Below are 288,358 nucleotides of genomic sequence, written 5' to 3'. Positions count from 1 at the left end.
CTGTGTCATTAATCCAAACTTCATAGTAAGTTAAGTAGAAATCTTCCCACAAATTCAAAGGTAAACCACTTTCCTATCTCCCTTCATCTGTTTAAATTGTGATGACTGCCATAGAAAGCATACCCTTTAAAAATAACAGATGATCAAACAGCCTACCTCACCTGTAAATAAGCATGGAATTTGGTGTGTTAGACATGTTATTTGCTTTGCACCTACTAGTCAAGCTCAAGTCCTGTGACTATTTATCTACCAGAGAGCCTCCAGGTTTTTTTCATTTGAAATAAATGCCAAATGACAAATTGCTTTTGCCTCCAGAGATTTGGAAACCGAGCTGCTGCCACACTTGTAAGCTTTTAGCTGGGGAGCCATCTGCAAGGAAAACACAAAACTCTAACATTATTATTATTCCAACCCAATGTGAAATACTGCAAAATACAAACTCAGCCTGCAGTTTCACTCCTACTAATATGTACACAACATAAGATTCAAACAATGTTCAGCTGTGAATATTTATGTCTTATTCCTAGCTCCGTTGTGTTTAGAGGCTTAGTACACCTTTTGGTTGCTTCTCATCCTCCAAACAGACAACACAGGAAGACTTTTTTTTGTGCCAATCACATACCAACATCTGCAGGACAGAAAGAACATGGCAAAGGTATAAAAAAAGTAGGAAGAGGTTTGCTGGTGCTTGCTGCATTTCAAACGGATGTTTAAAAAACACGAGAAGTTTTACTGATTGCAGGACATACTTTCAAGAACCATCAGATTTCTTATGTGTCGTAGTCTAACTTGCACTGTCATGTCTCCAGCCAAAATTGCAGCAAGCTGCCAGTGGGCTCCAGAAATCTCTGATGTTTCAGTTGTGTTTCTCCACCTAGGGCCATTGGGTAAATCATGCAATTCTGTCACACAGTTTTCTCTGAAGACATAGGAAAAATCTTTCTGATCCTCCTCATTAGAAAAAAAGCACTACCAGGAAAATCCAACATGCCTATGTTATTAATGGAAATTAATGAGAAACCATGCCTCTCACTTGCCTTTCAGACACTGAAATAAACATTCATTATTGTATCTCTGAGCATAACTAGGCAAATTGCATAAGCCCTGCTGGAAAAGGTGAATAGTAATGAAATAAACTAGTGCAAATGTGATCTGAGCAGTTAAAATTCATTATAAAGACAAAACATGATTGCCTTTACTAAACAATTACAGTACTGACAAAAATAATGGTGGCAACAGCTCTGCAGTCACTGACAACTATTTCTTAAGGCACCACCATAAAATACTATGCATTAAAGATGTTGCAAAACAACAACTTTTGAAAAACTGAATGTACGCTACAATACAGAATCTGAATACAGAGATGAATCAAGAGAGGAAAATCTGTGTTTTAGCAGCTGTGTTATTTCCCTTTGATTTGGATTTAAATACTGTTCTGGAGGACACAAGTGTTGAGACACTGCCAGAAACCTGTATCTGATACAATTAAAGGAAGAAGTAGTGACATACACAATTTCTCCCATGTGTCTGACCATGAATCTTGTTCACAGTGACTCAGGTACACTAATTATGATTTTAGGCAGGAGACACCGGGACTACCCATGCCCTCCACGAGAAGTTTTACATCTAAGTTTTATCACTCGCAAGCACTTCTACAAACATTTGCAATTCTACTGGATTAAGGGAATCTTTTAGAAGATTTTCCAAAGAGAAATGCAAAACTGTTAGTGTGATCCTAGGATTTTTTCCACTGCCACTTGGTTGATCTCTCCAAACTGGCTCACAGCTGAAGGCACCACGCAAATCTGAGGATTTGTTTGTCCAAGGCACTGGCAAGGTCTTCATCACTAAATGGGATTATCCAAATGGCTCAGGAATTAACATTTTTTAACAATTTGAGCCTATTTAACCTGATATTACCCCCACTGTTTCACAGAGTATTATACATATGAGGAATTGCAGCACAAAGAGGCTAATGCTCAGATGCTGGAAAAAGGACACTGACAATACAGTAATTTCACTATTATAAGCCGCACCATTTTGACTAAAATTTTGGTCCGAACCCAAAGTGCGGCTTATAATCAGGTGCGGCTTATATATGGACAAAGAAGGAAAAGTTGCTGTTTTAGTTTGGAGGACAGGTGTCTGCTGAGAAAGGCAGGAACTTCTCCTTGAAATGGAGAATGTAAACCCCTCCCTCCAAATTATTATAATTTTGAAATCAAGGGGCTTTCAGGCAAAAATATGGAAAATAGGAATAACAGTTCTTTTCTAGGGAAATTAAAATAGAAATACAGTACTACAAAGAAACAAACTCCAAACCCTGACAAAGTCAGAGTACAACCTGACACCCCGTCAGGCAGGGTGTTGGTAGCAGTCCCATTAAATGGTGGCTGCATCCTCCTGCAGTGACAGATGTGATTCAGTTGGAGCAGTGCTCCTGTAGAAGGTGCAGTTTCCCTCTAAAGGTCCAGTAGTGATGTGGAGAAATCCAGTTTTCCTCTGTAGTCCAGTGGAGAAAGGGGCTCCCTTAAGTGTCCCAAAACCTCTGTTTTTATCTTGGTAAGAAATGTTGGGCTCTTCCCCCTGGCTGGAGCAACTTCCAATGGGATGCAGTAATTTTATCAGTTCCACAGTGGGACTCAATGGGCCATTAGCAGAAAATGACTCACTGGAGGAAGGATGGGTTGTGAAAAGATAAAGAACAATGCCCCACCTGGTTTCAATGGATGGCCCATTAGCAGATTATCTGCCATTGAGATAAGGATCACTGTCCCCACCCTCAACAGATGGTGATAGAACAGATACCTTTTATCACACTCTGTATTGTAACGTGCGGCTTATAATCAGTGCGGCTTATAATCGTGAAATTACTGTAATTTACCATTATGTGCTATTGCAATGCCCAGGTTTCAGCATCCTTGAAATGGATGGAATGGATGGAATATGGCCCTCTGACAGTCTAATCACTTGGATACCTCATGCTGTGGGTCATCCAAGGCAGCAGGGAACTGCACAGGGCAAGGAATAGCAACCTAGTCCAAATCCTGCCCTCCTTCTGCGGCAGCAGAGGCACCCCCAAGATTCCCTGAAGGTGATGATGGATTCACACTTAAGAGATATAGCAAGAGATCTCCATAACAGCTGGATAGATGAGCAGCAGCCTTTCAGGGATCTGTAGAGAGCAGTGTTTTGCCAGATCCAACCTGGTTACAAAGCAAGAGCGGTGTAGGCGTGTTATCTTGTATGCCATTTGAAGGGGATATTGTCATATTTTAGGAGGAGAAGAGATCTTTAAGGAGTTAAAGTAAGCTGTCCCTTGACCATGCTGCTAGACTCACACCTTTAAACATGAACTTGGTATTGTCCTTAAAGATTTCCCTCAAGACTTTAGCATTGCAAATGGGAATACATTTTAGAACAAAAGGAACTGTTAGATGCTCAGCTGTGCATTACCTTGTTCATCACAAGTTCTGGATTTTTTTTTCCCTAATTACTTCTGTAATCAGCCCAAAGTTTAATTTTGCTTTAAGGAAATATTAGAACCTGGACAAATTGTCAGGGACATTAGAACAGCCATGCATGGCAGAGCAATGGTCCATCCAGTCCTGTGTTGTGTCCCCACTCTCTGTCTGGCCCAAACACATGTGCCCAGGTCAGTGCATGACAGCAGGGCAAGCACCCATCAGCACCTGCCCTGGTTATGCTCCTGGTCCCCTTCAGGTTGTGGTTCTGGGACCTCCTGGACCAGGCAAAGCATAAAAAATCAAAGTGATAAGGATCAATATCAAGTGAGCACCCACTGCTAAAAATGTCCTTTATATTACTTATTGTAAAACATTATCTTCAGAAAAAGTATGAGATCTTTTTGCATCTTCTGCAAGTTTTTATCATTCTTTTTTTGAATGTATAAAATGGGTGCAGCCTTTGAGTACCAAACCTATCAATGCTAAGTACAGAGTTTAGCTCCCTTTTGACTCAGCAGTCTTTTAGCTACATATCTTATGAGTATTTTTTGCTGTAGCACCAAACTAGAATTTAATATTCAAGTTCATGCTCACTGGAATTCTTAAGCTTTTAGCAGTATCACTCTTTTCCTATAAAAAGCATCTGTTTGATTACACTTAAATACAACTTCCTGTAACAAGGCAAACTTATCCAGCACTCCTGACTTCTCTGTAGATCTGCCCCCTATCTCTACAGGACTTTCTACAGTCTTTGTGTGAGTTGCAAGTTTTCTTCTGGCTTTGAGTTCAGTACCAAAAATATTGAGTATTGCTGGTATTTGTATGGAGCCTTGGAGACTCTCCTGAGACAACTTTAATCTGGCAATAATTTCCTATGACAAGCTTCTAGACTTATGCAAATTCAAGACAATTTAAGGTGCTTTTAGGAATATAGCTCCAAAAATAGATATTTTATGCTACTCATGTCTTGCTTTCTATGAGTAATCCAGAGATGTGTGCTGGAGAGTTTGGCTTTAAGTATGGCCATCACAAAACAAAAATGGACCTGGGTTTGATATGTATCAAAATTAAGTGAGCAGAAGTGTGAACAGGGTGGGAGTGAGAGCTTTTGCACATGCGTTTGCACACACAGTGCCAATTACAGACATCAGAAGTTCGTGCCAGTGTGAGGGAAGCACTCCCAGCCTCCCCACCCACCACAGGCTCTGCTCTGCAGGGACTCATGATAAATGTGAGCCAGAAGCAATCAGGGCTGTGGAGACAGGGGAGTGCCAACGTGAGGCTATCAGGAATAGAAAAAGAGGGCAATGAGGATGGTGGGATTGATTTGGGGTTCTGGGCTGAGGACATGGGATGAGAGAAGAGGATGGAGTCTCATATCCAAGCGTTTAAAGGACGGGTGATGTGGGAAGCACTGCTGTGAGGATGTGGCACAGCAGGGATGGGATCTCCTAGTATTCAAAGCCAAAAGCTTTTTCTCATAAATAATTACAAGTCTTTCTCCCTTCCTTTTTTAAATTTTTTTTTAATAAATATGATTCTTTTTACCTTCCACCAATTAGTTGGATGCTAATCTATTAAATGTCTACATTCTTGATAATGTAGGGGTACCTTTGCAATCCAAATGTCAAGAGGCAGATACAAATGCCTCTCAAAATTTAAAGAAAATGCATGTGCTCTGTTCCTTTCATGTGCAACATTTATTATCTCAGCAAAAATGAAAGCAGATTTGCTTGATGAGATGTAGCATGAAACATTGAAATCCCCCTTTGCTGTGGCTTGCCAGCCAAATAAATCACAGGCTACTTCACTGAGACCCTGTCTGAATACATAAACATGACAGGACAGCTTTGGGAACATCTAGTAAATCTCATTAAACACTTTCACTGATAGCATAATAACATGCTAAGCATATTCTAGCTGCCACACTGCACTGAGAATCAGAGTGCCTCTATCCTGCTTTTTATAGTGCTGAGCCTTGCTTCCATAAAAAGAAAGATACTATCATAGTTTTGTTTTAAAATACTGGCTCACCCTGCAGGTTGTATATTTTCAAAACTCAGCTTTTCTCACTCTCGTTTTTGGGACACATCATTTGTTAACCTTGGACTGCTCTCCTGACAAGGTGAAAACTCATTAACCACCTCTGTATAATTTAAACACACAGCTTTGTTACTATGCTGGCACCAGCCCCCAGGGACGGCTGGGTTCCTGTAGCAATAGCTTGTTCTCATGGCAGGTATGTCCTCAATAGCTTTCTCTGGGACAGGAGATAATTACCTGCCCAGTAAAAGAATCACAGTACCAGAAAATGCACAAAAATTCTGCATGAACTTGTATAAGGCGAGATCACCTCACCCAGGACTGTCATAGAGCAGAAAAAAATAATGCTGCTCTTGAGTTTCCCTTTTCATGTTATCTGAACAGTCCCCATGGGAACGATTCCTCTCCCTGTCTCTCCCAGTACCTGACAGTACGAGAGAGAGAGGCACACACAAAAACTTTCAGCTCTCACGTCAAACACTTTTCTTCCTTCAGCAGCCATTTCAGTGGTAGACAGCTTTCCAAAAGTGATTGTTCTTAATAATAGCCCAGAAGAACAATTTTGATGCTGGGCATCTCTAATACTTTATATCACTGTCCCCTGTAACAGGCAAAGAATCACTAACATTGCTGCAGGACTTCAGGGAAGTGGCAGATGGATCCAAGTGGCAGGGGAATGGCCCCACCAGTTTGGAGTCACCTTCCTCAGCACCATGGCTACATCCAGCTGATTCCTAGCCACATCTGCTTAATGCAGGCTCCTTGTGGTTACCTTTCACCCCTCTGCCAACCCCCCAAGTGTTGTTCAAAGCCTCGTGGCACCAGGGGTAAAGGCTCCTTCAGTGAGGATCACTGATTTACATTCACTTTACAGAACAGGCTTTTACGCCTGCTCATTGCTCCAGGGACTGGGTACATCCAGCGCCAGCGAACTTCCAAAGTCCCCATAGACCCACCAGGCTTCAGAAGTTTTTGGTAGCAATATCTGACAGCAAAATCAGGACTGCGTCATTTAACTTACAATAGTGTGGGAGATGGAGGGGAAGCAGCTTAGCATGGTAGCACTGGGTGAAGGCATTAGCAAATGAAGCCACTGGAACCCATACATCAGATTTCCCCACATGCATTTATTTCTAGGCTGAATGCTAAGCAGGATCTGTCTACTTTCCAGTTTCAGTTTGAATGATGCCAAAATCTTTTGAGCACGACCCAAGGAAGTCAAAGTGGCAGATACTCATTTCACTAAAGAAAAAAGTCTAGGAAGCTCTCTAGAGTGCAATAAAGACCCACACACAGAGAACCCTGAGGTGTGGTTTAGCATTCACATTGCAGGGGGTTGCTGGCATTTGGCAAGTCCCCCACACTGCCACTTCCCATGTCTCAGGTGCCGCCTAGAGCTGCTTGCTGTCTACTCTGATGAAGATACAGTGACAGTCCAGGGACAGCAGCAAGAAAGCAAGAAGAGGAAAGAATACTGAGTCTAGCATTCAAAGAGGCAAATTAACCAATTTTTTCTCAACATAATTAAAATGGCATGAGACAATTTTGAAAGGATCAAACTGACTTTTTCATATGGTTCACCTTATCCCCATATCCTCCTTTATCCCATCCCCATCATTTTCTACCACAGAACAACTGAAACCTTACAAGTCCTTGCCATTGCTCCAGAACCCTTCCTTATTTTTCTTTCCTGATCCTTCAGATCAGGACTGACCAATTACTTAAGTGCTGTCTAGGCAAGGTTTGCAGCACCTAGAAACCTCATTTCTCATCACGTTTGCCTGTAAGGTTCTGGGTGGGAATAAATCCACGGTTCTGGCCCACATCTGGAGCACTGCACCAGCTCCAAGGGCAGCACAGCAGCCAGCCTGTGGTCCATGCTGACAGGGAGATACCTGGGCCTGACTCAAACCTCCACTAGTTAGTGGCAACACTCCCATTGACTCGGATGGAGTCTGGATCAGCACTATTGTGGGACAGTTGTGGAGGTAATCTAAGCGAAAGACTCCAAGTAAATTATTGCCAGTGAATGAAGAGCTGATGAGCAGAAGGGAAAGACTGGCAGAAAGGAAAAATTTTAGCAGGAGTAACCAGTCAACAGTGGTAAGTAGAATAAACAAAATTCCTACAGGATGATATTTAGATAACTTCTCATTATTTCCTCTCTGCAACACCCTCCTTGCAAATCTCTTTTGTTCACACATAGTTTACATTATCATATATTTTACCTCCAAATTTGGACTAACACAGTTGAGATCCTTGCAGCAAGCACATTTCCTAGCATAAACAATAGAAAGAAAAGTCTCTTTTTCAGTTCCCTCCCAGTTCACATTAGTATGGATCCTTCTCCCTCTTTGGGATAACAAAAGCTGTCTCTTTTAGCCACGGCAGCAACTTTAACCATGAAAACGGATTGTTAAGGAAGTATTTAATGCTGTTTCTTTGGCATTAATTTAGAAACTGCCCTTTTTTAAGAAGATGACCAAATCTCTGGGCAGAAAATGCCAGTGAGGCCTTTTACAGCAAATCAGTGCTGGTAGAACTACATGGAGACTAATGCTGAAGATGTATTCAGCAGATCCAGCTGCTGGCACTTAGAGAAGGCTGGAAACCTACAGTCCAAGGTAAAGGAAATAGAATTCCAAAGGCATCCTAGACTGAGTTGAGCCCTCTCACAAGGTACCTGCCTCCTTCTCTCACTGTGGAAGCCAAATTTTGCTTAATACGGACCTGTGTCTAGAGAAGACCTGGAAATGGATCTTGTGAAATGGACTGGCTGCTCAGGTAACACGAGACTGAGCAGATGAAACCACTGGGATCATTTTTCCTTTTAATCATCTAGTTCTGTGCCGTTGGAAATAGTTGATGTGGGCACTTGCTCATGCAGACAGACGAGGACATTTGGAGGGCGGCAGGGTCAACCAAGCACCCAGGTTATCAGAAGGGTTTGTCATGATGGGGCAGGTCAAGACCATACTCCACAGAGGCACCCAGGGTCAAAAGTGCCCTGGGATGGCCAGGGCTGTGGAGAGCTGGAGACCTGCACTGCTGCTGCATGGCCAGGGCAGGGGCAGGATGGGGCCCTGGCCCATGAGCAGGATGTGGGAAGGTCCTGGAGGAGGTCAAGCAAGGGCAAGAGAGTCTGTTAGTGCCCTAAGGACCCTGGAAGTAGCTTGGCTGTAAAGGTTCAAGGACTCCAGCTTTATCAGATTTCATTAAAACTAATGGGATGAAATTATATCTATTCATAATGTGTCTTGCCCTCCTTTTCTAAAAATTTAAAAGTCTCTCACTGTAAGCAGAGATTTGAGAACAGCTGCAAGAATGGTTTGTTATGAAGAACCTAACCTGCAGTGCTGTAGGCTACTGCAATTACCTAATCTTTACCACTGTTACAAATTACTCTCGTTTGTCAATGTCCCCATCCTGTCCAACCCATGATATGTTATCATTGCCTTTGGATTTGAATATTCCACAATGCTGCATTTGTTGCAGAAGGAATCTATTAGAAAGCAGCATGAAATTTAGAGAAGACTTTTGATTACAGATAGCCTCTGTAATACTACATTAACACTCATCAGTCTTCTCTAATTTATTCTTGCTCCCTTGTAATATGAGTGCAGAAACTGTGTAAACAGGAGCTCTATCAGAAAGAATGATGCAGTTTCATTCCTCAAGCACAGTAGACAGATTCTCACTCCATAAGCTGTTCCATTTGTAAATTATCCTACAGGTTAATAGATTTTAGAGCCTGAAGGGACTTCTGGCATCATCTAGCCTACTCTTGTGTAATCACTCTATGTGTTAGGTGTACAATTTTATCAAGTGACTCCTAGCAAAGAAGAAATTATTCTCCCAAACTTACTGCAGTTGGGGATCTTTTAGGGGAAAACTATGAATAAGATAAATAACCTTTTGCCCTTAAAAATTACTTTTAAAAGGGTATTTCCTTGGTATATAAATCACCAGTAGTTAAAGGTAGATTATATTTATAATAAATGATAGATGTTAGATGTTATCAAAGTGATTTCAGGCTTCACTCCACAAAGGTACTTAAGAGTGAATAGCTTTAAACTCGTGAATTGTCTGGTAGGTTTCTGTGGGATCACTCCCAGGCTTCCAACAGACCCTGCATGTAAGAGCTTGCTAGAATAACTCCTGCAAAAGCTGACTACATCTATAAAACAGCACTGGATGAGCTTCAGTGTGAACTAAAACTCCAGACTCTAATAGCTGCACTGCGGCAAAATGCCTTCAAGGCAGGTCTGGAAACATTTATGGTTTCTATATATCACACCCAGCTGATTTCAACTTGTCTGTGAGCATGGTGATATCCCATTTTAAAAAATCAACCCTATTACATGACACTCAGGCTTGAAAATATTGGATTCTGCTATCAGTAATGACAAAACAATGCTCAATTCTGCAGCATATGACAAGAAATAGTTGGTGTCTGTGGTACATATTGAGCAAAGACTGATTTTTAGATGGTGACTGCAGCAGCTGTGGATGTTTGTTTAGCTGAAGCCACCTTCATTCACTTGCCCTTTGAGAAGACAGCATTGTCACAACAGCTGTGTCATGTCATAAACTCAACTTCCAAACAATAATAATTGGATTCCATGGGTAGCACCTGATACTTTCAGGAAAATACAAAATTGTGTCAAAGCACATCAAAGAAAAGTAAGTTGCACAACAAGAAAGATATCAAAGTAATATCAATATAGGCAAATAAGAAGCTGAAAGATGAAATGTAACAAACATTACTGCCGAGTTTTGGAAATAATTGCAGAATATCCAGGTGACTGGAAATAATTAATTGGGACACTGAAAAAAGAAAAAATTAGCTCACTACCAAGTTAGGCATGAGCTAGGAACCTAACTAAAACTAACAAGACTGAATAATATGGCTTCGAGGTGAAACTGTGAACTTCATAGAATCCATACAACAGTGAGTTGATTTCAGGATATCTTCAGGTAGACCATTATCTGGTCTATATCTTAAAGAATATCCTTTATTTCCTTGATTTGTTCCACAGGTTTGTCCCACTCTGATGCTGAAGATTCTGTTATCATGAGGCCTGAATCAATTAATTAAGCCTATGAAGAGCACCAATAAGAATCTGATTAGTCTTCCCCTCAGAGCAGAGCCTGAAAAAAACTTCAGTACCCTAGCAGTACTAATAACAATGCTCCTCCAAAAACAGTAGAGCTATTTCACTTTCCTCCTCTCCTCAGGCAGCAGTGAATGGGATACTTGCACTACAAATTATTAAACAGACTTCTTAATTAAGACTTTGTCACTTAAGGTACTTCCCTAAACTTTTGGTTTTACAGTTGTAACTTGAAAAGAAATTATGTTCCAGAAGTTTGTTAGTGGCTATGATGGCAATGAAGTGATACCTGCATGAGGCATACTGAGGAGCAAAAGCAGTGCCTTCACTGAGTCAAACAGCCCCACACAACCTGCACAAGCCACCTACACCCCCAAGCAGCAGCAGTGCACAGCGTGCTCCTGAAGGGCATCTTTGGTTTAGTTATGTTTGAAGGGAATTCAACCCGTGTGCTCCAAGACCAATTTTTGATGTGAACTAAAGCATGCTGAGGGGGCTGCTAATGCAGACTCTTACTTTGCACTAAAATACCCCAGGCACATTGCCTGCAGGCACCAGCCTGCTCTGCTGGGTTCAGAAGATGAGCAGCAAGTTAATGCTTCTGGCAGGACTTGAAAACAGGTTTACTAAGGCTCTTTGGGATTTCTAATGTAAGTTCAATACTCAGAGGGAAGGATCAGGCCTTCAGGTGCTGCACTGTAGTGAGCTGCTGTTGAGTTCTGAGGGCCAAGGTAGTCACAGAAGACTTCAGCAATATCTTTGAAACTAGAAAAATAAATCAATCCCCTTCAAGTTTTGTACAGACACTGACAGTCTGATTAATAATCTGAGGTGGAAAAATTAAAAAAATTAGGATGGAGAAAAGAGTTTGAGATTGATGGACATGGGCACACAAAAAAACTAGGAAAACTGAGGAAACCACTGCAAGGGCTTACTTTCTCACTATAAAATTCAGCAGAACTTGGAGGACTGAAATCTTTGGCTGAAGGACAGAAACACCGTGAGGACGGGAGGTGCGAAAAGCCATGAGTGACCTGCTTGGAACTTTGAATCCCAAAAAGGAAATCAGCAATACAGAACAGAAACTTCCCTAGAAACTGTAGGTCCAACAATCTTCCTGGCCCACATCTGTTTCCTGCTGTAAGTTTCTATCTTGGCACTGAAGCATGGAACTGCCCAAACCATTGTTTTGTGCAGGTACAATCTAGACACAAATGGGATTATAAACATTGTGGTGTCTTGTCATTTGGTTGCTCCTTAGAATGATTTTCCTGGCTTTGCAAAAACTAGTCCATGTCCAAACAGGTGGCACATAAGAGTAAAAAAGAGCAAGTTACACACAAAGCAGTATCACATCTGTCCTTCTTGTCTGCCTTGTCCTGTACAGTTTCCTGTAGCAGGACTGACACCCCACATGCTCCTCATGCAGCAGGATCAGACCAGAACATTCATGCAGCGGGTTTCTAGCTGCAGTTCTCTGAGATACTGTGTTTTCAGGGCATGTTTTCAGTTACAAACATGACTCTCCCACCACAGCTAGCTTGAGTGTACCTTAGCAACGTGGCCAAAAATGAGAAGCCTCAGGCATGCAGACAATTACAAGGCAGTGACGAGTCGCTGTGTGTCAGCCACCTTGCAGTGGCTATCTGCACTGATGCTGTTAAATGACTGCAAGAAGGACTTGTGCCTCTGATTTGCTTCTGCCACAGACTGTGTGCATAGTTGCAGCACATCAGCTGATAGGAGGTCATTTCTTTCCCACTTTCATCCTGCCTGTGCTGCCTGTAGAATTTTGCTGGCTGATTTGACAGGCCCTGTGCAGACACAGGCTGTTGATGGCTGGAAGCTTGTTTCTATAATTTCCCACTTCGTTCCTGTTTGAAGGACAGCCTGGCAGTGTGTATACACAGACGTGGGTCTGGCAGGCACTGGCTGGCAGAGGGCCCAGGGAAGCACCCATGGAGTGGGAAGAAAACATTGGCTATGATTTAGTGGTTGGGCAGGGAAGAAGAGGGCATAGAGAGAAAAAATATGCAGATGCTTCTCAGTGGAGTGAGGACAACGAGGATTCATAGAGGCTGGAAGATAACAGCAGATAGTGTGATTGTGGTTCTGAGGGCATTGACTCAAAACAAAGGAAAAAGCTGTCATGTCAAGCAGGACCCTTGGCCCACTCCCTATAAAAACATAAAGGTAATGGGAAGACAGAGGGAAACAAAACCTGCTTGCTGTCTTTGTTTTCTTCTTTTTCTCTGAAGGCTGGTACAGTACAACAGGAATTTTAGAAGCACAGTGAAAAGAAATGTCAGTGAAGTACCTTCTCTGAGAACAACCTGTGAATTAACTTCAAGACCAAAGTTCAAAAATATTTTACTGCTATGCCTCTTTTTATCCCAAAGGCTTCCTACAACTACTCAGCATTTCCAATCAGCTTATTTCAAAGTTTACAATATTACCCTGTTACAGTTCCCATTTGAGCCTAGTTAATGTTTGCAATAATAAGAAAATAAATTGTTTCAGCAAAAATAGCTACTGCAGATACTTGCTTGCATTGTAAAAATGATTGGGTCAAAGAACATCTTTCCCAGAGGAAAAAAATAAAGAGATCCAAATAAAACCAGGGACATACACAGAAACATGCATTACATCTTTCTCCTGGCAACCAGCATGAGGGTTCAACAAATCTGCTCCAGATGACATCTAGCCCAAGGTCCAGCATTTTGCCTTTTATTATTTAGCTTTTTTGATTAAAGCTTTGGAGTTTTTTCACTGTCATGTTTTGAGTGATTGGGACATGCCTTTCACATATTAAAATGCCCTTTTTTCTTTAAAATGCTGGATTTTGAAGCCTGGCAGGTCGCTGTATTTAAACAGAAAAACTGGCACTCTCTTCTTACTCAAGTCGACTACATAAAACAGCATAGATCAAACCAAAGTCCCATGGGAACAATAGACAAGGAAACATACACACTCCAGAATTCGCTGGATTATTTATAAAATATGATGACTTTAAATAGGTGGTTTCTGTAGAAGCTAATGGATCCTCTGTATACTTGAGATTCATGTTGTTTCTTTTTTTTTTTTTTTCCATTTTATCTCCTGGGTTTATTAAAATATATGTCGGATATCTCTGCTTGTTTGCCTTCTCTCCCCAAACACCAACAAAATTTCTGGAGCTGGCACTAGCACTCTGGATGCATAAAGAAGCAACTTTTCAAATTAAGCCATGCACAATTTCATCACAAATTAATTTCTCTTGGGGTCTTCATAACCACAGTATCTTTCAAACATAAGGTACAAAGCTCCATTTAAGAAAAAAAAAAGGCTTAAATTTATGACGTGACTGCCTTTTTTCTCTACTAAAGACAAGGTCTCAAATTCTCAAAGCAACAAAGGTAGAGGCTGCTACTTAGTTATCTGAATTTGTTTATCATCATTGTTTACTATTTATATCCCAGTGGCATTATATTATACACAGTGCAATATAGATGAAGACAGTCCTCTGCATCACACAGCTTACAGAGATAACTGTAGCTAATAAGAAAAAGGAAGAGCAGGATGGTCTCGATCCCTCTGCCTCAGTTCATCATCTTTAAAAGAATTTGTGCTCAGAAATCTCACCTTTTTCTTTTACTTTTAGAGAATGGCTAAGCAAACTACAAGTGTAATCTAAAAAACCAGACAATATACACTCAATTGAACTAGCCAGTTTTTGGTTTACAGGCTCTTACATTCTGCTCCCACCAGCAGGAGGGTCAGATATGGTATAGTTTAAAAACGTATTTGCAAAAATAATTCACAGTTCATTTATGGTGGGAATAATTTGTTTCTTACCCCCCAGGAAGTTTCACTTGGTTGCTTAAACTAAAGAGAAATCTTCTGGATATAGGAAAAGGATCTCATATTTTTTCATAAACCCCTTTTCTCATCATTTTTTCCCTTTTTACCTTTGCTATTTACCACTCTGTCTTGTGGGCTGCTATTTAGTTAAGAGAAGCTAGATGTACTTTGCTCTAGAACACATCACTGTGAGGAAAAGCCACATAAACACTAACTGTGCGGAAGAGAGAATTGAAAAAGAAGCAACTCAGAGTCAAGCTGTGTAATGAATCTCCATAGGAAACATATATGTAATTAATTAAACATTAAAAGAGAAGACTAAAAGCTGCCAGCTGGGTCACCAAGTAACAATAAAAAAACAATAAAACAATAAAAAAATCCAAGAGGCCAACTCACCAACTCAATGAGTGAGGGCAGCGTCTCTGACCAGAGATTGCTTTCACTGCTACCCTAATACATCTCAAGAATTTGCAGGATAAAATCTGTCTAAAAGCCTAATTCTCCCTCCTGTCAGAACTTTGTCAGTTTCTGCCTTTCATATATGAACTGGGTCCTCCCTCATCCAGCCACTGTGGCCTCAAATGCCTCCAGACTGAGCTCTATTATGTATTCTAGCTGAGCATACCTAGTAAACAGATACATGAGCCAAACTAATGATCAGTTTATAAAAACCTGCTGCACTGTCATCTCCTCCCTTCTCATACACACCACCTGCTCTCCAGCTCATCTGGTTTGGGGTGTTTTTTCCCCATCCATCTGTTACACCTTCCACTGTCTTCACTGGCAAGTCTGTGCTGCATCATTGTATAGTAAGAAGCACAAAATTATACCTGCCAGCACTGATCCATTAATTAAGTTAGCAATAGTGGCATAATAACAGGACCCTGGCTCAGTACAGTTTTCACCTGAACCAGTTGAACACATTTACCTAAAGGAAACAAAGGCCGCTATTCCAGCATTTTACATATTCACGATTTTTATTCATGGCACAATTAACCATTTCTACCATTACAAACAGTGCTGGACAGTTTTATTTGAACAGCAGTCTGTCTTTCCTGCGCTGAGCAGTAAAGCACTGACCTCTTGGGAGGGAACAGCAGACAGGTTTGCTTTTTCTCTGTAGTGGCAACAGCCCCCTGCAATGCTGTAATAAGCATGCTGTGACAACCAGTAATGACACCAGCCAGAAGACATCTGAAAAACACTGCAGTAATGTTGAAGTGAACAAAATATTTAACTCTGCAATTTCTTTACAGAGAACCTGGCATTGAATCTAGGCTGGCTGCTTGCTGAAAGCAGGACCCTGTGCAGCTGCACAGGGCTGGGCTAGGACAGTGACCACTTCGGTGTGCAAAGAATTGTGTGTAAAGACTGGAGGTTTTGGTTCCTTCTCTAGAAAGCAGAAGACTGTCCCTTGCATGCCACACATGATGTGTGTTTGCACAGATACGTATTAAAATATGTCTGCATAAAGCAACCTGCCTTTCTCCATCTCTCCCAATCAAGAGATGGTGAATGTGTGTTCATCACACAGCCAGGGTGCCAAGTAAGCAAGAGAAGTACTTGTAACCCTCCCATTTTACTTAAAAGAGCTTGAACTATGAATATTTTCTTTCTTTTATACTTCCATGCTACATTTCAGGGAGGAATTTCTCCTTCCCTGTGTCTGGACATCTTTGATTCAGAGAGGAACTAACCATTCCTCTTAACTTTGACCTAAATTCAAAAGCAATCTCACTGTTTGAACAGGGCTTGAAAAAGGCTAACGAAGAAACCACAGGAGCTTTCTAGAACCTGTGTCCATCCAAGCATTTCTCTCAGCATTGGCTGTTGTCACAGCCAAGTACAGTAATTTCACGATTACAAGCCGCACGGAGTATAAGCCGCATTTCCGGTGTGTCAGCAACGTTGATGCCTTTGTCAATAAAAAAGCCGCACCCGATTATTAGCCGCACTTTTGTTCGTGGCAAATTTTCACAAAGTCGTCATTTAGTAACAGAATCACGAGATCGCTGGGGCTTACTGTCAGGTGCTGACCTTGAAAACATTATTTCCAAGTGAAAAAAGACACAGACCATAGCTGCGGCAGCATACCCTGCAAGTTTTATTTACAAGCCGAAAAAGACACTAACAATAGTGTGGTCATTTTGCGAGCATTCCCAACAGATCCGCGTTGCCTTTAAACAGCCGCTCAGCCGCGCGAGCACAGCCCAGCCCAGCCCGGCCTCTCCCCTGATCCACGTGAGCACAGCCAGCCGCGCAGCCGCACAAGACTGAAAACACGTTAAAAAGTACAAAGCAATATCACACAGTTTTATCGAACTGCTGAGGTAACTCACCCCAATAACAACCCCCGCCCCTCAGTAACGCCGTCATCCACAGGCAGGCAATAAGCTGTTCTCTGATTGGTTCATCATCGGAACAACGGGAAACCATGGATTTCAAACCAGTTTTGCTCGGGACAGGACTGGCATGGTACCACAGATATCACATTTTTGTTAATATATTAGCCGCCCCGGAGTACTAGCTGCACTTCCGGGTTTCTACCAAAACTTTGGTCAAAATGGTGCGGCTTGTATTCGTGAAATTACTGTAAATCCCAGTTACGTACTCCCTTACCAGATCAGGAATGTATTTTACAAAAGATGCATAATGAGGAAAATAACAAACTGCTACATTTAATCCTCCCGTTCACCCACTCTGTGCATACCCATACAAGGCACTGAATCCCAACAACCTTAAAGTTAAAAAATAATTACTGATTTCTGGGTTTGATGTCTAAGGCAGCATTTCATCAGGGACCTGCTCAAAATTATATAAACAGAGGGAATAGTCAAAGGGCCTCCAGACTCGAAGGACTGGCTGAGTTCTCCCTTACAGCAATTTTGTGATCCATATTTACATTTTTCATACAGAGCTACCGGCACTTTTTGAAGTTCAGTTTACATCTTGACAGCTCCAGCTGTCAGGTCAGTGCTGCAGACCAAGAGAAGCTAGGAGGGTCAGCGCCTTCTCTCATAAAGTCCTGGTTGTTTCAAAAAGTCTATAGCCAGTTATACAGAAATGGAATACTCTCTTCATGAAATACTGCAGTACATTCCATTTCCTCTTTTAGTGAAGAAATAAAGCCTTTTGATACTTTCTTTCTCATGTACTCCATCCCCTTTGTATCAGAGATTTCCACTACTTTTCACAAGGCTCTGACTTAAGATTTTGCACTTCTTTCATTCTCATCATAAAGACAGAAGAGCAGATTACTCTGCAGGAAAATGCACATGAAACAAAATGTGCTTTCCCTGAAGCACACAGCTTGCTCCATGGAGAAAGCAGCTAAATGCCTCTGCATTGCCAATAGGTGCCTAATACAAAAGAGAGCAGGGAAAAGAGAAGTAACCTGCTCTACAAACTACTGGCACAGATGCAAGTATTACCCTGTGCAGGTATCCAAAATGCAACACTAGAGTCAGATACGTATCTGCCTGCAGCTTTGCCAGAGTTACAACACCAATGCTTTTGTCTCCTCTGCTTTCTTTAATTAGTGTCACATCCATTACTGAGCTGCAGCAAAACTGACATTTCAGGAAACAATGTCTGGCTCTTGCTAATCAGAAAGAGAGCTGTAAATCTTTCAAGGAGAGTGGTTTTAATTTGTGCCTATGGGATTCTGATATTGAAATACTGGCCTTAAATATCTGCTCCACAGGGAGTTACTGCTGCACATTAATTCTGAACTTACCAGTTGTTGAGCTGCAATAAGAGGAAAAAAGGAGCGATGAGTGACATAACACTAAGTGACATAGCACCAGAAGTGCTGTAGCAAATGCAGCAGCACACTCACCCGTGAAGCACACCACACCAATATTCACCCTCTAACACGACCTGTACTATCCACTTGGAGGTGGAACCAGCTTCAGACAGCCCAGCTTTGCCAGAGATCCATGTGTACATACACACACACAGAGAAAATTACATGAAACACAGCACATTAGAGAGACTTGGGAGGTCACCATCCAATTTGCCACTTCATGCCTTATTTTCTTTCTTTGGCTGTAATTATTCATACTGGGACATTTCATTGCGTCCTCTTCCATGCACAGTTTTTGATTTTGCAGTGTCCAATCTTTTTTGTGAGGCGACATGAGATCATCATGATTCATTCAAGCTGTCCATGTTTCACTGTATTCACTGCTGGAAATGGCACTCCAGAATGCAGACGGCCTTCAAATTCCACAGTCAATGGAAAAACTTCCATACCACATTTAGAAAGTCTCAAATCCCTCTTTGCTGTGGTTCTTCATAGAGGAACTTTCCCCAGGGATGGCTGTAAGATGGATTGCTGCTTATTTTTTAAGGTTTAAGGGTATGGCCCTTTTAAGATTTAAGGGTCTGTCCTCAATATGACAGTTCAAGGGTCTGTTCCTTCTTTAGAAGTCTTGGTAATATACATATCATTACATTTTTGCTTCTAAATAAGCCTGTAAAAACATGTAAAAATTCAGATTTCCCACATTTTATATGCAAAATCTCTCTAATACCAAATGGTAGCAAAAGTATATTTGATAAATGCAAAATTACAAGGAAGTCTCAATTGGAGACAGAGGTCTCCTTTTTGCATGAGATAAATATTTATATTCATAAAAGCCTCTATTATGATTCATAAATATCTCAGAATTATTAGCATCCTTGTGGCTGCTTCCTGAGCCATGGCAATGCTGCCATGTCTGCTTCAGAGAGGAGGAGCTGAAACACTGAAAAACTGAAGTTCACTTCATAGAACTTTTAGTTTCTTAATCTGAATTATTAACCTGTGTTACTCTCATCACAAAGCGAAAGAGAAGCAATTGCTTTCAGAGTGACTGGTCCCTCCTAAACTAAGCTGGCTGAAATTACACTCAGACATTACCTAACCCTAAACTAGATACACAGAGAAACTGGAGGGCTAGAGGACATAAGACACTAATTTTGTTCTTGTGCATAGGGACTTAGTTAACAAAGAAAGTATGCAGCAAAACATGATTTTGACCTCATACTTCTCAAAAGTCAGGTCCACATCTTAATTATGGAATAACACAACTAAAATAAGCATTTGCTAAAACTCTGATGGATTTGACGCAATAAGGAAATTACAAGATTAGTTTAATCTATCAATAACTCAGCTATTACAGATGCAGACCAAGGTAGCTTGTTTGAAAATGCTTGATAGGTACAATGATGTATGAAAAAATTATTACCTATGAGAATGGTGAATCTAGTGACAAGGTCAAATACTACAAACAACTCAAAATTGCATGTGGCGAGTCATCAAACACACAGCTGGATCATGCAGTTGTTTTTCTTTTGAATCCACTAGAACAGAAAATTAAGCAGTAAGGTCAAAAAACAGCCTGGATTTCTGGACTAAAATGTACCAACTAATCAACTAATAAAGCAGATTTAAGGAACCATCTTATTCATTTGTCAAACATAATTTTATTTGTTTTCCTTTACTTTGTGTTTCTTGAAATATTCCCATCACAAATCTTTCCTGAAGCTTCAGCATTAATTATGTCAGCTCTCAAGTAACACAAGGGTAGAAGAAATGAGATAGCATCCAAAGAGAAAGGAGAGAATGAAGTCACAAGAGCACAGTTGAGTTTTAAGCATGTTACAGTCATCTTATAAAATCCCCGTTAGTTTGGCTAGTTACACTGCAGTTTTTCCCCAAGATTTCTTTTCCAGAAGAAATGAAGTGTGATACTGTGGGTTGTGTTCAAAGTCAACTGCTATCGCTGATTTCAGTAGAGCTGTTTGGAGTGTAAAGCTAAGTGCAGAACTGTGGTTCATCTTGTTCAGCTAAATGAAAACAGGTGTTTAGAACAGACAGGAAAAGGGTAGCCAAACCATAGGTCTATTCAAACTAGTATTAAATGTATTCCATATTTTGGAAGCTGAGACACAGCCAAAGCGTTTTGGGTTTTACATAGTGAGTGATTTTATTTATTTCACTTTTACAGTGATTTGACAATAACTAAGGTAATCGATTATGAATTTCAGGCAAAGTTCTGGTTTCTGTTGGACTTGTTTTTGTATGCTGTGGTACAGCTGAGAAATGCATGAGGAATATTCCTTCTTTTTCTTTACCAAACCTGGTTGGTTCTCAAGATTTGTATTTACAGTAATTTCACGACCATAAGGTGCACCGGACTATAAGGCGCACTTTTTTTTTGCAGCAAGGATCCGTGCTGCGCGCAACAAAGTAACAAAGTAGTAACACCTCTCTGTGACTGCTGCTCCTGGTGCCTGGGGCCGCCCGCGGCCATCCCCTGCATCGCTACTCAGCGCTCCCGCGGCGCCGCCCCCCCTCGTGGCTCTCACTTTTGGGTTGGCAAATTTCTGAACTTTGTACATTATATTAGGCACACCAGACTATAAGGCACACTTTCGGCTTTGGGCCAAAATTTTAGTCAAAAGGGTGCGCCTTATAGTTGTGAAATTACTGTATTCTGAAATCAATTCAGATTGACTCACTTCCAATGAGCCCACTCCTACATCTCCAATTTTAAAGAGGAACCAAAATGCTTTAAAGTAAATGTACTCCAAACCTTGCTTACTCTGGTAACCAGCGTTTACATAGTGCCCAGGCAAGGAAATGTCAAAGCACTGAAATAAAAGGCCAAAGAAGTCAGTCTGTAGAACTGATACACAACTATGCCACAGCAGCTACAGAAAAAAAAAAAAAAATTAAAAAAAAGGCATAGCAGAGTGTTCCTATGGTTTAGACGAGTGGTTCCAGGCAACTTGTCAATACACTGGCTGTACAAGCTCTTGCTCTTTTTTCCGAAGGAAAGGAATATTTAGGTCAAATAAATAATACATATCTCATAAATAGTACAAACCAGTGGGTGTGTCCTTGGAGGTTTCACTTTAGTAGACAACATTTGTGTCTTGAAAAAGGATGCAAGTGCTTCAACCATTTGTATCAAGATGTGCTGGTTTGGGCTGTAATAGAGGTAATTTTCTTCACAGTAGTTGGTGCAGGGAGGTGTTTTGGATTTGTGATGGAAACAGTAATAACATGGGGCTGTTTTGGTTACTGCTGAGCAGGGCTTACACAGGGTCAAGGCTTTTTCTGCCTCTCATCGACCCCACCAGGGAGAGGGCTGTGGGTGCAGACGGAGTTGGGAGGGGACACAGCGGGAACAGCTGATCCCAGCTGACCAAAGGGAGATCCCACACCGTGTGGTGCCATGCTCAGCATACAACCTAGGGGCAAATTTGGCTGGAGGCTGCTGTTCAGACACTGGCTGGGCACTGGTCATTGTTTTTTATCTGCATCACTTGTCTTTCTAGGGTTTTATTAATCTCTCTTTTTTTAACCTTCTTTTTCATTACAAGTTATCAATATTAATATTATTTTATTTCAATTATTAAACCATTCTTATCTCAGTCCACAAATTTTCTCACTTTTACCCTTCCAGTTCTCTTTCCCACCATCCTTCTGGCAAGGGTGGGGAGTGAGGGACCAGCTGTGCAGTGATTAGTTGCCAGCTGGGGTTAAAGAAAAACACAAGAGCACTGGTGATTTAGTGATTTATATATTGTTCCTATTTTTTTTTTTTAATTTTTAATATCCATATCCAGAATGATGTACTTAGCAAAACAAACAAAACCAAACCAAAAAACCAAACCAAACCAAATAAAACAAAACAACAACAAAACAAAAAACCCACAATCAACAACAAAACAAAACTAAGAAGAAAAAAAAAGAAAGAAAAACATAAACTGGAAAATAAAAACCAAGGAAACACATACCCGGCATAAATGAAAATATACTGGGTCAGTTACTGTTGCTAGATCATTTTCTCTCCTAAATAGGTCTGTTACCTACTCTTGTCCAGCTACTAAGAGTAGTCCAGAATTTTCTTCTTTGGCTTGCCACAGATCTGATTTCTGGAATAAAGACTAAAATTAAGACTATAAGATTAATCACTTATAAAAGAGTACACAAAAGCATGAAAAATTAGGAATCAAAATGCAGACAGAGAGATGAAACTCTACAGCAGTCTGAGATCAACAACTCAACTGTATTCCAGCTCCTATTGTAATAGGCATTTATTTTTTCTTTACACCATACCATACATTTTCCTGTTCATTATCAGCCAGCTAATATCAGGGATGACCATGTGCTCTCTAACTCACTGCTTTGCTTAATAATGCACTTGCTATATCTTCTTGTCTCACTTACTACACTTGTCACATTTCCAAGCACCTATTTCAAGCAGCTAATTACAGTCATAATTGGGGCACTTTCAGACCAGCATACATGCCTCATGTTTGCCAGATGGTGGATCCAGATCTCCCTGTCTTGTGTGTACTCAGCAAACAGATAAAACCACAGCCCAACATTTTGGAAACCTGTTTTAGATCAATGTTGAATCAGTATGACACTGAGAACTGACTTGGCCTACATCAATAGAAGCTAGTTCTGCTTAATGTATTTTGTACTGAATTTCCCCGAGAGCTGCTCTGATACTAAAAGACTTTAGACAAAATATTACAAAGATTCTAACCCCCAAAAGATGTAATCTTCTGCAACTTGCCTATCTGAATTTTGAGAGTGCTATGACAATTAAGGGCAATAACAACTCCAAGGTCCTGTCACTGGATTCTCCACTCAGGATCTAACATGTCTGCACCTCAGAGTTTCACAGTTTTTGTACTCACACCTTGTCCTGCTCAGCACACAAGGTAATAACGATAGGCAAATCTCAAGTTGACAACAAATAGCCATAGACTTAATCAAAAACATCTAAGAAGAATAATAAATGTTTAAGCTTACAGTTTATGACTTGGAGCATTTTTGCCACAGAACTTTATAGTTGCAAGGATGTAAGCACAGGTGTATTTACTTTTTCCATACAATAGTCACCACACAGGAATTCAGAAACTTCTCATGTTATAGCTGGTTAGCATTGTACTCCTTCATCTGACCACTTAGATACCTTCTGTCCTGCTCCATGCACTCTAAACCATCCCTGCACAACAGAGCTTTAGGAAGAAAGATGGAAAGAAGAAATATAGCTGTCTCTGCATCCATAAATGACGACAGAGTATTGTTATAGCTTCTGGTCAGGCCATTTCTGCAGTGGTTATTGGCACATATAGCAGATCTCCTGGAAAGAGCTGAAACTTTAAGGATTACAGCAGCCTTTGTGGCAAGACTGTTAAAAACAGAGCTAAACAAAGTGATAAAGATACAAAAAGCAAGGTTAGATTCTTCAGTGCTGGGAATGAGTTTGCTACAGTGCTAAGCTATGAGTATGGACTAATTTTACACAAAGGCACTGGAACAGCAGTACTTTAGATTCAGAAGTGGTGCTTTCCCCCGGGAAGGCTCCCAGGAGAACCACTTCCAATGGTTTTTGTCCCACCCCCCTTTCCTCTCAACCCTGTGAAGAAGTGCTGTATTTCCACCCCTGTCAGAAAGAGAAAAATCATTCTACCAGGCTTGAAATCCCCAAATGCTTTTAGTGGTTGTAATTTCCCCAGTGAGCAATTTTTAGCAGAATGAGCAGATAAAATTACACTGCAAAGCATCAGAGTGAAGGATAGAATCTTCATCATAATCAAGCATCATTCTTGCAACGTTTCATCTCAGGAATTCCTTGCATATTCATCCCTCTTAAAGGCAAGCGGACAGAGGTCTCTGAATGGATGCTGCATTCAGGAATTCCTCCTCCATTTTACTGCAGCAGAAGCAGTGGCTGTATTTACTGCTGCTCCACCAGGATAAGCCAAGGCAGCCCAGTGTTCCCAGAGTACAGCAACTGTACATTGCACCAGCCCCGGGTTCCCTACCAGGACTGTGGGATCATTAAATACCAATCAGGCACCGAACCCAAATATGTACAGGTGACATCGAGCAGTTGCAGATTTACAATCATGTAAATGAAATCATGATAAACCACCAGCTCTGCTCATCACACTATTGCTCCTGGTCCTCAATCTGTCTTTCAAGTACCATTTTTTATTTCATATGACTGCTGTGAAAAATGATGACTCTTATAAATCTTCACAGGTTCAGATACTTAATCACACACCTCCTGCACCTATGACCAGGGTAGCAGCCCTATAGACCTGGATTTATAAGGCTACATTTCAATTATCAGTTCTATGGTCACATATTTTACCATTCCTCTTTACTTCACAGTTTCTAAATGTCAGATGTATAAAGTATTTGACATTTAGGGAAATATCAGCATTATAGCAAATACGACAATACACTAATTTTCAGAAGTACATGCTAGTAAGCATGTAATTTTCAAGACTTAACTTCAACGCTAGTATACATAGTTTAAAGTCATAAATTTTAAAATTTAAAAGAGAACAATCACCAGTATAAAAAATTTAATTATAAGCATGATCACTGAACCAAAAATAGGAATGACTTATAATTACCATGCCAGCATATAAATGCCATAGTAAGAACTGATACTGGTTACAAATAATTGATTTGTGAATAGCTAAGTTCTCTGTAAACTTCAGAAATCTGTAACTCAAAATCATTCTCATTACAGCAAGTGGTAATCTTAGCTGAAAATACTTCTATGGATGAATGAGCCAAGAAAATCAATCACTTTTATGGCCACAGAAAGAGGTTGTTTTGGGTCACTGTCCAGATAGTAAAATATTAGAAGCCTGTGATCTAGTTTATAATTCATGATAGCTATAGTTAGCCCTACAGATATTAAAAAACCCTTTCTTCTTCTGAAACAGAAATTGCTCTAGAGACCTCTGCAGCATTCAGAGTTTAAACACCAAGTCCAATGATTTTGTCAATACGTGTCTGTAAATTACACATTTTTTGAAGAATTTTTTTATTAGTATTTGAGATGGGCATCCCAAAAGAAAACAAACCTAGCTCTTAAAATTTCATTATTGCTGTATTGTCCAAAAAGCATGGTAGTAACTTTATTCTATCAGTATTTGTTTAACAGAAGAGTGGGAGTGAATGTAAGATGAGTCAATAGGAAACACAGGTTCTAAATTTTACACCTTTGCCTTCAAAAGGGAATTCTGAAAGCAATCTAAAAGAAGTCCATGTGTTGATAATTTCATTATTTGTCACTGGGATCATGGTCTGCTGTCTAATGTTCAGCATCACCAATAATAGTAATAATATTTTTTTTTCTGTGCATTAATTTGGTCTCTATTGGCCAAATGGGAAGATGCTTCCTAGACAGTTCAGTAGCAAAAGCAATCAGAGGAGCAGGAGGATCCTGAACAGGCTATCTTTAGACACCACATAAATTAATAGAAAAATACAGAAAAGGCTCATTAAATACCTCTGTTTTTTACAAAAGAAGAACACTTTATAAACATGATACATGGAAGTAAAATGTTACAAGCATACTCAGCTATCTACATGGCACAGAGCATGCACAGCACAAAGACCAAATAAGATCCAGAAAGCAATGAGATTCCTAACATTTAGGACCAAAGTGTATCTTTGAATCAACAAGTCTGACCTCTGTAAGACCTCATCCAATAATTCTTACATTCGAATTAATCAGTCAACAGCTTAAACACTCATTTGAAAGGGGATAATGAGGTGGTGACAAAGATGTTTTACAGGACACACATGCCAAGTGTCAAGGATCGACAGGTAGCAGAGGATGGCTCCAGAAGCTCACTGCAAGTGGTGAACACATCTCAATACTAAATTTAACATTTCCCAAAGGGTACTGGAAGAGAAAATTAGCTTCTCATATTTGAAGTTTGAGGCCACAGTCAATGGAAAGTTGTTAAGAAGAGAATTAAATTGTTAGAAGCACTGCTCTTGGTAAGTGACCCCTGCAAGCAGCATTTTGGATAGATTTCAGCTGGAGAAGGCTCCATTTGTTGAGCTTGGATAGAATTGTGCTTCAGTGATGAGGGACTGGGCAAGACTAATCACCATGCAGGGGGTTGAAAAAAGGCAGTATCAAAATCTAAAGGACATAGCTTGAGTCTGAGTGCGTAGAGACTGGGATGAGTTGGAGAATAACCTATCAAAAATAAGTAGGGTGGTGACCACTGACCAAGGCAGGAAATAACTGGGAAAGTCAGGTAAAGAGGTGAGACTAGCCATGCCACTCTAGAGAAGTTTCATAACATGTGTTAACACATGTTATGAAATGTTACCACATTTCATAAAATGTGTTCCCTTTTAATAAAATGGGGTGAATAGCCTCTGCTCCTGTCCGGAATGTTTTCTTCCATGCATTCATTCCCTAAGGAATACACATGCATACACAAACTCAAACCCTTTTTCCAAAGATGACAGGATGAAAAAAAGCAATTTTTAACTTGTCTTTGTTGTGATGTCTTGATAGGAAACTTAAAAGCAGTTCTGCTAGCACTGCTCTATAGATATGGTCATATGTGGTACCCATTGTTAATATTTAAGATTTGAGAGGTCTGGCTAAGAAGTTTATAGTAACTAAAAGAATATTCCTTTCAAGTTAAAACTAACAGTGATGATTTCCAGCTCCCCACTTTTCCACATCAATACTATGATCACAGATAATTAAGTTTCTGTCTGACCTGACTTAAATTGCACTTGTGTTATTACACACTCCAATTCCCCAGATCTCTGACACTGGTATTTACAAATAAGCAATTCAGAAAGGTGCTGTCATTCAGTAGAACTGTGAGCTTTTTCTTTCAGTGGACTTTTCCCAGGAAAAAAACAAAAATCTAAGTTTCAATTGATTACATGGATTGGAATGAAGCATCACTTCTATAGAGGTGATAATTCTGTGAAAGACATGTTAGATCCACAAAGAATTTCTGACATTTTCTGCTTTGACACAGAAGAGGAAGTCAAACCCTTCCATTCAGTGGATTTTGCCACCAACCAAGCTCACAGCTAAATCCCCTCACTGAACATCCTATGTTATACAAAGCAATAATCAGACAATAAAGCTAATGTTTCTGCAGGAGGAGTGCATGTTGCTGGACAACCCCTCCATCCAACCTCCTCACACAGGTAACATTTCCCATGTCATGCACTGTAACACATCTGACTTCAATAATTTTTAATGACATTTGTGAGCTTGATAACGTATCTTTAAGAATTATTACCACTATTTCCACTAAGGTGCAACCGTGAACATTTAAACCATCATTTATATGTCTCAATAGTATGGTCACTTACCCTTCAGATAACTGTCTATTGTAACTGGACTTGCTTTTCAGAATATTCCCAGAAATATTCTCCATGCTTTTAAGAGCCTTGATGCCCATTATCTTCTTATAAAATATGAAGAATAATCAACAATTTTCCATTTTGAGATACTACTTTGCTGGCCAACAAAGCAACCAAATATAGCTGTAAGCCAGCTCTTCTACCTAAGCACGGTCAACATAGGGGTTTGTAGCACTGACTCTTCCCAGGACAACATACACCTTTTAATATCTTTAATATGTTTGCCTTGTTTTCTCTTCCCTGATGTCCTCTGTGGTCTTTTGAAGAAATCCAAGTGCTTTGTGGGGTTCTAAAGAAGCTCAGTGCTTCTCACTCATTCATCTCATGCTTTGTGCCCAATTGGTAAATGAACGCTGTAAAAAAACAATTTTTGTTCATATAATAAAAAAACTAGCAAAAAGCTGCTTATAAGTCAAAGCAAAGTGCACTTTCTTCAGCTTCGGAATAATATACCCATGATAAATCACCACCCACGCCCCCCAAAAAAAAGTTATTTAAAGTACCTATGAGAAGTAAAAGAAAAACAGTCGGTTGTGTTAAAGGAAGCAGGAAAGAGACACTAGCTACCAAGAAAAACACGAGATATTTGCAGGGAAACATGCCCCAAGACAGACAATTTTGAAGCCCATGAATATTCAGCAATTTATCAGACAAAAAGGTGTCAAGAGGAAATGGAACCATTACTTGCTCTGGATGTGTTGATCCAGAGCATAATCATCTTGATATCAAAATTTTGAACTTAATTTTGAATTTGAACTTCTCTAACTTCAGCTTCTGGATATTACACCCTTTTCGATAGATTCAAGAGCCATATAAAATCATGGTGAAAGTATGCTGTAATCCCTGCATTTCTTGATCTTCTCTTAGACTAACTGAACAGAGTAATTTCCATAAATCTTTCACTAGAAGAAATTTCCTTACTTCTTCAGAATGCTTTTTGTTACTCTTTCCTGCATTCACTCTCATTTCTCAATACTTTTTAAAACACACTGGCCTGGACTGTATAAAGCTTTCGAATACTGATCTCATCAGTTCCCTGTCCAGAAGTAATATTTCCCTGCTTCTGTTAATGATTCTCCTTTATCACAGCAGCCCTCTGTCACAGTTCTCCATAGGGAGCTCACATACAACCACCTATTTCCCATGCACAGTCAATGCTGTCCCATACTTGGTACCCTATAACATAGGAACGACTAAAACATTTTTTGTTAGACATACAGTTATGTTTATAGCTGTATATATTAAAAAATAAATTGTCTGAACATGCTGTGTGAAAAAATGCCCCCCCCTTCCCCTGAAGGGGGACATCTTTGTTTACCATGATGTCCATCTGTCTATAACAAGTCCATTCTTTGCCTGTTCTATGGGTTATGGAATAACTGGAAGTCTGGCACAGGCTCTGTTGGAAACTAGTGTTTTAAGAGGTTGTAAGAAAACAGGTATTAATCCCCCTCAAAAGAATTTTAATGAAAATTAGCACTTCTGTTACAGCAGCATATGATAAGACAAGTGCCTTTCAAAAATCTGTTGCATCTGTGGAGGAATAAAATATGTCCTCCCATTGTAATAATATCTGTGTGACAAGACTTATTTTCTATTAAATCAATATAAATTGGCAAGTATTGCTCAATTCTCTTTCTTTCCTTTGGAAATGGACAAAGACTGATTTAGAATGAACTCAAATATTCTTTATATAATAACCTCTACTTTTGTTATGCTCCTAATTGTTTCCAGCTTGCCTAGCAATTCAGAAAAAATAAGTGAAGACTTCAACACCTGATTCACCAATGGGAGGGAAAAAACCAGAACGTTAAAATAAAAAACAAAGGTTAAATGGGCTATACAGTGCCCAGGGTAGGCTGGTTCAAAGATTCTGAAAGATCAGTAATAACTGCACAGAACTGTGCATGGTAAGAATTTGTTTCATTACATGGTCTGAGTGTCTAAATGACATTCATGTAACACTGAAGATTAAATCAATGCGAAGATTAAATCTCCTGAATGGAAATTCTAACAAAAGCCATTTCTACACACAGGCTGCTGTCATATATTTAGGGTTTTCGCATTTCTTTTGTAAAGCAAACTACCACTATCTGCAAGAGTTGTTACCAGAATATGAACTATCTTTTCTTAATTTTATTTAAATTACTATATGACTACACATGAGGAAAAATAAAATCCAAAGGAAAAATAATTCCAGGTAACTAGGACTCACACTTGATTAGGTGCTCCTTCAGAGTAGTTTTGATTATATGGATGAAAGACTAGGAGTCAAAACACAGAGATTAAGAATAGAGGGTGCTTAGGAAGGAATAAGAGAGGCATGGGATCCTGTTGGATTTCCTGAAGGGAGCCTTGCTAGATGGTAGGGACCCAGATGAAAAATATGTCAATGTGTTATTTCAGGATAATGTTTCTACCTGAGTGGATAGCTTTATAATTTACTGGCTGGTAATTCAGGATGCATCCCAAAGCCTGATGCTCCTACTCTTCAGACCAGGAAGGCAATGGAGCAGATGACCTTTTTCATCCCTCAACTGTATGAAGAGACTCCCCATCCATGGCACATGGAGTCTTGAAAGCAGACTTGCCCCTCAGGACATGGCTGGGGCATTACCCTGGAGAGGAGATTGCCAGTCACAGATACCTGAAGGAAAGAAGGGCATGTCCCTGAATTCACCCAAACCTCCTGGACACAGCAAGTCACAGACTGCCTGAAGAATGAGAAACTAGACTCCGCAGGTCTATTATTCCCCACAGGCACATATATTCCTCAGGATATGCCATTATTGTGCAAAGTCATGTTGTGTTACCTGAGCTGGGCCAGAGTATCTTTGTACGTCACCATGGCAGTCACAGCGTCAGACAGAGATCCTAAGATCCCAGGTCCAAAGCCAGCACAGCCCGACCTCTGCTTCCTGTTCTAGCACTAGGCTGTTCTGTGCTAGCTTGAGGGTCAGCAAACATCTCTATCAGCAGGTTTATGAGAGAAATAAATAGCAAGGTAGTGGTACAAAAGCTCTTTAGCTATGACCTGTCACTAATTTTTGCATCTGGTAATCTTCATAGTGCCAGAGATTTTAATAAACAGAGATTTTCCTCTAAATGATAAGTGTTCTGTTTCACTGGGTGAAATCCATGCCAATGCCATTTGCCCTAATGACGACAGTCCACCATCTCAGGAAAAAGTGACAAAGTGGCAGTGCAGGATACAAACATTAGCTTGTTTATAATGTGTTATAATTGGAATGGAAATCATTTACAAATTAAATAAGTGAACAAACACAGCTCTCCAAAGTCCTAAATTAAAATATTCAATTGAAATGCTTGTCTTTGCCATTTGTGAAACAAATGTTAAAACATTTGAAGAAAAGCTTTTGCATTTTTATTGCAACTGTTCTAAATCGAAGAGTGGTAGATGATGAAACACACCAAACATATTCAGTCCAGATCACAGGGAAGTATTTGTCACACTGTCACATAAGAAATCACTGGATAAAACTGGAATACAATGATCAGCAGCAAGGTGATATCCATTTTTAATTCTTGTTAAAAAGCATGAGGGGCACCAGAAATATGAATGAATCATCTTGAGTCATCTGGTAAAGTTTCACAAGGCTTAGTACAGCGACTGAGGTTGATCTGAATGAAGGATGGCACCACACAGACTTGCTGAGTCCATAACTCAACAAGGGAGAAGGAAACCTTCCCTCCAGATTCCAATCATTCCCCAGGGCCTGATTTTCCAGAGGATTTTAGGTGTATAGTGGTGTAAATGAGGACAAAGTATGTTTTCCTAAAATTTCCCAGGCTCCTCTGTAGGCCAGCTCTTCCCACTGTTTCGACATGCCCTGGAGAACACACTTCTCTCCACTGACTGTACAGAGGACCTTGGGAGACTATTTTCTGTGCAAAATCCATCTGTATCTGCTGTTTAAAGCTGTTGGTGTGGCTCCTCTGACCCAGTGGCCTACATCCGAGTTTGGTTCCAACTCAGTCCAAGCCCCACCAGCCACCCTGCACTACTCAATATCTAACACCTTTTAAAATATGCCCATATGTCCCTAATTGTCATCATTGGCAGGCATCCCCATGTCCCTGCTACCCCAGTAGGTTCTCTGCACAGGCAGAAGCTACCTGCTCTAGACCTGACATTGGGCATCACTCTTGTAAATTTTTTATACCACATTTTCATATGGTTATAAACCACAGAATCACAGAAAGGTTGAGGCTCCAGGGTGCCTCTGGGTGTGGTCTGGCCCAGCCCCTCTTCTCGAAGTAGGGTCAGCTACAAGAGGTCATTCTGGACCTATTGGAAAGGAGGTGGTAGCCAGGTGGGGATCAGCCTCTTCTCCTTGGTGACGAGTGACAGGATGAGAGGGCACAGCCTTAAGCTGTGCCAGGAGAGGCTTAGGTTGGACATGAGGAGGAATTTCTTCAGAGAAAGGTGATTTAACATTGGGATGGGCTGCCCAGGGAGGTGGTGGAGTCACCATCCCTGGAGATGTATAAGGAAAGACTGGATGTGGCACTCAGTGCCATGGTCTGGTTGACATAGTGGCTTTTGGTCGTGGGTTGAACTCAAAGGTCTCAGAGGTTTTTTCCAAACGAATTGATTCTAGCATTCTATGATTCATCTTCATATGGCTGTAGACCACAGGATCACAGAAAGGTTAGGCTCCAGGGTGCCTCTGGTGATGGTCTGGTCCAGCCCCTCTTCTCAAAGCACTGCCAATTAGAACAGTTCATTGAGGACCACGGGATCACAGAACTGTAGAATGGTTTGGGTTGGAAGCAACTTGACAGACCATCCAGTTACAAACGCCACCCAGTACATCAGGTCACTGGGGAGCCCAGGCAGCCTGGCCTCGAACACTACGAGGCACGGCGATGCCATCACCCTTGGAGCTACCTCCAGCGGCAGAGACACCACAGAGAGCCCGTGCCGCCAGCACTTGACCATCCCCACAGCACGAGGGTGATTTCCATTCAAATAATTTCCGGAGGCTCCTGCTACACGGGAAAAGCCGGCTGGCCCCTGTGGAGCGGCGGGTGGCGCGGCGGCACCTCGGGGGCGGAGGAGCGGAGCGGAGCGGAGCGGGGCGGGGGAGGCCGCCCCTTTCTCCCCTCACCGCCTCCCACGCGCGCACCTGCGCAGGCGCGCGGGCACGAGGCGCGCCCCCGCCCCTCGCTCCCTCGCTCGCGCCCAGGCGCACACGCACACGCCCTGCGCGCGCGCGCGCGGGGGGCGCGCACCTGCGCTGCGCCCTCGGCCGCCCCCCCCCGCCCCCCCGCCCCGCGCGCGCGGCGCCGGCCCCGCTGGCGCCTGGAAGGGACCGCGGCGACCCCTCCGTGCCTCCTCCTCCTCCTTCCTCCGTCCATCCTTCCTTGCTCCGAGCCGCCGGGGGACAGCCCAGGTGATCCGCCGCTGGGGGTGCGTGGGGATGCGTGTGTGTGTGTCCGTGTGTGTGGTGTCCGCGTCGAGTTTGTAAGTTCTCCGAGGACATCGCCCCGCTCTCCCCACAGCCCGGGCGGGGTTTCCTCACTGGGGGTCGGTGAAGGATATTCCGCCTCCCCTCGTCCTGCCCAGCCCGTCCTCTCCCTCCGTGCCCGATGCAAGCCCGTGCTGGCCGCAGGATAGCGGGGTTCACGCCGCCCCCACCCCAAATTGCGGCGCTTATGCTTGGGCTGCTTTAAGGGGCTGCCTCCCGTGCCCTGTGCAGGTTATCCTAAGGATCGCTCAGCCTCCGTGCATCGGGCCCTTGGAGGATAATCTCGGGCAGTTTTAAATACCCTCCCCCCGCCCCCGTTTTTGTTTTTATTTTCTATTGTCCCATTTATGTAACAAGTGCCCGCCCGCACATCAGGCTGGTGTTGCTGTCTAGGGCGTTGCATGCTGCGGGGGGGGGTGATGTATCCGGTGCTGTGGCTGAACATTAAAAATGCTGTCTTTCTGTTGGAGAAGACAGGGGTTAAAATGAATGAAGATCTGAAGGTTAATTTGAGCTGGCTGCCTCAGGATCATGTAGAAGCCAGCTCTACAGAGAATGCCTCAGCTGCAGGCTCCTCCCTGGTTCCTGCCGTAGACCCTGAGCCAGAGCTTTTGGTAAACCCCTGGGACATTGTCTTGTGTACTTCAGGGACCCTTATCTCCTGCGAAAATGCCATTGTGGTTCTGATCATTTTCCATAACCCCAGTCTTCGCGCCCCCATGTTCCTACTGATAGGCAGCCTGGCCCTGGCAGATCTCTTAGCAGGCATTGGATTGATCATCAATTTTGTTTTTGCCTACCTTCTGCAGTCAGAAGCTACGAAACTGGTTACGATTGGACTGATTGTTGCCTCTTTCTCAGCATCTGTTGGCAGCTTGCTGGCTATCACTGTTGATCGTTACCTCTCCCTGTATTATGCTCTGACTTACAATTCAGAGAGGACTGTCACTTTTACCTATGTCATGCTTATATTGCTCTGGGGAGCATCTATCTGTATTGGACTGCTGCCTGTAATGGGCTGGAACTGCCTCAGAGATGAATCCACCTGCAGTGTTATCAGACCACTCACTAAAAATAATGCAGCTGTCCTTTCGGTCTCTTTCTTGCTTATGTTTGCCCTCATGCTGCAGCTCTACATCCAGATCTGTAAAATCGTGATGCGCCATGCCCATCAGATTGCCTTGCAACACCATTTCCTGGCCACTTCCCACTATGTGACCACCCGAAAAGGAGTGTCTACTTTGGCCATTATTTTGGGGACTTTTGCTGCTTGCTGGATGCCTTTTACGCTCTATTCTTTAATAGCAGATTACACCTATCCTTCTATATACACCTATGCCACCCTCCTGCCAGCTACCTACAATTCCATCATCAACCCTGTAATATATGCTTTTAGAAACCAGGAGATACAGAAAGCACTTTGGCTCGTCTGTTGTGGCTGTATTCCTTCTAACCTGTCTCAGAGGGCAAGATCACCCAGTGATGTCTGATTGGCAGCCACGAGGACGCTCCTTAACATGTTACTTTCCAGACATCTTGTCTTTGGTTTAGATGCATTCTTTAAATGGTGTGTGATGGGTTCACATAAAAACCGCAGGATGGACTGACCTTTTTGTAAAGAGAAAACCCCAGCGACCGAAATCAATCGGGTGGTTTAAGGAAGATTTCCAAAATCAAAATAATCAGTGTTCTTAAGAGATATGTAATGTTGCTCAGGGTCTTTTTGTCATATTACCCAGACTTTACCATGTTTGCCATGATTTTACATTAAGTTTTCTAATTAAAATTAGATTGAAACAGCATACTTCTTTAAAATTGTTTCTGTGATTGAGTTTAATCGTACTGCATGTTACAATCTGTTGTGAGGCTATTTTTTTCCTCTTTAAATTTTTTTTAAACCGAAAAAAACCCCAAACCAAGCCCTGTTACCCCATCTGTATATCATCAGAATACTCTTCAAAATAATGGCCAATTGTATTGATTTATATGGGATTTATTGTAATAATCTCAGTGCAAGAAATTTGCTCTAAGTGAGAAAGTCCTTGTGCAGCTTTTTATTTTACATCTCAGCATTAGTTAGGTTGACAGTTGTTTTCAAGAGTTACCTGTTCTCTCATGTTTTCTGGCTGGATGTTAAAGCAAGAGATATGTGTTGCTTTTCTTTTCAAAAGACAGACATATGTTTTCACTTGCATGTGGGACATTGGAGCTATGATGTTGATTTTAAAACTGACGAGGGTGTCTTTGAAATTGATGAAACAATATGGCCTCTTTCGGCTATGCATTTGTAATAGATTGAAAACTAGCTTTCTCAGACAAGTTTATCTTTGCAGAAGAGTATAAGAAATGTTTCATAAAACAACCCACTGATTGCTTGCAGCACATATTTAGCACTACATGAAGTGGTTCCCTTACGTTTGTTATCAATACTATTGCCATTTGTTTTCACTGTTCTCCTATGAAATTTTAAATACCGACATTTATAAATTCTCAAAGCGTATCTGGTTCATAATTATATGCAACCAGAACTACATTTCAGCTTTTCTGGTCGTTTCATTCTTTGCGCTGTACACATGTCAGTTCACTTCATTATAGGACTACATTATAGTTCTGGTCTAGAAAGCAGAGGTTCCTCTCATGAATGGTTAAATTTCAAACTGCTTCTAACCTTCCACTGAAGCCACATTAAAATGCACTAGAAATAAAGCATTGTTTTCTGATTTGAAGACTGCTTGACTGTCAGAGACAAAATCTTCCTGGCACTTGTCTTCATGAAACTTACGGTGTACTTCATGTTATGCATGGGAGTTTAGAGTACTGCTTCCATTAGTGCTGATGGGAGCTCAATGTGTTCATGCCTTGGCATCAGCAGGAGGTTATACTCCCTTGAATGTCAAACTCAGCATATTGTATTGTTGCTTCAGTACCTTCCATTAAAAAAAAAAATCTAAAACTCAAGTGTAAAAATAGCAATATTTACAGTTCATTGAAAAAATATACCTGTGTAGTAGAGATAGTAGAGACAACTGCTGCTGGTCTGGATTTTTCCAAATGGAATCTGTCCTTTTCACGTGGACGTTTGGATGACTGTAGCTTTTTGTGGCAAAGTTTCTGTGATGTTAAGAATCATATGCTATACACAAAGCTGAATCTCAAATGTGAGTTGTCTGTAAACAAGGCTCTGTAGAGATTTTTATGAGCAATAATTAATTTTAGTTGCAATGCTGGGTTTAAATTCCATTATTTATTTGGTTCAACCTTCATGATACTTGGTTCTTGCTTTGTAATCTGATTAGTTTAATAATAATTGCATGGCATGACCCAGTAGAGCTGTGCATTTGAAGCTCCCCTGGCTTCCCTGTGATTTACAGATGCTCAGTAAGTTAGGCTATGACCTCTGCTCAGTGTAGGGTATTGGTGTTCTTTATCTACTTATGAACGGTACTGAAACTCTAGTAATTGAATTTTCTTACAAGTTTTTGTATAAGAAATACTCACTTCATAAATTTCCATGCTACATATGTGTGCAGTTCTTCAAGTATACAAACTATTGGGAAATAATGGCAGTAAAAGTCATAAGATGAATAATGTAGGATGGCACTTTTAAAAGAAAAAACAAGTTCAAGTCATGCAAACTTTGCTCCCCCTACTTTTTCCCTTATTTGTTCTTCTGTATCAAATTGCTAAAAGTATGATGAAGATGAGCAGCTAGAAGTGTGACCAAAATTCAGTCCTGAGGGCAAATGTTGTTTTCTTTATGCAGACTTGTTCTCATCCTCTTGGATCACCTCACAGGCATTAGTGTTTTTCTCTAGGCAACACCTGTGTGGCAGGGAAGCCAGAGAAAAAGAGCACAGAGGGAGATAATGTCATCCCCTCTTCTCATGCTGTTTGACCTCGTGTCCTTGTCCTCTTCCTCACTTCACAGGCTGCTCAATTCCGCAGAGGCTCTCCAGTGTGCCGGGGGAGCCGACCTCTTCCTTGTGCCAGAGCAGAGAGATTTGTAATTGGAAGCTTCTCTCCTGAGGAGCAGTGCAAGTCAAACGGAGGAAAGAAGGATTAATTATAGCAATCCCACAAAGCTGGCTCATAGGGATGTGATTTGCCCTTGTTTGAGGAGTTGTGCATGGTTACCTTCCACCACAAACAGATGAGAAACATGATTCTGCCTCCAAAGATACTGCTGTGACCTCCAGTGAGGATTTTGCCTCTTCCAGAAATATGTTCCAAAATTGAGGCTGTGCAGCATAGGCCAGAATATCCTGCTGAAAGGCAGTGACATAGGTTTGCCTGCAGCTGTCAGGGCAAACTTTACCATAGTCTGCAGCACTGGGATGGGTGCTACATAACACACCTCTGAATGAGCTCCGGGAAACAGGGGCAGAGCTGTGCGTGCAAAACTCCCTATGTCACTCACACAGAAGAATTGCTTGACAGCCAGCCACCTTTCAGGCCTTGCAGAGTTACTCAAGTCTCTGCTGTCCCCTCAGGGTGACACTGGAGGCCCCTGTTCTGTATGGTGAGGTGCCACTATCCATCCAAGGTCCTCCTGAAACTGGCAGAAATCCATCAATTTGCAGTTTCTGATATTTTGTTGTCCCATCAAACACCAACAGTGCAAATAGACCAGGGGAGTTAGATTCTGTGTACAGTGAAGCAGCTTTTGTATCTCCATTGTAATGATAAAAGGGTTGGTTTTTTTCTTAATATGCAATTTAGTTTAAAGAATGGAAGTTCATGGGGTTTTTTTAACACACTTGACCCAAAGTTAGTAACAGTTGTATCCTGATGGGAAAAAATTATTGTGGTCAGTTTTTTTTTCATGTGTTCATCCTCAGAGCTTAGGAGAAGATATTTTTAATTGTCTTCTTTTTTTTATTTTTTTTTAATCATTTCCCCCAAGAGTAGTATTTCAGCAATAAGGAGAAATATGTTGTTAGCACAAGAGCAATAAAATCCTCCATGATGTGGATACTATAAACTGCTGAGTAAACTCAGAGCAATAGAGAGGAAGCAATATATACTTTAGACAAAAAGAAAGTAACTTGCATAAGGACTTTCAGTAAATGTAAGTCTTCCTTTTTTTAAGCAGATCCTATCAGACCAATGTAAGACATTATTTCTGGTTGATTTGTTTTATAATCATTGAATTCCTGAATAGAATTACACAGCAATAACATTTTACCTTAATTCTTGAATCCTGAATTTGTGCTATTTGCTGAAAGAATTATGTACTGCATTGGGGAGTTTTATTCTTTTCATTGTTTGGCATTTAGTTGTACAGCATTCTGTGGATGAATTAATAATGTTCAGGATTTCCAGTTATGACTTAATCCCAAGAAAACCCTAATTTGTCGTGCTCATCAGGGTGACTATGATAAATGGTGCTAGCCTGTTCTGAAGACAGCTTGATTATGATACCAGTGAAGAAAACCCCTACCATTACCCAGGCTCTTTGGAAGCAAGCTCTCTATCTTCCTGCCATGGGCACTCTAACATAAGCAGTTGCATCCATCCTTTAGTGTTCAGGGACCAGCCTTGAGGCATCTTGGAGTCTCTAGAAGTCCTCCATGGACAGCAGTGAACTTTGGCATAGACCAGCGCTCATGCTGTCCCCAAAGAGCTATTTTTCTCTTGCCTCAATTTCTTGGGGGTTTTCTAGCTTTTAAAAATAAACTACTTGTGACTTCATTTCTCCAAGGTGATAAACAACCTGCTGTGTGATTGGAAGTTGGGAAAAAATAGCATTGCTAAAAGTTAAGCCCCTGAAGCATAACTACATACTCATTGCTTAAAAAAAAAAAAGTGATTCTGTAATATTCAGAACAATGCTTTCAGAATGTTTGCCCTGACTTTTATGAAGAGAAAGAGAGAAAGTATATAGGGTCTGGTTTTTCTATTCACAATAAATAAGTAAAAATAAGAATTGGACACAGTGGTTGCTATTTAAAAGCCCACCAGCTATCCTGTCACTTTATCTGAGATACTGAATGGTTCTAGATTGGCTTAGTGGTAGTCCAGAGATGTTCCATGGAGGAAAAATAAGATCTCTCAATCTCTGCTTATAGAGAACTAAAAGGAAGGAACTATAAGGGAGTGGTATAATTTATATCTCATGAATAAGCAATAGGTCAGGAAAGATAAATTAGGCATGCATATCTCCCTCATCTGTCAGTAAAAACAATGGTGGTACTCCCAATAAACTTGAAAGGGCTCCTGTCTGGAAATACTTTTTTGGTACAAGAGGAAATTGCCCCTTAAAACTGGGTGCTGCTGTCTTATTCAGATCAAGAATATGCAGTTCCTTTTAATGGATCAGAAGTCTAAATGAACTGCATGGATATCTACTTTCATATTAAGTGGATGATGAAAGATGAGAGATGGAAGTCTTTATAGCTTGAAGAATCAGCCAGGTTCAATCACTTGGGGCTTGAGCTTGGGCAGAAGGATGCTTGAATAAATGCACCCCCTGTAAGAAGGGTGTTTTGAACTGTCCATGTGGAGCCTTACCCGAGGTACACAGAGCCCCATTTGGGCCTCTGGGGCTGCGTCTGTTCTGGGGTGTGGTGCAGCAGTCCCTGTCCTTGGGGCTGCCCCTTGGGTTGGTGTTCAGAGAGCAGACAGGAGGAGATATGGTCAGAAGTGAGGTCCACCTTCCTTAAAAAGGTTGCCCTATGTTTTATTCAGCTTATTACTTGTCTTGTTAGCACAGTCTTGTGTGGCCCCACTTGGAATCAGAAGAGGGGTTTTGTGGAAAAATACTGAAAATTCAAAGTAGGACCACCAGAAGATTATTTTACAGTAAGTCATTACGTATTTCTGTTTCTTTTGGGGAGCAGCTAAGCCTGTAACTTTGTAGTAAGTGTTTCTTTGAAAACAGTATGCCTTTGCACTAAAAAAGTTCATGCTGAGGTTTATTCACAAAATTGTTGTTATCTTGTAAGCCCCACAAGAAGAAAGAGTTGCACATTTCACTGTTATACAAACTTCTTATAGAAGAGAAGGGAAAAATCCGAACATGAATGTAGGTTAGATGAAACCATATTGCAGTTAATTAGTGTGTCACTGCTGTGATGCAGACTAATTCAGTGCCCCATGGAAAGAATAGGGGAAGATTTTTCCAGTGGAGATCCTTTGCAAATAATTGAGAGAATAAAACTAATTTTAGAACAATAGTCAGTTACAGTTGCTGTCACAAACTCCTTCAATTTGCTTTCAAGAAAATTGTTCTCATCTCCCCAAACCTTTGTTTTGCACTTTACATATGCCAACGCAATTTTTACATACTTGCTGACATGCCAGATATTTAACTGGAAAAGATAGTACTATGTGTCTCCCCCTCCCAGGTAGGGGGAAGTGTGTTATGTCCCAGAACTAATGAACTGATTTAGTTATCTGATGTCTCTAAGTAGCACAGAACTTTGTGAAAAGCATAGAGTTCTTCTGGCCATTCGTTGCACATTTAGGGGCTTCCCTGAATTACAAGTGTAGAGCATTAGTATTTTAACTGATGGTTTACAGGTTGGGCTATTTTTCTTTTTCTCCTTCACCTCCCCATCACCCCAACCCTCAGCAGTAAGTTGTCTAGCACAGTCCTTTTTGTTTCAAGGTGAACATTGGTTTGCAGTTGGACTCAGTGATCCTAAAGTTTTTTTTCCAACCTAAAGGATTCTATGATTCTAAGTACCTGCCTCTCATAAATACAGTGGTGCATTCCTAGGTAAAATATCATTTATAAAGTTTTTAATAGTTTGTTATAACCCTTTCAAACATATCAGCAGCCTTTTCTCATTGAAAACTTTAGTGAGCATTTCCCTTACACAGGAAATGTCTGATTTGCCTGTGGGAAGGGAAAACAAATGTACTGCTACTGTTTTCTTTACACTGGTAGTATTTTTCCTCTAACCACTTGCTTCCAACCCTATGATGTACCATGATGCCTGAGCACCGGCCTAGTCCTGGTTTCTCAAGGAAAAAGCAAGCCAATACCAACTGCACATGCTGAAGACTGCATCCTGCAATGATTTACCTTAGAAAATGAAGGTGAAAATTTCACTTTTAAAAAATAGATGCCAACAAAATAGATTCTTTTTATTTTTAAATATAAACTCATTCTTAAAAGGAAATACCTATGTCCAGGTTTAACATACTAGTTATATTATATGCTGCATAGAGAAACAGTTTCTTGGAGTATTTTAGTATGCCATTAACTTGATTAAGTATGATGAGCTATCACTTTTAAATAGCATAATTACATACTTAAATATATATATACATTCGTAATTATTGCGATTATATAATTCAGGTTTTATGTGTATGACATGCAATATATTGTGTTCTGTACCCTCATTGTGGATGTGTTTAAAATGTAACTTCTTTGCTGAGCAGTTTCTTATGATCAAAGAAAAATATTGCCCAACTTGTTGAGTCTTGCAAACGCTGAAAGATTCAGCAGTAATTGATATTTCAACAAACAAAGACAGGCATGAGGTTTCAGAAGGGAGTCAAATCCTCATGTCTTTAATTTGGACAAATCCCACTGCCAGCTTTGAGATTACAGGAATGTTTCCCATGACCACAGATGGTACAGAATGCAGGAAGGATACTTGTCACAAGCATGGGCCTATAAAGCAGTTACAACTTTCTCCACACACTGTTCCCTTTTCTCTCTTGCTCTTTTTCTTTCATAGGTGCTTTGGTAACAGGACTGCACAGATCATGATTCCACACAGCCATGGACACAGGTGGATATTTTGCACTGGCTGATTCCAACCTGGGGAATGTTAAAGTACCTAAAAAAATTTATGCATTCATTTTTAAAGGGCACACAGAATGCATATATGCTTCAGGGGTTTTCTGGGAAAAAGGCCTAGAACCTCTAAGATTTAGGGCTGAGTTATAGAGCTCTAATGAACTGGTTACTTATGGTCACCATAGAATTTTCCTCTTACTTCAGTGTTCACTAAGATTAAACCCATCAAAATAATGAGGAATTTGGCTTCCCCTGCTTTCAGGGGAGAGATATTTTATAGTATGCAAATAAAAGCAGCATGATCTGGCCCTTTGAAAATTGAAATACCCACATCCAGAAAAGGACAAAAGGATTGTGTCCTCATGGAGTGTGGGAAGTTGTGCTCCATCCATGGGTTTTTGTGTTGCCACTGTTTGGTTGCCCTCTGACAGTGCAGTCCCTCAATATATGATGAACACTCATCAGTCCACCTTGTGGTGCCTCTGTCCCAGAGGGCTCAGGAGAAAAGAGCACAGAGGTGAGGTTTTCTGCTGTGTTGGTGGCAGGTCACAGCACGATGGGTTTGGAAGGGAGCTCTGCTCTCAGCACAGAGCTTTCTGAAGACAAGATAGAAAATAGGGAGCCTTCTTCAATCACATTCCAGCCACATCTTTTCTTTTGTATCACCCTGTCAGTGGAAGCAGAGACTCTCCTTAGTCCTGGAGGAGGAGGGTAAGTGGTTGCTGGGAGTTAGCACGCTCCAGCACACAGCTTTTTACAGGGCAGCTATCCCAGAGCTGAGCAGCTGAAGGTACAGTAATCTGCTGTTGAACTCAGGCTGGTCCCTCTAGGAAGAAAACGCACTTTTCCAGAATGCAGGAACAGTGTGTGCGATTTGTGCCAAAAGTGGAATGAGTATTGCAGCTGAAGAGGCAGGTAAATTGCCTGGATTACACATACAGCAAAATAGGCAGTCTCTAGAGTTACTTGCATGTGCTCAAATACAGTTTTTGTTAGCAGTCCCACATACCTATATGGAGAAGGAGAAGAATATGAGTTTTCCTGTTGGGTCTCAGCCAGAGCCAACCAAAGGAAATGGGCATTCTTGGTTTTGTCATTGTTTCTGGAGAGAGACACATTACACCTCTGTCCATTTTGATATCTATAGCTTTTTACTCTTTGGGACTAAAGACCTCCTTTGTTTGGTCTGAGCTTTACTGTCACAGCCAAAATCTACAAAAGTTGATTGTAAATGTGTTTACAAGTGGAATTTCATAGAATGAGTGCTATAAGTGTGCCTCTGAAATAAAGCTGTAAATTCTGTCTTTAACTTCAGACCATGATATTTGGAATACCTGGGCTAGTTGAACCAATTGTAATTTTCTAGGCTTACTAACTAAACCTCCACGTTTTTTGTTGCCAAATGCAATTAAAAATAACCTCTAGTTTACCATGTTCATGGCTTCAGATCCTCAGAGAGAACTTTTCCTAGGAAACATTGTACATTTCAGGTAGCACCTGATACTACTGACTGCAGTGTAGTTCCATGCTGAGTTCTAAAAGCTTCAGCAAAAGCATCTGCATGGAAGATAATTCTCATGCTGTACATCTCACTAGGAGCCAGGTGGATTGAAATCCTGCATGTTCTGCTTTTCATATGAGAACCATACATAAAGGTCTGTGGTTATTTCTTATACTAATTAAGGTTTTTGATCTGGTTTGGTTTTGGTTTTGTTTTTTTTTAAATTTAACTGTGGTTGAAGTTTGAACCATAGCTTGCCAGTGTATGAAGTGATTTTAAAAGGAAGTGAAACATCTTTGCCTCAGTTTCCCTTAAGCTTAAAGCTTTGAATTGCAACTACAGAGCTTCTTGTTGTATACAAGATAGTAATTTAATGCACTTTATTTAAAAAAGGCACAAATTATTTTCTTTATAAAATGTTACAATTGCACTATGCTGTAAGAATTGGTTACTAAATATAAACTGTACAGTTTTGTAGTCAACATTGTGTTTAGTCATAAATGATTGAAACAATTACATATTTCAGTTAAATGTTAATTTTATATGTGGTGTATGTAGCCATAAATAAATTTTTCTTTTTAAAAAAAAGAATGGTTGGTTGTTTCATTTCATTGAATTCCCCATTCTATTTCAAATAACAAAAATTACATCCTTTCTACAGATATAAGATTTAAGTGTGTTCCAGTGCAAAGAGATGACAGATGACACTGACTAAACTTGGGGGATGAAATTCAGATGTGCAAACTTAAGTTGAACTTCTGTAGATTTCCTGCATCTACTAGCACTGCAGAAGGAAACACCAGGCACTACAGACAAAAACACTGAAAGAAGAGCTTACAGGAGCTCTTGAACATAGAGTTGCAAGTGAAAGCCAAAGTAACCTTCCATGTCTACCTTTCTTATTCAAGTTAATTTATCTACACTGCACTCTCTTCTGACACACTGCCTTTTATTATCATTGTATACACTCAGTTTTGGGGAACAAAATTCAATAGGGGTTATAAGAGGTTCTGCATTTGGTCATAGTAAATGAATCTAAATACTTAATATTTGTGTTAGCAGTCATTAACTGGGAGAGGTAAAAGTTACTGTGGAAGTAAGGAACTGTGTTAACCTAGATTTTTTTTACAAGTGTGGTCCTAGTCCTTGAATTAAGTAAATGAAAAATTGGATGCATGATCACAGTTCTGTATTTCCAATTTGACTGTTTCAGATAGGCTAAAAGAAAACAGTGGACCGTCTAATTTTCCAAATTAAATTTTTCTTATAAAATGTATATCTTAATTCCTCTGAATGGTTTTCTTGCACACCCATCTTATTTTCCAGGCATATAAATTGATGGAATGATTTACATCTCTAAGACTGACTGTTGTGCACCACAACCATTGAAATGTGGCCTCTGAAAGAAATGGGGCAGTGACTGACAGATATCCAGGTAAATGATCAACAATGAGGCTGCTTCCTTTATGCTATGCAGGCCTACAGTCCTGCATGTCAGATGGATCCTGGAGATCTTTGGGATGTTTACTTCTGCCAGATACAGCTGTCCTCTCCACCTCTCACACCAGCATTAGGACCACCTGTTTTATCTAGAGACGAAGAAAATGGTATCATGGTGCAGGAGTAGAGATCCAGTTTGTTTCTCTGAGGCTGAACTATAGCCAAAAGCACTGAAGCACGGTGGTGACCAGGATGTATTTGATAAAGGTAAGAGAATTATGAATAATGGATATGCAACAGAACACTAAATGGCCACTGTACTTACAAGGATAAAACAGTTGAAAGCTGTCAAGACATGAAATTTCCATGTTAGAGTAAACAAAAGAAAGTTTAGTTGTATGAGGCCCACAAGTGGAAATTAAAAAGTGGAATTTCAGTGTTCTTTAGTTCAAGGATGCTTGAGTGCATTGTTCCAGGTGTGCATGCCTGTTCCAAGGTTCATTTAAGTGTCAGTAAGGCACATCAGAGATGAGCTGCTGAGATGGACGGACTTTTGGACACAGTGCAGCATGTCTTATCTTCTTACTAAGTTCTTACGAATTGTCTTAGTTATAGCAGTATGTCAGAGCATGGCTGCTACCTCACCACTGTCCTACACCATGAATTACTGATGTCCATGCAAAGTGTGAGGCCTGTGCAGTTAATGAAGATTTTACATTCATTGCTGAAAATGTTTAGGAGAAATCATCAATCTGGCATGTAGGACAAAGACAACTCCATTTGCAGATATTTTAAAAATCCTCAATTTTAAAGTTATTTTGGAATGATCTATATTCATATATGTCCAAGCTTTTTTTTTTTCTCTACAATTGCTTTTAAAATTAGCAGCTCAAATCTAATTTATCTTTTTAGTTTTTTTTCTTTTTAATTGAAATGTCATTCTCATAACGAAAATGCTCCATGGGGTTGATACTACTTTGCATTCCTCTAATGTGGATGTGAGCTTAGCAACCCCACTGCTGTACAGCGTATTACAACCAGCACTTGGTTACTACATGCAGATCAGCTCTTACCTGAGCATATTCTGCTTGTGAATTTTATTGGGATTTTCTCTCATATCTGCAAAAGCCTTTCACCGCCATATTTTGCACAAATTGTAAAGCTGGTGGCTTTTCAATGCAGGCTTTATCTGACAACAAAAGATATTTTGTGTAACCAGGACACTGCCTTCCCACCAGTGGCCTAGCAGAATTGCTTTCACCTTCATTTTTATCATGATGTATGGCATTTAAATGGTGCTTGACAGAAAGCCTATATAAACACATTTTCTAAGATACATTGAGTTTGTCATCATCATCATTTTTGAGCTGTCAAGCTCAAAAGCACACAATTTCCAGAGCAAGGATCAACAGATTCCAAATCATTCAGCTTACAAGGGGAATACAGAGGATATGGCAAACTAAAGTGGGAGAGAGCCCTCACAACTCCAGTTTCAGGCATTAGACAGGTCTAAATGGGGGCAGAAGATTCCAAAATCTCAAACGAACCTCAGGATTTCCTTCACTCCCCTGGCTATTCTTACTCTTTCACCTTTGGGTGAGGGCTGACAAAGAAGGGGGCTGGTTCTCACATGGCATCAGCTGTTGCAGCCTCCAGCTCCACTTTTGTTTTTTCTAAGAGCTGGAATTGTCAGTGGTGCCACTAGTGATGCAGTGCAAGGATGTACATGGGAATTACTGTTAATGTGGCAAGCCATGAATCAGCAATGGCATCAGGCTGGAAAAGAAAGCATTTGCTATTTGCCAGTTTAGCCCAACAAAAAACCATTCCCTGACGTCCAAGCAGGTCAGAGAGCCCCACTGCTTTCAGAGGGAAGCAAGGGCAGGGTCCCAGTCCACTGGCCCTGGCCTAGAGACAGGGACTGTTGGAGTGGAGGGTCCAGTCCCTGCCCAGCCTCAGACACTCCCTTGGCTCTATTATTCTGCAGATACGGTTGAGTTCCCTGCCTGGCAAGGTAGCACGTATTACACTGAGCCAGGGCCACACGGCAGCAGCTCATCTCTCCCTTGATGCTTTGGATCCTTCTGCAGCCTTGTTTCTTGCTCAGATGGGCTCCAGGATGCTGGATTCCGTATCCCTCCACAGCTTTTTGTGGGACCTAATAAAACAAATCTGTTTTTTGTTTTTTAATTAACTGGCCTGTATTAGTGTCCCTGGAGCTCTCTGCACTGAGGTTGGTTTTGGTTTGGATTTTTACCCTCTCCTAGGAAGATGCCACAGAAAAGTGGTGTGGTTTCTTAATGTTCGGTCCATTTCATTCATCACGCTTTTTCTGGAAAGTGTTTGTTTGCCTTCCATCTAGCCACAGCTTGTGCACAGCCTTTAGAAAAACACGGTCAGCCTTGCCAAGAGATGTGTCTGGTGTTAGATCTGCAAACCCCTGTCTGCCATCACAGGGTCGTTCAGGCTGGCTCCCGTTCAGCAGCTGTGTGTCAGCTGTGGGATCGCGTTCGGAAGCCGCCCCCTTCCCCGGGAGCAGCAGTGACCTGCCTTTGCTAAAACTGGGTGTTCCTGCTGGCAGAAGAGACAGACAAGTGTTCCTTGGTGTGCTGTTTGCTCCTGCTGTGGTCACCACATCCCTGGAGCCTGGGGAGAGTGCGTGTGAGGGACAGACAGCAGCAGGCAGTGTTGAGCGAGGCTGACTTCCTTCCCTTGGGATGCCAGGTGTAGGAACAGACATTTACCTGTCCAGGGTATGTTTGCTGCTCAGCCGTGATCTATGGTGCATCGTCCCTGTAAGACTCACAGGCTGGCTGGGTGCTGCCGGACACCAGCCCTGTCCTGTGGACATGCAGTGAGGCTGTGCTCTGGGAGTGTGCACACTGCAGACCCACAGCAGCTTGTTGGCTTCCAGCTCCTATCAATTCAGTCTCTTTCCTTGCCTTTCCAAGGAATGCTGTACTCTTCTTCAGAGATGAGATAAAGCACTCCTCAGAGCTCAGTGGTTTCCCTTACTCTCTTCAGTGTTTTCCTGCTTCTCCTTGATTCTATTAGAGGCTGTTTTAGTGAGAAGTCGTTGATCACATGTTGATCTGTCTCCAGAGATCTAAACAGCAGAATCTCCATAATTTCTGCTGCTTCACTAAATGATACAGTGTTTCATTAAAGACAAGTTAAAAACAGAACAAAATGCTGCTCTATGTCCCTTTCAATCACCTCACCTTCAGAGTCATTTGCAAAAAGACTTTTCATTTTTCCTCTGCTTAGAAGTTATTTTCTACACCATTTAAATGACAGCTTAATCATATGATAAAAGGACTTCCCCGAGCACAGGGTCCCCTTGTGTCAAAATATCAGTGGATTCCATATTTAACATCAGATGCAGGTGCCGTAGGTGAAGTTTCCCCTGTGAATAGCTTGCATGATATTATATCGCTGTGGAGAGAGCTTCCTGTTGGAAAGCTGTTCAGAGACAAAAGTCAGCAGGGCTCCAGCCCCCACAGTGGAAATCAGCAGTAAAAATCCTGAGTAGCAGCTAAGTACCTGTAAACATGTCAGTGGTCATGGAAAGGTGGAGCCTAGTATAGAATAATTCAGATCTTTTATGATAAAGCAGCAATATTGTTTTGAAAGATACAGAAGGCCTGACAAACACCCGTAAAGTGCTTCACAACAGATGGCAATTTGAGCACAAAGAGGTCACATCAAGCATGCGGCAAACACAATATCTACTGCTCTTCCTTCTTGCTTCCCTAAGTGTTTGCTGTGAGAATGGCAGATAAGACTAGTGCTCTCTGTCACTGTGCATTTGTGGGATTAACGTCTGAAAGAAATTATTACAGTGAATTTAACATTTACATAAAAAGTTCTGAATAATTTCCACTCCTGAACTAGACTCCATCACATTACATCACCTGTATGTCTCCCTCTCAGTAGCTTTTATCATCTGGAACAGTGCACCACCACATAGCAGTAGTAAAGCTTAACATAATATTGCCTTGTTTCAGGCTTAGAGTGTAAAACAGGCTGGCATCAGCCTTCTGCTGATGCAGAAGCAAATAGCAGTGTAAAAAAAGAGATGGCAATTTGAAAAGCTTCCCGTATTGGGGTAGGGGAGAGGCAGGGATTCTGTAGAGCTTTGAGCACTGCACCTCCCCTTGCATGCTGCAGACACGTCTCCAGTATGAGCCAGGGAACACCCAAGGGGAGAGACAGCAACTGAGAGTTTCTGGGCAGTGCATCAGGTTAAAACCTATGAGGCCTAAGGTTTATTTGACCCATCAAAAGCTACTAAAAGCCTCGCTTCCAAGAGGGTTTTACCAGATGCTTTTCTTTCCTGGTGAAGCTGGAGCCCAAGAGCATTTTGCAACCAGCATCCATTGGTTCAACTGCAGCAGAGGAACAATTTCCTGCAGAAAGGTCACAGGCCATTTGCAGCTTTCCGAGTCAAAAGCAATCCTTAAAACTCTCATCTAAAAACCACCTGGAAGCAGTTGTCAAGCAGTGTAATTGCCCCAGTGTTGTAGCAGCTGACTGTGTGAACCAGAACTCGAAACAAAATCCTGCCCAGGAGAGATTACGGGTTTGTTACTGATGGTAAAAGCAGAGCAAATGTGTAAGTGGAAGAGCAGGATGTTGCTTTTGAGTGCACAGTATCATGGCTGGGATACGGTATTCCAGAAATAAGGAGGGTAATGAGCTGGTTCCTGTGTTACATGAGAGCTCATCTTATCTACAGTGAGCTTTGTAAAAGAATTCAGGAAGCAATGTGGAAACTTTTTGATAGCTCTGCTTTCTCCCTATGTCAGCATCAGGAGAAAGAGAGGTCTGGGTAACTGGTGAGGTATAGAGATAGTATTTCAGATCACTGAGAGACAAAAAAAGCTTGGAAGCCAGCAGGGCAGCTGAGAGGGACTCAGCTTAGACCAGCTTGGAAGAAAGGATTTTTATTTGGGGGCTTGAGTTTTGATATAAAATCAAATTTAGCAGATGAAATTACTAGAGAGGAACTGATGGGAAACTCTGACATTTATCTAAAACATACAGACATCTGTCCTTTAACCAACAAAGGCTGTATAATATCTAAACTGTCATCAAGATAACAAAGGTCAGACTGCTGAACAAATTGACATCTTGTGCTGCATTTGGGTGTTCAGAGGTTTGTTTTATAAACACACACCCCTGCAGGTAGTACAAGTCAGAGGTTGCCCAACAGCCTGTGAGGAGATGCTGGGGGAGCTTGGCTCATTCAGCCTGGAGATCTGGCTTCACACGGACCCAGCAAAGCTTGTGCAGGTGTTACCAAGAAACAGATCCAGGATCTTCACATGAGGCATGCTGAGAGCCTACAGGCCCCAGTGAAACAGTCAGGAGGAGACTGGTTATAAGGAGAAGCTATTTCCCCATAAGGACAGCCAGGCAGTGGCACAGGTTGGCCAGAGAGGTTGTGTAATCTCTCTTGGGAAGTTTTTAAGACTCTGCTGGATAAAACCTTGAGCAACCTGGGCTGACCCTGCTTTGAGACAGAGGTTGGACCAGATACATCCTGAGGTTCCTGCCAGCCTGAACTCTCCTGTGGTTCTCATGGGCAGTGAGACACACCTGTGGGTGTCCATACCATGATCTGGAAGGCTTAGACCTTGACAGAGCATTATCACAGAATCATAGAATGTTAAGGGTTGGAATGGACCTAAAGATGATCCAGTCCCAATGCCCCTCACACCTCCCACTCAGCCTGGCTGCTCAAGGCCTTATTCAGCCTTGCCTTGAGCACCGCCAGGGTTGGGGCGTTCACAGCTTCTCTGGGCAACCTCTTCCAGTGTCTCACCACCCTGACAGTGAAAAATTTCTCCCTAATATCTAACCTAAATTTCTCATATTTCAATTTGTACCTATTAATCCTTGTCTTATTTTTAGTTTGTAACAAGGAGGTAGAAAGAGATCAAGCCTTGGAAGATACTCTCTAGGAAACGGGGGATCCCCATCTCCTGACTCGTAGATCAGCTGCTGGAATGGTTTGAGCCAAGCACAAACTACTGAATTTAGTAGAAGAATAAATGACTGACAAATTAAAAGAGCCTATAAAATACTGGTGGTATGGCTCAAAGATCTAGTGGACATTTCTGGTGTTAAACAATAGGAATCAATGACTGTGGTCACAGCAGAGGCATTGACAAAGCCTCCACAAGTTGCATATTGGATTTTCCTCCTATACCTCTTGATATCTGCTGCCTTGAACAGTAACAAACAACTTTCATGCCTACCAAAGGGGAAGAGAAAGAATGGGCCCCCAGCCATTTTTTTTCACTTTTTACATTATGCCCTTCATGATTTTAAGGATTTCCCCTACTATTCATAACACTGAATGCTCCTAGAAGGTAACACATTTTAAAATTTCAGACCTTACAAGAACATCGGCCTTGGGGCATGAGCACTGGAAATAAAATTAATCATAATTATATCAGGATCTTCATTGGCCCACAGTGGGTTTGTGTCATAACAGAGGCAGTATTTAAAAGTTAATATTCATGTGTCAGTCTAATCAATAGATAAGTCAGAACAGCAGAAAGATCAGAGTTACAGCACAAGGCAGCATTAGAATTTGGATTCTGAGTTTTTCCTAATACCATTCAAAGCATGTTCTTTGTCAAACTGAAGAGCTCACAGTCACTCAACTCCAGCCCAGGTTGTAGGCAGATTTCAAGTCTGCAGGGTACCTTGTACCTTAGTCCTCACCTTCGAATCATAGATAATGTGTGTTTAATACAAATTTTAAAATAAGACTATCAATCACAATTATGAGTTCACCGTGAATTATTTATCTACTTTAAACAATTTGAGAGTATCAGTGGTATTTGACTCTTATTCACAGACTGGAAAAGAACCAAGAGCACAGAAGTAATTTCACGATTATAAGCCGCACTTCCGGGTTTCGGCAACTTTTCGTTCTTTGTCCATACATAAGCCGCACCTGGTTATAAACCGCACATTACAGAGAGTGATAAAAGGTATCTATTCTATCACCATCAGTTGAGGGTGGGGGCAGTGATCCTTATCTCCGTGGGAGATACTCTACTAATGGGCCATCCATTGAAACCAGGTTGGGCGTTATTCTTTATCTTTTCACAACTCATCCTTCCTCCAGTAAGTCATTTTCTGCTAATGGCCCATTGAGTCCTACTGTGGGACTGATAAAATCACTGCATCCCATTGGAAGTTGCTCCAGCCAGGGAGAAGAGCCCAACATTTCTTACCAAGATAAAAACAGAGGTTTTGGGACACCAAGGGAGCCCCTTTCTCCACTGGACTCCAGAGGAAAACCGGATTTCTCCACATCACCACTGGACCTCTGGAGGGAAACTGCACCTTCTACAGGAGCACTGCTCCAACTGAATCACATCTGTCATTGCAGGAGGATGCAGCCACCATTTAATGGGACTGCTACCAACACCTTGCCTGACGGGGTGTCCGGTTGTACTCTGACTTTGTCAGGGTTTGGAGTTTGTTTCTTTGTAGTACTGTATTTCTATTTTAATTTCCCTAGAAAATAACTGTTATTCCTAATTCCCATATTTTTGCCTGAAAGCCCTTTGATTTCAAAATTATGATAATTTGGAGGGAGGGGGTTTACATTCTCCATTTCAAAGAGAAGCTCCTGCCTTTCTCAGCAGACGCCTGTCCTCCAAACTAAAACAGCAACTTTTTGTTCTTTGTCCATATATAAGCCGCACCTGATTATAAGCCGCACTTTGGGTTCGGACCAAAATTTTAGTCAAAATGGTGCGGCTTATAATGCTGAAATTACTGTAACTTAAAGACGTCCTGCCCTTGGTAGCACTGAGGTACAAGGAAAAGCTTGCAAAATTTCTGGATGGAGTGAGCCTTCCAGTCATCAGGACTACCAATGCTGAAGTCACAGGGGGGAAAAAGGGGAGGAAAAAACATCCTGCCTCTGCCAGCATTACTAATAAAGTACTAATGATTATGACATGAACATTTTCTATGGCAGCTGATGCATTGCTAAACTAATATATATTCCTTAATATTATTTTCCATATGATTATGTCTGGCATTATCTCTCTAGATACAATACAGTTTTGCTGATACAACAAAATAAAATGCTACACATCCACAGTTTATAGAAATTCCTGTTCCCTGCTCTGTCTTCACAATGGACCAAACCACCTGAGTAAGTGAAGTAACAGCTCGTTTGTCAGTGTCCCAGCCACTTGTAGAAACCCCTTGCTAGGAATCCTGGTCAAACTGCTTTTGGGCTATTTTCCTGTTGGAAAGATTGAAAGTCTTGAATCTGCAACAGGAACTTATTCCTTATATTGCATGTACATTTAAGAAACATTCACACTCAAAAATATGTGATGGAAGTCTCCATATGGACCAATTACAATGGGCCTGCCACCATCCTGCCCAGCCAAAACCTGAAACAGAGCAGAAGGTGCCCTACAAATCCTCAGCAACTCAGCCTTGGAGGGTGTGAGGCTGCCAGGGAGAGTCATCACTTAGCCTGGAGATAAGGAGGAGGGGGGAAAGCTTGTTTTAGGAGAATGTGGGTTATAAACTGTGCCAGGTTTCACCTTAAAAGAAAAACATTATTTCCTACTTTTCATGTAAGGAGGAAAAAAGCATACCCGTACAGAACAGGGTAAAAAGAAATGTCCCTCCTTGCCATTGAAACCTTGTCTCCCTGACCCGAGTTACTCTACTGACCACCAAAGGCCACCAAATCTCTGCTTTGGGTAGGAGGGAAGTTCTCAGGGAGGTGTACAAAGTGGGGGCTGGGGAACACATGCTCACATCATTCCCTGAATACCCGTGGAAATGAGGATGTGTGGAGAATCCCTTCCACATGGAGTGCATCCCACAATGGAGACTAACAACAGAGAAATCATGAAGCTCCAGATGTACCAAAGATAATAGTATCACACATACATATACATCCATCCATGAGGTAAAGCCTGTCCATTACCACTCTGCTCCCTGATGGAAGAAGGAGCAGCTGAGGAGAGTGCCTGGGAAAACCTGCTTGGTTGGCATTGGTGTTTTCCCAAGTGGGATCTGAGCAACAAAATGCAGCAGAGCTTACACAGCCCAGCAGAGCTGCACACCAGCTGGGCAGGGTATGCCACTTACCTCTGCTACAGCACAAGATCACGCGTGAGCTTTGCCTATCAGCTTTTCTGAGGTGCACCAGAGCACATTCTCACTTGAAAGACAAAGGAACTGAAATAAACCAAGAAAGAAATTTTGTCTTTATGAGTACAACTCCCAGAACAGCAGGGCTTTCCCTCGGCTCTACATAACCAATAAAAAGGAATTACAGAAACCACATTACTAAAATTATCTTGGGCCCGTGCATATTCCTGCAAGCATTAGGAACAGATTAAAACCAGAGCAGCTAGTAACAGTGCTATCTCATGCAAAAGATTTGCCTACCAATGAGAGACTGCTTGTGTAACGCTCTCCCTAGGAGAAGCCAAGCACCAGGAGCTGAAGGATCCCAAAGCTGCTGCAAGGCAGCCCTGGTGTGAGCAGGAGGGCAGAGGTTCCCTGACTGAATCCCAGGGCATCATGCAGGACAAGCTGCAGTGCCCCCTCCTTTTTTTGTCCTGGTTTGGTTTTGGAGTTTTTCTGTTGGTTTTTTTGTTTTTTTTTTTTTTTTTTCCTGCCCCATTCTAGCAGGTATTCTCTTCTCCCTTTCCATTTCCTCTCTGCCTCCTGCCAAAGTAGTTCAGGAATTAGCAGGGGATACTCTTTGGCCTCCTTGTAATTACATTTAATTAGAAGACACCCTCATTTGCTTTGCTTTTGCTCTCCTACCTGGCAGAGTAATTTGCATTTCACAGGCCATTCCTGAGTCTTGTTCTTCCTGTGCCTGAAGTGAGCAGCACAGAGGGTCACAGTGAGTGGCTTAGCAGCAGCAGCTGTGTTGACAGCTGAAAGAACACCTGGAAAGTCTACAGGACTGGTTAAAAATTAATGAAAAGGGGAAAATGCTGAACATGCAGCACGCCTGGGCTGTCTAAGGTCAGTGCAGACACAGAGAGCATCACAACTAGCTGGCACACAGAGAACAAATCAAGCCCTAAGCACCTCTCCAACACAGAGTGGTAAGAAATTCATAGCATTTGTATGATCTACCCTCTTTGTGTGTGTGCCTGGAATATATTGACAGCAAATATAGTTCTGGAATGCCCATCTTCTCTTCAAATGGCACTGCAGTGAGGCAGCAGTTCATTCTCCAGGACCCTTTGTTGTCAAGCTGTGCCAGTGTTGCTACCAAGAGCAGTAAATCCTACCAGATCCAGTGCTGAGTCACTTTTTTGGCTTCATTGCATAATTTGCATCAGCAGTATCATAACAAACCGTCTGCTTTCAGAGACCAGACATCTTTGCAACACCATGCCCTATACCATAAATTAGTAATACAGCAACTGTCACGGGTGCCCAGATGAAGATAATCCCAAACACTTCCATAATGTATGAAATAAATCCAATCTTTCAGGAACAGCCACCTTCCCAGTGGATGCTGTGTACTAAGAGCTTTTCAGATCTCTAATGTAATAGTATAGATTACATAATGTAATAGTATAGATTACATTGAACCATTTCAGATTGCTCTTGACTTTGCTGTTGTCCATGCCTATCCTTAAGCTGTACTTCCATGGCTGAAACTTCCAGCCTTCAATACTTACAAGTGAAATTTGAAACTTTTGATGTGCATAAGCTTTTTCTTTACACTCTTAAACTTACCTGGAATTATTAAAAACACCAGTGGGCCAGGAAAAATATGTATGTTGCTACATCAAATCCTAAAAGAGATTCATTGCTGAGGAGGCAATCTAGGAACAGAACAATGAAAAGAATCCTGTCTGCTCTATTTCTTGCCACCTGTTCACATGAGGCTTTTTTAGTCTGGTTCACTTAAAGAAACAGCAGTCACCTGGCAGAGCTGAATGCAAACACAAATCAAAATGCCAGCTGTGGAATTTTGGCTAGAGATGTAAAGACATAGGAAAATGTGATAATGTGATAATTGTACAATTCACAAACTCTATGCATTCCAACAGAATTATCTATAAGCCAAGTTAATTACCTTGAAAGAAATAATTCAGAATCTGCTCTCTTTCCTAGAAAACATCATTATGTTTAATAAAACTTACAGTATCTAAAGTTTTCTTCCATTTTTTTTTTTTTGCCTAGATAGAGCACAACCAAAGAAATCACATTAATTCCTTATGACAGCATGAGAAATAAGGAATGCATAGTAGATATATGCTTTAAATGCTGCAGTAGAGATGCAGTTTTACAGGAAAAAAAAAAAGTCTGCCTGTACACGGTTTTGCTGTATACGCAAAAGCAGCTACATTACAGAGGATTATTAATCAAATAGGCTCAGCGCTTTAATTTCTAACCCCCAAGAAATTCTGAGAAAACCTTAGTCTAAAGAAGTCACAGTTTTGAGTAAATTACTTGGAAATCATTATGTGTCATTTTTCTGTGAAAAAGGTAATTTTTCAAGCTATTAAAACAGCCCATCTGAAAAGCTACCTATTTTCCTCCCACTTCCACAATTTTGTCCTCCTCCTCCCCCTACTTCAGTCCTCTTGCACCTGCTGGTTCTGCTTGCACCTTTGTAAGCACAGAAAATTTATGACAGACCTAACTTGGTTGTGCAAAACTGATTAAAACCAGAGGAGAAGAGGTGATGTAAAGAACTTGAATAAAGTTAATCCTGGATTAATGGCTGTGTTCATCATACAGAAGGAGAGCATTCACCGGGGGGGAAAGGGGGTGAAAGAAAAATAGCACAACTTGGAGAAGGTACAGAGAAACAGCCAGGGAGTGCCAATACTTCAGCACATCATGTTCACTGTGCTTTGCTACTGTGAATCACTGCACAAGGTTTTATGCACCCACCATGGGCATTCAGTCAGTTTTAATTGCATTTCCTGTTGTGACATGCCTTTGGAAAGAGACATGGCTCTGACTGAAATGTTTTCTTTTACTCTCACTTTTCCCATCTATTCACAGTCAAAGCAAATTATAGAAAAACAAAGCCTTCAGAATGGCTGAAGCAGTTTGGTTTATGGCTCCAGTTAGCTCAAAAGAAAGAACAAAAATGTATCAAGTGGCAGCAATGCCTTTCCAAGACACAGCAGAGGTGGATGCTGGACTGGGAATCACTGCATTGCTGCTTGTAGGAATGCACTGGCAATGGGTTCTTTGCAGAGAAGGCTGGGTTTAATCTGAATCCACTCCCTGCTTGGTATCAGTAGAGAGTTAAATTGTGTACAGTTTGGTCCATAGCAAATCTCTCTGCTCATGGGTGGGCTCTGAATCAGGAAAAAGTCAAGGTTCCTGTTCAGATAATGTGGCTGCCCAACTACCCCTCAAATTCAGATCAGACTACAGAAACCACCTTTTCTTTCTTTCTTTCTGTTCATACACCACCTGCATTGCAAGCTTCTGCCCATAACCTCCAACAGTAATAAAATGACGAAGCCTGCAACACATTTCTCATTCTGAAAGAACAAAAACCCCATCTGGAAACTGCAGATATATCAAATTTATGAAGAGAGGATAAAATGATCCTTTTTATGCTATTTGTACTATTGACTTGTAATCTCTTGATGCAGTTTAGATATTATGGAATTTCAGACTTAATATTCTACCCAGAGGATGATATAAAAGCTATTATTGATTTTCACTCCCTATAAGCAGACTTCATTTCTATGTAAATTAATGATTGTATAATATATTCCACAATATAGATTAGTTGTCATTCAAGAGTTGATCTAGTCTCATGCCAGCAGGCAAGTTCCAGGCAATAATACACCCAGTAAAATCTGGTTAGGCCTTTGCCCTTTAACACTCACATCTACAGACACATCATCAAACACTATAAGGAAAATTTGGGCTGTATTTCTTGTGAGAGAGGTGGTATACACAGCAGGTCTGCAAAAAGCATCGCTCACCATCCTTGTCCTAGGGGAATAATTATCCCCTTTCTATTCATCTGAGGAGGACGGGGGAAGACAGCAATGTCTTCCACCTACCAACTTGTGAAATCCTTCAAATATCTGGAGAACTTCCAGAAGAGGGAAAGTAAAGCAGCAGCATCAACATGGTAAGGTCTCCCACACAGCACCCCAGCCAGCTTCTCCCCTAACACACACATGGGGAGCAGGGAACGTGGGCACTGCCAACAGCTCTCCTCACACTGCAGTGAGGTGTTCCCATGTGCTCTTCCCATAGTGACCATGAAGGATTTGTTTTCTCCTCCTCAGAGCCATGAAGAATGGTCTCAATCATTTAGCAGTGGAAAGTTTAACCCTGCCATGAATGTCCTTTTCACATACTGAGGGGGAAAAAACAAACATTACTGTAGATGTCAGGGGCCACATCAAGCCTGGAACAGGTTGATCCTGCTGTGAGCAGAATGCTGGACAAGAGAACTCCTGAGGCATCCTCCTGCCTGAACTATCCTGTGATCCTATGAAAGAGCAGTGGAAAGGCTTTCTACTAAGACAGGCCCTCCACCACACAAAGGAGCAGCACTGGAGTCTAAGGAAACAGCATTAGCTCTTGTTGCTGAGCATAATTCCTGACTAGGAAATGAGTTTCAAATCAGCTCCCCATCCCCTTGCACGCAACAGAATGTGGGAAAACTTAAGTCTACCAAAACCCCATTCTGACCCTCCAGTTCGTTTCTAAAAGGCAACCGCAAAACTCTCACCTCCTTGAAAAACAGCCTTACCAAAACCAACAGGCCCTTAGATTATTTCTCATTAGGCTGCTGATAGGCTTTAGAAAACCTCACTGAGTGGTGAAATTCAAAGCACGTCACCCAAGCAAGGTTAGAGAAGAACAATCAAGGTTTTGTAGTTTCATATTAGGCTCAGCTCCAGCCATTGGAAGTCTGATGATGAAACTTGCTGTGCATCTTTAGTGATTTTTATTATTGCATCACTCAGAAGCTGAACAGCATATCCACTTCCAGTTATACATCATCTTACCTGTAAAAAGAGAGACTCGAAATTTTTAACTCAAGCATTACATTTACAGCAACACAGTTATTATGCATTGATGGGCAGCATCTGTAGAGCTCAAGCACAAAACTGAAAGCAATGGACACAAAATGGCACACAAGAGGTTCCCTCCGAACATCAGGAAATGCTCTTTCACCATGACCCTGACTGGGCACTGGCACAGGTTACCCAGAGATGCTGTGGAGTCTCACTCCTCTGAGACAATCAAAAACCATCTGGACATGGCTCTGGGCAAACAGCTCTAGGTTATCCTGCTTGAGCAGGGGACTGGAACACATGACCTCCAGAGATTCCTTCTCACCTCAAGCCCCCTGTGATTTTGGGAAAGAAAAGTATGAAACATTCAGCTTTAAGCTGCTGCAATTCACATCCCTCTCCCAACTTCCTTGGAGGCCTCCTCTTCATTTGTGCAAAGTCACATCACCTCACAACCAGAGCAGGCTCAGGGGACTTGTAAGGACATTTACAGGTGGCAGCTCAGCCAAGGTGCAGCGAGTTCCTCAGCTGCCAGACCTTGTTATTCCAGTGCTTTTAGCTTCATGGCAGTTTTACATTTCAGAGCACTTTGTTCCAAGTTTGTCAAGGACCGAGACTCTGAGCCTGCGGCAGTCAGCAGAGTTGCACATGCATAGGGATTTTTCTTTACATCCACTTTTACCACATTACACTCAATAACTGAGAGAGGAACGTCTCTCTCTAACTCGAATTTTTTCATCTCTTCTCTGTCCTCATACAGGGAAATTTAAATTAGAACAAGCTCTTATGGTTGCCCCGTTTGTCCACTGGAGGTCAGTCTCTTGCTACAGAAAGACTGTCCCTCTCACCCGGTGGGTCAGCAGAGGACAGAAATCTTACAGCAGCACCTCATTTTCCCGTCACAGGATTTTAAGGCTTTGGGTACCAGACGAAGACAGAAGCCTAGTGCACTCCATAATGGAAGGTTGCTCCTGGCATGCCCTTTCCCAGTCAAAGTGAAACAAAGAATTGTAGGAAGCTCAAACGTCGTGTTTGCCTAGCTATTGAGTAGGTTCGATCCAAAAGCTGCCACTGCCTTCCTGCAGCTCTCCTGCCACCACTGCAGCATTGCAGGAGCCAAGTGCCTCTGCTGGGTAACAAAGCATCTCGCTGGGCAGGGAATTCGTAACTGAAGAATGAGCATTTTGAAACATTTTCACGCTTTCTGCATTATCTGGCTTTGTATGTAAATCAAATGCTACAGTGTAATTACCAGCCAATAGGTTTTTACCGTGCAGTTCATCCTACTTGGCTCGTGAGCCAGGATGAGCTCCGGAGAAGGCGGCTGTTTCGGCTGCTGCTCAGGCTGCGTAGGAGAGGTGCTGCACCACGCTGCTTTCAGCAACACCCGCTCATTAGCGAGGCTTCCTCAGCTACTGCCAACACTTCGCCAGACACTCAGCGCAAAGATGCGGGCGCTCGCCTCTCCCAGGCTGAGCGACAGATGATGCTGAAGGATGGCAACAGCAGCGACCAAGAGCCAGGCAGTGTGGCAAGGAAGGGCGAACAGCCACGAGAACGGGGCTGTTTGGCAGTCACACACTGAGCACAGGCTCTGGAGTCCACAGCAGTACTTTAGTCTGGATCAGAAGCACTTGGGAAGCGAATCTGCTCACTCCCCATCTCTCCATGCTGTAACTCCCATCACGGAGCAGCACATGAATTCAATTCCTGCCAGATGCAGGCAGGCACCGCTCTCACGACAGCTCCAGGCATTTGGTTTGCGTGAAGCAGAACTGCGTGAAGCCCAGCACCCGCCGTGCCCTGCTCTACAGGCTGGCTCCTTTGAGCGCCACTTCTGAGTCACCTGGACGTGATCTCACTGCCAGCTGACATCACATCAGGGCTCTCTAGGCTGCAGTTTCAGGCATTAAGACTGATGAAATGAGACAGTCCCCGTGCCGTGGATCTCAAGACCTGGAACTTTCAAGTTCTACTTTATTTTCTTTAACTGCTGTGCTAAGAAACTAATGGTGCTTCCTGTATCTTCAATTCTATCCTGTCAAGATCACTGATGTTCTCAGAGGAAAATTTTGTTCTTTTCATGCCACTACCTCTCCATTTCATTCCATATATGCTTCCTGAGGCGACAAATTTTTCTGCATCTTTTCTACAGCACTGATACCCCTGTTAGCATTCAAGCCGTTGGGTGAGAATAAATAGTTGCAGCCCAAACCCAGAGAAGCAATACCTGCAGCAGGCTGGTAATTGCGGCAATTGTGCAAAGCTCACATCTGGAAGCCTTAAAACAGAGCAGCCCTTTAGAGGTGTGCTTTATCCACATATTCTTTTTATATATCCTACCATCCTGAATATAGTATGTTTTGCTTTCTGAGCAGCACACAGTACCAGTTCCCTAGACTCCTTTAGCAATTTCTGTATTCATGAATTTTAAAAGAGACCTATTTACTATTTAAAATGTCAGCTTAAGTCTATTTATCCTAATCAGGTATCGAGGCCAGCAGCGCTGCCAGTGCCATTTGTACCCTCGTGTCTCATCTGATCAGTGAAGGAAATAAAAGCTGAAGCAGGCAGATGGCTGAATCGAATAGAAAGGTCATTGCATACTGCAGCTGATAAGGTGAAGAGAATAAAATAAGGAAGGTGATCTTCAGGGAAAAGGTTAAAATGTAGCATCACCATTTGGAGGCTTCTATATGGAGATAAAACAAATACAAAGAGAAGTATCATCAATTTTACTGAAGCACTTTCTCCTATTGTTTAGGAAAAAAAATCCGGATCTTTCTTTTCTCCCCATCTCTGTTGTAAAAATCTTTATTTTCTACCTCCCATTTAAGAGACAGAATAATGCCACAGATCTGTACTGTTATCTCCCCACGTAAGTAAGGCATTCATGCTTAAATGCTTTTACTTGGCTAAAACAGTAAATAAGCAGCAATGTTATAGAGAACTCCAACATCTCCTCTCAAATAATTCTAGCTACTGGAAGCTGCCTCACCGTTTGGTGTATTTTAACTGGGTTTGAAAATCCCTAAAGCAAGGATTTATTATCTCTTCCAGCTAAGTACGAAGTAAATCTATCAGGCCATATAAATTATTCACATAAATTCTAGAAACATAGCAAATAAGGTAAGATAGGAGGCGCACCATAGGAGAGGGATGGAGCATCCCTTACTTAAAAGCCTGTGGTAGACCTAAATTCAGTTTTCTAAGCAGACCATGTCAACTTACAGACTAGAATAAAGGTGGCTCTTAAAAAATTTTAAAAGTATGGGTTGTCATGATAGTCAGTGAGAGTTTTGAAGATACTCCAGGGAACGATAAAAAATGGGATACTCTTTCAGGTAAGCACTTGGCTGAAGCAGTCGGTTGGGTACAAGGCAGCAATCATGCTTATCTTTCTTAAAGCATTTGTGAAATGTCACAGTGGTGCTTTGCATCACTTAAGGCAAATCAGTGACTGGTACTGGGAGAAGCAGCCAGCCAGCAGGTATTTAAGGTAAACCCCAAATGCCCCAAGGAACTGCAGGCATTTTTAACTAATGAAGATCACATCCAGCACAGCATTGCACACATTATACATCTTAACAGTCTTGACACAGTCAGATGAAATATTCTGATCAACCCACATGAAAGTTCTTCACAGCAATACAAAAACTTTACCATCTGCTGTAAGCAAAACTTCTAAATCTTTGTTACAGCAAAATGTGCCATAAATACAAATTATGCAGGAATTAATTTATGGGGAAACTTTCAGCCATCCTTGAAAGCATTACTTTGTCATTCTGAGCACATGAAGCAAACAAAAATCCTTCTTCCTCAAAGACAGAAATAATGATTACAATATAATGGCAACCATAAACAGTGCACCCAGCTGTGTGAGGGCAACCTAAGAGGAGTTTTAGGAAGCATACTAAATTTGGAAGGAAACACAAACAGAACAGAAAAACAAACCACTGCAGATATAGCTGGAAACACCCCAGAAACAGACCAGAGAAAATGAACAAACATGAAAGAGTGTCTTGAGGCTAAGGTGAAGCCTCACATGGCTGGGGTAAGCAGCAACTTGAGAAAGGCTAAGCTTAGTGATGAAGTGTGACTCTATGATAAACAATCCTACTACCATCATCCTCCTCTGTGGAGAGGAAATGCCCTGTGCCCTGAAGTAGTGCCCCTTTTAACACCCACTGGTACCAGCACACTCTCACAGATCTACCCAAGGTAAAGACACCAAACCAACCAAACCATAGGTCCTGCTGAAGCAGGGAAGGGGAATTTCCTTGGCTGGTAATGTGCAAAGCATCTACTGAAAACCAGGAGGACGAGACTCAGGAGAGGAGGAGGCAGAGGGAGAGGCTGCAGGTGACAGTCCATGCTGGGCTGTGGAGTCCAGGAGAGCAAGTGACAGCATGTCTGGTGATAGCATCCAGTTTGTGAAGGGTGACAGGCAGTGGGCATGGGCCATTCAGAAATTGAGAAGGTGACTGGTAAGGCACTAGAAAGTTAAACTCACTAGTGAAATCAAACATTAACAGCAGGATGACTCAGGAAAACTTGACTGAAAAATGCATAGCACTGGCAGATACCAAGAGAGCATCTGATTTCCAGGAACAGAGGAACTGGCATTAGGGTAACTCAGGCAGATTCCCAGACCTCTCTTCCCTCCTCTGCCCTACACTAGACTGGCAATGAGTGACTGCTGAACAGAGCAGTTTTCATGTGGTGCCACAGCACAGAGTGATTTAAATTGCCAAGGGACTCAGAAAGGCAGCACACTTAAGACAAGCTGCTGAGAAGTCTCAGAACAGTTGCCTTCAGCTCTAATCCCTAAATCACTCTGCACATAACCCCCTAACAAGAGAAAAGCACAGAACTCCACCCTGCTCTGGCTAATCAGATAAGAAGTTCTCTATTTATCCGCAGCAGTAAGAATAATCTCTGAGAGACTACTATATTTAGCTAAGAATCTTAGAGGAACTTGCCATTCCCTCGAAAAGCCCAGCCCAGAACAAACCTGAGAGTGCTTTCCATCTATGGCACCCACAGATGAGAACACGTTTCTCCAGAGAAACCTACAGAGACTTGACAGCACAAGAACAAAGATTCTTTGCTTGTTAAGTAGAGAAAGCTAGATATGAAACTGCTGCTCCCTGATTTGTACCAAAAGAATTTCTCTTTCCTCAGTGTTTTTGTTCTTTCTCTTCTTCTTTTTAATGAAAGATGATCAGCTGGGAAGCCACAGTCCTTCTGAAGTAGCCACAGTTTGGTTTTCCAGAAGGAAAAAGGTGTAATACCACCTTAAAGAACATTCACTCTAAAAAATGATCTCTGGATAAGCTGTTCTAGTATTTATTTCTTGGCTAGGAACTAATATCTCAGCTCAAAATTTAATTTGTTCAGCTTCAGCTTCCAGCCATAGGATTCTAATGAAGTCTTCATTATTATCAGGTTTACACTCAGTTCAGTTTACAGTGAGATTTTAAACATTTTTAGAAACTACATCTTTGCTGTACCCTTAGGTATGTTGTTTCAAGGGGAAAAGAACACCTCTTCATTATTAAAGCAGTGCCCAGCACAGGAGAGAGAACACAGCTGAAAAATACATCAAGAACCAATTTCCCAAGGAGACATTTCCCTTCCTCCCAACTCCATCTGCATACTGCCAATGAGCTCAATTTGGAGCTTTTTCTCAACACCATGCATCCCTTCTTACAATAAAGGTGTTTTTCTTCTCCATTCATCTGGGTAAAGAGAAATCTCAAATACCCAAAAATCTAGTTCAGTTTATTTCCATGAAAATTCTTTAAAATTCAAAAGACAACCACAAAAGCTATAGAAACAGCAATGCTGTGTGACCATCAGTTCTAACTCCAATCAAGCTACAACAAGCAGTTATAAATGCTTTACTAAGAGAACTTTTGAACCAAAAAATTTCAAGGTTGTATATTCAGTTTCTATGTAAAATTGGTGTCTAAGAATTGCGCTCTAAATTACTTGAATTAAGTTCAAATCTAGAAGTGGGAAATTTGAGAAAAGTAAGAACGGAGCACCAGAGGGACTGGGATTTTCAGCTGAATAGAGCAAAGATTAATTTATTTTCCCAAGAAACAACTGAGTCTAAGATGCATAAAAAATCTGCTCAATCTGTTTAATTTACAATTGAGCTACTATATTACACAATTGGTTCTTCCCAGTCAGATGAAAAGCCTCTCCCATCTCTAATCTGATTACAATTAAAAGATTAAATTTAAAGTATTTTTCTAGCAGGCCTACACAGGTTTGTATTTCACAGTTTTGTGCTGGGTGTCACTAACCTATGAAGACGACTTCTTATTAAAAAAGTGGGAAAGAAGACTTGCTGATGTAACTTGTATTTTCTGCCTTGTTCTTTCTGGAAGCAAAGCTGGCCTCTAATGCATTTCACTGGGAAAAGAAATCCCTAAAGCTACCTGTAGGGAAATTCATACCTGCTTAAAACAGCCAGGAACTTTGAGCTTGAATCAAGGCTGCAAAAGACTCAAGTATGGATATTAGCAGGAGCAGCAGCACCTCAAGGGAATCTGGTTTTGCAGACTCCATCCTTCACACCTCAGGAACATCATGCCTTGGGAGCAGAGATAGCATTTGGAAGCCTTATATTTTTACTTCTGTTATTGATAAGTCAAAATAAAGATTAACAGCAAAATCTTACTAATCTAAGGAAAGAAACACAGGCTCAAAAGTGAGATTTTATTCATATTTGTTACTTATGCACAACCCGAAGTATGATAAAACTGATAAAAACAGCCTAGAATAGTGTTTACATCACTAAATTCAATTCACATTTCATCCATAAAATACCAAAAGGAAAATTACAACATTGCAGGTTCAGAAAAACAGGTTGGCTACTATGACTGAAAAATCTACACTATCTTCACTGGTCACAGCTGATTGCTTTGTTTAATGCTTATTATTTAAAATAAGCACAAATTACAAAATTTCAGACACACCCAACTTCTGTGCTCGTAAAATACATCTTCTGCCATATCAAATTTCAGTAGATTGGAAAGAATTTTCTGCTGAGACATTTCATTTCAGCATGTATCAAAAGAACATGGAGAATGCTCTCACCACCTGTGCAGTAACACTGAGGTCCCAGTTGCACCTTCAGCTGCCTGAAGAGAGTAATTTTTCAGGCCACTGTGCAAGCACACCATGATGGTAAGGACAAGCCATCTCCTACATGGTGGAGATGTAGCCACCATCAGGCTACAGCCTAAATTCTGTCCTCCCTGGTGGACACACAGACCTCAGACTCCAGGACACAAAATAAAGCACGCTTCAGCTCTGCATTTTAAGGCAAAGACTAAGCCAGCTCCAGCTGGGACGGAGATCAGTGAGCACCTTCAGCTGCCCCTGGTTACCAAGAGCTGTGTTGCTCAACACTATGCAGAGATTGGTCATACTTTGTGTGATGAATTTTAACACCAGCCTTGAGGCAGCATGTTATCCCTCTACCATAAAGGCAGCCACCACAGATTGAAAAATCATATGCAGATTAAACAGCAACGCAGTAGCCAACAGTTTGCATGCAAACATTGTGTTAGACTGTTACATTCTCAGGACTAAAACTGTTAATGGTGTAAACACAGGTTAGATTATCACCTTCCATTTCTCTTTTTATTTTACATACTTCTTTTAAGAACAGGTGGGGGGTCTCACAGAACAAAGAAGGTTTACCAAATGTTAGACCTGGAATTACACTGACTTCTGTTACAAATATTATAACTGTAATCTGGTAAGGAAAGAAATCTTTCCCTGCTATGAATAAAATTTAAAAGCCTCATTAGGCAAAGCAGCAGCCTGAACTCTTGGTCCAGAAAAGAAAAACAAAACAAACCATTTTAATACTGTACTGCTGGTTTAAAAAAAAAGGAAAACAAGGAAAACAGAGACAGTCAAAACAGACTTCATGGCAGCAACTATGCCTAGGAAAGGACTGAGAAAGTGAGTGTATAGATATATCTGGCATAGTACTTCAACAGCCATCAAAACTGCTTTAACTGCCTATGTTTTATCCAGGGGATGTACTGGGAAAGAAATACATTCAAAGTAAGAATTCTGAGTCAATGTGCTACATGACTACACATGTATAAATCAGGAACAACTGAACTTATTTACACACATTTATACCTACAGGCAAAAAGACCAAGTTTAATACTTGTGAAATGTATCTGATTGCTAGATCCAGACTGTTCCAATCTTTCATAATAGCAGCAGCAGCACTGCATCAGCCACAGAGTTTCCATCAGGTCTATCCTGCATTCAGCTGATCTTATCATAAGACTGAAAAGCTCTACAGGTATTTTCATTTTAATTTGTAACACAGACATGCATCTTACACCCAGTAGAGACCCCCTAATGCTCTTCCCAACAAGTAGCCAACAACTTAGAGCGGGTACTGTTACAGACATATCCTGTCTGCTCACCAAATGTTCTTTTTGGATCATGTGGATTCATTCTTCAAAGTATACATTTCATCATCTGCTACATTTTTAAGATAAAAAGGAAGATAGTATAAAATCAGTTCTGTAAGCATAAAAACTTAAGCCCAGAAGTGGTTAAAAATAGACTAAGGTGGGCATAATTAGTACCTAATAAAAAAGTTAGAAGTCACATTTATGAAACTCAACACTTCACTCAGCCATACAGTTAGCTGCCCTCAAAGACTAACAACCAGACCAATTCACAAGTATCTAAGTTGTTTACATAATTAAAAGAATAAGATGTAAAGTCAAAAAAATATATTTTATCCCTTCAAGAACAGGAAAGTAAAATAAAATGCTGGTTCTGTAACAGTGCAACAACTGCAGCATATTTTGCACGCAGCACAAGTTGCTACATTTAGTGGCACTTAAGTATTATGCAGTAAATACTGAAAGTAAGACAAGTTTCTGATCTGCATAAGCATAATCACATCATTATTACCAGAGTTGCTAAGCTACTGCATTCTGAATAATACCAATTCAATTTTAGCACTTCCCTTACTAGCCTTAATACATGTCAATGTCCTGCTTTACATCTTGCTAACGAAGCAATCACTGAAGCCAAGTATTTAATGTAGTTGCCAGTAGGCTTGGACCACGTTCAATCTGACCAGTCGTTCTCATCAAACTCGGAGTCGTCGTCGGAATCGCTGTACTCCACAGCAATGCGCCTCGACAGGATGGTGGCCACGTCATTGCCAACGGGCTCGCGCTTTGCCTCCTGCTCACGCTGCTCCTGCACCTTCTTCAGCTGAATTCCTGCAGAGACAATTACTCTCAGACAAAGCTTTCCAGGCAAGAGATTTCATATTTGACACTGTTATTGGTGAGTCTGTTGTATTCCCACAAAATACTTAGGAGGAGGGAAAAAACATGAGCATTGAGATAAGAGAGCCTCCTTGAGCAAGGAAGAGGCAAAGACAAAACAGGCAGATGGGAAATAATTCTCAGAGATTGAATACTTCTGGACTTCTAAAACTGTCAACAATATTTTGAAGCTAAATATTCAAGACTGTATAGGTCATTTTGATGCAAAATGAAAGTTTTCAAAACTATATTTAGAAACAATATTAGACCTACAGCTCCATATTGTAAGTGAGGTCAGGAAGAGCTGTGAGTCACTGGTTAAAAAAAATCAGTGGGCTGAAGCCTGGTATTGGGTAATTCAGTTCTTCTGAACAGAAGCAAAAAAATCCATGTACATCTACTGGCACTTTACATAATGAACACGAGTGCTGGATTCATTAGATTAGGTCCACACAAACACTAAAACACGCTTAACAAAGCTGTGCATCTTTAGCTGTTAGATAATGATCCAACCTGATGGCTGATAAATGTCAGAACAGGTGTGTGATACTTGTGGTTAATGAAATCTGCCCAGCTGGGAAAAGAAGCTATAAACTCATTTCAGTGGAAAACACTGTGCTCTCACTGGAAAACAAGGAATACCTAAATCTCAGTGTGCACTTACCCATCCTGATGGCAGCCAGAAGATCACTCCGTGCATCACTCATCGGTGCCTGCTTTGCCTCTGACACTGCAGGAGCATGCATGGGGGAGGAAGAGAGGGATGCACCTGCAGCAGGAGGGCCTGGAGGGGGAGGAGGTGGGCCGGGAGGAGGAGGAGCAGTGACAACAAGCCCACCAGAAGGAGGAGGATGAGTAGCTGCATATGTAGAGCCAGTCACCAGTCCGGAATGGGAAGGTGGCACAGGAAGCTGAAGGGGACTAACAAATGCAGTTTGTGCTGAAGGAATCATAGGGGGAGGAGGAGGAGGGGGAGGACCTGTAGGATTGTAATAATCCACCATCTGAGCTGGGAGCATCCTATATAAAACAGAACAAAAACATATAATGCATTCAAAGTTAGAACTTAACAAAATTATTGCCCCTTAAACTACACTTCTCCAACCTCAGGTAAAACAAAAATTAAAAGCAATTTAAACTGGTGATTTAAATATGAAAGTGCTTATACATGTAAGAATTGTGAAAGATTGCTGATATATTGAGATTTAAGACAAATATTAAAGTTAAAAGCAATGTCCTTTCAGCACTCTACAAAGTGAGCTTTATATCTTAATTCTCCTGCCCAGTTAAGTATAAAGCTGCATTTTTTATTAAACATCTACTCTGCGGGAATGTTAAGTGCAAAGTCTTTGATGAAAAAGGGACTAAGGAAACTGCAGACTATACCCTTCAATTCCATAGAAGGTCAAGAGGTAATAGAGGACACAGACATATAGAACAATAAAAAGTATGAAAGAAAAGATTCATTTAAAGGTAAATGTATCTCATGTGCTTCTTTGGTAAAATTTATCAGTTTAAATACCACTTAATTAAGTTGATTGATTCTTTAAATAGGAGGCATAGGGAAGAGCTAATTTCTTTGTTAAAATGTCATTGAAAGAAATCTTAATCAGAAAAAAAAAGAGAATTTATAAGAGTTATGAAGTAGGTAAAGAACTAGATACAGGAGATAGGAGTTGAAGCCAAGTGGGTGGTGGCATTGAGTGACACCAGTGTATGACAACTGTGACACCCTAACAACGGTCATGGACCTGAGGACTAAGCACAGTAATGCCTTACACGCTGGAAACACAGAAAGGGCAGGCTGGAGCAGTCACTCCTAACTGGGTCATCTGCAGCACGATAGCCATGAATCAGGCAAATGCTATCCCAGGATGCCTCAAGCAAGGATGACAAACCTTGGCTTGCATAGTAGAAAACACAACACAGACAAGAATGACTACAACTTTCCTGGCATTACAACTTGAAAGTTTAAGCTATTTACACAAAAGAACAGACAGACTCATTAGAAAACAGATGTTTTCTTGCTACAGAAAACCAGAACTCTGGAGCAAGCCTTCCTTCAGAATTCATTCAGGCAAAAAATCTACACAGGTGTTTGATAAATCTGTGCCTTGAATTAAAAAGTGGCATTCCTCCTGTGGTAGTATGGAATTTGTGTCTGAGGAGACCTCTTCCAATTCTGTCATAAGCTTCTCTTAAAAAGGCATTTCAGGGATGCAACAAAGACTGCCAGATTAATCACAATCAAAAATAATCTTTCTGCACATTTCCTGAAATTTAAAATATTATCCAAATTATCCTTTCCACTTTAAAGGAAAATTATCCCTTCTTCAATATTGTATTAGCACCCTTAATATTTTACAGTCATACTGACTTCACCAATACACACTTTATTCAATACAAACTTCATCATTTCTGCTTTCATTATTTCTTCACTTAAGTGTAGTTCATACAAATTTTCTTCTGTCCTCCCCAAGGAGGTAACTAATGTATTTGGGGTCTTTTTCTTTGATGCATTACACATTACATGGTCATGATAAAACATGCATTCCTCTGGTTTTGCCAAGAATCCACTAGAATGAATCAGATTTACCCATATTCTGCTGGTACCACAGGTACTGAGCTGTGCTGGCCATCTGAAGGCTGGGGTGGAGGTGGAGGCGGTTGCTGAGGTCTGTTTAAAGTGGCGTGCCGTACAGTGGTGGAGGGTGGTCTGTATTCATGCTCATGGCTTTGGGATGCTGCCATGTACTGTGGACCATCTCCTGCTCCATAGGAAGGCATTGCTATCTGCTGATGGAGGGAATGATTCGGAGTAGCAGGATAAGAATAATCTGTAACGTCAGATGCATGGGACCTAAAATTAAAGTAAATTGATGCAGAAGAACAGATTATGTGAGTGTAACAGGGCATTATCTATATAACTAACAAAACAAGCTAAAAAGAATACAATCAGCATTATTTTTCTTGCAAGAGGATTCCCCGATTTATTAAGCACCACTCCCTTTTAAGTCCACAGAAAGCACAAGAATTTTAGTAGCCATAAGGAAGCTTATGGTTTTTTGACCATGATTTTGACATCCATTGTTTGAAATGATAATACTTACCAGCTTGCCTCAAGTTAACAAGCAGAAAAAGAAAAGCAATACTGCAAGCACTTGCAATTATGCAGAAGAATGTATTTTACCAACGCAGAGAAAACCAATTTCAAAAGTTAGAAAATGCTTTTTATTTGTTTGCACAATTATTTTTGTTGGAAAGGCTTAAAAACTGGGAAATGTAAGTATTAGTTGAGCAGAGAGTTCATAAAGATACAAAGTCTAGGATGCTCTGTCAAATAAGCCCAAGAGAGGGAGCAAAAGGATCTTTTCATCCCATTACTGTGAAGACTTGTTTTAGTAATGAACAATGGTGCAGCCTGGCTTTTAGTGAACACAGTGAACTGATGCACTTATCTGTGAGACTGGAAGCAAGGTAAGCAACAAAAAGCCAGGGCTTTGAGCAAAACAAAATAACAAACCCTTTGGGCATTTTGTCTTCTTTCATGCTTCCTGCCTGTTCCATTTTCTTTGCGTCACTCATGAACTCAATGCCCATTTTCCTTCTCTCCCACTCTTCTTTTCTTGTTCTTACTTTTCTCACATTAATTTGCTGGTTTCTGTTTGGATTCAGCTTGTGTTTCTCTCTCTAAAGTACAATAAGTATAACAAATACATTGTAAATTGCCAGAGACCAAACACTTGGATGTCAACATTTAATGCTTAGGACTTAAAATTAGAAAACGAGAAGAAATATGACCATTTTTTCTTTTACTTTAGCAGTAGAAGAAAAACCACAGTATAACCACATACACTTCTTTGGGACCTGACTTACAAAATACTGCTCATGCAGTAGCTGGCAGCATGAAAATGTCTCTCAAACCAGTACATATTTCTATATGTATGGGTTTTTTACAGCTTAGGACTACTCCAAGGTGAAAAAATAAAGCCGTCTTTCCACCTCACTAGCATTCTCAGAATTACCCCTTCAGAGATGTAAAACAGATTTCAGGACTCAACCTCAAGTATTTGATTCACTGAAATGTAAAATACTCCATAATTTACAAAATATAGAAGGCTTATGTAAGTACACGTTATCTGTCACACAAACAACATCAAAAATCCAACACAGATAGGCGTCCTACAATTTCTGCTTAAAAAAAATCCCACAGGTTGCAAATACCACAGATATCTGCAAGCAGCCAAAGACATGTTGACATTGCTGGGAGATAAAAACAAATCATGTCATTATGATACTTTAAACTCAGGAATCCTGGAAGCAAGTTGTTAAATCTGAAAAAAAAAAAGACTCAGAAAGTGTGAAACAGAACTCTTGATTAAAAACTCCATACCTTTTGCTAGATTGACCTATGTAAAACTTTGTCAGTCTGCAGTGTTTCACTAAGACTAACAGGAGACAAAGTTTTGCATTAGAAACTGTGAAATAAAACCAACCAAACAACAGGTTTTTGACAGGGAGGGAGTATAAATACATTACTGAAAGACCATCAGCAATATCAAATAGTATGTTTCAACTACAAGTTCATTACTTTTCACAAAGACCACGTTACAAAGTTCTGAGCAGATTTTTTTCTTTTAAATTAATCTCCACTGGACAGCGGACTACATGTATCAGTCCACACTCCTGCAGTGGTAGCTGTCTCCTCAACCTAGCCATTCAACAATTTAACTTTTTTTCCAGTGGATTCTATTTATTTCTATGTTTATTGCTAGCACATAATCACAACAGATATTGGAAATAAAGTAAGTGGGAAAATCATCTGGTGAGATCAGCTTAGTGTAAAAACTAAGACTTCAATGCACATCAGGTAACTCCCACTGAGCTCAAAGGAATCTCAGTCAGTGAAGATGAATTCTGCTACGTATCACTTAGCAGAGATTTTTGTTATTTCAAGCAATAACATCTCATCTGGTTTTGTAGCTTGCTTTTCAGACTACTCTAACATCAAAAAGCTGAACTCTTCTCCCACTGAAGCATTCTTTACAGGCAAAAGTATTCTTGACTGAGTAGATCACAGAAAAATATTTATTAAGCTACCAGCAGAGCACCAAACAACAAACTAGACACTAAGGAAGAGCTACTGACATTATCTAGTAGAGGCTTAAATGCTTTGTAACTACAGCTACTGAAGGTCAAATATAAAGCATACAGCAAACATTTCTTTCTCTGCAATACATAACTTTATGTTGACACAATGCTCATGTGAAGCTGAGGAAGAAAAAAACCATTACAGAACATGTTATGTCATTTATGCTTTAGAATAAATTTGAAAAGAATGTTTTAAACTGTATGTTTTGTCTAACTATTCCCATCCTGTAAAAACACCTAATTCTACTCAGTATTGCTGAACATACAACTATGGTATAACAAACAGCTTTGCTGTGAACAGACCTAGTATCTGGGGACAGTGATCCCTCGGAAGATGCTCCATGGTACACACTTTGAGACAACCTGTTGTCAGGTCTAAGCTCTTTGTCATATGCCATCATATTCCACTCCTGGCGTCTGTTCCTGGCTTTTCTAACCTTTTTCACCTCACGGGTGGTGCCATCTATACGCTTTTGCTCCTAATGTCCAAACAAAAGAAATAAAGCATGCAAAGAGAGAGAAAAAAAGGAAAGGAAAAAAAGCTGGTTAAAATGCAGTTAGAGTGCATGAAAATAAGACCAGATTTACAGATGAAGCCAAGTCTTCATAAAATTTCTCTGCACTGAAATAAGAATATCTTCTTATGCTAGGAACCTCATTAGTAGCAGGACTCTTGATTTGCCTTTGTTCTGTAAGGATGCGTGAGCTACTTTGTTCTGTAAGGATGCATGTGATGCCAACCTCCTGGTTTTCCTAATAGAGAACATCTGACCAATTTTGAAAGCCAGAAAGTTGAACTTCTTCTGACATCATGTCTTTTATTTAGACCACCCTGAAGCACTTGAAATTTTCATCTCCTGAATATCAGACTTCTGAGAATGTTAAATAAGCTCAGGGCTATTCTGGTTATTCATTATGGTCACTATCAACAGGGCCTGGAGAAGTATGAAGAAACTGGACAGTCATTCCTATTCCATAGTCTATGTGAAATTATTTCTGTTTGTTTTACCTTTCTCTCCCTTCTTAGATCTAATTAACTACCAAAAATCCTCCTAGTTTCTCCTCCTTGTCGTTTTCCATTCTGATATAAAAACGAATTGCACTAATTCTCTATGCAGTGAGTCAGTAATACTCAGGCCAGTAGAATATTACAGCTTGATAGGTTCATGACAAACTTGGCTGCTCATATCTTTCAACATAACATCAGTATCTCCTAATATTGGGACACAATGCTTTCATACCTTGGAAATGTACTCACCTACTTCTGACTACTCAGTATGAATATAAAAATCATTCTGGTGCTTCATCACAAAAAATTGAACAAGATTGCTCATTTCAGACTGAGAAGGGTTTGCTACTCCTTTTCTCAATATTCATGAGAGCATAGGGGGTTTTTTTCAGTCAGCTCTAGATCCCACACCTTAGAATACATGTTTTATCTATTAGTTGGTTGGCATTAGGCTTTTGGCTGCTAGAAAAATAGTTTCTCAGGAAAGAATTATATTGCTATTCTGAGAATGCAGTTAATGAATTGTATTGGGAGAAGAGCTTGGTCAAATTCAGGTAGGAAAGGCTTTTAACTGGGGACTCTAGACCCACAAAATAAGGGATATTAGTCAGAAAGCCATCTCAACAAAAAGTTCATCACAGATGAACACAAGTTTTTTACTCCAACTGTCAAACAGCACTGAGGAAATAATTCTAAAATAATGTGTTAGCATTACATAACTAACAAAAAACTATCAAATTGCTTACTTGCCCTTGTTTTGGATCTCTTGCTTGCTCATGTATGTTTGCATGAGAGACCTGCCAACCCTGCTAACACTGAGAATGACAGAAAAGACTACTTGAAGTTCAACACACAAATGTTTTGACAACTCTTGCTCATTTCTACAGTAAACAGATTTTTGGTCTGATTTATGTTAAATAACAATGATCATCTCAGCCCTTAATCAGTTCTTCCAAAATATGTTTCCTCCACAAACCTTTCAGAGTTACACCAATTTTATGACTGATAACCACTTTTTCACATCAGATTCTGCCAATACAGGATTTGAAGCAGAAAGGACATACTTTATTTTAAATATATAAAGTTTTACTAATTATCATGGTTGAATATATGCTTATTAAAAGCTTTTCATCTTTTTCAATTACTTGCTGCAAATGTTTCGGATTTTTTTAATTTTTGACTTTCATCCCAAATCATTTATTAAGATTTTATTACCTGAATCATGTTATATTTCAGAAGAAAGTCCAAGTACACCTTTTCACTGAAAACACTTAGTTTTGTCTTCTTTCAGAACAATAATTTTCTCATGTGGAGGTCACAACTACATATTTCTTGCAAGATTCTAAATAAAATAAATATCCACCTTTTGACCAATATATGATACTACTGAGAAGAAAATCATTTTGATACAATTCCTATACAACAAGTGCTTATATGACTGCTTACAGTTACTGCTTACTATTTAGAAGTTTAGTTTTAAAGAGATGCCTTTTTTGGAATGGAAAGGTAAATATATCTGAATGTATAAACAACAAACACAAAGCTTCAGCTGGTTTTAATTGGATCAGATTTCAACCGCACAGGTTGTTCCACACCAGCATCTGTAAGCATGCTAATAAATAAATACACTTGAATCCTTTTTACTCAAGCAGTACTAAACCCTACTGGTAGTAATATTTTGATTAAATATTATATCAATACATCTCTAAAACATTAAATTGTCTTCCAAAACAGTGGGACAGCCCTATTCCTAGCAGCTGACAAAGTTACATATACCTCTAAAAATAGTTTTAAGTTGTTCCTGTAGCAGTTTCATTCCCTTGACAATGGGTGACAGCTCTAGCTTTACTACCCACGGCAAAGATGACAGAGCTGAAGGGGAGCTGAAGCCTTTCTAGATAATTAGAGCAGGAAATATTTCTCAGAAAATTAAAGTAATATTAAGAGGAGTTACTTTTTTTTTAACTAACTGTAATAGAAGCTGTGGCAGACAAGTTGGGGCTGTAGATTAAGACAGGAAACAGGTACATCATTCATGTTGGCAGGAAATTATTTCAGCAAACACAAACCATTAGAGCCTTAAAACAGGGCTGAGTTAATAGTAAGTTTGATATTTGCATCAAGAATTAGCAAAGCATATTTCAAGCATCTTAATAAAGAATTAAGGGCTAGTAATAAAAAGTACTTGCAATACTTTCAAAAAAACTGGAAGCACAAGCCTAGAGTATTTTCCTGACCACAAATTTATTAAATCCTATCAAAACAAAAGTCATCAAGAATCATTTCTGAAATATAACCTTCCAATTTTAAAATTTTACTTGTTTAAATAGCTAATTATTTTCAGATAAAAGGCTGAACAATAAAGAGCAAATTAGAACCTTACGTTGTTTAATCACAACTGCCTCCTCTACAGTAACTCAATTTAGAATACTACCAATACATACCAAGTCAAAACTACACTGAACTCTCAGACACTGATCTACAGAAAGTAAAAAAAATAAACTACACAGACTTTAAACTTAGATAATTAAAATTACAGTTTTCTTCAGAAAAAAGTTCCCTTGGAAGAGCCAAATCAGAGGTAGCCTGTTAGATATTTTAAATTAAATTGTATACAGAAACAAAAAGCATGGTATCTGAGGCATGAAAATTAAACTCCTCAGAAACCTCCTGCTGTAACAGCTCAAGCACTTCAGGCAAATTACCAAAATAATACTGAAAACTGATTCTCTGGTGCAGGGACTACTCTTTAACATCACCAAGCACCTGAAAAATTGAGGCTAAAAACTAGCTGTGTTTGGTCAGCTGAGTAGATGGCATTTGGATGTCTGGCTTGTGCTTTGCTAAACAATACATGTTTATTTCACCTGAGCAGTTTCTCAACCACTATCAAGTTTTGTGCTTCTGTAGAGTATAAATTGACTAAAGAATTCTCATTTAATAGATTGAAAATTTAAATTCAGCTATCAAACTGTTAATAAATGCTCTGGATTCATTCCTGGTTACTGCTACCACAAGGACAAGAATAAAAGAAAACATTTAGTTCAGCAACCTGTGGAACAAAGTGTGCCTGGGAGACATCTCACCCAAACCATTCTACTCTCTTAAAGGACCCAGCCACGAAATGCTTGAAAAGCATCTTCTGGAAAGCTAAACCTGAGATTTTGCCCCATCACAAAGTGAACTTTATCCATGCTACCTCAAGTCTATGTTGCTCTCTTCTTAGTTAGACTTGGCATATATTTAATCAAATCAAATAGCACTGCAGCTAGAATTTGTCAAGGAGTATTTCTGTGAGGTATGGCTATAATTTTACATGATTGGAATTGAGCATATTTACATTTGTAGACTGTTAAAAGACAATTAAAATCTTCAAAAAATATACCATGGATGGAAATAAGCAGGATGTGCTGCCTGAGTTAAAGTCTAAAAGTAACTTATATATATAAGTAGTTTTGTGAAAGTCGTTCTAAAGGAATAAAGAAATGTTCAAGTGATTTTATAAATTCTTATAAAAGCATCTGTATTTTTTCCTTTAAAATCAGAATGGAAAAAAAGGGAAATTGGAAAGGAAAAAACTCTAATTATAATTCCTTTCCTCTCCCACTACAATGTTTTTTTCTGGAGCTCAACAGGGACATTTTTCTGGGTACCAATAAGCAGATACTGGCAAAGGATTCAAGAAAGCATCTTGGAAAATAACCACAGCACTCTTAAAATTCAATTTGCTGCCTTCTTAAAATAGACAGGATAAGCTATAAAAATGGAATGTACTGAATCTACAGCCACACAAAGAGGAACAATCTTTCCACGCACACAAACTACGTATGATGTGGCTGCTTTTATGCGCTATTATGACTTCTCCTTTTACCTTTTGTCTCCTCTTTTCTTTTCGCTTATCTTCAGTATCTTGTAACATTTTTTCTTTCCAAAGATCAAAAAAATAGGAAGGATCAGTATAAAACTTCAATCCATCCTTCTTGTCATCCCTGGAAAAACAGCAGAAAAAAAGCTAAAAATACATGAATTAGTATGCTTTAAATCCAGAAAACTTACCTTTGATGATCATCCAAGCCTCAAGCATATCAATAACAAACCTACCTAACTGGATGTCGACAAATACCACCACTGTCTGCAGCAGCAGCAAAACCACATCTTTTGGTCATAAATCCTACACATTTACCTTCCAATTAAACATTCTTAAAAATTAAATACACTGCAAATGCTTTGCTATACCATTCTTTAAAAATAAATCAATTATTTATTGCAGATTGAGTTTTATCAGTCTTGAAAAATCAAATCTCAATATAGCTTTTCCCTTCTGCTATAATTACTCTCTGCATACAACCAGGAAATAAAGGGCAAAGTACAAGACGGTAAACAATCAGTATTTCCTTACCTATAAGGTGAAAGAATATTCAGAGGTGGTGGTTTGTCACTTTGGTTATAAATATCAGCCACCGGGTTTGGAATGCTGTTCTTTGAAACTACTTGCTGGTCTTGAACTGTTGAGCTCTTGAATGCTTTTTTCATGTTGATATCCTGTAAGGATACTGTAAGAAACAGAAGTACATTTACCACAGGTCTGAAACAAATGAAAGTGGATACACAACATCCATTTTTCACTAATTATTTGAACTCTTTTCAGCAAGTTAACAGAAAGACAAGTTTTTACTTAGTGGATAATCCAGATATTTAAGCACAAAGGCATAACATGGTAAGCATTACCATATTAACACTGATTTAAGTCTCACCTGGTCCAGAACCTCACTTAAAATAATGGGACTATGGAATGTATCTTGGAATTTGATCCAAGAATGCTGTCACGTGCAGTTGTCCAACTATTTCCCCTTTTTATAAGGCTTGTCCTGGAGTTCTAACAGCAGAAAGACTGGCTTCAAGACTGAAACACAAGGTCTGCTATTCCTCTGACATGGTGTGTTTTATAATTGCACAGGGTATCAATACACATTCTAGCCCATTCTAAGCATAATTAAATTACAGTTGCAACAACCTCCTGTGAGAGGCAGAGTTCCACTTATTTTTCTCTCTTGCAACTCCCATGCCTTCCCATATAACTAAACACTCCTTGCTCTTAAGTTTTGATCACGTCTCTACAGAGAAAAACACTTGCACTCTCATACTTTACTTTCATCTTTTCACATACACAGCTCTGGGGAAAACACCACCAGGCTTTTCATTCTTTCTTTTCAAAGGAAAGACTGATGCCGGTTTTAATTCTTCCTGCCACTTTAATAAAGACTTTCTTTTAATACAAGTTTTCATGAGATGCAGCAATCACCATTAAAGAAGATCCACTTAAAGGCTAATCGCAATTTAAAAGTGGCAGTAAGCTCTTGATATCATCTTCTACCCCAAAGCACCTTGAAATACAGGTTTTAGACTGCAGTTGAAGAGAATGTTGAAGTCTTCACTGGGTTGTCTACAATGACACTGCATAATTTTTGAAAGAACTTTCTATTCAAACCTTCCTGTAAGCATAAGGTATTTCAGGCAGATTTAGATGTATATATCTGAATTGTTTCATTCTTGTTTGATGGAAGAGATTCAAAGGAATAAAAATATATTCTTCTGGAGATATTTAGAATAAGTTATTTATATAGTTTTGAAAACTAAACCTCAATTTTTAGAAAATGTTTTTCCAACTGCAGTTTTTTATATATAAAATATATTTTTTATACACTGTATTAATTATAGCTACGAATATAAGAAATCACTGATGCAATCAAATCTGAGGGAATTTTAAAACAACCTTGCAACTGACATTTTGCCTAAATGCCAAAGCTATTCAGAAACATACTATTTCTGACAGCACAATTAATTATTATGAAGACTTCAACTTCTACAGGGAAAGAGCTAATAAAACTTACTACTGACACTAAGGTGACAGCAGTTTGTATATACAGCTTATTAATATGAAGCATGATTAGCAATGCAAGAGTAACAACTGCTGCCAGTTTAAAATAAACACTGATTAAATTCTCAGTCCATACACTAGTTTCCCCTTTCAAAAGATTGCATTTAATTATTCTCCAAACTCTGAAAACTAGCTGGGTGGTACTACATAACACTGATGAGACATTAATGAGGCATTTTAAAAAAGAAAAAATGGGGGAGAACAGTAGCAAAACCAAGATCAGAAATGCATTTCCAAAAGTACAGGATATTAATATCACCTAGTTTGCTCATAGTACCAAAACAATATGCCTCAAAAACTAAGCTAAATAGTAAGCCCAAAGGAGCTTAGTTTATGTTCCCATATAGCTCTTGACTCCTAAAGACAGTAAAATGCAGGTGTTTGTACCAAAAAAAAAATCAGAGTGGTTTGGTTTGGAGGAGACCTTAAAGATTATCTCATTCCAATCCTCCTACCATAGACAAGGTCACCTTTCACTTAACCAGGTTTCTCTGGAGATAGGGCATCTACAGCTTCTTCAAGCAACTATGATAGTCTAACAGTTAATACATTCCAAAACCATAAAAGAATGACACATAATAATTGCCAGACAGTAACCAGCTAAAAAAGGAAGGCTAAATATTACACTATTACACTATTCAATATCAACAGTAAAATTTAATATTGGCACTAATAATTTATATAAACTACAAAAATCTGAACGGCAAGTAAAATACACACACCATATAAATAGCACTATTAAATATATCACAAGTAGCATTAACTGAGTCAGTATTACAGTATTGTACTGATGTAAAAAACTTTTACATTTCAGTAAATGTCAGGAATCATCTAAACAGAAAGTACAGGCATTGGCTGGCTCAGACACGTAGCATGGAGGCCAAGACACACGTTACCAGCTTTTAAAGCTAGATTAAGAAATACTTTATCTACCCAAATAAGTGCTTTCAAACAATATAATGATGTTACTTAAATTTTTTTTTAAACTGTGTATCTATGAAGTGAATGACCAAGCTTATAAGCAATAAATATTCTTAAAGGAAATATACTAGTGAATAGAAGCCCCTAAAGAATTTCACCTTGTTGATCCAAACACAGTACCTTGTTTTGATACAGACTATTATAAAATCTTTGACCACAGAACAGACTAATGTACTAATGTAGTTTGAGACTACCCTACCCTGAAATTAATAGGGACACTCAGTGTGTCAAACCTTTTCCAATATTCTGACTTACTTCCACTAAGATCTATATTTATTCATTTATGATTTACTACATTCACAAACTCAAAGTTTTCCTCGTGAAAAAGGCAGCTTAATAACTCCATTGCTACAGGGGCTTCTTGATTCAAGAATACTTTTACTTGCTCTGCTAAAGTGATTATTCCCAGCTTGCCTTACTGAGACAACAAGATGAAATATCAGCACAGTATTACTTTGAAAAGACAGAGGTTATTGTGCAATTAAATACTGCGGTCTTGTCAACATCACTTCTGGCTCAGTGCTTTCATGCAATTACCTACCCTCTTCCACCGTTGAATCCAGCTGGGTGACTTTGACAGCAAGGCGATCAATTCTGTCTTGGAGGGAATTTGCTCTGATGTAGAAGCTGTTGGCCTCATTAAACAATTCACCAAATATGTCTTCAGCATGCTTGCCTGTGTAAGAAAATAGACAAAGAAATCCCTTTGCTGGTGGCTTACAAAACACAAGACAACTAGTTTCAATATCATGAAGTATAATAAAACACAGTAGCTCTAGGATTACAACAGTGCAGTTTGTCATTCAGCAAAATTTGGGTCAACAAATTTGTACAAAAAAGCCAAAATATACCATAAATTCTGCCTGAAGTCTATTCTTCTGGACATCCTGGTTAGCAGTCTTCTTAAAAACACAGAGAGACTTACAAATTCTAATCCTCATGTAGCTGAACTAGTGCCAACTGACAGACAAACGAGCATTAAAACCTGCCTCTGTGATGAAAAGGCCTAAAGTCACTGCAGTCCATAAAAGCTTCTGAAGTACCTTTTGAAATTAAAATCTTACAATCTATAGTAGGTAAGATTTAATTTTAAGCACAAGCACAGGTCAACATCAAAATTAAAGCAGCGTGAAATAGATAATTCTCCTGCAAGGCAGCCCACTTACCTCTACAAACAGCGACTGCATACACTGCTGTCCCTGAAGCCATTTGAGAGTCAGAGGCCACTGGCCACATTTACCCACGGCCATTTGGACTTGGTACACAACCTTTCCAGCCTCCCTTTCACCTGCTGTATGTTCTCAATCACTGTCAGAGTGGACAGCGCAGTCCATATCACCAAATCACTGAATCAATTAGATTGGAAAAGACCTCTGACATCACTGAGTCCAACCTATGTTCAAACCCTATCACATCAACTAGACCATGATACCAAGTACAACATCCAGTCTTTCTTTAAACATCTCCAATGGATGGTGACTCCACAATCTCCTGGGCAGCCCATTCCAATGTCTAATTGCACTTGCTGTGAATAAATTCCTCCTCATCTCCAACCTAAACTACTTCTGAAGCAGCTTAAGACTTTGTCTTCTCATCTTGTCACTGGTTGCTGCGGAGAAGAGGCTGACCACACCTGGCTACCCCCTCCTTTCAGGCAGTTGTAGAATGATGAGGTGCCCCCAAGCCTCTCCTTCTCCAGGCTAAACACACCCAGCTCCATCAGCTGTTCCTCAGACTTGTGCTCCAGACCCTTAACCAGCTTTGTTGCCCTTCTCTGAATCCACTCCAGCACCTCAATGTCTTTCCTGAACTGAGGAGCCCAGTACTGGACACAGTACTCAAAGTGTGGCCTCACCACTGCCTAGTATAGATTTGTAGCCTCAGGCCCTTCCCTGAAAGGGCTACAGTGGACAGAAGGTGCCACGCGATAAACCAAATCCCTGCTTGCTGCACGGATCATTGTGCACTGTTCTCCCAGAGTTCTCCCAGAGAACTAGGTATATTCATCCACAGTTTGACTGTCTTCATACCCAGTCCACAACTCTCACCTGCTCCAGATCAGTGGTTCTGGATCCCCAGTTTAATAGTTCACCTGCCCCATAACTTCCCCTACAAATTTCAGATTCCACCCAAACTCATTGCTCCCGCTCACTGAACTGATGACCCCTCCTACCCAGATACTATTCCATTTAAGATGTCTCCCTCTGCAATTTCTGCAGCCAAATCTCCTCAAGAAATCCTTGTAAAAATTCCTGCCTTCTCCATTTATCCATGTTTTTTAAACAACAGCAAGCTTTCAAATCTTACTTCTGAATTAAACTCATCTTGTTTTGACCTGTATTCTGAAGAGCAGAAATGGAAGAGAAGAAGTAAAATTATCTAATAGTTGGAGGAATATGGAATATGCATTAACCACCTAAATGACAGGGACTTTGAAAAGAACAGCCCCTACTGATATTTTAAGTTGGGTCCAATAACCAACCTTAACCCTTTGCAAAGAAAAGTAAAAATACAGTGAAAATTTCAGTGTAGATCTCATCCTATGAACATCTGGAGATAATAATTCCATGTAAAAAAATGGCCACAATTAGGAAGCCAACAGGACAATCTGCTTCTCTCTTGGATCACTTACGTGAAGGAAACAACATCTAGACTAATCCATTGTTGGAAAACACTGTTTGTGAATCACAAGAAAAAAAAGTGATTGCCGCTGAATGGAGGACTTTACCAGTAACAGTTTTCAATACCACATGTAAGATCAGCCAATAACTAACACAAAATGTCAAGGTATGTCAGTGTATGCAAGCTCATATATATGTGCTTCATATGTATACGGAAGGTGGATAAGAAAGGTATGCTATATACCTGCTCCTAATCTTCCCCTCCCAAACAAAAGCCACACACAACCACAGAAAAGTTGAAGTTCAAAATCATCTGGTCCAATTCCCGGCTCAAAGCACAATGAGACAGGACTCTGACCAACTGGGTTTTAAATACTTCCAAGGATGGAGGCACCACAACTCCTCTGGGCTACCCATCCCAGTGTTCAACCACCTTCACACTAAAAGTGTTCTCTAAGTGTTCCCAGCAGTTAGCTGAAATTCATTTACAATCCCCACTTGATTTAGTTGCTCCAGATGAAGATGTTATTCCAAGCAATGGAAAAAAATAAGCTTTTCAACTCTTCAGCTAAATAAAGCAGTTATTACATTCTTCAGCCACCAGTATTCAGAGCTCAATCAATTTTAATAGATGTTAGTTTATGTTAATATATTGAAATCAGCCTGCTGAGAGGACTGCCACATCCTATGATTAAACACATCACCCCTAGAAAAGTCAAGGAGATGGATGTTTGTCAGTTATCTTTTAGAAGACAAAGCAGGAGAATATTTCTTTTAATATTTGATTTTTTTTCAACACTTGCTAGCCCAGAACATGTGAAAGACACAATGTCAATCTCCTATCTGTGAAAACAGTGACATAGTAAAGCAGGATTGGAAATGCTGTTGCAATTAACATGATGCAGTAAGTTTTAGGAAAAAAAATAATAGTTCAAGTGTTTTCTATGTTGCCATTGTTTAAATTAGATCTTTAACAAAACAGAAACAAGCAGGAAAAAAGTATGCATCTTTCAATTTAAGAGCTCACTTTGGTACTGTAAGACAGTAATTAAAAAACAATAGGTATTGCCATCTCATTTCCCACAGTACCTCTAGCATGATACTTAATGACAAAAAAGCAAACTTTCCAATCCAGCCTGATTCAGCAGTACTAGAGAAGAGAGTGACACAGATGGATGCAATGTGCTCAGGCCTGCTTGAAAACTAGTGAAACTGAGCTAATGGCCAATCTACCCAAGAAAATACTAAGAGCCAAGCTGGTGGATGTTCTCTGCGTGAAAGTCTTCCAAGTCTCCACAGACTACACTTCCTCCACGCTACTTACAGGTACAGGCTGCAATGCTTCCGTGTCGTTCCCTTCTGATAGATTCTCTCCTCCCCAGTGGAGGTGAATCCCCTAGACAAGATTCTGCCTTACATAACAGTGCACAGTTACATACACAATGCTGCTCACTCTGCCTGTGCTTTAAGTCAGCTGGCCGGAAACAAAATCAAATCTGAAAACATAATACAGAGAAAGCTCTCCTGAGAGCACATTCCCTTTGGATAGGAACTTGTTCATGTCTTATGAAAAGAGCAGAGGCAGAAGCAAGCCAAGTTTGTATGCAACAGTACAGACCTGTCAGTTTTTAAAATCCACACTGAACTCACAGTGCAACACTAAAAAACCAGTGTGACTGCAAGATAGACCTGAACTTGTTCACTCTACACCTCAAGCTGCGGGAACACCAACCAGCTCTGATGCTGTCAGCAGGAGGTACTACTTCAGCTCCAGCACAGCTTTTTTCTGTGATAATTTCCTTTTTCCCAGTTGGCTCAAAAGACAGGCAAAGCAAATGCTGTCTGCAGGAAAAAAAACTCTCTGCAAACATGACATATTTTGGACTGTGGATGAGAATTGGTGGCACATTTCACTTGTTAAATACCGTGTATCCATCTGTTAAGACTAAGGACACATCATTTATTTGCACAGATCTTTAACTTGACACTAACAGAACTCCAGGGGCTGCCTACAAAGACTTCAGATGACCCTAGAAATCCACTAAGGGAAAATTGCAGGATATGAATATAAGTAGTCAGTTCCTCAGCAACAATCATAAGAGGATCTACATACACAGTCTGAAGATTAGCCCCAAGACCAAATCTGGATAAATGAAAGCTGCACACATTCCTAGCAAGTCAGACAAGTAAAAAGAAGTGTATTATCCACACTTGGACAATCATTGCGCAATACCAAAATGAGGTCTTACCACATCTTCAGTATAATTAGAACATTAGCCATTTTTCTCATTTTTCCGAAACTCACGGATGTCACTACTAAGCAAATGTCTGAGAAAACAGTAAATGAAACTCAATGACAATGCAAACAAAAATTAACTCTAAATAACAGACAAAATTGTCAGTTGCTGTTCAAGAAAGGTCAGAAGATCACTTGCAAGCTTATCTGAAAATACAAACTCAATGCTTAGCAACAATCAAATTCTACAAATTCTTAGGGCAATAATGATAAAAAAGAAGCTGTTTTGAATATTTGGAGTTCTCAACATCCACCTTAAAAAACCCACAACACACCCTAACTTACATATCCAAAGTAGAAATAACAGTGATCAGAAATACAAAACGGTTTCTATTCATGAAGATCAATTACAGATCAGGAAGCTTTAACCTGGCAAAGAAATCACCAGGAGAAAGGGATAAAGATTTTAAAAAATCACAAATTATTATGGAAATGCACAAGATGAAAGCATCTTTCATTATTTTTTCATCACACTAGAATGAGAAGGCATCAAAAGGAAGAAACAGGTCAACTTCCATTGTGGAACATTCTGCCACAGGGTCATGGGTCAAGAAAAAGGTGCAATCCCTATTTCAAAAGATCTAAGCAATACCACAGATGATAGTTTTACAAATGCTCATTACATAGGATGATTCAGATAGACCTCCAGCTCAGAAAAATCCCTAAATCACTAACTACTGCAAAGAGGAAATGCTGTGTTTCTTGTTCTTTTTACGTAAGCAAAGGTTTTTTCCTATCATCATGAACTGAACACCAGTGGGCCCCATAGTCTGAGCTCCATACAGACTCTCAGTTTTAAAACCATGTCCATTTACAAAGCAAAGCAACTGATGAAGCAGTAATTTCTTTTCTAGGACGAGCGCTATCAGCACAAACAACAGCTGCTGATTGTTCAAGACTGTCTGAAAAACATCTCTTATCCTTTTCATCAAAAATATTGTTCATCTTGTAAACACTCCAGTCATGCTTCTAGAACTGCTAGTGGTGGTGTCACCTGACAGGTGTGGTGTGTAGGCTACACTGTACAGAGCTGATGCTAGCCTACCTCAACAGCAGCCTGCAGGTTTGTTCAGCAAATGGTATCCTTTCAATGTGCCTAATTTCATTCATATGAATTGAGCACAAATATATATAAAAGAGAAGGCTTAAGGAATAGTAGCACACTATGAAAAACTAAAATTTCAGTCAAATGTGTCATTTGATGCCGAGAGGCAGAAGAGTTTGCTGGCTCAATCCTACAGAACTGAAAGGCAAGAACTCAAGTGTTGGTCTTGTTTCTTGCACTAATTGCTCTCACCTTAGAAAATTTCAGGTTTTCTAAGCTCCAGTTTTTTGGTTGGGGCTTTTCTTGGTGGTGTTTGTTTCCCCTGCTTGTTTGTTTTTCTGTCAATTTGTTTTTTGAGTGGGGGGAGGTCTGGGTTGGGCTTTTAATAAACTTCAAAATATAGAAGAGCATAAAGGCAATTAAATAGAATATTATTACAATACATAAGTGGCAATGTCCCATACCATACTTTTGCTATTTAAAATAATCCATGTCAAAGCTTTTCATCTCTTCAGTTTTTCATGATGAATCAAATACTTGCAGGAAGTTACAGATACTTACTTAAGCTGCTTAGCTGGCGTATGATAGCAGCAAGAGTGCTATTCGTTACACATTCCAGTTCACTTGTAATTCCCTCTGGCAGAGCTCCTCGGCAGAGATGCCGTGGTTCAATGTTCCTTTTCACCAAAGGCATGGCTCACAATCTGGAATTTACAAACAAATACGCATGACATTTACAAAAATGAAATTAAGAGCTCTGAATGAGTGTAGCACACATTCTTCTTTTCTCCAAAAAATACCTCACCTTTCTTCTTTTAAAGCCTTGCTTCAGCCTTCCCTCCAATTCTGTACAATTCCTACTGGGGTACTGGAGTTGTGCACTCATGCCAGAGTATGACAGGAACACAGCAGAGCAGCAGAAAATTCAGGCAATACAGGAAATTTAGGCTTTTTGCCTTAGATTTGATGTAAGATTTACTGTATGCACAGACTTGTGCTGCAGTTCCAGAATCACTGGACTTCAGTGCACAGTTGCATTTATAAAAAACTGGCAGTCCCCACAGCAGTGGCAGGAAAGGTCGCTGTCTGGAGCAGGTTGGCATCCTGCCTTGGCAAGCTAGCCACCACCAGATCGACCAAACACTACAGCCCCCAATTATGGCAGACACCGACCTACCCCAGCTCTGACAGTTTTCAGTAAAAAAGATAAATCCATCTGATACGTAAGGGCAAGTGCCTCTCAGAATCAGGCTGTGTGAAGATTGGTTTTCCACAGGTGGTGCTGCACGGCATTCTCCATGGGGTAAGGGAAAGCACTTGAACAGTTTTTGGGAACATACTAGACAGATGCAGGAAGACATTTATCTGAGAAAACTACGATTGTCAGAACTGGTTTTCTTGGCAAAATGAAATAAATGAGGATATCTTGGTTCCAGACCAGGCTAATGGGAGGGGCCAAGACACTGTTATTTGATACCATCTCACATCACTGCCAGGGGCAGGGAAAAGGGATTCCTCTTTCATTTCCATAAAACAGTGCATTCCTCTACTGACACAACAACCTGGCTTTGGTCAAGTCAGGCTCTGCAATGAGCATTTTTGCACGTGAATCACTCTCTCTTTTTACATACTTTCTAATTAAAATTGTTGCTGCTAGTGTTTGTTTACTTATCTCATTGCTGTTTCCAGTAAATTATTCTATCTTAAGCTGTGATCTTTGTCATTTGTGCATCCAGTTCTCCTCTCTGGCCACCCGTGGGCTAGGGGGCAGAGGAGGGGGAGAAGGGGAGAGAGCAAGGGATAGTGTGGTTTGGAAAGTCTCAGAGGGGAGAACTAAACTGTGGAGTACCATTCCTAAACCACGACAGATGGGGTAAACAAATACAAAAAGAGATCTCAAAGCACCACAAAAGGGCACAATGGCATAGAAAACCCTGTCCTGCAGAGAGCAGCTTTGAGAGCAAAGGAAGCCCAAGTGAGACAGAATTCTCCCAAAAGGCAAACAATATAAAACAAAAACATCTAAAGCAGTTTTCTTCAAAACTACATTAACACAACAGTCAACTTGATTACATTTTTAACAACAATTCAATGTCCATGTACTACTAATGAATAACATTCTGTTTAAAACCATGTGGCATGGAAATGTTGTGGAACAAGAAGTCATTATTACCAAGGACATAGTTCATTTGGGAAAGACTTAGCTGAAAATTTATTTTTTACTATACTAAAGTAATTAAAGTAGCCTTTCAATTTCTCTAATTAAAATCACATCAGTAAATTTAAAAATCCTTTTGCCTTTCAAATGTTGCACAGTAATTTTTGTAATGACTTCTGCCTGAAGATTTAAAATATTTTATTCTCAAGAACATTTCTAAAAGCTTAACAACTTTAATGAACAAAAAGCAAACTATTTAACTCTAAGACTATTTCATAACAGGTCAGGAAGGAAAAGGCTCATTACTTCTAAGCAGTAATCTTGAATTATATTGCACGTGTTTCAATTTTAGTATGCCAGAATTTAAGGTTAGCTGAGTTTGCTAAATTTTATGCAACACATCAGAGGGAACAGAGTAACAGTTTCTGTACTTGATTAAAAAACCTTCCTGTTTCTGTTCTACGTTTTTGTATTCCTCTACAAACATACATATTTCAAAATACTGCTTCAAATCCATTGCAGACACTCTTCTGCACCTGATCAAAAATAAGTCAAATCTGGAAATTCACTATTACTGAAGGGCAACATCTAGCACCAATGCTCTGCAAACAGGCTAGTGCATTGGAGCTACGAAATAGAAATCATTATGAGGAATTCTTTCACTATAATGTGAATGAAAAACAGTGAAAACACATTTCATATAAACATAATTTATAGGAAATAAATTAAAAGGAGCACAAATTAGAGTTAAATTTAGTTTCAGTATGACAAGGGCCACCAGAAACAAGCCTGTTTTTCCCATGGCTTTCTGTCTAGCAGTTTCAGAGCTGCTCCTGCCCTCACCTTCTGAAGTACACCCAACTCCCTCACTAGCCCACACAACACACTGGACTCAGTCAGAATCTGGCTGCACACTGACCAGCTAATTGTCTGCTACGTCTTGAAACACCTACCACACTGAGTACAACCAGAATGCCTTCCACCAGGAGCTCTTATTTAAGTCCCTTTTCCACATAATGTTCTTTCTTGCTTGTAAAAGCTAATTTGAGGAAAACATACAACTGCGGTTTGAGCTTTTCATTTTCTTGTCACTTCTTGATGAAATTGCTCCGGTGTGTTGAAGAGCTACCAGGAGAGCGACAGACCAACACAAGAAATCCCATTTCTCTAAAGAGCAGGTTAAAGCACACAACAGGGCTGAGGGGTAGGGGAAAATAAACAACTTTCATATTTGAATGCATGATTTAAATTATTATGTAGCAACCTCATTTCAGTAACAACCTCAGTTTGAAGTTTAATTCCAAAAGGTAAACTGAACACTGATAAGTAAATATATGTAACAAATTAAGCAATCCACTACGGTTCCTGATCAGAGGAAAAGTAAAAAAGAACTTTGCAACTGCAATAAGCTCCTTCTAATTGAAAACCTTTACCTAACTGAATTAAATAATTTAAGACCTTTTCAGATATTAACCCATTACTAAGTAAAAAGCTTGTGTCCTTATTACTAAAGCACAACCACCTTTTTCTTCACCACACGCAATTCAGATTAACTTAATCCTTTCTAAAGAAAATGCATGAGAAGTGAAGCTAAATTAATTTCAAAATCTGTGTAGCAAGAAGTTAGATCAAATGTTAATCAAGACAAAACAGGCCTCTGAATTACAGGGTCTTCATGAGACACAACAGACTAAACAGAGTGTGTTACCAGGAGCAGAAAACAGAAATTTGCAATGGCAATTCCACTTCCTTCCACATTCATCTTCCATCTTTTTTGAGTCACACTCAGTCCCAGTTTCTTCCTAAACAAGATAGTCACTGTGATGTCACTATATTAAGTACACTGGCATTTAGAAATCATATTCAGTTTTACAATAAAGAGATTTAATAACTTATTTTCCCTTCTTCCATGGTTTAACCCTAGCCAACACCAAGCCCCACACAGTTGCTCTCTCTGTCCCCCAACAGCTGGATCAGGGAAAGAATCAAAAGAGTAAAAGATAGAAAACTCATGGGCTGACATTAAGACAGTTTAATAGGGAAAGCAAAAACTGCATATGCAAGAAAAGCACAGCAAGGAATTAATTCACTGCTTCCCACAGGCAGGCAGGTGTTCAGCCATCTCCAGAAGAGCAGGGCATCCATCGGGGACTCAGGAAGTCAAAGTATTGCATGGTCACTCCAAACATCCCCCTCTTCTTCCTCCTTCCTCTCCTTACTTTATACACTGAGCATGATGTCACATTGTCTGGAATATTCCCCTGGTCATTCTGGGTGCCTGATCCAGCTGTGTATCCTCCCAAATCTCGCGAGCACCCACCCCCAGTATTCTCCTTAACAATGTCAAAGTACAATAAGCAGAAAAGGCCGTAGCTCTGTGTCAAGTCCTGCCCAGCCATAACATCTTTAAGTTATCAACCCTGGGTTGAGCATAAATCCAAAACACAGCTCCCTACTAGCCCCATGAAAAAAAAAAGTAACTCTACCCCAGAATAAAACAGAACACCTGCCTTCCACAAATAATTGAGGAGTCTAATGCAAATGAATCATTATTTTCAAAAATTACGTTAGTGCAGGAGATTGTTCCCAATCCTAAATTTGTAATTTTTTAACTCATTTTTACCCCAGCTAAGCACACAATAAAACCAAAGACTTATAATTTGGATAATTGGGTTAATCTCCCCTGTGAGGCCACCTATGCTTGACAGCTGCCTTTAAACCATCAGCTGCATCTAACATGAGAGATGAAGAATCTAGAAAGATGCTATACAGCACAACTGGTTGAAGTGGAAATACGAGACATTAGTGTCAGACCAGAAAAATCAGAGGAGTCAAAAGAGAAGAGAGGAAAAACTAAGAGGGTGAGATGTCGCTTAACATCTCACTAAACCCTGCGTGCCTCACTGGACACGGATCAGATTCGACATCTGGTTGGACTGAACTCTGACTGGAGTACAAATGGACACTGCTCTCCAAACCCTCCAGGCACTAGCAACTCGATTTCCACATGCATTCTGAAAGGACAGGGCATCAAAAGCTTGAATTAGCTTAGATCAACCCATTAAAATTCACATTTTCCACGCTTCCTCAGTATTCCCACCTCCCTTTCTCTTCTTTCTCTCTTCCCCTCCCATAAAAACTTCCATAACAACTTGCCTCCTGTCTTAAAATTAGAAGACACTTATCCCAGTAGTCATTGTTGTAGAGGCAAGTGTGGTACAGAAAGACTTAATCAAAGCATTTTTTCTTTTCTTTGCATGCTTCCCCCACAACAACAGCAGTACCACTCCAGGTCAGCTCAGACCACCTTCCCCTGGACAGCAGCTGTTAAACTGCATGCAAGAAGTCTGACACTGCCTCAGCAAGTCACATTCTTAAAAAATCATGTAGAGAGCAGATGTACAGTAACAAACTTGAAAGATGACAAACACCATGTGCAGTCTTTCCAAACAACAGCAGAGTACAGCTATTACAAGAGACAAGCTGGGTTTTTCAAATATTTGAGCTACTGGCAAAAACTCGAAGTACCAGCTGTTCCCCAAACCTGCCTTTTGTCCTTTCACATCCCCAAAACATCACTGCAATATACACGAGTGCTAAAAATATGTACCTGAATTTCATGGTTCTTTCATTTCTTTACATATTCACTAATACCACACAACAAATTCCAATTCATTAAACAGCCTCTCTACTTATGAATGTTTACTTATTACATTTTCTCAAAGACACTGTTCAGTTCCTTTTTAAGCTCTTCAGAGATTTCCTCTTACATCCTCTAGTAAAATATGACAAAGCTGAACATTTTACCATGAAAAAGAGCTTACTATGCATCAATTCTAAATTCTCCCTGAATATAGTCTATTCTTTTCAGAGAGCTTTAGAGCTTTCCATTGATGAATCTCCCAGATCCCGATAAAAAGAGAACATACCATAATTCTCCTTCTATGGAGAAGAAAAACGAGACAGACTGAATACACAGCTTGCCATGAGTAATGTACCAGATGGGATTCCATTCAGGATTAAACACCTAAATTTGTAAGACTACATATATATGAGCTCAGCAGAAGCCCAGAGAGCAACCAAATCCCTGCATCCCTTGACAGATACAAGAATGACACAGTGAGTGTAAGCTCTGATAGGTACTCACCGAAATTTCAGTGTCTGAAACTAGAACTGCATTTCACCTCATCAAAACCAGAATACCATTGGTATGCTCACATCAAGCCACACAACCAAGTTATACTACCTTCTAATCACACTCTCCATGTCCAGGGCATTTCAACATTTAAAACCTTTACAGACAGTTAAGTTTTCCCATATCTAACATCCTAACAGTCAATTCAACACACAATTTCCATCTCTGAATGGCATCCAATTTGGTAATACTGCCCATTTTCCTGTTCAATTTTGTCATTCTAGAATAGCCTGCCATCACCCACCTTCAAGATTCACGTGTGTGCTAAAATTAGAATAGAAAGGAAAGCAGAAAGACCCCAAGCATCAGCTTTGGAGATGCTCTCCCATTTCCCATTTCTTCCCCATGGGGCTGCCATTATCACAGATTTCCATGTCCTCCAAAGGCTCTTCATCTTTCACAAGATGAAAGAAAAGAGCTACATGAAGAGTAAACACTGTTATCCCTCCTATCCTGATGGAATGAAACGAATAAATATGCCTTTAATGCATGCTCCTTTCTGGTTTTTCCTTATCCTAAGTGACAGCTTGATGTTTGTGAACCTTTCCTACTTTCCATCTCTGAATGTCATTTACTACCTGATCAGTAATGACAAGTTAAAAACAAATAAACCATAACTAGCATATATTCTGGAAATTATTGAATTCAAGATTTATCTAATGTCATTCATCTGCACTTTCAAAAGTTAGGGTTTTTTTCTTTTTGTTTTTAAACTGGCTTCAATCTAACAAGAATTTTAATCCACATTTTGTACACTGCAAAACAATACAGAATAAGTCATCAGTTATTGTTTCACAGTGCTAATACCCCAGAATTATTTTTATCGAAAGGCATCCAAATAAGTCTAATTTTTAATAGTCTCTTCTAGCTATTCGAATCCTATCAAGTATGCAATTCCTCTCTCAGCCACATTACTACATAATGAGTAACAAAACAAAATATTGTTTTACTAAAGCACAATCATGCTTTAAGTATCAAGCACTTTACTTTCATTAGAGTTACCCCAATCTAAGGGACATTTTATTTTAGTTTAATACACTGTTTTTTTAACATTTTGCATAATTTTTAATGCAACTCTTGATTTTGATAAGAGTTCGGTGATGCACAGGCAGACTTTTGAAACAAATATGCACTAAGTCTAAGAGAATTCTATTTCCTAAAAATAACTAAAAAATCGAGAACATTTCTTATCCACAACAAACCACATCTTTCAACAATACATGTAAACTGAAATGCCTAGAAAACGTCGTCCTCACTACAATTTAATATACAGTCAATTCCATCACCATCGTTTTCACAGATCTTCCTCCTGATTGCCAGGCCTACGTGAAAGGAATGACAGTCACGGCTGGAATGAAAGCAGGTTTTTTCTGCTCGGTATCAGACCACCACTTCCGATCTTCCTCTCGCATCATACCAATCTAAGTATTAGCAATGATGAAAAGAGCACAGAAATTCCTAAAGCTATTTTGTTTCTTTAATAGAGCTCCTCAATGTCTGTTGCAATGAGCTGTTTCTGAAGGTTCACCAACTTGGATGGTTGTTTTCTTTATTTGGCAGTGGTTTTGTCTGTGCTAAGATCTTCAGGGCAGATTTTATGGTCCAGTGATATTACGAAGGAAATCAAGACATTAAGCAATGACAAGAGAAAGGACAACAGGAGAGGGGATGGTAATTAGTTTTGCTTATCTGCAATCTTAAAATTTTATGGATGTACATTTTCCTAGTCAACCTTTCATATCTCCAAAAACATGTAAGAAGCAGAACAACAGCTACCTCTGTTAACACAGTGGGCCTGCAACACAAAAGTTTGCAGAACCATTAAAAGATGAACACGTTAACTCAGGAATTTCCACTAATCAAAAAGTTGGGAGAGAAAAAATTGAACAGATCTTCACAGTAGTGAACATTTACAGGCACTTTAAATTTAGTTCTCAATATTTCAGATTAACTACAAACATGCATAGAAAAGATAAGGTTCACAAATACAGGAAAAGAAGCCCTGAGGATGATTCACCCTAAAATTAAGTAGCTATTCATTCCTTGACACTACAGACTGTAACATAAAAGGTTTTAAAATATTATAAAAAAACTATAAAGTCAGAAATTGACTTATTTTCTGTACAGCTTCCAGGATGAGTATTTTGGGGTCTTTTCCCCTTTGTTCTACAACCCCATGTTCGCATCACCTGTCCACTGTAACTCAAGATGATCTTTGGGCACCTGCCATTCTTTGATAGTGTCACAGGTGTCATCAGCTTCTTCTTAAACACTTGTGTCTTCAGTTCACTGCCAAGTAAGAGTACCCAAGTGAAGAAAAGAAGACTGGGGGACCACTTTGAAGTTATTGCATTAACTTCTTCCTCTCAATAGAACTGTAACATTTCAAAGTCACAATCCCAAGAATAATTTTTCCCATTCACAATACTTTTCACAGCAGTTTCTAAGGAAAGAAAAAGCTTGTCATAAGTAATTACAGACAGATAATGATGAAGTTTCACCTATTGCTCCACAATAAGGTATCACATACATGTCACCCAATTAAATGGCTTCATCACTGTTCAAGGAAGAAATAAAGGCCCAATTGCAAACATACCTATGGAATACAGAATGTATTACCTCTATTAAGTTCTCAATGTTCAAATTAATGAACTTTGCCGTTTACATTCAAAACAATTTTTCCCCTGCTCAAAAATCTTTGCCAGTAAATTACATTGTATTTTTTTTAAACTCCTGTCATTTAAAAATCTTTATACTTTTTAAATGTTCCTTATCATTTTCATAAAAATACAGGAAAAGCACATACACGGTATATTTTTCATGCTGAAGAACATTTTTTTAAAACACTAATATTTGCTTACAGTAATTTCACGACTATAAGACGCACCCTTTTGACTAAAATTTTCCCCCAAACCCGGAAGTGCGCCTTATGGTCTGGTGTGCCTTATCTGATGTACAAAGTTCAGAAATTTGCCTACCTGGAAGTGAGAGCTGCGAGCCGCGGGGGGAACCGGCAGGGTCATGGCTGCCAGGTGGAGGCGGGGCGGAGCAGCGGCGGGTACGCCCTGGCCCCGTGGAGGCAGGACAGCCCCTCCAGAGGCACTCCCCAGCCCCGTGGAGGCGGGACAGCCCCTCTACAGGCATGCCCTGGCCCCGTGGAGGGGGCACGGAGGGGCGGTGGCCGGGTACAGGTGGGCCCGGGGGCCCATGGCTGCCGGGTTGGTGCTGGGCCTCGGCCAGCAACCACGCAGGGGGAGCTGGGGGCGGAGCCTCGCTGCACAAAAAAAGTGCGCCTTATAGTCCGGTGCGCCTTATCTGATCTACAAAGTTGTGAATTTTGCTGACTCCCCAGGGGTGCGCCTTATAGTCCGGTGCACCTTATGGTCGTGAAATTACTTAATTCTGTCACCCCATTTCTTCACAGAATAAGCTTTCCCCAGAACATCCATGCATATCCCTTAACTAGTTTTACCCTCCCTTATTTTTCTCATGCTTATCTTTACTCTGAAAACTGAGATCTGAAAGGTGATATGTTGGACTGTGTCACTTTCTTCTGATGACCTTCTCCCTCAGAGCAGTTTATGGCACTACAGTGGTAGATTCAGACTTCAAGCATCTCATTTTCAAATAGCCTTCCTGAATCTGATTTCAGATTTCCATTCCTTAAAATTCTCTTCATTGAAAGAAACACAAAACAATACAAGAAATACACTGTGGTACCACTGAACCTGTGTGCTAAGCTTTGAAATCCAATTTCTCTTTCACTAACACATTTTAGTTTTCCTTGACACCCAGTGTTACTCAGATATCTATTAAGAAACAGATTTGCTTACCTGAAATCTAACAGAAGTTCACAGAGTGCACAATACAATAGCTTGCTGTACTGCATCCAATCACTCTGCCGGCATCAGATCCACCCACCCTTTTCTACTCATTCTGTATCAGAATACAGATGACCCAGGGCACCTTCACACATGACTAGAGTCTCTTCTCTCTAGACCACAAGCTGTCCTTCCTCTAACCAAAATTTTGTTCATTAAGCCAAAACACTAATTACACTTTATCTCAAAAGATGTAAGGCTAAAGCATACTGAAGAAATCCAGCCAAGTAAACTAAAAGACATCCACATATGGTAGTATACTTGTTGCTGTAAAAAAAAAAATTCAGGGTAACAAAAGTTCATGAAGAGCCTGAACTGAAAAACCCTGAAAAACTCATAGAGAAGTTTTTTCACAAATAAATAAATTTGAATCTGTTTTAACAGAATGCTATTACCTGATCCTGTGCTTAATGGTAAAAGGTGGCCAGTCACATCAATACAGCTGAATGGGAAAAAAGTTGGTTTCTGCCTATATGGGTCTAAGTCCAGCCTGACTACCATTAAATTTATTAATTGTTTTATACAAATCACATTTTCTTTTCTGCCTTCTTTCTGTAGCCACATGAATGATCTTAGCACACAGGGAGTCATGAGACCTCACATTGTTTCTTTCTGCTGAACAAACAGTGACCAGTTTCAAGTATGAACAAAAGATGCCGACACGTTAATCTTGTTCTTAGCGTGATGGCTGCTCATCCTGCTCCTAGTCCCTTCCAGATGGCTCGGTGTGAAAGGGATGGTGGGATGGGGAACAAGGAATATTCCATGCTGTTCTGAACATCTGTTCCACTGCATTCATACGTTTAAAAAAAAGAATAAAAACCTTACTGTCACTATCAATTTTACTATTTCAACCTAATACTGCTAGACTAACACCAAATACAGTGCAAATGTTATGCATGCACATGAGAAAGGAAAAAACATCTTTTCAATCATGTAAAAGCATTCGTTTCGTTTTTGCTATCTTAAGAACAGACTTGTTTCAATCACAAAGTACTTATGCTGCACTGAAAACACTATTTTCTTTCATATGACTTTTCTGTATCATACCCCGAGAATTTATTATCACCCCTCCTCCTACTCAAGCAAACAGAATTGAGCTGAGTTACCATTTGTTTCCCTTTGGTTTTATTATTTGTGTTTACAGCAAAGATGCACACTACACATTTGTTGGAGCTTGTTTAAATTTCATTTGTCCAGTTTGGCACAGCAGCTAAAAAATACTTTGCTTATGCATATAAAAAAATAGTGGTAGCCTTTTGTTTTTTAAGAAGAGTTGAAAGAAATTAAAATATAAATGCCTTACTACACTATATTGTCTACCTCTCAAGTGACATTACCCTTTAAAAATACCACCACTTTCTTGAAAAGAAGCACCCAGCCAGAACTAGGAAAAACTCAGAACAGAGTTAAGAAAGAGGAGGAAGCAGTGCTTTGTCCTACAGCACAGGAAAGAAGACTTTGATTGATCATCCCCTGCCTTTTGTATCATCTTGACATGTGCGAGCCATACGGCTGCTGAATTATTCAGCTCTTTGTACTTGGAATACCCAATGACTGCATGTATGAAAATTTAGAAGTGCTGAAACACTGACTGGAAGAGAAGCAGATTGTAAACTCTAATTTTGTTTTGACCTTTAGTACCCTATGTGGTAACATTTAGTGAGAAGTATAAACCAGATGAAGTCAAAAAGAACAAAATCACAAAGCAGCAGAGAGCTAGTTATAACACCCAGCTAATTAGGTCAGGAACAGCCCTCCACCAGAGCAGGTCAAAATGTTTCCAGATGTCATCTGGAAACAGCCTTGGATCCTAATCGGATGTGAGCAGAGTCTGTTATGCATAACGAGTCACCCAGTTCTCACTTTCCACAGCAAAACTTAGCAGCCCAGACAGTTGAGAAAATGTCTACAGGCCACTATCTCAAAACCCAGAAGTATTCCCATGAACTGGCAAGATGAATTAAACCTTAAAAGTAAATCATGGTTCAAGTAACTTGCTGTGTACTGCAACACTAGTGATTCCCCCTGTTCAGTACCTGTTAATTTTTCTAGTATAGTAATACCGCAAAGCAACAAATAATAACTCTTGAAAATGTTTAGAATACTACAAAACCAAGAGAACTGATTTTTAATAAGCAGTGGTACTTAATTAACAGTTAACCATACCAGGGTATTTCCCACGTGAAGGAAATTTCTTTGCTCCCTACCCACCTATTGCAGCCCAAAATGCATCATTACAAACAAACTCCTTCAGCTATCTGACAACTAAAATAATAAGACAGAGTGGCTTTGCATGTCCCAGTTTTGCAAGACACCACTGAGAAACTAGTGTAAATATGATTCTTTCAGTAGTCTCTTGAATGATGGCATTAAACACCTTGCAGTGCTTACTTGAAGCCTTATATGACGCATTCTTTTAAGAGTTTAGAGTTATATACAGTCATATTCTATCTACACTACAGAAATGAAAAAATTCTGTGACAAGAGCCATCATCATATAATTTCTCTATACTACTTCAGACAATTTGATGCTGGAACAACTCATAATAGAATATTGAAAGTCTCCAACAGTAAATAAGCCTTTTCCTAGTATTTTAGATGACAATAATGTACAAATAACTCCTGCAGACCACTGAAAGTACATTTGATCCAGCCTTCCTCCTTCACAAACAGCAAGGGTTATCAGAAGCAAATGCCTTGATTATATAAAGAAAACCTAAGTTGCAGCTAGGCTTGCAGACTTACATTGATCCCATTTAACAGAGCCTTACTGGATTTAAAGTGCTCGAAATAACTGTCTGGGTCACAGTCCATGTGATAAAGGCCACCTGGTGAGGCCTCAGGAGCCCTCCTGCAGGGACAACATGCCATTCAGATCCTCCAATGACCTCAAGCTAAGCAAGAAGCAAATTCAGTAATTTGTTTCTCAGAACTCCAATTAACCTTAAATTGGAAGGGAAAGTAAAAAAAAAAGATCAAGGATTCAATTTTTTATCAAATAAAATCCGTTTTATGGACATAACAGTGTTCCCCATTTCCCATACCTAATATTTACCATGAAAAACCTTTCAAAATAGAATCTTACTGAAAAAAAAATCTGTTCTTAAACTTTTTTACCCCCAGCAGTTGATCGAAAATGTCACATGGAAGTGTTACATTTTCACATAATTCAGTTAATCCAAAATTTAAAATGTCACAGGGAAGTGTAAAGTCTTATCATAGTTCTTTTCCATACAAGAAACCCTCTGTATGCCATATATGGATATACACACAAGTACACTTTGTGTACATTTATGTTCTATATATACACACACGCAATTTATACACATTTATTATACATATGGCACACAGAAATGATGGAAGAGACAAATAATGTAGGTCAAACAGCAAAAGAAAAAGCACTAAAGATTAATGTTGAATTGCCATGATACGTCCTCCACCTCTACTTACAACAAATCTCCTCCAATCCTTCTCACCAGGAAGGAAAGACTTCACCACCACTGGGAAACACCTACAATGATGCTTTTTCAGGCTACCACACTATGTATTACAATCCTTAAAATACTTTGCAGTCAAAGCAACTACAATATCCATCTCAACAGCCGCAGAAATTTCCTGGTATGTGTCAAGAAACACAGGGACAGCCTATGAAGATTTAAATTACTATAAAATAAAGCATCATCCCTGGAGTTCCTCAAGGCGAAGCTTTACACCCACACCACAAATTTTCCTGATTTTGACACTCCTACCAACACTTGAACTTACCTATATATCAGAAATCTGGAAATGGCAACTAGTCTATGAGGGGGAAAACCAGCTTTATTTTGGGTGCTTTCATGGAAAAACTGAACTAAATATTTTGTGTCTGGATCCAACAGCTAAGTCTAAGCGAACTGAAAATTCCCAACTATTTTTATCCTGAGCCAAGCGTGTGCCATCTGTTCCCACAAAGTCCATCTTCTGGTAGCTACCGTACTACAGCATTACCACAAAGTGCCATGTGATCAAGGGCTGGTGCATAAATCAAGAAAGACACTATGAGTGACAGAAAGCCCAAAACAGTAGTAAAAATTTAAAAAAAACCAAAATAAAACCAACAAAAATAGCACAAAAAACCCCCTACCACCTTTCAAAAAATCACCACAAAGCACAAGCAGCCTTATCAAGGCCATCTGTTAATCTGTTAATACAACTTTTTGTGTAGTGGTTATTTCACTCTGGTGCCTAAGGAAGGCTGAGCTCTGGACAGAGACTTTCTCAGGGTGAGGACACATTTCATGTCTTTCCTACATATTACCTGCCTGTACACAGTAACCTGAGCACTAAGGATGCTATTTCCCTCTTCCAGTTGATGTTCCTGACTCTCTTCCACACAGTTTACAGCTTTGAGGTAATCACAGAAACCTTTCCTGTTTGACACATGAGAAATAAGCAATGTGTAATTTTTCAGTTAAAAAAATGAAATAGTAACAGTTACAAATGACAGCAGAACACCCAGTTACTAGAAGTACAGGAGCTCCCTGTACCCCAACAACTGAAACACAAGCAAGTAACATGGTGTCCAGCAGAAATCAAGATGGATCATACTCCTTCCTTTTCCTGCTCTTATCAATACTGAAGGCATTTTTTCAAAACTAATTTACATGGGCAGATATCCACTTGTACCTCACACCAGAAACAGAATACTAAGAGAAATGAAACGTCAGTAAAAAAAATAAATCTAAACACACTCGATATATTTGTTATCAATATGTAAGGCACTCTAAGACTGTAAGCAGCTACATCTACCCAGATACAAAACATCACCTCCTCTCCTGGTGTTCCTGACTCTTTTGTGACAGATCCTCTCTCTTGCTAGGATCACAAATTCAGATGCCAAAGTTCTGCCCACCATTACCATCTCAAAAATTCAACATATAATGTTGGCCTCAATTTTTTCTTTTTGCTGTTGTTTTGAGGTTTTAGGAGCATTGTGGGCTGGAGTTTTGGGTTTTGTGGGGGGTTTTTTTTGGGGTTTTTTTTGTTGTTGTTGGAAGCTCTTTGGGGGGAGGGTCTTAAAGCTAAAATCAGTGTCAAGCAGTACTACAAGTATCAAGCTTTGATACAGGAACACTGGCATACAAAACCTCATTTTCAGCATTAAAGAGATTTTCTCGTTACACATACAGTAACTCCCATTGTGAGACAAATAAGCTACTATAAAACCATAGTGAGTCTCAGACAGAATTCAGCAGCTAGTCTTCTGAAAAAATCCCCTTTCAACACTTGAAGGCTGGAAAGAAACTTGTGTTCCATGAAATTTGGCATTGTATCAACACATCTCCATGGAGCTGGCAGAAGTGCTCCAGAAACCAGCTTCAAGGAAAAAAAGCATTCTTACTATGTACAAATAATCACAAAGAAGAGTCTTAAGCAACTTCTTCTCCTAGGTAAAAATCATTAAATCACAGCTAAGAGTACTGGAGATGCAGAGGTTATCAATGATACCACTAAATTTTTTAAATCTCCTTTATTCCTGTACTTCAAATCTGTGCACTAAAATATTCCTTGTGGAACCTTTTGTCTGTCTTTCTTCAAGACATATATATAAATATGTCTTGAAAATGTAAACTTAGCTTTGTAAGGGACTATGAAATTTCAGAACCTAACAGGAGTATTTGAAAGCATCACACTGATTTATGTCTGTAATTCTCTTTTAGTCAATGCCAAGTGTGGGTGAATGCTAAGTGTGAGTTGGGAGGAAAAGTCTTACACAGAATAATAAAAGCACAAACCATCAAAATACATGGAGTCCACAATGAAGCCATCAGGCTTTTCACCTGTGAGCCTCTGAGGATATTCAAAGACTTCAGAGACATGCATTAGCAAGTTGTGTGGTACAACAGGAATATAAGCACCTTCAGAGCAGAATAACTACTGCTGATGATCCTGAGTCCATCTTGCATACACTCTTTTTTTGTAAGGAAACAGGAATATTTGTTCCAAGCTAGTGCATTACCAGTGTATGGATAGTCCAGTCTATGGATCATCAGATGCTAACACTGTCACATATGCCCCTACGATGTTTTGGTTTTACACACATCTGAAAGAATTCACACACTTCACACCAGGGGAATTTGCATCATAAATATAATCCTGGATCCAAACCAAACCTACAGCATAATACAGCCTACAATGTTGTTTCAGCATGCTTTAATTTGCTATATAAAGGCTGAAAAAGAACAGTTTTATTTTGTTTAAATTTTGTCAGGACAAGATGAAAGAAGAGAGACAAATACAGGTTAAAAAGAAAAAGAACTATCTTAAGGCTGAAAATATGTCACAGTATTTTTTAATTATGCTTCCCTCCAAAACTTACAAATGAGGGTTCCATAGAAAAGGAAGGAATTAAAAAAATATATGTACAGGAATCAGAGTTTGCTTGATCCTCTCACTCCTAACGCACTTGGCCTCCCAATTCTTTGGGAAGGATCCCATCTTCCTAACTGGCAGTCAAACACACAGCAAAATCCTAGCAATAGAGCCAGCTAAAACCCACTGAAAGAGGAACAGACTGTCTAAACCTAGCAAGACTGCAACTGCCAAGGAGCATCACCAAGCCTGTTGCACTAAGTTTACCCAACACCTGCACTCCCCTACAGTATCTGTACACCCTGACATTACTCTCCAAACACGAGAAAGGCAAGAAGCAGCATTTCATTGATACTGCTGAGAGGCACAAGAGCCACTTGTGTGTTGGTCAGCATCATCAAGGCCTGTAGAAAGATCAGAAATAGGACCTAGATCACATCAATATTTAGCAACAGATGTTTCAACCACAAGATGAGTTACATTTCTTTCTCGGAAGTAAAACCCAGTCATTGCCTTAAGATCCGCTCCACTAAAAATTGTGCTTTTTAAGACAGCTGCAAACCAACCGCTCCTTGATTTAATTAAATGGATTCCTTTTCCCATTTCTGTTTCAACATTTGGGCTATTGTAGCTCCTGCTCCTGGCTGAGCTGCTTCTCGTGCTGGAATCAGACTGGAAGTCAGCAAAAATCTAATCCAGGGGACAGAAATCAAAGTAGTTTATGGAATTACTATCCTTATATCTGAGAGAATGGAAGCGATAGCAAAAGTACTCAATCTGTTTCAGGACAAAAGAAAGGAAAAAAAATGCAAAAAACAAAGAAATTCAAGCTGAACTCCCATTTCATACGCTGTTACAGTATTTAGTTGTGTAGGTGAACAGCAAGCTAAGCACAAGTGACTAGATAAGACCTGAAAGACTAGCAACTGCTTCCCATAAGAAATTACCCAAATATTGTCATATTTAAATAATTTTGTTTGAGTCACAGAATATGCTGAGTTGGAAAAGACCCATGAGGATAGTCCAGTCCAGCTCCTGACCACACAGGGCAACCCAAAAGTTAATCTAGGTACTTAAAGAGTGTTGTCCACATGCTTCTTGAACTCTGACAGGTTTGGCATCATGACAACTTTCCTGCAGAGCCTGTTCCAGTACTTGACCACAACTCTCAGTGAAGAACTTTTCCCTAACATCCAATCTAAACTTCCCCTGCAGCTTTATGTCATTCCCTTGCATCTTGCCACTGACACACCTGACACAGGCTGGATCAGTACCTCCCTTTCCACTCCTCTCACAAGGAAGCTGAAGACAGCAACAAGGTACCCTCTCCCCCAAGATTACACATTGTACCTTCAGCTGCTCCTCAGAAGTCCTCTCGAGTCCCAGTCCATCCTTCCTATTCACAGGAACACAAACCAATGACACTAAAGAGCTCAGAACTCTTGCAATTTTCAGGAACTTTCTGCTGACACATTTCCCAAAATCATGTAAGCATCCCAGCAAACTCTGAGTAGGTCAACAAAAAATTTACTAAGCAGAAGAAAATAGATAACTCATGTGTGCATTACAAATTCTGCTTATCTTTTCAGTCACATAAGTAATTTGTCTGTATCTTTTCCATCTCTTTCTGAAAACCATGTTTTTAGTGAATGCTAACCTGGTAAACATTGATTTCTGCAGTTTGTTTACAAAAAGAAACAAGCACCATATACTCAAATTTTTAAGAGCAAATTTATTTTTAAATAATGAAATATTAAATATGTACTTTTTAATAAATACACAGTACTCTGAAACAGGAGCGTGGATAGCAACTCAAGACAAAAATTAGTATCCTCTTCTCAGGAACAAGAAGCCACTTCTCTGATGAAAGGTGCCATTACATCTCAAGAAAAATAGTTGCCCTTAGCTCCTGGTAAATTATGAAGGTCCCTTTTTTCTTTCCCAAGAGACTAAGAGAGAATCAAGATCAGGTCACTAAAAATATTAAGGAACCATTCTCTCTAATGTTTTCAATCTAAATTGCAAATTTAATCCAAATTGATATTGTAATTCATAGAGAATAGAACATTCTTTACCTGTTTGCGATTAACCACTAGTCATAAAATGTAAACGGGCAGATTGCATGTTAAACCGATCACTTTCGTACTTCCCAATCACATCTGTAAGCATTCCACAGCCAAACATCTGAAGCCACTCAGTTTTATACTGGTAAGATGCCCTGCACACACTTTAAAGCCACAGTTTCTCCTCCTTTATAGGAGTCCTACTGCTAGTGCTTTAGCTCCTCCTTCACATCCAGCACCACTGCTTTGTGCACATTCGCCACTCCAGCTACCAACAGAGCCACCATGTCAACTCTTCCCATAAACCCTCAGAAGGGTTTTCTCCTTCTCCTCAAACAGTAAGAAAAATGCACCTAAATGCTGACAGGCTACAGGTCAGACAACTATCTGCAAAGACCACTAGTCTACATTTTAAGTATAAGGAGTCATTAATGCCTCATTTTAAACTGTTTTAATTCACAGCTGAGGCTACCTCATAGCTGCAACCAGATAATTCAAGGGCAGTCTGTTTTATCTTGGGAGGTTCTTCTCAGGGACACCAAACAAGACAAGAGGCAATGGTCAGAAACTGATGCACCGAGGCTTCACCTGCACATAAGGAAGAATTTCCTTAGTACGCAGTGACCTCACACTGGAACAGGCTGCCCAGAGAGGGTGTAGAGTCTCCCTCGCTGGAGAGATTCAAGAACCATCTGACTCAACCCTGTGCCATGTGCTCTGGGATGGCCCTGCTTGAGCAGGGAGGTTGGACCAGATGCCGGCCGCGCTGTGGTCCCTTCCAAACTTTGCCATTCCGTGAAATACACAAAGCAAGTAATAAATGAGAAAGCTTTGAATGTTGATGCTTTATTTACAAGTAAAAGTATAACACTGCAATGAGTATTGATGAAGTATGCTTTAATTTTATTCCTGAATTTAAAGACAAAAGGGCAGCCATCTAGACTCTGATGATCACGGCAATCTCTTGTAGACTTAAAGCAGTTTGAAATCAATTAGGGCACCTATTTCTAAAGAAAAACCAACTCATTCTTTTCACCCCTGCAGTTCCACTATGGTTAGTATTGAACTTTGCCATGAGTTTGGTTCAAAATATTTTGCATACTAGAACACTTTCAGTATTTCCTACCATTAAATTGCTTTGAACAACAAGATTTCCTAGATGTTCATTCACTAGTAAGTAGATTTTGAATCTAAAGATGCTGAAGTGAAAACAATGGTGGGAGGGGAGGGAGAATTAAACCCTGGAATGTTAATATTGAGGATGCTTTTGCTTTTCTTTAAACAAACAACAGAAACAAAAAAGGTGCTGAATTCTGAAGTGAATCTAATCTAAGCTTGCCTCCCTCACAGCAGTGCTGTTGCTGTTATACTGGTGATAAAATCTTCTCCTGTGAAATGCAATTACTAGTTTAAAACCCACCAAGCTGATGAGACCCCCCCCAATCCAAGAGGAATAGATTTCTTAACTACAGCTGTGACCAGCTGGTTGCTAAACAGAAAAAGGACTGCTATTCCTATCTCTGTGATGAGGCTCCAGTGGGCAATGCTGTGGCTGCTGGCACTCTTCCCGAGGTTGAGAATCACATCAAACCAAGCAAAACCCATTGTGACTGGAGACAAGTTTGTTTTTATGGACTGAAAGGGTGACTGTAGGCACAAACACATTGACTCCTACTCTCAACGACTGTAATTTAGTTATCTATGATTACATGGATCTTCCATACACCCCACCAAATTATGTAACAAACCTATCAATACCTACATTGCTCTTAACTACACTTTAACATAATCAGTGTAATATATATAGACTACAAGCACATGGAAAAAATCAAGCCATTAGAGACTAATCTACACACAGTTCAAGAAGTAATTTAACTACATCAGTTAAATTTAGAAGCTGATTTATTTAATCATTGCACAGGCAACCAAGATTTAAACCTCATCTTCAAGCAGATCCCTGTGCACTAGCTGCATAATTCAGAGGGAAGTTATTATGATGCCAATCACAGAAAAGTTCAGAGAAGAGGCCAATGACTGCATTTATTTGCAGAAATGAAAATTTCCCAGTCTCAGACAGTGATAACACAGAGTATTTCTATATGTGATGAGCATGCTAAGACTCTCAGAGTGCAGACACCCGTTTTAATACACAAAGAGAAGAAATTTGCTAACATCAAACCCGTTTTTCCAGGCTGCAATTTAATTCAACTTCATGCAGTCAAGTCCAGAATGTAAGTAAGTGCACACTGAAAAGAGTTTAACGCCAGACAGGCAAGAGATAAGCCCAAATATCCAGCCTCTCCTAACATCAAAATCAAACAGAAAACAAGAAAAAGCACATCAAAAATGCATGTACCTCAAGATCAAAATCTGTGATGACTTCTCTATCATGTTTTAAGCTAGTCTCTCCAAAAACCAGTTCCACCTCATTTTGGCTTTATTGTTTGCAATGCAAGAATTCTGCAATACTTTCACCTTTCTCACAGATCTTTTTCCACCCCGGGAGACCAGTGCACAAACACTGTCCTGCTACTCCCCTCCTCCACTGCTATGCAATTAATGATCTGCAGCTTTTGGCTGGACAAAGAGCCCAAAAACCTTCCACCATTCTCCAGAGATGATTCCTCTCCTGCCCAACCTACTTTTCACATTCTGAAAAGTTTCTTTCTTTCCCAGGACTATTCTTAACGGTTTGTTTTAAATCAAACATTTAACTTACTTAGTAATTTTGTAATTTAGCAGTCATGAAGGTTAAAGGATACAGGTTACGTGACTGAAGGAGTCAGATAGTACAGGCAAAAAAGTTTTGGCACATAAATTTGGTTTAACCCTGACTCAAAATATCCAAGTTGCTCTCCCAATAAAAGTATTTCTAACGACTGGAAGAGTATTATCCACACAGCAATCACAAACAAAATTTTAACATCTTTTTTTCAAAACGTGTAACTGAATATACAGTATTTTTATCTGCCAAACTGTTTGTATGTGATGACAAAAGTTCTTTTGGTGGTCTACTGAATTAACAGCTAGAGCTAGTAAGCATCAGAGGCTGCTTTCAAGCTTTGCATCTGATATTTCATTCCTCACCTACATGCTAACTTTCTTTGTGAAGAAATTTTTGTACTGCAGTGTTGTAGATTTATAATGGACATTTAGAAAAGCCAGGACATGCTACTCACACACTTAAAATGCTGACCACATTTTAAGCAATCAGCAACTTTTACAAACATTTAATATGGTATTTTTATCAACCTGACAACTTTTGGGGGCATTTTTATTAGCAAAACACAGTAGGAAATCCAGAGAAGCAAGACAAGGCACAGCTACAATCCAAGTGACCAAATGAGTGACTTAATTTTAAATTCAAACGCCTTACTATGCATGCAGAACAAGGAAATTGCTCAAATTTTTATCATGACTTGTAAGTCAAATTCTTTGAACAGAAATTTAAAAAGAAAAGATATTACAGTTCTGTAGAAATCAATCATTATTTTAAGTACAAAGTTTTCATTTTTATTGATCAGGTAGTTTCCAAATTGTACGTCCAATCAATGTTTGTAATACATGAATGATCAATAAACAACCAAAAATTAGAATTAGGTTTTAATATTTTTTTTTAAACTTAAAGGTTGATATTTTCAACTATTTCAGCACTGTCTTTATATACCCATCAGTTACATTAAGCTCTAGAGTAGTTAAACACTAGACATTTCAATTAAACTCTACATTAAGTTAGGCTTAAATTGCACAAAAAACCCAAAATATTTGATAAAATTATACAGAGAACAAACAGCAAATATCTCAAATTTTTTGAAGTTTTATGAATAAATATAACCTAGGTAAAATATTCCAAAACCAAGGTTCTTATTCCTGTAGTAACCAATTTCTACAGCTTCCCACAAATAAAAGCCATGATGTTTCCATTCAGCATGAAATGCATCTGAAATTTAACAATGCTGTGACATTCAATGCTTCAATAAATAATAAGCAATATGCTAATCTAATAATCTAGTAGTACAGCATATTTGCAGTCTTGCATATGTCCATTTGGTTTACCCTTGGGTTTTTTTGCAGACTAGTCACTTTCCCTGATACACCTCCCCCACTTTTGACATTTACAGCAAGAGGTCTTTTTTCCAAACAATTTCAGTATATAACCAATGATTTACCTTTCCACTTAATGGATAATCCAAGATGGGTAAAAGGGGAAAGACTGGGTTTTCTTTCACCCTTCTCCTTCAAAAGCTGTTACCATAACTCTCCCACTTCTGTGTGCACTATATTGCTTCCTAATTCCTTCATTCCTCTAAACAGTTTCCTAGTTGAAATTGTGAATGCATGCATTTTCCAAGAATTCTTTTCTTTCCTAACTGAAAGTGCAATCTCTTTCAGAACATATATGCTGAAAAGCACCTTGAGTATCATCAAACATATCCTCCGTATTCAAAACTGAAATAAGTGAATTCCAGCTGAGGGGAAAAGTGTGGCAAAGGATCATGGCCAGGGTTATAGACAGAGTCAGCCCTATGACACAGGAGAACAGTATTCTAAAGAGGAGTCTCCTAAAGCACTGCTGCGTACTTTACTGTTTCTCAGAGACCTTGAAGCAATGCTGGTTGTGGCTTTTGCCAAAGGCAGCACCGTGCTGCGCAAATGTAGGAAGAAAACAATCTCTCCTACAAGTAGCTAATACTACTTTTAACCTCACTTTTTTAGAAAGAAGAGCAACAAATCTGCTGTTCAACTTCTTCCCCTGCTCAAAAGCTTTCTCTCTCCCACTGCAGACACCAATAAGCTGCAGCTCCCTGTAAATATCATATGCACAGACTTACCAGCTTTACTTATTGTAACAAAACTGTCTGCATTTTGGCAGCAGTCCTTCATCACCATCCCCAGGTGCTAATGCTGCCCCACCTCTTATGTCACACGGTGAGGGAAGTGCTACCCTTCCAGCAATGCAACACACAGTCCTCATCTAAAGGTCCCTGGTGTTGAGTGTGGCAGTTGAGAGAGACGGGGACAGAGAAATATTTCCCCACACAGCTAGTTTAATAGCAATAAATACAAATCTTTTATTATCCGTTGCACTTTGATGCAAACAAACATTAAACCTCAGCAGATTTAGTTTAAATCTCTTAGACAATACATCAATGAGATTATACAGAGCAAATGTAATTAACAGATGCAAATTTATAAATCCAGTATCTCATGAACAACTGTGAATAAAGTAAATTTATTTCAGTTTTCTACACAACAACATTAGTATTTAAATGCCACCAGTCTCCTGGGTGAGCAATACTTTTGACATTTGTTTCAAGGCCTAATACAGCATATCTTCAACATCACAAAAATATAAACCTCCTTCCCAAGGCTAACTCAAAACCTTCTGGACAAGTTTCCAAAATTCATCACTGGTCTTCAGTTGGAGGGACTTACCACAGTCTTCAAAGCTACTTGTAATAGATTCACACAAGTGCAAAGTGACAAGGAATGCTCAGTAAGAGCTCTCTTGAACAACTTACCATTTAAAAAGGAGTGCAGAATATCTGTACTGTTTACACGTTTGAGGAGACAGCTGTTCTTTAACTTCCTGGCACACTCAGGTGGCTTTTTCTGCAAACAAGACAAATTTAACTTAGTCTTTCAGTCACAGAATAATTAAAACTATGCATTAAAAATGGGGCTCAGTTCAGTGATCAGTTAAAAAAAAAACACTTAGTAAAATATGCATGAGTAGAATACAGACAGTTTTAACTGTTTTGTGCTAAATATTTCATGATACAGCTTCATTTTTTTCAAGGTAACAGAATAGCTTGTGTTATTCTATAATCAATTTTTAAATAGAAATATCAGCAGAGAAAGTAACATTTACCCACTTGAAGACTGTGGGGATGGAAAAATGATGTAATGGCCTACAGTAATGCACAATAAAACAGCAGTCTTAAATCCCTCTGAGATTCTTCACAGCAAATTAAATATTACTGAACAGAAACCCACTAAAATGGACTAAAAAAAGCAATGAGAATCTCATACAAAAATTAAGTAGTGAGATGTTTCCATGAAAATATTACAGTTCCTAGCATGAAGTGAACATTGTGACTTACAGATTAGCATTTATTCACACACTAAATTTTTATAAATTAAAGTTTTTTGCAGTTAAGATAAAAATGCCCTTTCTGCAAGAACTATATAGAAATTATCTCTAAAACAGATCACTCGCTTACAGGAGGCTGATACTATTACCATATTTTTAAAGGGTGCTACACTGCATTTTTTACCTAAATATTTTAAGACAATTAAAATTCACAAGAGAAAAAAAACTTCTTTATCTCAAAGATACAATTATAAACCATGATTTATAAGAAAGACAAAGCATCTAGAAGAGCAAGTCATTATTAAAGTCACCACACAGATTTCTCAAAGACAACAGTGTTCTGCCTGCTCACTTGTCACCACTTGCCTTGCTCACTTTCTGTCATCCTCCCTCAAAATATCAAAGCCTTAAGGTGCACAGACCTTGATTCCACTAAGCACTGGTGCAGTAACCACCTATTCCAAATAAAATACTGTCCTTTAGTTAACTTGCTCACAAAATCTACCAGTTTGCCAAGGTCTTGGTCCTCACTTAAGTGATTATGTGCTTAGAGAAAAAACTGTTTTAAAGAGACACTTTATAAAGGCTCACATACATAAAACTTATGCATGTTCTCATTGCCAGGACAGGTGTACTATATGGGGAAAGTGTCTTTCAAACACAGCTTCACAATCCCAGTCAAATTATGTCAGACAGGATCCTATTAGCCTAAGTTAACATAAGCTGGACGTGGACCTGCTGAAGGGATTCCAGAAGGGCCACAATAATTATTAGAGGGGCTAGAGCACCTTGTCCTATGAAGACAGGATCCTGGAGGAGAGAAGGCTCCAGGGAGACCTCACAGCAACTTCCAGTACCAAGAGGAGACCAAGAAGAGAGTTGGAGATGGACTTTTCATAAGGACATGTACTGAAAAGACAAGGGGGAATGGTTTTAAACTGAAAGAGGGTATGTTTAGGTTATATACTGGAAAGCAATTCTTCACTGTGAGGGCAGTGAGACCCTGGAATAGGTTGCCCAGAGAAGTTACGGCAGTGTTCAGGGCCAGCTTGGATGAGGCTTTGAGCAGCCTGGCCTAGTAGAAAGTGTTCAGCCCACGGCAATGGCATTGGAACTAGATGTTAAGATTCCTTCCCAGGCCATTTTGTGATTCTGTGACTTCAACCAGCAGTGATTTAAGTACACCTGTGGCTCAGGAAACAGTAAATCTGCTTTAGAGCAAATAACACTACATCAAAAACACTATGGAACAGACATCACAGAGCACTCGTAGTACAAGGTGACTGGAACTTTATATAGATCTTAAAACCCCTAGTACTACCAGCGTGGTTGAGAATGCATTTACACATTACATTATCCTCAGCAGCAAAGGCACCTTAGTTCTTAGTTCTCCACATGAACGACACGTTTTTGTCCACATGCTGCAGTTTAAGACTTCCATCGTTTACATCTGTGCACCGTCTGCAGAGCTGCACTACATAAATAGCATCCCTGAATCCATCCTGTGATTAAAGAGTTCCTCACTCAGATCAACAACATAGGACCTATACAGGGATGGAAAGAAAGCTGAGAATTACCACACTGTGAGGAAAAGCTTCAGCTTTCACAGTGAAATAAAATCAAATCAACTATCTTGACATATATTTCAGTATAAATCCTTTCCTGGTTAAATAAAAACATCAAGATGTGGTCAATGTCAAGCAGGTTTAGATCTTTTTTCTGTAATCAGATTTTAATTTTTTTTTTAATAGAACATTGAAAAAGGCCCAGGATAAGCCAAAGACTCTCTATGTGTTTCACATTTAAGATACATAGCAGTGATGAAAACACAACACAAGATACAGAAAGGAATATATGTTTTGGTACACCACTAACAGTCCAGCTATACCTATCTATTGCTGACTGTGAAAACACACACATTTCCTTTTGAATGGATTCCTTCTTTCTCATGAAATCCCCAAGAGGGAGTGAAACAAAAAACAAACCCAGTAACAAAAGTCATTATAAAAATATTCTTGGTCATTATCAAGTACATCACTGACTCCTCTGCCGAGTGCCCCATTTGATGCATTCACTGACTAAATTACAGAGAGTACTGAACCGTTTCAACAGGCTAAGAATTTAGACAGAAGAATGTGCAACATTGACTTCTAATAAGAAATTTATATCCAGCTGAATTTTATTTAAAATCAATGTTTTAAAGCTTTCCAAACAAAACTCCTAGAAATGAGGATATTATAGGCAAGCAATTTGAAGAACAAGCTATATGGCACACAGAGGATTACTTCAGAAATCCACAGGAAAAAAACACAAAGGATTTAATGCAAGACATAACTTTTACACAGATTGGGGATTAAAAGTATCCAAATGGCAGGTCATTGTGAAAATGGTGAAAAAAGGTATTTATTTTGAAGTCTGCTTTCTGGAGTGGGGGTAGGGTTTTTAAAACATGTTTTAATATATAGAGACCCAAAGCTTACCACTACAGTTTGAATTCAAGTAATTGTATTACCAATGCATGCAGACAAAAAAAGAAAGTGGTCTGAAACTTCAGTACTGGTTTGCCTTGTCAAATTTATTCATTTATTCAATCTTAAAAGCATGAAACTCAATCTTAGAAACTACTGTAACTCTGCAACATACATTGAAAAACCCAGACAGGTTCTGAAGTCTTCAAAAAGTAGAACCACACATCAATTAGTGGTTGGGTCACTTCTATAGGGGGATGGGGGCTTTTCTGTAAAAGAGCCATACAATCAATGGGGCCTCTCAGTAGCACATCCCAAGCAGCTTTCATAAGACTGATTAAGACAATTCAAAAGTTTCTTAGTCACAGCACCCAGTGAATCCTTTGTTGACTATTCCTTCCAAGGAACAAACAAGTTCCAAGTTTTGGCAATTTTTCTTCACACAGGTGGGGTATTTTTAATTTTTCTGCTTGTGCTCTGGAGTATCTGGTGTCTCTTTTATTCCATTTCACTCGCTGGATTATGGTACAAATATTCACTACCTGAGTACAGCAGTCCTGCAGTACTGGACAGAATAAACCCATCTAAACGGCAGGCTTGCAAAATCCTAAACATTCTGTGGAATTTATCTGAGGTTAACCACTTGATCTTCAGAGATTTTGCAATCTACAAAAGCCAGTCCATCAAGCCTACGAGCCAGGGAGTAACAGCAGTAGTTTGTCAGACATTCTTCACTGGTAAGAAGCATAACCCTACATCTATCACCTCTTTGGTGTCTCCACAAGAGGCTTGCCCAGGACTATGCTCTCTTCTTATGGCCAGCACTAACTCTTTACTGCCAATGAAGCCAAACAAACCAAATTTGTGGGTTTTATACCACAAATGACTAGTACCAACCACAGGAGACAGGAAGTAGCTCTCTTACCTTTGATCCAAAAAGAAAGGGTTTTTCCACCACCAGGAAACACAAAAGGCCAACATCTCTAAGAAGGAACAGATTTCAGATGGGATAGCAGTACCAAACCGTTTTCAAACACTTGAGAAGGTTTACTGGCAGCATTCACCATCCCTACATTCTTTGCAGATAACAACAGTAATATTCCAAGTCTTCTGTACTATCAGCCTGCTCCTCCTCCCAACACAGCCCTGCACTCTTCTCCAGAAGGTCAGAGTACACACACACATCTTTACAGAACAGCAAGGAGCTCCCTCCTAGCTCCACTTCTAGCCTGTAGAGATGTCGCTCTAATGCTTTACTAGAGGAATGCTGATGGTTTTACTCAAATGGATCCCCACTCTCATGTAACAACATTAAAAATGGGTCAACAGCAGTGTCTTTGTAATTTCAGTTGTTACCCACCCAGCATTACATAGCACAATTTTTCAACTACTAATATTTAAGAACATGTTTCTTAAAATAGAAAGGTCCCTAAATTCTACTTTCTGAAGCACTCAATCTCAGTTCTTGTCAGCAGACACTGCTAAAAAGCACGAACATCTAGACAGATGCTTTGTGTAAGTACTCCAGACAGAAAACTTGTGGGTTCATTTAGAGGATTAGTCCAAGGATAGATGATGTGACTTTCAAGTTAAATGCTTCATTGAAATACCTGAATTTGGTGACAAAATCAATCAAAAACTATTGTTGGGTCTCTAACAGCTGGCATTCAAATCAAATGCCAGATTTCACCTTGTGCTGGACAAAACTTAAGATTTTCTTCACTCGTACCTCTCCAGAAATAGAAGAGGGTCATGCAGATTGTACCCTACAGTTTCATAATGTTATAGAGAAGTGGCAGAGCAAGGGAAGCTTGAATTAGCACAGGCCACAGAAGCCTGAAAAAGCTGAAAACCATTAGCCAAAAATACCATATATACACACACATAAACCACAAATGAGACACCTCAAGATTGATAAATGAAATCCTGTACACTTCAAAATGCCCAGGAAAAAAAGGGAAATTAAACAGAACTGATGTGGTTTTTAAAAAGGGGAAAAAAATACCACATCAATAAAGAAGCACAACAGGGAAGGAGGCAGCACCAAAGTCCTACTAAACAACTCGGCACTGCCATAGTTGACAGCCAATTCCAATTCCATGGAATCAGAATTATGCAGATGGTCACGGCCTGGATCAAGCAAGCAGCTGCTCTCTCTAGCACACCCCTTTCAGGGCCAAGACATATTTTTACATCTGGATCTAGCTGAAAGCAACAACTCACATCACTCCATGGCTAATTCTCCCACAGCTTGGTGGACAAGAAATGAAAAAAACATAAGAGCACTCATTAAACATTTGGAGAACAGAAGGAACATCCTTCACCCTAGCAAACAGAATGATGCTTTGTGATATGGAGCTGGGTATATGGAAAAAATTTCACCTTCCCTGTTATTGTGTCCTCCTAAGAGGCCACATCCTTTGTTAAAAAACCACAACTTAGATATGAAGCTTGCTTCTACTGGTAACTACTTTATGATCCCTTAAACGGCTTTTTAAAGTACATAAATAGTAAGAGGTCTTAAAAAAAACCCCTAGATTTGTGGGAGATGATTAACTGACTATTAGGGGGAATTAAAAACAATGGTGTTCAGCGCTTGTTTTTTTCCACAGAATTACAGAATGCCTTAGGTTGGAAGTTTCTTTAATGATCATCTTGTTCCAACCCCCCTGCCATGAGCAGAGACACCTTCCACTACCCCACATTGCTCAGAGCCACCCAGCCTTGAACACTTTCAGGAATAGGGAATCCACAACATCTCTGAGCTACTCACCACCCTCTGAGTAAAGAACTTCTTCCTATCTACTCTCTTTGACTACAAAGCCATTACCTCTTGTCACAAAAAGCTTTCTCTTCCCCAGGCTGAAAGCCCCAGTTCTCTGAGCCTATCTTCACAGGAGATGTGGTACAGCCCCCTGATTATTTCCATGGCCGTTCTCTGGACTTGCTCAGAGCTGGATGAAGCAGCGCAGGTGGGATCTCACAAGAGCAAACGAGAAGTAGAAAATCACCTCCCTCAACCTGCTGGTCAGGTTGCCTCAGTCACAATACTGATGGACCTGGGGCTGCCCAGTCCTGAGTTGGAAGACCATGAGTATGGGAACAATGGCTTTCCATTTGTGGACACTGAAATTCTAAGGGACCAGCTGAGTATTTGCAATTCCATGGGGCATGATGGGTTTCATCCCAGAGTTCTGAACGAGCCAATGGATGCTTCAACAGCACCCCTGTCCATCACCTACCAAAGGTCTTCAGAGTCCAGAGAGGTCCCAGCTGATCCAGATCTAGCTTTACTTGAATTTACAAGAAGGATATGAAGGAAGACCCAAGAAACTACAGACCTATTCATGTAGTCTCAGTTCTTGAAAAAATTATGGAGGAAAACACTATACTGGGTAATACTAAAAGGCATTTAAAGAATAATACAATTATCAGCCACAGCCAATATGGGCTCACAAAAGGAAAAGTCCTAACTAATAAGCTTATTTGGTAATCTTTCCTGATAAGGTCACATATCTAGTGGACAAAGGGAAGGCAGAAGATGCAGGGGTTTTTTATTTTTAGGAAAGCTTTTGATACTGTCTCTCACAGCATCCTTCTAGACAAGTTGTCCAGCTGCAGGAGAAGAGAGTTCATGGTGTGCTGGGTGAAGGACCAGCTGAAGGGCAGAGCTCAAAGGTTGTAAAGCGAAGGGGGCACATCCAGCTGGTGACCAGCCCCCAGTGGTGCTCCTCAGAGATCAGTTCTAGGGCCAGTTCTGTCCCTGTACTTCCCAACGACCTGGAGGCAGGAGTGCAATGCACCATTACTAAGTTTCCTGGTGATACCAAACTGGGAGGTGCTTTTGGCTTTTGTGAGGAACAGGGGGCTTTCCAGAGGGATCTATGCAGATTGGAACACTGGGCTATGATTTATAGTATGAAGTTAACAAGCCCAAATGTCAGATTTTGCACCTGGGACAAAGCAATGCCAGACAAAGTATGAACTGGGAAAGGGATCTGAGTGGCTGAGGACTTGGGGTTTGGAGAAACAGAGACTTAGCAGTGACCTTACTGCTCTCCACAGATTCCCAAGGAAGGGATGAGAAAAGGGAAGTATTGAGCTCTGCTCCTCGGGACCCAGTGACAGGATACATGGGAATGGTTCAAAGCTGAACCAGGGGAGGTCCAAGCTGGACAGTAGGAAGTATTTCATCACCAAAGGAGGGGTCACACACTCCAACAGGCTTCCTAAAGAGGTGGTTGATGCCTCAATGCTTGACAATGTTTAAGAGGCATTTGACCAACGTCCCTAACCACATGCTTCAACTTTTGGTCATCCCTAAATTAGTCAGGCAGCTGGACTGGATGATGGCTGTAAGTACCTTCCAATTGAAATATTCTGTTCTCATAAACAGCTCTCTCATATGCACATACTTAGGTATGGATGTTGCTAATACTGCAGTCCTCACTATTTAAAAATATACTGTATTATTGCACACCTACAGATACAGATCTCTCTATATACATAAAACCAGTATATTTTATCACTAGGAAGATATTTGTGAAAAGTTCAGGGTTTGCCACCAATTTTAAAGTCTTAAAGAACAGATAAATTGTTTTCAAACAGACGCAGGTATCATACAGATTAATCATTAAAGAGCCACCATTTACAAAATTAAAACTCAATGCAATTAAACAGTTAATGACTTCTTACAGCTGACCTATGGGGTTCAATCAAGGATATTATTCTGTAAAGAAATAAGGTGGGTGAGAAGGGAGGGACAGAAATTAAAGCATTTTAACAGGTAAAACTTATGTATTGAATTATTCCATTTTACATCCCAGCTGGAAAGCTGTTCTTGAAAGAGACTGGCATACTTAAACAGCTACATGGTTCAGGTCTATCCCAATTTCTCTAGGGTATTTTTTCCCCCTCTTCCTCCTGTTTTTAGAGTCAGATGCAACAGGCACTTTTGTTTCTTTTGGGTCCTTTTTTTTATAAATATTTTCATTTATAAGCCAGTTAAACTAAAGCAGTTTTGCATGGATCTATGACCTCAAATCTCACTCAATGTAGAGGAGCTTAGCAGTTTAGGAAGATCAAACAAATCACAAGAAATCCAGAAGTATGTGAAATAAAGTCCACTTTTTATTTTGAAAAGAATGCTGAAGTGGCTTTAAACCATCAGGCCTTGCTGTTACTATGAGATTTTTATCGTTTTAATTACGACCTGTTTTCATAAAAAAGAATTTTAAATACTTTTTTAATACAGGTAATAAGAAAATATCAACTTTGTTATCTTAATCACATAACGCATCCAGGTCATCTACTGCCTTACCATCAGATTCAACACCACACAGTTGATACTAACTAAAGAGACGAGTTTTACCTGTTCCCATTACATATTCCCATACATTCAATAAATTCTGTACTTCAGAGTACTTCACTATGACATTCACAGCCATGTTTAGTATTTTCTACTGGGGGGGAGTGGGAGGAAGAGGCAGTCAGCTGCCACAAATGCAGCATCTTACCAAGTAATTTCCATTAAGAGACTTAGAAACAATAACTAAGATATGACATGACCACAAAGAAAACCTAAATGATGTAATACATAAACTATATATACACATATATCTGATTTCTCCATAACGTGATTGGAGGTAAATTATCTTATTCTGGATTGGTTCCTCAGTCTTCCAACAACCAGAAAATACTCATTTCAATTTTGCCATCTCCTATTAACATTTTGAAAACTATAAATAATTTAGATTTCCAATAATTAAATACAGATTTACATCATGTAAGATGCAAAATATCTTGACTTTTGGGAAAAAAAATTAAAATTCAATGTGGCAACTGGTTGCTGAAAGGTATGGGCTGCCAATAAACATGCAAGAATTTTTTTCATTTGAAGAGCAGCTATTCTCTTTAACCCTATGTAGGCAGGAATGGAGGCACAGGATGTGCCACAGGAAAGAAGGCATGCCATGTCCTAGGGCAATGCCACATCTGCCCAGGCAGCAGCTGACAGCTCCACAGCAATGCATGGCTTACATTCGGAAACAGAAGCAACCAGATATTCTGGTTATTACTGACCACTTCGTTCTGCAATGGGAAGAGAGCAAAGACAGCAGGAAACCTCACACAGCTGCAAATCCACCTCTTCCCACCTCCATATAAAAAAGCAGAAACCACACAATGCTTTGAAGAGTAACAACTCCACTTTCCAGAGGGCAGGGCTAGAGCTGCACAGCTGTGACACATGGCTTCCTCTTTCCCTCTTCATTGAACAGCTGCTTGGTGCTGGCAAGAGAGCAGTAGAGGAATAAAACACAACCAAACAGGGAGGCTCAATCAAAACTACTGATATGCAGTGCATTAAGCCTTTGCTCAAAGAGCACCAGCACATGCACTGCAGATGGGTGGAAGGTTGCAACACACCTCAGATGCAGAACTTGATGCCTTTACACTTCCACTACACCTAACCTTGATTTGAAATGCTCATGCAGCTCTTCAGACATGACCTCTGTGACCAACAAGTGCTGAGGAGGTGTAAGCTCCACAATCATTTGAGCTGACCATTCACGTTATGAAACTCCGGCAAATTCTGCAGCAAGCACAATGAACTAAAACAGATCATCCAAGAAGACAGTGAACCTTGTTTGTTTGGAGGTTTTTGTTGATGTTTGGGGTTTGTTGTTTATTTCAAAGCCTTCTTTATGAAGTACCACTTAAAACTATCATCTGATTCCAAATAATGTAGTGTTTCATTCTGCACAGATGCATGCTGGCTTTGTTACTTTGGAAAACCTTGCTGCAGATTACCATGGGAATCACACTTTTTTTAAAGAGATGAGTGCCCCAAGACTTTCAAGATCCTGTGTTTTCACAACTACCTCATTTTCAATTATAACAACAGTATAGAGATATTTTCCCTTGAGAAAGGCCTTTATTTAGGAGTGGCCTATTACCAAGTTAACATCTCAGTCTGTTCTGCAACAAAACTTACTTATAGGGCAGCTATTCCATAGGTCATGTTCTCTTATATCCAGAATCACCAAAAGTTTTTTCAAGCCTACAAAAAACATACTGCTTAAAGTTCCCACTTTGGCCAAGTTTGTCCTTCTTTTAACACCCAATAAGAATCTGATTTAAATCATCAAGTCCTATATGCTTTGAAGAAGAAAAGAGAATGAACACTTCATTATATACCCGCAGAAATGAGCAAAAAAAAGTATGGAAGGCATACTTTAGAGAACACTACTAATATAATGCAAATTAACTAATCCACAGTGGAATTCAATTATTTCTACAGTCTTATCTTCCTACAGTTACATTTATTTTAATATTTTCTTCAAAGTGGATTTAGAAGCCTCAAAAATACAATTCTGACAAAAGAACACTTGTCCTTCAAGATTCATATTTCAGACAAGCTTTTGTTTGAAGGTTTCCTCCATATTTTAGCTCTAAAATATAATCTTAAACATCTTAAAGAGACTATAACAACTTTCAGTAACCCTCAATTTAATTCACTAGTTTTATTCCTCTAGATTCAACATCCATACTTCTCATCCTCACAGTTCAATCTCCCCCATGTTTCCCACACAGTGCTACAGCACACCATTTTTCTCCTTTCTTAGCCTATCCCTACAACTGAATGAACCTAGACAAATATCTTTGATAACCCAGATTGCTCTATGCTGTGTTTATTGTTCTGTGATGAGGCATGAAGAAAGTTATCTTTGACCAACAAATCAAAGCTGTTCACTAGTTAGACTAACATCCCTTAGGTTCACAAAACCTAATTCAGTGTACTTTCTAATGCTTCCTATTCAAAAACATTAACAGCAATAATTCCACCAAGATGAATAATAGTGGGGATACTCAAACTACAGATTTAGAGTCACAGGTCTTACAGTTAACACCACCATTAGCAAAAGTATAAAATGAGGCTGCATTTTTTTATACCTGAACCTCAAGATTTAAGTTTGCTTTAAAAAAACTTTATTATTACAGGCTGCCTATGTGCTCCTCTAACTTCCTCAGCTCACTAGGCTGAAAAAAACACTTGCCAAGCTTGGATTAACATTTAGCAGTTTCGGGGCTAACTTGTGCTGCTTGTTTTAACCTTGCCAACCAACTGTATGGACACACCATTAAATTTAGGCTTCCAGAAGCATTTAACATTTGATTCTGCTGAAAATACAGTTCTACTATATGTTTTCAAAATAAAATCACTTTTTCCTCTTTTGGAAATTCACGATGATGCCAAGCATATGCTTGTTTTCCAAACAACAACTGTTTAAAAGAAAGAGAACTCTTTCTGATGTTCCTGCCAAAAACAACATTCTGTGGCTTAAAGAAATTTGATAGTAAGCAGTTCACTCAGCTGAGGGAAGAAGGATTTACATTTGGCAAGAATTTACACTTGATGTCTTGCATCTACTTCCCTCCATTTTAAATTTCTTCAGGGATGCATGTGGCAACTGGGAAGGGTTTTGTTGTGGTTTTTTTTTTAACATCTCCAAGTATTTCACTCTCTAAAAATAAGAAATCTGTGGGTTTTACTAGAAGCGAACAAAGCAGAAGTTCATCATGATGTTTTGTTTTTTTACGAAGAATACTAGGATATAGAAGGGAGTTTTGAAGGGAAGTAAAAGACTTCAGAAAAAATGCATCAGCGAGAGTTTGCAGCAAGAGGAACAGAAAATACAAATGAGGAAGTGGCACACAAAACATTAACAGCTTCATTTTAAAGCTGGAACACGGAGAGAAGGCAATGGATTTGGGGTTTCAGCAGCCATTGTCACAGGCAGCAGTAATACTACATACCCAGTAAAGGTGGTTATTTCACCGCTGCCGCAATAGTTTCAGATTAAGAGACAAAATGGCTAACAGAAACATGCAGATTGGACTACATACTACATAAGATTTATTTCTGCACATTTCAGAAAGCCAAGGGTTTAAGGTGAGGGTTCAATCTGCTACAATATTTGATTCTTTCATTAATAACTCACAGAAATAGTTACTGGATCAATCTACTAAGTAATGGACAATATTTAATCCATTCCAAGCAGCTAAGAAAACAGAAGTGCTGAAATTTTCCCCAACTGAGGAGTATTACCTGCCTCTCCCCAGTTTTTGCAAATAAAGTTCTAAATCCCATTGAACAGAATCTTACCATCACCTTCCAAGATACAGAAATTACCAAAGACTGCTAAACCTGCTCCAGCATCACGCCAAACTCCTCAGACAACGCTTCAGCCAGCTGAGTGACTAAACATGACAGCAAGCTGAAGATCCACACAAGCTTCAAGGCCCTCAGAATTGTTAGTACAGCAACCAGAATGACATTTCACAAAGCACATACCTTCTCCAGTAAGATGGCAAGTATTCTAGAAAAAAGATCAGAATCCCAATAATGTTACAGTAATATTTCAGATGCAGCTATTTCAGGATGATAAAAATCCTTAAGCTTAAAAATGTAACCGCTTATTAGTCCACCAACATGGAAGCTTCTCTTGTTATTACTGGTGCAAATCCAGCACAGAAATTCAGCAACTAGACATGAAGGTCTGCCTTTACAGCATTAATAGCTTGAGCTATAACTAGGTGCAGCTCCTAATGCTCACTATGTGTTTCTTTGGAGCTACCCACCCTGAATCAAAGGATACCTGAAATTCAGCATAGTCTACAATAGCACAAGCAGTGCTTGATGACAGAGGCAAATGTTCTAATAGCTACTTTTCACGTGAGGGCTGAAAGCTTATGCCTTGGTGTGTTCTCAGGCACTCCTCTGGAAGGCATTTGTAGCTCCTCATTTCAGCCTTCAGGTACACTACACCATTCACAAGCTTTACAACTCTTTTCTTGCTATAAACATGCAGTGATCACTACAGCGAAGATGTACAAGACCTGTAGGATTGGAAGAAAAAGCTTCAAGAGAAGCAAGCTGGCTGAGCAAAAGGAGACAGGATCTCCTCCGTTTAGGGAAAAAAAAAAAAAGAAGCTGCTGAAACGCTAGTTCCTGGTTCCTTCTGCCAAAAGAAGAGAGGATAGAAAGCACATGGCTTGCACATCTGTTGTCTAGCAATGCAAATACTCTTCTACTATTCAGTTAAATCACCTGACACTGTAACCAAACCCCTTGTATAACTGCACCAAGACATCCTCTTTAAACATGACTTAAGATTTAACTGCAGCTCCACTCCAGCTCGAGTTGGCATGCAGAGGTGAGAAGAAGTTTCAGTACTCCACGATTGATACAAGAGTGTCTTCAAATTCAGCATGAAATGAAAGGCTGCATTTGAAGTGATGTATTTTTATCCATGTTTGCAGCTGTTTAAGCATTCAAAGCAGCAGCCAAGCTTTATAAAGAAAAACACTACTTTCCCAGGAAATAACTCTGCAGTAAACCTGCGCTGATGTAAGTTCCAGCGAATTTCAACATTCTATAGAAAACTCATCAGCAAGACTTAACCGCTGCAGAAAAACAAACTAAAAAGCCACACTGCCACTAAAGCCTCCCTTCTAATTCACAAGTTCAAACTTCATTTATCCAATTCGCATGTAATGAGGCAGAAGAACTCCTCAAAGAAGTGTTTCCAAAGGCTGTTTGAAGTTTCAAAATAAAACAAGCTTTGCAGACCTTGTCTTCTAGCACATTAGTCCCCACAGCTGCCTGTTGCTCTGTTAGGACAACAGCAAGGCCATAGCAGATACACTGTTTTCCTCAGCATCACTTGATACCAACCTTTTCAACTACGGGATTTGAAAACCAACATTAAGAAATCAATTCCAACATTCACTGGATACAATTAACATGTTTTGATGTGTTATGCATCACCCATTACATACACAAGCTCTCCAGCTATTACTTGTTACAAGCAAACTGGTTTGCCACTGTCAATATGCCCAAGAAATTGTCACTGAAGTACTGAATAGCACTTAATTTTTTTGCTTCTAAAACATACACTTGAAAATGTAAGAGTAAATCAGTTCAAGCATGCAAGTGGCACAAGTATAATGAATACTCAAAACCAAAATATTTATTAAATCTGGCATACTATGCTTTATACTCAATAGAAACACATGCTGGGCCCTATCACTGAATTTGGCTACCAAATCTCTGTTAGAATAAAGAGATTATATCTGTTAGATAGGAAGGGGATCCAAGAATCCTGAAGGAGTAACTAAAATTCTGCTGAATTGAGAAGTCCACAAAATCAGTCCCCATACATTCTGGGTCGCTTCAAGACCCAGAAAACACCATCATTTCAATGGCAGAGTGCTTCAATATGTGAAAGGAAAAAATAATTCACAACATGTTGAAATTCCAGACACCTATAAAACCTTAACACAAATTAAAAAAAGCAAATCCAACAAATATTTACCTTACTTAGAAGCCTTCAAAATATTATCCAGCTACCTCACCTGCCAAAAATAAAGAAATCAAAGATAAGCTCCAAGTTTGCAGCTTAAATCAGCACAAAGACTGCTTTTTTGCTCTCCAGCCGTTTGTACAAATTTCTTAATTTCTTCCCAAACATTTTGGTTCTTCTTGTGGCAGGAGAAATTACATCCATCAGTAGCTAAAAATATTTCAGTTATTTGAATTTTCAAAAGAGGGGCAAAAATCAACTGTGCTTTACGAAAACAATCCAATGCAACATTTCAACAGCTTTTATTAAAGACTGGCTTAGATCTAAATAATAGTTAAATGTGAAGGAAAACGTGGTTAAAATTTAACAAGTAAGTCTGGTATAACTTGAGGTTGTTGTCATTATTACCTCTAAAGGCAGCCTAAGTTCTCAGGAGAGAATGTAAGTGCTATTAAGTTCTGCTACAGAGCTAAGGCTTGAGGTGCTTCAATTTATTCCTCAGTCAAGACACTAATTTTTCTTAGATTACAGGTATTCTGTATGTGAGCCTTCCATATGGAGAAGTTAATAGCCACCCTCTACCTCCACCTTTTCTTTTAAGAGAATAAGCAATAACATCCTGCGACTCATATAGGGAAGCTTCCAAAGGCAAAGCACAGTTATACCCTACACTGGAAGACATTTGTAATCTGATCCTATCAATGATCTCCATATACTGCATGCCATTAAGATTAGAGAACTAAGAAATTAGCCTGCCAAAACCAATTGCTCCCTATCAGTACTGTACAATAATGTAATTCTGTAACTGAGATAATTAACAAAACTTCCTATCATAACCTGCTGGGCACGCACAGCCTGGTCAGTAACTCACACCAATAGTGCAATTCATGTCATATACTGCTGTGGCTCAGGATCCTATGAGCCTATAAAATAAAAACATGTCAAAAGTAATGACCACAGCTTGTCTAATAATTTTAACTGGAGCCACACATGAACCAGGAAGTAATAATACATCCCACTTGAATTGAAGAGTCCAAGAAGAGTTGTATTATACATGCAGTTACAAGACACATTGAGTAACACATCACCTACAGACAGGCATGCAAGAGTAGACTGAAATTAATGCAACAATATTTTTTGCTCCTTCCTCATACAAAGCAGTCAAGAGAACTCTGGAAGACAATGCTCTGGGACTGCTCGAAAAAAACAAGATGACACTGTCCACGCAGGAAGTTCAATCAAAAAACAAAAATTTGCAAAGGCATGAAAGCTAATTTATGTCTAGATGACACTGATACAGTGACTGAAACACCCTGCTACCGTCAACTCTTCTGGAATTCTTCAAAGTATTTGCTGTGGGGTTTGGTCAGCTTTTCGGAAACCCTGTCCTTCCCATCACTGTGTAAGACTTGAAAACACTATCATCTGTCAGATGATGGTTTTTCTTTCTCTTTCCCCCATGCAGCAATATTGCCTGCAGACAGTCTTGTTTCTGAAAAATAAATGGCATGTACCTTATCACTGAAGAATTAAGTAAATAAACCTGAGCTAAAGTAGGCACACCAAAGAGTAGCTGGAGTTTATGTTGCTACTCCAAAAATCGTGATCCCTTGAGGCATGTTTTACAGACAAGGCACATACTGAAAAACAAAACAGGTTTATGCTGTTATTACCTATGAAATGCCACATGTGTTATACCACATACATCCAACATGAAGCCACAACAACATATTCCTGCTATGAAAATACCTTTTTAAAGCACAAGCAATTCTATTTCTGCCATGTAAAATAATTTTTAATACTTTCATGGACAAAGAGAAAGATTAACAAAAACTATTCCATTTCTATAACTACTGAGTTATAATCAAGACTATTGTTTCAGTATCTGATTTAAAAAAATGTTTTCTATTTTCTCTTTATTTGAGGAAAATAGCCATGGAAAACGAGACGAGGACTGGCTCAATTATACATTATTTCATGTACAACAAAACCCCTGTGTTCACTGCCTAATAACTCCATTCATACTGCCCCTAGCTACATAAACACAAAACTAATCTTCCAGCAAGAGACAGAAAAAGTTTGCTTTGCACAACTCATCCCCAGAATTCAGCTGGAAACAAATCAAGTTTCCACATCATTTAAGGGAAACATAGTATGGTCCTAGTCTCAAGTGAATAGCTGCAGATAAAACATCCTAATTCTTACTAAGAATGACTTGGGGCCTGTGGGCAAATAACTGTCCTTCCATCTTAGCATATTTTCTCCTGATGAGAACTTAAAAGGCAAAAAGCTGTAGCATGACAACTAACAAAGCTCAGTTCCAGAGCTCAAACACAGGGTTTCATCTTCAATCCTTGAAGTTCACAAGCACTGTAACCAGTAACTTTCAGAGATTTCCAGCTTGAGCACTACTCTAGTATAATTATTTTCTATCATGTCAGCCTCCACTTATGAGAGGCCACACAACTTTGCATCTGAACTACAGATCACTGCAGTGTGGGACAGCACACTGGAGGATAAGAACTGCAGCCTTATTCCATTACTTCACTCCTCTCTTCAAGTACACTCAGTTTATGGAAAATACTCTATCAGCCAAAGTCAAAACAACAGTCTGTCTCCTCTAAATGCAATATTTTTTTAATTTCCTATGTAAAGTTTTAAAAAGAAGGCCAGTCTTGCATGACAGGCAAGACAAAACCTCCTCATCCCCAGATTTAAAGTTTCTTAAAGTTCCTGGCTGCTTTCACTATTTGCCCCATCCTTTTCTAATGGGAATACTGTCCCCTCATTCCTTGTAGTTTACAAAACAGGCACAAAGAACTTCAGCTTTTTCCTATTCCTGCACAAACAGCACACACACCACACCACTTGTGCTTTGAAGTGTTTTCTATCAATGAATCTCACAACTGTATCCAATAACCCATCACTCAAATACTGGTCCCACTTCACAGATTACTGCTCAATCTAAAACTATCAGCCTTTCTGTTATCTGCAGCGATTATTGAACGATATCAGAAAGAAAGAGAACAAACAAAGCATTTCTTAACTGCTTTTGGGTCAGCGTTAGACATTGAGCAGATGAGATAAATCCCTGTCTTCACACGCCTGCACTCAGACTCCAGGCGTCTTCTCAGCGACACATTTACTTAAGAGCCAAGTAGAAAAAAACTATTAATCCACAAAAAAAAACAACCAAACCGAAACAAAACAAAAAACAAACCAAAACGTGGTGGGGCGGGGAAGGGTTTAAAAGTTCCTGAGCTGTCAAGGACTCGCAGCGCCCTTCAAAGCCAAAGACGATTATTGGTAAGTACTTGAGGAGCGCTGGACATCAGAGAGCCTGGCGGGGGCCGCTCTCGGGGGCCGAACACGAGCGGGGGATGAGCCCCGAGCGGCTCCCGGGAACGGGCGCCGCGCTCCCGCTGCCCGGACGGAGCGCTCCAGAACACGGGGAACAGTTCGGGGGCCCGGCCCCACGCACGGAGGGCTCCGGAGCCTTACCCCGAGAGCGGCGGGGGAAGGGGAACGCGCCCCGCGGCTCCGGGGACCGGCGAGGGGCCGAGGCCGGCGGGAGGACTCGGAACAAAGCTGAGGCGAAAGGGCCCGAGGACGGGCAGCTCAGCTCAGGCCAGCGGAGCACAGCCAGCAGCTCCGGAGCGACCCAGCGGCGCCCCCGCCGCGGCCGGGAGGAGAAAGGGGGCTCCCGCAGGGCAGTGCCGGGATTATCCCCGCGGGCTGGAGACCGCTAAAGAGCGGCTGCTCGCCCTCCGCGCTGCTCACAGGTGGGGAAGGGACCCTCTGAGCGCCGCCGCCCGCCCTCCAGCCCTCCCTGCACGGTGGCCACGGGGGGCTGGAGCCGAGCCCCGCACCCACCTGGCGCCGCGCTCCGTCCCATCCCGCTCCAGCCGCCGCCGTTCCAGCGCTCCAGCCGCCGCCGCCTTCGCGGGCTAAGCCGCCACCGCCCCGCCCCTCAGGCGCGGGCCCCGCCCCCTCACCGCCCCTATGGCTCGTGCACGAGGGGCGGGGCGGAGCCCACCAATGGAAGCAGGGCCCGGCGGCGCCGAGCGTTGATCGACGTTGGGGGTGACCAATGAGAGCGCTGGGGGGCGGGGACAGCTGTCAATCAGCGGCCCCTACCTGGGGCTAGCGAGCGGCCGGGTGCGGGGGTTGGCAATTCCGTCCCTCCTCCATCCCTCCCTTCATCCTTCGTCTCTCTCGCCCGGCCGGGTCGCCCGTCCCCGCCGCTTCGGCCCCTGCCAGCCCTGGCCTGGGTCCCGCCTGGCCCCGTGCGGCCGCCCGCGCGCCCAGGGTGTGGCGGCTGCCCTGGGGCTCCGAGACGGCCCGCGAGAGCCATGTGCCCTCGGGAGCAGCCGCCTCCTTCCCTCAGTGCCCGAGCCGCCCCTTCCCCGCCCGGCGGGACAGCGGTGCCCGCTCTCTCGCGGTCCCCGGGGCCATCTGGCGCCTCCGCCACGTCGCTGGCGGGGTCGGTGCTGTCACCCACCCACCGCCCCGGCCCCTTCTCTGCCCGCAGGAGGCCTCTGCGGCGCTTCTGCCCTCATTCCCGACCGCCACAAGCACGCCCACCCCCGCTGCCCTTTTCTTGCCCTTGCGACCCAATTCCTGCTGAATGCAGCTCCTGGGCATCCGGGCCCGCCAGAGCTCCATGTTTGTGCAGGCGGGCTGTCCCCGCTGGGCACCGGGGCTGCAGCTGCCGGCCCAGCCCCGGCGCTGTGCCCCTTCCAGCTCTGCCGGAGTTGCCGTCCTTGGTGGTGATCCCTGCGGTGGGGGCTTTTGCTGGGCGCCGCAAAGCCTTTAGGAAAAAAAAAGTAGGTGGGGGTGTATCACGGGAATCAGATTTTGGAGAGGCAGGATGGGTAGAACAAATGCTAAATGGACTTTAATGGTTCGGGAGGCTTCAATAAGTAATGACAACTAACACAAGACACAGCAAGCTCACGAAGATGACGAGTAGCTGCTCTGCCCAGTTCAGCAGGCTGTCCATACCGATAGGGTCTCCGCTTGGCCTTTACATGGGCCAAAGAGGTCAGGAGCACCCCGTGACCATGACTGGGAATGATGCTCTACAGAAGAGGAGCAGGCAGGACCCGCCGCGATGGTGGTGGGGTGGCACTGGTGTCCCAGGCTGTGGAAGGCTGAAGAGTCAGCCCTGCCTCTGGAGTCATATTGAATAAATTATATTTAGTCAATAAAAATGATCACAGCTGAAAGTAGAGGTTTTTAAACCCCATCTCCAGTCAATGAGCAACCAAAAGTTCGCTCAACTCAGACCCAGTTGTACCACTTCAATTACCTGCATCTTGCCTTACTGCAAAGTTGCAGGCTTACAAGCAGCTCCTTTTCACAAAAAAAAAGAAACCCAACATGTGGGATTACTATCATTTTCAGAAAAATTATTTGTATTTGAAGTACTTGTATCAGTTGTGGTAAGAAGCAACAGCTGAGAACCACTGCTGTAATCACTCCAGGTTGCACAGTAAAAAGCAGCAAGCCAGCTTTGAACTGCTGATGGTGACAGCTTTATGATTGTTAGCAAAGTAAACAGAAAAGAAGTCTTTAAGTAACATAACCCTAAAAGAAGGAAGCAGCAGGCTTTTTACTCAACATAAGGTCTTAGGGGGACAAAAATCCCAAGAGCAAAATAGTCTCAAGGTTTTCAGAAAAATTCTCTACCCAAAAAAGAGTATTTTTCCTAAAACACATATGCAGCAAGTGGAAACTCTTCAAAGAATGTAAAATAAAACAGAGGGAAAATGACTTGCTATTGTTAAAATACAGCTGCATTCATGCTCGTTCAGTTGTCCTTTTCTCATGCTGAAAATGGGATCTTGAGGTTTTAAAAATATTAATTTCAAACAGACCTACCTCCACCAGTACTTTTTTCCTGTTCCATCAATACAAGTAAGTAGCCTGTGTGATGCAAGGTATTAATTAACATTTATTTCATTCCGGCTGCTTCCCAGTCTCCTGGATTACTTCTTAGCTTTCATTTTTCTCCTCTGTATTCATGACATTTTTAATGCCATTTCTAATAACATCTAGATCTTGTAAGAAAGGAACTCAGGCACAGCTTTATTACTGCTGCTTTGACCTTGCCTTTGAATTTGCAAATAAGGCAAATCTGCCTAACAATTTGTGTTGGATTGGTATTGAGTTTTCATTAAGAGAAACAGAAAGGTGGTTAAATTAAATGCAGGAAATAATTGAACAGCATTTGTATGAACCAATATTATTTTTAAGTTAAATCATTCTTCGAAAAGCCCTCTGAAGGCAGTAAATAGAGGTTCTTGGCACACCAAGAGACATCCAGAGTTGATCTTCTATTAATTTAACTTGAAGTAAGAACCAGACTTCAGAAGGTAATGAAAAGAGAGGGTTATTGGAGACTGAAACCAAGATGAGATAGTGGAAGTGAGCATAACATTTTCTTAATGTCTGCTTATAATATCACTGCTTTAGATCAAATTGCTAAGGACCTCCTTTTCTTGAATGGTTAATTTTGCACACAGAAAAAAAGATACAGCGTAAGAGGGAACAATATTTTGAAAGCCTGTTATACAGCTTGTTGCTTCCTGCTGGAGAGCATATTTCAAGATATGAAAACCTTTTTGTCTTTCAGGAAACACAAAATTGCTGAATAACGCTAAAATAAGTAGTGTTGCGCAAATGATTTACAACGCCACCGATAATCATTGCAGCATCTCTGATTATTAATGGGACATTGATAGGCCCCTTCAGAGTGTCTTGCTGAATCAGCTTTTGATATAAATTGCTTTCCCTCCATCCACAGCCGCACCCCAGAGAAAGGGGAACCATGTCTTGACTGAAGTAATTGATTTAGGATAGCCAGCAGATACAGACACTGCACAGCCTAAGATGCTCTATGAATTACTACATCTCTGTTAACGGATTTATTTTCCTTTATCGCAAAACTGTTTAGCCTTGATAAGGCTGCATATGTATTTCTCGTACTATTCATATTTTCAGTGTTATTGATATTACCATATGACTCACATTTTTCAGGAATATTTTCCTGAGACTATGAATTATTTTGCTGTTTCTTTATTGTTTTCCTTCTACTATCCCTGGATTGGTGGAATACGGAAAGACTATCACTAGCAAAGAATATGAAACCAAGATGCAAGTACATCCTCAAAGGAAACATTTAATGAAAGTTCAAAGAGTCACTGTGTAATCAATCTTGAGAAAAAAAATGCAGGGAAGCAAGAACAAAAGGAAGCCTAATAACTTTTCAAGACAGGCTACTTTCATCAACTGAACAGGAGTTGTAATTCTGCCAATTAATAGTAAGGCCCATTAACTGTAAGTCATAAAAACTATTTGCTATGCAAAGCACTCGTGTTTCTTTGCTGGCCCTGACATTTTGGGAGGGCAGTGTAGCAGGATATCCTATGAAGCAAGGACTGGTGATCTATAGTGGGAGTGGACAGACTCTCTTAATGGTTTTACAGCGTTGCCAGTTGAACAAGCTCCCTTTATAAAAATAAACACAGGAAAGACATGATTCCAAGTTCCCTGAGAGATTAAAAATTATATATAGAAAACTACAGTTAGTAGTGCACTGTTGATTTAGAGTGGCACAGCTAGGACTAATGGGATGAAACTAAAAATTGGGAACCAGGATGAATATCTAGGGGAGGGGAGGGGAGGGGAGGGGAGGGGAGGGGAGGGGAGGGGAGGGGAGGGGAGGGGAGGGAAGGGAAGGGAAGGGAAGGGAAGGGAAGGGAAGGGAAGGGAAGGGAAGGGAAGGGAAGGGAAGGGAAGGGAAGGGAAGGGAAGGGAAGGGAAGGGAAGGGAAGGGAAGGGAAGGGAAGGGAAGGGAAGGGAAGGGAAGGGAAGGGAAGGGAAGGGAAGGGAAGGGAAGGGAAGGGAAGGGAAGGGAAGGGAAGGGAAGGGAAGGGAAGGGAAGGGAGGGGAGGGGAGGGGAGGGGAAGGGAAGGGAAGGGAAGGAAGGGAAGGGAAGGGAAGGGAAGGGAAGGGAAGGGAAGGGAAGGGAAGGGAAGGGAAGGGAAGGGAAGGGAATTTTTTTTCTCCTGACTGGACTCACTATAGCTTTTTAGAAACCCAGCAGTCCTTTCCTAAACCTCTGTCCCTCTTTGTGTTATGACCATCAATCATAACAGATATGTAATGTCAAGAGAGAAAAAAATCTCATGTAGGTAAAAATAGGCTTTCTTGGAGAAAAATAAAAGGGTAAGGAATAACAATTGTTCAGTGTCAAAGGATTTATGCAGTGTTCTGGGAAGTCCCTAGCTGCTTTCTCACTCTACTAAGCCCATAAACAGGCATGGATATTGAAAGATTCATGATAACTGTGTTGGATTGCTCCCAGCCTGATATCAAATAGTTACTGGTAGCCTCACTCCATCTGATTTGTCTGTCTCTCTTGTCTCTCTCAAGGGTAAAGTTTACCAACAGAGATTGCAACCATCCATTTCCCACTGACTTTCAGCAAGAGGTTATCATCTAGGTCCCTTAGGGCCCCTTAGAAATCTCTCTTCTCATCCATAGAAAAGAATGAGTGCCTCAGTGTCATACTCCATTACCATCTCTGACTTCAGGAAAGTCAAGGGGACAGAGTGAAGATAAGCTATCAGAACAAGAAGTGGCTTTGGCTTATATTTGAACCCCTGTTATTTGCCTTAGATATGAAAGTACTTTTAATGACACATGGATGCCCAAAACTGCAGAACCAAACCCAAGCTTGTTCAAAACCTTGGAATGTCCCAGCAGCATCCCACTTCTTTGGACAGACATTAGCTGCAGTCTAGTATGTGAGGTAAGGTGAGGGAAGAATAGTGAAGGAGATGGCTGTGATGAAAGGATTAGTTATGTTAAAATATTTTTCTTTTTGTTATTCAATTATAAAAATCATAGTGGGTGCCAATAAAAAATATGCTTCTGGCATGTCCTGGAATTGTTAGGAGGAATATTACGTAGAGAACAAACATGAGGAGTACAGTAAAAAATGAATAAAAATAGGAAAAAATCTAAAAATCCATCCCTTTCAACCATACATATTTTGTGGAAATAAAGGTGTCATGGAAGCACCCTGATTACTGATCTCAGTGTCTACCTCACAAGTATCAGCTTCTTTTTATACACAGCCATTTAGATGGGAGGGATCAAATGACCAAGTGCACAAGGATGCACAACAGTGAGTACAAAATGCTTCTGAACCTTCCCCGGCCCGTTGTACACGCCTTCCTCTTAGGAGTGCTGTGACAAGTGAACTATTATATCCTGTTATGTGACAGGGTAGTGACACAAGGCCAATGAGACTGTCTCCTTCTAGCAGCTTGACCAAGGAGATTATTTTCCAGTTGAGATGCCACTCTCCAACTCCCTGATCCCAGCTTCTAAGACACGGTTGGATCACCAGTTAGGCTTGTCTGATGGACTTGGCATCTGGTGTCCCAGAGTGGAAGAAGCTGAGATGTAAAGAATTAAGGTGTGAAGGTAAAGGTAAAAGTTGGAGAGCACCAGAAGAAACTTAAATATATGAATCATAGAGGTGAGATGGAATTTACTGAGACCATTTTTCTAAAATGTATGTAAATTAACTGCAAATAGAAAAGTAAAGACTAAAATTAAATAGTGAGAGTAGTGATAGAGACATGGAAAATGGGGCCAAAATGGCAGAAAGAGTTATCTTAATCTACCTTCCTGTGCCAAGCCTGCATAAATGAGAGAGATATGGTTATGGACTGATGTCTACTTTATTATTTTAAGGTATTTAATCTAAAGCAGAGTATTTCACCATTTCCTCATGTATTCTTGCTAAGTTTCTGTTGTCAAAAAGTTTTTGCTAATATCTAATGTAACTCTTCCATGATATAATTTTAGCACATTCTTTTCTCTTGATATCTACAATGGATACAGAGAACAGATGACAATCTGTGATTATTTGAAAGCTTCTCACGTCTCTCCAGTCATTCATTCATTCATTCAATAAATTAAAGCCCTAGCTCTTTCTTTCTTGCCTCATTGGACATGTCTTATAATTCTCTGGTCATTTTCCTTTCTTTCTTTTGAATTGCCTCCGCATTTGCTGAAGTTCACTGCCCAGAACTAGACATGCAGCTCTCAATAGCAAAGTCTCCTGTTTGCTTTTACTGTAATAGTATGACACTGTTGATACATATCCCACTTGTGAATCACTGCAGCCTCAACATCTTTTTCAGCAAAATTTCTGCCTAGTCAGCTGTTTCCCATTCTGTGTTAATGCACTTGATTTTTCCAGATTAAGTGCAGACCTTGCATTCTCCTCTTTGAAGTAAGTTCATCCTGGTTTTTCTGGCCAGCTGTCTCATTTGTCAGGATCGCTTTGATTGCTACTCCACCAGCTTTGCGACATCTGTAAATGTGCTAAACATACTTTCTACTTCATCATCCAGGTCCCTGAATTAAATACAAAACATTGCCAAACTCAGGACACATCCCTGGAGAATCTCAGGCAACAGTTTTCCATTGTAGTAGAGAACCTTTGCTAACTATTACCTGATCTCTGCTTTCCAAACAATCTTCTCCAATGTCTTAAAAGAATGTCTAGCAGTGTTAAAACCTCTCTCTGTACCAATGTTTTAAAGGGAGATGAAGTTAAGAATTTCCTTAAAATTTGCGAGTGTATTAAATTTGATTACTTGTTTCTGTTATGGAATACTTAGTATTTGCATGGGAGACACAAAACCATATTTCAGAATAGACAGTGAAAGTTGGGGCATTTTGGATACTAGGCAGGGAAAAGTTGGCTTTTTACTGAAAGTATGTCCTTAGATTTTGAGTATCAGTAAGTAATTTGTACGTGAGTGTTTGCATGCATAACTAAGGTATGCTTGATGTTGAAAATAACAATTTTCTTTTAAATGAAGTTTTAGAATTCTGTATTTGTTAGTTTCCCTTTCTTGAAGCTTATTCTTTATTGTCTTTAACAACATAGCTTCAGCATGCAAATTCTCTAGCTTTTATTCTTTTTTGCCAGAGCTAATACAATTTTGCTGCATTTTAGACTCAAAAGCAAGGGAAATCATGCTCCTCCTCAAAGCACAATGCACATGTCATTATGCAAAGTTGAAGAGCAATCACCGTGATAGGTTTCCATCTTGCACATTGTATCCTAAGCCTCCTGTTGTCTCCAATTAGCCTTGTGTACCCACGAAGCATGAAGCACGAGTCCCTTCAGATATCAGTCATGAGCTCAGTCCTGCAAGGCTCCCTTGGCCTTGCGTTATCATAGGCCCTTCTGCCTGAGCCACACGGGAGTTTCGAAGTTCCACCTGTACTTTCTGGGTCAGCACGCTCATTTCTTTGCAAGATGAAACCTGATATGAAAAATATAATTTTCTGTGATGCCTACGGCCTTCAGGGGACATGCCTAGGCTCTCCTTTCTCATATACAATTCATATTGTATTCACACGTGCCCCAGTGCACAATCAAATCTTATCCAAGTGCATGCAAACTGGAATAGGCAAGAGGCATTGGCTGCACTCTGAATGCTCACTGTGTCAAAAGGAACAGGAGTCTTTACTCCCAATGGTAATTAAGCCTTGCTGGGAAATCAAGCGTATGTCATATAGAATAGGCTGCCTCTTCCGTTTTCTTTCACTCCCTCCCCCTCTCAACCCCATTTTGGATAGGAAGGAATAAAAAATGTGGAATGAGGGAGAGATTTTAAGTAATTTTTAGCAGCAGTTTTTGTGTTGTAGGAAAACATGTTGTTTGTATAATAGCATTACAAGAGGATTTCTTAACTGATACTGGAAGGAAATAACAGCTTCCACAACAAGATAGAACAAAAACCTGTCAGAATAAAGGAATCTTGGTCAACCTACAGAAAGGGCTAATTCTGCTCTGTTGCAGAAAGAGAATAGCAGAGCCTTTATGCAATGTAGATGCTCAGGGAGGCAAGGCAGCAAGGAGAAATAGAGGCTATTTGCTTGTTTGGTTTTAGCTGGAATAGGAGATGGCTGTCGTTCCTATCATACATCAAACTGAGCTCTGGAACTCCACAACTAAAACACTTCAATACAGACTGTCTGCAGCTATGTCTTTTTTATTCTCCTTTTTCAACCAGTGCTGCATGGGAAACCACATCTCACACATGCTTCCCCAGCTGAAAAAAAAAAAAAGTCAGTTTAGAAACAACTGTCATTACATAGCATATTTTCCTCATTATAAGGCACTCAAAGAACAAGAAAAAGCCATCTGCTGTAACTTGGCTGCCCTTTCTACTTTAGGTTAATCCACATTTCTGGCTTTTTCATCCTCATTCCCGATTAAATCTTTCTCCAAAAAATTGATGGTTTTACAATTTCTATTTAAACCTTCTTATTCAATTCCAGTTCTTTTGTCAAGAGTATCAGGCAAAATTGTAATATCTTATAGAAAATAGTTCTGCCAAAACTTTGAACATGTAACTGATCTTCCATTTTTAGGCAGATCTCTGGGGAAAAGGACTTAAGGTCCCATGGGATTAATAGTCCCATCTTTGTGCTAAATGCTAATGTATAATGGCATCATAGCATACCTTGAGTGTTAACTACTTCATTGTACAGAATTCTTGTGTGGGGCATTCTGTTCACTCCCACTTTACATTCCTAGGAGGTTTCTAGAAGAAGCTGTTGTACTGTGCTTTGTACAATCAGAGAATTGCACCATGTCCTGTCTCTTGGGGAGACGTTTGATTTTTGTTCTGCTTAGTTCTATCTATTGTGCCTTAATCTAATACAAAAGTATCTGTGTGGAGAGCAGAATGATGGGAAATGTTTGCCCTCGAGTTCTAATGCTGTCTCTCCTATTTCAGTCTTGTTAATGAACAGCAAAACAATACAACAAACCGACAAGTCTGAGCTTCTCTTTGATATCACAGCAGGCACACGGAATGGCTTCTCCCAGGCATACTGATCGCTTTTGCCACATTTATAGTGCTCTAATAAATGCTGCTTGGAGCCGCTCCAGGCAATTGTAATTAATTCTCAGTGGGATACTCATAGTGGTCACCCCGGATCAGAAAGGTCAAGACTTTGTCTGTGCCTTTACAACATCAGTAAAAATTAAATACCCACTTTCCCCAAAGGTCATCACAAGCCAAATACACAGAACGATCAATCTCAATCAGTTTCTCGTTCCCTGCTGTTTCTCATTATTTCTGCAGATATCCTAAAAATTAAAAGTAAACACACAAACAAATCAAGGCAGAAGGCGTTTTCGGTGTTGATCTAATCCTCTCTCCTATGCAAGCAACTGATGAAGATACAGCCAGGGAAAGTGAGAGAGCCCCCCGAGCGTGTGGAGAACCAATTCACCTATGGGGACTCTGGCTTTAATTAATCTCCCTGCCTTCTTAGGGTGGCTAAAAGAGGAAAATCCAGGAAAACATCTGTTGCACCGCGGCGGCAGCAGCAATTCAAGGTGGAAGCCTACGGAACCTGAAGGAAAAATGCTTCCCGTGCTGCCGGCGCGGGGCGAGGAGCGGGGCTGGAGCCGCCGCTCAGCACCATGGACAGGGCGCACCGGGAGGGGCACGGAGCGGGGGCAGGGCGGGGACAGCGGGCAGGGAGGGGAGGCAGGGAGGGGAGGCAGGGAGGGGAGGCAGGGAGGGGAGGCAGGGAGGGGAGGCAGGGAGGGGAGGCAGGGAGGGGAGGCAGGGAGGGGAGGCAGGGAGGGGAGGCAGGGAGGGGAGGCAGGGAGGGGACAGGCAGGCCGGGAGAGGGGCTGCCCACACCATGGACCCTGAGACCGCCGCCCCATCCCCGCGAGGCCGCCCGGCAGCCGGCCGGGAGGGGAGCCCGCTTCCTTTGCTGCGTGCCTTTATCGCCAGCGCTCCGCTGTGTTTTCCATAACGTGCCATGGCCTTTGAAAAGGGCAATGTGAAATTGGTTGTCAATTTTATTTCTGTTATTTTTCTTTTTCTTTTTCTTTTTTTTTTTCTTTTTCTGCTGCATATATCAGAACCTGGCAGTTTTGCAGAGGAGGAGGAGAAGGGAGGAGGAGACCTCAATGCAAGCAAAGCACAAAAACAAGGAAGAGAAATAGAGCACTTCAGCCAAGAGAGGAAGCATCAGCCAAAATCATGCACAAAATAAAACCAGTTCCGGACCATTCTAACCACACAGCTACTCATAACCTCAACCTTCCTCAGGGAGAGAACATCAGTCAAATATCCCTCACTGACACTGGTGTAAATCCAGGTGCCTCTTCCAGTATGACTATTTTCTCTTTACAGTGCCAGACAGCATAAATTTGACCTTGATAATTTTATTAAAAATACATAAATTTTACATAAAAACAATTCTGCTTCTTCCTCTCTATTGTTTATTTATCTGGCAAATATTATTTTCTTTCACTGGCACGGTGGAAATCCTGAGCACATTATCACTTCTTTCAAAAACCATGTCATTTTGCTTGCAAATGTCAAGTCCTGTTGTTCAAAATGAGAAGTGCCAGCTTCAGGGCCAAGGCAGCCAGGTTGTCTTAAACAACTTCAGGAAACAGTCTTCAAAGGCTATCAGACACTAGGTATCATTACACTGCTAATTTCCCTTGGGACACTCCATCTCTGCTCATAGGCTCGTCACAATCCCCTGCAAAGCCTCCATCTCAGCCTCACTCTCTTTACATCAATCTCTGCCTCCGTCTCCTCCACTATATTCTCACTTCTGTGCATCATCTCTCTCACTCCGTTTTTCTTTTTAGTCATTGTGCACCACCATTAAACCAACCAAGGAAGAAAAAATGTTCCAGCCTCACTGCCTTTTCCTCAGTGCTCTACTTCCTTCAAAAAGCCAGGGAGCCAAATTAAGGGGATACCATCACATCATATAAGATGTTTTCTGGGTCTTTGTCTTACATTTTACTTTCTTTGGCTGTAAATCATCGGGCAGTGAAAATCTGAAAAGTACAATATCAGTCAGCTTTGGCTACTGTTGAAATACAAATGAGAAGAAATTATCCACCTTCAACTTGTACACAAGATAATTTCGTTTTCCGTCAAATAGTGTGTCTTGTAAGAACTGCAGACAGATGATGGACTCTGGCTGGTGTTTATTATATGAAGTGCAACAACTCCTATGATGCAGCCCTCCTTTTCTGCTCTATCTCTCTATTGATTCCCATCACATAATTAAATTGTGAACTCTGAAAAGGAAAGCCATCTTTCATTTCAAGTACAGCTCAGCATCTGGCCCAGCAGGGCTCTGAGCCCTTATTAGATCCCTGGCAAGGCTGCAATGCAAATAGTAAAGGGACTGCATCTGCCCGCTCACCAGCCCCAAGACTCCAGGCTTGCCTAATGCAGGGGTCTTATATATCCAATAACACAATAGTTGGAGTGACAGATCACTACAGTGCTATTGTGCCGGAAGTGTTGTTATGAGTATAAAGGATTGAGCCAGTTATTAATCATCTCAAAGCACTTTACAGGGCACAAACATAAATCACAGCACTCCATCCAGTTGGGTAATTACATTCTGCCACAATAAATCCCTTCTAAAATTTCTATCAACAGTAGTATTTTTCACTTAGAGTCCTAAACTTTGTGTTTTGTTGCTTTATGCCACTAAACAACTGATGTATTTCTCTTTTGAGGTGATCAATTGCTTTCAATGGAAATTCAGATGTCCACAGAGCTGCAGTATGTTCTTTATGCAGCTGTCAGAGAACTCTAAAAAGCCATTTCTTCTTATTAAATTATGTATAAATGCACTTTTTTTTTACCATGAAGAAATGATGTTGAGCAGCAGAGTTCTTCAAGCAGCCTTTTTAAATGCCAGAAGAGCAAACATGGAATTCCAAATTACATTTATCCCATTATGTCATCAAGTCCAAAATCTTCCAGAAAAAATACTCTGATCTCCTCCTAATGCACCTTTCAAAATCTCCACACAACTCGGACCGTTCTGAATATAAAATGGCAACTTCATTTGCAACTGGCTATTTATTATTTAGTATACAGTCTATATAGCTGTGCATTCCTTTATAATACATGAAGGAAGCTTTTAATTAGTAAAGTAGGGAAGACTTGATCCTTTAGACAGCCACGTTGGAGAACATTTGGAAAGCCTTGTGGAACTGCAGTTTCTGAAGCCTTGCAGTGCTATTCGTAGCTGCTACTTAGGATTTGTTCCTCAGAGAGAGCAGCTCCCCCTGAACAGAGTAAGGTGCTTGTGTACCAGTGGAAATGGCATACTGAAGCATTCCATGCTGGTGACAGAGCAGGTCATTTCCATTGTTAAAAAAATTAAATAAAAATCACTTTCCAGCTACCTTACACAAGTCCTGATGCACTCTTACAGCTTCCAAAGAGAAGATAAATGGACCATCTTTTCAAAACAAAGTCTTCGAAATTATGTACTACACCTGATAGCATCAGTTTTGCAGCTATCTCTGGAAGCTTCTCTGATTTAGCAGCAAACTAAAGAGATAAGCAAACACATACCAGGATCTGCATCGTTGCTTGGAAACAATCAGTTTGGGAATGGCATAATCCTATTAGTCTGAGGAAGACCAAAATTTTAATAGACTTCATGCAATTCAGATGCAAACTCTTCCTCTCAAATCAAATTTTACTACACGTATAACAGCTTTCCTCTTTTTTTCCCCCTCCCTACTAAGGGGTGTACAAAATGCCTCATGGCATCGCAGCAATGAATAATGATGTGCTAAACCTTTATTGATTTGCTTGGCATTCTCATAGACTCCCCACTCCCAAAACATATGCACTGAATTACACACTCATGTTTGCAGTATTAAGAATGCATTACATTCAAAAGAGAAGACTGGAGAACTTAAAGGACTGCTAACAGAATATAGAGGTCCAGATTATTCAAGCTGGGCTCGGCACAAGAGCACATCTGGGTGCACAGGAGGGATGCAGACACCACAGTTTTAGGCAACTCAATCAGTTGGCGCAGCTGATTAGAGCCCTGCTGTTGTGAATGGAGAAACACTGGGACCTCCTGTGACTGAGCCAGAGCAGGGGCTCACTTACTGCCCTACTCTTTCTCTGCTGAGTACAGAAGAAGCCTCACGATCTGACGAAGTTGAGCAGAGATTGAGGCTCACTCTGATGGATTTTCAGGTGTCTCAGGAGTCAAATCAACACCCTAGGGCTGCTGCACATTGGGAAGCCCTGTGCTCATGCTGTGGTGCCAGCGTGAATGGTGCTGACTCCTCTCTTCTGCTCCAGGATGGAGATAGTTCTAGTGATGACCCATGAATTCAACTTTCCGAATTCTAAGTGATGCAGAGCATCAAAAAAGAAATAGAGGTTGAAGTCTGTAGTCTTGCATAACTACATTTCCAATTTCAGCAGTACCAATTAGGCACTGAAATCCATCTTTATTCAGAGGAGCTCCCATTTACACGCTGAACTCTCTTCTGCTTCAGTGGAGCAGAAACTTGTGTAAAGTGTATCACACACACAATGCTTGCCCAGAGAAATTATTTCCTGCCTCATGGCAGTGGCTGCTGACTTCAACCAGCCAAGAAGGAGAGTTATCTAACCTTACTGTGTCAGTGTGAAATTCACCTGTTGGCTATGGGCAACTCCTTCTCTACAGGTATCACAATCAGAGCCGCTGTGGCCACCCAAATTCAGTTCATACATGCTCAGCAGCCACACGAAAGATGGGAGCAGCCTTAACAACAGACCTACTTTTCATCCCAAGACACTTCTCTACAAGGCAGGGTTCAAAGTTGCAGGGCAGGAATAATGCTGAGATACTACTGATGTTGCCTGGACTGAACTCCATCATCTCAGGCTGTCAAGCAAGCTTGCACTTCTGACATTAAAGCATGAATTGCAAAAGTACAAATGGGAGATGATTCTCAAAAAGCATTTTTATAGCTGGCAGAAAGCTTCATGCCAATTGCTTAAAAAGGCTTTGAAAGTTTTCCAAGACAGCACAACACAGGCCCAGATCACTCCTACTGATTTAGCTTCATAATTGTCTCTTCTTTCAATACATATTTTTGTCTTTAGCTGAGTGTCTCCTACCCTGCTGCCCAAGTCCTCTTTCACTGCCAGTATCCTTCAGGAAGGGATGAAGAGCTTCCTTTCCCACCCCACAAATGTGACCTGGCTGTGCCGCAGGTTGCCGTGGGCAGAAGCACAAGGTGCACTTACTCAAGTGTGCCCAAAAATATTTCCAACATTCCCAGCATGAAGTATGAGGGAGAAAGTCCAGCTCTGAGGCACAGCACAGCTGATTGCCAACTCCTAAAACCTGGAGTCATCCCACAGCAACTGGCAGTTTCTGCTTGGCCAACACAACACCCGCAAAGCTTAACCTATTCTGTCACCAAGAATTACACAACCAGCTGAGAAGAGGAAGTGTTTGTGTTTCAGCCAGCCCCTCCAAGTGCTGAGTTTTACTGAGGCAGGTTTCTGCAAGTAACTTGAACAAAAGATCATACTCGGAGCTCTATCACTCCTTCTGGAGGTTGGAGGTTCCCAGAAGCCTTTTTTCACCTGCATAATGTCTGTCTTCAGCCAGTGCTGGAGGTCCGATGAATTTTTAAATGCAGCCTTTGGATCAGAATTTTTCTAACCATTTTTGCTGCCATTTCTGCACATGTTGCAGAAGAGCTAGTCTGGCTTGAGCTCTCTGAGATGATCCTAAATTGTTCTGCTGTTGTCTAGACCCCCTGGGCACTTGTATTTTCACCTTGAGATCTCCAGTAGTGCTGTCCTCACTCCTGCATCCAAGCACTGAGAAAATTTTGAGCTAGCTGCTTCAGAAATGCAAAGCAATGGATAATAACCTTTTCTCACATGTGTTTCTTAACTACTTTTTCTTTTAGTAAGAAATCTGCCTTTTTTCTTGTCTTTTCTATACCTTCAGCACTTTAATGATTGGCCTATTTCTTATTTCTTGCTCTTTGGATTTTTTATATATTGCATTTTTATCTTGGAAAGATTTACTGGGTTCTTCAGTATCTAGCCACAAGGTTCTTCCTTATTAATATATACTTACTGGAGTTATACTTAGCTGGCAGTTATTATATTTTATATATATATATATATGAGATACAGCTGTTTGTGCAGCTGGCTGATCCTGATGGACAGCTTTTGCTGGGAAGACACCAACACAGTGTGAGAGTGATGGTGTCAAAGTAGCTCAGCCCCTTTTGTATTTTTTTCCCTAATTTTTCCTCACCACAAACTAAAATAATCTTTCTACTCTGCAGCTGTAGCCCCCACCTTCCAGTTCCCACCCCATATATCCCAAGCAGTAGAGGGGTCTTTCAACTCCACATGTGATCTGAGCTCTTTTTACTTTGCTTAGCCCTGCAGGAAGCCTGGGTCTGGGATGGCTGTGGATGCTGTTCACATGGAAGTTACTGCAGTCATCACAGAATATTCTTTGGGGTCACTACAGGGAACAGAGGCTGACATCAGCAAGGAGAGTTGGGTGAGCCAGTGGCATGGAGCCAGCTGGATGAAAAGGGGAACAAGCCAGGGAGCTGAGCCTGCTGATACCACAGGAATACTTGTGTGTCCAGTAAGGCTGGAGGCAGCTGAAGGCACGTGCTGAGCAGGGAAGAGCTTGCCCCGTTTGTCAGACAGGATGAAGGATGAGTCAGAAGGGCTAAGCTTTGCTGATAGGCTTAAACATTTCAAGCACCAGCACCCATAACCCTGTAACCACGGCACTACCACTGCTCATAATGGGCCCTTACTGCGTTTCCAAGGTCTCAGGGCTGAGTTTCATTAGCGTTTTTCGTCTGAACTTTCCTTAATCTGCCTAGAGCTTTCTTTTAAGCATGGTTAGTTGTATCTGCTTTTTTTTTTTCCTCCCCTAATGACCAGGCAGCTATGCTTGATTAGCATTCCTTTTGCTTGTTTTTTGCAGGCTACAACCATAATGTTTACATTGACAGTAGCAACAAAGAGCTCTTCCATGCAGAATGAAGCCCTCGTGTCTAAACACAGTGAAGTGGTGTAGAGGAAGGCAGGATGATAAGAAAAAGGGCAGAGTCTGACATGGCACAGCCCAGGGCTGTAAAAAATTCACCAATGGGCAGCTACAGAAATGAAGATCTGGGAGCTGCAAAAAGCACATTTCAGGGGTAGCAAAGATCAAGTATCTAACATAAGTAAGATAGGATTGCAATGCAAAGTGGCAAATCAAGGTGTGAACCAAATTAGCACATTTACAAATTTATCCCAATTGGCTCCTAAGGGGAGAAGGAAGACACTATGAACCTGACAAGGTACACAGGCTGCTGTTGCCCCCATCCCCTTGGTATGAAGCCATCAATCTGAGCACTCAGGAGGGCAGTGGAAGAGGTTGCAAAACACTGGAAGAAGGACCAGACACTAGCTGCCCTGTTATTGAATTTTTTTAATAGTAATATTCTTTGCTTTTATTTCCTTTCTTTTCTATATTAATTAGGTCTGGATTAATAAGAATTCTTTCAATCAGATTATTTAGATTTCAATTTTGCTAACAGCAGATTCTTACCCTTACCAGTGTGCTTCCTTTTTGTCCATAACAAGATTTTGTGCTTAACACATTGAATAAATCCCCGATACTTTGGGGATTGAGGGATTTCTGATTTCTCTCTCTGTTAACAGCTCTGTTAACACCAGGCACCTGAAGGCACTAACATTCTCACCATTTTCCCAGAGCAATGTGAGTAAGAGTGGGAAAGAGATGCTCAGCAGTTGCAGAGCATCCATTACAGTCACAGGCTGGAGCAGCAGATTCACTGAGGCCCTACATAACATCCCTGCTATAAAGGATTTCTAATTCCTGCAAGAAACCTTGCTTTTTCCCATGGCTCTGCAGTGCATTCAGATAATTCCCATCAGCTCCTAATAGCTCTATGCTATGTGTTTTACTGTGCTTTTCTGACAGAACAAGATCCTGAGAAGTGTGAGATTGTCCCCAGCACCTTTGGTTTCACACTGCAGCAAAGGGGCTGTGACACTGTATTGAGGTGGTTTTTAGCCAAGCACCACAGAGCAGCTGATATGGGACATGTAGGATCCATTATCCTTGTTGCTTGCCCACAGAGGCAGAGTCAGCTCATAACTATTCTGGTTTTATGGTCATTTTGCCTGAGGAGAGCAATTTAATGCAGGTGCAGCATCACCAAGAAATGAGGCCAGTGACCTGGGGTTTCAAAAGGATTTGAGCATCCAGACACAAGTACAACCTTGCTGAAAATACCCAACATTCTTTAGGACACTCCTCCCTCTGTGGAACAGTGTTTCCCCTGGCTATTTTAGGTTTTCCCACATTTGATAAAAAACTTCCAGATGTCTGATGGAATTAATGAATTTAGGTGACAAAATGCCAGCATTTCCTTCTATAAGCACTGAGATAATCCACTAAATTTCCAAAGCTGCTACCTGCAAATCTCACTCAATATCAGCAGCTCCAGTGGGAATTCAGTGCCTCTGAGAGTCCAGCTCTGAACAAAACCACAGGCTAAAGACAAACTGTAGAGGATATTGGTGAAAGAAATTGAAGAATAGTTTTCTGAGAGATGTGACATTCCCTGAAGAAAAGGCTGTCCAGCCTGGCTGCTGTATAGATTTTTAGGTTGCTTTTGTGAGAAAAAAAAAAATCTAATTGTGAATGTGTACCAAAAAAAGTTTTCATTGGCAGATTATCACCTAAATCCTTTGCAGAAAAAGTGAATTAAAGAGGAATTTGAGTGGGGAAAGAACAGTGCTTGGATCAGGAGATCAATCCCTTATTCACAGTGTATATGCCTTTACAATGTGCATGCATTTCCTTGTGTATCTCAACTTTCTTTCTGCCCTTTAATTTAAGGTTGCATATTCTGATAGTAAATGTCGCACAGCTGCAGAAAGGAAGTCGCAGACAGCCTGTAATTTACTGCCAAGCATCACTCTGAAGAAGTTTGCAATTTGTGATAATGGTATTGTTCCTTCAATTCTGTTCTTGTAGCTCATCCTTCATTACACACACTTTACAAAGCCTTCTGTGTTTAGCAGCATTAGCCCCTCAAGCAAGAGATTGCAGTAAGAATATTTAAAATTTTATTACTGAAGCTTTTTTTCCAAGTCCCTAGTGGCAGTAAATACAAGGTAGGAGTGGGTGTGCCAGGAAAAATCATCCTTGTTTGTGTCAGGCAACAAATAAACTCCACATGTATAATACAACTTGACATGATAAACCGTCAGTGCAATTAGCCCTTAAATTAGTAATTTTATAATTCAGATGTTCAGCAATGACTCAAATCTTTGTATGTTATTTTTCAAGATAGAAATAGCTTTAGCAAGCAAAACAGACACCTGCAATTTATTGCTTCGAAATGTGCTTTTCCATTCCAGAAATCTGATCTTTTTCCTGAAAAAAATGAAGATGATTTGAATTAAATGGATGAATTTAATAAATTAGATTAAATTAAATTACCAAAGCAGTCTGAGGCTCAGATAGGAGTGTATATAATCTGTGTCAGCCCTGGATGGACTGGGGATGCGCACCTTTGCCCCACATTTCTCTGGCAAAGAATTTGCATTTTACTGCTTTCCCAGGCAAGAAATGCACAATCTCTTACCTCTAAAGAGGGGTGTGGATGTGCACAGAGAATCACTGCCCAGAATCTCACAGGCAGGACTCAAACCAGACAGATCTGCTGTTTCTTCAGGTTAAAGCTTTGGTTTGCTTCTAATTATGATACCGGTCAAATCCACATAGGACTCAGACTGGCGAAACCCAAATTTATTTTGGTGTGTGATATTGGTCTTGTTGAGTTTGCCCATCAATGACCCTCTCCAGACACATTAGCTGGTGTCACCAAGGGTCTCCCAAGGACGGGGGAGTGCTCAGCTCTGCTGCAGAGCCAGTATTCCCAGACCACATGCAATTGCCCAGGATCTGTGACACTGCGCTTAGCTCACAGATTATTTTGCACTGTATCATCACCCAACGCATTCTCTCAAGTGTCACAGCTAAATTTCCCTCTTCTGTGTTCCAGTATGATTTTTCCTTTTCCCCAACAGGGATATTCCTTTCCTCTAGAGAAATCATATCCAGTGCCTTTTGAGGAGTCTCTGGTTTATCTTGTTTATAAACCCACTTTATACCAGAGCTGAAATCCCACTGCTTTATATCTCATGTCTTTTTTTTTTCACCTTAGTACAGTGAGAAAGAGGGAATCAGGCAAACAAGATCTTAATCTACTTCATGGACAACTGACCCAGAACATGGCCTATGTTCAGCCAAGAAAAGTTTTTCAAACTCTGGTAATATATATAAAATTAAAACAGAAACAGGAATATGAATGATCCACCTTTTCCCTACCAATCATTGGCTATATTTAATTGAACACCAGGGCAATAAGATTTTGTGATATGATAATTTCTTTCAGTGGAATGAACTCAGACTAGGCAGTCAAGTTCATATGGTGTTTGTTGAAATTAGATTTATTTTTCAATACAAATTTTGTAAGGTTTTGTACAGCTGATGTGTTCCTAATGAGGTTAAATATAGAGGTGATATAATTAGAAGGTAGTTCATAGTTAATCAATATCATAAAGATCTCCAAATGCTTTGGTGGATAGATCATCATGTATCATTTTAAATACAAGTAAGAATGGTTGAGAGAATGTCATCTTTTCAGAGCTATCATTTTTGATTATTTTTTTTCCCAAAATGCATTGTTTTCTTGTTCTGACAAGATGAGAAATTCAGTTGGAGAAAAAAGGAACTACAAGACTTTGTGAGAGAGCTGAAAAAAATCTACAGAAAATGTTTCCTTTGTTTTCTGGAAATCTGTAACCTCTGCCAGTAATTTTTGAGTGATTGGTCAGGACTAAATCTAGCAGAAGTTTTACTCAAGCTCTGACTCATTGCAATAAAACAGAAGTAAGAAGTGTCCTCTGTGTAATTTTCTCCTCTTTTAGTATTAATATTTGCCTAGTAAAGCAACTTCTTAAGTACAGTATGCTTCCCTGTGCCTCCAGCATATCTTAACATAGAACTTTTACTTTGATTTCTATAGGAAGTGGTACCTGTGGTTTTCAGAGATTTGTGGCACATGCAGCTGTATGAGGCCTCTTTGGGCAGCAAGGTCTGTTTTGGCAGCTCTTATATTCTAGGTATTTCCCAGATTTCCTCAGTTAGCAAAGAGCTCCACAGCAGCAGAGAATCCCATCACAGCAGCAGAGAAGACATCATGAAACCTGTATGAAAAACACATTTTTAAACAACAGTTGCAGAGTAATTACTGTCTTTACTGTCCTCTTTCAGTGGCTGGCCACATGCAGTTTGACCATCAAGCTGTGACTTCCATCTCCCCTGTCAAGGAACACAATTAGATGGGGAGACACAATTAGTGGGAGACATTTCACTGACCAGTCCCTAGAGAAGAGAGACTGGGCTTAAAGATGTTGCTTCTGCTTGCTGAGGACAGTTTAGCACCAGAACTCAGCATTAAGAGATACCCACCCTAAGAGCAGCCTTTTCCAGATATTTTGTGAGTCCGTAGGGCCTTGATTGGATCTCAGAGTGAGGGTTCCCTCCCATCTCTCCTCTCCTTGTTGATCTGTTTGTGATACCTGCAGATTAGCACCTCACCCTGGTCAGGCCCCTCTGAGCCCACCCCAAGAGCAAACACAGACACTGCTGGCAAGACAAAGCCTCATTTACCCACCAAGAGATAAGTTCAGGTTTCTTTAGATGGTTTGTCAGCAAAGCCTAAATACAGTTTTAATCTCAGCCCTGCAACACAATGTGTCTGTTTGCTTAGGCTCTGTTACCTAAAACATCTCTGCTCTGCTCTCAGAAGAAAGGGCTGAAGGCACCATCCCACCATCATGGTGTCAACCTCTGCAATCCAGAGCAGGAACATCTTCCCCAGTGTGGAGCTGGTTTGTAGACTTAGACTTAAGACTGGAGTCAGATGTTAAAAAGCAAATGCTGAGAAGGATATTTAGGAGTCAGACTAAGGACTACCTGAAATATCTACAGAGTGTGTTTTCCCTGGTCTCCAGACAAGATAATGTAATACATTGCTATAACATAAGATGTCCTGTAAATACATTGTTATAACATAATATGTCCTGTAACAGATCACAGGGGGGAAAATGGTGAAACTCATATATTTTGCTGTCTACTTGCAGCCCAGATGCCTGTTTAAATATTTCCTTATTTCCTTCCTTCTCCCTCCAGCAAATGTCACAACCAGCACAACAAGAGCTTCTGAAAGCCTTGTTTTCCTCTGAGAGCATGAAGTAACCCAAATAATATCAATGGGCTGTGGCTAGAAAGTTTCACGAGGGAGGAGAATTAAGCCAGTTGAATAAACATGGATCAGCTTTGGCTATCACCCCAGGGTGAAATCTCTAGGTCACTTTGGCTGGAAATGACACTGTGAAATGGGTCAGACATTCAGGTCTTGGCTCCCCATATTCCAGGCCCTAAAGTCAGTCTTCACAGACAAAGCAAGCAGGGAATGATGACCCACTGGAGTTAATGGGCTCCGGGGGTGCACAGGGGAGGCTGGAGCCTGTGGAAAGAAGGATGGGGACAATCCATGCTCAGGGAGGACAGTGGGGGAAGAAAGGGAGCAGAACATTGTTGAGGCAATGGTGAGCTCCTGCAGCACCATCCTACTGCACCCCAGTTCTCTGCACAGTCGACAGAGAGGAATAATTGTATTTTGGAAAGGCTGGGTTTAAGACACACGGTAAATTTCCTGACTGACACCTCCCTGGTAAATGTGTATAAATTCCCTTGGATAACATGCCACTAGGAGAATTACAAGCTGTGAGTGCTTGGGTAAGTTTTACTGCTTTGGTTTCAGTGGGCTGGCTAATGGCTGTGAAATTCCCTCCCAGCTGCTAGTTTGAGCACTGCATCCACAATTTAAAAGCACTCACATGTTTATCCCCATGTTAGCTAAAGAAAGAGGCTACATGGGCTCTATGTTATGTTATACTCCTTGATGGAGCTAGTGGGATTCCAGAAAGATCACTTCAGAAACAAAGCTGTAACCTTAAGTGAAAAAATACACAGAAAACCTTCTCCAGCAAATAAGCAAAAACAGAAAACCCAAAACACATGAGCCTTGAGCACCAGAAAGAATTAAGGCCTAATTCTGCAAAGATACTATCAGCAGCCACTGCAGCACCTATTGTTTCTATTCATAAGCTCCCTCCCCATATCTTTGTCTCTTTTACTACATCAGTTTCAGGCTACTGAGAAATTCCTTGGTTCCCAAATCAGACTGAAGCCACTGTAACCCCTGGATGCACTTGAAAGCAGCTGATTCTGATTTGGTTTTTGCTCTATTATCTCACATTTCCTCCCTTGACCTCTTGAAAAGATACCATTCAAAGGCTCTGAAAAGAAGCTCTGACTTGCTAGTTACATAAACTTTCAAACAAAAGGCGTGCATAATTAGATCGCCCAAATTTGTGCAGTAGCAGAAGCCTTATTAACAGAGAGCAACCCTAGAAAGAGGCTTTTCCCTAACCAAAGCAGAACTACAGTGCTCTGAGGCTGAAATGCTGAGAACACTTGGACAGTACTTACCTACTGCAGTCTTGTAGATGACATAATGCTGTTAATTAATGGACTCCAGAGAGGCTCTTTTGTTTGTCTTTGTCTACAAGCTCATTTAAGTAAAAACGTTTCCATCACTGGCTTGAACTCTCTTTTAGGGGCCAATTCTGCATTGCATTTGCAGATGAACAGCCAGCACATAAACAGAGTAAAATAGCTGTATGGCAAAGCAGGGCCATGGGGACTTTTTCTCCATCCCAGAGAGCTCAACTTATCTGGAAGGAGTCCAGTGGCCTTGCACAGGCACAGAGTGGTGCCTTTGGAGGGTTGAAGAGCATGTTTGATTCTGATCTTGCATCCCTGCAGACACACAGCTTCAGTGTATTGTGGGTGAAAGCTGTGGGAGCACAAAGGGCAGAGTTGAAAGCACAGCTGGGCCTAGCAGGGACATAAAATGTGCTGGGCTGTGCAGGATGGTGGCGGAATATCTGAGTGTTCTGCCAGGACCTGCAAGGTGCCTGCTCTCCCATTGTAGCCAAGGCAGTCTCTGGCTTTTGGAGACAATTTTAGTTCTCTTAAAGTAAGCATGAGCTTAGCTATGTTGGATAGTTGGCAGTTGCAAAGGACGTGCCTACACTGTTGTTCTGGTTTGGACCACAAGTGAGCTTTAGAAAAAAAGAATCTCCTGATCAGCTCCATGGAATTTCCCATGAAACCTAAACACTTTTCCCAGGATCCTTCTTTATAATTTTGGGGAGCTTCAGGCAACCAAACAATTGTCAAATTTCAAAGCTTGACAAAGCAGCCATTTCCCTCCCAGAAGGTGACACTCTTTCTTCCTGAGCAGCAGCCCCCAAGTCTGATCCATGAAGTCTGACCAGGACATTAAAGGAGAACCTGGAAGGGTGGCAATGGCAAATGAGATGAGGATGGATTTAAGTCCTCATGAACTTCTTTGATCTCGAGTAAGTGCAGAGCAGTTTCCTCATGGAGATGTGATGAATCCCAAGGTCACCAGAGCCCCAGTCCAGCTGATAGACTATTGAGCACCTCCCATCATTTCTTAACTGGGCCAAGGGCACAGCTGGAAAGGGAAATTCGATTCAAACACTATAGCTTGGTGAGGAAGTATTGATTTCTTTCTCTTTTATTTCTGTGTAGACATTCGTCACCCAATCCTATTCTTTTCATGGAAAAGAGATATTTCAGTGGATAGCCCTCTGGAAGTTACAAGGGAAATGCTTTCATAAAAAGAAAATTAATTTCTTTGGGCTCAAAACATAACTGGAAATTAATGTGCATCAAATTAGAAGTTCACTGTCCAAAGGCAATGATGTTGAAATTTGGTTTGGTTTTGGTTTTGGTTGGTTTTTTTTTAATCTGTGTGGGTATTGTGGAGGTCCTTCTTTGTCAGAGGTAGAGGAGGTCTATGTGAGTGCTCTGCCTGCCTGCACCAAAGGCTCAGTCACCCTCTTGTCCTCCATCAAAATGACTCTGAAAAAGGCAAAGCAGGCTCTTCTGGCCCTAACTGAAGCATGTTGCTCTGGGCCAATCCTTTACAGGGTTGGGAACAGTAGTTCCACCTTGGCCATGTGTCCAGGAAACAAGGTGTTTCTGGGAGCAAAATCTGGCACTGCTGTCAGCTCTCAAATAGCCCTAGCCATGTCCCACATTTTCCTGGCTCTTCAGGGAGCCCCTCGGACACATCTCTGTGGTTGTTACTTTCAGTACACTGACTTCAGCACCTTAGCATAGGGAGCAACTCTTCATTTGATTTTTGTACAGAATTTCACAGGATGATGTTTAGGGTAGCTTGGTGTTGGTTTTTGGGGTTTTGTTGTTGATTGGGCTTTTGTTTTTGTTTTTTGGGGGGTTTTTTGTTTGTTTGTTTGTTTTTTGTTTTTGATTGTTTGTTTCAGGGCTTTGGATTTTTTAGGGTGGTTTTTTTTTTTTGTTTGTTTTGTTTTGTTTTATCTTTCAGAAGGTACCCTAGAAAGAAATGCAAAAAAGAAATACGAGAAGAAAGCAGAAGATGATGCTAACACAAACTCTTCAGCAAAGCAATTGTCCTTTGGTGTAATGCCTAACATAAAGTAGTTCTGACCTAGACAGGAGTTCACTAGAGGAAGAGGGTGATCCTACCTTTTGGAAAACCTTCTGCTTGGCTGCTCTCTCAGCCACTTTCTATAGCAGCAGACTAGAAATGGAGCTGCCTTGGTGCTTATGGCTTTTAGGTCTAGAGAACAAGTGCTCACCACTCTGACTTCCTGGCCACACAGGGGAGGCAAGAAATCTATGAGTTTGTCTTCATCCCCCCTGAGCAAATCTGCTACCAGCTGTGGTTCAGCAATCTGCACGCTGTGCTTCGATGTGATGTCCTCTGAGGGCTGGGAGAGGGGATTCTTAAACTGGAGGGCTGCATCATTACACCACCTCATCTCTCACTGTCCAGGACCTGCTGCATGCTATAACCTATGGACGCAAGTTTCTTGGGATGGGAATGTGGAGGAGACCAAAGCTACCAGAGACCTGCTCCACCCTCTGCTCACAGTCCCACCCTCAAGGATTCCCCTGCTCTCATCTCTCCTGCTGAAGACCAACCCACAGGCTTGGTACCTGCCTGTTGACTTTCCACCTCTTGAGTCCCTGCTGCCCATTTGCCTCCTGCAAAAGCCTGGCAGGCCAAAAACTTTCGCTCAGCAAAGATGCTGAGGGGATTCCAATGTAGCCTCTCATAGCAGGATGCTCTCCTTCTCCCTGCTTTCTCCCTAATGCCTTGGGAGGTCATGCACATTCCATGGAGCCAGGCAGCCAACAACAACCTCAAGCAAGATTTTTTGTGGCTTGAAAACATTTGCTGGAAGCACCAGGGTACAGGAGGAGTAGAGGAGGGTGCCATTGTTGGACACTTCAGTCTGTTGTTGGGCCATCACAGGAACTTCTGAGCTTGGCAAAATTCCAAAGGCCTTTTCCAGCTTCAAACAATGTTGGCAAAAACAGTGTCTGCCACTCAGGAGATTGCTGCGGACTGGAAGAAAGAGGCGTTTAATGCAATTCTGCTCCTTAACCTCCTGTGACAAGGCTTGGAGAGAAGGAAGGGAAAGAAAAGGTGTGATGGGAAGAGGAGGAGGAGGTGGGAAATAGCTCAACACCTTAATGAGGATTTTTCAAAATGTCTCACACCTTGTCCCTGAATTCAGATCTCTTCTAGAAATGAACACCAAGGAACGTGGTGCTGTTTTTGAGGCAGCCAGGGTGATAACGAAAGATACCCACACAGGTACATATATTTTGGTTGATCTGGGCTTTCCCTTCTGTTGTTGGAGTTCAAAAAGCATGGTTCAAAAGGTCTAAGTTTGCTCTTCAGACCTTGGGGGTAAAGTTCCTTCCCTTGGAGGAGGAATTTTTTGACAAAATTAATGTTTTTCTTCTGCGAGGCTGTTAGAAACTGACTTTACAGAGAATAATATTTAAAGCAATTTGGCTAGAAGATACTGTAGCCCTTTTTGTGTTGCAACACACTGGAATACCTGAAATTATCCTTCAGGTATAGCAGTCTTCCCAAGACTTATTGACAGCCTCCTGGGATAAACCCATGGAGAGGACACCACACTCCCAAGGTGAGGGAGGATATGTCCCCTTCTTCTTCTCTCTGCCAGAGCTCTGTGCCCACCATAGCCCACCTTTTCCACTGGCACCCACCTCTCAGGACAGGGCTCCAGGTCCGCAGGAAAATCCACAGGGAATCATCTCCCTCTTACGGTGCGATCCCGTACTACACTTGGGAGCCTCTCCCCGCTCCCCGGGGTTTGCTGGAGCGGGCAGGCAGGAGGCTCAGCAACAAAACCACAGCAAGAGTGATCTAACGTGGGGTGGGGGGAGATGGAAGAGGGGGTGACTGCTGGGGGGACAGCGAGGGCAGGGAGGGGATGATGAGGTTGGTCGGTCTCTGAGGGAAATGGGAGGAGGTGATCACCCGCGGCTGCTGAGGACGGGAACCAGCGCTGCAGAGCTCCCAGACGGTGCTTTCCACACCAAATCTAAGAATATTCCTTGCCCCGTGGGCGTGCTGGCTGTGGCTGTGCCGGGGCAGCAGGTGAGGGAGCGGCACAGGCGTGTTTGCCCACGGACAGGCGAGCGCTCCCCTGGCTGCGCTCGGCCACCAGGTCACCAGCCCACCTAAAGGCTCACAAATTCCCTGTATTTCTTGCCTGGCAGAGCTGGCAAGGCTCTCTCTGGAGCGGGGGCTGTGGCTGGGCCCAGGGAGGGCAGGAGCCGGGGAGGCTCCGTGCCCGCAGTCCCAGCTCCCAGCCCCGCTACGCTCACCAAGGCACCCCGCACATCTCCGTCTGGTGCCTGCCCAGGGCAGAACTCGACTGAGCCTGCCAGAACAGTCCTTGCAGGGGCAGGGAGTGCCAGGAAGGCTGAGCCAGCCCTGGGCAGTGCCCGTGCTGCCCCATGGGGACGCAGCTGCCTGCCGGCCGGGAAAGCTGCTCCCCCTGCCCCGATCCTGCCCACAGCCCCTTCCCAAAGGGCTCGGCTGCCCGTGTGCTCCGAAGGTGCAAGCCCAGAGCTCCAGCACAGCAGTCCCAGACCAGTCAGGCACAGAGGCTGATCCTGGTTTCCATCATCAATCTGATAAACGGGAAACCTACACGGAACAATTGCTGCTATGCCAGTGCACCAGTCTTCAAAGAGGAATGCAAGTTCTTCCCTGTGTTCAGGTGACTGTGTTGTTTGCAGAGCTCGGGGCAACTGAGGAGAGCTCACTTCATAATGAATATTCAGAGAGGAGACAACCTGGGTTAACAAGAATTTACTGTGAAACTGGTTACATTAATTTAAAAACCAAGCTGTCTCGTTTGGTCTTCACACTCTATGATTTTCATAAACCTCTCCAGGTCTGACTGATTACTTTTGAGCCAGACTATCTGTGTCCAGTTGACACAAGCAGCACCCAAAAATGTAGTTCAGGGGCAGGTGCCACACATAGGTGCCAGGATCTCACAGTGTGGGGCACACCCTCCTCACAGCCCCTGGTAGAGACACCGACCCTCCACAGAGCTCCTTTCTGCTTCCCACATCCCAACTGCATCTCCCACAGCTCAGCTAATCTGACACTTATGAAATGCACTTAGCAGCCAGGTGCTCATCCTTTGAGATGGATTTGACAGGAATCCAGGGTTTGCTGGCTGGGGCTGGATTTCACAGGCTGAGCTCAGCCTGCCCATTTTGCCCCTTGATACCCTGCAGCAGGAGTTAAGGGGAGAAGCTGAACACAGTAGAGCCTGGGTTTATATTTTGGCTTTGTTCATCCCTTCACAATCCTGAAGAGTGGCCAAGTGCTTAAGTGCTGTTCATTTTGTTGGGCACATTCTTAACAGTGTGAAGGCTCCTTGCTCAACAAATCAGCAATAAAGCTAATGAATCTCAAAGTGAATTCCAATACACGAGGTCTTCTATTTACCAGTTTTCCCACTTTATGCAAAAAATGAAAGCTTCAGTTCTCATGTAATGGCATGAATTTACAGACTAGCCATAGCAGCCTAGCTTCCAACTTCCCATTAACACGGGGTGGGTGGAAAATAACTCAATTCCAAACTGCCCAGGTACCTTCCTTCTAGTTCTGCCAGCAGACACCACACATGGGCATTGCTGCTGCCAGTCATGTGGCTCTCTAGGTGAAATCCCTGGACCTGTTGATATCCACAAAACCAAAGCAGAAAGGAGGATATAGGAGTCTGTAAATCCTGAATCTTCATTTCCAAGGATTTTTCCAGGCTCCCAGTCCTGCTCAGTAAAAGACCAGCATTCATTTCAGCATGGGTCCTGCAGGAGAATGATCCCTTGCAACCTATGGTTCCCTGCTTGCCCTTCATGTGGAGTTAAAACAGGACCTCTCATTAGCCTCTTGTCTATTTTGGCTTAACAGGGTACATCTCTAATCACACTGAAATTATAGGGGAAAAGGGAAGAAAAATCTGAATGTTTATTTGCTATTCTGGACTAACAGTCTCCGAGTAATGCTACAGATAAAATGGGTAAAAATGAAACAGAGAATATGGATTTTAATGGATAGTCATGGTATAGCAAGCAGAGGTAGACATGTTGTACTGAAGTCATAATTTAGCAGGCAAAGTGGGGGGCAAGAAGAGCAAGAAGGTTATCTGCTGCTAGGGGAGGTGGTGATGGAGAGAGAAGAAAACACTGTAAAGAGATTTGTGAAAATCACCGAGTATTTTGTTCACAGCCAATGTTCTATCCATGCTCCCAGTGCACAGATGTATGGGAGGTCCCTGTAACACCTGGAGGGAGTGTCTGCATTATTAAGATTTCTTTGTGTGACCAGCTCCTGTGAAGTGAGTTTTTAAGGAGCTGCAGTAAGGAAGCTGCATGCAGCAGGCTGGGGGCTGCCAGAGGCAGGCTGCCTCTGCCAGTGCCAGCTGCTTTGGGCTGTGGTGGCAGCCACGTGCCATTGCTCCCGGCCACTGACTGGGTGACATTTCATTCTGTGTAAATTACACATATCACAAGTGAATGAGCAGTTGGACATTCATAGAGTCATAACTGGGAAGGCTGAGGGGCCATTGCCATCAGCTGCCCAACCTCCTGTAAAACTGGCCATAAAACTGCAGCCGGGAGCTCCAGCATCCAGCCTGGCAATTCGTGCCTGAGCAGCAGTGAATCTGTGAGAAAGACACTCTGTCTTCATTAAAATCCTGATGTGTGCCATAAATCCTGGCTGAGAGCTCCTGAGGGCTAATTCTGCTTGCAGAATTCATATTATTCCTGCCTTGGGTTTTCTGCTGCCCATAGGGTTCCTTACCTGCATCATTCCCAGAGCTCCCCTCCAAAAACCAAACCTTATATTTCATTGCACCAGTGTTTGACAGCCTTGGAGACCAGTGCTGTTTGTGGGCTAGATTCACACATCACCCTGAGCAAACAAGGGCCATGGGATCACCTATCAAAGTATTCAGGACATTCATCCAATATGTTTTACATAAATGATTTGCTGAGCCCTCATCTAAAAGGGCCCAGCAGGTGCTTGTGCTTGTAAGGGCAAACAGGGAAAAGCTGAGAGGACTGACCCAGAGCCGACTAAGGAGCAGACTGGTGGCAGTGTGACAAGCCTCACTGGGGACTGAAAGAAACCAAACCAAAAAGAGCACATTTTGGGAAGCATGGAGTGCTGAGGGAAAGATGAAGAAAAGGGGTTTGAAACAGAGGTGCCAGGCGTGGGGAAGCCTGTGCCTGCACTGAGGGCCAGGGAGCTGCTCCCAGGCACCGTGCTGGGAGCAGGCACCTGGAGGAGGCAGCTGCCAGTCACCAAGGCACAGGAGAGCAGGGCAGGGCAGGGGAGCAGGGAGTTTCACACCAGGCAGAGCCTGACCTCTCATTCCCATGGCAACCCCAGCCGGGCTGCACGGAGGGAGATGAAGGCATTAATTCCCAGCCAAGCCATCTCAGACCCTCGGCACGCGCGAGGCAGCCGCCTTCGGGTTGCTGGGGGAACCGTAACTTTTTAATCACACTGCATTAAGGGTTTTATTACTCTGCATATTTATAAGGGTTGGTTTATTCAGATCCAGAGAGAGAGAGAGTGAGAGACTTGCTATTTTACTGTGTCTTTCAGATTACCCAGACTTTCGCCTGCATGGATGCTGGTGCAGGTGACCAGGGTACCACTGTTGAGGGTAGATGGGATGCAAAATAGTTACAGTGTGTGCAAGCAACACAGCAAACAGAGATACCCAACAGAGAACTGCAAAGTGTGTGAAGGAGGGAGATCACTGAGGTGGTAAATCAGTGCCTAATATAATATATCATATTTATGTGGCTTTTGAGTGAAAAGACAACTGGGATAAATTTTAGCAGGATGTTTTATATAAATGGCAGCTACAAGCATATCAACAACCAAAAAGAATGAAAACCAAAGGGGGGGAAAAAACCAAATCTCTATTAGCTCTTTTAGCTCTATTAGCTCTATTAGCTGCTTTATGGAAAGCCTGAGGAACAAATGCAACCCAGAAGAGGTTTTTCTGCTCTCGAGGGCCTTTGCACATCTCTGTTTTTCCCACTCCCGGCCTGTACAGCTTTGCTCAAAAACCTGTTTGGAAAGCTTTTAGAAAAACATCAATGTTAGTCTTTGTTTGAACCAGCTGGAAAAAATTACCTTTCCTAAACATTTGGAAAGGCACAAGCGTGACTGACCTAAAGAAACCCTTGGAAGTTGTCCTGGACTCAAGGTTCAGACTTGTTTCCTCAGATGTAGCTGTAGTGCTTTAACACATCCCTCCAAACTTTCACCCCACAGACCTGAGTATATTGAGGCTTCCTGCTGAGCCACTTGGCTCGTTGGACTGGCTGGAATGGGAGGTGTGGGATGCCAGGCCAGGCATCTCCTTTGGCCCTGGCAAGGAGCAAGGGAGGTGCTGTGAGGCTGCTCGCAGCCCACGCAGGGTGAGTGGTTTGGCTGCCCCTGCCAAACCTTGCAAGCAGTCGAGCTCATGCCAACAAGCAAAGTCTCTTCTGAAAGTAGAAGGAAAACCAAAAACTGTCAGCTTTGTGACACATGCTTTGGAAAATCCCTTGCAGTGCCTCAGTCATCCCAAGCTCCATCCCAGACAAGCTGAGCAGCTGGCTGTGCCTCAGCCCAGGCTGCTGCTGCCAGCCCCATCTGTGGCAATGATGTGTCAGGATAGAAACAAGACCTGTAGCTCCTTTCCTGCACTGGCTGCTGGGTCTTTGAAGAGGACTGTAGGCACCAGAAACACCAGAGACTGCAGAGGGTAAGAGCTGGTTTGTTTATTCCAATGCAATAATTACTGGGAAGAGAAGTCAAAAACAGGAGCTGGTAGCATGTGTACCACGATGGGTTGCACAGATCGGGGTGCTGCCACTGCTCATGTTTGTCCTTTCCTCCATCTGCTCTCCTTTCTGTCTCTGCCAACTATTCTACAGCTCCCTAGGCCTTCCCACTCCCTTCAGCAATGCCCAAGCTCTCGGTGGTATCTGCACCAGGAGCTGTGGTAGCAGCAGCCAGTGCCCCAGGGGTTCTGGCACCTTTGCTCTCTCATCTTCTCCTCTAACCCTGCCTGCCACTCACTTGGCTCCAAGGCTGATGATTTTCAAATTTTTGAAGGTTTTGGGCTTTGACTGTCAGGCAGTGGCCAGACAAAGGCATCCCACATCAAAAGGCTCCAGCTGTGCTGGGCGAGTGGCCACACGGCAGGACTGAGGGGGCTGAGCAGAGCACGTTTGCCAGGCTGCAGCCACAGACTGACCTTCGTGTGGTGGCTCAGGGACAGCTGCCCCCACTGTGTGAGACTGCTTGTCACAGAGGAGCAGTCACCCTTGGTCAGACCAAATGTCCATCTGACCCCACAGCTTGTCCCTGCCAGCCATGGGAGGAGTGTGAGGACAGGGTGAACTCACTGTAACACCTTTCCAACCTCTCCTCCCTACCCATGGGGATCCAAGGGACCTCCTGGGCCAGAGTTAGCGTCTCTGGAGGCAACAGAGTTTAAATTATTTTCCTTTCATGACTTTTTCCTGCCTCATTTTGAAGCTGTGGCTGGCACTGACAGGCTCCCATGACAGAGCCCCACTGTGTAATGACATGCAGTGTGAAAGCACCTCTCTGTTTTGAAGCTGCTGCCTCCTGCTTTTGCTCCATGCCTCAAGGTGTTGGCTGCGAAAAGGCAATGAATGGCCACGGCCTATTTGCCGTCCCCAGGCCTCTTCTATCACCTTTTTGGCTGAAGACCACTGCCTTTCCCCAGCTAATGCAACTGCTCTGCACCTTCAGCTATGAGCTGGCTGTCTGGGGTGGGCTGCTGCACTTGGCTGCAGAGGCTGAGAGCCCATTCCTGGCCCAGGCTGGCACCTGCAGCTGCACACAGCGAGCCACCAGTGCTGGGCATCCACATAACCGTGGGGAACAGGAACAACACTCACACCTCACCCCAAAACTTTTTGTACAGTCCCTGTCAATGCTGTGTTGCCTTTATTTTTCAGTGCCCTTTTCTTCTCCATACAGCCAGCAACTTAGAAGCACACAAGATATTTTTAGACCTAACTTAGAAGTGCTTCAGGTCTGCAATTGGGTGACTCAGCTGCCAGTGCTGTTTACTTTAGTTTTACAATCAAACTGGGCAATTACAGCCCTGAACAGCTTTTAGAGACCGCATTTCCTTGTCATGCTGTCAGAGTCTGTGCACAGCGCTGTCTGTAAAGCACTTTGCACACCCAAGTACGTGTCTGAAGGTTTTCTAAAGCAGGTGGAGAATAAAGCCCTGGGCTGTCACACCTCTTTCCTCTGCCTGCTTGTAAAAGCACCTTCCTGTGCCCTTGGTAACACAGCTCATTGCCAGAGGATCTGGCACGCTCTGCTGCGGATGCTCCCCAGGATGACAGCTCACGAAGGATTGCTGCAGGATTTGGGTCACGGCCGGAGCGCAAGGTGGCATTTTCTCCCTAATGAAAATCTCTCTCACAGCTTTTTCCTTTCAGAGGAAGAAATCTTTGCAGCTTACAGAGCCATTTGTACTGGTTTAATGATGCTCAAGACATTCATCCTGGGGGAGAGTTCTGCCTGAGCTCCCTGTTTACTTCAAACCCACTTATTTATAACAACCTTCCCTCCAGTTCTTGAATCCTTCACCTGCACGAACATCTCCTCTAGATCATCTTTATTGAATACAGTTAAGTGTAGCTCATGGGGTTATTGAATTACCGGCATGAACTTTGCAAAATGAGATAAATCACTCACATATTAGCCTCTCTCTATTAAGCACATCTCACCCGGAGGCATTTTTCCATAAAACAGTAACTATATATCAAGCATTTGAATATTTGAAGCATCTAAGCCGGGCTTCTCCCAGCAAGAAGGCACACAACGGGAATGTAGCAGCCCTCTCTGAAGGATGTTTTACTGCCTAAAATATTTATTAGAAATAGCACTCTGTGTGAGGCTTGATCAGCAAGAGCCTGAGAGCTGCATTTTCTCTGATTTGTATCAGATTCTCTTCCATGCAATGTGGCACTAAGTGGAGGTGAGAGCTGGCCACTACCCAGCCCTGACACCCACCTCTGCCAGCCCCTGGCACAGCAGGGACAGGGCCCTCCCTGGGCTCACTCCCCAACAGGCTCCTGCCAGGCACCAGCTTGAGAGGCACATTTTGTCTTTGAGAGCAAGGGTAGCTTGATCTGGGCAGGAGCAGCACTAGGAAATGTTGATGCCATCTGGGAATGCACAGGGAACTCAGCTGTGGGCTCAGCCCCTGACATGGGGGGGAGCAGCAGGTCCTGGTACTGCCCCAGGTCCTGGCACTGCCCCAGGTCCTGGCACTGCCCAGCCCTAAACCACATCACTGCCTGCTTGCCCTGCAGCACCCTTGCATTCATGCCCCTCCAAAGTATCTCCAAAATACTGGTTTGCTTTTCTCTCTAGGTAGTTTTCATCCTGGCACACCTTTTAACTTCTCTCACCATGGCCTCAGCTTTGGTGTTTTCAGAGTCCATGACATATCCACGTATAACCTTCCTTGCTCTGTGGTTTGACATGTCTTGGGTTTTGGGGGCATTTTTTCCCCTCCCTGTGTGACTTGGAAGCCTGAGGGGGGTGTGTGATGGTTTATTTGGGAGATCTTGACCCCAACTGCATCTGCTCCAAGCCATTGATGCTGTAAGATTTTCAGATCTAAAGACTGACTGAAATACCAATGGAAAAAACCATATACATATATACAATAATCTGCCCTGATACATCACTGTGAAGACAAATAGCCTCTCAGGACAGGCCATGTTCTGCATCATTGCTTCTTATGCACAAGACTTTGTTCTGAGACTAGCTCTTGGATATTAACATTTCATAAATTTTAGTGCTGGCATTTTTAAGAATTACACAAGGAATGTTAAGGATCAGCAAAGGTGCACTTGTAACCTCATGGAGCATAAAGTACTCTGTTTAAATACTACTGTTTAAGGTGCCGCTCTCGAGGAAAGTAATTTTTACAATCCATTAATTAGGTTTCCAGCCATTGAAAAATGGTTTTCAGTGTGGATGTTTAACCCCTTCTCTGGAAATGCCTTTAATTAAAGAATAAACTGCAGAGTCAATGACAGTGATGCCATCCCCATATTCCAGTGACCTCCGGGGAGGACACCAGGGCTTCTCTGCCCCATTTTGCAATGTTCTGTAAAAAATTGCAGTGGAAACAAAAGCTGCCCTGCCCCTTCTCCCTGAAAGGCACTGAACCCCAGGAGCAGCACTTGTGGCTGCAGCACGCCTGGGCCCTGCACAGTGGGATCAGTCACTGCCCACGGGTGTGCGCACAATGTGCTGGAACCAAACCAAGGGGCAAAACTCCTCCTTCACAGCCTTTTCTCCAAACTGCAGGTTTGTTTACCCACTTCATCCTCCAAAACCAGCTTCCAGTTTGGCTTTTCCTCGTTCCTATGACGTATGTACATGTTGCTGGTTTATGGACACTGCATGGTACAGCATAGGTTACTCCATTAAAATACAAACCTCTGGGATACCATTCCTTCTGTTCCCAGCGAACTCTATTTCATACATTTATTCTCTATTTTAAAAAATCCCAACTGATAGAAAAATATGTCAGACAAGCTTTCATGATAATATTTTATGCTGATCCATTTTCCCTGCCTTCTTTCCTGGTGGAAGCTAAAATAACTCTTCTCCCACTCTGTAATATTTTAACCAAAATGATCCATCTCCTATAAACACAATCCAGCGTGTTTGAGCAGTGGTTTGGCACCTGTGTTACCAGCTTCCCCCATGACTGTGCCTCACTGCTCACACATTTGGGATGCTGCAGTCATTGGTACTTCGTGGGCAAGGGCACAGCAATAAATCCCCGGGGAGCTGCAAACAGGATTGCAGACACTGGCAGACACTGGAAGCACCGTCAGGAGCCAGGCACTGTGTGAGACAGCTGCAGGACATGAGCTGGTCTCCTCTTTCAGCCCATCAGATCTGCCTTTGAGCTCCCTGCAATTTTCCAGTAGGACTAAAGGAGGTTTTCCAGCAGACTGTCCCTTCTGACAGTGGGTCTCCACAGCACCTCGAGCCGTCGATGAGCAGGGTCTGGCTGAGCCCCAGGGCACCAGACCAGCCAACCTGGCTGACCAGCTCCTCAGTGCCTGCAGCCATCACCTTCCCTCCTCCCCTCACACCTGCACAGCACTGCCTGAATCTCTTTCTTCTCCTCCTCCTGGGGAGCTGGAGAAGCGTGTGATCACAAATGACAGCCTCATCTCTTTACCCATGGAGGCTGGATGAGATCTGATCAAGCAGCTGCTGATCAGCCCCGGGCATCCTAGGCCCATCACTCAGGAGGCACAGGCTGCTCTGTGTCAGAACTCCCTGCAGGGATCTCCCAGCAAGGTCTCCAAAGACACTGAGGGCATCTTCAAACCAGCTGGTTTTGTCTGGTGTGCAAGTAAATTGTGCAGCTGCATTACATACCTGCATGGCTGATGGGAGTGGAATATATTCTAGGGGTTTATACAGGGATTTCCTGGGCTGGCACATCACCTTTTCTTGATTTGAAAGCAAGGTGGGGCAGAGAGCCAGAGCAAAGCCTGAAGGACACTGGGAGTGCCCAAGCTGTGTATGAGCTGTCTGCATTGAGCTGAGCACACCTCGAAGCAAAACCCCCTTCCCACAGGGATCATTGCTGGCACCTAAATGTAGGATTTATCCCAAAGAATCCTTCTCCACAGTTTGCTGAGTAGCTCCATATTCTGATCTACAGAAGCACATGGCTGAGGCAGGTGTGAAGAATGCCAAACAATATATCCTGCTGTCTCTCCTGCCCAGGTAAGGGCACTAAGGTGGAGCTTGGCTAATGTAGGAACATCACAGGTCCCTAAGTATACCTGAGAAACACTACAAACAGAATCTTGATTTAAAAAGGTGATCAATAAGAGCAGCTCTTAGCACCTTGTGGGAAGACCAGCCAAATATTAAAGGCAATCCTGCATAAACCAATGTAGGACATGGTCAGATTTTAGCACGGCAGGTCAGAGAACGAATGTGTTCCCACGAAAGACAGGTGCTCTTCACACCTGAGGGAAAGACAATACCTCTGGGCCTTCTCATTGTAACCACGGGCCCTTCAAAGGCATCTGCTCAAGGGCTTTTCAGCTCTGTCTCAGCACTCCTGTAAGCACTGTCCGTACACAAATCCCTGCTTCATCTCCCTCCCTCGGCCAGCCGCTGCATTCCGTATGTGCCTAGTGGGGTGTCAGAGAGGCGGCTGCTCTTCACACGCTGTGGGTGACACATTGTACAAATTCAAAGCTCCCACAAACATTAAACAAAGGCTTGTTCCAAGGCTATGGCAGCTTTCCCACAGCCCCAGCTGAGCAAACGGAAACGCTTCCCAAAAGCACATGCCGTAAAGGCTGTCCTTGGTGGTTCTGTGGGCTCAGGGCTATGTATGCCAAGATGTGCTGAGCAGCTTAAATAACAACCACTCCTGCACTAGCCCTTCCACTACCTCCCCTGACTCAGGGCATTACCCAGTCCACCAACACAGGATCAGAAACACAAAGGGATAGTTAAATTCAGGGATAATTAAACTCCTAGAGAGCCAAGGAGAGGAACCCTAATCCTGGCAGGCTGAAAAGTACTTTTCAACGTCTTGTGACATGGGAGCTTTCAGAGCAGTGATGGAGCTCATCCAGATTCCCATCCTGGGCTGGAGCTGGCGTGCATCAGCCCAGGGCAATGGCTTCATTAGCATCAGTGCCAGTGCCCAGCTCTCCAGCACAGGATCCCTGCGAGTACAGACAGTCCTCTGGAGACAGCTCCTGCCATCACTGAAGCCAAGCACTAAGAAAAAGGCTGCCTGAAATCCTCAAGAAGAGGAACTTATCACAAGAGACCTGGTAGAAACAGCAGCAGTTTTGTTTCTGTTTTGCTTTCAAAGGGTAAGCACCTTTTTCTCTCTCTATCCTACTGCTGGAGTACAGTTTGTACATCCCATCATTCAGATGTCTGACAAATTATTTCACAGAGTGTTCTTTATCCGTAGCTGTGACAAGCAAATTACACTAATTTAGGCTCATCTACCTTGGTCTCCAGGGACGCTGGGTATTAAATTGTCTCAGAACTGGCAGCCTGAAGCACTGTAACTACTCAGCCTGAAGGAAGACACTGGGATAGTTGCCCTACTCAACAAAAAAAAAAGGCTGCTCTATTCAGGGGAGGAACTAAAACTGGTGTAGGGATCACCACATTACTCATTCCTTCTGCAGAAATGAGGCTCATCTCTTAACCATGGCAACAATATTTACTCCAAATGGCATGTCAGCAACTTCACCACTGGCTCCAAGAACTACTCTCTGTCTTTCCTTCCTGATACACAGCAAATCCTATGAGATCCTGCAGGCTCCATTACCCCACTTGGTGACAGTCAAACTGCCTAACCATGCCCATAGAAGGATCAACAGGCTCCACGCAAGAGGTGGAGACCGCAATCAGCCTTTCAGTGAAGAGGGTTTGCCCAGCAGTGGCTTCAGAATGAAGGAATCATACAATATCCTAAATTGGAAGGGATTCACAAGGATTATCAAAGTCCAACTCCTGGTCCTGTACAGGACAACCCTAAAAATCACAGCACATGACTGAGAGCATTATCTAGGTGCTTGAACTCTGGCAGGCTTGGTACCATGGCCATTTCTCTGGGAAACCTGTTCCACTGTCCAGCCACCCTCTGGGTGAAGAACCTTTTCCTAATATCCAGCCTAAAGCTCCCCTGAAAAAAAAAAAAAAAGCTAAAAGAAAACCTGAACACTGGCCTACCCCTCAGCTGGGGCACTGCCATGGGGAACTCGGTGAGTGCACTGAGCATTTTCCTATTTATACATACACACAGAGAAAAGAACAGGATGAAAAGAGTCTCCTAGTTCTTCCTTCTAGGAAGGTAGGCCTGCTCCTCCCACCACTAATGCTGAAGCCCTCTTCAGAAGGGATCAGTGCAGAAGTTACTTATTTCTTCTTAAAGCAGCTGGATCTTTATTTGGCATGATGAATGCAGAGCTGCCACAGGCCAGGCTTGCTGGGAGTGCCAAGGTTAAGGTGTAATAGCAGATTTATCCCCACTATCAAGTTAAGCTTGTAGCCCATTTTCAACATAAGCCTATACTAGCAAAAAAATTTGTCCTTTAATCACAGCAACAAAGGCAGGCTCTCAGACTCCAGCTATTTTAAATGCACTCAGATGGGTCCAGATAATTGTTGGTGAGTAAGGAAAAGCTTTGAAGTTCTTGAATCCAGTAACAAAAGCTGAGCTGTGTGAGGAAAGAGACACAGCTTGCATGCTGGCTGCTGCTGCCATCTCCTCACGGGAATTTGTAACTCTTCTATTAAATCCTTCTCAAAGGTGCTTTCTTCTCCTCCCCTCTCTGTAACCCTCATGTAAAAACCCCATCAAGAGCATAACAACAGGATTAATGTACTTTTATACAGTTCACGAAAGTAATTTAGAGCTTTGACCTCAGTATTCCTACAGACAGCATTAAAAAGCTTATTTGATGCAGAAGATCCCTTATAGTTATCATTAATATGATGTGATTGACCTTATCTGCAATACAGAATCATACCTTGTCTTCAAGGCACCAGAGGTTATACCAAGCATTGAAAAACTTCTTCTTTCCAAAGTCCTAGAGAAAAAACCTCAAGTACCTCCTACCAAATGACTGAGACATCAGAACAAGTCAAATAGTAAGATCTGACTTCCCTGTAGGATTTGTTTGTTGATGCAATCTGCAATGTATCTACTAAAAATTATAAGTGAATGAAATTCAGAAAAGCAGGCTATTAAAAAATAAATGCAGAATATAATTTCATTTTATTATAATTATTTAATGAGTTGCGTCTTTATCTCAAATAGTTTTAATAAGAAAATTAAATTCAAGCATAAACTAATGGCAAGAGCACCTTTTGTCAAATCGATGCATTACCTATTGTAAAAATGAAATTCAAGCAAGCCTGCTACTTTTCAACTGTAGACATCACAATACAGTGGTATCAGATAAAGTCTGCTATTACATGAATAATGTTATTTTGCATTAATATGAATATGCATCAATAGGAAACAAAAATCTGGGCCAATAGCACATTAGCAAAAAACAGTTACTCTTGGCACCATCTGAGTACCTGGGAACAGTCTGGACATACCCAATGGGCAAGCTTAAAGCCTAGATATAAATTAAGAATAAAAACTGAAAATGCTTTCACTTGAAAAGCAAACCAGAAAGCTTAAGGCACTGCCACCTATAATTTGTTCCAGAAACCAAGGAAAGACAGATTTTAACACCTTTCATGTCAAAATTAAGAAGCCAGTATCATAAAAACAGCATAAATTCTGCACTCCAATTTTCTTCTTGAGTTTTAAGTCTCCTGAATACTTGAACCTGTAGTCCATCCAGTCAGGTAGTTTTATCTTCACCTCACACATGGTCTGCCTTTCAGGCTGGCTAATGATTTGGTTTTTGTTTTGCCCCCCATTGGCATCTCAATTCATTTGGAGGAATCACAGCAGTTGATATTCACACTACATGAAGCACCTGCCTACATATATGTCAAAATCATGGTGTGGTATTACCTATCAAAATAAGAATGAGCTACAGAAACCTCGGAAGAACTATCCAGACAGGAATGCCTCTGGATTTTGTAGATGAAAAGGAGCTGCCTGATCTTGGAAATGTTGCTGGCAATAAACCCACTTTTAGAGTATCTTCAGCTGATCAGCTACATGTACAGAACAAGAGCAATGCCTTTTTTTTCTGCTGTTTAAAAGAAAAAGTATCCTTCTCATGCATTAATGGAAGCCTGCTTTGCAATTCCTGTTGGATGCCATTTCTCAGGACACAACCAGATACAGATGTATGGATGGGGGAGAGAGGGGTTTTCAAGGACAAAAAGGAATACAGGCAAAGGTCATATGCAGATTTATGAAAAATAAATTTATTACATAACACCTTGTTTTAACAATGTTTGATTTTTTTACTCAGAATACTTGTGTCATTCATGTAAAATAGTTTGATACAGTACATTGTATGTAAGGTTTTTCCTCATAAATTCTAAGGCTCTCCTAACACCTTGTTCCTCTGCAGTAGGAATGGCACCCCTAAACAACGTGCGAACATTTAAAAAAAATTAACTGAACAAAATTTAAAATCCACTACACCAAGCTGGTTCTCAAAATTCATGACAAAATATCTGAATGGATGCCGCACCTTTTTAGGAAATATCATTCATGCTTTTTTAATCTCAAAGCATGCTCACAAATCATTAACACCAACAGGAAAAAAATAAAACACTGTCTATGACAATCATTTTCGTTTGTTTGCTGAACCAAACATGTTTATATCAATGACAACATACTTATTTTACTATCAAATAGCAGCTTTAATACCAGTCAAGTCATAGATTTCAAAACAAAAACAAAAACTCATGTTGGAAATAAATCTTTGGGATGTTTGTAATTGCTGGGAAAAAATGCAAACGCTTTCACGTTCTTAAAAAAATCTCATTGTAGCAATCGTGTCCGTCGTAAAACATTGATCTAGGTGGAAAATGAACCAACCCACAAAAGTCACTAAAAATAAACGTCTATCAAAACTGTCTGAGAGTTACGGTTAGTTTGCTTTTTTGCCATGGTAACATATACTGTATGCTTCAAGTACCAGTTCAAAGATGTCGTGTACTATTGGTCAGATGAAGTTGTTACACCAAGAGAATTCACCACATACGACAACAAAAATGCTTGCCCCTAGCACATTTCACAGCTTCACCTGCTACAGACTGTCACTGAAAAAAATGCATCGGTCAGTCTGAACCATGTCAAGTAAACTACAGAAGTAGCATATCCACAACACAAACCGTGCTAGCACTTTCTTTTCAAGTCTAACCCCAAAACCAGGTACAACGTGGGAGCCCCCACTCGGCCCCGTGGCAGGGGGTGGGTCGTGGCGGTGGGACAGGTGGGAGGTGTGGTTGTACAGTACATTCTCTGGCCCAAGCCGGGCTCCTGGCACGCAGCTGCGCGGCCGGTCCTGCAGCGTTAGCGCCGGCGTGCCGGCGGCACCGGGTGCAGCTCAGTACCGGTGGGTCTGGTGCGAGTACTGCGGCGGCTGCTGCGAGGTAGCTGAGTATCCCATGCTGCTCTGTGGCTGCGATGTGCTTGGTCCGGGGTTGGGGTAGGCAGCATGGGGGTTGGAACGCTGCAGGGGGAAAGCACAGACACACAGCCCTTCGTAACATGGACATCACAACAGTTTCACCGACTGACTTGCTTATTCAAGAGTGGCCCAGCATACACAGGCTCAAAGCAGCTGCACTTCCAGGCCTTGTTCCACTTATTCTGACTGCAGCAGGTAACAGGCATCAGGAACACCAGATCAGAAAGTGACAGATGCCAGCCTTCTGCTACCCACCCTAATGGGCATCTTCACCCACCACCCAGTCAAACCTCCAGCCAACCCTCCAGATACTACTGTGCACCTGCACATGACACTGGGCTAGCACCGCTCATGGCAGTGGTATTCTCCCTTCTACCAGGAAGGTACGCTGGGATGAAGGTCCAGGTGAGGCATCTTATTGCTGATGAGCCACTCTGCCTTATTCTGGAGATTTTCACAAAGAGGATATAGTTGCAACCCCTTTATGTTGACCTATGAGTACAGGCTGAGAGCACTGTGACTGGGCTAAGGTGTCAACTATTAGCAGCCTTAAAATACTTGAGGGAGAATTTAAAGACAACAGCAACACGTTCCTCAGTGGAACAAGATACACTCAGGCAAAAATGTCCTTAGATGGTGGCTTGGGAGGTTCAGGTGGGACACTGGAGGAGGGACCACTAAGGGGCCAGTACAACACTGGAAGAACCTGCCCAGAGAGCCTGTGAGGTTCATCTCTCTCTATGAAGGTTTTTAAGACTCAGTTTAACAAAGCCATGCTAACCTGAGTGAGTCAGAACTAGCAACAGCCCTGCTCCAAGTGGGAGACTTGGCTAGATGATTTCCAGAGGCCCCTTTTAATGAGCACTCCCACAATTGAGTGGAGCATTCATCATTGCAAGAAGCTCTCAGCAAATCAGCAACCACCAATTTTAACCTAGAAGTTACTATTTACTGATCATGGGTTATAAAGGAAAGAAGGACTGCCTGTGAGATTTGCAATATAAGCATCTGAGCACTTAGTAGCATTTAACATTTCATTAAATTTACACAATTTTAGTACATTACTCTGTTGGTTTACATTCACATTAAAGTTTACATCCCTCACAAAACTTTGCAACATCTAGAAACTCTGTAGCTTCTGAATTCTTGGTATCACAGAAACATGTTTTTTAGGACAAGCTGGTTTCTAGAAGAGGTCTAGAAACTTCTATAAAGTTTTGTTTATGTCAGGACTGGGGTATTGCTACTGAGACCTGAATAAGAAAAAATTGCGGTGAACCAACATCCTGAGAAAGTAAAATATAAAATCATAAGATGAAACAAAAACCCCAATTTTTTTTCTTGTATAGCATTTAGAACAGAAGCTATACCCAGGATGCTGAGATGACGGCAGAAATAAAAAAGGCATACTCTACTTGTTAACACACACTCACAGGACTGAGCTAACACCTCTAGAGAAAAGAGGAAGAAATGGCTGGACCAGCACTTAATGTCAATTGGAACAAACCAGCACTGCTGAACTGTACCATTAGCACACTGACTGAACTTTGTGACATTTGCCTTCAGCCTTGAGAGAAGGACTAAGGCATTCATCAGCAGAAGGGTCACAGTTCCGGGTCACCCTTCTCCATGTTGCAAATACAGAATGTACTTCAAAGAGCAAAAGTCTTGAATGTTGATTTTGCCCATGTGTGGCTTCTGTATGCAGGAAACCATCACAAGTTTAACTATTTAAAACTGACCACTCATTTCAGTTGTAAAATACTCCCTGCATCCTGACTTCTAAAACAGATCTTATTTTAAGACAGAAGCAATGAAAAAACAGATTCTTTCATTACACCCATAACAACAAAAGGCTTTTGTTTAAGAACAAAAGTAAATATCCAATCCTTTCTAAATACCATTAAGCACCCAGAGGGTTATCACAAGCAAAAGCTCAGAGTAGTGGAATTGCTACAGCCTGTTTAATCACATTGCCTTTGGGAGTGTCACATTGCAGATTTAAACAAGGAGGCAAGAAAGTCTGTGTGCCATGTGTCTACTATTTTTATGCATGGCAGAAAAGGATACGAGGTCAATGTGCCCTGCAGAGTAATTTGACTTCTGAGTGAATGCAGAAACTGTCTTAGTGTGCCTTGCCCAGGAGATGGCAATCCTTCTTCACAGGCTTTATATGGTGAATTTGAGCAAATCTAATGAAGAACAAAGGAACAGGTGTTTGATTAAACAGAGGGCTGCATTGTAATGTTTGTTTTCCCTCTTCTCAAGTTGCGGGATCAGAAGCAAAAAATGTGAGGAATTTTTTTCAGGAAGACCTGAAACCATCAGTTGGAAGCTCTTAACTGCTTTTGTTCTAGAGCTAGCAAGTTCAGGTCTCCTCTCTTTGATTATCATGTTTTCCAGACACTTTAATCAGAAGAAATCTACTGACTGCCTCTTTGTAAGGCTAGGAGGGAAAAGATTTATTTTTTCGAAAACCAGGTATTTTCCCTTCTAGAGAGACAGCAGAAATATTGGTCAGGAGCAATCAAGTTACCAGTAAGAGGTCCTGAAACAAAAAAGCAGCAGCTATCATTATCTTAAGGGAAAAGTATTCTGAAATTATGTTTTTCACAAGGGCTGCCCCAGCTGTAATTCCAGGATGGATAGATATCTGTGAGTACAAAAATTCCGATGAGCATGAACTGAAAACGAACCAACGCCAACTCTGGCCGAGCAATTTGTGTCCTCTGACTTGTTAGCCAGCAAACCTCAGCTCTCGCTCACAGAACTAGGAGGAGCTGAAGTTTGTTCAAAATGCCACAATACAACAGCAAAATGAGGTGAAGGGCATGTAAATAGGGCATGTAAATGGGGCTCCCTGACACAGCACACAAAACCTCTGAATCAACCTCCTTAAGACTGTGACTCTACCCGAGGGCAAGATTAAGGAAGTTTCAGCTGCATTTGCCTTCTGCTTTGTGTCTATGTTTTTAAGAAGTGGGAGAAAGAGCTAATTAAAAGACCAAAACAGCAACTGACTGCAGCTTGCCAGATTGAAAGGGATGAAATTCCTATAAGAGTGCCTGTGATGGATAATGCTACCAAAAGAAAGATGACATTTATACTTAGAGGCACCCCACCCTGCAGAACTATAGTTAAGGCTCACCACTGTCTCAAACAGCTCTAAAAACGTATATTGTTCAAGGAGAATGACTTGCAAACTGATGTGTTATTGATGTATCCTGAGATAATCTGAACAAAGGCACTTGGGGACTATATGAAGGGTCTCACAATAAAGCTCCTGGAAATGATCTTATTTTACATTTTTTTCAGTACTTTCAAGTTTTGGCCAATGCTGAGAGTATACAGAGTTTACACATTTAGGTAAGGATGAAGGCAATGCCCCCAGGCAGCTTCTGAGGCTATCTGGTACTCTCAGGAACAAACTCTGAAATGCAAGATTTCAAAGCCTGTGGATGATACAAGCCCACTGGTGGTCCATGGAGAAGCCGTATCAAACTGAAAGGCAAGTTGACAGCAGCAGCTTTACTGACTCAATTTTTTAACACTCTCTATATTTTGCTACAGACTATAAGCACAGCTAAGTTAGTTTCCATTATCAGGGTCTCATATTTAGATATTAATCTTTAAATTAACTGAAAACATTGTCAGTAATTTCCAACTTCCCCATCTTTTGATTTCATTCAAGACTATCTGCCAACTGGCTGCCTGTATTGTGCATTCCACATAAGCCAGTATGCAATGGTTAGTTCCTGCAGGCTAACATTTCCAGCAGCATGCCTCCTCTTGAAATCACCTATTCCCTAGGCTTGCAAAAATCTGCTGTTCTCTAACTGCTCCTGTGAACCATTTGAAGTCTTCCCTGCTCCTCTTTTGTAATTTCTTAGCTTGTATTAACGGTTCTCTCCTTAACTCTCCTCCCCCCAGTTTCCAGTAGCAGTCTCATCCAAATCCAAAAACTCAGGTATCATCTGCTGGGATGATGAAGATACTCTTACACTCCAGGCTCTGCTTTCTTAATGCCTGAGCACAAGTTCAAACACAGGAAGGCCAGAACATATTTTTCATGTTTTCCTCAAGTGCTTTTTTCCCAATGCACCTCCTCATCTTCCTCACTCATAGACTGCCATCACCTCACCTGTCTTCAGATCTGTAACATTTGGCTTATTCAATGTGGAATCTCCCTTGATCTTCAAAAAAGATTATGACAGCATGCCAAGTCTTTATGCCAAGTCATCCAAAATACTGTTTCTGCAACCATTAATCCAACTAAAGATTCAAATTCTCGTTTCACAGGTTTTTTACTGCAATATCCTCTGCCACCTACCATTACAAGCTTGTTTGAGCATGAAATGGCATTTTTAGGTGATACAGAGCACAGCATATCAGGCTCCTGGTCCATAACATTAGTGTTCCCTAATATGAAGGAAATAATTAGTAACTCTAATCATGTCTGATCCTAATTTCCTTACTGCCAACCTAAAGAGCATCAGGATATCAACAAATCATCAACTAAATGAATCTGAAAAAAAAATCAAAATATGCCAAAAACTAACAGTTTAATACAGTGACATTTACAAAGTTACTTTTTTAGTTTGAAGAAACATGCTCTAAACATGAAAAGCAAATACACAATATGTGAATAAAACAAAATACCTGATAGTCTGAGGTCATAATAAGTCCACCTGAGGTAGTGGTAGGAGGAACAACTCTCACTTTTTTCAGTGGGGGTCCCTGTGTGTGACTGTTGTCTTGGTTCCCTGGATGACCAGTTCCATTAGTATGGTTATTGCCCTGCTGCTGCTGCTGGTTCTTCTCAATTGTTTAAACACAAAGAAAAATTTCAACTCAAAAGCAGTACATGAAATAACATGAAATCAGGAAATAGTGTAAAAGCCAGTGAAACATGATGATACTGTTCTTCTAGTACTTACTTTGTCTCCTTTATCATCTGGTTCTTCTTCTGTTAAAAATTCTCGTTTTGGATAAGGGATTTGACAACCTGCAAAAACACTGTCCCCCAAAAAAGTCTATTTATCACTGTATTAGAACAGAAGGGTTAGACCTGTAAGATTCACACTTTACCCATGATAGTTTCAAGTTGCCTGAGCCATCATTTAATACTTGCAACTAAGGGAGAAATTTTCCCTATCACCATATTCTAAACTTTGTAAAAACATCCACACTTTATTTTAATGTTCATTTTACTCTTATACACTAACTTAAACTCCCAAAAATTTTTTTGTTGGTTAGAAAAGTACATCACCTGTTAAGTATCTGCAAGGGCACAAAGAGCTATCTCACTATAGCTATTGTGTAATTCAGTCTCAGGACTAACTAAAAATATTACTGGAAATTTCACTGACTATTAACAAAACCACCTGGAAAAAAAGTTTTAAAGTAAATAGAAATTTCACCTGTCAATTCATATCTCACAGTCCACATGGATTTGCTACTGCTAGTGCAAGCTAACATTTATGTGCCCTTCATCAGTAGAACGCATTTATAATAAAGTCTTTGTACACCTGTTAGCAATATTCATTGTGTATTCACACTAAATGTCAACCTAAATTTGAGAAAAAAGCCAAACACTACCTTAAAGTGGTTTCTGCAACAGCCAATCATTTGCATGACTTTAAATCACAAAGAGAGGTCAGGAGATGCTATAAATAATCGAGTAGGCTTTAGTGAAATAATTTCATTTTTAATTAATTCCTTATAAGTATACATATTTTATAAATTCTTCCCTACATCAGGATAGAGAATTACAGACAGGATGTACTAATAGCTTTCCTAAAAGGGTGTACAGTCATGCTCTCTGGCTAGTCTTTTGGAAGAAGGGCTTAATTTTTAATGAAATCACTCATTGTCCATAAATTTTCTCCCTTTTGTAAATCTGCTTGTGCAAACAAAAAAGAGGAGTGTCTACAGAAAATGGATTTAAGTTGTTAAGGATGACAGCACAGAGACACAGAGCTGACTTTCCCCATCCAGCGAATTTACAACAAAGGCTAAGACAAAAATGTAAACTAATTAGAGACTGTCATCTGGTATTCTGAGGCAGAGAACTGGACCTGCAGGCACTTAGCAGTTGTCTACCAAGATCTGCAGCATGTATAATCAACCTGTCAGTGAGTAACAAGATTAGTGCTGCAACTAATAGGATCAACGTTCCATAAAGCAAGAGATTAATAAAAATGCTACTTAATTTTTAAAACCACGAATGGCATTTTAGTGGTTATAGCTTTCTTCGGTTGTTAGACAGTATTTAGCTCAATATTCACAAACATACTTAGGGCAGAAAGAAAGCACAGCTCTAAAGCTTCTCTGAATGCACTGATAGGTTAATAAACTGACCACTTACTCGGATGTGGGAAGAGGATCTTCCAAGAAGTAAGGATCCTGCATAGCCTGTTCTGAGGTAATTCTCTTTATCGGATCCATAGTGAGCAATTTCTGAAGCTGGGGAAAGAAAGAAAAAAAACATCTTCACATTACCAAAACTATGCATAGAAACTTCACTGTATTCCTGAAAGACAAGATGATATAAATGTGTCTGAACTCAAAAGCCGAACCACAAATGGCATAACCACATTCTTCTCTCCTGTTAAAATAGAAACTTCATTTCCTATCAAAGGACATCTATTTTCACTTGCAAAGACCAGGACACTCAGTTCCAGGCACAAATGTTCTATCAAAACCATTCAAAAAGTTTCCACAATGTACTAGCAACTTTAATCACAAAATTATTTGGGTTGGAAGGGCCCTTTCAAGGTCAGTTAGTCCAACGTTCTGCCATGGGCAGCAACACATTTAACTAAACCAGGTTGCTCAGAGCCCTGTCAAGCCCAACCTGGAACACTTCCAATGATGGGGCATCCAGAAATTTGTGCAACCTGTTCCAGAGCCTCATCACTCTCTGAATAAAAGATTTCTTCTAATATCCAATCTAAATCCTCTTTATTTAATTATAAAGCCATTATCTCTTATTCTATCAAAAAAATGTTCCTCTTCAGCTTTCTTGGAGACCCCCTTTCCAAGTATTGAAAGGTGCTATAAGGTCTCCTGGGAACCTTCTCTTCTCCAGGCTGAACAAACCCTGCTCTCTCAGCCTGTCTTCAGAGGAGAGGTGCTCCAGACCTCTGATCACCTTTATGGCCCTCCTCTGGACACAGCACTCTAGGTGAGGTCATGTGAACTAGCAACACCAGACCATAAGTCCTATTTATTTTATTTAGCTCTAGTGCTGAGTTGCAGTGATGCATTCTTAAACTACGTGTTTCTTATTCAAAAAGTTTGGTGTACATGCATATACTTCTCTCCATGCACCCAAGCAGCTGTGCTGGACAAGCAACATAAGATAACCTTCAGATACCACACAGAAAAATAGTGAGTTTTTATGTTTCACCAACACAACACAGTGCCCAAGGCAAAATTGCACCATGACATATTGTAAAAGACAATGGTCTTCAAGGCAAAATTGCACCATGACATATTGTAAAAGACAATGGTCTTCAAAACAAACGTTTCACTTTTAACCTGTACTGGGTTATTCTAAAACTGTGCCTCTAACAAGAAAATACATATGTAGATATTATTAATTTACATTTCCTATTCATACTTTTTATAGGATTCATATATTCACCTTTTTAAAAAGATCCAGTGTCATGATCTAACTCTGAACTGGTCCTTTCTTTTCACTAGCTATTAAGTGAGAATTCATAACTGCAACGCAAATCTCCACACTTCAAAAGCCGAGGTTGAGAAAGTACAGTTCTCTCCTCAGCCTTCAGTTTTGACAGCATGGTTAAGAACATCATAACTATGAATTACCACCATCAATCCACTTATGTTTTTCACATCATCCACAAGAACTCACAGTAAGTTATTTCAGCTCTCTGAGTCTACATGAAGTTTTTAGAGAATAGTACGTTGAACAAGCCAATTCTTACTCTCCCAAAAAGCACTACCAAGAGCCAGAAAAAGAAAAGGCAAAACATGACAAAGAACTGCCAACACATTGAAAAACACAAATAAAAAGCACTGCAAAATTCTAATATCATTTCTGGTGACTGCATTCTAGCGCTGTCCATCACATGCTGACAAGTCTTGGTCATGATCAGCCATACAAAAAAGAAATCAAAATGATTGTGCCACCATTATCCACCCAGGGCATCAAAACTTTGGTTCTGCCCCCTAAAAACCACCTGGCCAGATGACACAATAAAAACACAGTATCTTTCACACATCATCAGTGAATGGGACAAACACTACAGTTCATATGGACCAAAGTAACCACATGGAAGATCAAGAATCACTAAATTAACCAGAAGCAGCAGCTGTTTACCATCCTCTAGGGCATATATAAGTAGGAAAAAAAATCAAGGATGTGGAAGTGGAGAAACAGTAAGTTGCAATAGCAGGCAGGAGCTGAAGTTTTCTTAACACATCAGTTCTGCCTGTGGAAATGGACCATGTACAAGAATGTCTGTAAAGAGGAGGAAAAAATCTGGTTCATTCAAGTTGGGGAATCAAAACTTTTTTTTTGGCACTGACAACAATCTCTAGATTTACATATTTTAAAACAGTAGATTATAAAGATCTTTTTAATCTGTTCTGATGCAGAGAGTAAAAGAAAAATATACTTGTATCTTAATAGCTGTGAAAGAGCAAGAGCTTGGAATATGTCTGGAAGAGCTGGCACCAAGAAAATCACTGGACTTGTTCAGACTTTGCTGGATACACCGAAGGCATTCATCGACAGTTAAGTTTAGCCTCAAACAAGAGTGGAAGCCTAAGACACATTCAAATTTTGGTAGCTCCTGAACAGTATTTTAAGATGTTAAGCTGGAAAACTCTGGTTTTTATGCAGGAACTTACCAAGTGGAATGCCTTGCTATCTGGTTTAACTTTATGTTTTTCCATATATTTGATAAGGCTGCAGTTGGTGTACCTGGAAAAGGAAACAGAAGTGATGTTTCTAATATGCAAATCATTGATAACTGCAAAGTTTTCTTGGTAGCCACAAAATATATTAATTAGAGCAGTTTAGTCTCTCTGCAAATCCAGTAAGCAGGGAAAAAAACACACTATCAACACCAGAGATTGCTTAAAAATCAGAACTGCAGAAAGGCATATTTCCCTCACATCCTTATAAAAGCATATCACACCCACACAAAAAGCACACTTTTAACTCACATGCAGACAGCAAACTATCAACTGGATTTAAACTGCCTGGTAGCAATTTTACTACTATACTGTTTGATTCTGTGCATTTCTCATGACAGTGAAGATAGAGATGCATACTAAGCTCATCTGAATGCTCTCCTGCAACTTACAGGTTTCTACAAGAACATTCCTGTATTTACTTCTTCTTTGAAGAGAAGCTCAAAAAACAAAAAAAAGTCTCAAAATGGTTGCAATAGCATGGCAGATAAAAGAAATGTATGTAACTGTACAGCCCCAAGTGCCTCAGCATTTGGGAAATCAGGCAACAAGGTGGTATTTTAAGTGCAGGTATTAGCCTGTGGCAATGGGACAGCCCCAGACACCAAACCTGACAATTATACCCACTGTTTGCTGGAAATGTTTTAAGGTTACCAGACCCCTTTTAAGCAGCTATTGCAGAAAATGATTGCCAGTACCACAGATTTGGGAACAGCTGTGCTTTGACACACCGTGCTTTGCAAACCTCAGAGCTGCATGGGATCTTACTGGCATCACCTGCTTCACACTTGCCACCTCACCCTTTACAGCCTCTCTGGCTTCTCTTCTGATCAACACCACCTCAACAGGTCAAGTTCACAACTGTGGAACAACTTGCATTTTTCACAATCTAAGTCACAATAATTTCACAGTCCTTGTTTGGCATCTCCATAGAAAATAACTTGAACTGCAAGAGATCTAGTGTAGGAAAGAGATATAAAATACACTTTATTAAGAAAGCTCAAGTCAGACTTACGTATTTCTCCGGAAATCTTTCATCAAGGTTGAATGTTCTGGCATCTTTTTTATGTCTTCCCAATCTTTATCTGCAAAGCAGTATTAATAATTCTTTCCCTTTCTCACTGAGAAAAACAAAGCATTTCCAAGTATCTCCACAGCCTTGATTTTTAATTTTTTTAAAAAATTCTGCTTCTCTAACCTTGCAGTTACTTATGTCTTTGTACTCCCTAGCTCCTATTCTTTCATCACCTCTTCACAATAAATCATACCAACACCTAAGAGGTTCCAGCTGTGTACTGATTAACTCAAGAACTTAAAAAAAATATGCCAGCTACAGCGCCCACAAAACACTGCTGAAGAAAAACACATCAGGCCTTGTGCTTGAACCCTTCAGGACTGTTAATTTATTTAGATACAGCTGTGATCTCAGGACAGGAGCACACAGAATTCCATCAAACCCTGTCTCCTCCTAAGGCATTCTCTGCTCTGACAGCACTTTTAGTTACAGGAAAATGCCTAGAGGTACTACTGCAAAGTGAAATACTGTTAGCAAAAAAAAAGTTTAAAAAAGTAAAGTTTGAATTAAAGAATAATTCATCTCAATGTAGAACAAGACTGAAATGGATTTTAAAATAAAACAAACTCACTAACAGCACCTAGTCTCAAATGTCTTAGTTCTAACTCTTGAAAAGGCTCTGTGAGCAAGCAATTTGGTTTAATTCAAATCTTTACTAAGTCTCATCACAACTGCAGAACACAAAGTTTAAAAGCATCAAATAAATAAACAAATAAATCAGATAATTATTTAATTATCACTTAGTTAAAATATTCTCATCTCTCCTATCCCAGAGACGTGAGAAACTGTTTCAGATATGGCAAGTGTCATTAAAATACAAAAAATTTGCTGCAATTGAAGGAAAAGCATTTCTTGGTAAGAATTCCAAAGGTCAAACAGACCATTAGAAAGGATTAATTAAACCAATCAGAAAACCAAAATGAGAGTATGATCTACTTATGTAAGCTATACAGAATCAATGTAAAACCCAAATCAACTAAGAAAAGTATAAAAGGGTAAAATGCTAGTTCAAAGCAGAAGGGGAGAGTATTGCTGGAAGAAACAAAAGTAAGGAGACAATATACAAAGGTAACATTAACGTGAATTTTTTACAGCAGTACAGAAGCAATGAAGTACGTACACACACAAAAAAACGTAAAAGGCAAAAATAAGAGCATGTTTAATAACAAAATTCTAGAACCACATAAACACATAGACCACAAAAGTCATGTGAAAGGAAGAGGCAAGTCCAGAAAAAAAAACCCAAAAGAAAGAAATAATTAATAGTAGAGGAGGGAACACAAGCAGTGAAGAGAAAGATAAACAAAAAGTAAAAGTACAGCCCCTGTAACTCTGACTCCTGTGATCATGTGAACATTAGAAGATAAAGTATTAACTGAAGTAAGGCAGCCTGCATAAAAACAAGACATGACCAACACTGAGGGGAAAATGCAACAAGTGATATCCCCATTGTAATTTGTTTAGGTTCACACAACCAGTTCTTTCTTCTTAGAATGAAGATATTTTTTCTATACCACCAGTTTTCCACCAGGGAGGAAAAAAAATATCAATACCCTTCATTACTTCCAAATGCAAAGTTTAATTTGGCATGAGTTAAACAAATGCATAATATTCACTAAATATATATATATATATTTTTGCTAGGTTTCAAAGATCAGTCGCCTTCCAAATCAATAATCAATATCAAACAAGTGCAGAAATATTCCTTCTTATTTTTAATTATCTACCATTAAATACAATCTTTGAAAACAATAAAACATTGGTACACACATACACAAAGATAACCCTATCATTAATAAAAATGAAAATATCTAATTTGACCATTGGATTCTATATTTATAACTCATGAAATAAAGATTGTGTTTGAACAGCTCTACTGCTTTGATCAGCTGCCACCTTCATATGCAAAGAAAGCAATGCGGATATCTTTCTTTGAACAGTGGTGATAAAAAATATAGTATGTACCTGCAGGAAATCCCATTACATTGAATATTCTGTCCAGCTGGTCATGGTGATAAGGATTACTAGTTTTGATATCTTCTTGTCGACAATGGAATATTGGTTCTGATGTTAGCAGCTCTGCAAATATACACCCTATGGCCCAAATATCTTTAAAAAAGGAGAACAGAAATAAAAACAACAAATGAATCTTTCCAAAAGCATCTGGTTGAGGCACAAAGTTAGAGCTTAGCTTATCAGGGATAAGGTTCCTGCATTGAAAATCTCAAGTTTCTATTTTAGAAGTGCAGTACTTCCTCAACTTTTTCTTTTAACTTGAATGGAGGTACCCAATGCAGTAACTACACAAGAGCTGAGAGAATAGCATACAAGTTTTTGTAGGGTTTGTGAAGTGTAGTTACCACTTAACATTATAAAAAATTAATTTGGTTGAGATTAAAAGTGAAGGAAACTACTGGGGCAACTGTCAACACACGAAACACAAAGAAAAGCCAACCAGCATCTTGCCCATTCAGTACCACACTGTCCTGACCAAGAAACGCGCAATCACTGACCAGCCAAGTTTAAGTAGTAAATGACCCCAAAAGTACAAGCTGAAAATTAGCAGTATTGGTATAAATCAAATGATATCTGCCACAGCTTGAGAGTAACAAACCAATTGCTACAAGCCCACATACCTCACAACTTTTTCATAACATTCACTTTAAAAAACCACAAACCCTACAACCTTTCTCTTTTAACTGTTGCTTTCCTGTCTAATAATCAGACCCCCTGAATTTTCCCAGTTGTTTTCTCAATTTTTTTCTAGTATATACAAACACAATTTTTAACTCAAAATAGTGCTACATTGAGCCTTGAATGAACAAGGTCATAAACAAGGACAAAAGCAAATAATGTAGACAGCACAACCCCATTACTCAGTGTTTTTACAGAGTTATTTTTTATCCACACTGAAAAACTATTTACTAAAGGCTATGACTGCCCATGCAGTTTCACACACTGCAATCAGAAGAAATGGCAGTAAAGTGAGGGAATATGCAAATACAACAAACTAAGGAGTTTAAAGAAACATACAAAAAATGTATCTATAAAAGAAACACAGTATTAACAGAAAAGTCAACAAGAATACATTTAAGGCATAGACATTAGAATTGATGACAGAAACACACATACGATCTCTAAAACAACAAAACAAGAAAAGAAGATTGAGTTCTGAGGAAGACTTCCAGGTTACAGAAACAACAACACACTATGTTGACATACAACCTCCATGCCTGTGCCAAGTGGAGTAGCTGCTAAGGAAGTTATTTCCTCCCAGAACTGGTTGCCAGCCTTTAACACATCTTTTAAACCAGGTAGCAAGAGAAAAACTTCCCAGTGCTTTTTCCTACAGTCTCTCTCCCTTCCATAGCAAAGCTGATCAATCCAGTAGAAGTGATCTGCCTCCAGTTTGCTGTTGGGTTGTTCCCCTGTTCTACAGCTCACAAAAGCTCTGGCCATCTGTCATTTATCTTTGAAAAAGACACAGAGAGCCTGAAATGCAGTTTAATTTTACAGGTCAGCTTCAGTGCAGCCACTATATTCTCCATTCTGTATATTCTTTATTTCATATATTTATTACACTAGGTAACAACCTCTGCAATAAAATTAATGCACTGTGACTCACAGTCATCCTAATATGAATTCTACTAGCAGTTCAAAGATGCTTCCTTATTTTTTATAGCCTCTAACATCATTTATGAAAGTTGTGTGTGAAAGCCACAAACTTAGATTGCTTTGCAGGGCATTTGGAGCCAAAGTCCAGCAATACATTTAATTTCTATGTATACAGCCTGAAACCTCAGTAAACAAAACAATTTGTCAAAGATTCACGTTTCTTCAAGAAACAAGTAATGTACCTTTAACTCAGCTACTGTCCTTTGAACAATTTATCAAAGCTTTAATATCTGGGTATGGTTTACATAAAGAACAAAATAGTACATTTTTGTCCAATTTACTTACCAATAGCTTTGGTATAATGCCTTGCTCCAAGAAGTAACTCTGGAGCTCGATACCAGAAGGTTACAACTACTGGATCCAAGTCTGCTAAAGGCTTCAGAGGTGAATTAAATAATCGGGCAAAGCCCATGTCAGCTGCAAAATTCAAAGAGAGATGCTTTAAAATTTGAGGGAAACCAACAATCTTCTTTTTTTTTTTTTTTAACAATCTGAACAATCTGATTGAGTTTACTTGTTAGCACTATCATCACTCCTAAATCAAATGCAAAGGCAGACTGTAGCAGATATGAACTCTGAGCAGCTTCTTTCTGTAGAAGTTACTGGATGGCATCACCTATGTGGTATATCATTATAAATCATTACTAACGTGAGTCATTTACAACAAAGAATTAACCACTGTTCTGAAGAAGTGCATCAGCTTCTCAGGACACTGGTAAATCCTGACTCATTTTACCTGATGTTCTCTGGTAAAATACTCCCATTATTACAGGATGCTTTTTCACAAAGCAGCAATTTTTCAAGTGAGCAAAATGCAGATTCTGCAAAGGTTAGAATGATTTATAATACATACGTGCACGTGACAAAAGCTCCCTCCTCATGAACTTAGCTGTAGCATGACTTCACACAAAAACAGCAACTAAGCCTACAGCATCTGCCTCCCTGCTGATTTTCTATCAAGATGCATTTCCAGTACCAATATACCAGTACCATTCAGGCTATGATTTTAAAATTTGGGTTGTGGGCACTATATCATTAAAAACTGTTTTTTAGAATTTGCAGTATACAACTGCCTAGAAAGTTGTCTGAACTACCAAATGTAAGTCATACAGGAAAAAATGGGCAGAGACTAGAATATGCAGCTTCTCCCATGAAATTGCTTTCCTGACCCACCAACCCCCAAATCCCAAGACAGAGTGACCCTATCATGTAGGGATATTCACATGCTGAGAAAGACTTAAATGAAATGAGATGAGCAGCCACCCTGAGGGAGAACGACCTACATGCTATAGCTCACTGAGGGAGTACTACAGTGTAAATATGGGTCTCCAACTTGACTACACAATCCTAAATAATTTTTTCATATGCATTCCTATTTATGATTGCTTTAATGCATTTAAAAAGAGAAGCATTTTACAGTTGTTTACATTAAAAAATCAATTACTCAAAATTGATCAAAACATTAATAACTATGAATAATAATGAAAATTGCTGGCAGAAAGCGAATCTATGACCCAAAAAGACACAAAAAGCCTATAAAAATTATTTTAAGTTAAATACCAGTTATGTATTTTTTAGAAAAATTAAGTTACACTGGAAAAGTGGAAGCCCTTTGTACGTATATAACTTCTGCATTCTTTTACTGCTGTGGCAATCTTAAGAAAATAAGAAAAGAAAAAAATCTACATTTTGATAATACACTTAAAAATCCAAGGTTCCCCTCCCTCTTTCCCTGCTGGGAATGGATGGCTCAGAGGACTGGTGGCCCAATACAGAATCTTTCACCTGTCCATTAACAGAGTCTGAGTTAATTTGGTTGTTCACTAAGTTATTCTCAAATTAATTCAAAACTATAAATTAAGAAATAAATGGGTGGTCTATGTAAAATTACTAGCAAGTAGTTGTGTACAGCAAATATCACCACCACTGTCGAAAGTGAGTCCAGAGGATGACCTACATTCTCTGTTTTGGAAGAAAACCTCCATGAAGAGTAAGGTAATATGAAGAAATTTTCCCCGCTGCTGTCCGTGTTGTACCTGTTTTCTATGCAGACCTTAATCTCTACTGTGAACCTTAAAGCTCAGAAATGCATTAAAAACTTTCAGAGTAGGATCTGCAGAAGCCTTTAAGCCTGGCCTATTACTCCTTGGATTCCCAAGGACAAGGGAAGGCCTAGAGCAGCACTGAACGCTGCCTGAAAATCCTACCCTGAATCATTATACTAGTGATTAACAATGTAGTTCAGATAAACAAAACAGCAAGAGAACAGAGTAACAATGCAGAAGAGTAATCTCATAAAATAAAGCCAGAGGGAAGTGAAAAAGATGAACTAGTTTTAAAAAACCTTTCCAAATGGGGCTGCATTACCATAACAAATGTAAGCAGGCTGTGCATTAGTAGCCTGCTATTACAGCACTGCCATGATAATGCACAGCCTGGTACAGTTTATTATCGTTAGACTACTGTTAATTTTTATTTATGCATTTAGTTTAAAACAGTTGAACTTCTACACATCATCCTCTCACTGCAAATAGTAACTCGCACCAGAAAATGTTAAAATAGTGTGGAAGTGTTGGGTCCTTTCTAACCTGGTACACCCCAGGCTAAGCATTTGGCGTTAGCTATTAGCTCTCGCTAAACATTTTGGATAGATCTGTGTTTTCTGCACTTTTAAGATCCCTTGAGTTCGTCTCCAAGGGACCTGCCTACTCTATCAAGAATATTTTGTAGGCTGAATGCCATCCTTTATTCCATTATAAGATTTAAGGTTTGCGCAATGAGTAGTTCCCTATTTAGATTTATATAAGCAGCAGCAAGATGTCATGGCATTAGAGGTAAATGGAGGAAATTTTAAAATCCCATTTCTTTCTCCTCCTTTCCTCCTAGCTAGCTGTCATCTTTAACCTCCCCCCTTGAAATTCCCCCAGCCCACAAAAACACCCACTTAAGCAAAATATAATGACATTTTCCACTTTTTGTTGATGAGGCTATAGCATTTAATTGTCAGAACTGGTACATGGGGCTAATATGATGAAGCCAGTCACTCAGAAAACAGCATTTAGGCAATGTGCCCGGGCACATACTGGTATTACAGTGACTACTTTAGGTGGTACAACTGCACCTTCAGAACATTCTAACTTAAATGCTACACTGGGACTTATCAAAGATATAAACATACCAATTTTTACTCTTCCTCGCTCAGGACCTTCACCCATAACTAAAATATTAGCAGGTTTCTGTGGAAAAAAAAATAAATATACAATACATATACCACGATAAACCTAAACATTAGTCTCTGAAAAGTTAATTAAGCTTTGTTTTGCCAGTTTTAAACCAACTTTGTTTTGACAAAAATTACAAGTTTCTCTGTCACAGTAAGGCTGTGCAAGGACCCAGACACAGGCTCTCCCTGACTATATCTTCCTCACATTTCTTCTCAGCATTGCTGTGCTTCAGCACCACATTCCCTACTGATGCCCTGGTGTCTGTCCTCAACACACACGAGCCGGCAGCCACGGAGCCGCTGGGATTTCTGCCCAAATCGCCCTAGATCCTTTCAGTGGGAGCAGCCCACTGCTGCCCACCATCCCAAATTCAGGGATGGAAAGCCAGCTCTACGGCAAGTTTTGCTCAGGGTTATTAGGCACATTCGTACATCGTACATAAAAAATACACAAGTGAGATACAGATGAAACGTTACCATATCACCTGATATTGGAGAGAACAATCATCTAAATTCTTCCTATTTACAAGTGTTTTACCATTTCACACAGCTGCAAAACTGGAAAGCACTGCCTTTATGTTATTTTTCTGTCTTTGTTTTGTTATGGAGGCAAGTTTAAGAACTAGAGTTCAGCTGTTAGAAACATGACAACTCACTTCATAATCCTCTATTTTCTGCTGTCCTGTTTCTCATATTCCATTCTCAGCATTTGTAGACAGAGGATTCCTCAATTCCTAACACAGATTATATCATGAAACCTGCAGTGCTTATTTGGAGGGAAAAAAGTAAAGAAACTCACAACTAAAGCTGATAATGTATGCCAGACTTGTTCTCAAATTGAGTGATTTAGATACCCATTCATTCTGTAAATCCTGGACAAAACTGGGATTCCTATTCAGTTGTGACCTGTAAGATTATAATAAGGCTGAGCTACAGCTCTTGCTTTGCTTTTCCAGTTTAAAATTATCTGAAGGTATGAGTACCTGAGCAAAACAGTTTAGACTACCTAAAAGTTAATGCAATAGATTCTAGTACTTCATGTGATTTCCTAAACACATTCTAGGGTATTCTCCGGCCTTCCTGAATCTATCAGGCTCTAATGTAAACACATGCAAAGAAGCAGAAGACCACAAATCAAGAAGTAATTCCTATTGTGTAAAAACAAGGTACAAAAAATTAGTACTCCAGCAAAGTATTTCCTTGAGAAATTATTGTTGTATGAAAGGCTGCAAAATGGATTTCTGAAACTCTACAATCCCTGGACAAAATATGTAAAAAAAATCTGACGTGTTGCATTTCTGAGAACAGGTTAAGGACAGGAGATGTTATCAAAAATGTGATCCAAAAAAATAAGATATATTCCATTGTCTTTCCAACAGCAATAGCAACAGATCCAGTGCTGTATTAGTTCCACGATTTCCAAAAACAACTGTCCCCCACGCCACCACCACCCCTTTTTGCTTTGTTTTTTTAATAAAGGCATACTCTCCAGGTTAAGTACTGCTTCACCATTAAAAAATGCAGAATGGAGGCACACAGCTCTCAAAGCATTCCATTTAGATTGCTTCTACAAAAGTCCTAGAAATAAACAAGCAGCACACATCTTTAAATTCATAGTGCTGAACTTTATGGCAATTCAATCTTCTAGGTATGAAAACACATAATTTCACCAAAGAGATCTTTCTATTGTTACACTGTGACTCAAAGAACAAATCCACATCTTTTACAAAACTTGCTTCAATATATATGTGGTGTTAAGCTACAAGCATAATTATTATGTTTTCACCAGAGTTAACAATACATTACACAGGCACTAAAATCTTTCAGATATATAATACATGGACATAATACATCAAGTACCACTTTCCCCCCCTGCAGGTTCACAGGTTGCTAACACTCTACAAAAATGCTTTTAACATCCTCATGGTGTTTTCACCACAAAATACTTTACTGTTTGGATTTTGCTAAGGACAAGAAGCCCTATTCACATAAAGACTGCATTATACAGATGACTACTCAGCACAGCACTGGGTAACAACTCCTGCACCAAAGATCTTCTACCCTAAGATGAAGGCAAGTAGAGAAAAGATGAGAAAGCACAGTAAGCCAATACTAGTTAGCAAAATAAGTATCAACAGATTGATTCACACTCAGATTTTAGAAGTTACAGAACACATTTAACAATAGAGACAATTTAGAAATCTGTGTAGGAGTATTCTTAAGCAGCAAAATAAAAAGGAACCCTCGGTTGGTCTACAATATCCAGTTCACCTTTTTCTAAAGTCAAAGGTCTCCTTCACTGACACAGCTCTGTTTGGAACAGAAGATTTTTTCCTACAGACAAAAATATTTATGTAGTCACATCACAGCTGTAAAAGTACATGACAGTTAAAAAAATTAAATTAGATGTCTCATTCTGGAGGCTTCAATTTCTAAAATCACTGTATGCATAGACTGGAACATTTTTAGTTCAAAGAACTTTACAAACAAGACCATTCAAGTTAAATTCAATAGGGGAATATCTACCAGAAATCAGTATAGAGATAGTATCGGTATACCTACATAATACGTATTTTGAAGAATCCCTGAAAAACACTTAAGTCCACTAACAGAAGTGAATACATGTATTCATGTATCAAGGAATTATTGTAAGGTATCTTTTAATCAAGTCCACTACCTGGAACAAAAACCCAACTGAACAACTCCCCAGATTTGTCTCTTTGTGCAACTCTTTACACATCAAGAACTTATTTGCGAAGAAAAATAAGCACTCATTAGAAACAGAAGGGAGAAATTTGGATAAGCATTAGTTTAAGTTGTTAATTTTCAGTTTAATTCTAATTATCCAGAGAAAATTGAAGTTGAAACTGCTTATCAAATTACTTGGGCTGAGCAAGTGAAGCAAAATATTTTAGCAATTCTTATAATGTGCTCTGAAAACACTCTACTTTAAGGCAGCTATATTTTTTTTATAGCTACAAATTATCAAGTTAAAGTGCTTAACTATTGCACTAATAAAGGCATAATTACTTTTGCCATTCAGTAAAATAATTTGTGCATGCCAGACAAATGCACATGAGAAACCTGTTATGATCCTAAACCAAATGTGAAGAGCCATGCAGTGATGTACAGTTGAGTGTTTCAGAGACCAACAAAAGCGTCTGGCAATCCCGTAGAACTAAATTCAATAAAAATCACGCATCTCCTCCCAAACCCACCTCAGCAGCAGAGGGAGAATTCATTCTCATGAAAGAATGACCTTGTGACCATGGCACAGCACTAAATCTTACCTTGTCCTATATTTGGCTTTGTAGGACTCCTTCTTATGATTCCTGGACAAATCCTAATCTTGTGCATTTAACCACTATTACTGTTGAAAAGAGAATAAAGATCCCACTGATATATTTTTTGATACTTCTAATTTAAAAATTATTTGCAAAAGGCAAAAAGAAATCCTAAAAAGTAGGCTAATTTCAACCAAGGGCGGTAGAAACCCAGAGAGGTTTACAGATCTGTGAAGAACTTGAGACAGTCACCTTCACCCATCTGCCTCATCTCACACAATGCTGCTCATGTTCACTCTGATCCTGAAGTCTTTGGTGATGAAGGCTGCACAATTCCCATGCAATCTTCTCTCTTTCACTCTTCTCCACTGCAGTGTTTTTCCTTTCCTTCTAACACAAAAGACAAGGTAAGCCCCCTTCATTAGCAGAAGGCACAACCACTCATTCACTGTAGGAACTTCTCACATTTCCTGGGACAAACATCTCTCTTCAGTCCTACCACTTAGATGAAAAAAAAACCCCAAAACCTCTCTCTTGCTCTGTGTTTCCTAGTAGGCTATTTTTTGTCTAGATCTATGATCATTCTTGCGGATTTGCTCTAGCTGTTCTGCCTTGGGCCGTTCATTTCTTTGAACTCAAGTGTTCCAAATTACACAGTGCTCCTGCTGAGGCTTCACTAATGCTAAAATGCAGTGGAGGGACTGCTTTACATGCCTTGCACAGCATCTTCCACTTTGTATGATCCCTGTATGGTATCCTGCCTCAGCGTGCAAGGCTATTGATTCATGTCAAGGTTACCAGCCAGGCATTTTCTTCGTATCTTTTCGGCAGGACTACTACTTTGAATGAATATTGCAGTCACATATTGCTTCTTAACATACACTGAAAATGTCTGTGTTCCTTCACAGAGGGGAAACTATATTTCAGAACTTAGTTGAATTGCTGTTTTGAAGGCAAAAATGCAAACAAAATGAAAATTAGACCAGTCTGTGTCACGATGAGATGTGACAAAACAGAAAAAACCATCATTCCTGGTGCTCAAAGGAATTTTCTGACAGGAGCAGGAGATGATTATTTATTCCATGTTTGTATACTAAACGTCTGAAAATCCTAGGACATTGTCTCACGCTCCTGGAAAAGTATTTTGGTGTTAGGCCAAATACTTTCACTAAGTTTTACTCAACAAAGCAGTGAGAAAAGAACTGGGCATTCTTAGACAGCTTACCCATTGCAATTTTTGATACTTAGTATTTCTAGCATCAAACCAGGTCTGCAGGAACTATTATTCCACACACGTTTTGCTACTAGTCTTGTTTTGACAATCACCAGTTTTCAAAGACTGATTTTAAACACAGGTATCAGTGAGTAATCTAAACTCCTTTGAATTACCTATTATGGTACTATAACGTGGGTGCTACCTCCTCCCCATCCACGCTATTAACTTTTTGCAACATTCCTATGTATACTAATGAAGAAACTCATACTCTTTACACGTCCTTTTCATAAGGTTTTAGTATAATCCTAACCAATTTTAATTTGGATAATCCAATACTTAAGAGTTTGGCTCCTAAAACATTACTCAGTAGAGGACTCAATGATGGGCTGATTCACACCAGTGATATTTGTTAACTGCTGGCATTTGTGCATCCTCACTGGCTGTGCCACCAGTTTACAGAACTAGCCATGACATCCATTTCTACCTGTGATGAGCCATAAATTTATAAGAACACAATACTGGCTTTCAATTTTTTAAAAAAGAGCACTTCAACTTTACAAGAACTTTACAAGGGCTTTTATCCCTAACTTATTTTGCTTTTGCAACTATGACCTCAACAATGATTCTATTATGATTTATAGTGAATGGTTTCTTTATATTTTAGACTTCAAAGTATCACACTAGACAATATAGGAATTATAATCCATATAAAACAATATAGATTTAAAAACACAACCCCAGAATCATACAAAATCATAATTGAACTTCTTCAGCTGCATGTGAGCAAGTGCCTGTGAAGCATGAAACACAAGTTAAAAATGCCTTGCTGAGAAGAAAACAAAAAATATCAAAAAGGTTTTGAAGACACGTGCAAGGGCTTAGCAAGTTGCATTCTGCTCAGAAGAGCACTTTTGTGGCACAGTGATAGAAATTGTAAGAGACTGATGTGGTTTATCACTTCTTCCCAGTTAGGTCCCCTGACAAGAAAAGCTGTGCAGCAAAACCTACTAGCCTTCAGCTTTGGCTTGCAAAATTCACACCCCAACTCAAGATCAATGGCTCACAAAAGATTCAACGTTTATGTTTCTTGTACATCTCTAACAATCTTGTTGATCTTCAAGCAGTCATAACCTACATTAAAATATTTCCTCATTAACAAGCTGGTATGCTCCCTTATTGCATTCTTAGGCACTAGAACTGTCTTTCGGGATCAGTTTACAGTTAGAGAAAATAATTTCATTTTCATTCAAAAATAATTCCATTTTCTTTCCACTTGGAACAGAACTGACTACTTCAGTACTGAACAGTACTCTAGCACAATAGCAGTGACAATACAACCTTATTCAAATGATAGTATCAGCACTTTTCTCAAGTTAATTGCTTTCCTTGAATTCAAAGACATGTATTTTCTTTTGCAACTGGTTGAGGCTTTAAAATACATTATAATCAAAAGACCACCACAAACACTGGTGAAAACAATAGTTTCACAGCATGTATTAAATCTAAACATTAAAATAGTCTGATGACAGAAAACATTAATTCTAAAAAGCACTGGAAAATTAAGGAAGTCTATTTTAGTATAATACCTCCTGTTCATGATCTTCTTATAAAGAACATTCCAAAGTTCTTTGAAATAGATAAATTGAGCATCTAAATAAAATTATCTTTAAATCTAGGAGCCCTTAAAATTACTAGTAATAGCCAAACAAAAACAAACCCCTAAATTATCAAAGCACACATGTCCAAATTTTTTAAAAGTACAGGAAGTATTTGGATAGGATAGAAAATAGAGGGATGCTGTATCTATGCCAAGGGGGCCTTCTGCTAGTTACCATCAACCATATTTTATCTCTGTTTCAGCTTGATGAAAGCTGTTAGTCTCACTACAATGTTTTTAGGCTCTGAACACACTCCAAAAATTTCTTTCACTGCTGTCACTCAATTACTGCCAACTTGGGGCAATGTAACTTATTAAAAGTGTGCACACACTGCCTAATACACAGACTTTTCTCACTTTCACTGGAACTGAATTTAAGCTGAATAAAAAAAACATCATTACTCTTTTCAGGCCAACTCTTTCACTCCCTAGAAATGTCAGCACAAGTGGCAGGGCATGACTTTCTGTACTAAGCCTCAAAGCAAGAAAAGATGGATATCGTAGGCAAAAATATTATTATAGCAGGAAAATCTACCATGTCAAATATCATTAACACATCACTCAAAAGTGCAGTAACAAACTCAATACATTAAAATGAACGGTCCTGAAGAAATATTTTTCCTGTGGATTTTGCTACAGCAGTGTAATCACTCTGTCCACAGGTTAGAATGACTCTGGATGCTGTGGACACATCAGAGCAGGATCAAAGCATGCTCTGAAACTGGTTTTCAGGTACTATGTTATTCTATGTATTATTCCATCTCCCTTTTAAATTCAAAGGTCTGCCTCACAAGCAAGGATTTTAAATGTGTAATAAAAACCCTGAGTACCATTTTTGCTCAGTAATTTTGTTGAAGCAGTTTCCACAGGATGACAAGCATTCAATCTCACACATCTCAAAACTTTCTAACAAAGGCAGAAAATTGCCTTATTTACTCTTTGGTTTACATGCAGCAGTGTTAACCCTTGCCATTTTCTTTAAAAGCCCTATTTTGTTGTTGTTTGTCATTTAAATAATACTTTCATATCACCCCACATATATGGACTACAAACAACTCCTCCCTGCTCTGAATTAAGAAAAAATACCAAAGGTGAAAAGTCTATGTAAATTACTACTGTGCACTTTCCAGTGGTTGCATGGGTTTCTCTTGTGTTTACCTGTGTCCTGTTAGAGCACTTTTGTGCACAAATACAGTATTTCAAACTGCACCCCAAGTACCTCCTTTTGTGACACTCATGTTCACGGTAAGACAGATGAAGTTGGGAATTCATAAAAAACAAGCTTTTACATGGGATAAGTGTGTCCCATTCATAATGTTACTTTAAAACTCCTCAGATGAGAGTTCCTCAAAGGGCTGTTTTCTTATCATCTTTTCTTCTGTATCATGAATATAGATCATGCACACAGAATAATAGCATTTTCTTTGCACAGTAGACTGCAGTGAAAACACTTATGGCTATTTCCTATATTTTGAGCAATCCATATTCCTACCTTCCACAGCATTTTATGACATGGCAACTTTTCCACAACCTTAACAAGGTACTTAGCAGTAACAAAATCCAACAAAACTAGAATTCAAACTGCATTTAGGTGTTTCTAAAATCACAACCTAGGGTCTTTACTAAATCCTACTGAAGGGTTTTTATTGACTAAACGTACTTTAAAGGTACATTTGTCATCAAAGAGCTTTTGATCCTCCATATTTCTCTTGGGTCAGAACCACAAGTTATGCTGGTTTTGTTTCTTTTCCTTCTGGCTAGTATAGCTCATCAGCTTTATGGCAGGAATTAGATCTGAAGCTTCTAGCATGCTTTCCCTCTGCAAAACTCTTACCTCTCTCTGTATTTACATATACAGATATGAGAGTTCCTGCAGTCAGTTTAGTCTAACTACTAAGATGACTGAGTTTAGGTTCTAACAGTGAAGGACTACTTACATTACTATTTACAGCAACAGAATCAGATATTTGGCCATCTTGGAAAGTCAGCAAATGAAAAAACAGGCTAGTAACAAAACGACAAATTTATAGCTACAGGTAAGAAAAAAATCTAATACAGTCTGCCCAGCAGCTGATGCATTTTCATCCCCCAATGTGTCATATATATGCAGATAGATATAAGTAATCATCTGCAAATTATATTCCTCAACGTATTACTTGAAGTACACCATTCTACTTCAGTTATAAATTTACTAAAATTACCTGGAATTTTGAAAACTCAAAATATTTGTAAACTTGAAAAAAGCAAAAAAGCTTTTCGGTATTTGTCCCCGGTTCAACTAGCAATATATTTCTCCCAGAACACATGCCTTCCTCTATATGACATTTGCTTTTCGTGACATTTGAAAGAAACAGCCTGTTTTGATACCGTAGCTTTTTACCAAATGTATCTTAAATTTGCTTACAGATACAAAGGTCACTTGAGGAAACTAAGAATCAGCATGCCAAGTAAGTTTTGTCTCCTTAAGGAACCATAGAGTATCAATAGACCAACATAATTTTCTTTTTATTGTAAAACACGCAACACAACTTGCATTTTCTAAACTATTTCTTCCTAGAGACTGTAGAAGCCATTTTGTCTATTTATAAGTCCAAAGCATCACTTTGTTTTTAGTTTAGAAGTTAATATGCAACATGAAGACACATGTATTTCTGGTGCTATAATTAAATGCATATTCCACCAGACAAGGATAAACTTCCCAAAGGCACGGAAAAGGCCTGAATTGATTTCACATCCTGCAAAGGTAAAGATGCAAATGGTTAAAGATCAGCACTGAAACACTGAATTGAGTCCTAAAGGGCGCCAGAGGAATCAGGAAGAAGATTCAAATTTGGAATTTCCCTTTAACAACAGTTTTCACTGCCTATTAATTAGTCCAAGATTGATGGTTAAAATTATTCCATGTACAATGATGTAGAAATGTCAGGAAAAAAATAGTCTGCTTCCACTGCTTCTTGCATCTGACAATTCTGCAGCAGAAAAGGCAAAAACATCTCACTAAAACATCAATAATCATGCAATGATGCAATTTCATGCCTACAAATTTTCATCTGCGTTGCACTTGTCTGTCCCTAACATATCTGGTGGCAGTTCAATAAGGACTCTTACTTTTTCCATTTATTCTCTGCACCTTGTACTTCTTTCATGTAGAAGTCTACGAAGATTTTGGAATGCCAATTTCAAAAAATTTACCTACGCTTCCTCTAGGCAGCAACAGTGAGTACAGCAATTTCACGATTACAAGCCGCACTGACTATAAGCCACATCTCCGGGTGTTGGCAACATTTCATTCTTTGTCCATACACAAGCCCAATTATAAGCCACTCTGTCGTTCGCAGCGAGGACCCGCGTGCAACAAAGTTGCCAATTAGTAACAGAACCGCGGGGTTTACTGGCTCGGCTCAGGCCGTGAGGGCTCGGCCTGCTCGGGGCTGCCAACATGGCCAGGTGGCCCAGTTCGGTGCTGCCGCTCAGCGGGACCGCTCGGGGCCAGCTGCCGCTGCCGCTGGGCTCGCTCACCTCGGCCCGGCACTGCCCCGCAGTGGCAGGGGGGCATGGAGCCCGCCGGCACCTGCGGCGGCAGGAGGGGATGGAGGCCCCTCGCTCCCATGGTAGGTGGGGACGGGAGCCTGTCTGCTCCTGCGGAGGCAGGCGAGGACGGGAGCCCCCCGCCTTCCCCCCGGGCTGCGGGGATGGCAGTACAGAGCCCCCTGCCTCCCCCCGGGCCGCGGGGCCAGCAGAAGGGAGCCCCCTGCCTCTCCCCCGGGCTGTGCTGCCTGAAGGAGGGAGTCTCCCGCCTTCCCCCCACCGCCCCGCCCTGCTGGCACGGAGCCCGGCTCCACCCGCCACGAAACAAAGTAACCAATTTGTAACAATCGCGTAAAGCCAGGTTTTACTGGCAGGTGCTCGGCTCTCGGCACCTCGGTTGCACTTCTGGGGTTGGAAATGTCAGAAAATTATTCACATATTAGCCGACCCTGAGTGTTAGCCGCATTTCCAGCGTGGGAGCAAAATTTTAGTCAAAACGGTGCGGCTTGTAATCGTGAAATTACTGTATTTGTGCCTAAATGTGGTCATATTATTGGCTTGGTAAATTAGTAAAACACCTCTTGTAATACATATATTGTTCCACCTTGACCTTCCTTTTAAACTTTTGACACAGATTGTATTTACTCCATTTTCAAAACAAGATATATTCATTAACACAGAAAAAAATTGTTATCAGTATTACTGCCAGTTTTAAACATGAAGGTTATGAGACTTGGCTTTTATTACACACAGGATTACTTATTTTGACGATATTTATGGAAAAGAAATACTGAGCTAAAAAGAAGAAAAACTAAATTTAGGTTCCACTAGACACAATATAAATCAGTACCCCAAACACACAGATATAGTCAGACCTTTTGGAAACACCTGCCAAAGATACTGAAAGGTTACAAAAAATTACAGATAGGGCCGGACTTGACAATCAAGCAAATGGGGCTTTGAATAAAAGCAGTAGTCTGAGAGAGGTAGATTTGAAAAACCTGTACCTGGAATAGAGATTTCTGACCTTTCCTTGCACCCCTACTTGCACTTAAATCAAGCAAATAAATGAGTTTTTCACTTGCAATCAGAAAAATACTCATCAAATGTTCCCCTATTCAATACTCCATCTTTTTATAAATTGTAATCTAACAGCATTGTGTAATAAAAGATTATCGAATAACTTCTAGGACTGATTTAGCATTTTTGCTAAACACTGGTTGCTTGGATAAAAATTTTAAAGTGTTATCTGCTGATCTCACAAACTACATAAATCTTGGAGTCGGTACTATTCTTTCACTATCCTTACTTAAAACTTCTTACATGGCCTTGCATTTTCTTGTAAGTCCTAAGGTTAGAGATGATCAACCTTTAAAAAGTCATGAAAGATTACATTCTGATGCAAAAATTGCTTGAAGGGACATAGGCTGTGAATGAAAACAAAAAATCTTTTCACTATCTTTAAAGACTGATTTACAAAATCACCAGGAAGTTCTACAGTGAAAGCCCAAACACAACTGCAAGAACAGACTGAATATTTTATTTTTATATTTTCCATTTGATTTCAGTACCTAGCACTTTCAGCAAAGAATGGAAAATACAGGGTCTAATAGTTTACAGCTTGGGTATATCATTGCAGAGATATTGCCATTACACAAATGTTTCGTACCAAAGTCTGTAACAACTGATAATCCAGTAGAAGTGTATCTTTAATTTTTTGACCACACAGCTTCCAAAAAGGTTTTAGGGAATACATCACCTTTTTCCTCAGGAAAAGAAAATGGCACCATGTCATTCCTCTCATCATACTGTAGTCAAGATACATCGCAAAAATGTCCTGCTGCACTTCAAAGATTTGGTATTTCACTGTTTGACACTGTTCCTTATTCCTTGGGAGCTATTTGATCTTTCATATTCATCTTACACCTGCTCCCACATAGCCCACCCTTGCACCTGGAATCTCTTCTCTTGATTTGTCATGAGTTGGATTTTAGACTTTTAAACAGCAATAATTGAATGTTTCAAGACAAATCAAATGATGAAGATACAACACATTCACAGAATGGCTGAGGTTGGATGGCACTGCTGGAAATTATCTGCCAGCTTGCTGAGGGTGTGCTCTCTCAGTGTTCAGGTTACCAATGATGATGTTAAATGGCACTGAACTCAGAATCAGCACTTGGGACACTCCACTAGTGACTGGTGTCCAGCTTAGCTTTGTGGCACTGGTCACAATCCTTTGAGCTCTTCAACTCATCTCATTTTCAATGCCCTTCACTGTGCTTAGGGAAGTACTGGTGTGTACTTCATTAGCTTGTTGACAAGGATGGATGGGATGCAGAGTTGAAAGCCTCATTAAAGTAAGCAACATCCACCACTGTTTGCTCATCCATCGAGCTAGCCATTGAAGGCTTTCCGGCTGGCCAAGCACAATCTCCCCTGCATAAAAATCCATGCTGACTACTCTCAATCACCTTGATGTCTTCCAAATGTTTAAAAATGGCTTCCAGGAGAACGTGATCCATCACTTTCCCAGTGATCAAGGCAAGAGTGACTGGGAATGTAATTTCCCAGACCCTTCTTGAAGACTGGAGTGACATTTGCTTTCTTCCCCTCAGGAACTTCCTCTGATGGCTATGACCTTTCAAAGAGAGTGGTCTCAATTATTTGCATATATAAATATGAAGCACATGATTTGATATATCTCTACAGGCCTCTCTATACTGAAGTCAAAGATCTCTCACCGCTTTTCCAACTAGAAGGTTGGTAGCACTGCAACAATATGCTCCTTTTCTACCTTTAAATCTACATTTGTGCAAAACTGACAGACATGACTTAGCAAAAAGTTTGACCTAGTAGACTATTGTTTCATGGGTTTTTGGGTTGCTTCACTTTTTTTTTTTTTTTTTAATTACTGGCATGAGCACCAAATACTAAAATTTTGCAGTCTCTTTTGATCACTTCAACATTTTCATTACTTACTGGTTTGAAAATGTAATCTAATATATTAAGAAAGTGCTCAGAAAGGCAGGCAAGGGAGTAGTCATGCTCTCTGTAAACAGAAAAATTAAGAAACACTAGATAATATTATTTTAACTATGGAATATTTAGAACTATAGTAAAGTTCATCTCACAGGAAAGCATGTGATTAGAAGCACATGCAAGAAAATAAAATTCTGCCAGACACACTGTTCTTTTGTGATCTCACTGAAGTACACACCTAATGAAAAACACCTTGGAAACAAAAATCTTGGGAAATGTAACAGCTGATGACCAGAAGAGTGATTGGTTTTGGATTGCTAAGAATTTTTTCATCCTCTGAAAGCAAATCCACAGCAAGTCATTATAATACATTTTGGGAAATAACACCTATTACTTGTTGATCTACTTAGAGTAAAAAATCACCCTACTTTTTAAAGCGGCAATCTTATTTCTAGTAATGTGCACTATTATTACAGTAATTGCACGATTATAAGCCACACTGGATTATAAGGTGCACTCTCGTTCGCAGCAAGGACCTGTGTGCAACAAAGTAACGAATTAGTGACAGAATCACAGGATCGTGGGGTTTACTGGCTCGGCTCAGGGTCGGGCAGGCTTAGCCCGCTCGGGGCTGCCAACGGGGCCAGGTGACCCAGCTCGGCACTGCCACTCACTCACCCAAGACCGGCACTGCCCCACAGTGGCGGCAGGAGCCCACCCACACCCACGGCAGGCGGGGATGGAGCCCGCTCGCACCCACAGCAGGAGGGAGGCACAGAGCCCCCACCTCTCCTATGGGCCACGGGGCCAGCAGGAGGGAGCCCCCCACCTCCTCCCCGCGCTGCCGGCACAGAGCCCACCTCCACCTGCCGCACAACAGAGTAACCAATTTGTAACAATCGCGCAATCCCAGGTTTTACTGGCAGGTGCTTGGCTTGGCACCTCGGCTTGCACTTCTGGGTTGGGAAATTTCAGATTTTTTTTCATATATTGGCCGCCTCTGAGTGTAAGCCACATTTCCGGGTTGGGATAAAAATTTTAGTCAAAATGGTGTGGCTTATAATCGTGAAATTACTGTACTTTCTTCTTCTCAAGGATTTAGGTTCACTCCTTCAAATGACCAGAGCTTTGGAAGCTCTACAGAAAGACAGAAGGGCATTCCTGTATTTCTGAAGTACAGTAATTTCACGATTACAAGCCGCACTGACTATAAGTCACATCCTCCGGGTGTCGGCAACATTTTGCTCTTTGTTCATACACAAGCCGCACCCAATTATAAGCCGCTCTGTCATTCGCAGCGAGGATCCCCGTGCAACTTTCACAAAGTGGTCAATTAGTAACAGAATCGCGGGAACACGGTGTTTACTGGCTCGGGGCTGTGCAGGCTTGGCTCGGCTCCCCCTCCCCCGCCACGGAGCTGCCCTGACCCGGTTCGGCTCCCCCTCCCCCGCCGCGGAGCTGCCTCGGCTCGGGGCTGCTGCATGCTTGCATTTCTGGTTGGTAAATTTCTGAATTTCTTTCCATGTATTAGCCACTCCCAAATACAAGTCGCACTTCTGGGTATGGAGCAAAACTTAAGTCAAAATAGTGCGGCTTGTAATCGTGAAATTACTGTAATCCTTAAATATTGACAGGGTGACATCCTTGGATTCTAGAGTTCTAATGAGAAAAATGGTAAATTGCCAAGGTAAAAGTTCCATATATTTAACTTTGCCTAAAGCACACATTTAAGTGATTCACTTTATGGAGCCTGGAAAGTGACTAAGATCTGTCTACAAAAAAAGACTCTGGCAATGTTTTTTCCTCATTCATTGTTAAAAGAACATCTTTAATGTCCCCACTAATCCCAAACGTGGTAGCGGGTATCCTTGGGAAGAGTCCAGATCTCAGAAAGCTACCTGTCAACTGTATTAAAGCGTGACTGTCTCAAAGCTTATTCAAAGGCAGTGCTTGTCCCACAGCATCCCTCGAGCTGAGCTCCACACTAGGAATGCCTTCCCCAGACTGCACTAGTGCCAGTCTGCAAATGTTCAGACACAGTGACACAATCCCAGGCTAACTAGGACATGATGGTATCGACAAAGGCTAGGAGACTGTTAATTCCTTTGGCAAGAGATGGGAGGGGAAAAATGGGAAGCAGAAGCCCAGCACTCTGTTCCCCACTTCCATACCTCACTTGCCAAGTGGCAATTCATCTGTTCAACACCCACTCACACCATGCACAAAGAAATAGACCAGGGAATGTAGTCTGAAGACTTAGAAACAAAAAATCATTTTGTATTAGTGTCCCAGCTAATGTGAGACATGTGAGATTTCCTCTAGATTTTTTTGTTGGGGTTTTTTTTGGGGTGGTGGTATGTTTCCGAGCACTGCTGCACCATGGAAGTATTTTATTATATAAGCTTAGGTGCCAATTCCATTATTAATGTAATTTGCAGACTAATCTTACTTACTGTCACCACACAGAAGCTGTGGAGGGGTGCTCATCTCTTACCTGAGACTGGATCCTGACTGTGCAGACAGGACTACTACCAAAAAAACTAAACAAAGATGCACTTTCAAATGCTAACAGGCTTAAAAGTTATTGTACCATGCGAAAGGACCTCTATTTTGAGCCTGTTACTTTAAAAAACCTTCCAAGCATGCTGTGAAGTGCATGCTGTCGTTTCCCTTGCTGTTGAGGTTGCATATTGATGAAAACAGATCTATGGCCAATCATCTGCTTATGCTTATTTTTAGTGTGGAATAGGAACTTTGAGTAAAGGAAGAAGCACAATAGCTGCATATTATAAAGTGGAAAAAATGCTCAGAAAAGAAGTCAGCAAAATGCAGTATGTTTCAAGTGTGCTTGATAACTAAATTCAAAATATTATTAAAACTATAATTGATGCACTTTGTGGTAATTATATGAAGTGTTCTTATTTCCTTCCTGCTACAGTCAGAGCATGAATAAACAATCTGCTTTCAATTGCTCTCAGCCATGAAATTTAAAGAAACTGAAGAATATGCAAGTCAAGTAAGAAATTTTAAAAGGGTTGGTGTTTGTTTGTTGAAAAATTTTACTGGTATGTTTCAAAGACTTACGGACAAGCTAACTACTCAAGTACAGTAGTATTCAAAGGTAAATACAATCAATTTCTCCCTGCTCTGAAGGAAATGGTGAATTGGTTTTCATGTACACAGTGAAAGAAAAACAGATTTAAGTACTTAAGTTACTGCAAAGATTTGCAGACATTTCCTTGGTAAAAGGCGTACCATGACTACAAACCCCACAACAGACAGTAACTGTCTTCCAACAGATTTTACTGTTTCATACAGAATACAGTCACTTCATACAAAACTTAGATGAGCTGAGATTTCTTGATTTCAACAATGTGAAGACAAATTTCAGTCTAAGTTCATGTGATTTTAATAGCTGCTACATTTTAGTGCCTGGCTTGTAGATGGTAGCAAGAAAGGAGCTGGTTTATGCCATCTGTTGTTTCTGGTTAGAGAAGTCAAAATCTCAAAAATCCTCTAAAAAATTACCTACCTTAAAGCTAACTCAACTAAGACATCTTACAAAAACCACCAAAAAAGAACTCCAACAGACAACTAATCCAAACCCAGAAAACTGCACTTAGAAAGTAACTATATTGATAATTCATACCCATTTAAAAATTCTTTATCCTATGAGAGAATAACAGATTCTTTTGCCAAGTACTATACTCTTTAGCTTCCTACACGCCCCAAGCACCACCACTCTTCTAGTATATGACATAAAAGCAGGCATGTTACTTAAGCAGCTCTGTGGGTGTATCTAAATCCAGAAAAACAAAACATCTAGAAACTACAGCAATATCTATTGTTTGAAGGCACAGTAGGAAAAACATAGTAAATCTGTCCAGTCATCCAATCTGGAGTTAAAATAGATGACTTAACACTGATATTCCTGAAGAATATTATTACAGGTATTCTAGAATAGAAAAATCACATCTAAGCATTAATGTCAGTTACACTGCTTGAGCCAGAATCTTAGTGAAGTCCCAATTCACAAGCTTTACCAACAGGACCCTGTCTTTCCATGACAAAACACTAGGTAGAATTCCTTCTGTTACTCAGGTTATTTCCAGACCGGATAAAAGAAATAAAGCATTGGTAGGCGCAATTTTGTCTTTTGTTTTGCATGAAATATGTGCCTTCTGAATTCAGCTCAAACTGGACAGCTTCAAAATAAAAAGTCCAAAGGTTTCCATGGACAAGGTGGCACAGGTAGTCCTTGTACAGCTCTCACAGGATTCTCACCAACACAGCTTGACAAGATTCCGGTGGGAAGACCTCTCAGTCTCTGCCTCAAGCTTTTGGTCTCTTCCTCAGATTATCAAAAGACAGCCAATTGTGATGGTTTATTTTCTGATGGAAGGAAGGAAACTTCATGCTGGACTGAGACCACCAACTCATTTCACAGAAAATAAGATGGTAGTAGGTTTTTTTGCAGTTGCCAACTTAAACCGTATTTCAGCTACAGCCCTAGAAGTGAAAGGCTCTGTAATAAATTACCAATCTCCTGAGCCATCCAATTAAAAACATGCACCGTTTTCTTTTAAGCATTATTTTAAGTTCATAAATTTTCCAGAACTGTAAAAAGTAAAACATCAGAAAAATTTAGATTCTTCATGACAAATCATTTGCTTCCTGTATGCCTCTTAAAAATATAATAAAGTTGTCTAAGTAGTAACATGCATTATGTATTTCTATATTACGTTTTGCTCCACTACTTCATGAGTCATGACAAAGCCACCAGAATCTTTATGATTTTTCCCCTCAGTGCTGAGGCTTTTGCTCCATTTCTAAAACCAGGAGCAAATCAAAACCATCCACACAATCACTGCAATAAAGCAAGGTTTCCTTGTATTTCAGTTCTGAAAATGCTGTTTATCAGATATATACCTTTTTCCTTCAGTTTAAATGGAGAAACTGTCATTCTGTAAAAACATGCATCAGGCATGAAAACAGACATCAAAAAACTAGTCCTTGACCGTATTTCCAGGAGCACTATTAAAGCTATTTCAAAGACAACAGTGACTCTGGAGGAATTGTAAGGAAGCTAGACTTATTTCACCAAACACACAATATCACTGGCAATAGTGACTCATAGGAATGAAAGATCAAACTAATGACACTTCTAATTATTGAAATTTCATTCATGCATGGGAGCATCAAATAGGTGGTACACTAAGAAGTAAATTATAAAAAATAATGCTATCAAAGAGTAAGAGTTACAGACAAGTGGATCGGAGAAACTACCCAATTTCAAGACAAGAGACAAAAAGGACCAGTTAGCTGTGGGCATATTTTGAAGGCAAATATATAAGAATTGGTGAGATTCACCAATTGAAAACAATTTGCTAGTTAAAGACACTAACTCAGGTTAAAAATGTTTTCCTTATATTGTAGTTTGGATAAACATCAGTTTACTTGCAGAAATTATCTAAAGTTGGCATGGTTATATTGCTGGTAGATTATAAACATTAGGAGAAAATAATGCTTTCAAAAGTGAATTTCCTACATTAAACTGATAATTTCAGGGGAAAAAAAAAAATTTTTTTCAGCAGCTCTTACAGCCAATCCTTCTTCCCCACCTACATCAAAGCTGTATTTAGTTATTTATCTTGCCTGCAGTGATACCACTAGAGGCATTTTCTGTACCTCAACATGCCTATTTAAATGAACCCATTTAAAATAGTTGATTTAGAAAATCAAAAAACAAAAACAGTCATCTGATACACTCGCTCTCATAAGCATATCAGATCACAGCAAGCTTTTAAAATTCACTCTACTAATCAAGGCCGTCTGACTGCAGTGTAAAAATATGTATTAGCACAGGTTCTTAGCACCAAGGTTTTTGTTTCCCAGTGGTTTTTCATTTAAAAAAAAAACAAAAAAAACCCCTTGCCCTCAATCACCATCCCAGTGCTAAAACCCATTGCAGAACCACTTACCAAATCCCTGTGTAACACCCAGTTAGCATGCAGGTAGTGAATACCATCTAGGATCTGATATAACAGCGACTTCACCATTCCCCGAGGTAACTGAACTGGTTTCTTGTTTGCTTTAGAAGCCCTGTGAAACTTGATTATATGCTGCAAAGAGGAAAAAGGAAACAAAAATAAAAGAAGCACAATGTTTACACCAAAAGATTGCCATCAACTCCTTATACAGACTTCTTAGGGTTTTTTCAATCTTCCATGATTTGTTTTCCAAACTAGGAACATATGCCTTAAGTACTAAAAAAATTAATTTTGTCTAGGTAAAGTGATCACTACTCCAAAGCAATCTCTTAAAAATTAAAACAGTTTTTGCTGTGGTTTAACCCCAGCAGGCAGCCAAGCCCTGCAGAGCATGAGGAATACAAAACCAGTATGACCATCAAAGCACATTTCCTTGCAGATCACTGATCTCTCAGGTTTTAGAGGCATTTTTATTTGGAGAGTCTTTTTCTCAGAATAGGTTGATACCCTGTGCATTAAATTCACAGAACTACAAGTGTATTACCTCCTACATTTTACTTCTAAGTTTTCCTCTACAGTAATAATAACCATAACATTCAAGACAAAGCCAAGTAGAAATTTTTGAAACTGTATTAGGAATTTTACACATTTAAATCAGAAGCCCAGATTTATTCCTTCTTTATTTACTATACCCTTAGAGCACAGTACTCTCAAAACAGAAGCTGTTGACAGAGCAAGTCTACAAATCTGTCCATCTGAAAGTCAGCCACCAAGCCAGACATGAAAAAAGAACCTTTAGCAATTCCAAGTTTAGACGCAGGGAAGTCTGGCACCAAGGAGGAGCCCAAAAGGATGTGTTGTCTTAGCGCTTGAGTCCCAGGTGTCACTAAGTTCAACAGCAAGGCGTGCCATAGTCATGGTAACCATTTCCATGTTTGCCTCCTTCAAACACAGAGGCAATTTCTAGAACAAACTTCTTAACGTAGTCACACTTTTTTGCTGTAACAGCTCACACTTGTGTGATCATCAAAACAGTCCAGATCTTGTTTACCAAAAACTGGCACCAATTTTCTAGCATGTGCTCTTCTGCTGTTCATGACCCCTCATATTCCAGGTGCCAATTAGCTAACCCAACAATCTAACACCCTTTGGGAAATTTCCTTTCCTCTCCTGCTGCAGCCCAGTTCCATACATGCCCTCCTTTGCTTCAGGCAGCCAAGCCTGGCTTTCCTGTGAGGAACAGGCACATTTCTGCCCTAACAATGGCAAAAATGGAGATGCACAGAGCAAACAAGCATTGATGAGAAGACGACAGTCTCTGCACTGTCAGCCAAGCACAACATGCACAAGCATCTCTCAGTCTGAGTCACAAGTTTCATCTCCTCTCACCCCTCACTTCTCACTTCCACCAACTCCAAAACAAATGTTATTTTCATACAGTGGACAGAGATGTGACTCTCCAGAGACAGGAAAAAAAACAGATGGTTATCCTAGACTTCTTTTGCTCCTGTTCTACTACTCTCTGTATTATCTAGCCCTTTCCCAGACTTACTTAAAACGTGCTGTGCTAAATACACACAGGGCTGGAGCACTTGATCTATAGTTGGCTCTCTGGGGCACAAAGCCAGCCCAGCCACTGCAACCAAGTTTCTCACATCCAGATACAGTGAACGACCAGGAGCTGGTGCAGCTGGAGAAATCTGGAGTTCATGCAGGTATATGCATGGAAGCATAAAGGTCAAAACTGAGGGTCATTCCCAAGTTACTTACATACAAACCAGCGTTTCATTAACAGAATGACTTCTGTAGTGATTTAGGTTGAGTATGAAGCAATGCAGAAATATATCAATACAAACAAGGACAGGTCATAGTAATAACATCCTTAACAAATATGAAGCCTTGTAGCACACTTTGAAAACCAAAAACCCTCAAACGTTCCTAGAACTCTGTAGCTTAGCAGATCATAAACATGGGAGAGCAGTAAAAAAAAAGTGCCCTTATTTTTCCATCATATTAACATAAAACAAAACAAATTGACTGTACTCCATTTCCTCAAGATGTTGTTGTTTGTCAGCCTTAGGAATGTCTCAACATTGCAGCTTTTTTTGTCACTAATTTTACTCTGGTAACTAAACCTCAATACCAAGTATCAGAACATCCAAGACATTTAACTGTCAGAAAACATCTTTCATTTAGTTTAGCAGAAATAAAACTGACTCGCTCATTTTCAGGAAAATGCTACTGAATAATTCCAAACTATAAGGAACACCATTTTCAAAACAAATTACTTTTAATTTGGTTTGTGACATGGTAACATGTGACTTTGCTAAGCGACATGTTGACAAAAAAAACAACTCACTATTCATACTGTGCAATTCTCACATGTACACATTCATAAAAATTTCCACCTTGTTATAAAAGGTTTCTGTTGCACCCTTGGATAGGAATCTGAGCATCTTCTGAGGTCAGCATTTGTAGCATTAAGAACAATGCTCCAAATGTATGTCAGCACTAATTTGAAGCACACACACTGTTTCTTGGGGAAGTCAAAGTTGTGTGGTATTTTTCTTTTTTTACCATGCTATTTTATTTTTTAAAGTATTCCAAATAGACATTAAGCTTACAAATCTTGAGTTAACAGAAGAATATGGTATGTATCTTAAAACAAATTTACTTTGCCTCCAACAGGTTTTTATTTTAAAGCTGTATCTTGCAATTAGGAATAAATAGCTTTCCTTCCAAATACACAGAATTTCTGCAGACGAGTTGAGAAAAAATTTTCCCACTGAAATTTATGAATTAAATAAAAGTACCACTGCTCTCCCTTCATGTATTCACAGATGACAAGCAAGGCGACTAAAACTCTGAACTGTCCTATTCAGAAAGACGTTTGTCATTTTTCAAAGGTAATTCACCTGTGTAATCAATACATTTTCCTGCACTGTACTTTAGTTGAAATAGGGGTTTATATCTACATTTATTTAAGTAGGCTTCTAGCTACTGAGAACTGGTTTCTGCAGATTTCTTGCCGTTTTTTATCTTCTTAAAGAGACCACAGGTTAACTGTGTGTTGAGTTTACTTAACATTTTCCATTGCTTTTCCTTTGGTTCCAACAAACATGCAGTAAGCAGCTATACTGTGTTTAAAAATCATGTGTCTCCCCTGGCCCTGTCCCTTTGCTGCAACTAAAACTCTAAGCTTGGTACCTACAAACAAATTCACCTTACCCAGAGGTCATGCTCAGCGTAGTCAAAGAGAAGCCACACTTTCCTGTCAGCGTGAGAAAGGAACACTTTTTGCAGAGAAATGACATTTGGATGCTTGAGCTCCCGCAGCAACTGCAAAAGAAGAAGTCCACAACAGTTATATCCATACATCCAGAGCTGGGATACTTAGAACACAAACAAGAAAAGTTGAAATCTGCAAGCCATAGACAACCACTTTTTTTTTTAATGAAAGAACCAATCACTAATTTCAAACCAAAGCTGAAAGCAGGTCATAATCCCCTCAGGGCATTCACTTCCTACTCATTTTCTAAAAGCTCAACTCTATGTAAACCTCATTATTATCCAAGACCAAGATGACTCTGCAAACAGCCAGCTGCGGCATCTGTCCTTTTGCACAGGCTGTAATCTTCAACAGTCCCATTTGGAGTACCCCATTTTCTCCTCACTTCCAATTATCTGAAAATGCTGCATTTTCATTGCAGTCATTTGAGACTGAATGGGATGGCTGACATAGAGCCTGTCAATGCAGTCAGCTAAACCAATATGTGGTTTGTAAGGTGGACTCTGCTGATCTACAAGGTCACCACTCTCTACAGAAGAGGGTCCAGCTTCTTACCACAACACAGATTACATCAGTTAGTACACTCACAGAAGCCACTTATAACACAGCACTCAGTTCAAGAGAAAACTATTCTGGATGCACAAAGGCTGGTGAAAGATAACCTGGCACAGAGCTCTTGAGCTGAAACACATCAGGGTACTAACAGCAGAGACAGCCCTAGCAAAGGGACACACCTGGAACTTCTTTCTGCAGCAGTGAGCCATTAAACCAGCAGAGTGCTTCAGAAACTATAGTTTGAACCCCACCAAAAGGAAAACAGATGATACACAGCACAACAACTGAATGGAGACAGCATCAGTCTATTTGAGCTCTACTGATCATGTTACAATCACACTGTACTCATTCAATTACTAAGAAACAAAAACTTTATCTAAGCAAACTGTAGTTAAGTGTGACTACCCAAGACTAGTCAAAATCCTGCCAGTTTAGTGCCAACAGAAAATTAAACTACTCTTTAAATACAGAATTTACTTCAGAGACAATCTATTATCAATAAAATATAATTTTTCCACTACAAAACAGACAAAACAAAAAAATTAATTCCTTTCTATTTATACCTTTGTCATAAGTGTTAAAATTTTAGCTGCTACTGAGATAGTAAAAAAGAAGTATATATATATGTGTGTGCTTGCTTCCTTCTCTACTATTTAATTTGAGACAGACTTGCATTATGACTCACTGACCAGTCTTCAGTGTGGCATTTCTTGGAAAAAAAGGACCTATAGCCCACAGAAATTTTATGTCAAGTATAAGATCAAACAGGGAGATAGCGAAGAGGAGACAAAGCAACAGAAATCAATGCAGAAGGCTGTAGAGTTTCAGCATGGTAAAACTCTACATCAAATCGAGGCACTTTAAGGCAGAATCCACAAATACGGAATTCTTTAAGCGCCTGTTATTCCTAAAAAGAATAAGATCAGTATGGGAAAAACTAAGAAATGCTTATTTGCACTTTTTTATCAATTACAGGTGGGGACCACCTGTGGTAATTTAACCCCAGCCAGAAGCTAAATCCTACAGAGCCACTTGCTCACCTCTCTCAATCAGATATGAAAGGAAGAACAAAAGCACAAGAAAATTTGTGAGGTAAGACAGTTTAGTAAGTGAAAAAAAGAGGAATTAAACACCACACCCACAACAAAAACCAGAAGCAACGCAAAGGCAATCACGTACAATTTCCCACAAGACCAATGCCCAGCCAGTCTCCTAGCAAAGGCTACCGCTCCAAAGGGAGGAGGGGCAGGAATGGGAAACAGAGAAAGCCTGAACGATCTAAGCAATAGACAAAGCACTGTTGGCTTATCAACACTGCTTTAGTCACAAATCCAACACTCTCCACCGTACAGGCTGGTGTGGAGTAGACTACATTAATTTCACGACCATAAGGCGCACCGGACTATAAGGTGCACCCCCTGGGAGTCAGCAAAATTCGCAACTTTGTAGATCAGATAAGCTGCACCGGACTATAGGGCGCACTTTTTTTTTTTGCAGTGAGGCTCCGCCCCCAGCTCCCCCCGCCTGTTGCTGGACGAGGCCCCGCCTCAACCCGGTAGCCATGGGACCCTGGGCCCGCCTGTACCGGGCAGGGGCAGTGCCGCGGGCCCCCAGGCCTGCCTGTATCCGGCGGGGCCGGGGCATGGCCGCCACCCCTCCATGCCGCCTCACCGGGGCCAGGTTGTGGCCGCCGCCCCTGTGTCTCCTCCACAGGGCCAGGGCGTGCCTGTAGAGGGGCCGCGCCGCCTCCACGGGGCCAGGGCGTGCCTCTGGAGGGGTAGCTCCGCCACCAAGGGGCCAGAGCGTGCCTCTGGAGGGGCGGCTCTGCCTCCACGGGGCCAGGGCGTGCCCGCCGCCACTCTGCCCTGCCTCCACCTGGTAGCCATGGCCCTGTCGGCTCCCCCCGTGGCTCGCAGCTCTCACTTCCGGGTAGGCAAATTTTTTGAACTTTGTCCATCAGATAAGGCGCACCGGATTATAAGGCGCACTTCTGGGTTCCGGGGAAAATTTTAGCCAAAAGGGTGCGCATTATAGTAGTGAAATTACTGTAACTGCATGCCAGAACAGGCACAGCACAGCATCAAACACCAGCCCCTCAATGGTGAATAATGTTGCAGGCTTTAAGAACACAATGTGCCAGTCCTTAGAACAAAGTATTTTTTCTTTAATCAGCATAAATTCACATATTAAATTTATGCTAAAAATTTTAATTAACTGTCCAGAAGATCACACGACAGTTCAGCAACTCAATGTCCAAACCAAAATATTACGTCTCTTGTGATCTGATATGGACACATCTGTAGCAGATACAACAAACTACTCCTTGATGAAAGATGCAGATATTGGTCAGAGCTCTAAGAGAAAAAAAGTAATGTTCCCTTTTGTCCTTTCTGATCCCCTTTTAAGTCTCTCCTTCTCCTTATTCCTGAGGTAGCAGTTATCATGTACCTAAAAAAATCTAACCTATTCACATGAAATGTGATTCAGCTTGGAGAACACAGAGAAAAACCTATCACCAAAGCTGGACCCAAATATGAGAAACTTTTAAGTAATGCAGCAGAAGGATCTGTATAGTGAGGCAACAGAGAATTCTCCCTTATTTGCTCTAAGGTAGCCTTTGCAGACTTTGAGATTGACAGCTTTTTTCCTCCCCACTCCACCTTGATCATTCCTATTCCTGCCTTTTATTTTTCCTCTAAACATCCCAGCAATCCTCTCAAATACCCAAAACCCCCTCTATCTTCCTAAAAGTTCCATAGCATCCTGCTTTCCTTCTTATCAGTCCCAGCTGACACTCTTCAAGACAATACCTGAGAAGTTCCTTTTGCACCCCATCACCATTGTGTTACAGGAGTTTTGGCCTTTGTTGCCATCACTGACAGCACCTGTTATTGTTTTATGCATCTGTGTACTCAGTTTATCATTCTTCTGGTTTCTGCCTTTGCCTTTTGTGCTGAATAGGTGTTAAATCCACATTCTTTCAGTTTGCTTAAAAAACCTGATGGGTTCAGTCAAAGCCAGACAGCCACAAGCAACCCAGAAAATAGGATGGCTAATAGACATCAGCAAAACCATCAGAATAAGGAAATGATTGCTGCAGTGGGACAGATGATTCCTGAACCACTATCTTGGAAAGGCTGAAACGCTCACACTGACAAATGCAAACGCTGTCTGAAGTATCTGAAAGAGCTTGTGCAGATGATAACCCATCACATGGGCTGTAAAGAGCATTTTCAGCAACCTCAGTCTCCATGAATCAGGCCTCTCCAGCCCATCAACCACATGCCTTTCCTACCGGATGACTTGACTTGTGTCCAGCAGCTGACAGAACTCAAACAAAGACAGTTCAGACAAAGTAGACTGCAAGAAACATGCTTTGACAATCAGCATGATATCTGCCAACGATAAAGGCTATTTTTTGGCCTAATGACTTTGTTATCTAGCTGCTTCTGTCTCTCCTAGCTCAGTTCTGTAGAACACAAAGAGAAAGCAGACAAAAATTATGTGTTTGGCTCCCAGTAAATTGCCTTCCATTTCATTTGCCTATCACATGATGACTTCAACCTATTTTCCCCACCACAAAGGTTTCTCTTATACTAGTTAGTCTGGGTACCCCCGTATAAAGAAGGGAGACCCAACAGACCTTTAACAAAATAGAAATCAGCAAATGACAAAGATGCCAATACATCTGTTTTAGAAGTCCATGTGCATCCCTAGCTGATCTTGCCCTTGTTTCATATTGTTCAAGATCCAGCAAGGAAAACATCATTCCCATGCGCAGGTCCTGGGCTCACACTAAGGTCCCTCCATCTCCCTCTTGAAATGAGGAAATAGTAATTCCACACAGCCATGGGGCACCTGAGGGACAGTAAATCAAAGTGTCCCGATGATGCATAAAATTGTTAAATTGCTTCAGGAAGAAGGAGACAGTGAAGTAAAACAGGATGTTATTAAATAATCAACAGAAGTAGTAAGGGAACCAGGAAAACTGCAGCATGACTAAGGCCAATCTTTTCTTGCACTAACAACAATTATCTGTCACATAAAATATGAGCTGAAGTCAGCACAATTTTTTATGAACATGACCTACTTCCTCTGGTGATATTCCCACATTTTCCGTACAGCTCTCCACAACTACAGCACTCTTCATCTAAGTGAGGATTTCTAGCTCTGCTGCAAATGCCATTTCACCCCTGCCCTTAACGCTTGCTAACCTTTGCTGTCCACAGGGAATGTTACCCTGCAAAATCTAGTCTTGCAATACTACCATGCTTACTTCAGTAATTCAATTTGCACAGGAGGAGGGGAAGCTACGACCAACTATCAGGAAAAATTATTTCACCAAAATGCTCATCAAGATCTGGAGCAGGATGCCCAGGAAAGTGGTTGTGTTGCCATCCCTGGAGGTATTTAAAAGACATGCAGATGTGTTGTTACATGCAGATGTGTTGAGGGACAATGGTTTAGTGCTGGACTTGGCAGTGCTGGGTTAATGGCTGGACATGACAACAGAGGTCTTTCCAACCCTAAGTAATTCCAAAATCCTATAAAAGAGCACAATTTTTCCAGAAGGAGTTTCTCCTATGTCAGGACATAATCTATTTTTAAAAAAGCAGCTTCTTGCTCTGACTGCCTTCCTTTGAGTGCTATGCAGCCCTTCTCCCAAGCCCTAGACAGTCAGAAAACTGGCTACACAAAGCCATTGGCAGTATCAACCAAACGTGTGGCTAGTTTGATGGTATAAATTCCAACTCTAATAATGATCTTATGCTTCAAAAAGGCTCACATCAGTTTCACCAAGGGATCAAAAAGCAAACATCATACATTAACAGTTATGCCACAGCCTTGCAATGGAAAAATGGGCAAGCAGGGCCTTGGAACACAAAGCAGACTGCAGTCGATGCAGAAAGGCAACTTTCAGACTGGAAGGACAATGACAAATTTTATTCATCCTGTAACAAGAAAGGTGCCAGTGGAATTACTGCTCCCACAGATGAGGATAGGCAGCAATAAGACATTACCTGAAACACTGTGCATAATCCTGGCCCATTCAGGGAAGATTAATTCCAACTGCAACAGGGAAAAGAACGCCCAAGCCTACGTCCAGAGAAAGGGAGAGCATACTGCTCAAAGAGAAACCAGCAAGCCAAGCAAAAATGCTTATAGCCTGCCAAAACAAAGCAGAGAAGAAACAGTCTCTATTTCTCTCTTTGAAATGAGAGCAGAAGAGCTATTTTAACTAACTGACAATATTATGATAAGTACAAATGGGTACGAATTACCCATGATTAATTTTGGCTTAAAGGCTGAATAATGTTCATAGACTCATTACTAGAATGAGACTCAGAAACTGCCTTCAGAGATCTCTTTTCCTTACAAGTTTATCTTGTAGCTTGCTCATTTTTTTTAAGTATCCTTTGCTTGTCTGCAAGAACAGGAGTAGAATATGATGGCTCCAGAGATGTCACCCAATTCTAAACCACAAACATTTGTTAAAAGGTTTCCAAATACCATTCTTAGTTTCCTATGAAATAGTGGGGCTTGACTCAAGTACAATAATTTCACAATTACAAGCAGCACTGATTATAAGCCGCATTTCCGGGGTGTCAGCAACGTTTCGTTTTTCCTCCATAAATAAGCCGCACCGGATTGTAAGCCGCACTTTCGTTCACAGCGAGGATCCGTGTGCAACTTTCACAAAGTTGCCAATTAGTAACAGAATTGCAGGATCGCAGGGTTTACTGGCAGGTGCCAGCCCTGGAAACATTATTTCCAAGTGAAAAAAGATACAGACAATAGCTGTGGCAGCGTACCCTGCAAGTTTTATTTACGAGTGGAAAAAGATACGAACAATAGTGTGGTCATTTTACAAGCATTTCCAACGGATCCACGTTGCCTTTAAACAGCCACTCAGCCTTGCAGCTGCTCAGCCGCTTGGGCAGGCGGAGAGCAGGGCAGCCGGTTGGGTGGGCGGAAAGCAGGGCAGCCGCTCAGCCGCTTGGGTGGGCAGAGAGCAGGGCAGCCACTCAGCTGCTTGGGTGGGTGGAGAGCAGGGCAGCCGCTCAGCCGCTTGGGTGGGCGGAGAGCAGGGCAGCCGCTCAGCCGCACAAGACTGAAAACACTGAAAAAATACAGAGAAATATCACGGGCTCAGATCGGCAGCGCCGCCCTGTTGCCAGGGCCGCGTGGGCTCCAGCTTGGCTCGGGGCTGCTGCAGGCTGTCACTTCCGGGTTTGAAAACTTCTGAAAATCATTCATACATAAGCCGCTCCGGAATTCAAGCCGCACTTCTGGGTACGGACCAAAACTTTAGTCAAAATGGTGCGGCTTATAATCGTGAAATTACTTTGTTTTATAAACTAACTCCCGAATTTTATCATACAACTGCTCAAATCCCAGGCCAGCTTAGCTGCTATGCATCAGATTCAAGCAAGATCTGTTTGCTTCAGTGTAAATACAATTTTAGTTTTGTATTCTCATGAGTCAGACATTCCACAGTACTAAAAAAGAACAGAATACCTGCTGAAAGTACATGCTGTTTTCCTTTCAGAAGTGTTCAAATAAAAGCTTACAAAGGCATTGTAACAAAGCTATAATGCTGCTCACTCTAAGAATTTACGAAGCTGACAACACATTTTTTAAGCTCTAGTTCTTCAGACAAATCAACAATTTCACAAAGTTATATATTTTATTCTTTTGATTTTTTCCTAAAATCCTAAATGTGCAAAAAAGAAGCCTGACAACACAAAATGTCAAGAGGAAAAAAACCCTGTATTTCTTTTTATCTTCCACAGTTTCTAAAACAAGTGAGTCTTATGTGATGTCACATGCAAGTCAATATTTTATTAGCACCTTCTAATTCCAAACACATTTGAAGTATTAAAAGAGGTGTTACTAAATGTTCTCTCAAAGTAAGGAGGTGGATGAGGAATCCAGATGAGACAGACACTGGATGTCAAGCTTGAACAAATTCTGCTGTTCACAGAAAACATTATGATTCCTAAGAATTCTAATTACAACATTTAGTCAGCATCTTTGTCTCAGTGTCACAGAACTAAAAACAGCGCTACACTCCCTTAATGTCTTCAGATCAGTAATGTAGCAAGTCACAACTGATATTTTACATACTGTGTTAGTATTAAACTAAAGCATTTGAGAATCATTAAACATGCCAAAAAGAGGCAAATCTGCCTTCCTCAGTACTTTGTCACCTATCACTACAGAGAAAGATTGCCAAGAAAACCTCTGACACAAGGAAGACATGCACTCCTCTAAGTGATTTCTGTGTATGGTCTTTCTTGTGGGAAACTGCTTTCACTTAGCATGGAATGGACATGATGGCCCCCGTAACCTGAGGAACCTACACACAACTGTTGTTCATTGCCATTCAGCTGATTCAGGATGTCTTCAGGCAAACTCACTTGGGAGAGTTATTTGCTGCTTACCAGGCGAAGGTGTTGAAGAGGGTATAAATCCTGGTGTCACCCAGTTTTGGTTTTTGCCTCATGGGGTCCCTTCTGGCTGCTTCAGAGATCAGTCATCCTCAGACTGGCTATGGAAGAGCCCTTACACCCTTCCTCCATCCCTTCCACTGGCAGAGGGAAGAGCGACCTGATAACCACATGGTGACACACTGTTGTCACATAGGGGATGGAAGGCCGCCCAACTACTCTCTAGAGGAACCTCCTCCACCAAGGTCAACACAGGCAAGACCACTCACCAACAGCAGGTCCCTTCTAACTTGCCATGGAGGCTTGGCCTGCTGCTGTGCCTCTATCTCTTCCTCCAGCCCAGATGAAAGCCATCGGGACAGTGCAGATACAGAGATGAGCAGGCCTGCTGCAGAGGCTCTCCCTTTCGCAGGAGTTCTGTTAAGTAACAGCACATTCAAAGGATGGTTCAACTCTGCATGCTCTCTCCACAAACTAACAAAACTGCTCTTTTGCCCTTTGGTGAAGATGAATATCCTATAGTCACACTATCACTAGATCCAACACAGAGGACATAATCTTTTGTGATAACAGCCTGCACTTGTTACAACAGGAAACAAAATCCTAGGAATGCCTCCAAGGCAGACCTCAAGAGTGAAAACAACCAGAGAAGCCAGCTGCTTATTGTTCTGTAGTCTTCTGTTCCAACCAACCCTGGCAACCCCAAGGCTGTTTGAACTCACAAATTGGATGTGCTGTTTGAAGGACACAACACAGACAGGAGACAGCCAGAGCACAGCACTGTCCCCCCCAGACCTGCACTGTCACATTCACCATCATTTCCCTCACTGAAACCATCTGCTATGACACCCAGCACTTCCTTTTCAGAGCTAAGACAAAAATTAATGCTAACGGACATTTCTGTTGACCTAACCAGGCATCAATAAACAAATCACATGAAAAACTGGTAAAAAGAAACAAAAAAACCCCTCATAGCTCCCTCAACTAAACAAAACAAAAATCCCAAACAAAACTTCAACCTAGGCAACTCCTCACTAGTCAAAGGAAGCATATGCAAGCAAAGTACTTGCAGACCTGCTAAAACTGAATGAAAAATGTTAGTCGACAAAACATGTCAGCAAATCACTTGGCTGCTTCAAAACCTAGGACTTCTGTAGAGGAAACTAAGAAATAAGCCAAAATCTTGAAGTTGTATTTAAAGCCTGGTTAACTACTTCAGCTTTCTACAGTCTTGAAGAATTCTGCTGCTTTGTGAACTGTGAAATAGCATTTGCTGCACTATTCCAGGTGGATAGATTGTAATGACTTTCTTCCACATGATTAAATCAGAAGATGGGGAATCAATCATTTGGGCTTGTACATTCTGCATATTTTTATACAAATCTTCTCACCATTCTATCCCTCTGCTCTCCCATCTACCACAAATTCAACTCTTGGCATGCTGAACATGCAGTTTTTAGTGCCTGCTTAAATCCTCAGAAGCGAAATTGCAGATCACAAAACAGATAACCAGCATAGCAGGCAGTGAACAGATCTGCTGAGAACAAGATATGAGCAGCCAGACATTCAATTAAGGTTCTGAAAGAAGCAGGATTCATGAATGTTTACCATGGCGGATGAATGGGGCAAAGATAAGGAAAAATACAATTCTTCAATTAGCCTGATACGAAACATATTGATTAAATCAGCACAGTAACTGCTAACTCCACCAAGCAAACAAATGGTTGAAGAAAGTCAAAGTTCAAATGTTAAAGAAAAAAATCCCAAGCAACTTATTTCAAGTGATGTATAGATTGAGTTTATCCAATAGTCTCTAACCTAGCTCAAACCCTTCCCTGTAACTGATGAAATTCAATAGTTATTTTATTTTTCTTACACCGTTCTCCAATTCAGGAGTCTGCATCAAACAGATGTCTCACAAGAGTAGGTTATGGGGATTTTTAAATATAAAAGTTACTTAATACTCCAAAACTGAAGTTATTCATCATAAGACAAAAGCCATGGCAGAGCTGTAAAAACAAGAGTTTCACTGCGATTTATATCAAGCTACATTCTTCCCAGATTATCACAGAGAAGAATATACAAGCCTCAGCCGTCCAGAGAAACTGAAATGGATATGGCTCATATGCAAACTAAATCATCCTAGTTCCTCTTAACACCACCACACTCTTCAAATGCATTAATTTGGGTAGTCCAGAACACACTGTAACAAAGTCTGACATGCAGCCTTGACTTTTAAAGCACAACAACAAATGATTTTATTAGTTATATTACAGACAACAGGGTACAACACTGCTGATTAACTCAGCAGCATTCTCACAAATGTTACACATACTCACATAATCAATACAAACAGTATGATTATTATCATCAATTTGATTTATTTCCATAGGAGGTTAATTTTGCTCCTTTTGCAATATTAATTTATAGAAAGGTGGAAAAAATCTATTTAACAGAATTACAATAAACAACACTATTCCAGGGGAAAAAAATATCTTCCTATTCACTTTAAACAGCAACATCAAAAGAATGGCAAGAAACCAATTCAAACCCAGAAGTCCATGGTGAATTATTAATTCAGCTGCAGGAAAATTCAACCACAGTACCAGAAGTCCCAAGCCTAGAAGTATAACCAGAAGCAAAGTCAATTAAAGCTCCAGAAATATTGCTTCAGGTTTCTCTTTCTATCCCTATGCCTGCTTTTGGGCTCCACACCCCTCTTGGCTCTTGATACCTGCTTTCTTAGCATCTTTGCTATTTGCACTGTGCTCCCTCCTTCCCTCACCAACTCTGTCCTACTTGGGCCCCGAGTTGCACTGTTGTTCTCTTCCAACGGGATATGCGCAGCTGCTCAGAGCACAGAGAAAGCACCTCTGCTGCTTGCTCCTTTTCCATCAATACTGGGGACCTTGCTGCCCAAAAAAAATGAGGCCAAATCCTCCCTTCCAGTCAGCCAAGTTAATGATTCTCATAATGCACAGAAATTGAGTTAGGGTCATACACAGAGCAGAGACACCTCCCTAAGATCAGCCAGGCTTCTCCTGCCAAGTTCAAGCAGAACAAACTCTTCAAATCTTCTTAGTAAATCACTGAAGAAAGACAACAACTTAACCCAAATCCCTCTGAAATGATAGCTCACATTTCCTAAATGCATTCAGCCTGAGTCACAGTATTTGGAAAACTTGTGCCCAAGGGGTTGAAAGTCACAAAATTTAAAACCCTGTTTTCTGCTCCTTTAGTTCAGAGTGGATGTCTACAATAGTAGAGGGCTCAGCTTTCACCATTGGACAAAAAGAACATTTCCTAAAAATATTCTTTGTGCTTCTTTTTCATCTCAGTTCAAGGATTGGTTTTGATATCACTATGCCAAATGGAATTTGACTAAGTGGGAAAGCCTAGTACTCACTTCAGTCAATGAAAATTAAATTTGGGGTGAAGTTTTACACTCTTGAGGAATATGGATTGAAAATAAACTATTCCCTTCCCACACACACCCTTAGGTTATGTGCATTTCCTTTTAGCAAGCAATTTAGTTTGAAATATTTAAAGAACAACGAACCAAGCAGCAGTAAAACATAAGAACATACAATAGGTACACTTCATAATACCATTTTTTCCACTGTTTCTTCACAACCTTCTCACAAACTGTAACTAGACTACATTATTCATCAGTTTCTAACAACATGAAATACACAAATATAAACGTGAAAAATTAAAAAAAAATGTTCAAACAGCATTCATGGCTGTATTACAGCCTCCAAGGCTGTCTCCAACAGTCTCAGTTTAGTTTGTAATCTTCACTTAAATATAAGTTTTAATGTTTTAATCATTGTAAGCCAATAAGAACTAATTTCTTTAGAAAAAAACTGAAGAACAATATTAAAAGTCAGATCAAATGTGTAATTTAAGTCACTAAAGCCAAGAGGCACGCAGTGAATTTCAACGCAAAACCACTGTTTTAGACAGCAAATGTAACAGGTACGTAAAATCTTACATGATGTTTGTACTTACTTTATACCCCTATGATAAAAATATAGTACCCATAGTAGAATAACATGATTGAGCAGACAAAATCCTCCAGTATGCATGCAAATTAATACTTTTAGTAAGTGTGTTTGCTAGTAAAAAGAACTGTTACTTACTGCTATTTCTCTGCACGCAGACATGGAAATTCCAGTACCTTCTATCTGTTTTAAAGCGTAATCTTTATCATCTTTCCTGTGAAGAGAAAAAGAAGTTTGGGGTTTTTTTTAAATTGCACCATGAATTCCAAGTGAGCTCTCCAGTACCATTCAGAGATCAGTTTCTAATTAATACAAATTATGCATCTTATTTTCTTTCCATTCTTTACTAGATAAATGTCTGGATACCCACCTAAAACATAAGCTAACTACAACACCTTGATAAAGTTAAAATCTAAGTCTGCTCTCATTAGATTGAGGTTATTTTAAAAACTTGCTTTTCTAAATTCAATTATTAACACTTGCTCAATTTCTTTCTTCTTTTATTAAAAAGAAAACAAAGCAAACAATTAGCACATACTAGAAATAAATCTAGTTAGAGCTTTATCTCACATAAATGTATTACTCTAGGACACAGTAAGTCTCACCCATATTTTAATGAATTCTTGAGCAGCCCAGAACTAATGCCACATTAACACATCTTTTCTTGCCCCCAGGTACCAAACTGCACTTTAAAATTTGTTCTTACCAAGGTAACCAAAGTATCAAGATTAATTAAAAAAACTCCACCAAATGTTAGAGCAACCTGAAGAATCCAGAAATGGATTCCAGTGGAAGATGCCCCTGTCCCTAACAGGGGAGCTGGAACTGGATGATCCTGAAGGCGCCTTTCAATCCAAACCATTTTATGAGTCTATGAAGCTTGCTGAGCTCCAAACATACATAATACTTACAAACAATACTGTGACCTCCCTTTACTTCAATCAGTATGTAGAGTCCCTTATTTAAAATGCAAGCCTATTAGTAACTCCAGCTACCAGAAGCAAAATCAGGCAGAGATACACTGCAGCAAAAGAAGATACTGAACTCTTGCTCATTCTCAGGCTCAAAGACTCCAAACTTTTAAGAGATTGAGTGCCTGTCCTTCCCACTTGTGGGCAGGCATCCACAGTACTCCTGGGGAGGGCATGACACTTAACAGTATTGCCTTCAATATTTGGGGCACTTGTGTAGCCTCAAACCTCTAGGTTACATAAGATGCCTTATTAATTTTTAATTAATCCAGCTTTCACAGCTGTGAAGAGCCACTCTAAAAAAAAATGAAATTCAACCATCCTTAAGGCAAATAAAACAAAGTTGTAGGTAAGGATTGGGAACAAAAGCACTTGTTTCTTCCAGCTCTCACCATTTGTAAAACTTCGAATCGCTTTATTCCTACCCAAAACACACACTTTTCCCTACTTATCACCACCTATGGAAGAGGAAAAAAAGTGGGAAATTAATGGACAAAAACTGAACACAGATAATGAGGAGAAAGAACAACAGGAAGTGGAAAAGAGAGGATTTCAGTAAGGGGACAATTATGTGGATGCAGGCAAGATAAAGGACAAGAAAACATACAGCACTTTTTGACACAAAAAAGGAAAAAAACAATAGAGAAGGCAATGATGGAAGAATGATTAAGAAGTTTCCGTGTAATAAAACCCTAAAACTCGCCAGCCTGGAAGAGGCAATGCTGAGCACAAACTTTTGTGGTCAAAACAAGGTGTTACACAATCCCCCAGAGTACACACCTTTACACCACTTAGACAAAAACAAGTTGCATGAAGCCCAAACCCAAGAAACCATTATGATGCTAAGCACATAATTGAACTGTGCAACTCACGATGTAAGAATATTACAGGGATCAAAAGCATAAACAGATTTAAGATCAAATTACACAACTTGATTTTTTGATGATCTTTGATAATTTGATTTTAAGATCAAATTAACACCCACGGAGAATAAGGAAGTTATGGACCACTCCATGAGCAGCTTCTGAACACAACCCCAAGCTGCTTAACAGCACAGAGATCTTCAAAGCTGCTGATAGAAAAAGATGGGAATTTTCTCAGCTAAAAATTGTTTTATCCTTTATCTGCCTTAGCTAGCAATGGTTGGCTATCCAGCTGTTACTCAAGAGAAATATGAAGCAAAACAAATTGGACTATAGGCTATTCTCATTGCACTACATGCTCACCGACTTAGTTTTGAAGTGTTTGGAGAGATCTCTATTTCAAGAGAAGCACTACCACACAGCTGTTACTTCACACGCATTACCATTGACAGAACATGGAGCAAAATGGGTCAGACTTCAGGTTCTTCTCATTGCCCTGTTGCTTATCTACTTAGATTTCAAGGTATTTGAAGCACAAGTCAGTTTTAACACGAGGTACTACCATAAACCTGGTGATACTACAAACACTTCTGGTAGCACTGTCTACAATGAAGCTTGCCATACATTTAAGATGATACAACTATTTTCGATTGATCAAATTTTTGCCAAATTAAATCTGGACTAAAATTTTCCGTACCAGATGGCAGACCTTCTCTGGAAATTTTTAATGGAAAAAACCCTCAGCTGCTTCCTAGAACAAAACTGGAAGAACACTCTTTCAGCTGTGTATGCTAACTCTTTCACAATCACGACTTTAATGCTGAAATTCAACAGGGTGGCTTAAAGAACACAGCATTTGGTCTTCTCAAAGCAATGGGTGAAGTCTCTGAAAATTAAGCTTCTCACATTAAAGGCCACTTTAAGACCTGAAATCCAGAGTTTCAAAGCCCAGTCTTGCTCTGCCCTTAGAGTGACCCAGGGCTGTGGGAAATGAACCCTTCCCTTGCTTTGCTTTGCCCAGGTGCTGCACATTAGAGCCCAGACCAAGTGGCCTCTGCCAGGCCAAGCCTACCCACACAGTCTAGAAGAAATATAAGCATGGCAAAAAGAAGGAAAATAAGTTTAGGGATAAAGCACATTTTTTAGCATCACGCTAGACTCTCCTCTAGAATGAGTAAAAAAAACCAAATCAAAGGCTTTTAAGTCTTAAAATTCACTGAATTATGCTGGCACAGTTGAGATGCAAAGTAATAAACCAATTCCTAACCCACTCCTAACATCTGTTCTATGCTGAGGTTGCTGAAACAGCATGGCTACCCCACCACACCACAAGTACCAGCTTTTCCATTTACAGGAGTAGGAATATCCTACTTTTACCTTTAAGGCAAAAAAAACCCCTAATTTAATTCTTTGGGAGCCAAAGAAATTTGGGCAATACTTTTTAAAGGGAATGGTAAGAGTTTGCAGGAGTGCCAAACACAATGACCAAGCTTATTTTAGAAAAGTTGAGAAAATATTTAGCCAACAGTCTATTTAGAATCACAATACAGCCTAAGGGTTCTCTATGATTTTGGACATGGGTAATTTCCTTCTCTGAAGATAAAGAGATGTTTAAAGATAAAGAGACATTCAAAGACAAATCAGAAAAAAAAAAGCAGTAAGTAAAAAGGGGAAAAAAAAGAGAAAAAAAGACCTGTTTATAAACATCTTCCACAGCCAACTGTGAGTAACAAAATGGGCCACTTAGCAGGCTTGCATTTTAAGGGCACAGTAAGACTCAATTCAACTCATTTTCTCCCTTCTAACAGAGAGATCATGTTGGGAAAATCTGTTCTCTCTCCTTGCTGCCTGGAATTAAACATTAAGTAACTTCAGCAGCTCCTCCACCTACCAGTAGGCTTAGAAAAGCTGGTCAATATACAAACTTATTTTCATACCAATTTATTCTTACTTTCCTGCACTTAAGTAGGCTGCAATCTTCAACTCTGTGGTGCTCCCCAGTAGTAACAGGCAGTATGAGAGCAGCAAGAATAAGAAAACTCACATTGTACATTGCTGCTGACAACAGCAGTGCTTATTGTAGTCATGAGCAAACCTTGTGGAAAATCCTCAGAGGGACAACACTAACATCAGAGGCGTAAACTTGAAAGAAATGGTTACCCACAACACCACTTCCAGCAGATTTTAATGACAGCAACAAAGAAAATACCTACTAAATTGCCATTAAAAAGTAAAAAAGGCATTGCTCTTACAGCTTGAATAAACTAAACAAAAAAATTGCCATCTTGAAAAGCTTCGCATTTTTATTATAATGCTGCTTCTAAACTGCAGTTTTTAATGTTCTACTGAATTTGGAAGTGCAACAGCATCACAAGAAATATTCAGCCTCTGGGGTTAAAAAAAAAACCAACTAAAAAAAAATCTCCACATAAGCAAAAGAAATGAGGCCTATTACATAAAAGGCAGATTTTAAATAAAATTGGTTATTTCATCTCACATACCAAAAACTTTGTAGAAATGTATTGACACAACACTACAATATACCCTTTATTTGGATCATCAGAACAGTTCAAAATTCATCTGACTATAAATACAGCAGAATAAAATACCAAAGTCTTTAAATCAGTGGTGATTACTCTAAATTTACATTACAGTTACACGCAAATTCAAAATTAACTGGTCACAATACAGGAACAGTTTTGTCTATAACAAGGGAGATGTAAAATCTGACTGCAGTTAAACATTTGAGGGAAATAGGCACTGAAGTTTTCAACTACCAAAGGTAACTGTAAATGCAGTATCTCTTCAACAGCAAACTCTAAGGAATCTCTTAACTGTTTATGCCTCTTATTCCCTAAAAACCAAAAAACACGATAATGAAGGATAAGCCTACTAATAAAACACGTGTAGAGTTTTTTTTAATTTCTACATGTTAAATTATGAAAATCAAACACAGTAGCAAAGTATAACACTTAGGAGACTTGGAGTTTCATTCTGTGGCATCATCCCCTGCCTCTTCTCCCAAGTCACAGCAGCGGTAGTTTTTGTTTTCAAATAAATTAAAATCACCCTAGTTGTACAAGAGATCCAATGAAGTCTACAGGAAGTAGTAGTTCAGTTCTTGGGAAGCATATAAATGCACAAATACAGTTTTTGAAACTGAAAGATTTAATACATTTATACTAAATGCCCATGATATAATCACAGCAAACATTTAAATACACATCATAAGAATACATAATTTTCTAGAAAGTGCATTAAGATAAGGGCAGACCTGGTACCCAAACAAATGACAATTTGTGAGAATAGAATTATCTGTTTCCTCTTCCAATACCACATTCATGGCACCAAAAAATCTTGCCAGAATAAGTTATTTATACCAGGAGTTCTATTTATTTTGCATTTTGTACCTATTAACTACCAACCCAGTATGCTGAAGAACCAAGGGGCTAAGGACACAAGAGGCTCAGGTTCTCAGTGCCTTCTTGACATTAGTTTTCATAGCACAGTACGCTTTCATTACTACACATTCCCAACACTAGTGGCACAATCCTGGTGAAAGTAGAGGAAAACCAAATTAGGGAGGATGTCAACAAAACCAAATTAGGGACAAACTCAAACTCAAGTCCACATGAGCAGGTGGGCTGCATTCAAGGATGCTTAACGGCGCTGGCAAATGTCACTGCAAAGCCACTCTGCCATCTGCAAAAGGTCACAGTGCACACTGGCAGATTCCTGATGATTGGAAAGGGCAAATATCAGGACCCTCTCTGAGAAGGGCAAAAAGGTTCAGTGATATTATAGGCCAACCAGTCTAATCTCAGTCCATGAAAAGGTTATGCAGCAAACCCTCCTTGGAAGACATTTTCAGGCCCATAAAGGAAAATAAATGGCTGCAAATAACTAGGAAGGATTTTCCATGGATAAATTGTGTCTCTTCAACCTGAGTGTTCCATACAATGAGAGGAACAGCTCTGTGGACAGTGAAAAAGCACTGGATGTTACCTTGATCTTAGCACAGCTTGTGACATGATCTCATCACACAGCTGCTGGGGTTGATCCTTGACAAGCATATAAACTGCCTTCATAACTAAAGAATGCAGTAAAATTTAAATTTATTAAGAGCTATTGTCACAACAGCTGAGAATGAGAAAAGTTTCAAATTGCAGAAACATTTAAATGTATGGAACCCAGCAGTTATCATTGCATATACTTCAATATACAATGCTGAGCAAATATAACTCTGCAGAATGAGATATAACAGTTCTGTGAGGACAGAGGGTAACAGTCAAATAGCAAAAATTATGTGCATCAGCAGGAAATAAATTGTATAGGAAAAAATGGATAGTAGCTACAGGGTACAACAGTGGAGAAGTCTCACTATAAGCACCTGGCTTCCCAGAAACACATTTAGGTCAAAACTTTTGTCAAACTAATTAGCACACACAGTAAATCTCATCACTCACCCTGTACCTTCAAGTAATCCTAAAATAAAGAACAAAATCTTATAAATCATCCTCTCAAAAACTTCTGAGCTAACAATGATGCAATGACAACTGCTTCAGCTTCTCATAACTTCCTTTTTACAAAACTTTCTGGTTTTCATGTATCAAAATGTTTTCCAATTATCCTGACAAAGAAAAAAACCTGAAAAATACCAAGATGTTTTGCACAATGGCTTGCTTTGAGTCAACTGGTTGCTGCTGAAACAACCCCATCTTCCTCCACACACTCATCTTTCCTTTACACTAGAGCCCAGGCACTCATTTTCTTATGGAGATGAGCTTGTTCTGAGCTTATTCAGAAAGTATTTCCAAATTTTTCTCTGGTACACCTTCTGCCCCATTAGTATGTTGAAGTGGCCTGCTGAGCGCTCAGATGAACATCAGAGTTATCTAAAAACAAAAAGCAGACATAAAAGAAGTACAGCAGTTCCTGTCCATATTTAAGATGAAGTTAATTATCTTCTAACCAGTACTTATTTCCACATCAGCTGGATGCAGTACATCCACATTTGCTAGAAGGCTGCAGCTAAGTGCAACACCCCCTGCAGAAGTAATTATGATCACTGGAAAAATTCACCATAGCTGAAGCCACATATTTTTCAAAATATAGAAACAATATGAACTGAAATTATGTTCTACTCTTATAGAGGTTTAAGGACTTGAAAGTTATTTTACTTCTACTGATGCTCTATGCATATTATGAATACTGATTTCCAAAAGTTGATTATTCTACAAATACAGTAATTTCACGAATACAAGCCGCACCAATTTGACTAAGATTTTGCTCCTAAACCGGAAATGCGGCTAATAATCAGGAGCGGCTAATACAACCTCAGAAGTGCCTGCCAGAGTGCTGAGCCGAGCAGCTGCAAAGTCGGCGTTTTGCGATTGTTACAAATCGCTACTTTGTTGCACCGCAGGTGGAGGGCGGGGAGAGAGGCGGGAGAGCTCTCTTTCCTCCTCTGCCACAGCCCAGGGGAGAGACGGGGGGGGGGGGCCCGGTGCCGCCATTGCTGCGGCCCGGGGAGGAGAGGAGGGACCCGGGCCGCCCCTACCGCGGCCCGGGGAGGGGGGGGGAAGCCCGCGCCGCCATTGCTGCGGCCCGGGGAGGAGGGGGGAGACCCGGGCCGCCATTGCCGCGGCCCGGGGAGGGGGGAGGAAGCCGGCGCCGCCATTGCTGCGGCTCGGGGAGCCGACGGGGTGCTTTGTCCCCGCCCGCCGCCGCCGCGGCAGGAGCGGGGAAACGCCGTCCCTGCCCGCCGCCGGCGCCACGGGCGCGGGAAAGCTCCGTCCCCGCCCGCCGCCGCTGCCGTAGGAGCGGGGGAAGCTCCGTCCCTGCCTCCCACCGCGGGGCAGCGCCGACCCGGGGTGACCGAGCCCAGGGGCAGCGGCGGCCGGCCCCGAGCTGCAGCACCGGGCTGGGCCATCTGGCCCTGTCAGCGGCCCCTAGCGGGCCGAGCCTGCACAGCCTTAGCTCAGCCAGTAAACCCCGCCCTCCCGCGGTTCTGTTACTAATTGCACGCAGGTCCTCGCTGCGAACGACAAAGCGGCTTATATTCGGGTGCGGCTTATCTATGGACAAAAACCGAAATGTTTGCCAAGACCCAGAGATGCGGCTTATAATCAGTGCGGCTTGTATTCGTGAATTTACTGTACTTAATTTCATAACGGCCACTCATGAGGTTTGTCATGTGAGCACATTTCAGTTAAACTGGCAAAAATAAGTTGGACCAAACCAATTTATCAGAATGCTTATCAGAAGATAAACATTAGCTCAAATTACTGCTTTTTTATTTGACTAAACCTATAAACATTTTGAAAATTGCAGTAGTTCTATTAACACGCATTAAACTTATAGGAAATAGGTTAACATTATTTTCTCTGTTATAAACTGTATGCTAACCCAACCAAAGCATGACTATTTTTAAAAGTTCAGATTTATTCAAGCCCAGAGTATTTAAATGTATTTACAACCAGCTTAAAGTTTATCCCATCATAAATTCTAGCTTGTTCCTTTCAAGGAAGAAATCTGCCAAAAATGAGATAAAATCCCAGATTTTGTCATGAAAGCCTCTTATGTATTAATATACGAAAAGGATTATGAATAATACAACCCAGTCAGAAAATCTGTGACTCTGAACTATCTTTTAAGCATTTCAGTTAGAAAGAGTAGTTTACAACTCTTCTCTCCTCTACAAAGCTACCTGCAAAGAAAACATGAGAATAAAGGAACATCTCTTTCCAGAAAGAGAAGGGAATAAAGTGGTACCAGTTAATCTGGTACCACTGGATGAGAATAAATGTAGTTCATGAAGCAGTGCGACTTCTCACACATTTGTCCTTACCACCAAAAGCAGCATCTTCTACCCATTCTAATACAGCTGCCCAGCATCAGGACCTCTTTACAGTGTCTCACACTCTCAAGAGTGCTCACTCCCAAAGGGCATATTTCAGATTGCTTCCCCATTTCTATAGAAATAAACATTATTTACTTCTTCAACTTCAAATGTGAGATACACAAAAAATATGAATAAAAATGCATGGAAGCATGCTAAAAATAAAGAAACAAACAAAAAATACCCCAATACAAACAACCAAACAAAAAAACCCCAACAAACCAAAAAGTGGTGCTCAACTACCTAGAACCCACTAGAGCTGAATGGAGCCTCCAAACAATACAGCGCCCCTGCAAAACTTGCACATCACAAAACTCAGAAAATTTAACAGAAACTTCGTATTTAATTTTAATTAGCCTGCTGTTCTCTCCTTTCTCTTTTTTTCCCAAAGATGTAACAAAAACATATGCTTTAATGCTAGGCATTGAAGATCTTGCAAGTTTGTCAATAAGTTCTAGCTGAATTAAAAATTTAATTTAGGGTCTAGCAAAAAGATCACATTAAAAATGTAAACATTAAACAGTCTAGCAGAAGAAAAAAATTAAACTTCCCTCTAAGGTAATATTTCAATAAATTTGCATGGTAAGGGTTGGGTTTTTTTCCCCCTTTTGAAGACATGTACATGATGCACAGAAAAAGCAGAGGCAAAACACAGTATATGCAAAAGCACGGGAAAAAGACAGTTTGTGGTCTTCATTGTTGTTATTAGCCCCCTGATGCCCCCCCTCTCCTCATAGCTTATCCTAAAAGAAAAGTAATGCTTCAGAATGACTGAGTCTTGTTAACACTTTAATATGCAATTTTCAGACACTGTATGATTTTAAAAAGCAAAAAGAAAAACCTTTACGAAAAGATAGAAGCATATAAGGTGGACAGTTTTCCACTGAGGCTGGTTTCATGGACTCGGATCTAATTCTACAAGATGTCACGTGAAAATAAAAGCCCATATTACTCACCCCAATGCTAACAAAAAGGAATTAGTCCAGGGGACAATGTATTAACAGAACTGAATTTATAAAAGGTCTAGCTAAGGCATCAGTATTTTTTCCATTCCCAAAACATTCAAGGGGACATGGCAAGATCGCTGGGCCAGAACAGCATGATTATTTTTATCAGATAGCAACACTCATGCTGAGAACACTTCCTACTTCAAAATAAATCCTCCAATAATCACAGCTTTTAGTGGGTAAAGAAAAAGTAATTTCCAAAGCTGGAGGAAAAACCATCAACAGCAAGCCAATAAACACAAGGGCTTCTGAGATGGCTGATGTGGTGAATGGCAATTACTGATTCACTTTTTTCCTTTTGTTCTTAGTTTTTTTTTTTTAATTAACAACTTTTGCCACAACATGTAGTTTGGCAGGAAGTTCAAAGCAACCAAGTAAATTCAATGATGCACTGTACATATGGTTCTTCTGATCTAAGAATTTGCTGCTGTCAAAAGGAAAGTCTTCTCTCAACATCTCTGCCTTGCTGTTCCCAGCCAAAAAATCCCCTCCCTTTATGCCAGCTCTGATCTGTGTCACACTCCATGACATGATTCAACTCCTGCATTTTCCTAAGAGTTATCTACTTCTAAAAATGAAGTTAACTAATGTTAAGTAAGTTAACTAACATGAGTTAACTAATTCTGTCAGTTTACAGCAGGTATTAGGAGGAGCATCAAAATCAGCCCTAACAAAGTATGTGGTAAGAGCAAAAGACAGCAAAGGAAACAGTAGAGGAGAGAGACAGATGCAGGAGAAAAAGCAAGATACCACTCACTTCACACCCTTCTTTGTAGTTGTGGTAAAACCTCAGGAAGTATGGTTGTCCATAATTCAACAAACAGGAAAAAAAATTAAAATCCACCCTCAAAAAGCCAGTCTTGCTCCTAGCCCTGCAATTAGCTCCAGCACAAAATTTTCAGAGGAGAAAATCCCCGGGGATTTGATTGTTTTTGCCTCTCTTAATACACAAAACTGCAATTTGACAGCAGCCTAAAACCTAGATTTTAAACCCACACAATTATGAAGATGATTCCTATGAGATTAGCTGATAGGCAGCAGACCCCTGCCCCAGACTCAAGGCTCCATGGTGCTTTACTAAAGGTCATGGCAATCTTATCAGTACTTTCATAGGAAACAAAACAAGAAGGGCCTACACAAATTATCTCTAAAGGAAAAGATCGCTGTAATTAATCTTCACTTTCTCTTCTCAAAAAGCACAGCATTTCAAAGCACCAACAACAAACTGGATTAAAGCCCACAGGACTACACTCCAGAAAACCATAATTTCACAGGGTAACTTCTAATTTTGATCCCTTTTTCTTCAGTAGTCAAATCTATAACATTATTTGGTTTACATTGAAGAACCAGTGTATTTGTTGCTTTAAAGAAAACTTCCCTAAGTCTTTAAAGACACAAATTCGCCTAACAGTCACAAGCTTACTACTGCAGGAACTACAAGTTCACAGATTATATTTGCTTATTTATTTGCCCTTAACAGAATTCTCTTTCAGAAACGTATCCAGTCACTAAACAACTGTTTCTTATCTTCTCAAGGACACTCAAGATTTTAGAGACTTTGCTTGTCCCTTGCTCTCACAGACAGAAGAGTCCTTGTCCACGGGAATGACTGAAGTTTTCACACAGACGCTACTCCACATTCCTGAGTGTTGTTGTTGATTCTGTGATGAAGGAATTAGAAGCACCTACAAGGCTGAAAATAAGACAGCAACAATGGCACTGTGCTTTGTGCTCCACTCCACTGCTGGTAAGTTCTGTGATTCCCTCTGCTTTTTAGCAATTGCTTGCATTGAACTGGCACTTTCACTAAAGTGTCATTATAAACTCCACAATTGTTTTATTAAACAATAATAAACTTGTGTGTGTGTAAAGAAAGGACCATTCTCTGAAATAAATAGTTCCACATCAAGTACAATGTATTATTGGAAGAATGTGATACTCAGGGTAAAGTCCTCAGGAACAGTCCTTGCCTTCACTATCCCAACTAACACCCACCAGCAAAGCTTCTCCCCAATTATTTAAGACAAGTGATTTCCAAACAAAACTTCTGAGCAGCACAGATTCCTGAGAGATACCACTAATGACCTCTCACCATTATGTCACATCTCTTAACTTCTCCATCCAGAGAAGGACCATCTCTAAATTCAGCTTTAGTCTCTGGTGGGAAACAGAACAGAATGCCTTTTGGAAATACAGTTAAGATTACATCAACTGCATTGTATTTAGCTTGTATATTAACTCCATCAACAGATTTTAATAGACTTATGAAGTGTTGAATGCATTTTGTAAGATTGTTTTCATCTCAGCACCTATCATGGGTCCACTATCTCTGCTTTGGGTTCACCCTACCAATCAGCAGTTTCCACTTTTCCAGAAAGTCCATTTACAAACTGATCTCGCCACTGCCCCTTTCCAGTCTTTCGTAACTGGGACGATTTAAAGCATGAGGTTATACTTCATGGTTATGGCTTCTGATGTGCAAAGATATCTCACCTTGACAACTGACTGCTCTTCACTTCACGAACACCTAAATTTGAGACAGATCCTCAATCACTGTCTTCACTGTCAATCCTTTAAGTTGTTTCATAATGTCTATGTTCACTTAGTTCCTCTTTCTTTAGTCATCCTTCACAGAAGACGCAATTTTTCAAAGAACATATCCTCACTCCCAAAGGCTTCCTTTATTCTACTATTTCAGCATGCCACATTTTTTTAATTGATGGGTTTAGAGTACCTATTCACCCTCACTCACTGAGAGCCCAGCAAAGCTTCAAAAACTGTTCCCAGGCAGCTTGCAACATTTCACCTTGGCTCTTTTATCTTTGAGAGGCCATCTCCTCCCATCAGCACCCCTCATATTTTCTTTTTTACTCAAGTGGTACTTCAAGCAGGTTTTTTTTTAAACCCTATATAGATTTGGCATCCACCAGGAGCAAAGAACAGCCCACGTTTGTCAGACAGCCCTCAGTAGTATCGGTTTGAATCTCCTCTTTCACCCTACTGTAGGCCAGGCCCCAAGCTGATTTCCCCCGTGCATGCCCGACTGTCTGTTTCACTAAGGTACTACTCACTACCATGAAGTTTTGTCTTGGCATTTCTCCCTGACCAAAAGCAGCCATCTAAATTAAGCGAGGCTAACAAGCCGCTCATTGCTTTATTCTCTGCTTTGTAGCCTCGATGATACAACACAGCACAGGCAAACAAGTCAGGCAGATGTAAATGCAGTCCTAATGATATTGTTCCCCAACCCTTACATTCTACCCACAGAGTTTTCCGTGTTGCAATAGCTGGTCTTTTTTTAATGCCTTTTGGTATCTGACACTCATCTGGCAGAGTCACATAAGCCTCCAGTTGGGTTTTTATAAAACGAAACTAACAACAGTGAATGGTCCTGTTAGCACATTTACTTTTAAGGGGTTGTTTTGTTCAACCCTGCTTAAATAGGATTGACGTTCACCCAAAAAGAAACGAGAGATTTTCAAAGCCAAGCTGTTCAAGTACAAAACGTTAGATAAGATTCAAATTACAGTCAGGGACAAGTTTGCTGCCTTGCTGTCTTCAAGTCCCCCCATGTAAAGCTTGCTCCAGTTGCTTTGATTAAGCTCCATACCTTGCACAGAAGTTCTGTGAGAAATCATAGTTGATGAAACCCGAGTCTCCAAGGCTTCATTGTGGGATTATCCAGTTATCTGAATGTAAACCGTAATTGGAAGTACGTCTGCAGTTAAGGCTCCCCACTCAAAGGGAAAGGCTATGCCTCTCACAGAAAATGTGTCTTGGCCAGAAACACAAAGTGGAATCTACAGTTTTCTCCAATTCAGATCCTTGTTTATTAGAAGTTCTCAGCTGCACTTATTTTTCACACAGACAGTAATGAATTGAGTCTTCATTTTTAGAGCAACTCTCAAGTGTCCTTTATTCAAATGTCAACATCTTGTATGCAAGGTGTTACAAGCACACAGCAGAGCTTTCCCAGAAAAACAGGCAGATTGTTTCAGTGACCTTTAGTTGTGTACTTGCCTGTTCACAAAACGTGCATTTTTTCAAGGGTAATTTTAATTTTTGATGTTTAGGTTAGCATCTGTAGTTGAGAAAATCATTATGTTCTCTCGAACATTTTGTCCTTTAAAAAGTATCTGCAGCTTTAATCATGGCTTATACAGTTATTTTCCTGAAAATTCTAAACTGACTGTACAATATGCTTTGCTATACTACCACTTAACACTCAAGGTTGTTACGATGCTGTTGAATAGAAATTGCTTTCTGAACAGCAGTATCTTTTCACTTGAGTATCACATGTAATTTTATAAGCACTCTTTGGCATCCAAATAGTCCTATGATTAAGTCAGTATTTCACTACGATATGCAAAAAAACCCCCATGCCATAGGGCAGCATCAGTAGAATTTTCCATTTAAAAAATAGCAGACTATTAAATGGTCTACCCAGTACCTTTTATATAAGCCACTAAGGACTTCATATGCTTCTGTATACAATTCAATATATTTATTCATAAAATCATAGAATAGTTTGGGTTAGAAGGGACCATAAAGATCATCTAGTGATTTCCAAATTCAAGTAGCTATCTCCCAAATGAGAAGCCTCAACACACAGAAGTTAGCAATTCATTCACAAGTAGCCTAACAAAAAATTGCAACTATGAATAAAGCTATGGCTGTAATCCCAAATGTTCTATTATGGGGCTTGACAAGGTCTCAAAAACCATTTGTTGAGCCTTGGAGGAGACAAGAGAGAACAGCAGGCTAGCCAGCCAGAACACAAAACCCTCCTGAATGGTTATCAGCCCGCATGTAGCAGAAACACGCAGCATTACTCGCCAAGTTCACAAAGAAAAGATGGGGGACGGTGGGGGGAGAGCAGCACGAGAGGTACAGCACCAGTGGGATGAAGCCTGAAACTGAAACTTGATTCCCATCTGCTCACACAACACAGGCTTCTCTACTCTAAACTCAAGACTGCTTTACAGTAGAAGGCTACTCGAAAGAAAAGCAAGCCTTTTATTAGCAGCAAAGTGTCGATGCTCCTGCCTCAGCTTCATTACTTTGCATGAACAAGCTTAGATGCATTTTAGGTGTTTTGAACCTTAAAGAACAATTCCAAGATTTAAATTAAGACAGGAGGATGAACTGATTATCATCATCTACACAAAGTCACAATCCAGAACTGAGTATTTTATAGTGTTACAAGACTGCTGGCTTTGTTAATAAACAAGCATAAAAGAAAGAGACAGTTACGTGGTGATTAAACAATCTTCATATTGTTACTCAGATTCAAAATGAGAATTCTGAATGGTACCCTTCTGCACAGGCCCTTCTGTTGTATTTCAGATGTATAAGATCTGAATTTCTCTTCCCCCAGCAAAATGTCCAGAAAACAAGTAATTTGAGCTGAACAAATCTGAGAGTCTTTATGGCAGCAGACTGGCAGAAGACATGCAGATTATTACCTCTGTACAATACATTACTCACTTCACCCTAGGAGGCAACCCTAGCTGCAAGTATACTTCCAATCTGAACTTGCATTTAGACAGTGGATAATTTCACAATAAAGCAAACACCCTTGAGAAGGAGAACAAATAAATCAGGTTTCATAAATGCCATCACATTTGTACTGTTCAAGACAAAAGCTGCAACCAGAACTAGCACAGCTGCCAAGTCCATCATCAATTCTCCAGTATTTCAAAAGCAGCTAGAACCGCATGTATCTTAATGGAAGGACTCTGTACAGACACAAAATTCTTTGGGGTTTCAGCAGTTTCAGAAATACAGAGGTTATTAGTATGTGTAGCTATAAATTTAGTATTTTTTTGTTATGGTTAAGAGATATCCTGATGATTTTGGAGAAGTACTTGAAAGCTGTGTTTTCCACAGAACCATTATCATATGCAAAGATCACAAACAGTTTTGCTTAAAATCACCAAAAATGTTAGGAAATACATCTAGATATTCATCTGCTACAGGTTATTCTTTCAGAATCTGCAAAGGCCAGTCAACATCCTGCAGAGGCACGAAAGGTGTTAAAACCTCACCACACTCATTCCTCAATGCAACAGAAATGCCACTCCTCTCTTTTTTTCTTTTAAGCCTGCAAAAAAAAATCATCACATATGAGGAAACACTTTCTCAAAATCTCATTTAAACCTGTTGACTGAAGAGCTGCTACTGAACTGCCCACTGAGTACTTATCACTTGCTTATCCACCTGAACTTTCGTTTTCAAAGTACAATAATTTCACGATTACAAGCCACACCATTTTGATTAAAATTTTGCTCCCACACCGGAAATGTGGCTTACACTCAGGGGCGGCTAATATGTGAATAATTTTCTGACATTTCCAACCCCAGAAGAGCAAACCGAGGTGCTGAGCCGAGCACCGGCCAGTAAAACCCGGTTTTATGCGATTGTTACAAATTGGTTATTCTGTTGCGCGGTGGGTGGAGCCTGGCTCCCTGCTGGCAGTGCAGGACGGGGAGGGAGGCAGGGGAGCTCCCTCCTTCCCTCCTCTCCCGCAGCCGGGGGAGGCAGGGGCTCTGTGCTGCCAGCTCTGCGGCTCCGGAAGGAGGCAGGGGGCTCCCTCCTGCCTGCCACCGAGGGAGCAGGGGCGTTCCTTCCCCTCCTGCCGCCGCTGCCATGGGTGCCAGCGGGCTCCCGTCCCCTCCTGCCGCCGCCACCATGGGTGCTAGCGGGCTCCGTGCACCCCCTGCCACTGCAGCGCAGCGCCGAGCGGTGGCGCCGAGCTGGGCAACCCCAAGTGGGCTGAGCCCTCACGGCCCGAGTCAAGCCAGTAAACCCCCTTCCGGATCCCGTGATTCTGTTACTATTTGGTAACTTTGTTGCACGTGGGTCCTCGCTGCGAACAACAGAGCGGCTTTTAATTGGGCGCAGCTAATTTATGGACAAAGAACAAAATGTTTGCCAACACACGGTGATTACAGTGCGGCTTGTAATCGTGAAATTACTGTACTTTTCTTCAAACACAAAATTACAAAATTAGATCCATCCCTAATTCTACCATTTTATTCCTGGTTTCAGATGTCAAATATAAGGGGCTCCTTCTAGGCCAAGTCTAAGGGTTTTCCGTAATTTCTATACAGATTCTAAAAACTCAGTACTGGAAACCAGAGCTGCAATATTTGTCATCCTGGGCCAAGAGACCCCAGAACCCTGACTCACCCTTTCCACCTACTCATGCTCTGAGACAGACACCCAATCCTACTCCACAACTGTCACTGATCAGACCCAGGAAATTTGCAACTCTGTTTTTCTTCCTGTCTTCAGACCATTTGTAAACACAGTCACAGTCCACTAGCTGTGCAAGAAGATGCTCTTCCATGCAGAGATAGAATGCCCAAGCTCTGAGCTCCTGAACCCTGTAGAGCCTCCCTGCCACCTCCATCTCTTCTTTCACCTTCTCCTGAAGAGTGGTGTAGCTCCATGTTCATCTCCTCTTCCTCCACAATGCATTTTTTCAGTGTACCAAAAAACCACACAACCTAAATGAGTCTATCATAAATAGGGAGTTTTCTTATGTATGTAAAAGTCTAGAAGGAAAAGAACTATTTGGGAAACTTCAATTGTCTGTCTGTAACCAATGCCATTAAAAAATGTTAAAAATTTTAATTATTTTTTATACTTCCCAAGAAGACACTACCAGACATGCAATTATTTATGATCCTCACTTCAACTACCCCTAATCAGCACTACTGCAACAAATAATTATCACATTTTTGTTGCTTCCAAGGCAGCCATGAAAGGAAACCAGACAAGTCTACCTATCACTCCCATTACAGACTCTTGTAGAAAAATTCAAATTAAATCACACTTCAAAATGAAAGGCTTATTCTCTAGAACTAAGAGCCAGAGGCAACCTCCAAAAACAGGCTAAATGGCAAAAATATAGACATGGCAAACATTTTAAGACAAAAAAAACCAGCACACCAGGCAAATGGCATAGACCAAAGATAGCACTCAGCCAGCACAGAACAAAAGAGATTCTGTGAGGTGCCTGAAGTACCTCCTTTTGGGGCTGGAGACCATGATTTGTGCTAAAAAAAAAGATACTGGCTGCCACTTGTTAGGATCAACACTCATTACCTCGCTTTCCTATTCTCACTAAACAAATTTTAAATCTTATTAAAAGAAAATGCAAGGCAATTACACTCTTCTGGAACACAAGCTGCACATGACACTGTGCAGTAGAGGAGGGAAGCTACCACACCAGCAGCCTGTGCACTGCCTCACATCCTCAGTTCATCTAAACACAGCTGCCCAGTATCCACCCCTCATAATCACAACTCCACAACTACATGATCTGTAGCAGAAAGAATTCTGTTCCAAAGAAAGTTGAAAGGTGAATGAAAAAATAACTGAAATCAGTATTTTGTTAGAAGGTGCTGCTACCCAGACCTTTGCAATTCATGTCCCGCTTTTTGTTGTACCGTACTTGTCCATGGAACATTATTCTGATGAAAGACAGAAGCACCTCTGCCTTAACTGGCTATTCAGAATTATCTGCTTCTGTGAGTATTTCAAATGCACCAGCGAATGGCTCATAAGTCAGTGACGTTCAATAAAGAGATAAACTTTTACAATCAGCTTGATATAGTGGCACAACAATCACATTTTAATGACAAAATGGACATATTTGTAATTTGAAGTTTTTCTGAAATACATATTGGCATGTTGGTTGTTGCTGCATACTGCTGGAGTACAACCTTGCCATACAAAATTCCAAGTCAGTCTACCTTCATTAGGTTTAATCTGTAGTTTTCAAATTTCAGCCAGACCAATTCTACTTGTAAGAATCAAGAAATTTTTCAGTTTCTGCTAGAGCAGTCTGCAAATTACAGCTCTTCAGATTCCAATGGTAGTAAATGACATTGCCACTGTTTTGTGCTTAGTTATTTTCGACAACCAAAAAACAAAGCCTTTGAAAATACTTTTAAAACAGAAAAATCAAATAATACCCAAGATCTACAGTGAACATACTACCTCGTTGTCATTTGGTCAAAAGCAGTGCTCTCTGACAACATGCATCTCCTGCATAATCAGCACACTCAAATACTATCCCCTATTCGCTAATGGGAAATTATGTACAGCAGTTCATGCCCATGTAATTTGTACAGTAATACATGTAAATCAAACTACATGGAGACCTTTGGTGTTTTTCTTTGTTGTTTTGCAACACTACTTTCATAACCTCTTCTCTGTACTTGTCATAGGCTTCAGGTGGGAATGAAACAATAACTCATCTTTGCTGCAGGGTATGAAAATAAATCAACACATCTGTGACAAGATAACAAAAGATCACACCAAATAAGGCCCAAAGGCCACAGCAGGACCCGCTCAACCACATGACCTTAAAAAACCTATAAAGCCTGGAGCCATGTAACCAGGTGAGAAGGGAAGGAAGAAGATGGAAGACAATTAAAAAGAGTGGTTGACCAGAAAAATGCAAGAGCACAAAAGTATGCAATATAGCATGCCTACCTCATTATGCAGATATAGTTTAATTAGGAACTTTGTGACTACTATGGTGAGGGATCCAAAAGAGACTCAGGGCATATATTTTAAGAAGATAATACCACATATTACATACATAAATAAAGTTTGTGGCATTTAGAAATTCTAAACCACTGTTGACAGGAGTCAGAAGCCAAAGGCTTGCATGCCAGTTCTGCGGCTCTCACCACCTGCCTGCAATCTCCACCAACTGCTTCAGGTCAAAACAGTTGAAATCAAAACACAAACATTCAGCCAAAAACAACAACAAAATCACCACTGAGAGAAGACAAGAATTGCCTGGAAATTTATAGTGAAAACTAATAGCATGACATTCATTATATAAATCCTGTAAAGACTCCATACAGAACTAATCAAGAAGCTCCAAATCCAGCTCTGCTGTTTCATTTCTCACCAAGTAAAATTCTGACTCATTACCTCTACTTGTGGCATTCCCAAACTCTACGTACCTCTGTTATCAACCTTTAGTTTATCAAACTAAGCATCAGTTTGAGATAGACCTTGACGAAGCAATTAGTTACTTATCTGATGTAACTCAGTCAATACACACCCACAAACTGGAATTAATCTGCTAACCACCTTATGAAGGGCCAGAAAGTGGTATAGTGTTAAAAGAAAAAAAAAAAAACAAAAAACAACCACCAAAACTCAGAATTCCTGAAGTAAACAAAAGCAGGCTCTTCTGCATGCATTACACAGCTTGGCCTGATCTCTAAGTGAGCAGCTTAACTTCTACAGTTATAACAGTCAGAAGTCACTGTTTTTGACAATATTACAGAACCGACACTATGCTCTTATCTTCTCCTTCTAACAACAGGTTATGCATTAAAATATTTTCTTTATGTTTTCCAAAACCATTCCAGGCCCTCCATCTTCAAATGCTGTGAAACAAGAATAGCACAAGAATCTTGCACATTACCCAATCCATTCATTATTATATTTAACTTAAACAGTTCTGCCTTCTCTGTTTTCCAGGATAAATACTCCTCATTCCTTTAATTTCTCGTTATACAAGAGTTTCTGAGAGAGAATCAAAATTCTTGCAATATCATTTTAATTGGTAGGTAGAAACTATGAGACGCCATATTAGAGATTACACAACCCAATAACTTACTGGACATCTACTAGATTTCCACCATTCTGCTTTTACAACTCATACAGACCCTCAAGGGCGGAAAAACTTAGATTTGATTTGACTGCTTGAAGCATGCAAGATGTGTTTCATAGTGCCAATTACAATGTGTCAGTAGGTTCAAACTAAACAATCTGTTCCCCCACCTACAGCAGTATTTCCAACACAGAACTGTAAAAGCTGAAATTACAAAATAAAACAAATCCAAATTCCACTTTTGTTCGGGACCAACACCACTTCTCACAGTTCCTGACAACTAGGAGAGCACTAGCTTGCTTAGTGTTTGTTTCCCACTTTCAAACTCACCACTCAAGTCTCTTTCCAAGAGATTAGGAAAGCTTTCAATAAAGCACCAGGGGATATTTCTACACTTCAAGACCCTCAATTACATAATTTTTTTGCTGTTGTAATTAAAAAGTTCGATACTGCCTAACAGGGACATTCAATAGTTTCTTATTCTCATCCAAACCACATCCGATAAACAGGAAAAATGATCACTTGGAAACACTCCAAATTGCCACTGAAAAAGTCAGCCTTGCTCCACAGAAGAAGCCTCTCTCTCAGATTTCTGCCTGTAGCTGTATCATGAAAAGGGAACAGTGGAAGACCAATCCCATTAACCTAGGTACACTTCTTTAACTCTACCATGTGCTCAGCACATGGTGCCAGTCCCAGGACAGGCTGTACCTCCCGTGCTGCACAAGCTGGGCAGCCAGGCTTGCACAAGAGACCCCAGGGTCCTGCCACCTCTGTCTGTTACTGGCACTCAGCTCTGAGTGAGCTGCAGAGAAAAAAAGTAATAAACAACACATCTGCATGTCAGATCACCAAACAAAAACTGCAGGCGTATTTTCCAAGTCCAGCATAAGTCAAACAGGTAGGTTTAACAGCTGGGTTGAGCAGTGTTCCTGAGGGAGCACGCAAATGGCACATAAGGCAACTTCTATGCAGGAAATAACTGACATTTTCTGGGCAAAAAAAGTAAACTATCCTACAAACACTAAAGATGAACATCAATTCCTTTATCTGAAGACTGATGCTCAACATGCCATGCCTATGTTCCCTTCCCAGTGTACGCCATTAGTCAAATGCCTTCTTGTACACCTTGCTGCTATAAAAATAAACCCCATTAGAGTCAAATGCTTCTTCGTATACCTTTCTGCTGTAAAAATAAACCCATCAAATCACAGACTTTGTTTTAAGCAGGTTTTAGAGCCCACTGCAGGTACTGCACTGATGAAAAAGACACTACCATTCGATAAAAAGCTAGGAAGATTCAACCACATGGACAACAAACTTAAAAGCAATTAAAGTAAAAACTTCAGAATACCATTTTGCTGCAGGCAGTGCACCAGACAGAGCTCAATTATGTCTGACATTGTCACTCAGCTGATTTGGTGTTCAGGTGGGTCAAATTTAGCGGTTAATAACTGAGAAACCTCCATGGAGCTGTACCGGGTGATCCTCTGAGATCGACCATTAGAGACCCCAAGCCTCACCTTGTGGCAAAGGGCACTGCAGGGCTGGACTGGCTTTTTTCTTGGAGCAAGGCGTGAAAGAAGCCCTGGTTACAACCCCATTTGGTCACCAGCGCACATACTACAGGATTCCTTCCTTAGAAAGATTCTCACTCCATCAAGATTGCTGAAAGGCTGCCCTCCAAAACATTACTGTGTAGTTCCAATGATGCAATTAGCTTCCTAGGACTAGGATACACATCTGCTATCTAGTTTTAAATTGCCTTACTGAACCTCAGAGGCAGATGTAAAACCTTTAAAGCAGTAAAATTTTAAAAAAAATTTAAAAAAGGAGGTGAAAATTGCAGTTGTACTACAGACACTGCTCCTAGTATTCTTGAACTGGGCTTTACCACCAAGAGCCTTAGAAGATACATTTGCACAAACTGAATTACTAAAATTTAGCTCTTTTTTGTCATACTTCTATCTCTTAGTCATTCACAAAAGATGACATCATTTTAAAAAAAGCTGAACCAATATGGTTAACAAAATATTTGCAGTCCTGCAGCCCACTCTTCGAAGTACTCTAAAAATTACCATGTATATCTTAAAAGATTTGTGCTATTTAAATTAAGAATTAGAATCATGTAACAAAGTTAAAAGAATGCTTGCAAGCTCAAGGGAACTATAAAAAAGGTTTGAGCTGTAGAGATACTAAAAACAACTAAAAAATAAATGATCCATCACTACTTACCATTCAGGGAACACAAAAACAATTTAAGAGTATTTTCTGAATATATGCATGTACTAACATACAAATACCAAACTCTGCTGCAGGTACCCCCCACCACAAGATATAACATTCCCCCATCTATTACCACAGCTCCAGGAACACTAAATGTTATTACTAAACGTTATTGCTTCTTTGATTTAACTGATTCCCTCTGGATAAAGTGATGTAAACGGAACCTTCCACTTCAATCCTAATTCCACCCTTGAAATTTAAGATCACATATATACTAATATATGACAAGCTACAAAAGCATCTATGGATGCTTCTATTTTACATATTTTAGTGGCCATCCAAGGGCAATTACATAGCATATTTAAAAGAAAAAGTTTTCAGAAATCAGAAAGGTAAATGGGAACCATTATGGAAAGGGATGGGAAACAACAAAACAAAGAGAAAAAGGGATAATATATATTGTTTATCTTTTATTCTCTCCCCCAACTTTAATCAAATACCATACTTTGATTTTCCCCCATCAATAAGACTGAAGATTCAAAAACATATACATCCTACTGTGAAACCACCTTTGAGAAGCTACCCATTTTTAAAGCAAACAATTCAATTTTTCCCCTGAAATTTCTCAAAACAGCACTGCCACCAGCATTTTAAACACTCTCTCCCAAACGACATAAAGCAGACGGATGATTCCACCAAAAATGCTTCAGCAGTATAAGATGCTGAATAATCTACACGTTGCTGCAGTCCAACACGCTGTACAGCTACAAAGCTGCCCGACAAACGTTAGAAATGTAGCCACATCTTTCAGTACCTCAGACTGATTTTTTGTATTACAGATCTCTGTATGGGCACAGAAACCAGGGCTGGCTATATCAGCAGCATTGGTACCTGCATATAAGAAGACTTGAGGAAACAGCTTATCACACTTAAAACCATTTTTTCCCCTCTTGTCCTCCCAGAATAGAAAGAAATCGGGCAAGATAAGAACTTTTCCAATGAACAATTGGAAGGATCCAAATATAAAAGTTGTGCAAAAAAAGTAGTTACCTGACTCCTACCATCAAACAAAATTCGGGCTGGAGTAAATGTGCTGCAATTAATATCAGCATGTTTAAGGGAAGAGACAAGACAAGGTGCAGTCATTTTCATTACAACTGTTCTCTAGGTAATAGCCAGAGCATTTTCTTCTAGAATCAAAACCTTATATTAACACAACCAGATCGTATTTTTGGCCATGACTGACCACTGCCTGTTTTAAAATTTTATTTATTCAACGTACAAATAATAGCCAGACTTTTAAAATGCACCTTATTTGAATGACAGCATACAGAGCACCACTGCGGTGAGACTTCAGGAGAAAAAACAGATGCAATTCAAAATTTAGGAACAACCCGTGCCTCTCCCGTTTCTCCTGCTCCCTACTTCCTATTGTTCCGCTGTTCAGCAAGTGATGCCATGACACGGACGAGGGAAACCTAAATGACAGTTTCATTAGGTCTTTCTTTAAAATGTTGATGCCAAGAAATTCATTCATTCAGGTCTATACCAAGAACCGGTCATACACAAAAGGTGGTTTAAAGCATTCTAAAGCCCCCAAAGCACGAGCAGACTTGGGCTTCTGAAGCAGCCAGCAAGACGACTTAAAATGGTGTCTACAAGTAATAAATCATATTAAAAAACCTACATCGAACAACAATAAAAAAAAACGTTCTGCGAAGCCGATGGTCAGGCTGAACAGTATAAGCGGCCACTGACTGACTCACAACGAGAATCCATTACGGGAAGGGTTTTCCCCGGGCACAGGATTTGCTTCTCCGAGCCCAGCTGTACCCAAACAGGACTCCAACACAGCGCTGAGGGGCCGGGGACGCTCGCAGCGACCCGGGGGGAGCCAGGCGCCGGCCGGCCGGGCTAACGCGGGTTCGCCGGGCGGGGACCAGGCAGGGCCGGAGAGAGGACGGCACTAACGCGGGGAGTGGGGGGCACACGAGCCCCTGGGGCACAAGGCGGCCCGGGTGGGCCGGGGGTCCCGCGGGGAGCCGCGCCGCTCACTCACTCACTCACCCGTCCTTGCGCTTGGCTTTGTAGACGTGCCCGTAGGTGCCCCTGCCCACCTTGCAGCCCTCGTACTCGAAAAGGTCCTCCACCCGCTCGCGTTCCCCGGTCAGCTTCACCTTGAAGTCATAGTCCATCTTGGGCGCCCGCCGCGACCCGCCGCCGCCGCCGCCCCCGGCAGCCGCGCCCCGCCCCGCCGCACACACCGGGCGGCGGCAGCAGCAGCAGCAGAAGGAGAAGGAGGCCCCCGCGCCGCCCCGCGGAACATCCAGCGGCGGGGCTGCTCCCTTCGCTCCGAGCCCCAACCCCCGGCGCTCCCTCCTTCCCTCCCTTCGCCCCGCGCCAGCAGCGGCACCGCCGCCGGTTCTCGGGCGGGCTCTCGGGGCCGCGCCCGCGCGCGCTGCCGCAAACGGACGTCGCAAACCGCGGGCACCTCCCCGGCCGCGGGCAGCGCACCACGTGGAAGGGGCCGTCCCGGCGTGCCTTGCGGGCGCAGCCGCACGCCGGGAGGTGTAGTACCAGCGGAGGGAGGCCGTGCCGCGCTGCATGCCGGGAGCTGTAGTTCCTGGGCCGGGCACAGGGGGCATGAGGCTGGCCAGCTGCAGCCACCGCGACCGGCGCTCGATCCCCTCCTGGAGCCTTGGATACGGTGAATATTCCGGTCCCCGGCTCGATCCGGGCTGGTGAGGGCAGACGCGGTTGCTCTGAGCATCTCTTAGCATGGTTGCAATTAAGACAATTCCATGACTGTAAACACGGACAAAATCGGAGAATCACAGAATGTTTTGAGTTGGTAAGGATCCATTAGGTTCATCGAGTCCAGCTCCTGGCCCTGCACAGGACCATCCCCAAGAGTCACACCGTGTGCCTGAGAGAGCTGTCCGAACGCTTCTTGAGCTCTGGCAGGCTGGGCTGTGACCATTTCCCCGAGGAGCTGTTCCAGTGCCCAAACACCCTCTGGGTGAAGAACCTTTTTCTAATACCCACCCTAAACGTTCCCTGACACAGCTTCAGGCCATTTCCTTGGGTCCTGTCACTGTCAGTACAGAGCAGAGATCAGTGCCTGCCCCTCCTCTACCCCTCATGAGGAAGTTGTAGCTGCAAGGAGGTCTCCCCTCAATCCCCTCTGCTCCAGGCTGAACAGACCAAGCGACCTCAGCCACTCCTTCATCTTGATGATGGAGCTTCCAACACTTTCTCATAGCATAATGTCTTCCTTATATCATGGTGTCCCAGGCTGCTCACAGCACTCAAGACACATATGGGTGTCACAGTGCTGAAAAAACTCCGTGTGGCTGCTGAGATTGGACGGATGTAATACAAAAACCTGTGTATAGCAAGGCCCTTGTATGTGACCAGTAACTGGGCATTTCCTGATTCTTCTCCTTGGCTGACTGAGCCAGAGTTAACCACCCAACACAAAGTCAGACGGTAATTTTGTAGAACAGACGGCTTGGAACTAAACTAAAGCTACAGCAACCTTTCTACTTACAGCCCAGCTTTTGGCATTTTTAATAGTCATGCACACATGCTTCACGTTTCATGTCAAGAATGCAGCACACTGAGTAAATAAGTGGGCACTTAAATCCCCTAACTTGGAGGCATTATAGAATGTGGGGGTTCCTGAAAGAAGAAACAACATATTCTGGAATGATCTGAAATCATCTCCATTTTCATTTTATACATTAGCACTGATTCCTGAAAATTTGGGATAGGGTTGTGCCTGCTTCCTGGGCTGGCATCACTCCATCAGACTCACGTCAGATGCCCACAGTTGAAGCTTTCAGTATGTTGCTGTACAGTTGTTAGGGATATTATGTATGTTGAAAAAAGCAATTAGGTATGTGTTACAAAAAATAAGAGAGAAGCAGCAAAATTACATTTTCTTTACCCAGCAACTCAACTAAATTTTACAAGGACATTGCCCAGCACCTCACTACACCAACCAACCAACCAGAAACAGATCAGGGCAGGCCAGCATAGATCAAACAGCCTGGAAGATACCATCCAACTCATAAAGTTCATCCATCTCAGCCCCATCTCTGCTTTCAGGGACAGTAAGGGACCAAGGTTGCATGGCCAAACCCACCATGTAAATAAAGTACCTCTGGTCTGCTCACTGGCCTCAGCAGAGGAAATAGCAATAACCACACTTCTGCAACTTTGTACTCTTCTTTGCATTTTTAATCATCTGTTCATGGAGGCAATGAACATCCAAACTCCTCCACATGGTTCCAATTACTGCATGGCTGGGATTAGTCTGTCCCAAGCTGAAACATTGTAGGGTGTAGAAGACAAACAATGTCTGCTTAGAAAGGAAAGAGATCATGAAAGAAAACAAGAACAGACAGTCCAGATTCATTTTCTGATGACCTGTGCTCTGTTTCATATTTGCTTAAAACATTTGGAAAGAATTCCATACGTTGACAAACTCTAAGAAGTCAAAACCACAACCAAGATGTTTTCTTTCCCAGATTGTTGGTCGTTTCGTAAGAATATTTACAAGTTTGCTTGAACATTTCTTTCCTTAATTTTACATACCATTTGAATGGTATGCCTTCCAGAACGAGTGTAGCTGTAAATCTGCTACACCTTCGCTCTGTTTCCACTTCAGGTACTTGTACTGAAACCAATGTGTGATTTTACCAATTCAAAAGTATGGTCCCCGACCCAAGAGAGATTTGAAACAGAAAGCACGATTTGGCTTTTTTTATAATGAGAAATAAATAATGACATTTCAAGGTCAACTTTTAACTGTATTTCATGGAAAGTTGCATACTTTCTGTGCTTTATTTTAAAAATCTGTCACAATGTAATATAATTTCAAGGAAAAGTTTAATTTGAGGGTCCACTCTTCAAAAGACAGACACAACCAAGATCTGGTATTCTTGACTCTCAGGTCTCCACCCCCATAGTGGCCCTTTCAATTGATAGGATTTCTTATCTATTACTGCCTGTTTTTCATTCCTTCTCTCATGCTCTCTCAAGACTCAGTTTAAAAATATATGCTTAACACATCCTGCTAAAGTTGGATTTTTGGAGCTTTCCTCTTTCTCTTTTTTCCTCTAACATTCATGGTTTACTTCATCATATCCTTCTGTTCCGAGTTTGTGTAATGTCTAATATGTCCAGAACACACATGCTTTTGACATTTTTTTTTGTTTTCCATCACTACACCTGTGAAGGATATCTGAGTTCTCCACAGGAAAGCCACTGTTACCATGTTAGCACTGGTAATATGTAGTGGGTTGGAGATAGTTATCAAAACCAGATGTGACCAGAAAGGACAGTAGTCAAGGAAGGCTGACACCATTAAACATTTCTGGATGTATTTCAGGCTGGATTGTGACAATAAGTAGGTGCTGTCACTTGGGGTATGGGAGCATCAATACCAAAAGCAAAGCTGGTTTTGGGAGGGGTGTGTGTTTGCATGCTTGTGGCCACGGTGTTGGTGCCAGAGTCAGAGTTTGTGAAGCAAAGCTTACAGCTGGGAAATGTACAACAAGCTACTTGCTCTTTCTTTTGCAGTCTTCAAAAATAGAATAAAAACACAGAAAAGTAAACTTCAATATTTTTGCTTTCTCATCTTTGTATTTCATAAGTAGATAACCTACAACACTCAATCACTTCCCCATGCCATAAGAGTGTCTGCTCATTCCACTTATTAATTTGCCAAATTTGAACATACTTTTGCTTTTCAGAAAACTTCTTATGAAACTGCAGCTACCTGCTAAAAGTTTCCCATATCCCCATAGAGTCATTCTTTAATGGTGTAACTGAGGTGTTCCCAGCTTGTTATTGACTGAAAAAAGCAGCCCTGCTAAGTGCTATACATCTTCAATTTTTTATTTAGTCCAGGGAAATCTGAAGGCAAGACAACAATGTGGTCGCACATTTTCCTTTTCTGTATGTAAAGAAAAACTAACTGTCATACTTGCACAGTCTGAATATTTTTCAGAAACCTTACGGTTTTTACATGTAAAAACTGTGTGAGTGAGCTGAATACTGGCAGCATTTAAAACACCATTTACTTAATGAAGATAAGTAAGGTGCTGTTTCTGCCAACGATTTCCTATATAAAGCAATGTGTTGGGCTCTGCTTCCCCCTCTCCAACTCAATTATATTTTACTATAAAATTGATCAACTGTATCTAAAGCATCCTAGATTCTGGCTGGAGTGCAAGTTACTAACAAACACACAGCAGTCCTTTGGATCCAGGTGCTGTATAGGAGAGTCGTGCTTGCATTCAGTGAAACATCTGTTTGCCAGACTTGGGACCACCTACAGTAACAGCTTTCCTATGCTGTGCTCCTGACAGAGATTCAGTTGTCATCATCCCTGGAGGTATTTAAAAGCCATGCAGATGTGGCACTTAGGGACATGGTATAGTGGTGGACTTGGTAGGGCTGGGTTAATGGTTTGGACTGGATTTTAAAAGTATTTTTCAAACTAAGTGATTCTCTGTTCTGTCTCTACAAACTTTGAAAATTCAGACTATGAACTTGTGGTTACTTTTGTTACTGAGAAGAGCCCTGCCTGAGGGGAAATGAACCATGAAATTAAATATTACTTTATATTATTTCCTATAGTCATAGAAATACTCATGTTGGAAGGGACTTCTGGACAATATTCAGCTCAGAGCAGGGCTACTCTTAAATTCAGGTTGCTTGAGGGTTTTTCCACTCAAGCCTCTCTGCAGGGAGATTCCATAGCCTCTCTGGACCTGACTATCCTCCAGGTGAAACTTTCTGTCCTTCTCTCAGTACAAATCCAGCCTGTCTTTCCAGTAAGTTCCTTGTCAGTATTGGCAGGCTGCCCATTATTTCAGCTTGAAGAAGCACTGGGGCCCATAGCCTCTCTCACATGACAAGTGCCCCAGACCCTATGACCATCTTAGCGCTCTCAGCAGAACTCACTCCATCAGGAATATTCCATATCAGGATTGTTTTACTGGAGACCCCCAAACTGGGCATTGTATTCCACGAGCAGGCAAGCAAGAGCCATGTAAAGGGAAGTAATAATTTCCCAGTCATGTCCTGATAATAAATTTTCTGTGTTCACAGAATGAATCAGGTTGGAAGGAACCACAGTGGTCACCTGGTCCAACCTCCCAGCTCAAGCAGGGTGCCCCTAGAGCTTGTTAACTAGGGCTGTGTCCAGACAACTTTTTGAATATCTCCAAGGAAGGAGACTCCACAACCTCTCTCAGCAGGCTGTACCAGTGCTCAGTCACCTGCACAGTAAAGAAGTTCTTCCTCATGCTCAGATAGAATGTCCTGTCCATCAGTTTCTCCCCATTGCCCTTTGTCCTATTTCTCAGCACCACCAAAAAGAGCCTGGCGCCATCCTTTTTTGACACACTATATACATTGACAGGCTCCTTTCTCAGCCTTCTCTTCTCCAGGCTAAAGGCTCCCGGGGTGAAATCTTGATCCTCTTTAACCTCTGCCACCAGGATGCTCCAACATTTCCAGCAGAGACAGTCAGTAAAGCCCCCACACATGATTGTCCCGGGGGGCTGGTCACTCCTAGATGGAGGGCTGCATTTGTCCTCATTGGACTTCATAAGGTTGCTGCTGTCCCATTCCTCCAGTCTGTCCAGGTTTCTCTCAAGAAAATCACCCTCATGTCAGCATTTTAGTGTCACCTGGACATGCAAAGATCCAGCTTAAAAGACTGATTATGAGGTTCTGCCTTGCTCATATAAAACAATAGAATAGAATAGAATAGAATAGAATAGAATAGAATAGAATAGAATAGAATAGAATAGAATAGAATAGAATAGAATAGAATAGAATAGAATAGAATAGAATAGAATAGAATAGAATAGAATAGAGCTATTTTCTAAAGACCCTAAAAGAGAGAACAAATTAAATCCAGGTTCTCAAATTCTTTGTTATTTCAAAACTTAGTAATTGCCTGAGGTTTGCTGCCCTCCACAGGCTATTTTTATTATAGTTACAAAGAGAGTGTTTCACTGTGGACAGCACTGCTACAGTGAAATAATATTCTAAGACCTACTCTTGTCATTTCGTATTAACAACATAAAATGAACAAGTACTTTACTTAGTTATATGTGCTGTTGTGAAACACCACACAATGAACAGATCATGGACACCAAATTCTGCACTGGAGAACAGGTCAGTGGAAAATAATTCAGTGTAAGGCTCTGGTATGGAAATATGCATTTATTCACCCATCTAAATCATAACTGCCTTCTGGATGAACAATCTGTATGTGGTCTTGATACCAGAGAAGATGTTTTGTTTGAATGTGGAACAATGATTAGTAAAAGTAGACTGTAAGAGGAAAGACCTAAAACTAAAAAAACTAACTCTCTATATATATATACATATATATATTCTGACTTTTATTGAAAGTAAAATTGATCTTCAGGAAGGACACATTTTAAGTGCTTCAGGCAAGGCAAATCATAATAGAATACTAATTATTTATACAGCAGCAAGGTACATGAAAAACAAAGAGGTGACCATTTTCTGAATGCAGTGAGCAAGGCGTAGTTCCTGATCTAGCCTCGGTGTTAAGAATTTGTCCCAACCCTCAGTTTGTCTCATGGAAACCATCAAACTACCACCAAACCTAAACATAAACTCTTTGAGTGTGTTGGACAGCGGCCCTGAGTCTTTCCCAGCACTTCATTCATTACCGAGGGCGCTTTGTATGGAGACAGAAAATACCGAAACTCTTGTTTATTTGCCCAAGCCAGTTTGAACACAAGAGCACTTTGGACATGAGAGGGATGAGGCAGAGGTTTTACATAGAAGCATCCTCCTGGAGAAACCACCTTATTTTGCCGATTCAGAGAGTCTGGGCAAGATGTGTTGAGACAAATCCGTGTTGAGACCAATAACTCGGGACCCCGGCTCTGTGGGTACTCTCAGTGTGCCCGCAGCTAGAACAGCAGAATTCTGCCAGAAGTTCCCATGGGGGAACTTCCACCCAAGGCTCTGCAAATGGAAATCACAAAAATCGCGGTTCGAGACAGCTGAGGCACCGAGCAATTATTTTCCGAACGAGTTCAGTGGGATATTCTTGCAGAAGGAAACGTCAACATAAAGGAAAGAAAGGGAGGCATGATCGCGGAAGAAGGAAAAGCGTCAAATTTGAAACTGCAGGAAGCTTAGGAAGGAGGGAGCAGAGGGAGAAGTGACTCTATAATCAACCTTATTCCTTATGTAAGTTATTAGTGGCTCTATAATCAATCTTATTTCTTATGTAAGTTATTACAAAGTTCCAAACACGCGTGCGCGCGAGGGGGCGGGGCTCGCCGCGGGGTCCGGCCCCTCTGTCGCGCACGGAACCTGCGCCGGCGGCGCCGGCAGCCGCCCGGACCGCAATCGGTGCTGGAGCCGGCACCCGGACGGCAATTGGAGCTGGAGCGTGCCCCGCTCGCACGCCCAGGGTCGGTGTCCCGGCGGAGGCGGCTCCCGCTGTCGCCGAGAGGGACGGGGAGCGGCGGGGGGCTGAGCTGGCAGGTCCGCGCCGCCGCCGGCAGCAGGCAGGGACGAGCTTTCGGGTCTCGCCGGCTGCGCTCTCGGCAGGCTTCCCCCACCGGGGCAGGCGGCGGCATGGGCGCCTTCCCGGTTTGCCGCAGCGGGTGACGCGGCCCGCCGTGGGCAGGGGAGCCGTGGGCTCGGGCAGCGGGGGAGAGCCAGGGGACGGTCGGTGTCAGGGCCGGTCCGGGCAGCCCGTGGGGAGCGGGGCGGGAGGGCACGGGCTGCCAGGCGCTGCTGCCATTGGCCGGCGGCCGCGCGCCGCCCGGGGCATTGGGCGGGAGCCCCGTCAATCACGGCGCTCCCGTCGCCCCGGCAACAGGCGGGGGGGGGCGGGACAGGACCGGGCCCGAGGGCTCGCGGAGCCGCCGGAGCCCTTGCGGCTCTACGGCCCAGGTTCGCGGCCCGACCCCTGCCCTGCCCTGCCCTGTTCTGCCCTAGGGCGGCCTGGCTCACGCTGGCGTCTGTGGGCCCTGCTTGCCGGCCTGGGGCGGGGGCGGGCGGCCACTCTCAGGCCCTCTGCTGGGGTCGCTCCGGGTGTCCCGAGGGCTGTGTTTTCATTACCTTTTGACTCTCCCTGTTTCCCCCACTCCCTCCTTCCCCAGGCTTCGTGCGTGGGCGTTTATGGGTTTAGTGTGGAGGTTGTTTTTATTTGTTTTTATTGTTTTTTTGTTCCCGAAGTCGGTGAGATCATCCTGCTTGGAGGCTGCGGTGTGACAGAAATGCTAAATAGCCCTCGGGCTCGGGGAGGCTTCCTCAGCTAAACTCCGCAGTCGCCTTGCAACCAGGTGGTAGTCTTTCAGAAAATGAGTACCTAACTGAACCGGGGTAGTACTTCAGGGAAACAGGCTGAAACCTAAAACTGTAAGGTATATATTAAAAAAATAGTCACAAACCTTAAAGAATAAGCCAGATTAATCATGAGTGAAGATCTAAAGTAGTAAGTCTTAGGATTTACTAGGAAAATGCTAGAAATGTAAGCTGTTGGCATACGACCCCCATCTCTTTGCAAAGGAAGGGTAATCCAAGTCATAACTGGATTTCGATTTCAGTTTTTTGCATCTTAGTAGTTAATACCCTTTAGCTTTTCAATACTCTGAAATAATCGAGTGCAATGTACCTCATTTTTGATGCAGTTAATACCCTTCAACTTTCACAACTCTAAAACATTTGAAGTGCCAAAGTACTTGGTTTTGATGGCATTTCATAAATAGGGATAGTAGTTGTCATCCATGGAGTTATGTTAAACAGATGGGACAACCGAGCACTTCACACTTCTTACTGTTTCTGAGTGAGTCATTTAAGCAGTGTGACTAATCATCCTACCATACAGTTGTCAACAAAAGAGTATTTTTTTTCCTTAGCTACCCACAAAATCAAAGAGATTTCCAGATTTTCTGTGGATAACTGAAAACTAAAGAACCTATCTTTTGAACAACACTTTAAATTTAGATTGAGGGGGAGTACATGTGATGGGCTTCTTATCTAAATAATATATATGGCATTTTTTTCAGTGCAGCGTACAGCAATGTACCTGGGAAGTTGGTTAACTTAGAATGGTCATTGTTGGGCAAGCAGCCACATGTTGTTTTAAGGCATTTATCTAAATAACAATCTAATGTGAAACTGAATTAATTTTAAACTGAATCAGTCATTTTCCTGCCCTCCCCCGCTGCTCCTGTGTCAAGTTTTAAGTTACCTGGGACAGAGGCACTTCAGTATTCAGTGCAGTCTGGATTGGGGATTTTCATGGTAATAGTTATGATGAGTGTTACCAAGATAATGATAGTGTTGGCCAGGAGGTTGGGTGGGAACTGCTTTTTTGTGGGGACACTGGGGTTGTAAGAGGAAGAGCTGGATGAGGAATTTGTGTCTAGAAGTGTGATATGAGAAGTGACCTGATTTGATCATAGCCCTTGTGGGAAATCAAAGTCAGCAGTTATCAACAGCTTGTGAGGCTGAGCCAAGAAGGCCACATTGATTAAAAAGAAAAAATATTGTGGGAATGGAAAATGTCTTGAAGGGAAGATACTCAGATTTAATTTCTTTAAGTTGAATTACTTATCTAGGAGAGAAAATTTTAAATGTATCAAAATGCAGCACTGGACACAGGAGGAAGGTGGTTGATTTGGAAGAAGTGTGTTTAGAAGTGTAGTTACCTGGGACAGGGGCTGGTGGGGGAAAGTAACATGAGGTGTGGAAATAATGAAACCAAGGATACATCAGAATGGATCCCACAAAGAACACAAGAAAGGTATATTAAATGTATGCCAGCTTCTGCTGTTGACAAATACATTTTCTGATTTTGTGTATCTGTTTGCAGTGTTGATAAAGACTTGCTCTTTTTTGGATGTATTTCTAATAATTAGTTGGTTTGGTTTGTTTATTGTCTCATCACCTGTCCTGTGAAGACTAATCATTGATCAGGAGTGTGCTTAGAATTCTGTTTTGTGTGTTTTCCCTGTAATCTGAACTTAAAGTGACTTTTAGGTGTGTGTAAATTGACAAAAAGCAAATAAACAAAAAAGAAAGTCATTTACCCACAAGCAAGCAGCATGGTGCACTGTGGTTAGGGCTTTTTAGCTTGATGATCTCTTTAGAGAAGTGATCTCTTTGGTCAAGTGTCTGCCTCAGCAGGTGTTACAGGTGCCTTTTGTTAAACGGGAAGCTCAGTTGAGAGGATGATTTATCTTCTTTCAAATAGGGAGTGGAAGAACAGATTTCCTTTAGAAAATAGGAAAGTTGAGGAGTGCTCTGAATGCTGATTGGCCCGGGATTGTGTCCTAACCAGGGGGAGGTGGTAATGACACAGAAATCAATGACGATGATGCCTTTGACACTGGAAGGTTATTCTTGCCTTCTAATTGATGAAGAACTGTGGCAAAAGTACAGCCCATCCCTTTTACACCCATATTCTGGAGATGGACATCCCTTTGCTAGCTAATCCTTGGATTAGAGAATGTAAGGGAAATACACAAATAATGTAAAAATGTCAGGAGTCATTGCACCAAAAATGGATCTGAGACTGTATACTATGTGGGGGATATTACTGATGAAAATAATAATGTAGTCTTATGTTGGGATTGTCACAAGTTTATGCTGCGTAATTGCAGTCCAGTAATCAGAATTCCATGTTTTTAACTGTACTGCAGCTTTTAAAATACTCGCCACTGCTGTTGTATTTTACTTGAGAGAAAGGACATAAGTTTTGTGTTAACTCCTTTAACTTTCTAGAATATCATTATTTAGCTAAAAAAATATAAATCTGTCTTTGTTTTTTCATTTTAAAGTTGCCATACCAACCATTATGCCCTTTCAGTGAGGAAGGGGGCTTGAAACTATTTTTCAGCAAGCTAAAAGTATATATATGTTTGAATAATAAACTACAGTGTTGTCTTGGCAAATAACGTGAAGCTTACTTCACCTTAATAATGTTTAGCAATTAATAAACTAATTTATTTGAAAATTCTGGGAGCGTTTTACTGCAAATTAAGTAAATTCTTCCTGTAAGTCCTGAGCAGTCTAATCTTCTGGTTTTGTCCAGGACAGCTTGGCATTATCATTATGGATGGCTCCCGACACCATGCAGGAGGAAATGACAACCAGCAGGCGCCTTCACGAGAGCACAGCCACAGCGGAGGTGAGAGACAGCGGCAGCTGGAGCGCCTCAGCCGGGAGGAGGCCTATTACCAGTTCATTAACGAGCTCAACGAGGAGGACTACAGGTTAATGAGGGACCGAAACCTGCTTGGCACTCCTGGTAAGATGTGCATACCTTCAGTAGAAGAGGTGTAATGAAGTAACACTCCTGCTGTTAGACACCACAGGTCATACTATCACTCAAGCAGCTTGACTTCTGTAGCTTTGTAGAAAGGGAAAAATCCTCCATATGGAACAAAAGTATAACACTTTACCTGTATACAAAGATGCTGCATTTGAATGTCCAAACCTAGGTAATTAACATTTGGTGCATTCAAGTATAGCTGTTGATATGTAGCAATTTTGGGGGCCTCTGAATTGCTACTAGAAGCTGGCATACTCTCAACACATTCAGTATCTTTTCCACTCCACTACCTACTTCCTCTGATATCTGCATTGTAATCTCACATTGGTGCTGTTTTCTTTCTGCTTTCATCAATTTTATCTGTCTTCTGCAGATTTTCATTCAAGATAGAAAATGTTATTTCTTCATGGCTGTAGAGGCAGTAATAGTGTCTAATCTAACAGTGTTATCAAAATGTAAATTAATTCAGGAGAAATAACAGCAGAAGAGTTGCAGCAACGTTTGGAGGGGGCTAAGGAGTGTCTGACATCACAGTCTGACCTGGATAACAGAGAAGCTGAAGGTAGAACTGTTGGAGGTAAACATTTTTCATTCATATATATAGACACATATTATGTGGTATATAAATACAGTTATGTAAAGATATTTGAGAGACACTTGTTTCTTTTGCTTTTTTTTTTTTTTCAAGATGCATCTGGGGATGGTTTCAAAGTAAGAGAGATTTCCTAAGAATGCAAAACCAAACTTGAAATACTTGGTGAAAACTCGTTTATGTTAATCGCAAATTACTTGCTCCTTTTTCCCCTCATTTTCCTTTGTTAGTAAATGTACTATTTTTTCAGTTCTTAGAAGTTTTTGTCCTGTATTAGAGCAGTTGGAAAAGAAGTTACAGTAATTTCATGATTACAAGCCGCACTGACTATAAGTCTCAGCTCCGGGTGTCAGCAACATTTTGTCTTTGTCCATAAATAAGCTGCACCTGATTATAAGCCGCACTGTTGTTCACAGCGAGGACCCGCGTGCAACAAAGTTGCCAAATAGTAACAGAATCGCAGGATCGTGGGGTTTATTGGCTCGATTCGGGCACGGGCAGGCTCGGCCTGCTCAAGGCTGCCGACGTGGCCAGGTGGCCCAGCTTGGCGGGGCTGCTCAGTGGGGCCGCTCGGGGCCAGCCACCGCTGCCGCTGGGCTCACTCACCCCGGCCCGGCGCTGCCCTGCAGTGGCAGGCGGGGACAGAGCCCCCCCAGCTCCTGTGGCGGCAGGCAGGCACGGAGGCCCCCGCTTTCCCCTGGACCATGGGGCTGGCAGGAGGGAGCGCCCCGCCTCCCCCCCACGCTGCAGGCACGGAGCCCGCCTCCACCCGCCATGCAACAGAGTAACCAATTTGTAACAATCGCGCAATCCCGGGTTTTACTGGCAGGTGCTCGGCTTGGCACCCTGGCTGGCACTTCCAAGGTTGGAAATTTCCGAACATTTTTCATATATTAGCTGCTGCTGAGTGTAAGCCGCATTTCTGGTGTGGGATCAAAATTTTAGTCAAAATGGTGTGGCTTATAATCGTGAAATTACTGTAATTGAGAAAGTTAATCTCTCCACTGTTTTGCCAATTTTGTTGTTTCTTTCCATTTGTTTTAGTCAGGTGAGGCTTATGTTTTATACACTGTCTGTCTTCAGTTCCCCAGAAATACTGGCTTACTCATTTGGCCAATTCTAGTCAGTTTTGGGAGAGGAATTGGCGGCTCAGAAATTAAAATATCTAAGTTCTTGAAGGTTTCTTGGACATAGAGTGATTATAGAGTAGGGAGAACTTAATCTGATCTCTTCAAGGGAAAAATTTTCACTGTGATTATGGCAATTGACCTGCTCTATACACAGCCCTAACCACAACACTCGTATCTGTTCTTGAGTGTGTAGCTGGAAAAGGTTTGAATAAGAGTATATTTGCACCAAAGGAGAAAATCTATTTTAACTATGTATCCCACCCAGACACATTCCTATGTAAACTGCTCTAGGTGACCCTGCCTTGGCAGGGGAATTGAACTAGAGTATCTCCAGAGATCCTTTCCAACCTTAGTGATTCTGTGATCATTTATTCTACTGCTTATAGGAAACAATTTTTTAAAATGTTTTCCAAAAGCAGACAAGACTTGTTATATCTTTTCCTGCTGTATCAAAATGGGTTGTTAAAATATTCACAAATTGGTAGCTTCAGCAAGGGGTAGAAATTGGACAAATACAACTATTTTTGGACCACCTGAATCTGAACACTGAAGAGACCATCTGGGCATATTAATTTCTCTGTGTGTCTACTGGTCAGATAAAAATTCTGGTTGAACTGGTAAGTTTTGCTGACATTTTTACACATTGCATATTTTTGTACATAAGCATAGCAAGGTAGGTGCCCTGCTACTGTATTGTGTCTGAAGTCAGAGCATAGGAAGTAAAGAGGATTTGGAGTGCATTGTAATATGCAGAGCATGTGGTTGTATGAATGTTTGCAATTCTGTTTTTTTCTCTCAGATTCTGAAGTTCCCGGGGAAAACTCCAACAGCGACTCATTGCTTGAATGGCTTAACACATTTCGTCGCACAGGAAATGCCACTCGCAGTGGGCAGAGTGGGAACCAAACCTGGAGAGCTGTGAGTCGAACGAATCCAAACAGTGGGGAGTTTCGCTTTAGTCTTGAAATCAATATAAATCACGATCATAACAGTCCTGAAGCTTCTGGTGAGGAGTATGTTGATATAGATGCTACCAGACTGTACGTAGAAAGAAGACGTCAGCTAGTTCCCAGTGCAGTAGCCCCACGGACAAGGAGCGTGGCTGCAAGAGAGGCAAGCAATGAAGCCGCTAGGACCAGGCTTCTAAGACATGCTATGGCAGTGAGGTCAGAAGTTGCCTCTCATTCAGTTTCGAGGAGGCTCAGGAGTAGAACAAGGGAGCTGACAGGCCAGACAAATAATAGTACGCGACACAGTTCTGTGGCTGCTGGGGAACCAAGAGAAATACCAGGAAGAGGTACTTCTGCAGGAGTCAGAAGGGGTAGATCTAGAAGTGACATCGGGATTAATACAAACCAAAGAGTAGAAGTTTTGCGGCTGAGGTCTACCTTAAGTAGTCGAAGCCGCTCCCCGCTGCAAAGGCAAGGTGATGCTGCTCGTTCTGAGGAGCGTGGTCAGAGGCAGGGTAGAAATGCACAGCGGGTCAACAGAAGTAGGAGACAAACAGCTCAAGCTTCTCCCCAGCTTACTGAAGAGCAAGCTAGAGGTAACACTCAAGCTCCCCAGCCTCCCAGTGTAGCCCCATCCTTAGGAACAACTTTGGAGGAGGAAGAGTCTAGTAGGCCAGTAGCTGCCGCCAGAAGGCACCCGACAATTACACTAGATCTTCAGGTGAGAAGAATTCGTCCTGGAGAAAACAGAGACCGGGACAGCATTGCCAGTAGAACTCGTTCTAGAGTAGGAATGTCAGAAAACACTGTTACCTTTGAAAGTGAAAGTGGAGGATTTCGGCGCACAATATCCCGATCAGAGCATGCGGGTATTCGGACCTACATTAGCACTATACGGATACCTCTTCGTCGGATTTCAGAAACTGGGCTTGGGGAACCTTCATCAGTGGCTCTTCGATCAATCGTTAGACAGATAATGACAGGCTTTGGAGAACTGAGTTCTTTAATGGAAACTGAATCTAATTCAGAAGTGCAAAGAGGCAGTCATCACTCAGGAGATGCACAGAATAACTCAAGTTCAGCAAACAGCAGTGATCCAACTGGGGTTTTGTCTAGGAATAGACATGCAGTAGATGGCAGCAGGGAAAGAAATGGACAGAGGGGTGGTAGTCAACGCTCTGTGAGCAATCCTGAGAACCAAGATAGCAGGCAGTCTCAAGATGCAAACAACCTAGTGGAGAATGGAACACTGCCCATCCTTCGACTTGCCCAGTTCTTCCTGCTGAATGAAGATGATGATGATGATCGTTTAAGAGGTTTAACCAAAGAGCAGATTGACAATCTTTCTACACGGAACTATGAGGATGTTCACACTGAAAATGAACGGAGTAAAACGTGCAGTGTTTGCATTAATGAATATGCTGCAGGGAATAAACTAAGGCAGTTACCTTGTATGCATGAGTTTCATATTCACTGTATTGATCGCTGGCTTTCTGAAAACTCCACTTGCCCAATTTGTCGGCAGCCAGTTCTGGGGTCTAATGCCACAGATAATGGATAGAATTGTTTGTACTGCTCCACATTAAAGGATTTGCTCCTGCTCTGTTGTGAGTCAGATTAAATTCATTGACTTAGATATGGGTCCATTTGTGGGGGGGAGTTTTGTTAAATTTCTTTTAAAGTTGTAGAAACTTGTCTAAATCTAACAATGTAAATACTATTTTTTCCAAGTGCAGGTCTAAGAGCGCACATAGAACCAAATTATATTGGTAAAGTTTATATTTTTTTAGATAATTTTGTTATGGTAAGCACTTTTGTAAATATGGAAATGCAATAGTTAATCAGTCCTGCTTAATGTATGTTTTTTAACATTGTAATGAACTTGCTTTATTTAGACTACAAATTGTTTCACACAGACCTGTCACTGTGTTGAAAAATTAGTGGCTAAATAGCCATTTATTAGCTTTTTGTTCTAAGAACAATTTCTTTTACAGAGAGGCTCTTGCTGGACATGTTTGCTAAAGATATTTAAGTTACTTGAAGTGCTCATTTTATTAGACTTTTTTTTTTTTTAAACATTGAAATATTCTTTCCAAAAACTTGCCAGTTTGGTTCTATTTTAAAAATTCTATCGCAATTTTTGCATGTGGGTTTACACAGTTCTTGACATTAAAGTGGATGAGTTAGTGGCATTATGAAGTGTTCATAATTAAATGCTGTCTTTGACAATCTTTGTCTTTTCAGTGCAGACAGCAGTCAAATCTGATAATTCCAAGAGGGTGTGTCTTACTTGCTCAAAGAATAAATAAGTGCTAAGGAAGTCTTTTTACTCTTCCAAATTCCTCAGTCAATATTCCTGGTGTTTTAACTGCCTTAGTTTAAAGAGGGAAAACATTTCCTTGACCATTATATTGTCTATAATATGCATGTTTAGGGCATCCTACTCATAAGAACAAAACCAAGACTTGACGTGATTTTGTAGAGAAATTTAAGGTACTCATATAGTGTTATTCCTCTTGAAACATGCCTGAGGACCGAGTGGTAAAAGACACTAAAAAGGACAAAATAAGCTTCCCTGAAAATCCCCAGAATCTGTATAATTAGATACTAAACTTTATACCAATGTCTTACACCGAAGTAAAGTTGCAAGTTAAACAATTGAGGCTTTGTGTGAATTACTGTTGAGCCATATCCTGTACCTTAATAAGAAAACTTACTGTTCTTAATGTTCATTCTCAGTTTTCACTTTATTTTTCCCCCACTTTTCCTCAGCTCTGTTCCTGGCCTGTTAGTTGTTATGGTACATAAAAGCCCAGCAGAAAGCGCTCCAGGGGGTTCTGGGAGAAGTTGAGTGTTACAAAGCTTGTCTTCTGAGCAGCCTGCATCTCAGTCCCTAGAGAAATGCAGAATTGTGCAGTAATCTGTTGCGTGTACATTCTGAGCAGTAGAAAGAGTACTTGAAGTGAACAAGTCCTATTTACTTTCTCTGCCTGCAGATAGTGGCCTTGACAAATGTGCTTCTGTGCCAGGTGCGTCACTTAGAACATCTGCTCATGACATCCTTCAAGGGTAGCTGTAAAATCCCATGTGAGCTATTGGATGTCTACTTCAGTTCTGCAAGTGGAAAACTTGTGTCATAAATTGCACAGAAGGGCTTCTTTTCATTCCTAAAAGTAGTTCTGAGAAACTCTGTTATGAGATTTAGATGATTTAAGGATATGATTAAGATCTCTTCTGATGTAATTTGTGCTGTTAATTACTGCAAATGTTGTTGACCCTTTCCTTGAGTGCTTCCTTAACTGCAATAAAGAGTGAGGAGATTTAAATGTGATTATCAGAGCTAGCTTATTTTTTGACATTTTTTTTTCTTCTGTAGCTCCTGAGGCTGACAGTATATAAATATATGCATGTCTTCTGCTGCTTCCTTATTTCTTTTTAACTTCCTTTTGTATTTACAGTCTGCCTGATTGAAAAGACACATACATAGAAACCAGCCTTTGGCTCACTATTGCCTTGCTGGTCAGGTCCTTCAAGGTCAATTTTAACTCTAATCCTTACAACTGCTACACTAGTGCACTAGAGATGAAGGGAGATTCTCCATGCCTTCTTTCATTCAAGTAGGAATTTTGCTGTGTGTGAGAGCACAGTTGGTTACATAGTTCAAGATGAGATCATCTGTGACAGGATGTGTTTGACTGAGTTGCTAAGTGGAATAACCAAAAGTGAGAGCTTTCTGTAGCAATTGAAGGCTACAGGAAAAGAAACATTAAGCCTCCACTACTGTATTCCTGCCCTGTCATATGAGAGTTGTCAAGTATTTTCTGTCCATTGGAGAAGCATGTACAGTAATTTCACGACCATAAGGTGCACCCCCTGGGAGTCGGCAAAATTCGCAACTTTGTAGATCATATAAGGTGCACCGGACTATAAGGTGCACTTTTTTTTTTGCAGCAAAGCTCCACCCCAGCTCCCCCTGCGCGGTTTCTGGCCGAGGCCCCGCCTCAACCCAGCAGCCATGGGGCCCCAGACCTGCCTTCACCCGGCAGCCATGTGCCCCCGGGCCCGCCCGGACCCGACAGGGGTGGTGCTGCGGGCCCCTGGGCCCGCCTCCATCCGGCAGCCATGGGCCCCTGGACCTGACAGGGGCGGTGCCGTGGGACCCCGGGCCTGCCTCTACCCAGCAACCATGGGCCCCTGGGCCCACCTGGACCTGGGAGGGGTGGTGCCACAGGCCCCTGGGCCCGCCTCCACCTGGCAGGGGCGGTGCTGTGGGCCCCCAGGCCCGCCTCCACCCAGCTGCCGTGGCACCACCAGTTTCCCTCACGGCTCACACTACCGGGGTGCCAAATGTCGCACTTTGTCCATCATATAAGGCGCACCTGACTATAAGGCGCACTTCCGGGTTTGGGGGAAAATTTTAGTCAAAAGGGTGTTTCTTATAGTCGTGAAATTACTGTAATTTGTTACTCAGCTTTCCCATGATAATATGTTAATGGGACCAATTAAATCATAGTGATTCAGTTTGGTACTGGGTTCTGTTACCTTCATTTCTGTGATAAAACTTAAGTTCTCTGCCACCTCCACCCTCCAAACATTCGTTTTAATACTTTGTCCTTTGGTTGCATTAAGAAACATAATTTATTTACAGTAATTTCACGACCATAAGGTGCACTGGACTATAAGGCGCACTTTTTTTTTGCAGCGAGGCTCTGCCCCCAGCTCCCCCCGTGTGGTTGCTGGCCAAGGCCCCGCTTCAACCCGGCAGCCATTGGCCCCTGGGCCCGCCTCCACCCGGCAGGGGCGGTGCTGCGAGCCACCAGGCCCCCCTGGACCCGGCGGCCATGGGCCCCCGGGACTGCCTGGACACGGGAAGGCGGGTGCTGAGGGCCCCCTAGCCCGCATTCACCCAGCAGCCATGGCCTCCTGGGACTGCCTGGACCCGGGAAGGGCGGTGCCGCGGGCCCCCTAGCCCGCCTCCACCCGGCAGGGGCAGTGCCGCGGGCCTCCGGGCCCGCCCCCAGCCGGCTACTGTGGCATTTCCGGCTCCCCCCACAGCTCACAGCTCACACTTCTGGTTTGGCAAATTTCGCGACTTTGTACATCAGATAAGGCGCACTGGACTATAAGGCGCACTTCCGGGTTCGAGGGAAAATTTTAGTCAAAAGGGTGTGCCTTATAGTCATGAAATTACTGTATATGGAAATAAAAATATGGGCAGAGTTTTTACAAATGAGTTGATTTAAAATGAAATATTAAATGGAGTTCAACTGGTAGCACTAATCCAGAGCCTATAGAAGGCCTTAATGTGGCAAATGACCTAGAGAGCTGCCTTAAAAATGACACCTGCAAAGATTTGGAGAAATATCAGGCTGAATTAATAGGTTTTTCCATTTCTCTTATATGTGTGATGCTATCAGTGAAGTAGATTCCTGTGTTGCCAAGCAACAACAATTAGCAATATGTGCAAATTTGGAAATACAAAAGGAAACAGTAAATGATAGCAGGTTCTGTCCTGCCACTTCATGCTTTTTGCCTTGATGGGAAATAACTTTTCTGCTTTTAAAAGCAGATGCTACTTCCCTATGCCCAAGCTCCTGCTGATGTAACCCTGTGCAGTTATCAAGTGACTGGTCAGAGGCAAACCAACCTGACCACCAGGCCAACTAGGAATGGTGTGGGGTGGGGCTGGACATCCTGGAACTGCGTGAGGGTATGGTGGACCAAGTTGGTAATCACAGTGTGCAAGGTGATGTGGGCAGGAGAAACCTCTTAACGGAAAAGAGTTGCAGTGGACTCATTCCAGGTGTGTTCACACAAATAAAGCAGGCCCTACAGGCCAGTATGGTGGGGCAGATACTTCTTCTTTATTTTCAGAAATCAGCATCTCAAGTGCAGAAAGCTTGGGGAAGAAGCAGGAGGAGTCAGGTCTGGTTGCAGTTCAAAGGCTGTGATCTCATCAGGATCACAGAGACCTGGTGAGATAGCTCACACAGCTGGAATGCTGCAATGGATGGATAGAGGCTCTTTAGGAAAGACAGCGATGGGGAGGAGCTGCCTTTGAGGCAAGAGCAGCAGGAATGCATGAGCTCTGTCTCAGGGTGGATGAGGAGCCAGCTGAGAGCCAGGTCACGAGTAGCAGGCAGACCAGCATGGTCACTGTTGTGGTAGCTGTCTGCTACAGACCACCTGTTCAGAAAAAGAGACAGGTGGGATCTTCTTCAGACAAAGAGTCCAGAAGATCTCTGGATTATTGTTTCACAAAAAAATAGTACATATTCTTGCCAGCTTCCTTTCTTTCAATATTCACCTCTGAAAAGAGACACATTAATTTGATTGTGGGCTGTAGGATTTACCAGTTCCTGATGAGGCTTTGAGACCTGATTCTCCTTTTGAATGCACTGACCATTTATCAGTGCAGTCTAAAGGATTTCAAGGAGAGAGGGGGCAGATGTCAGAAAGCTCAGGATTATTGTTATCCAGTCATGTATCATGGTATAACTGAAGCGGTGCATACCCATGGTCAGAGCAGCATGCAGAACAAAAGACACGGCCATGCTGCCAGTGGAGCACTCAGAGATGAGTCTTTTAAATTAAAAATATAATTAGCTCTCGTGAGATCCTGTGCAGCTAATCTGATTTCAGGCTGCATGTAGAAAGTATCAACAACAGGCAAGCACTGCCCAGCACACTGCAGACTTCCCTCAACCTGCTCATATTTACAGCGGGAATGAGGTTAGCCCACCTTTTGGACAGACAAGGTACCTCACAGCAAAATTTCTCCCGTTTCTTTTTTTTTTTTCCCCTTGGGTTTACACTAGACTTTGACTAGTCTGAAAGAGATCTGGAGCAGGTTCACCAGATACTCCGTGCACATTGCTCCTTGGAATTCACACTTATTCCAGAAGGTGTTTATCCCAGCACCAAATTTATCTTTAGTGTAATGTAAATTGCCTGAAGTGCAAAAATGAAACATATACACACTTAAACAAAACAAATACAGTTTGATTTTCTTTTTACAGGTTGAACAGCTAAAATGGGATATGTAGGATCACTTTGTCCCATTATTTTAGGCAGTCCATTTGGAGGCTGAACTTCAGGCATTTTTTTGGGTTCTTGACCTGAGTAAAGTGGAGCAGATAAATTATATTGCTTGTACTGCCAAGAGAAGCACTTGAATTTTATGTTGAACCTTTCCATCTCATCAGTAATATTAAGACTTCAACTTGGCCAGTTCCATTGTGATATATTTCCTTGCACAGCACTGTTTCTACAGTACTGAGCATCTGACATACCTAGCCTGTGAGCTATTTTTGCAGTTCACACACATTTGAGCTACATTAATAATGGCTCACTCTTTACCTTCAGGCATGTGTGCCCAGGAAAGCACATCATGTTGCTATTTTAATACAGAGGTCTTGCCCTTTTCTGAGTGAGTAATGCATGAATAGAGCACTTTGGCTGCTGGTACAATTTTTTTTATTGTATTCTTAAACACATTTTGCATACGCCTTATTCCATTTGTTCAATTTCATCAGCATACATATAAACACTGAAAGAGTAGGAATTGCCAGTATGTATATGAGCATACTCTGTAGTTAACCTGCATAATGTGTAGCAGTTAACTTGAATATACATAGTGAATGTAAAGAATCATATTATTTCATCAAAAGGTCTCTAAAATTTAGCCCTCTCCCCCCTACATTTTAAGGTATCTCCAAGTCTAGGCTCCAATTTTTTTCTTGTTATGTGAATCTCAAACTGATTCTGGCCGCCCAGCTGATTTCAGTCACTCATTATTCCCCTGCATCCACTGTGCTCTGACATGAACCAAGTTATAGCTCCTTTTATGAGCTAGGCTGTGAGATGTGAGTACAGTAATTTTACGATTATAAGCCGCACTTCCAGGTGCCAGCAACTTTTCGTTCTTTGTCCATATATAAGCCGCACCTGATTATAAGCCGCATGTTACAATACAGAGTGTGATAAAAGGTATCTATTCTATCACCATCTGTTGAGGGTGGGGCAGTGATCCTTATCTCCGCAGGAGATATTCTGCTAATGGGCCATCCATTGAAACCAGGCGGGGCATTGTTCTTTATCTTTTCACAACCCATCCTTCCTCCAGCAAGTCATTTTCTGCTAATGGCCCATTGAGTCCCACTGTGGGACTGATAAAATTACTGCATCCCACTGGGAGCTGCTCCAGCCAGGGGGAAGAGCCCAACATTTCTTACTAAGATAAAAACAGAGGTTTTGGGACACTGGACTCCAGAGGAAAATGGATTTCTCCACATCACCACTGGACCTCTGGAGGGAAACTGCACCTTCTGCAGGAGCACTGCTTCAACTGAATCACATCTGTCACTGCAGGAGGATGCAGCCACCATTTAATGGGACTGCTACCAACACCCTGCCTGATGGGGTGTCAGGTTGTACTCTGACTTTGTCAGGGTTTGGAGTTTGTTCCTTTGTAGTACTGTATTTCCATTTTAATTTCCCTAGAAAAGAACTGTTATTCCTAATTCTCATATTTTTGCCTGAAAGCCCCTTGATTTCAGAATTATAATAATTTGGAGGGAGGGGGTTTACATTCTCCATTTCAAAGAGAAGATCCTGCCTTTCTCAGCAGACACCTGTCCTCCAAACTAAAACAGCAACTTTTTGTTCTTTGTCCACATATAAGCCACACATCTGATTATAAGCCGCCCTTTGGGTTTGGACCAAAATTTTAGTCAAAATGGTGCGGCTTATAGTTGTGAAATTACTGTAATACAATTTGAGGGATCCAAAACCCCAGGAAGTACTGTGACGAGATTCCTTCTCACTGTGATGGTGGTAGAACTGGGGAAGGCAGAACAACTTGAATAACCTGGACTATTTTGGATAGAAGCACACTGAGAGCAAGAGCCTGTGCAGAGCCCCATGCACAGGGCCCCCTGAGCAGGCCGTGGCACATCCCTGTGTGCTGCCTGGACCAGCTGAATTTGGATGAAACTTTGGCTTCCAGGAGGAAGAGTCTCACAGCAGGAGAGGGCGCCAGACAACAAGGAGCAAGTGGTGGCTTGGCGTTGTGTCTGGGAGCACAGACCTGCCTCTGAAGGGGAAGGTGACCGGCAATAGGACACCATGTGACAACCCTCCCTTTCAGGTGAAGGGAGCAATTCATCTTTGAAAATGCTCATTGGTTGAAAGAAGCAAAAAAAGCCCCAGAGTCCACAGAGTTTTTATCAGCAAATTACACACTTGATGTGGAAATTGGTATGTTTGTCCTAGACCTGCTATACAGGCACACGGTGCTGGGTTTTGGATAAAGGGGTAGGATGAAGGGAAAAGGGAAATTAAAAAGGTTAATTAAAAAGAGAAAGATGAACTTTTAAAAGGAAAAGATAAAAAGAAAGGGAAAGAAAGAGGAAAAGAGAGATGAAAAGGCATTATCAGCCCTTGATCCAGCATTGATCCAGTTTATAAGATGCCTGTCCTTGTTTCAGTAGCAATCCAGCTGATCAGCAGTGATCCAGTTGAGCCAGTCCAGCTGATGAGATGTCTGGGCTCTGGGGGCCCCACCTGGGCTTGGGAGTACCTTTTTATTGACATGTTTCTCCACACCAAAGTCATGTTTCTCATTTTCCATGTTAATTAGTTATCATGCAGTCTGTTCTTTTAGGCCTTTCTGGTAATGGGTCAGAGGGTTTCAGGAGTCTTTGGTGGTTGATTTGAAAGAATGCTGAGGAAAGCCAGCCCCCAATCTCACCTTACAGACCATGTCTACATCCTGCCAATCACACTGTACTGTGCTGTAGCTCTTTCTCATGGAAAAGTGCTGTCCTGTCTCCACCTGGTCCCCCTTCTCCAGCCAAAACTTGTTCTTTTTCACAGCGTGCTAGTACCCATAGTCCTTGGTTATTACCAACAATTCTCGTCTGTTATTATAAACAGTCCTTGGCTGGCTCCACAGCCATCCGGTCATCAGTATTTGAGACATACACATCATCCCCTTGTCTTTTGGAAACTGAGAGCTCAAAAGGATCTCACTTTGGACCACTGTCCACAGGATTATAAGAAAATTTGGTTTAGTCATAATTATTTTTCATACTGGCCACAATTCAAGTTGGTAACTTTTTTTGAAGGTTCGTCACCGAAATATTATTCCATTTGAGTTGTTATTCAGACAAGAAAAATTAAGTTCCCAAGGCCACTTGTTAAAAAACAAATGCTCACTAGACAACACTATTTCCTGGGAACAGACAGTGTTTCTGATAAGCTGGAGAGGGGCTTAGTCCAGGTGCAGCTTGTCAAGGCTGAGACCTCATGAGTATTTCTCAGATGATAGAGCAGCCTGAGCAGGGAGCGGGGGTACAATTAAAGTCAGCTTTTCTGGGACTCAGAGTGAACAGTGAACTCGGGAGGCCATGGGAGACACGCCCCAGCTTCCCCTAAGCGGGAGGAAAAAACCCAGGATTGGGGGAAAATCAGTTTCCCTTCGTTCTCCCTCCTGGGAGGGCAGGGCAGAAGCTCCTTGGACATTGCAACCGTGGTCTTTCCTTCTCCGGGCGTGGAGATACTAATGCGAGCTTAAACCCATGCCAGTTCCGAAACAAAACGAAGGAGCTCGATTTGAAGCAACGCCCGGAGAGCCAGCTGCCAGGAGCAGTGCCTGCCGCTGCAATTGCGGCCCCTCCGGGACGGGGGAGGCGGCGCCGGCAGGCGCGGCCCGGCCCCGGGAGCTCTCCGAGGTGCTGGAGCGGCTCCCGTGTGGCGAGCACGGCGCTCCCCGGGGCACAGACACCGGCAGCCTGCGCTCGGCCGGACAGCACGCCGGAGCACTGCTTCTCCGGGTGCCCCGACGGCAGCCACCGCCGCTCCCTCTGCCTCCTCCGCCCTGGGGAAAAGGGGATGATGACACTGCGTCTCTGGAAACCGGTGTCCAAGAAGCAGATTTCCAGCCTGCAGGAACGGCTCCCAGCAAAAGAAGAAACCTCAGTTAGCAGGGCACGAGCTGGACGTGTTTCCTGAACAGCAGTAGGGCAGAGGCCAGCGTCCCTTTTATCCTAGTCTGCCATAACACTACAATCAAGCAGAGATGTGGGTGCTGGTCTCTAGGGTGTGTAATACCATAGAATCACAGAATCATAGAACGCTTTGTGTGGGAAAGGGCCTTAAATCCAACGCTCCTGCCATGGGCAAGGACACCTTCCACTAGACCTGGTTGCTCAGAGCCCTATCCAACCTGGCCCTGATTATATCCAGGGATGGGGCATCCACAACTTCTCTGGGAAACCTGTTCCAGTGCCTCACCACCTTCACAGCAAAGAATTTCCTCCTAATACATTCCCCCTGTCTCTACATGCTCTTGTAAAAAGTCCCTCTCCATTTCTGTTATACTAAATGGTATTTCAGTGGGTTTAATTTTTTTTTTTTTTTTTTTTTACTTACTATATGTCATACACAACACTACTTGTTTCTGGTATTAAGGAATTTAAAGCAAAATCCAACTCACAGATAAACTGTATACCAAACTCCATTATTTCCAGTCATAAGGTGCCTTGGCCATAGCAGTTGGTTCAAAACATATTCCAGAATATTTACACACGTGCTCCACAGTATGATTTACCTTAACAAGTGTGTCCATTCTCTCAAGCTTCTTTTCAGTCTTTCTGAGAACATCTCCTTAGGACTAACTTTTACTTTTCTACATTTGTTTACAACTATACAAAGTGAGTGGGACCAAATCGGTATGGCACTATTTTATGCCTGCCTTGGATTCCCTTTGCACTGATCTCATTGATTAGAAAGCCAGAGAATATTGGACTCACATTAGCCAGCAACCTAGCTGTGGGACAGGGAAGTGAATCAAAATAATGAAAATGCATCTCATGCATTTTGAGAACTATTTACATTCTGGAAATCAATCTCATCTTAAATGTTTCCTATGAAGACAGGCTGAGAGGGCTGTTCAGCCTGGAGAACAGAAGGCTCCAGGGACATCTTAAATCACCTTCCAGTACCTGAAGGGGCTGACCAGAGAGCTGAGAAGGGACTTGTTACAAGGGCATGGAGTGCCAGGACAAGGGGGAGTGACATCAAACTGACAGAGAACAGATTTAGATTAGATATAAGGAAGAAATTCTTTACTGTGATGCTGGTGAGGCACTGGAACAGGTTTCCCAGAAAAGCTGTGGACATTCCATCGCTGGAAGCGTTCAAGGCCAGGTTGGATGAGGCTTGAGCAACCTGGTTTAATGGAAGATGTCTCTGCTGATGGCAAGGGGTTGGAATGAGATGATCTGTAAGGCCCCTTCCAACCCAAGCCATTTTCAGATTCTATGATTTTTTTTTTGTTAAGCTTTTAATTTCTTCGGTATTATTCTTCTTTGCTTAAGAATACATTTTTTTCTTAATTACTAGCTAATTGCTAACTTGGCTCCATATAAGCTAAGATCAAAACTATGGTCTCCTCTACCATGTCTTTCCTGTGCAAAGCATTTGTAGGGGGTTGTTCTACACAGAGCTTTCCATCAATTTCCAGCCTGATGAATTCTTTCTGTTGAGACCATTATCATGGAATAAAAATTACTTGTTCCAATTTACTGTATTACTGTATTTTGATTGTATCTTTAAAACCATACAAACTTGTAGTTATTCTGGAAAAGTAATAATGCTGATGTTTGTCTCCTGAACTAACTTGGAGGTATGAAGAACTTGTTATAATAAGTTCTTAGTTTTGAGTATACTAGAAAAGATACATTATTTTTCTTTATTTAGTTTCACTATTTTCTCTATTTAGTTTCACTTGTGCCAAAATAGAATGGGCTCAGCATTTTTAATTCTTTCAGTAATTTTCAGGCAAATCACAGCTCACCTTCTGCTATAAAATGAGTATAAATTTCAGTTTCCATCATATCAATATGATTATTCTATTCACTGCAATTTTATCTACATATGTCATTATTAAAAAATCTGAAAAGCCTGAATGACATGTAAACAATTAAAATGCCTCCATTTCCAAGTTTTTATCTTTTTCCCTCTATTTCACTTACAGGTAATGGTTTACCCTTTCTCTACCCCTCCCCAAGCTCCCATTGAATGTGCAATTCATCATTTTTTTTTTCCACCTTCAAGTTAAATCTGTGGGTTAACTGTAAGAGGAGTGTTATTGTTGAGCCCCTTCTGCTTTATAAAGTATAGGAGACTCCAGCACTTTTAAGATATAGGCCATGCATTGACACATGTTCACATATTTAAAGTCACATCCTGTATCTGTCTATAGATACCTGTGTCTGCGAAGAAGATCCTTAAGTTATGCCACTTACTTACTTCAGTGATGCCAAGCACACTTTATCAATCTAGAAACAGCAAGTTCTGGATTTTTTACTTTTTTTTTTTAACCTTTTAAAAAATGTCACAATGCGTGACAGATACTTCCCCTGTAGCTCAGCATATTATCTGCATCATGCTCATTCTGATCCTATGCATGTAAACAAGGGCAAAGCACCACAGCACAAAGATTTGGTTTAAGACCAGAGAGTCTATATTTTTTCTTTTCTTTTTTGAAGACAAGCAGAGTTAGACAAGCAAAACTTGCATGCAACTACTCTCATCCTGTAGCCTAATACCACCACTGCTGGCAGGAGGCCACGGCCTTTGTACTGACTTTGCAAGGCCTCAGGACTAAGCCTCATTTTGTCTGAACTTTTATTGACCTGTCTGTGGCTTTCTTTTACTTAGTTGCAACAGCAATATCTCTAACGGGAAGGTAGCTAAGTCTAACCCTTTTACTTTTGTTTAACTTTGTATGGTGCCATCGTGGCTTCTATATTGAGAGAGACAAGAAGTTCTGCTGTGGAGAATGAGGCATTTTTAACTAACATAATGATGTATAACACCATTTATAACTAACATAATGATGCATAACATAATAATATGTAGAGGAATACAGGCCTGGTATGACAGCAGAGTCCCCTGAGAGTGGACTCACAGGACACTGTAGAAGAGGCATATGATGATGAAAAAAGGAGCACAGCCTTGGCACTGGATAACTTGGGGCTACAAAGACCTCATCAGCAGTCAGCTAAAGCAGTGCAGACCTGGGAAGTTGACAAAGGTAGTTGAGAGATTACACAAAGAAAAGGTAGGTACCATACATAAATGGCATCCCATATAATACAATTGGATGTAAAGTAGAGCAGTAGACAAATAGATAATGAGCAAGGTGTGAAGGCATTAAAAAAAACACACAAAAATAACCCCATAACAGTTCTCTGCTTTTCTCAGCAAAGAATTTGTTGGGAAGACACCGATGGCCAGCTGCAGCCCCAACATCCACTGTCTTGCAATGGTCAGCACTGTATACCATAGGTCTCAGAGGGGCAGGGTAAGCATCACACCAAAAAAAAAAAGGCAGACAGGAAGAGTGTGACTACAAAAAATTGAAATGTTTATTATTTCTGTTTTTTTTTTTCTTTGAGAAGTAGTACTAGCATTCTTTAATTTCTTTCTTTTTTTCTTTTTTTTTTGGTAATAATTAGCTCTCACCTTTGATTAGACTGTTACGTTTTTCACTGCAGTAATAAATTCTAAGTAATGTGTGTTTCTTTCTTTTTTTTTTCTTTTTCCCCAGAACCAGTCTCTGTGTATAACATTAGTAACTGTAGTAGAGGATGCATCTTTTTTGAAATTTGGGCTTAACAATCTCTCTAAGGTCCCAGACGGCATCTGGCACAGTCAAAAATAGAATAAAGATATCCTGTCTCCCAGTCTGGCACATTAACTACAGGACCATTCTTCCTGCCTTTGCTTTATTTATTACATTGAAATAATTATTATGCATACTGAGCTCTTTGAAAGTACATTGCTATAAATACTAGAAAAGTGAGCACATTGTAATTTGAAAAATACCAACTCCTTTTTTTTCGGTACATCATTCAAACCATGGAGCCATTACAACACACCCCAGGGAATAATACTGCCATGACTCATGGTCCGATAATACACAATTTAGTGCACATCAGCACGATGACAAAGACAGGCATTGCATAACAAAATGACAAAGGTGAGTCCTGCACAGCGGAATGAGCTGTTTCTTTCCTCAAAGCTCAGGGCTAACCCACAGCTTTGTCAGCTGGTTACTAATGAACATGAGTTTTCACAAACACAACTACTCTGGACTGCACACTTAGTTTTCCTGTGGGGCCCACTCTTAAGCCTGCTGAGCAGGACTCAGGTTCTTTCTCAATTACGGAGATTATCCTGCACACTTGGTTTCCTTGGACACTTTTGCAGTCCACTTTCTCCCCTCAGCGTCCCACTAGACTGCAGTGCATTAATATATCAGCTTGTGACTTGAGACAGATTTTGCAGGTGGGTCTCCTCTGAGGCCCTCATTCTGAGCAGAGGCAAAGATGTGTTTTGTTTCTTCCATGCCAGTAAGCTTTATTGAAATGTTTGGTCATTAAATGCTATGGGAGTGCCTTCCATGGGAATACAGCTCAGGCTTGTCGAGGTAAGTGTGGGCTGGATAATTAAATCTCCTTGAGGCACTCAAGCAGTCAAGTTTAGGTGAGTGAGTACCCTTGTAGCTGCAAGGCAGATGGTGTTCTAGCTGGAGCATTCGTTGAGAACGTTGAGTGTGCAGAGGTGAAAGCAAGCGCAGTGCATGTGAAGGAATGAATGTACTCAGCTGCTACATGGGCTCACAAGCTGACAGTCCACAATACTTCCAGTGTACTGTAAACATAGTTCACCTGAGGGCTAATGAAAAAGTAAACATGAATCCAGGAGTTGCCATTAATTTTTTTGGTCCTTTTTAAGGAGCAATTTCTTTGACTTTGAACTGACAGCTCGAACCCAAAGTGGACTTCAATTTGTCTAATAATAAATGTGATTTCCTGTTGCCCAGATAATTCGTTCTGGTACAAATATACTGACCACAAGAAAGTAATTTGTGGAGAGGAGAAAGAGCGAACTGAGGGAGAAAATTATGTTCATGAAAATAACCAGGTCTATGTCACGGCCTTAAAATGGGAAAGGCATGCAGAAATGCCAGCACTGGGCATTGTCCTTACTGTATGATTTCATTCACAAAAGCTCTTGGGCCACTTCTCCCAGAGTGATAAAATCCTGGAGTAAAAGCTTCTCACAGGCAAATATCTGTCAGCCGCAGTCCTGTCTCAAAGCACACATCTCCAGCGGGCTATGGTGCATTCAGTGCAGTCAGTGTAAAATGCCACAGCTCTGGATTATTTTGAGTTTAGGAAGTGCAAAGTGGCTTGTTAACAATATTTCTAATATTTTGTGAAGTTGTAGCTAGAAAGTATCACTTTCCATACTATATGTGAGGACACCAAAGTACAGCAAGATTCAGAGGTTTAGCATTACTTATGATCTTCGGAACAACACCCAAGCTGCCCATCATGTGTGGTAGCCAACTCTGTAGGGTCAAGTGGTTTAGATACAGACTTAGGGCCATTTGTCACAGACCTTCAAGATATGGGGGACTGTTTCTTATGCAGTAGATCTTCCTCAAACTCAAGATATCCTCATCCTGTGGTGATTCTGCTTCATTTAAATCATTCTACCTTGAAACTCATCTGGTAGAGAATGCAACCCCTTAAGATGCAGCAACTGCTGCTAGTAATGCCTCGTTAAGACCAGATCTGTGAAGATTGAGAGGTGCTGTCTTACCATTTTTTTTTCTATTTTTCTATTGAGTTAGATTCTTTCTTTGCCTGTCCTTAGGTAAATTCTCATGGTTCCAAATGTTTTGCACAGAAAAGCAATGCGCTGTAAGTGCTACATTGATTAACCTTTCCTCTATTTTCAAAATCTTTGATTTACTGGACATTTTGAGAAGGAATTGTATCTTTTGTGATGAGGCTGGCAGCGCGCCACAGTGATGAAAGATGCCCTTGTAAGCGGAACAAAGAAGCCCGGTTAGGGACCCTGATCCCAGCGGGAGCTTTCTCGGGATGCTTTATGCGCCTAAAATGTCGAGTAGAACACCATTTCCATAGAGACACCTCAAACCCCCAGCAAACCCAGGCCCTGACCCGCTGGCAGCGCAGGCGATGGCTCGCAGCGGCGCACGGGGCCGTGAGCGGCTCCCCGGGAGGGCAGCTCGGGCCCGGCCGGGCTGAGCGCCTCGCCCGCCCCCGCAGCCCGGGCGGTGCCGGCGGCCGCAGCGCGGCGTCTGCGTGCGGGGGGGCCCATGGCCAGCGCGCCCCGGCCGGCCGCACCATGCCCAACAGGGCCGGCCTGGACGCCGCGCTGAAGATGTCCCTGCGGCGGAAATCCTCCAAGATCCACTCCTCGGCCGGTGAGGAGAGGGCGAGGCGAGGCGGGCGGGAGCGGCGCGGGGAGGAGGTGCCGCGGCGGAGGAAGGAGGATGATGCGGGGGAAGGGAAAGAAGAGAAGGGAAGAAGGGAAGGGATGGCAGCGGCGCCTCCATGGCGCGGCCGCCCGGCCCTGCCGCCCCACCGTCCCGCCGGCCGCGGCGCCGGGGATCCCGGAGTGCCGCCCCCGCCCTCAGGGCTCCCCTGGGCCCGGAGCCGCCGCGGGCCGGGGCGCAGCGCTGCCCGCCCGGCCCCGGCCCCAAGGGCACCGCGCCCCCGCCCGCAGACCCGGCCCGGCGCTGCCGCACCGCACACCCCTCCCACCGCCACCCGGGGCCCCCCGCACCCTCACCCCCCGGAGTGAACCAGGCGCCCCTTCGTTCTCTTGGCTCCGATAGGCTTTGCCAGGAAAATGTGTTGTGGTCGGAGGGCAGTACCGCCGGTGCAGGGGAGACAGGGGTGTCCCCCACCCCAGCACGCCGGTCAGGGACCGCTGTCCCGTGATCAGCAGTGGGGACAGCATCAGGCACTGCAGTGAGCCTGCGGACAGGTAAATCACAAGGTTTCTTAAGAGTTTCCTTTAGGAAACTGTTTTCCAACTAGTTCATTAAAAATTGACGGAAATGGAAGACTTTGAAGGTAGAATTATGCTCCCAAAGGACTTACACTGACTTCGATAGGACCAAGGTGCATTCAGATTTCAGTTCTGGTATGTTTTGCTTGGGCATAGATGAAGCATCAGTGACATTGCTGGTGACTTACAGACACCCGTTCCTGTGCAATATATTTAGGTGCCTAGCACAGTCTCTGTCACGAGTGAAAGTGTGGTATAATGCTGCTTCAGCACTTTTTGTTTCAATGAGTAATGTACACATTTCCTGATCAGCTCTGCTTCGGGTTAAATCTCAGAGCACCTTGGAGAGCATTTGCTGGATCACTTTTGGATGATGCCTTAATTGAAGATGTCCTTTAGCCACTCATGGCTGTTCAGCTCATGGAACCAGGCTAGAGCTAGCTGAAAGGAGAAAGGCGCCTTCCCTTTGGCCCCTCTGCACAACCTGGTCTCTCTAGTGACCATACATTTCCCTGTTTGGTCTCACTGCTTGGTAGCAAGTACAGAACTTCAGGGACATCTGCATAGCTGCTGAAGTGGGATGCTGAGCAAGGAGGTGTGTAATGCCTGCTCAGATGAAATGGTAAGGTTTTAGGGTAGGATTTAGCATATTACCAGCTTTACTTATCTTCAGCCTAAGCCATTCAGATGAAACAGTTGCAGTTAAGCAGATTCCACTTTCCAGTGTTTGGGGTTGTGTGCACTTCTGCAGTCCGATCTGAAACCCTGTCCTGTGATAGGGATGCTCCTTTCCCTGAGCTGCAGTTTGACAGATCTTTTTGTGCCTTAACATTTGGAATCCAAACCTAGGCTCCCTTCAGATACCAGATGCTTGGCAATTGGAGAATGTTTAGCTTCAGTGTGGCATACATAAGGAATTTAACCTTCAGCTTTTGTAAATCACAGAATTGCACAGGATGGGCTGGAAGGGACCACAGAGGGTCCAACCTCCCTGCTCAAGCAGGGTCATCCTAGAGTACATTACACAGGATTGTGCCAGACGGTTCTTGAATATCTCCAGTGCTTGGTCATCCAAAATCCACAACCATGCTCATGGATCTAGGTGGTTAAGTTGTGCCTCGATGATGCCCTGGGTGCTTGGGGCAACCAGATCTTCTAGCTGGGATTCATCTATACACACCCTGAGACTTTTACATGTTCCCTGCCTTTCACATAAGGAGAATCCAAGGTAGATGATACTTTGAAGAAGGATGGGGGTTAATGCTAGTTAGCATTAAGATCACTTTCTAGCTGTAACAATTTATTTCCTATATAGAATATTTTCAAGGGTAACAAGTAATAGGTAGTGTAGTTTTATGTATAATGCCTATAAAGTTACATAAAAGAGGTTTGTGTTACTACACAGACCTATTAAAGGATGGGATTGTAGTTGGTTTAGTACACCAGAGCCAGCTCTGGTGACTTAGGACAACCATGACCAATCTCTTTCACCTAGAAAGTCCTGCCTTCCCCATTCCTGTGCATTCCCACTGCCTTGCTCGTGTCAGCGCTAGCCATCAGATGGTCACCTTGATCCGTGCTGATGTGGCTCACTACCAGACTGTATGATCTGAATACCAGCAGGGACCAGACACAGAAAGGCAGTAGCTCTGTTTTTCACAGCATATTGTGGCTTGATGTGCAGACCTGCTGTGTGTGGGGGCCAAACAGGTTCATGTGAGGGGCTCTGGGCTGTGTGAACCCAACTGTAAAAGCATGCATTTGGACACTGAGCCACTGCCCACTGACAAGCAGTGCAGATGTGGTTGTGTGGTGGCTCTGCAAAATCTCAAGGCCCTTCTGAGCTGAATGGTGTGGAGGGGGAACCAGTCACCCTTTCTTCATCTTTGGTTAGGGTCAGGTAACTGTCTCTATCCATTGCAGGCTTTTTGGCATCTATGTATCAAAATGTTCTATCTCCTTTCATTTTTAGAAGAGAAGATCTTTCCTGCTTTGAAGTCTTTTAGTTTATTTGCTAGTTTTGTTTAATTTTGAGGGAGTTTTGGTAATCTGAAGTATTAGGTTTTAGTTTTAGTCACTGAGATTTATTTTCATATCAGTAAAGTATTTCAGTGGCTTATAGACATTCCTCTTTAGTTAAGAAGAACATTACCTCTGTGATGGTCTAACAATGTCTTTTTGTCTCAAGATTTTCTACCCTCCTGTGAATGACCTCCACGTGTGCTAATACATATAAAGTGTAACTGGTATTTTTGACAGAGTTTTAAACCTGCTTTACACTGGTATAAAGCACTTGCCAGAAAAGCAGGTGACGTGAAAAGTAGAATTTAGAGATGGGAAGTCACCTTCTGCCACTCAGATGATCATTGCTCTTCTTTTTTATGCATTTACTCATTAATTGATTTTTTTGTTGTTGTACAAGTAAACCTTTTTATTGCTGTGATATTGTACCAACTGAGCTAAATTGATTAGATTTAAATTATTCTCAAAGTCCTTACTGTTATAACCACAGACATCAAAGACTAACTTTTTCTTCTCCTTCCTGCCTCCTTAAAACCACTAAAATAAGAAACTGTCGATAAGACATTGGATGATTATACAATAGCATTTTTATTTTTAGGGAAAAAAATCGAATTTCAACTTTATAATGGACTAAAGGTACAACTGATCTAAATATTATTTACTGTGGTTTTTTTCAACTGCTCAGTGATACACATCAGCAAGAAAAATATTTTTAGTGTAAAGGTAGTAACAGAATCTTCTCTCCGGACATGCGGAGCTGAAATATAAACATCATTTCATGGTATGATACAATAGTCCTTTTATACATTTTCCACCTACTTTTCCTGTGAAATACTTGCTTATAGTTTATGCTGTGTTTTTGATCTGAGAGTGTTACTTCTTTCCTTGTAAAGGCTCCATCTCTTCCATTTTTCAGAGAAATGTCTATGCAAGGATTTCTTTGGGCTATTTTTATGCTGTGATATAATTACCATGATTGCAACTGTTGGGAAGTGTCATCCAGAGCAGTTAAAACTTTACACAGGCCCTTGTACTTTGCTCAAAGCTTTTATCCTTGAGAAAAGATGGTTAAGCATGGGAATAGGCTCCTCAGGGAAGTGGTTGAGTCACCACGCCTGCAAATGGTAAAAAATGAGTAGACGTGGCTCTTTGAAATAAGGTTTAGGGGACATGGTGATATTCAGTCAAAGGGTGGATCTGATGATCTCAGAGGTCTTTTCCAACTGTAATGATTCTTTGATTTTATCTGTAGTCATTTACAGATTAGACATAATTCCTATGGATAAATTTAAAATGCACAGGAGCTATAAGTGAAATATGTCATCAGCTCTGCATGATCTACATATGGCTGTTGCTGATTCAAATAAGGTGTATTTTGGTTTTGTGGAGGACAGGTTCAGGTGGTGTAAGAAACATGGTGAAGGCTGCAAAGCTTTAACCTTGAAGCTCACTCTTGTCTCCTCTACTTGTGGGATACCTACATCCTATTTTACAGGAGGATCAGCAGTTGCCTTGGATGCATTTTTAAGCAAACAACCCCTATGAAGTGGTCAGCAAAGTGCTGAGCTAACAAATTCTTTAAATACTATTATTTAAAGTGTTTAACTAAGAATAAAAGTCCTATTCTGCTGAGAGAAATGTACCTGGCAGGAGTAGTGATAGTGGGGACAAAATGGGGGGTGTGTACTTCCTCAGCTTTAACTGCCCATTAGCATCACGAAGAGTTACTGAAACACTGAGCAAGACAATGCAACCATAGCGTTGGCACATTGAAATTCTGCTCTGTGAAAGGAAACGTTTCCAGGTGAAGACTAAACTTCTGCCAATTTAGTGGCAGAAGTTACTACTGAATACACAGCCTACTTTAGTCCGTGTTTGTTCATGCACACACTCAAACTGCGTGGTGGTAATTTGGTGTATTACAGACCTCCCATTTCTTTTCATCCACGTTTAACTGGCATGCAGTGTAGTATAATGTGCAGCTTATTCTGTCACATCAAAGGCCCAATCCTGTTTATGTAAACACCAGTGACAATTATGCCTTTTGACAAAGTGCTCATCACAATAAACCCCATGCTTTACGTTATTGTGTTTCTATAGTAGCACAAAGGGGAGCCTTCTCAAGCTGTGTGGGATCTTGCTCGCCTGTAAAGTGAGGTGGTGACAGTGACAGGGCTAACTGGAGACCGACCTGAACTTCTGCTGCCTTTGCTCAAAGCTTGTTTGGCTGTGAGAGTTAGTTTGCATTAGAATAGGAGGGAATTTAAAATACCTCTGCTTAGGACACTGAATTAGAAAAAAGTGATTTATGCGCAGCTACTGTGGACCAACTTCATAAATAACCAAGGTCCTAAGTAGAGTGGCAGAAGAAACATCTTTTTTCCCTACTGTGATGAGGAAGGTGAGATTAACAAATCCATTAAAGATCAAATCACTCAGATGATAAGGAATACAGTTATTTAGGAGTTAATTGAGGACATAAGAGATTTAACTACCCTTCTGTTTCTAGGATGAAATTAAATGAATGTATTTAATAAAAGTTAAAAATTCCACTCTGCTGTATATTAGATATATGAACTCCTATGTTTTGCTACTTGAGTATTCATAACTCCATTGCAAACAGATACATGTACTGTCTGTTTGTAGAAACTGTTTTATTCCTTCTCTGTTATACTGTCTTTCCGCAGGACTTCTGTTTCAGGTTTTAGTTCTCTAGCAGTATCTGCTTTTAGTATACTTCCCTGTGCTGGGTGAGTCAGTGTTCTCATTTTCTAGGTAGACCTAAAAGCACTGCCCTACTAGTGTGATTTGGCAGAAATGCCACTGTAGTTCCACGAAGGATCAAAATATCTAACGGTAAAATGACTGCAAGGAAATCTGCTTGTCTGTTCAGGGTCCTAGAATATCACCAAGACAATGGAACTGCTGGGTGCACTTCCTGAATGGAACTCACTGGGCATAGAAAGAATAGTCATTTAGTATTGCATTTCCATTGCCACAAGGTTTGAGTGCAGTTCTGATCTCTGCCAACTCTGCAGGGTTTTTTTTAACCTGGAAATCTATGCCTTCATAAGTGATGTTGGTCTAAAGCATTCCCATTTTTTCCTTACCACTAACCCTCCTTCCCTCCACAAGAAGTTTCAAGCTGATGGCTCCCATTGACTCTAGATGGTATTTTTGGATGATCACCTGAAAACTGATGTCAGCATCTAAAAGTGATCACTGTCCAATTAGCAATTCCCAAGGTATTTTTATTGTAGTGAAGCCTTGCTGAGGGCCCTATGAGCAACCAGGTAATCTGTTTCTTCTCTTTGGAAGGTTGTCAAGTGATGCTGTGTAGACTCCCTACAGGGTGGCACTCTTGGCTGGTTCATTTCCCTTTGGCCAGTCTTGTTTGAGCTGTCAAGTACAGCCTTTAAATAAGCTTTGAGTCTGACAAAGCTCACGACTTGTGAAGTAATATCACTACCTGTGAAGCACTATCTTAAGCACCTATGTTAGATTTATTAATACAACAGGGAAGTGTTCCAGACTTATTTTTCTGTACCATGTTGTATTGTGGCACAGTTTAATTAAGTCTGTAGTAGTACAAATACTAGAATATCTGTTACAGACAGTATCTGTAGAGACTGATTGCCAACATGTTCTTTTAAGGGATAGTTAATCACAAAGTCTTTCTTGTATATGTACCTGGTGGAGCAGAGCAATATACTAGATTTTGAAAAGGCAGTTGAGTATCTCGGCAGCCACATCTTTCTGCTTCTGGGACAGCTCCTGAGTGTGGCTTGCCACAAATATTTTCCTTTCAGTCTCTTATCTTTTCCAGCTCAGCTACTTAAGCCTTTTGGAGCAATTGCAGGGATGTAAGACATGGCATCTGAGAGCTTTAGATAACTGATTCTCAGCTGGTACACTCAAAGAATAATTTTGGAAAGATCACTGACACAGTTGAAGATTGAAAAAAAAAAAAATCCCAGATTTTACAAAGCTTGGGGATTTAGTTTTAGTGGAAAAAATATTAATTATCAATATTGAATAGATATTATTTTCAGTTATTCCAATATTTGTTGGAAAGCTCTCAGATTTTTGATTAGCATTATTACCAACTTTTTATAATGAATCCTGCCCTCTACAAAAGTTCCTGGACAGTTTCTTTCCAGCCCCAGGAGTGGATAGATGCCTGCCTGTTTCAAAGTTCCTGGCTGTCAGACCACTGGCTAAGTTGTAGGTACATGGCAGTAATTCTAGATTCTTTGACATTTTTAATGAAATTAGCAGAAGCTACAATGGAGCAAAAAGACCTGAAAAGTTTTGCATTTCAAGCTAAGGTGTGATAAGGGAAAGCTGACATGATGCAGATTTAAATGAGTGACCCGGTCCAACCACCTATTTGGACTCTTCACAAAAGTGACACAATCCCTATAGTTAGAATATCACATCCTTGTACATGACATTCACAGAAGGTTCTCCTGACAGCTACAGGTGTAGTTACCCTTGCAGTGAGCACTAAAACCAGTTTAAATGAATGTGAACATGAAGTGTCAGTAAATTAGTCTCAATACTGTCTTGTTGTGATGAAGAATCACAAGATACACTGTAGATTTTAAATATATTTCCGCTGCTATCTCCCCTTACATAGGGTATTTTTGTTAATTCTAGTTCTAATTAACAGTTTGAAAACTCTTGCCTTGGGGTATTAGTGCAAAAAGAAGGTAAATGAGAGGTTTTCCTATTGGTCTTCCACTTGACTAAAATGTAAGAGCCATGATTGTATTAGTTCCTAATCGATCCAACAAAATGTGTCAGTTTGTTTTAGCTAAGGTTTGATGAATCTACCTTCTTTTAGAGTGTTAGACATCAGGATTAACACAAACAGAGTTAGTGTATGGGTTCTATAAAGGAGAAAAGGCGGCCTGACATCTTGTTTAAAACTGACTGTGAGGTCTTAGTTTTTATTTAATTCCTAATTTCTTGAATGCAGATGACCAAACCCATTACAGTAATTCACGATTATAAGCTGCACCTGATTATAAGATGCACGTCCAGGTGTTGGCAACTGTCTTGGGTTACAATACAGAGTGTGATAAAAGGTATCTATTCTATCACCATCTGTTGAGTGTGGGGGTAGTGATCCTTATCTCAACAGCAGATATTCTGCTAATGGGCCATCCATTGAAACCAGGTGGGGCATTGTTCTTTATCTTTTCACAACCCATCCTTCCTCCAGTGAGTCATTTTCTGCTAATGGCCCACTGAGTCCCACTGTGGGACTGATAAAATTACTGCATCCCATTGGAAGTTGCTCCAGCCAGGGGGAAGAGCCCAACATTTCTTACCAAGATAAAAACAGAGGTTTTGGGACACTAAGGGAGCCCCTTTCTCCGCTGGACTCCAGAGGAAAACCGGATTTCTCCACATCACCACTGGACCTCCAGAGGGAAACTGCACCTTCTACAGGAGCACTGCTCCAATGAATCACATCTGTCACTGCAGGAGGATGCAGCCACCATTTAATGGGACTGCTACCAACACCCTGCCTGATGGGGTGTCAGGTTGTACTCTGACTTTGTCAGGGTTTGGAGTTTGTTTCTTTGTAGTTCTGTATTTCTATTTTAATTTTCCTAGAAAAGAACTGTTATTCCTAATTCCCATATCTTAGCCTGAAAGCCCCTTGATTTCAAAATTACAATAATTTGGAGGGAGGGGGTTTACATTCTCCATTTCAAAGAGAAGTTCCTGCCTTTCTCAGCAGACACCTGTCCTCCAAACTAAAACAGCAACTTTTCATTCTTTGTCCATATATAAGCCACACCTGATTATAAGCTGCACTTCCGGATTTGGACCAAAATTTTAGTCAAAATGGTGTGGCTTATAATCGTGAAATTACTGTAATAAGATTTTATTAAATGAGCAGATAGTCAGAAAGAGTGAAAGCAAAGTGTTTATCTCCTTTTAATAAAATCAGCATGATGAATTTTTCTATTTTGAACAGATGGAGGACTCAGGTGTTATCTTTCAACCCAGTAGCGTTCTGCCTATTTGTACAAAACACAGTAAAGGCATTCTAAGATTCTGTGCCTGTGAGATCTAGGAACATTCAACCCAATGCTTACCCAAAGGATATATGAAACAAGTACTTTTCTGTGCCTTTAAATACTCTAAGCATACGTGGCCTTATTTAACAGGTGCCATTTATTTGTAAATGAGAGACAAAAGATGTGAAAGAGTATGTGCAAAGTCAGCACAAGCCATCATAACTCTGAAACAGATACAGAGGTTACATCTGCATTTGTTGTATCAGTTCACAGCTGGGAATCAGGATTTAACCTGGAAGCTTGACTCTGAAATCCAGATGGCACTTAGACAACATTTCTGCATCACTGGGAAGGCTCAGCATAGTTACTGCTTCAGTGGTCCCAGGGCTACTGAACTGAAATACTTTGACATCAATCCTGGTACCTAGTTTTGAAGTGGGACAGAGAGCCAGGGGAATTAAGGTATGCAGGTGCTACCCAGGCTGGGGAGGGTACTACTTCTGCTTTACATATGAACACTCAAATCTTCTTCCCAGAGTTTCACTAATACAAGTCTGCATCTGGAAGCCATCCTTGTGCCATTTATCTGACTGGTTATAGGGGAAAAAAGGACCTTTCATGAGAGCCTAGCAGATAGACAGGGAGAGAGAGTACCAGCCCTGCCCCAGCTGCCCAATTTATCCTAGTTCTGCACTGCCTGAAGAGGGGGCACCGTTCACTATCAGTCCTTAACTAAAATCCTGATGCTTGCTGAAGTTTTCCCACAATCTTCAGTTAAAAAAAAAAGTTCATACCCTCTGTTTTTTATAAAGTAATTTTATTCACAAATCTGAAATTTGCTTATCTTGTCTTTGAAAACTTTTTAAACCCTACTAGTCATCATTCAGGTAACAAAGTGGGGTGATCAGTCTTCAGAAGGAGAAAGGAGTGGTTAGAAAGATCTAAAATATCTGAGGAGAAAGAGTTCACTTCTTACAGGAAAAAAAAAAACATTTTGGGGGTCTGGGTCTCAAATTAAGCCACTTTGGGAAAGTGCAAGTATCAGTCAAAGACTATGCAAATGTGCAAAGGAACTCATTACTTTTGAGTTATTTTGGATCCATTCCACGTTGTGAAATTGGAGTTGAACATTGTCCTGGTTTCACCTGGGATAGAGCAGTGACCAGCTGCATGGTACTTACATTCCAGCTGGGGTTAAACCACAACAGGTATTTTTTCAGATCTTTCTGAAAGATATAGTGCTGAGCCCCTATAATAGG

General features: G+C 41.2%; 5 protein-coding genes across 22 annotated transcripts; 2 read left to right on the top strand and 3 right to left on the bottom strand.

Annotated features, from left to right (window-relative positions):
* Nucleotides 1-32,994: 32,994 nt before the first annotated feature.
* On the top strand, nucleotides 32,995-35,248 carry LOC116992391 (G-protein coupled receptor 12). Of its 4 annotated transcripts, none has more exons than XM_033051989.1 (2): nucleotides 32,995-33,109; nucleotides 33,662-35,248. In XM_033051989.1, exon 2 carries the CDS (start codon nucleotides 33,670-33,672, stop codon nucleotides 34,672-34,674), a length of 1,005 nt encoding a protein of 334 aa, XP_032907880.1. In that variant the 5' UTR covers nucleotides 32,995-33,109; nucleotides 33,662-33,669; the 3' UTR covers nucleotides 34,675-35,248. The 4 variants fall into 4 exon arrangements, with proteins under 4 accessions (XP_032907880.1, XP_032907877.1, XP_032907879.1 ...); XM_033051986.1 differs by having other exon boundaries at nucleotides 33,658-35,248; XM_033051988.1 differs by having other exon boundaries at nucleotides 32,995-33,126.
* Nucleotides 35,249-67,305: 32,057 nt separating this feature from the next.
* LOC116993024 (wiskott-Aldrich syndrome protein family member 3) lies at nucleotides 67,306-129,827 on the bottom strand. Of its 4 annotated transcripts, none has more exons than XM_033053257.1 (11): nucleotides 129,745-129,816; nucleotides 125,884-125,923; nucleotides 111,466-111,556; nucleotides 87,854-87,996; nucleotides 81,872-82,006; nucleotides 78,811-78,964; nucleotides 78,283-78,400; nucleotides 71,775-71,941; nucleotides 70,848-71,111; nucleotides 68,916-69,271; nucleotides 67,306-68,203 (listed from the first exon to the last, which is right to left on the bottom strand). In XM_033053257.1, the coding sequence occupies exons 4-11, from the start codon at nucleotides 87,984-87,986 to the stop codon at nucleotides 68,046-68,048; spliced, it is 1,485 nt and encodes a 494-aa protein (XP_032909148.1). In that variant the 5' UTR covers nucleotides 87,987-87,996; nucleotides 111,466-111,556; nucleotides 125,884-125,923; nucleotides 129,745-129,816; the 3' UTR covers nucleotides 67,306-68,045. The 4 variants fall into 4 exon arrangements, with proteins under 4 accessions (XP_032909148.1, XP_032909145.1, XP_032909146.1 ...); XM_033053254.1 differs by lacking the exon at nucleotides 71,775-71,941 and adding an exon at nucleotides 73,706-73,881 and having other exon boundaries at nucleotides 129,745-129,814; XM_033053255.1 differs by lacking the exons at nucleotides 71,775-71,941; nucleotides 125,884-125,923 and adding an exon at nucleotides 73,706-73,881 and having other exon boundaries at nucleotides 129,745-129,827.
* A 40,552-nt stretch (nucleotides 129,828-170,379) lies between these two features.
* LOC116992508 (cyclin-dependent kinase 8) lies at nucleotides 170,380-247,342 on the bottom strand. Of its 3 annotated transcripts, none has more exons than XM_033052207.2 (13): nucleotides 247,180-247,342; nucleotides 222,635-222,710; nucleotides 210,426-210,536; nucleotides 207,189-207,329; nucleotides 188,496-188,553; nucleotides 185,603-185,734; nucleotides 183,608-183,751; nucleotides 181,583-181,652; nucleotides 180,502-180,574; nucleotides 177,986-178,083; nucleotides 176,556-176,634; nucleotides 176,278-176,436; nucleotides 170,380-171,660 (listed from the first exon to the last, which is right to left on the bottom strand). In XM_033052207.2, exons 1-13 carry the CDS (start codon nucleotides 247,305-247,307, stop codon nucleotides 171,535-171,537), a joined length of 1,395 nt encoding a protein of 464 aa, XP_032908098.1. In that variant the 5' UTR covers nucleotides 247,308-247,342; the 3' UTR covers nucleotides 170,380-171,534. The 3 variants fall into 3 exon arrangements, with proteins under 3 accessions (XP_032908098.1, XP_032908099.1, XP_032908100.1); XM_033052208.2 differs by having other exon boundaries at nucleotides 176,278-176,433; XM_033052209.2 differs by lacking the exons at nucleotides 188,496-188,553; nucleotides 210,426-210,536; nucleotides 222,635-222,710; nucleotides 247,180-247,342 and having other exon boundaries at nucleotides 207,189-207,272.
* Nucleotides 247,343-254,273: 6,931 nt separating this feature from the next.
* LOC116992730 (E3 ubiquitin-protein ligase RNF6-like) lies at nucleotides 254,274-264,472 on the top strand. Of its 10 annotated transcripts, none has more exons than XM_033052622.2 (5): nucleotides 254,496-254,594; nucleotides 255,367-255,473; nucleotides 258,235-258,445; nucleotides 258,939-259,046; nucleotides 260,991-264,472. In XM_033052622.2, exons 3-5 carry the CDS (start codon nucleotides 258,250-258,252, stop codon nucleotides 262,700-262,702), a joined length of 2,016 nt encoding a protein of 671 aa, XP_032908513.1. In that variant the 5' UTR covers nucleotides 254,496-254,594; nucleotides 255,367-255,473; nucleotides 258,235-258,249; the 3' UTR covers nucleotides 262,703-264,472. The 10 variants fall into 10 exon arrangements, with proteins under 10 accessions (XP_032908515.1, XP_032908513.1, XP_032908512.1 ...); XM_033052621.2 differs by having other exon boundaries at nucleotides 258,230-258,445; XM_033052620.2 differs by having other exon boundaries at nucleotides 255,367-255,554; nucleotides 258,230-258,445.
* Nucleotides 264,473-271,702: 7,230 nt separating this feature from the next.
* LOC116992252 lies at nucleotides 271,703-279,237 on the bottom strand. Its single transcript, XM_033051710.1, has 3 exons — nucleotides 279,135-279,237; nucleotides 278,821-279,008; nucleotides 271,703-272,085 (listed from the first exon to the last, which is right to left on the bottom strand). The coding sequence occupies exons 1-3, from the start codon at nucleotides 279,194-279,196 to the stop codon at nucleotides 271,703-271,705; spliced, it is 633 nt and encodes a 210-aa protein (XP_032907601.1). The 5' UTR covers nucleotides 279,197-279,237.
* Nucleotides 279,238-288,358: the final 9,121 nt, after the last annotated feature.

This window comes from Catharus ustulatus, chromosome 2, assembly GCF_009819885.2.
Source record: "Catharus ustulatus isolate bCatUst1 chromosome 2, bCatUst1.pri.v2, whole genome shotgun sequence".
In the NCBI taxonomy this organism is placed as follows: Eukaryota; Metazoa; Chordata; class Aves; order Passeriformes; family Turdidae; genus Catharus; species Catharus ustulatus.
This window is presented reverse-complemented; position numbering and strand designations above follow the sequence as displayed.

Excerpts from the sequence above, each read along its gene's own strand:
- LOC116992391 (XM_033051989.1), top strand. The coding sequence starts at position 33,670 with ATGAATGAAGATCTGAAGGTTAATTTGAGCTGGCTGCCTCAGGATCAT.
- LOC116993024 (XM_033053255.1), bottom strand. The coding sequence starts at position 87,986 with ATGCCTTTGGTGAAAAGGAACATTGAACCACGGCATCTCTGCCGAGGA. Across the intron at positions 78,401-78,810 it reads AATATTCTTTCACCTTATAG|GGATGACAAGAAGGATGGAT; the intron begins GTAAGGAAATAC and ends CTGTTTTTCCAG. Across the intron at positions 68,204-68,915 it reads TCTGGCTGCCATCAGGATGG|GAATTCAGCTGAAGAAGGTG; the intron begins GTAAGTGCACAC and ends TTGTCTCTGCAG.
- LOC116992508 (XM_033052207.2), bottom strand. The coding sequence starts at position 247,307 with ATGGACTATGACTTCAAGGTGAAGCTGACCGGGGAACGCGAGCGGGTG. Across the intron at positions 222,711-247,179 it reads AAAGCCAAGCGCAAGGACGG|GAAAGATGATAAAGATTACG; the intron begins GTGAGTGAGTGA and ends TTCTCTTCACAG. Across the intron at positions 180,575-181,582 it reads AAAGATTTCCGGAGAAATAC|GTACACCAACTGCAGCCTTA; the intron begins GTAAGTCTGACT and ends TTCCTTTTCCAG.
- LOC116992730 (XM_033052616.1), top strand. The coding sequence starts at position 256,891 with ATGAAACCAAGGATACATCAGAATGGATCCCACAAAGAACACAAGAAA. Across the intron at positions 258,446-258,938 it reads AAACCTGCTTGGCACTCCTG|GAGAAATAACAGCAGAAGAG; the intron begins GTAAGATGTGCA and ends AAATTAATTCAG. Across the intron at positions 259,047-260,990 it reads TGAAGGTAGAACTGTTGGAG|ATTCTGAAGTTCCCGGGGAA; the intron begins GTAAACATTTTT and ends TTTTTCTCTCAG.
- LOC116992252 (XM_033051710.1), bottom strand. The coding sequence starts at position 279,196 with ATGCCCAAGCAAAACATACCAGAACTGAAATCTGAATGCACCTTGGTC. Across the intron at positions 279,009-279,134 it reads TTGGTCCTATCGAAGTCAGT|GCTCACTGCAGTGCCTGATG; the intron begins GTAAGTCCTTTG and ends ACCTGTCCGCAG. Across the intron at positions 272,086-278,820 it reads CGCCTGGTTCACTCCGGGGG|GCTGGAAATCTGCTTCTTGG; the intron begins GTGAGGGTGCGG and ends CCGTTCCTGCAG.